We start from the raw sequence: 242,054 nt of genomic DNA on the forward strand, positions 1-242,054 counted from the left end.
GGACTAAAAAACTAGTAAAAAAGGAAAAATTGCCCTCCTGGCCCTCCAAAGGCTTGTTTTCTCACCCCACTCTCCATCCCCTTGCCCTTCTCCTCAAGCCCGGGCTGTCCCGCTGCCATCCCACGCCCAGCCCATCCCGGAGCCCAGCCCCATCCCTGCCCATGGGTACCACGCCAGGTCAGGAGGAGGGGGCACGGGCACAGCTGCCGTGTGGGAGCACAGCGCTATGTGGCTTGTATCAGCAAATCCCCCCAGAGCATCTGCTGTGCCATGGCCCCCGGGAGAGTCAGGACCAGCCTCGGGGTCCCCAGAGCCTGTCCTGCCTGTCCCTCGGGCGTCATGTACGGCTCTTGTCAGGGCCAGGGCACCAGTGCTCCTGCTCCCACCCCTCCTGCTGTAAATCTGGGCAACAGCCCCTGCAGGGGACCAGACCGTGCCGGCGGGGCTGTGGCGGGGCAGGAGGCAGCGGGTCTCTCGGTGGCACCGTACCTGGTGGGACAAGGCTGACCAGGAGGACGAGGCACTGGGGCAGGTGCATGGCAGCGCCCCAGAGACCGCTGGGGTTCCCTGGGGACAGAGGCAGGGCAGGCTCACACCGTGAGGTCTTCGAGGTCGGCAGAGGAGACCCTGACAACAAGAAGAGGCAGCCAAAGTCCTTGAAACTCATTGTACATCAGCGGAGTCCAGTTTTTCCCACCATATGTCCCCGTGCCGGGCTGGCAGAGCCTGCCCCGGTGCCACACAAAGGCAACCCCTTCTGCACCCGACGGTAAAACCTCGCCCCCAGCTCATCCGCATCAGTCACCCACCAGCAAAACACATCATTGGTTCACACGGGCTGAACCCTGCTTGCAGCAGCTCCGGCAGCTCCGGGTGGGGAGAGGGCTGGTGCGGGGCGAGGGGGAGCCCCAGCCCCGCTGAACTCTCACGGGAGTTTAAGGAGCTAGACCGGGTTTTGCAACGAGGTGACAAGGTTTAAGGAGCGGATTCGTGTGCTCGTCGCACTGGTGCAAGGCGGGGAGCAAATGAAGTGTAATGTAATACTGACATGGAAAAAGCGCGCGTGGCACGTGACGGGGTCGGGCAAGTGCTGGTAATGGGAGTCTGGGCTGAAAATGAAAATGAGGGCAAAAGGAAGCAAGTTTTATAAATTTTTAGTAGGATTAATGGCTTTTTGCAGCTCTAGACCTAAGCAAACTGATGAAATTATTTTTAAATTTAAAAAAATTATTCCGTGATAAAACAGATTTTTTTCTGAAATTTTTTTCTGATTTTTTTCATTATCAAAAATCAATTAACTGATTGATTTCAATTTAGATTTTTATCAAACTTTCCATATTGAACAAGGCAGCTTTTTACTCCCTGAGCCTTTTCCTCCTTCCATGATTTGCTACTTTGCTAACACCTTTTTTTCCAACATATGCTTTGAATTTCCTTGCTGCTAGTTTGGTTTAGGGAGGCGTTTTAGACTCCAAAACATTAATGAGAGCTTTAGTTTTTGCCTGGGATTATTTTCCTGGTCAAACTAAAGCACCAAGAGCAAACGGAACGACCCCACCAGCACCCAGTGAGGGGGTCCCACCACCCCGGCCCCCCGCAGTGCTGCAGGGCTGAAGGGCTGCCCAAGGGCTGGGGGGAGCTGGGGACAACGACGGGGCCAAAAATAGCTGTGGGATCTGCAGGGGCCGCTGGGCTCGGGGCGAAGGAGGAAGGAAGCACCGGGGTCCACTTCCCAGCCCCTTGCTCACGCGGATGCCAAGTTTCATTTCTTCTGCTGCCCTTCGCCCGGTTTCAGTTTCGGGGGCCCTCGGCGCAGGATGGGGACCCCGGCTCCCCTCCGCCCACCCCCCACCCTGAGCTGCAGCCCGCAGTGGGGCCCTGCTGCTTATTAGCTCAACAAAAATGAAAAATTTATAAAGACTTCTCGACAAAACCATCTGTAATAGCCGCTGTGTGGGTGCGCGCGCGCAGCGCAGCGGGGGGCTCGGCCAGCCGCATCGCACGCCTGCAGAACGTGTTGTGCATTATCACCCATCGCCAGCTAGGCAGGAATATTTAGATGCATTGGAAAACAGCAGGGAAGAGGCGATTACCCAGCAGAGAGCCCTGAAAGGGTCTCCTCTGCACCCGCAGTCATGCTCAGCCTGAGCTGCCGCCGGCCCGCCCGCAGGACGGCCAGCAAAACCCCTGCGAGGGCTCCCGTGCATGCCAGCAAGCGCAAGGGAGATCTCTAGCTTCTTCAGGCTTTAGTAAAAATCACCTATCAGCATAGAAATGCGGCGACTGGGGCCGAGCGTGAAGAGGGGAAACGTCTGGTGTTGGTGCCTTCAGCCTCCACCATGTCCCGATGCAGAGACAGCAACAGCGGTGGGGCCGCTGGGCGGTGGGGCCGTGTCCCCCTGGGATGGGGGTGGAAGGCAACACCCTGCGCTGGCCCCCCAGTGCTCCCACCCACCGCACGGTTCCTGGGGGCCGGGCAGCCCACCTCCCCGCCGTCCCGTCCCTCCACCTGTGCGACCCGGCAAGGGCAGGGAGGGAAGGGGGCAGCCCCGTACCCCAGCCCCGCTCTGCCGTTGCCTGCTCTGCACCCACCCTGGCACCGATCCTGCCCCATCCCGGGGCCCAGGAGAGCACCCTCCGCACCGCCCTGGGGGCTGCACGGTCCCGCACCGCCCTCTCGCTGCCGCCAGCATGGTTTGCCAAGCTCTGCCACCCGGGGACTTGCACCAAGCCCCCCCGACGGGTGCAGGTTGGATGCATCCCCGGCTCAAAACCCTGCCCTGCGCCTGGACCTGGGGCCCAGAGACATCTGGGCAGCTTGCCCGGCCCCAGCAGAAGGCAGACGACGCTCAGCCCCACAGAGATGCTCTCGCCACCGGCTGCGAGGTGCCTGTGCCGCCCTGCCAGCCCCGCACAGCATCACGCAGGCGCCTTGTCCCAGCCCCGCGGGGTGTACCCCAGGGCTGGTCTCGTCCCCAGGTGTCCCCGTCCCAGCACCTCCACCAGTGCTCCGCAGGGAGCTGCCGCGTTACCTGGCAGCGCCCGAGCCGGTGTGGGGTGCTGAGCCGCAACGTCCGTGCTCGGTGCCTGCCCCTCACTGCTTGGGGTGAGCTCTTTATCTGCTGGGGGGGGGTGAGGAGCCCAAAACCCGTATCACTTCCCCGTTCAGGGGTTTGTCCCTCCTGCTGCTTTTGGGAAGTGGCTGTCATCATCAGCTATGTCTGGCCTTTTACTAATTCGGGGCTGTTTTGGGGCAGGGACCATGGTGGTCCCTACGGGAGGTTTTTGCAGCATCCCAGCGCCCCAGGATATGAGGGTCATCGGGAGGCTGTGTCTTCTTTGCCCCGCTGCAGCCCAACCAGCATCTCTCTCCTGGCACCCCCAGAGCTCCTCGGGGCATCCTTACAGAATCACAGCATCCCAGACTGGCGGGGGTTGGAAGGGACCCCTGGAGCTCACCCTGTCCCACCCCTGCTGGAGCAGGCACCCCCAGAGCAGGGGCACAGGGCCGCGTCCAGGCGGGGGGTGAATGTCTCCAGGGAAGGGACCCCACAGCCTCTCTGGGCAGCCTGTGCCCCTGCTCTGGCACCCGCACAGGGAAGGGGTTTGTCCTCCTGTTCAGGGGGAGCTTCCCGTGTTCCAGCTTGTGCCCGTGGCCCCTTGGCCTGGCGTTGGGCACCGCTGAAAAAAGCCCGGCCCCATCCCCCTGACACCCACCCTTTAGATATTTATAGGCACTGATGAGATCCCCCCTCAGCCTTCTCTTCTCCAGGCTGAACAAGCCCAGGTCTCTCAGCCTTTCCTCACAAGGGAGATGCTCCAGCCCCTGATCCCCTTGGCAGCTCTGCGCTGGCCTTGCTCCAGCAGCTCCCTGCCCTTCTTGGACTGGGGGCCCAGACCTGGACGCAGCACCCCAGATGTGGCCTCACTGGGGCAGAGCAGAGGGGGAGGAGAACCTCCCTCGCCCTGCTGCCCACACTCCTTTCCATGCCCCCCAGGGCACCGCTGGCCTTCCTGGCCCCAAGGGCCCGGTGCTGGCTCAGGGTCAACCAGTGCTGTGCCAGAGCCAGAGCAGGGCAATACCCCAGCCCCGGGGCTGCCCACCCACCTGCCCAGCACACCCAGAGGGTCTCTGAGTTTCGTGGGGAGACCCTGCGCTGGCAGCGCCGGTGCCTGTGGGGACGGCAATGCCCCGCAGGGATGTTGCTGCGGCTGGCGTGCCATCTGCCCAAGTCCTCCCTGGGGCAACCGGCCACCTGGACACTTCGGTCTCTCTGTGACATTGTGGGTTTCACTGCAGCACGCCCAGAGCGAGGAGAGGACCCTGCCAGCCCTCCCGAAGGGGGGTCCCAGCTCAGCACCGAGGCCGTGCCAAGACATGGGGCGATGCAGAGGCTGCTGGGACACCTGGCCAAGCCCAAGGGCTTTGCGCTAAGGCTGGGGCGCCATTCGATTGGGTTTTTGGGAGGATACTCCAGAGGGGCCTGGGGTAACCTACACGAGGAGCAACTGGGAGCAAATCATGCCAGCAGCCTGGCTCTCCCAGGCCTGGCGCTGCAACATGACCTTCAGGCGGGGGCTGAGCTGACCTTTGGCCGGTTTGGGGCAGGATCCAGATCCAGCCTCTGCAGCAAGTGCCTGTATCAAGTAAAGGGACCCGGCACTGTGGCACGAGCCCGTCTGTGCACTTAAATCTGATGGCTCAGGGTCAACGTTTGACCTTGTGTACATGGACTGGGAGCGTGAGAAACTGCCCTCCGGGAGCTCATGTCACTGTGCAGCGCCCCATCGTCCCCTCCCCAGCCGCTCCATTCCCATGCCAGGCTTGACTCAGCTGGGGCGGGTGCTGAGCCAGCAGGGCAGGAGCGGCAGCTGCCCGCAGCCCCCCCAGCAAGCCCCTCGGGCTGTGCCACCCTCCACCAAGCAGCCCTCCTGGAAAACCAGTCCCAGACCCCACCAGCGAGCGGGGAGCGGGGCTGCCGGTGCGGGGAGGCTGTGCCAACCCTGCACCCCCTGCGGTGAGGGCACCGAGCGCTGTCAGCTCGGCTCAGGAAACTGCTGAGCTGTGTTTCCTGACACGGCACCGAGCAAAGAAACCCTGACTTTGTCAAATACGGCCATATGGCATCTGGGCTCAGGCTGGCTGGTGCCAGGGCTTCTGCAAAGAGCCAGGGTGCCCATCCCGAGGCAGGAAAGCCTGAGGCAGCTTGACCCAGCTCCATCCCTGCATCAGCTTCCTGAGCCTCTGCTTCCCTTTCAGCCCTTCTGCACCTCTTCTGCCAAAGCAGACGCCGTCTCCACTGTGCCCTCGCACAGCACGGCGCTGGGTGCTGCCGCCCCCATTCAAGGTTTGGGTGCTGCTGGGCCTGGGTGTCACCCTTCGCTCCCCAGGGTCTCTCTCTGCAGCCCTGGTGCAAATGCGTCCCCACGGTGGGCAGCAGCACGAGCCCAAAGGTGCAAGGTGTGGGCTAGAGCAGCCAGCCCAGCTCCAAAACACGGTAAGCTCTGCCTGAGCAGAGCCTGCTCCTGCCAGGACACAGGGGGCTTCTCCCCCAGGGGTCCCGGGAAGGACAGAGTCACATCAAGCTTGCAAGCAGAGCCGGGGAGCTCTCCTCGAGCACGGTGGACAGACCCAGCCCAGGCTGGCCAGTGCTCGAGACGATGGGTCCTGTCGAGTCCCTTTCAAAGAGCCACTGGAAACCTGCACCCACCTCCAGAGAAACCAGGCTGGGCTAGCTCCCGCAGAGCCTCGTCCCACCCTGCGGACCTGTCCTCAGGGTCAACACCCCCTTGCTCCCAGCTCCCCAAGCCCTGCAGAAGCTCAGGAGCCCAGCAGACACATCCAAAGGTAGGTGTTGGCAGGGGCTCCCGCTCAGCATCCCCCCTCCAGCTCGCCGCTTGCACCCCGCCCACCCCCCATCCAGCCAAGCCGCAGGGACCCACCAACTTCCCCAAATCAGTGGCACGGGCAGCAGCAGAGCTTGCTGTCCCCACCGGATCAGCCGCTCGCAGGGTGCCTGGCACGCAGAGGCTGCCTGCCTCCGTAGCCCTCTGCCCCCCAGCCTTCATGTGGGCAGCATCCAGGGCAGAGCCCCATCCAGTTCCTCTTTCCAGGTCCCACAACATGTTCCCCCAGGGTGGTGGCCATCTGCAAAGGGGAACCTTCTGAGGAAACCAAACCAAATTAAGAAAATCAGGAAAATCAGTGAAAGTGTGCAATGTGCCAACCGAAACTCTTGCCTTGCACCCAGGCAGGGAGGGGCAGCCATCGCCACAGCCTGGGACAAGCACCTTCTGGGGGGGCAAAGCTCTCCCCACCTTGCCCCGTGGGGTGTACACCCTCGTGTCGTCTGCTGGCGTGGCTCGAGCACATCGTGTGTCTGGCTGCGCTTTCCAGGGCTGGTGGAAAGCCCAGGGCAGGGGCCAGGACTTGGCAAAAACCAAGGGGGAGATGAGGGAGGCAGCTTGCTCCTGGCCCAGGAGGAATGTGGGCTGGCCGGCATACCAGAGCGATAAGGGGCTGCCTGGGGGCATCCCAGGAATTTGAGGTGTGGGCTGTCAGGAGGGAGACCAGAGGAAAACATCGATGGGAAGAGCAAGCATAAATCAGCCATTCCAGCCTGGCTGGCAGGGATGTGCCAGGCGCCTGCCCCGAGGACCCCCCGCTCGCCGCAGACCCCGCTGAGGGCACCCCAAAGCCAGCTCCGCAGCGGGAGCGGGAGTAAAACCCTGGTTCCCCCCTGCCCAATTTGCCTTTTGGCTTTCTGTCGGTGGGATGTTGCTTGAAGCAGGCAGGAGAGGAGGCGGCGCTGGAGGATGGGGCCAAACCTCCCTGCAGCGCCCCCCCCAGAGCCTCACCTTAACCTTCCTGGGGTGAAAGGCTGAAAGAAAAGGACAAATAAAATAAATAGCTGCTCCACTGGGAGACAGGCTATAAAACCACAGCCAAGCCCCGGCGTCACCGTGCTCAGCGCTGGCACCTGAGTCAACAGAGACTATTTTTCTTTGGGAGGGGAGACGGGAAAGCGGGGGGGGGGCCAGCACAGCGCTGTCCTGGACAGGGGGGCTCCTGGGGGGCTGAGGGCTGGGCTGCAGGCAGAGGGGCTGCTCTGAGGGCTGTGGGGCATCCCCCGGGACCCTGTCCCCCCTGCTTGGAGTCATACTGATGTTGGGGACCACCACCCCAGTACGTCTCCAAGCCCCCCCACATTCCACCCGCAGAGCCAGGCACATGTGGATCCCCTCCATGTGGAATGTGTGTGGGGATGCCGGGTGGGGGGGCTGGCAGGTATTTAACTCTTCCCCTCCAGCCCCACGGAGCCCGTTCAGGCTTGCAGCGAGAGCTGGCTTCCCAGCAGCCCCCCACCCCAGTCCCCAGCGCCGGCCGGCCGCCAAGGGTCACCCAGCCCTGGGAACCCGGCCCAGCTCATTTCAGCGCTGGGTAAATATTTCCTTTGGCAGTGGGGTAGGTGGGAGGCCCCCGGCCCCCCCCCGGGCTCTGGCCCCTGGCTGCGCTCTGCCGAGCCCCTGGGGCGGAGGGGGGACTGCGGTGGGTCGGGGGAAGGGGTGAACTGGTAAGGGGGTCTGTGGCATGGCAGCCCCTCCCGGGGGATGTCCCGACACTGATGGTGCCCCGTATCTGGGATGGCTTGTGCTCACCCCAACGGTGTGGGAAGAGAGGGAACAGCACGGGGGGTGGCGGTGGGGTGGGGTGTGATGAGCCTGCACTCAGGGCTGGTTATGGGGATGCTGGGATGGGACGGGATGGGATAAAATCATTAGAATCATGGAATCATCAAGGTTGGAAAAGACCTCTAGGGTCATCAACTCCAGCCACCAACCCAACACCCCCAGGCCTCCTAAACCATGTCCCCACGTGCCATGGCTACATGTTGTTTGAACCCCCCCAGGCACGGTGACTCCCCCACCTCTCTGGGCAGCCTGTGCCAGGGCCTGACCCCTCTGGCAGGGAAGACATTTCCCCTCATCTCCAACCTAAACCTCCCCTGACGCAGCCTGAGGCCGTTCCCTCTCGTCCTGTCACTGGTGACTTGGGAGCAGAGACCGACCCCCCCCTCACTCCAGCCCCTCTCAGGCAGCTGCAGAGAGCGAGAAGGGCTCCCCTCAGCCCCCCCTTCTCCAGGCTAAACCCCCCCAGCCCCCTCAGCCGCCCCCCAGCACACTTGTGCTCCAGACCCTGCCCCAGCCCCGCTGCCCTTCTCTGGACACGCTCCAGCCCCTCAAGGGCCTTCTTGTCCCGAGGGGCCCAAACCTGAGCCCAGCATTCGAGGTGGGGCCTCCCCAGGGCCGAGCACGGGGGCCCCATCCCTGCCCGGCCCCTGCTGGCCACACCAGGGCTGACACAAGCCCGGGGGCTGGTGGCCTCCTTGGCCACCCGGGCACTGCTGGCTCATGCCCAGCCGGCTGTCAGCCAGCACCCCCAGGGCCTGCTGGATCAGATGGGATGGCATGGGGTGGGGTGGGGTGGGATGGGGTGGGATGGGGGCTGCTGGCAGGGTGCAGAGCTGGGGACAAGGGGCCACAGGGCTCAGGCGGAGGTGGGGGGCAACAGCCAGAGGGGCAGCTCAGGGAGGGCAGCACAGACGCGGTGGGGTGAGGAGATGCTGCGGAGATGGGGACCGGGGTTGCACTAGAGGTTCAAACTTCTGCTCACACCTATGGGCAGAGCATCTCCTGACCCCTGTTAAGTCCAGGTGTGCAGGAGCATCCAGCTAAAATAAAAAACCCTGGCTTGGAGTGGCCCTGGAAGGTGCTGCTGGTTTCTGTGCTAATGAGAGCAGAAGTTTCAGGCTGAGCTGTTGCTTGACTCAAAGGAAATGTTTTGGGTTGATTTCAACATCTCCAGGAGGTTTTAACATTTGCATATGTAGAAGTAAAGTAAGCTTTCAAGTGAAAAATCAATTTCAAATGCACAAATCTGACTTTTAAATTTAGGAAATGCTGGTCTGAAGTGTTTAAGCATTTCGAGTCACTGATCCCAGACGCTTCATTAGTTCAAGAGCCAGACAGGGTTTTCTGCACTCCCAGACGAGAAAAGCGACTTAAATTATTCCTGTGACACAATGAGCAATAAAGTACAATGCAATGTGATATGACATGGCAATGCTCGTGCTGCGCCACCAGGGAGCTGCAGCCGTGGAGCCAGCCCGGGCTGTGCCAGCGAGACGGGCCACGAGCCGCCGCAGCCCCGAGGCCAGGTGAGGGACGCCCTGGGCACTGCAGGTTACCTGTGCCATCGCTCCCACCCTGCTCGCTGCCGCAGCCCGCCTGAGCGGCCCGGATGGGATTGGACCCAAAGCCTGGCTCAGCCTAAACCCCAAGGGTTTGTTTTCCTGAACACAGCGCCTCTGCGCTCCCGTCTCCCCGAGGGACCGAAGACGCACAGGTCTGAAGCGCGACATCCCCATCCTGCTCCGAGGGCACCCCGGCCCGGGCACGCTCCCGGGGGACGCCGGTTCCCACCAGCCCCAGGCTGCGCAGCAGCATTCGAGGAGCTTCTAAACACCCCACTGACCCCCATGCTGTGCGGCACAGGGGCTTGGGAGTCTCATACGCCGAGGTTTAGCATCGGCTGTGGCCTCGCTGCACCCCCACGGGCAGGACCGGGCTCCTCCAAGCACAGTGGGGCTGGATGGGGCCTGGGGGTGCTGGCTGTGCACAAAGGAAATGCCGTCACCCTCACATAGCTCCGGCATGCCAAGGTCCCGAGCAGCCCACAGCCGCCCCACACCACAGGGTTTGTGCAAGTGTGTGCACACAGGGCTGGTGATGGGGGTTGAGCCCCCCCCAGCACCCCTTTGCTGCAGCACGGGGCAGAGGGCAGAGCTCCTCCATGGAGGCAGAATCCTCCTTTCAGCCCCCCGGGGATGGTCCTGGGGGACCATCAGCTCCACGGGGAAGAAATCAGATTGGGCTGGGGAAGAAATCAGATTGTGCTGATGCTGCTGCAGCCTCCCATGGCCAGCGGCCGCGGTCCGGCTCAGCATCCCCCAGGCCACAGAGGATGCTCGAGCACGATGAGATGAGAGTACATGGACAGTGCAAAGTCACGGAGGTGCCCGGCCCCCTCTCCCCATCCCAGCCAGGATCCTGAGGTTGCTTTTGGCGTCCCGGGCATGGGGGCCAGGCCAGCTCCATGCCTTTTGCTGGCAGCTCCATGAAAGACAGAGACCGGCACCGGGCAGAGCCAGCCATGACAACAGGGATCAAACTCTCAGCCCCCAACTCCTCCAGCTGCAGGCAGCCGTTCCCATGCGCGGGGGCTGCCTTCCCACACCCAGAGGAGGCCTGGCACCCCTGGCACAAACAAAATGCCCCCTTGTTCCCATCTGCAGCAATACTGGGATGGGCTGGAAGCATTTTCCCGGCGGCAGACCCAGGGGGGTTTCGCTGCTGCGAGCCAAAGCCTCACCTGGCCCTGGTACGGGGCGGGGGGGGGGCAGCCCCACAATGTCCCCGCAGCCCCCATGTCCCAGGCTAAAAGCTTTCTTGTCCACAGCAGACTAGGACCCCTGCTCACTGTCAGCGCTGGAGCTGCTGTGCTCCTGAAGGGCTGTAACGCAGTGCGGGACAGACGGACGGCACCGGTCCCACGGGGACACGGGGCTGGGGAGGGGGGCAGCGAGTGGCAGCAGCTGGGAAGGATCAGAAATGATGGAGGGAGCATCAGCTCTGCTCTTGCCCTCCTCCTCCGGAGCAGGGAGCAATTCCCAATGGCCACAGCCACAACTCTCCTTCCTTGGGTTGTGCTCCGCAAGTCCCCCTCTGTCACACCCGTATTTAAGATGAAAAATACACTTGGCTTTCCATCTTAACATTAGCCATCACTTTTCAGGAGCCATCCCACAGCAAGCCGGCCCTGCCACGGCTGTCCAGGGAGCAAGTGGGACCCATCGCCCCCGGGGCTGTGGGGGTGTCCCTCCCTCCTGTCCCCTCACCACCCACCCGGACCCCCGGGAGCTGCTCGGGCTCTGCGGGATGAGCCCCTCGGCGCCAGGAGCTCCTGTTGCTGGTGATGCCCGTGGCCAAGGGATGGAGCGGTGCCTGCCGAGCGAGCCGCCGCAGGGCGGGAAAAGGCTTTCCCATTCACCAGAGGTTTTGTGAAGAACAACAACAATGGCTTTGGATGGAAATGCTCTGATTTGGGGTTTCTCTTCAGTTTTCTGGCAGAGAAAGAGCAGTTTCTGCCAAAACCGCTGGCAGTAAAACATCAGCTTGAAAACCCGAATGTTTGCAGGGGGAGTTAGGAGAAAGCAGCTTCAAGGGGTAACTTAAGGCATCCTCCCACGCCCCCGTTATTCTGTGACGGGTGCCCTCGCCCCGCTGCTGCCCATCCCCAGGGCAGCCGGGGGCCGACCCGGGACACCCCAGGGCTGTCACTGCCTGGGAGACAGGGACCCCCCCATCCAGGCACCTTTCCTCTCCCCAGACCCCCCTCCAGCCCCAGTGCTCAAAGCCAAGCCAGTGGGACCACGCTCGGCCGTCGTGCTGGGTACGAGCTGCTCCCGGCCATCCCTCCTGCCACGCGTGGAGAACGCGGAGCCCAAAGCGAAGGACGTGTTTAAAAGCACTCAGGGACAGCCGCTGTCAAGATGATGTCCCCGACACGGCTCTCACCTGCATCGCATTACTAATAGCGGCCGAGATTGCAGGGAAGTGGCTAAAGATCCTTCTTTATGCCACTTAGCTCCCTTGTTCCTGGCTGCAGCCACTTTGCTACATCATTTTGCATTTTGCTCATCCCTTTTTCACCGCTCACGGTTATCAGGACCTGAAACATCAGTCTCGGGAGCTGTAGCTGGAGGCCCCCCCTTCCCACTGCGCTGCCGGAGTCTGTGCTGAGCAGGGCCAGGACGCGGGTCCCCCAGGACACAGGAGGGTGGAAAGGTCCATTTTTGTTTCAAATCCTCCCTTTTCTTTTCCGAGTGGCTGGGGCCAGCCGGCGGCGATGCCCTGGGTGGCTGAGGATACCCTGGGGGACGCAGGTCTGCAGGAGCTTCTCCTCCCTGGGTCCCGGGCAGCCAGCTGGGAGCTGGGTGTGAGATCCTGGGGGAATTCAGAGCATCCCAAACCCCTCTGGCCTCACCCAGCAGTGCTGCCTAAAGGGAGCCACAAGTTTGCAGTGCCCTTGGTCTGTCCCAGCTGTGCCCAGGCAGAGGGTGGGAGAGGCAAGCGACCACCCGGGACAGCCTAGGCAGCACCCATGTGTGCTCCAGGGCGAGGCTGGGGTGGGCTGAGGTTTCCAGGTTTCCAGCCCTGTCGTGGGACACAGCACAGCACCCGCCTGCATGGCGGGTTAGTGGAGGTCGGGGTCTCCCCCGGGGCATCGGGGAGCTGGGAAACCTGGGCAGCAGCCAGGTGGGCTCGGCACGGGCTCGGAGGCAATGATGTGGTGGGTGATGCTGTGGTGGGTGATGCCGTGGTGGGCGATGCTGTGGTGGGCAATGCCGTGGTGGGGCTCTGCACCGGTCCAGGAGACAGAGAGGGGGAAACATTTGCCCACGCATATGACTGTGTGATGGGATTTTTCTGGGTTTAAGATCCCAGAGCCCTGAGAGGTGGCAAGAATCCCGGGGCAGCAGCAGCTCCCTGCTGCAGCCCCCCTCTCCGGCAGCCGTCCTGGCTCCTTCATCCCCGCATGCCTGCAGCCACCAGCTCCTGGTACCCACGGAGGAAAGGGGGTCTCGGATGGGGGTCCCTGGGGGCCCAGCAGAGAGACTGGAGGACAGGCAGCCCTGTGGTGGCTTTAGCAGGGAATTAGGGCCACCTAGATGGGGACTGTCACCAGAGAGTGATGGAGGCAGAGGCAAGGACACAGCTGGGCACAGCTGGGCACCAGGAGGGGACCAGGATGGCGCAGAGGTCCCCAGGGCAGAGCTGCTGTGCTCGTCCTCCCCCAGCCCTGTGCCCCCATTCGGGCTCTCTCTCCGGGTTTATTTTCCTTTCCCAGAGAACTCCAGCTGGCCCAGTTTAGGAAATATTCGCTGACCAGTGGCGGGAGCCGTGGGGAGCGCAGCGTGCATGCCTCCGCGCCCAGAGCAGCTTTCTTGTCCTCTCCTCCTCAGCAGCTAACGCACCATCCCAGCTGGCTAATGCTTTCCAGGCGCCCGGCTGGCGGGGGGCTCGGGGCCGGGACAGGCGGCGTGCGGGTGTAACGCACCACCGCGCACACACCCGCAGCCCCACATCAGCTGGCCCCAGTGCTGCCTTCCCATGCATCATCCTCATCCTATTTCTCCATCACACAGGGTCCCCGGGGCTGGGACGAAGACCCGGGGGTCCGGCCGGGTCGGCAGGCGGGACCCCACTGGGCGTTTGGCCTCGGCTGTGCCGGCGGCCGGGGCCGGGCAGGGGAAGGGGAGAGGCCGGGAAGGAAGCTGGCATGGCCGGAGGCGGGGGACAATGCCAGACTGGGGGAGATGAAAGGTCCTGCGAGCACCGCGAAAGCGCTGTGAGCTGCCACGGTTTCCTGGGGAAATTGGGGCCACGTGTGCACATGCGTGTGCGTATGCGCATGTGTGTGCAGGGCGTGTTTGGCAGGAAAGGGCGGCTGTGCAGGGCTGTGGTTCGGTCTCTGTGTGTGCGTGCAAGACTGCGTTGGGGCTGCCCCTCTCCCAGCATCAGCCCCGTGCCGGGGAGCCAGCTGGATCATGGCCGGGGGGTCGCAGCCCCCCATCATTTCCTTTAGACCAAATGCCCAAGGCCTGCGGCACTCGCGGCATCCTCGGGGAGGGCGGGTGGGATGTTCCCACTTTGGGACCAGACCCGGCATCCAGGCATGGTGACAGCACGTTGGCTGGCGGCTTGCCTGGCCACACAGCAAAATACCGGAGCCGTGAGGCAGGTCGTCCCCACCTGCACCCCGAGCAGTCCCCACAGTCCTCGGCAGGCAGGGAGGGGCGTTTGGGGGGCAGCTTTGCAGGGCTCAGCTGATAAGAGCCAGATCTCTGCAACCCCTGCCCAGTGAAGCCCTCCCCGAAACCTCCGGCATGGGGACAATGGGGAAACTGAGGCACGGGCTGTTTGCTGACAGCTGTTTGCTGACAGCCTGTCCCAAACCATGTGCACAACGACCGCAGATGGCCCCTGTGCTCCGGTGCTTTCCATCTCCCTGTGATTTCCGTGGGAAACAGGAGCAGGGACCGCCAACCCAACCCCCCCGCCCCGGGGTGGCTCTTGGCCACCTCAGCACCGTACAATAGTGCAGTGAGATGGGGGGGGGACACACGCTGGCCAGGGCAGGACCTTGGAGGGACCCAAAACAGCCCAAGGGAGCTGCAGCTCTGCAAGGACCAGCGGGGATGGGTGGGACGGCCAACAACGGGAAAATTCGTAAATTGGCTGGTACCGACCCCGCCTGGCCGTCACCACCACGGCTCTGCCCAAGGCTGGAAGCACGGGCTGTGCTGTGAGAAGGCAGCGAGCTGGCCCTTCCCAGGCTGGGTGTGCTCCCTGCCCGCTCCCGGTGTGCCAGTGCGGGGAGAAGGGGGGCCGCGGCGACAGCACCCCTTCCCCGTGGGATCCCCTCGTCACCAAGGTTGTGCTGACCTTGGTCTTGTTCATGGCACCTTCCTTCACGCTCCCTTTGCACCGTCCCCACCACCTGCCTCCCCATCCTGCTCCCCCAGCCCCACGCGGGAATGCCTGGCGATGGGAGATGATGATGGTGGTGGTGATGATGAAGGTTGCCCTGCTCACGCTGCGGGTCCTGGCACAGGAAGGACCAGCTCTGTGCTTTGCTCGTCCCGGGAGATGCTGCCTGCCTTTGGAGGAGCAAACTGGGTGAACTGGGCAGGAGGGGACCGGCTGCACGGCCGGCGGCTGATCCAGCTCCCAGGGAGGGGACACCGGCCCCCAGAGCAGCACGGGGTGCCGGCGTGGGGGACACACCAGCCTGGCCTGGCCCCCGATTTATTTTCCCCCCCCCAGCACAGCACAGGCTTTGCGTCCTGGCCAGGGTCCGGTGCTCACTTCCCAGCTCCAGTTCTCCGTTCTCCTCCCGGGCTTCCTGTCTCACCGAGGCATTTCCACGGGCCTTGCCTCAATTACCGGAAAGCGCTACCTCATCTCTTGACGAGGCGCCAGGGAAGAAAACACAGGCGTAGCCCCCTCCGCCCCTCTCTTCCCCTCCTCCTCCTCCCCTCCCTCCAGAACCTTCCCCGGCTCTGGGGCAGGGATGCGGGGGGGGGACTGAGACCTCCCTGCTCCTGCCACCCAGCCCATCACCTCGACCCCCACCAGCCCCAGTACAGCCCCAGTACAGCCCCAGAAGAGCCACCGGCACCTGCTGCCCTGCACGCCCCGGAAAGCGGCTTTTTTGGTCCAGCCGGCGCAGGAACCCGGGTGCAATGTGTGTGTGCATGTATGTGCATGTGTGTGCGTGCCTGTACATGCACATGCATGTGCATTCACGTGTGTGAGCATGCACAGCCTGCTCAGGAACCCACGGCAGCCGGCCCGGACTCTAACTTTGCCCAGCTCCTGCCTGACCTGCCTGCAGGAGCTGCCTGCTCAACCCCCGGCCCAGCCCAGCTCACATCCACGCACCTTCTGGGCTCTTCCCAGTTCCCGAACTGGGACCGGTGACTCAGACATTGCTACAGCAAGAGGAGGAGGGGAGGGTGCAGGCAGCAGCAGGCAGAAAAATGTGTATGGGTGCGGGTAGGAGGGATGTAGGGATACAGCGAGTCAGGAGGTGGGTAGGTGTGTGTGTGCATCGATAGGTGTGGGGGGGGACGGACAGACAACCAGCACGTGGCAGGCACCCCCGGCACACCAGCCCTTTTCCACGTCCATGAGGAAGAGTCCTCCGACACCTTCAGGCCGTGCTCACCCTCCAGGGCCCGTCACCGGGGGGGTCTGGGCTGCCCAGCCCTTGGAGAAGAGCAAAAGGCCCAGCAATATCAGATGCCCTTCAGAGACCTGAGCCCCCCCGGGATGGACTCGGGCTCAGCGCAGAGAGCTCAGCTCCTCGCCGCCGCCTCGGCATTCGCCCTCCTGCCCTCTGCGGTGTCGGGGTGTCCCCCCGGATGGGCAGGCGCTGGCGCAGGATGGTGCTGCCGCGGCGGCCCCTCTGCTGCTGCCCCTGCGTCCCCCGCCAGCGCCAGCCCCTTGGTCGCAGCCCTTCATCCAGCACGTCGTGCTGCAGCCCACCACGTCGCCGTCCGATGCCCCTGCCCAGCGGCGGAGCTTTCCATGGCCACCCTTTGACAGCATCCCGCTCGCAGGCAGCCCTGCCCACCGTCCTGCCCCTCGGCTGGGCCCCCGCACCTTCGTGCCCCCGGGGACTGTCCCAGCAACGATACTGAGGCTTTTCCTGGTACGACTCCGGCGGCACGGAGCCTCTGCTCCCCACCACAGCTGAGGACCTGCTAGATAATCCCTTTAGGATCCAGCTTACATGTACTGTGTCAATTTTATGTACCTTATGTTTGTATACTTTTGCAGGCTTTTAATAAAGCCGCCCCTCCAGCCTACAGCGATCTGCAGGTCGGGGGCTTCTTGATATCAAGGCATGATCCCAACGATCCCAATGATGCCAACAATCCCAATGATCTCAGTGATACAAATGATCCCAAAGATCCCAACAATCCCAATGATCCCAACGATCCCAACGATCCCAATGATCCCAGCAATCCCAGTGATCCCAACCATCTCAATGATCCCACCACTCTCAATGATCCCAACGATCCCAACAATCCCAATGATCCCAAAGATCCCAGCAATCCCAATGATCCCAACGATCTCAATGATCCCAACGATCTCAGTTATCACAATGATCTCAATGATCCCAATGATTCCAGTGATCTTCCCATGCTTTTGAGTCCTCCATGGGCGGCTTCCCCTTGGCACAGAGCTCTTTGGGAGCTGCAGGACGGAGCCCTCGCCTGCCTCCTGCTCTTGGGATACGCCGGTGCTGCTTCCCAGGCGCAGCCTGACCCAGGAGCCCCGTCTGAAGAGCAGCACGGCTCGGGGGGGGCTGCAAGAAATGGGGCTTGAAGTCAGGAGGTGGCTGTTTGTCTAGACAGATGGACAGACAGGCAGGACAGATAGACAGGCAGAGAGCCAGTGGTAGGTAAAGACAGGCTGAGAGAACCATGGGGCTACATCTGATGTGTCAGCCAGCATGAAGAGAGCAACACAAACTGGGAGAGGAACATGCCTGGGGATGGAGAAAAGACAACTTAAGGGGGTGAGAGCACTGGCAGTGGGGGAGGGTTGTCAGTGTCTCTCCCCTCTCCCCCCAGCGTCCCCATTCCCGGCAGTTTCGGGAGCCTCGTCCCCCTCGGGGGTCCATCCCCCCTCGCCAGCCTGCGGTCCCCCGGCTCGGGGAGGCTGCGGCGAGCCCGGGGCCAAGCAGGGAGTTTAGGTTTCACTCCCGGCGGCGCTGGCCCTGCCTCCTCCTCCCGCTCCCACATCTGCAGCTGGAATTGCAATTTGAGGCACTGGCTGGGCTGGGCGCCGGCCGGGAGTGGGAGGAAGGCGCTCGGGGAAGCCAGAGGAAGCCGGAGAGCAGGGGGCTGCACGGCAGGGCTGGCTGCGTGGGCAAGCAGGGGCCGGAGCCGCTGGGCATCGCCGGCAGCCGCGGGCAGGAGGGCATCGCCGGTGGCGGAGGGAGCCAGCACAGCTGGAGCAAGAAGGCGGTGGCTGGACCGAGGGGTCCCCAACCTGTCCCCCCAAACACAGGTAAGTGGCTGTGGGGCTTCATGGGAGCTGGGACCAGCAGAAGCGCTGCCCAAGGCACAGGGACAGTGGGGACCCGACATCACCCAGCTCTTCCCTTGGCCAGGGCTGGCCGGGACTTCTGGGGTCTCTCCCCAGTTTGGGGGCACTGGTGAGCAAGCACAGTGGCACTCTGGGGGGGAGGGGGGTGAGGACTCTGGGGGCCTCTCCCCAGCGAGGATGTGGGCACAGGTGGGAGTGAGGACTGCTGCACTGAGCCACTCCTGTGCCTCCGTGGACCCCATCCCCTGCACTCCCTGTCCTGGGGGGACACTGTTGTGACCGGCAGGGATACCCCCATGAACCACAGGGACAGTGCCGCGATGTGCCAGCACCATGCAGGGGCTGCAAGTGCCACGGCACCCCACGCCGGGCACGCCATGCCAGGGACATCCCGCCGGCTCCCGTGTCCCAGCCGTGGCCGAGCGATGGCAGTGGGAAGAGGAGGACTCCCACAAACGGCCATGGAAACCCAACAGCTTTGCCTGGAGGATTCGGGGGCTCCCCAGCCCTGCAGATGTGCTCGCTCGAGGCACAAGGGGTTTGTGGGGACGAACGCCTCCTCCCGCTCCTTGCACATCTGGAGCCCAGCCCTGCCGCTGCCCCAAGCCCCCCTCCCAAGCTGGGGCAGCCCAGGCCGTGGGGGCACCGTGCCCAGCGGCATCCCCATGCCGCGCTCGGCGAGGCCGTGCCGAGGTCCCAGTGCCCTGTCTGTCCGCCTGTCCAGCGCGGCTGCCCTGAAGCCGTCCCAAACTTGTTTCCTTTCCCCGTTTCCGTGAGTCCCTGCAGAGACGGAAATGGTGGAGAGTCCTCAAAAACGCTGCTCCTGCACAAGCTGCCAGAGCAAGGGCCAGGAGGCGCTGGGACCCTCTCCCCAGCAGCACGGCAGGACCCCCCAGAGCCGGGGGCTTCAGCCCATGTCCCTGGAAGGGGCCACTGGTGCAGGCAGAGCGATCGCTGCCCAGGATCCGCATGGGGTCGGCACTGGAGGACACAAGGGCTCTGCACGCCTGCACTCGACACAGGCGTGTGCTCTGCTCACACGCGTGTGCATGGGAAGGGAGGGATCCATTCGTGTCCACCGGCCAGGATTGTGGGGGTGCAAGGCTCGCTGGGTACCCCAAAGCCTCTCCGGCACAGGGTGCAGAGGCCGGGTCTCCAGCGCTGCACGAGGAGAGGCACGGCCGGGCGAAGCCCCTCGGGGACACCTCAGCTCCTTGGTGTGCTGCCACCAGCTGCCAGGGTGGGCTGAACCCACTCCCCTTCCTCGCCAGGACCCCAGGCAGGGGCTTGGCAGCTCGGGGACAAAGGCAGCCGTCAGCCAGCCCCCCTGGCAAGACCTGCTGTCAGTTTGGTTTGCTGAGATGGAGGATTTTAGCTACTCGGAGCCTGAGGGTCTGCACAGGCTCCGGACTGACTGCCTGGACCATCCCACGGCCACAGAGGGGCAGGGAACGAAACCACTGAGTCAGCAGAGCCCGGGGCCTCGCTACTCCCTCCTGCTCGGGCTGAGGTTCATCAGCGGGATGCGGGCAGCCTCCCCCGGAGCTCAGGCTCCAGGGACAGGGACACGGAGGACGTCCCTGCACAGCCGCACCAGGCTGGACTCCAGGGTGGCAGAGCTGGTGTTACCCCCGCACCTGGCCCCGGAGCAGCACGAGGGGTGTCTGACCTGCAGGCAGGACAAACGGACACCAAAAATGCAAGCTAAGCCCTGGGCAGGGTTTATGCTGGAGGAGACACAAATTCCCAGCGCTGGAGGGGCGACCCCTGAGCGCATCTTCTCACAAACTCATGGAAAGCCCACTTTTGGTGGGGAAGCCCCTCCGAGAGCCTCAGCCCGCCAGATGACCCCCTGTGCCCTCCCGGGACCACCAGCACCACGTTCCCAGCTGCGGTTTGACCCGCAGCCTGCACCGGCCGCAGCTCGCCCTCGCTCAGCCCCTCGCCGCCGCCTCTGCTGGGGTGGCCGGAGCAGAATTGCCCCCCGCCCCGGGGAAAGGCTCGACACCTGCCATTTTTAGCACAAGGCGTTTTCTCGGGAGGCTGCCAAGAGCAGGGTCTGGCCGCCGGGCTGGCCACGCGTGGGTGGGTTTGGCTTCGAGCAAAACCTCTCCCCAGCGAGCTAAGCCTTGTCCTGAGCCCGCAGCTCTGCAGGATGAAAGCAGCCAGTGCAGAGCAGGCAGCCTCGGAGGCGATGGGATGCTCTTGCGTGAAGCAGAGAACCAGAAGATGGTTTATTAGCCAGGGAAGCAGTTTTGGAGCTGGGCAACGTTGCATCGCATCCCCTAGGACAGGCAGGGATGCCTTTGGCTGTTCCTGCTCCTGCCAGTGCCGCCACCATGCTGCAGGGAGCCCGGCCCTTGGCAGTGACTGCTTCGATTAAGAAAATAACCCTAAAGGATCACCTGCCCTCAGTTTCTCTCTTTGATCAAGCCTAAATATCTGCAGCATGGGCCCCGCACTGCTGGAATGGCAATTTGCTCACATCTGTATCACGCACATCTGTATCATGCACATCTGTCTGACGTGCTTAATGAGAGGAACCTGGCTCCCCTGTCCCACGGAGGCTGTGCCAGCGCCCAGCCGGTGCCGAGCGGGTGGGCACTGAACCAGGACAGCCCCCAACCACAGGGCGGCGGGTACAGGCTGAGCCCCCCACCCTCCTGCATCCTATTGCACCCTGAGCCCCTGGGCTTTGGGGTCTCCCACCTGCAGCCCCTAAGGGGTCCCAGGGGATGCAGGGTCACAGCCAGCCCTGTCCCTGCTGGGTCTCTGAGGGGGGCTTGAGCCTGGGCTCAACCAGTAATTCTCAGGAGGACGAGGGGAGCCTGCGGACACCCCAGCCCATGGCATGCTGTGCACCCCACAGCTGAGGGGGCAGCCGGTGCCTCCAGGCACATGGACACTCATCTCATCATCCCTCCTCCTTCTCTTGCAGCCAGGAAGGCGAGGCCGCCATGGCGATGCTCCTGGAGCCCGGGATGCAGAGTCTCAGGATGGGTAAGGCTGCTCCCAGGGGAGGGTGCCAGCAGGGATGGCAGCAGGAGGGGGGTACCCCTGTCCCCGTCTCCATTCCCCCTGCCCGCAGGGACAAGCTCTCTGCAAGCACCAGGCTCCGGGCCTCCCCGCACACCCAGGCATCCCCCCACTGCTCCCCCAGCCGTCCATCCCCTCCGCAATCATCCTCAGGTCTGCAGCACACAGGAGCCCCCCACGCTGCTCCTGCGCTGGGGTAACCAGAACCAGCTGCGGTGAGGAAACCTGACCCTGCAAACACAAGCCGGGGAGCAGCCTGAGCAGAGAGGCGACTGCAAGAATTAACCCCCTGCAGGGTCCAGATCACTGGGACCCCAGTGCCAACTCCAGCTCTGGACCCACAGGAACGACGCAAATGTGCCCAGCCCTGGGCTGGGTCTCCGGAGCCCTGGCCTCGAAGCCCACTGAGCTGCCGGCTCCATGCCCAGCCCGGGCGATGCTTTCCCCCACGACCAGGGGACACCGGCCTCCCCCTGCTGCGGGGCTCTGCCGGCATGCAGAGACACCCAGAGGGATGTTCCTGTTTGTCGGGGATCAAATATTCATGGCACAGACACGAGATACAGCGAAAGGCACTTACGGAGCAGGTGTGAAGGGACCGGAGCCGTGTCGCGGCAGGGAGCCCGCCGGCACTGCTCCCGGGGGTGCGCAGCAAAGCACCGTCCCTGACACTGCGGCACCGAGCCCGGGGCGAGCGATGTGCCAGCGGCTAGGCTTCGCAGCGGGAGCTGGGGTGGGTTCGCCTGGACACGGACACCAGCTGCCGTCACCCTCTGGCAGAGGGAGAGCTGGAGTTTCACGCTTCTCTGAGGAAAGACCAAAAAGCCTCCTCCAGACCCAAACCTCTCCGGAGTCCAGCTGGGAGTGGGTGGCTGCTTATCCCTGTTCCCGCAGTCCAGATCCCGGCACGGAGCCTCAAGCCCAAAGCGTGGGTATCAGCAGAGCCTGTGGGGTGGACAGTCCCTCGGCCTCCCTGATGCCGCCGCCTGGACCCCCACGTCCCTTTCCCAGCGCGACCGTACCCGGCCAGGACCCTCGGGAAAGGCAGCCCCGCTCCATCAGCTGCACCATCCCCTTCCCGGCTGCCCCCCACCAACAGCTGGAGCCCGTCCATCGGCTCGTGCTTTCAGAGGGCGGATGATTAATCCCCTCTGCTAATTGGAGCCATGTGGCGGGAGGAGCGCAGGCGGCAGGCAACCCCACGCCGCGGGACGGCGGGACAGCGCCGGGGCTCGCCCCGTCCCGGTGCTGGCTGGCTGGGGGCCAGGCATCCCACCGGGGCTTCGGCAGCACCCCCAGCCCGGGCTGACACACCCGGATTAACGGGGATCCCCGGGACAAGGCTTCTGCTGTTGGGAGAGCTGGGGGGGAGTCCCCGGAGGAGATGCAGAGCTGGCTGATGTCTCAAGGAGGAGGAAGAGGAGGAGGAAAGCCCCGCCAGGCCAGGCACCGCAGAGCAAGGGGGACCGCGCAGCGGTGCCAGTCCCCGAGCCCCCCCGACCTCCCCACGCGGGCTCACGCAGGAGTTACCGGGTCTCCACCGGACCGGGCTGCTCTGCAGCGTGGCCGCAGGTCTGAGCCGGGCTCCCCTCGCCTCCTCGGGGAGCCGTGTCTCCCTGGCCTCGTGCTGCGGACATTTGCTGTGCCCCGGCAGCTCACCGGCATCTCCTTCCCAGGCTTTCCCCCCGCTCCCACCGGACACGGGCATTGCAGCTGCTTGCCCAGAACCGCCCCTGGCGCCCTTTGCAGTCGCCCCTGCCAGCCGTGGCCAAGCCGAACTAGCGTGCATTTATGTCACGACGGACGTCTTGGTTTAAAAATAGGCAGCTCTGGAGAACCACCGCGGCCCTTATTGCTACAAACACGTCACGGGTTTTCAGTCCTGACTCTTCTGTCGTCAGCTGCAAGGAATTAGACCCGGCTGCTCCTTCGCCAGTCCAAGACCAGTGCTCTTCCACTTCCCTGGTCCCCTTCAGATGCGCGAGGCAGGTCCCGGCCCCCCTCGGCTTGCTCATCTACAGGGGAAGGGTCTCCGTCTGCAGCCACCACCAGTGGTCTCTGTAGAGTCAACGGGGAGAAACTGGGCTTGCAGGTTCACCTGGCTTAGCTTAGATACCGGCTTCAGGATGGGATGACTCTTCCTCTGTGTCCCAGTTCCTCTCCAGTGATGGAGAAGACGTGGAGCCCATGTCTCATCACCAAAGCCTGCCCACACCAGCGAGCTGAAACCCCCCCTAAAACACCATGACCAACTCACCCCAACCCACCTTCTTGCTGAGCAGGAGCTGAGGTCCCCCAGGCCCAGAGGAGAAGGTCCCTCAGTCCTGGCAGCTCCCCATCCTCTGTGTGAGCCCCACACCTGGAGGGAGGGATCCCTGTGAGCTTGCCAGTGCTCACACCAGGTGCAACTGGTACCTGCACCCCCTTATGACACCTCCAAGGCATTCCTCATTTGCTGATTTAATCAGTGCTGATTAGATCCTTCCTTACACATGGTTGAAAAAAGTGTGAGAAGCCCCCCAAGCCCCCAGTTGCCCTGTGTGGAGGCTACTGGGAGCAGCCCCCGCAGCGACTCTGACCCCTCCGCTGCCAAACCCGCACCCGTCACCGGCTGCGTCGTCGCTGGGACGCCCCGTGATGCCCTCACCTCGGGGAAGGGTCTTGCGCAGGGGCCGGGGCCCATTCACACCCCAGCCTCACCGTGCTGTGTCCCCAGGTGCCAACGGCGAGCGGTGCCCCACGCCGTCCCCTCCCGGCTCCCCAGGGACGCCCCACGACAGCTGCAGCATCGCCCCGCTGACGCCCTCCCAGTCACCGGTAAGGCAGTTTTGGGGTCCCCTGGGGCTGCCGGGCTCCGTCTCCCCCATGTTGTCCCCTCCAATCCATCAGTGATCGGTGGTCACCCCCCGCCGGTTGCCATCCCCCCCGCGCACCCCGGTATCAGCCGAAGGATGGGTCAGTCTATCGCCAGGGCCCAAATCCGCCCTTGCTGTGGGATTTATGGGACTGTGGGGTTTTTTTCCAGCACAGGAGGATAACAGGAGGCAGGAGAGGAGCCGGAGGAAACACCAGCATCAGTTTAACTCTTTGCAAAACTCCTGGCCTCAGCTTGCTCCTACCTGAATGTCCCAGGGGACTGCCCGGTGTGGAAGGGCGCCGGCGGGCAGCGTGCCGGAGCCGGATCCTCCCCGGCGCTCGCTGTCCTTGCAGCTCCCTAAACATGCACATTTCTGAGACAACCACTTCACCCATGCTAATCGCCGGCTTTTTTCATGCCGAGCTAATGCCTGCACTTATCAAATCTGGATACGTTAAAAGTTAATGAGGGCTTTTAGCTTTCCGCGTCTGCCCGGCACTGGGAGGCGGCGGCAGCGCGGGGAGGGGGCACGGGCACGGGGCTCGCCGCGTCTTCGCGGCTCCTTCGGCACCGCCGCTCCCCGCCGCCTCTGTGTGCCGTCGCGGGGGCCGGCCAGGAGACGAGGGACGGGGACCCAAAGGCCCAACCGGGAAAGCATCGGCTGTAGGAGGCAGCGGTGGAACCCGCTGCAGCACCTGAGCCAGGAAGCGTTTCGGTGGGGCGACCCACGGGGGCACCTGGGACGAGGTCCCTTGGACCGAGATCAGGAGCAGGGAAGGTTTTGGGCAAATTGCAGCTAAAATTTGCCGGGGTTCAAGTGCGGTGGGCTCAGCACCACCCCAACCTGGGAAGAAATGGAGACCCCACCACCGCTCCAGCAGCTCGTGGGCAGGGGCTGCAGGCACCCATCCCCCTCCGGGGCTGCCCCAAGTCCCCTGGTCCCATGAGCCCGTCTTCGGGAAGTGTCGCAGGGACCCCCCAGAGCCAGGCAGCCCCTCTTCTCAGTGATTTGGAGCTGTGTAGGAGGAAGAACTGGAGGTCCTTTCCAAACTTAATAATTCTATGGAGGCAGGGTGGTGTTGGGTTGGGGGTTGGACTTGATGATCCCAGAGGTCTTTTCCAACCTTAATGATTCCATGATTTTATGAATTGGCCCGTGTTGGCAGCGTCACCACAGAGGAAGCAGCATTGCATCTCCTGCCCCAGCCGCAGGCCTGATACAGGAAAAATTAACCCCTTTACGTTTTTTGGGGGTTTTTACCCCTTTTCCCAAAGCAGCCAGCCCTGCTTCGATGCTCACCCCGGGACAGAGCCCGTCCCTAACGGCTGCCCTTGTGTTTCAGAGGAGCGAGGCTCGCTCCCAGCAAACCGCCTCCTTCGCCGTGGTGGTGGCCATCGACTTCGGCACCACGTCCAGCGGCTACGCCTTCAGCTTCTCCAGCGACCCCGAGGCCATCCACATGATGAGGTGAGGAGCAGCCGGAGGCCTGATGGCTGCTCCCAGGGCTGTTAAAGGACTTCTTGCCCAAAGCGGCTGGAAGTGGGCTTGCTGGGAGGCAGGGACGGAGCCGGGCTGGGCAACGAACACCGGCACCGTCACGGGTGAGGGATGGGTGGCGGTGGGTGGAAGGAGCCTGTGAAATGGGTCTCGCGCCGAGCGGGAGGATGGGGTGAGAGCATCTCTTCGTTAGCGCTCCGTTATAACGACCTGCGTGGGTGCAGAGGAGCTTTGCAGGGGCTGCACAGGGAGAAAAGGCTTCCCAGGGATGTCGGTTCCTTCTTTCTCCCTCCTTAAGGTGCCTGAGGTTGTGCCCACATAAATAAATGATAATGGGGCAAGACCCGTTCTCCGGCCTTGAGGCTCACGGGCTGCTGCCGGCTCCTGTTTGCAGGAAATGGGAAGGAGGGGACCCGGGGGTGGCCAACCAGAAGACCCCCACCAGCCTCCTGCTGACGCCGGAGGGCATCTTCCACAGCTTCGGCTACAGCGCCAGGGACTACTACCACGACCTGGACCCCGAGGAAGCCCGCGACTGGCTCTACTTCGAGAAGTTTAAGATGAAGATTCACAGCACCAGTGTAAGTCCCTGCTCCCGTCCCCCCCTCCCCAGGGGACCTGTGGGGGACGCTGGCCGGGCTGGACGTGAGCTGAGCTGGCCCCAGGGATTTATCCCACTTTGCAGAAAGCAAAGAGAGGGGTTCATCGGGGGAGCAGAAATCCGGGAGGGCTGGAGAGGGGCTACAAGCAAAACTTGTGATCACCAGCATCCCGGCCGAGCACACCCCCGTTTGCTTCCACATAGCAATGCTTTAGCCCTCTGCAGAGGGGTGAATTTTTGGCTGCCCCCAATCTGAGCTGCTTCAGGGCAGGCGCATGTGGCTGCCGAGCAGTGCCTCGAGTGCCTGTGCCCCAGAAGGTCGGTCTGGCACAGCGGGGACGAGCACCCTGCCCGAGGCTCGCCGACAGAGCCGGGATGGGATGCCGGCCACGTCCCAGCACCCTGCATCATCTGATTGCTGTTGCTGCTCTCCCTGGCAGGACCTCACCATGAAAACTGAACTGGAAGCTGTCAACGGGAAGAAAATGCAAGCGCTGGAGGTGTTTGCCCACGCACTCCGCTTCTTCAAGCAGCACGCCGTGCAGGTAGGGCATGCCGGTACCCGAGCCGGATCTCCGGGCACCACCACGCAGCCCTCCTCCCCCTCCCCAAACGCAGTACAGGTCCTGCATGTCGTCCTCTCCATGTGTCACTTTCTCACCCTTCACCGTGAGCCCCGATGCTCCAGCCCGGGGTGGGGGGTCACCCGCTGCTTCTCGCCCGGCAGGAGCTGAGGGACCAGTGCCCATCTCTGCCGGAGAGAGATGCCATCCGCTGGGTGATCACCGTGCCCGCCATCTGGAAGCAGCCAGCCAAGCAGTTCATGCGGGAGGCTGCCTACAAGGTGAGGGGACCCCCGGGGGGGGGGTCTTCCCTGCCGTGACCCCAGCAGGAGGCTGTGCTCTCCCGGGGGTACCTCTGGGTGCTGTAACGAAGGGTCTCTGCCATGTCCTGGTAGCCCAAGGAATAAGAGCTGGGATCTTGCTGTTGGGCATGGGCTGGCTTTGAAACCTGCTGTCGGCGTTGAATCCTTGGCGTGGGAGGATTTTGGAGCTCTGTGTGCAGTGGTGGTGGGGGGCTTGGGATGGAGACATGCTCCCCCAGGGATGGGGGTGTCCCCTGGGCGCTCGGTGCTGCCGCTGCGTCCCTGGGATGGGCGGGAGCTAACCCACCCCTACAGCACTGGGGTGCACAGCTGTAACACATAGGATTGCTGTGCAACGTGTAGTACCTATACAGGCAGGAGCGATGCACGAAGGCGAGGGGTGGGAAAGCCCTGCCGGAGCACAGCCACGAGGCCGTGGCGAGGAGGGATGCCCTGGTGCACCGGCACCTTCTCTGCCCTGACGGCCCGTCCTCCCCACAGGCCGGTCTGGTGTCCCCGGAGAATCCAGAGCAGCTGCTGATCGCGCTGGAACCCGAAGCCGCCTCCATTTATTGCAGGAAACTTCGCCTCCACCAGCTGATCGACCTGAGCTGCAAACCCCCGGCCAACGGGCTGGCACCGGACCACTCCATCGACTCCAGCTTTCGGCAGGGTGAGCGGCCGCAGGGGAGCGGGAGCTGCCGGGGAGGGTCCTGGCAGGTTCGAGGGCTGGGATAGCAGGAGATGGAGCAGGCAGGGATCCGGCCCCGCAAGCCAGGGGTTGAGGGTCCGTCAGCAGCCACAGCTGGGGAAGGGGTTTGAGGTCCAGGCCCTGCCTGGGGAGCGGAGGGGCTCTGGGAGCAGCCCCTACCCAAGGGATCCGCTCCCACGGGGTTGGTCACCCCAGCAGGTCCCCGCCAGCCCTGGCACGGAGCTGCGTTGAATTATGGTCCCAGCACGTGCCTCTCGCTGGGCTTTAGTTACAGAGCAAACCCACAGCTGCTGAAGGAGTGATTAGTGTGGGGGGCTTTTATTGGGGCGCTGCTGCTGCTGCTTCCCAGGCTGGGCTCTACCTGCAGCCCTCCCGGCCCCCACGAGCAGGGGGTACAGGGGATTCCCCCCCGGGCCCTCCAGCGTGGGTGTTTCCCTCCAGAGACCCCCCCATGTGCCCCTCGTGGGTCCAGCACAGGCACTGTGGCCCCTTGCCAGGGGCTGACTCCCTCCCCATCCTCCTCCGCTCCCGGCTCTTTGCCACTTTCCTGTCCCTTTCCCTATAATTTTCCCTCCTCTGGTATTTTAGCAAACGAGACCGATTCTGGCAAAAGCCGTTTGGGTTTCTGCACAGCACTGGTGCGTGAGGGGAGGGCAGGGCTGGACCCCCCACCACAGGGACCCCCAGCCCACGGCATCTTCTAGTGATGGGGAAACTGAGGCAGAGAGGAGCGGGGCACCATGCCAAGGGTGTCAGTGGGAGGCCGTGGCTGCTTCCCTCCCTGCACTCCGGGGGAGCCCCACTCCCCCCTTTGTCCCCCCCATTCCCCCTTTCCCAAGCCCTCAGATCCAGGGCAGGCGATGGCTGCTTTCCCAGGAAGCATCCAAGCCGTGCATCCCCCATGGCCGTGGCCCCTTTCGTCTGCCCAACCCGCCCTTGACCTCTCCCCGCACCACCCCACATCCTGGGGCCGCCTCTCCCCTTCCCTCTCCCCACATTCCCAGCCAGAACCATTTCTGCTGGCTCAGCCGGAGCCGCCCTGGGTTCCTCCCAGCAGCTCCACTTGGCCCCGGCCCCTGGCCCCTCCATGCGCACCAAGCCCTCGGGCTTCCCAACCCCACACCCACCTCCCCACTCGACGCTGTAACCCCGGGAACAGGGAGAGGCTCCAGGGCCAGCCGAGACCCTCTGCCGAGCTGCCTGTGGGGATGCTCCCCCCATGCATGGGAGCCTGGGGGTCCCCTCAGCTCCGGCTGCAGAGCCGAGGCTTTGCCGGGGCAGAACCAGTTTGCGCAGCCGGGACCAAGCCCCGGAGCTGGGACCCGCCGGTGTCTGCAGCCCTTGTCTCGTGTTGGCCAGAGAGCTGGTGTCGCATCCAGATTTACAGAGGGGTTCGAGCTGAGCTGCATCCCACGGCTGAAACTAATGAAGTTAGTGGGCCGCGTCCATCTCGGCGTGCCAAAAATAGGCTGGGATAACCCCACCTTCTCCAAACAGCTCCCTGCCCTTCCGGGCTGCTTTGATGTCCCCTGCTCGGGGTCAGGGGGAGCAGAGGAAACCCCACCCGGGCTGGGGAGAGCAGGGGAAAAGGCAGCATCGCCCAGGGACGCCCCTGGGCCCAGGGCACGGGAGGCAGTAGGGTGGGATCTCGTGGGGTCCCAGGCAGAGCAGCAGGATGGCTGGACCAGCTCCACCACAGCGGAGCTGGGACCGCATCGGGTGTCCCAGCTGGAGGGCAGTGGGTGACCAGTGTTCCCAGTGCAGCCCCAGCAGCCCCCCACAGCATTCCCCACCCACTGAGGGGGGATCCTGGGGATGCTCCCGGACCGGTGCCCCCCAGCCTGACTCTGGCCCCTCCGCTCTGTCCCACAGCCCGAGAGCAGCTCCGACGGTCCCGCCACAGCCGCACCTTCCTGGTGGAGTCGGGAGTGGGGGAGCTCTGGTCGGAAATGCAGGCAGGTAGGAGGGGTGACAGGCAGTGTGTCCCCCAAGCAGACCCCTGGATTCACTGGAGGGGGACACACACACATGCAGGAGTCCCCACCAGTGCTGCCTGGCCCCTGGGGTCACCCTGGGTGAGCGGATCGGGGGCTGGGGTCCCCTCCGTGGCAGAGCCCCCCGGAGAGCCCAAGCGTGGCCCTGCCAGCACCAGGGAAGGGTCCTGCCGTGGGGGTGACACGGCTCCAGCCTGTCGCTTGGCCTTGACCCCCCCAGACGATGCTGGTGATGGCAGCGTCCATCCGTCACCTTCTGTCCCTCATCTGGTTCGTCCCACGCAAACGCCACAACACCCCCCTCCAAAACGTCTTCAGCTCTTCTTTGGGTGGGGGGAAAAAAAAAAATCCAAAACCCCCCATATTTTGGTTAAAGCTGCATTTTTTCCCTGAGGAAAGCGCTGGGGCCGTGTCCCGGCGGCTGCTCTGAGCCCACGGGATGGGGGTCCCAGGGGATCATCCCCAGCGCGGTGCCAGGGGGCCTGGGGAGACCCCGCAGCGGCTGGGGGGGACCCGGGACCCCGACTCGGCCGCTGTCCTTGCCCACAGGTGACCGCTACATCGTGGCGGACTGCGGCGGTGGCACGGTGGACCTCACCGTGCACCAGATCGAGAAGCCGCAGGGGACGCTGAAGGAGCTGTACAAAGCCTCAGGTGGGCTGCGGCCCCCAGACCCATCCTGCGCCCCTCACCCCCAGTGACACACACCCCGCCCCGGGCCGGGGTCCCCCTCCCTGTCCCCTGCGAGGTCGTGGCTGGGTCTGTGGCACCCCCTGGTGTCAGCAAGGAGTAGGGCAGGGGCTGGGGGGGCAAAGGCGGGGGGTGATGGGCTGGGGGTGTCGCTGGGATGGGGTCTCAGGTGGGACAGGGGTGCTGGGTTGGTGGGGACAAAGTGGGAGAGGGGAGTTGGGCTGGGCGGGCTCAGGGGGAACAAGAGCCCTGGGCTTGGGGGGCTCAGGTGGGATGGGGGTGATGGGCTTGGGAGGCTCAGGGGGAACAGGAGTCCTGGGCTGGGGGCTCAGGTGGGACGGGGGTGTTGGGCTGGGGGTGGCTCAGGTGGGATGGAGGTGCTGGCTGGGGGTTGGGGGTACAGGGGTGCTGGGTTGGGGGGTGCCAGCTGGACAGGGATGTGGGTGGGAGATGGTGGGGGTGCAGCACGGGCCAGGGGCACCGGGGTGGCTGCAGGTGGGACAGGGGCAGAAGCCGAGGCTCAGGACCCCCTGGTGTGGGGACATGAGACCCCACCAGCATCCCTGCGTGCTGCGGACCGCGGTCCCCAGTGCCACCCGGGCCCGCAGGTGACTCAGGGCCGTGATGTGTCCTGGGCTGTGGGACGTGTCCTGGCCCATGCTCACAGGCTTCCCACCCTGCTCCAGGGGGGCACACGAAGCCCCCAGCCTCAGCCCGTCCTGGGGGGTGAGATTCTGGGACATGATGGTCAGGCACCCCCAAATAGCGGCTCATGAGTGAGAGCCACCGGCACAGGGATGGAAAGCCCTGGCACTGCCTGGCAGAGGCATGCCATGGAGGGGGGCACTGAGACCCCCCAAAACATCACGCAGGGACCCCCAACAGGGTCCCCTTTGGGTCAGGGAACCACTGTCCCTGCAAAACTCCCTCTCCCTGCTCCTGGAGGACACTTCCACGCCACGCTGCCAGTGCAGGATCTGTCCCTGTCCCCGGTCCAGCCCTGGGCAGGGGGCTCCCCTCCATGTCCCCCCACCCTGATCCCCCCGCAGAAGGGCTGCAGCGGGGCTGGGGGCCACAGTCTTGCACAGAAAGTGCCCCAGCCTTTGCTCAGTGATGCTGGGGAGGGTCTGGGGACATGGTGATGAGGGGGTGTGTGCCATGAGGATGCTGCCTGACCCACTCCCCGCTCCTCAGGGGGTCCCTACGGGGCCGTGGGGGTGGACCTGGCCTTTGAGAAGCTGCTGTGCCACATTTTTGGGGAGGATTTCATCGCCACCTTCAAAGCCAAGCGCCCCGCTGCCTGGGTGGACCTGACCATTGCCTTCGAGGCCCGCAAGCGGGCGGCAGCCCCCTCCCGCGCCAGCCCCCTCAACATCTCCCTGCCCTTCTCCTTCATCGACTTCTACCGCAAGCACCGGGGCCAGAATGTGGAGACGGCCCTCAAGAAGAGCAAGTGAGACCCCAGATTGGGGGGGGGCTTAACAGGGCTTGGGGACCCCGGCGGGGGACGTGGCCCTGGAGGGACCTAAATTGGGGCGGGGGAGAGGGCACAGGCAGGTGGGATGCTCTGCAGGGGTCCCCAGGGGAGGACCAGTGTAGGGGGAGCCTTTGGCGAGGGGCAGCCCCGGACCCTCTCTCCATCCCCAGCGTCAACTTTGTGAAGTGGTCGTCCCAAGGGATGCTGCGGATGTCCTCGGAGGCCATGAGCGAGCTCTTCCAGCCCACCATCAGCCAGATCATCAAACACATCGGTAGGTCCTGGGGGTGGGAGCTGCCGGAGCCCCTGACCCCCATTTGCAAGGGGAGGATTCCCTCTCCCCTGGGCCGTGGCACCCCGAGCCACGCCTGCTGCCCACCCTCGCTGGGGCAGGGGTTGAGGATGATGGGCAGCCCCCCCCCAACCCTGCCCAACGCCCCCCTCTCCCTCCCCAGACGACCTCCTGAAGAAGCCAGAGGTCCAAGGCATCAAGTTCCTGTTCTTGGTGGGGGGCTTCGCGGAGTCGGCCATGCTGCAGCACGCCGTCCAGGCGGCCTTCGGCCCCACCTGTCGCGTCATCATCCCCCAAGACGTGGGGTTGACCATCCTCAAAGGAGCCGTGCTCTTCGGCCTCGACCCCACCATCGTCCGCGTCCGCCGCTCCCCCCTGACCTACGGCGTGGGGGTGCTCAACAAGTTCGTGGAGGGGAAGCACCCGCGGGAGAAGCTGTTGGTGAAGGAGGGCAAGAACTGGTGCACCGACATCTTTGAGAAGTTTGTCTCCGTGGACCAGTCCGTGGCGCTGGGGGAAGTGGTCCAGCGCAGCTACTGCCCGGCCCGGCCGGGCCAGCGCAAAACCATCATCAACATCTACTGCTGCGCCACCGACGACGTGGTCTACATCACCGACCCCGGCGTGCGCAAGTGCGGCACCATCAGCCTCGAGCTGGAGGCGCTGGGCGACGCCGGCAGCCCGGCCCGCGGCCGCCGCGAGATCCGCACCAGCATGCAGTTCGGGGACACGGAGATCAAGGTCACGGCCATGGACATCCACACCTCCAAGACGGTCCGAGCCACCATTGATTTTCTCTCCAACTGAGCATCCTCCCCACTCCACGAGGCTCTGCGGGGGGGGGAATGGGGACCCCGGGGACCTGCTGCCCACCCCAGACCCCCCCACCAGTACCCACTTTGGGCACCGGCCCTGCAGGACCCCCATGGGTGCGAGGAGCAGGGCAGAGGGAACAAGGAGCGAGGCTGCCACTGGACCCCGCTGCAACCATGCTGGTGGCCCCCTGCTTCTCATGGGACACCCCAAAGATGCTCCCCAAGTGCCGCCGGGCAGCGCTGCACCGGGGCCCCACATCTCCCACAGAAATGGGTCAGGGTCCGATGCTCCCCCCGGCATCGCTGAGTGGGACCGGGGCAGCGCTGCCTGGCCGAGTGGGGGGGGGGGGGGCTGGGGGGCTCAGGATGACCCCCAAGTATGGGCAAGGCGCCCACCGGAGCCCGCAGCATCCCCAGCTCCCGAGAATACCAACACACACGCCGTCTGTAAACCCACATTTCTATTTTTTACACATATTGCACGTCGCCCTCGCAGCCGGCGTCCCCCGAGCGGCAGAGCTTGACGTGGCCAGCGCAGCCCGGCGAGGACGGGGACAGCAGCACAGAAGGGGGACAATAGCCCACCCTCACCCCCTTTTAACTGGAGGTGGGGGCACCTTGCAGCACAAAGCCCCTCACCCCGAAGGGGCGGGTTTATCCGTGGCCGCAGGGACAGGCTCACGCAGCCCCCCAGGGTGCGCAAATACATGGACGTGACACCCCTGGGCCGTGCCGGCCCCTGAAATAGCTCAGTGCTGTGGGGAAGGGCTGGCCTCGTACCTGCCCCCCCCGGCCCCCCCCGGGGTGCTCCGGCCCCCCCACTCTCCTCTGTGGGTTTTTATCAGGCTGCAGCCGCCAGCTACAAAAGCTCCGGGGGGGGGCAGGGGGTTGAACGGGGGCAATCTGAGCTCCAGCCCCTTCTCAGCTGAAGTTTTATTATTTACCTCTATAGATTTTTTGTACTTAAAAAACCCCACACATACACACAGACGTGTGTATATATATCTATATATTTATATATATATATAGGCACATAAAGCCTCCTGTTGCTTTCAAAACTGAGCCACTTCTCCTGGTCCTTGTACCACGGGTCTTACCAGGAAAAAAAAAAAAAGGAAAAAAAGGGAAAATGGAAGGAGACTAAGGCGACGGCTGCAGCACGAGGAGGTGGATGGGCACAGCCATGGGGACACGGGCACTGGCACCAGCTCCGGAGCCACTGGGGACCTGGTTTCCCAGCCTCGTGGCCGGATCCTGCCCCAGCCCATGGCCCAGCTCAGCTCCAAATCCCAGGAGGCACAATTTCACCCCGCGGGGGGCTCAGCTGGGGCTCCGCCGTCCCCAAAGGCCGCCTCTCCTGGGGAGGGGAGGACAGGGAGAAAAGCGAGGGAAAGCAGCAGCAGCAGCTGGAGGTGGCGAGCGGGATCCCTGCCCGAGGCTCCAGGCAGATACCTCCGGCATTTGGGAACCCCCTCCTGCGCTTTGGGGACCCCCAAGCCCACAGCAGGGAGGGCGAGTGCGCTCCAGTGGCGATAGCGGGGAGGGGGAGGCAGCAGCTCACCCCCAGCTCCATGGCGGCCGCAGAGCCACAGCCCCCGGGTCGGAGGTGGGGTTTGGGTTGGTTTCTTCTGTTTTTTAAATTTGCGCTTCGTCCTTGGGAGCCACGCAGGTGTCGGGAGGGCAGGGGGGGCTAGTCAAAGCCGTGCCAGTCGCTCTGCTCCGAGTCGTACTCCAGCTCCGCGCCGATGCAGCGCACTCCGTCCAGGAGCATCGGCGTGCCGTGGTGCCGGTCTGCGGGACAGGAGGGGACAGCGGGGTCAGGGACAGAGCTGGGCTGCAGCCACCTGTGGCCTCAGGCTGGCCTGCGGGGGCTCGCCTCTCTTTTGAGAGCCCTTTTGGGGAGTTTTCAGGCTCGCAGGTGCTTGTCCCCCCTCCCGTGGTCCCCACGCAAGGGATGCCAGCACCCAGAGGGGCTGGGAGACAGAGGGACGCTGCACCCTGTCCCCAGGTCACCGTGGCGGTCGCTGCCCTCGGGGTGCTGCGCGGGGACGGTGCTCAGCCCCCGGCGAGCCAAGGCTCGGGTGCTGCTGTGCACGGGGCGTGCATGGATGCCCCAGCATAGCGGGGAGCGAACCCCCAGCCCCACCGGCCACAGGGACCCTGGGACCGGCCGCGTGGAAGATGCCGGTGAAAGCAGGCGTCGCGTCGCACAAGGCAGAGGAAGCCGAGCTACGAACCGCTGCTCTAATTAACAAACCCAAATTAGGCAGCAAGGTGGGGGAGGGGAAAGAAAATTGGAATTAAAAAGACTGTGGTGCTGCCGAACAAGCAGCCACGGCTGGAGGACGGGGGGACCCCAGTGGGCTTGGCCAGGCCCCCGGAGTTGGGCTGGGGGTGAGGAGTGGGACACGGGGTGCCCCCAACTCCCCCACTGCAGCCCTGCTCCATGTGCCCCTTCACCGGGGAGGCCCCGCAGCCTGGTCCCCCATGGCTGGGGATTTTTGGGGTGAAAGTCATCGGGTTTAGACAATTTCACAGAAATGTCCACCAGGTGGGGAACGTCTGCAGCAGCTGAAGTGGGAGAGCTGGAGGAGGGAAATGTGCTGGGGAGGAGGGAGCAGGGTGCAGGGAACGCGGGGAGGGGGGAGCGGGGGATAAGGGGGATGCGGGAGCATGGTCCACCTGGGGCCCACCCGCGTGCAGCCCTGGCTCCCCAGAAAGCAGCGGGTCTCCAGGCAGGCCTGCGAGCACTCCCTGTTACCGGCTGTACCGGGGAGGAATCGCTGCTCCGAAACCCAAGGACCCACGCGAGGCCCCCCACACTTGTGTCCTCCGGAGCCGGCAGACCCTTACCCATGACACGGGCTTGTACCACGACCTTGACACAGGCGCCTTCACCGGCCTCGCTGGCCAGGACCATCTCCTCCTTCAGGACCCCTTCCTTGTGTGCTGTGTACTCGCACTTCACGCTGTAGCCTGGGGACAAGAGACACCCTGGGAGCTGGGCTCTGGCTGCGAGAGCTGCCTGCGTCTTTCCTACCCTGCCTGAGCCTCACCTAACCTGCCTGAGCCTCGCCTTCCCTGCCCCAGGAGCCCCTTCTCACTGTAGGCACCCAGAGACAGCAGATCCTGGGGTACGGCTGATTTAGTCCCGTCCCCGCCACCGAGGTGCTGAGCAAGCCAGCACAAGTCTTGCTGGGCTCCCTCCCCACCCCGTGCCTCAGTTTCCCCACCCGTGAGGCAGAGACGAGGATGCTGAGCTGTGGTGAAGCACAAAAAGCTCCACAGAGATGCAGGTGAGGTGTTGAGGGGACGCTGCTCTTCCCAGCACGGGGCCGAGGGCGCTGCTGTGACGGTGCTGAGCATCCCCCGACGGCACCTCTGAGACCTGCTTGTCCCTGTCACCCTGCCCCAGGCCACAGGGGGTTTGCACAGCCCCCCAGCGAGGGAGCAGCAGAGCAGGACACCAGCACACACTCCTCTGCACGCCTGGCCACAGCCAGGGGGGTCCCCACCTCCCAGACCCCGGCCCTCCAGCCCCACACACGGCCGCAGCACACAGGACCCCATGGACACAGCAAACCCGCCTGCAGGTGAACACCACGATCTCCCACCAGCCGGGAACACCCCTGCCAAAATTGCCATGTCTTCCTCCTTGCAGAGCAGAGGGAACGTGGAAACACCCCTTGGAGCCCCCAGCTCAGAGCGGGTGAAGGCTGGCCTCAGCCCCGCACCCCCCCGGTGCAGGGACCGAGCTGGCAGGGTTGAAGGAGGCGGTTGCTTTTGATCCAGAGGGGGATAAAAAAAAAAGCACACAGTGTAAAATAAAGGAGAGGCAGAAAATTAAACCAGCTGCAAAAAGGCATTAGTCAAACCCTGGTGTGGGGGGCACGAGCTTGCTGTGAGCACACAGACGGGCAGCCCCCGCAGAGCTCGCAGGGAGGCACCCCGACACGGCCGGCACAGGGGGATGCTGCAACGGCACAAAAAAAAAAAAACCCAAAAGAAATAAAATTGTGCTGAGCATCATCCAGGCTCCAGAGCACACGTGGCTGTTGGCTCCACAGGGCTCAGCCCTGGGGCTCAGAAACACCGGCAGCACCCGGGGAGCGCAGGTGGATGGAGGGGAGCAACCACTGGGCACAACGAATCTCCCCATGCCAGGTTGGACCTGGTGATGGAAGGAAAAGCGGTGGCAAAACCTCCTGCCGAGCGCCGGGAGCCCCCCTACCTCCAGCCCACGCGCCCCCCGGGGCCGCTTTGTCTCTGTGTCTGTGCCAGGGCACCCTCAGATCACAGCCCTGCTCGCCAGGCCCGCCGCGGCCGTCACCGCAGCCAGGCACCACGCTCGGCCCGGGCTGGGTGGCCCCAGCACCGCCGGCAGTGCAGGGACTGGATTTGGCCCACAGCTGGACAAACGTGGCAAGTCCCATCCCTGCCCGCAGGCGAGGATGCGGGAAGCTGAGCCTGGACGGGAGCGTGGCTGTCACCAGGACCCTGGGGACAGACGCAGCTGAAACGCTGTGAGGCACCGGACTCCTCCAGGTCCCACCGGAGCTGCTCGGGAATCCCCGAAGGGCTCCTTTCCCCAAAGCCTTGGGAGCCCTGGCCCTGGGCCCGGGCACGCCAGCCTTAGGTGGGAAGCTTCAAGCAAACAAAGCTTAAGTGCTTTGCTGGGCTGGGGCCAGCGGCAGCGCAGGAAGAGCCGCAGCCCATCCCTGCCAGCCACAGCCCTGCTCCCAGACCCTCGGCTGCCGGGGGGGCGGCACGGGGAGAGGCGACGAGCTGCAGCCCCTGAGGGCCAGCGGGGACCGGGGTGCAGGGAAGAGCATCCACCAGCTGCTTGTCAGCCAGAGCCGCTGGCACAGGACCAGCCGAGGTGCCCCAAGGCGCTCTGCAGCCCATTGCATCCTTGGAGCAGATCCCATACCCCCAAGACGGCTGCCACCAAGCCCAGGGCGATGCTCAGCTGTCTCAGCCGCCGCGCCGGGGCCACCGTGCACGGCTCTGCTCCCTGTGCCGGTGGCAAACTGACCCCAGACCAGAGCTGGACTGGTGCATGAGCCTGGAGCCTCTTGGAAAACCCTGTCCCTCTCCTTGTCCTCATCCCCACCGGCTCACAGGCTCGGCTCCACAAACCCACGGCTGCTTTTCACCTCCTGCCTCCCAGACTGACCTGAACCCACAAAAAACAGGAGCTGATTGATGCACATTTGGGATAAAAGCGGGTTTAACCTCCCAACTGCAGACGATAAGTTACGGAGAGATGGGTCTGCAGGGGACGGAGCAACAGCCGCGGGGCAGGGCATGGGCTGCGACCGAAGCCACACTGCCGGTGGGGATGGGACGGACAGAGCAGGATCTGGGGGAGCCGGGACGGGGATGGGGAAGGCTGGGGAGGAAGGAGGGGGCAGAGCAGCCAGCAGGACCCCCAGCCCTGCAGCCATGATCCTGGGGGGCTGCCACTTGCCCAGCCCCCAGCATGGGCTGGGCTGGGCCTGAGCCACCACAGGCACGGCACAAAGCAAAGCCTTTGCACAGACCCGCGTCGAGCGCTTACGTTGCAGGACGTTATTCTCCTTTTCTCTACGACAAGAGAATTAGCAAGAAGCCTGAAGACAGACAGAGAGGCGACCTCCCCCTCAGCTCCAGCCTCCTCTTTAAGCAGACCCTCAGTGCAGGCGAAGAGCAGACAGAGCAAGTGCTAAAAATACCAGCACGTCTGGACTGCGTTCAGCAGGTTCCTGGATTAAAATGCCACAAAAGCCGCTCTCCAAGCACGCGGGTTGGGGTCGGCGTCTCCCGGCAGGTGCAGTGCAAACGCAGATTCCTTCTCTGTGGGATAAAGCTCTCCAGCGCAGCACTGCAAGGATGGGCGCGGGGATACGGCCCGACCCGGCCACCCTGGGCAATGCCAGGACCAAATGCCACACTCCTCGCTAGCAGCTGCAGCGGGACTTGTCCCCAAAGCCCCGCGGGTGGGGGACAGCCCCATCAGCCTGCCACCCCGCTGTGCTCAGGGGAAGGATGAGGCTTGGGGTTTGGAAAGCACTTTGGAGGACACTCACCCACTGACTTCCCACGAAGCAGGAAAACACCCCAGCAATAAAAAGCCATCCCTGCAGCCTCCCGGAGGTCTCCGGGCCCCCCAGGTGAGAGGAATCATTCCCCACGCCTGGCAAGAGCTCAACCCGGACGGCCACAATTACACCCAGGACCACGGAGCTGCTGCCTGCCTCCTGCCCCACGGGAGCCCTTGATTCATGCTCCCCACGGCGCTCCAGACACCCCTGCCACCCCCACGGGCATCTAGGGGTACGTCTGGGTCTGGCAGCCCCCCCAGCCCAGGCAGTGCCCCCCTCACTGCTCACCCCTCGTGTCAACACCCCTGTGTCGAAGCAAGAGCAGGATCCAGGACCCAGCACAGCAGCCACCAAGGGGACAAGGGGGGGGGGGACAAAGGGGGGGGGGGGACAAAGGGGGGGACCTTACCTTCTGGCAGGGGGGTGATGCCGATGACTCGGAGGTTGAGGTTGGGGAGGGGAACGGCACAGATGTCCTTCCCCAGCCTCTGCACCAGGGGCAGGAGGAATGTGATCTCGTACTTGTGGAGGATCTTCAGGAATCCCACCTGCAATGGGGGGGACACGGCGGGGGTCACATCATGTCTCGGGTGGGCGCCAAGCCACGGCGGGAGGTCCATCGTCCCATCCCAACCCATCCCGTCCCCCTCCATGTCCTGCCCTGGGGACAGGGACCCACCGGGCATCGGGCACCCCAGCGCCCACAGGAAGGTGGGGGGCAGCAGCCATGGGGGCTGTTTCCTAAATAATTAGGAAAACGTAACAATCACGTCTATTTTGACTGCACAAAGCAAGCAGCAAAAATAACCAGTTCTGGGCAAAGCCCTGGGAACAACCACCATTCAGTGACACAGGAGCAGAAACCAATTTTCCCGGCGCATTCAGCTGCCGTTTCTGGTCTCTAAAAGCCAAAAGTTTCCAAAAGCGCGCCTTCAAACATCATCTACCCACTGCCACGATGAAAACAGAGCCCTTTTGGAGCCGGCCACCTCTGGGGCAGGGTCTGTCTCCATCACGCTCATGTCTCCCCTCCCGGGGACATGGGGTACCCACCGCTCACCGACCGCCACAAACCCCACCGGCGGCGGCGGGTGAGCCCTGCTGCGGGCACGGCTCAGGCAGGCACCCTCAGCAGGCACACACGTGCAGCCGGCCCCAAGCTGTACCTCGACTGCCACGTAAATGCATATATATACGCAAATACAACACACAGATATAAAATGCACGCCGTATGCTTGCACGTTCCTGTCCACGAGCAGCTGCGAGGCGTCACTGCAACACAGAAACCCACAGAAACCATGATGTGCAGCTTTGGGGATTTTAAAGCCATGGAAAGACATTTGGTGATCGGCCCTAAATAGACTTTTCTCCATAGGGGAGAGGATGAGGGTCTCCTCTTGCCTCTGATAAGCACGGCAGGGTGCGGCGCGCACCCCAGGCCTGGCCAGAAAGAGGAGCTGCGTGGCTAAAGGCAGCCCCGGCACAGACCCACGCGGCACCGGCACGCTGAGCTGGGCACGGGCGGCTGCCGGCACCGGGCCGGTCCCGCTCTGCCGTCAGGGCTGGCAGCACCGAAGGCAGCAGGCAGCTCGCCGGAGAGGCACGTGCAGCGCCGGGGCGCCCGCGGCATGCTGCACGGCACGGGTGGGAAAAATAATAACAGCCGCCCACAGATCGGCAATTGCTAAGCAATTCACTGCTGTTTTTAGGGCGATAACCCATCATTCGCCCGATACAAATAACTGACTCAGAGCTGAAAGGGAGTTTCAGCTTGCACGCAACACCAGAGCAGCCCCAAAGGTCTCCGAGGGGTTTGTTTCCTGGGAGAGAGGGGCTGCCAAAGGAGAGGAGGGGCCAGCGCAGCATCTCCCGCTACATCACCAGTGAGGAAAAACGTGGACACTTTTCCAGAGGATAAGGACCCTGCTCTGCCGTCCCACGCCACCGCGGGGGAGCAGGCAGGAGCAAGAGGGAAACTGTTGGGCAATTCAAAGCGTCATTAAAGACAGCTCACCCTCCCTGCTGCCGCCACCAGCCCCCAGCACGGTTTGGGAACCGCCATCAAATCTAAGCCGACGCCACAGGCACGTGGCGGGGGGTTCAGCCAGCCCTGCGGTGATCAATACCCACCGCCGGCCCCAAACCTGCCCCCCCCGTCACTGGCAGAGGCTGGATGCAGCTGCAGGAATCGGGTGCTAAATGGGTGAATCCAGAGCAAAGCACCCACGTTTGTACCAGTGCCCTGAGGAGCATCACAGCCGCCCACGGGGAAGGACACCCACGTTCTCAGGGTGCTCCCAGGCCACACCCCCCGGGTACTCCAGGGAACTAGCAGGGCCAGAAACACCCCCAAATCTGAGAATTGTAATGGAAACAGAGCGATGTCTGGAGGGACAGTGATGGAAACCTCCCCAGAGAGGGCAGAGCTGCGGGCAGCAGAAGCCACGGGCAGCAGGAGCCCCACAGTTCAGGGAGCTACAACAGGCAGCACAGGGGGGGCCACCCACCCCACAGGGCCCCCAGGACAGACCCAGCCCCGCTGCCGGGTGCGGGGTCAGGCCAGGGTGGCACCAGTCCCCCCCTTCATCCCCCAGGCCCCAGCTCCCACCTTGACGAGGAAGCTGCCGTCTTTCTCCTGCGTCACCATCACCGCTGAGTCGTGGAGCTTCTCATCGAAGCGCACGTGGCCGTGGGCCCCCTCAGCGGGCTGGCTGGGGGCGAAGCGCACGGCCCCCCCCTTCGCCTTGCTGCCTGCGTGGGGAGGAGAGGTCAGAGCCTGGGTGTCACTTGTCACTCCCTGCCCACCCGGGACGCACCCTTCCATCCCCAGCTCCGTGTCCCTCCGCAGCCCCTGGGGACAGACCGAGGCCAGAGCATCGGTGCCCCCCCAGTTTCCCATCCCCTCATCTCAGAAACGCCCTGTGCCACGGGCTGGGGAGGGGGCACATGGACACCAGACACCAGTGGCCACAGAGAGCACCCTCCAAGCAGAGGGGAGCGCATGGACCTGCCACCAGTTGATGCCCAGGGGCTGCGAGGGTCCCATCCGTCCCCGGGGCCCGGCAGCGTTTGCTCGCTCCTGTGTGTTTTCTCGGGGCAGAGGAGCAGGACGAGCAGAGACACGGACTCTGCTGGGAAGGGGACACAGGTGGGATAAGGGGGAAGGACAGCTTCCCCAGGGAAGGGCTCCCACACATCCCAGGGTGCTGGGCAGGGCTCTCCAGGCCTGCAAAGCTGGCCAGTGTTTTGGGGAGCAAACCCCGCAGCACCCCAGGGAAACCCAAAAATGCAACAACCTTGCAAGGAGAGGCACCTGCCTGGGGAAACAGAGGTCCCTGTGGCCTGCAGAAGCCCGCACAGAGGCACAAACACGACATGCCCTTTCACTTGCACCTTTGCAATACATTCTCTGCGAGCTTCCAAGAAAAAACAGCCCCTCCTCTTCCTCCTCCTCCTCCCTGTACACCCCAAGAAACCCCCCAGTCCAGGCACTGATCGCATCCATCTGGCAGCAGCCGGGAGCAGATTGCCGCCTCCTTAAAGAAAAGGCTCTTTGTGCCTCGGCAAGCTGGAAACGCCGGGGATTTAATAACTCGACATTGTTCAGCCGGAACAGCTCGGCAGAAATCCCTTCCCCGCACGCAGGGGAAAACAAGAGACTCGGCCGCTTGCAGAGCAAAACGGCTGCACGTGGCTGCAGCGGGGAAGGGGATGCAGGTGGGATCCCCCCCACCGAAACGCAGGCAGCGCCTCGTGACGGGGCACAGCCACCCTCTGCCCACAGAGCCCTTATGGGTGCCGCAGCGTGGGACGAGCCCGGGGACCCACGTGGATCTCAAACGCCGGCCAGAAGCTGTGGCGATGGGCAAGGTCTCAGCCCGCAGTTACCACCGGGCATCCTGATGCCAGCACTGGCTCGGAGGAGCTGAGCCGAGACGCCTGGCAGGAGACCGGCAGGGAAAATCCCAAATATGTGTCTTTGTCACGCGGTGCTTGGAGGTAGCGCAGCCGATGGCCAGCATGGAGCCCGGGAGCCAGGCGGTCCCCAGGGACCAGCGTCTCCGGAGGGCACCGAGCACGGTGTGGCTGAAGACCCTCTGGAGAAAGGGAGGTCAGGGGAAGGTGAAAGCAGCAGCCGCGGGTGGATGCTGGGCACCGCGGGCAGCTGTCCCGGGAACCGGCTGTCCCGGGAACCAGGTCACCCACCGGCACACACCCCGGTGACCTTGAGAGGCTGCACCATGCCATGTCACCCGTCCCGGCTCCGGAGAGGCTCACAGGGATGGTCCTCACCCTGGCAGGAGGGGACGGCCCCGGGGCAGCGCCCGGGTGGTGACGGTAGCACCGCAGCAGCCCCGGGCACATGGGGCAGGGTGGAAGGGACAGGGGCACCCACCCACGCAGGACCTGCCGTGAGTCAGCCAGCACAGAAATCTCATTAGGGGTGAAATGCAATTGTGCGTCCTGCACACACCCAGCAGCGAGGGGAGGCACAGGCAGAAAAATCTGTGCAGAAAATCACCCAGAGCTGGTGTGTTTTATCTCAAGTCACCAGGTCCCACCACAGTCATGGCAGGAGGGTCACTGGACCCTGATGGATCCTGTGCCGTGCTCCCCAGGCACCCGGGGGATGGGTTTGGGGGTCCAACCCGTGCCTGCCGCAGGGCAGGGGACTCCTGCCTTGCACATGTCAGCAGCAATCACAAGCCCTGGGAGAAAAGGCCACTCTCAGAGTCACCACGTCCCTCCTGAAATGAGGGTGCCCAGACCCCAGCATCCCTGGGGAGGCAGGGCTGGAGTAGGAAACACTGGGGGCTCAGGGTTCCCCCAGCATGCTGCTCCCCCCAGGGACTCCCAGCCGCTCTCTCCCACACTGCCAGGAACAAGGCAGCCCAGAGCAGGCAACCTGCCCGGCCTTTGGCATCGCCACCGAGGGACCGCTCGCCTGGCCCTCATCCTTCCATGAAGCCGGAGGAGCCCCCAGGATGGAGCCATCCCATGGCCCGGCTCACCGGCAGCAGGGAAGGAGCTGCGGAGGCCGGAGTCGCGACCGGGAGCACAAAGAGAGATGAAATCACGCCCAGCAGCGGCACAAAGAGCCTCTTCGGTCTTTGTCTCGGCACGGCAGAGAGCTGGGCGCCACCGCCGCAGGGCACCTCGTGCCAGCAGCCTTTCAGGGTTCCCCTGCTGGCACCGACAAAGCACCGGCTCCCTGAGTCTGGCACCGCCAGAGCCTTTTGGGGAGGCAGCCAGGGTCCGGGAGAGGCTGGGAGCACCCCAGGAGGACCCGGCACTCATCGCCCCCCACAGCAGCCTTGCCTGAGGCAGGAGGTGCTGGTGGTTGTGCCGCTCGGCAGAGGGGGGGGACCGCAGCTGAGTGGTGCCGGCAGCACCTCACCGGAGCCCCCGCCCCACCACAAGCCCCCTCAGTGGGTGCTCTCTCACAACTTGCAGCATTAAAACCAACAGCAATATCCCTCCCAGTCCCCCATAGCCTCTGACCTGCTCGGCTGCTCCGGGGGCATGGAGCTGCAGGCAGCCCTTGCATCCCTGGCTGCAGGCAGAGGGACCCCCCCGGGCAGGGCCAAGGGCAGAGGGATTTCGCTGGGAAGGAGTATCAAATGTGGGGACTGGCGGCGGGTCAGGGCAGGCAGCCCAGGCAGGGGCGAGGGGCCGGCAGGCAGGAGGGGGACGCCAGGGACTCACCCTTGCCAGCCGTAGCCATGTGTCCCCGCAGCCGTCGTCCTTGCACGGAACTTCAAAGGCACGGGCAGGAGGCCATCGTCCGGGACCGGCGACGGTCCCGAGCGCCGGAGCTGGGGAGGGAACGGGCAGGGTTAGGCAGGGGCAGGCAGAGCCTCGGAGGGCAGCCGCTGCCTCGGGCCGACTCCCGGTGACGGACCGAGCACCACGGACGCGACGACACCGCACAACTGCGACTCCGGCGTTGCTCCGGCACAGACCTGCCGGGGAGGAGCCTGCCTGCAGCTCAGGGGCCTCAGGCAGCCCGGCTTTGGGCAGCAGTGGGCAGCACGCCAGGGCCTGTGCCCTGCGCTACCCCAAGGCATGGTGGGCACAGGACGGGCAGCCCCTCTGCCCGCTCCGCCACGAGCCCGCGGCGTGACTGCCGGCACTTGGCGATGCAGCCAGCCCCTGCCTGGGAAAGGGAGGATTCACACGCCAGCAGAGCGGTCGGGACACAACCGTCGCGTCTCCCAGCCATCAGCCCTGAGCAGAGAGCGCCCCATGCCTCAGTTTCCCCACATCCCACTCCCCACAAAGGCTCTGGCAGCCGCCACACTGAGCCCCAAGCCAGGGAAGCCTTACAGGCTGTCAGCGTGAACCCCAAAACCTAGACCACCCCCACAAGCCCCTTTCCCCCGGCCTGCCAGCACCCTCCCATGGGAAGAGATGCTCTCTATGGTGCAGCTGACCTGCATCCCCAAGGCTGCACTTCCCTGGCAGCCCACAGGATAACCAGGGGCCCCCCACCAGCACCCCCAGACCCAGGGTGGGCACTGCCCCTGCACCGAGGCGGGGGGGACCACCACCCCAAGGACACCTGTGATGGAAGCAGAGGCTCAAACCTTCTCCCTGGGGCTCAGCCAGCCCTGTTGCCCCACAGGAGCCCAAACACAGGGTGTCCCACTGCCGGGCACCCGAGGAATCCAGCAGCAGGAGGCAGGTGCCCAAAAGAGCCCCGTCAGCAGCCTGGCCTGCTGAGCACAGGGAAACGCACGGAAAAATCATCAACAGCATCAAAACAAGATTAAAAAAAGCAGAGCTGAAAGGGCGGGGAGCCTCTCCAACGGCTGGGGTGGGGGGAGGCAAACCCTCGCCACGGCCCCCGTGGTGCTGCTGCCCGAAAAACCAGATGATCCAGCCGGGATGGAAAAAGCCCAGGATCTGGGGATGCTTTAAGAGACATGCCTGGGGACACAGAAAGGCGTCCGTGGGCAGCGAGGAGAGCCCGAGACAGGACACAGCTCCACAGAAGGGCTTGGGGAGGGGGGGTCTTGGGGACCAGGGTGGGCACGGCACCTGCACTTGCAGCAGGGGCGAATGTGGGGCCCACGGGCTCCCTGTGCCCTTGGGGGGTGAGGGGTGTCAAGACCCCCCCAGCCACAGCCCCAGGGCAGTGAGCACTCAAGGGACCCCACTGATGTCCCCAGCGCTCAGCCCGTTCCCGGGGCGTCCCCGGCACCCCGAGGGAGTAAGGAGGCAGTGGAGCTGACGCACACCTCCCCGCCCCAGGTGGCCCCAATCTGCCTCCGCCATCACCAGCATGGCCCCAGCCCCCGTCACGCGTGGGTGTGGGTATCCCCCCCCGCCTCCACCGCGTCTTCACATACGCCCCCCCCCGCACCTTTTCAGCCCCGGTGTTGCAAGAAGGGGCGCTTATGGGACCCCGCCCTCAGTGTTCCCTTCCGCACAATGGGTCAGCATGCTGCCCCATCGCACGGGGTGACCGGGGACCTACAGCGGGTTGTGGCGGCAGGGGGGCAATGCGGGGAGGGGGGCAATGCGGGGAGGGGGAGCCCGGGGTGTCCCTCCCCGACCCCGCTGTCCCTGTCCCCGTCCCCGTCCCCGTCCCCGTCCCCGCTGTCCCCGTCCCCCCCTCACTCACCCGCGGCGCGTCCCGGCCGCCGCCGCTCTCCCCGCTTCCCACTACCGGGACACGCCCCCCTCCGTCCCATTGGCCGCGACACACCCTCCGCCCTTCCCATTGGTCTGTCCCCCTCGGCGGTCGCGCCCCCCGCATACCCCCATCACCACGCCCACTGGCTGCGGCGCCGCGGTGGGTTGGGTCGTTTCCAAGGGGCGGGACTGTCGCTAAGGGGCGCGGCGACAGGCTGGGGCGGCCAATAGGAGGAGGGAGCGCCATGTGTGGGCGGTGCGGCCCCGCCCCGTCCGCCGGGGCGATGCGGTTGCCATGGCAACCTGCCATTGCTTGATAATTTGCGCTCCTCAGACCCCAGATTTCCGAGCCCGATCGCTGCGACCCCCGGGGTTGGGCCGGAGCCTCCCGGCGCCGCTCGGAGGCAAAACAGTGGGGGAAACAGCTGGGAAAGCCACAGTGACCAAAAAACTCATTTTCAGGTTATTAAAAAAAAAAAAATCCAAACCCCACGGCCAAAAGTGGGGGAGGCAGGTCCGTCCCCTGGAGCGGGGCCGTGCCCATGGAAGGGGCAATGCCTCGGTGTGCGGGGCTCCTCTGCCGCACGGCCGCATCAGCTCGGCTCTACCGGCGTCTCCCACAGGAGATTCCCGGCTCTCCCAGGGCCGTCAGGGAGGCTGGAGGGCGGTTGGGCAGTGGGCTGGGGCCCACACGTGGTGGCTGGGCAGGGCTGGCTCAGCCCATCCCACCCCCATCCTGTCCCATTCCATCGCCGTCCCATCCCCATCCCACCCCCATCCCCATCCCATCCCCATCGCCATCCCACCACCATCCCACCCCCATCCCCATCCCATCACCATCCCCATCCCAACCCATCCCCTGGAGCCAATCCCTGAGAATCCGGACAGCCAACATCCACCACCCCTGGCCTGGATGAGCTCCCAGCACGTCCCTTCTCCGGTGGGACGGAGCGCTGGGAACGGCCACGTCCCACCAAGGGGATGGCAAGGCCCCGGCAGGGGCTCACCGAGGGCCGGGAATGCAGCTGGGATGCGTCCCTGCCAGGAAAATGCCGCCACTTCCCTTCCAAAGAGCACATCCGCCTGCTGGGAACAACGTGGGGGGAGGCAGCGGCACCCCCCATGCGGCCGAGAGCCATCCCAGTGGGAAGCAGGGTCAGCCCCGGCAGGCAGGTGGCTCTGTGAGCAGGCAGGGCCGGGGAGCGCAGGGATCAGGGACACAGCCCACCCTGGGGACTAATCTGTGTGTCCCCCCCTTCCCGCAGCTCCCCCTCCAGCTTTGGCGGCAGCCTCCAGATGCCGGAACGCTTAAAAACTCCGGGGCTTCGTTCCCAGGGAGCCGACGGAGCCCCAGCTGCGCCCTCGCCTCCGGCACGCGTGACACGGCGCATGGCTCGGCCCCTCCGATGAACAAACAACAGGGTTTTTACCCTAAACAGGCGGCAGGTGACCCCGGCGCAGGGATGGTTGTGCCCAGAGCCACCCCCAGGCATCTCCCCACCGCTGGGAAGCTCCGGCACCGGCGGGATACGAGCGGAGGAGCCGCGGCAGGGCTGCCTGCGCTGTTGGTGTGTGTGGCAGGCAGTGCCAGGCTGAGCCCCGGCGCTGCTCCCCAGCCGCCCCGCCAGCAGGTCGGCGTGCCGAGGCATGGGTTTTCTCAGAGATTATAAAAAACAAATGGTTTTAGATAAAGGATTAAATCCCAGCCTCCGCTCACGTATGGCCCAGGCCGATTAATCCGACTGCCCTCTGACACTGCACAGGAGATAAACACTACCAGGCTGGGGCAGGCAGGACCCCCACAGCGACACAGCCTTGGGGAGGTCCCCAAGCGATATCCCGGCTTTTTAATTAAACTCAAGGCACTGGGATGGCTCTTTCAGCTCAGGAGAAGCTCCCATGGGAGGGAGACGTAGGGCAGGCGGTGGGGGGCAGCAGTGGGTGAGGGGCTGCGGGTGGGCGAGGGTCCGCTCACCGCTGTTGGCGCTGGGCTTCCTGCAGACGCCGGCTGAGGTCGTCTATCCGCATGTTCTTGAGGTGCAGCAGCTGCTCCAACCTCCCCACCTTCAGCTGCAGGATCTGAGCAGAGACCCCGACACCCCTTTAGCTTGGGTTTTTGGGGGGTGGGAGGCACATCCATACAACCCAGCCAGGCCCAGCAGTGAGGGGGGGGGCACAGGGAGGACGGGGGGCTCAGGGCCCCGCTGAGGTGGCTGCTGGTGTCACAGAGCAGCATCAGGCATCTTTAACCACAGGGGAAACTGAGGCAGGTGACACCAGCGCCAGATTTGGGGTCTTTATTCCTGCTCCCACAACCTGCATCGAGCAAATGCTCCCCCAAAACACAGCCCGGGAGCCCCAGCTCCCCACCAGGACCTGGTGACAACTCTTCCCACCCGAGAAGCCTCACAACATTCCTTCCCCTCTTTCAAAATTTTACATCTTAGGAGATGTTTTCCAGCAGAAAAGCCCCGTTTTTAGGCAAGACAGAGACACTGCCCTGGCTCAGTGCTGAATAAAGCTCTGTTTCAAAAATCACCCACTGCCCAGGGTGGAATAAGGGATGCCCGGAGCCTGGTCTGCAGCTCTGGGACAGCCCAGGGGCCACGGCAAGCGTGTGCGGAGGCTCTGCGCAGCCGCGATGCCTGTTCCGCATCACCCGTCGTTACTGCGGGCTGGACCAGAACGGATGAGGAACGGGAACATTTGGGAATCACGGATTGACGTGGCTGCAGGGACTGAACCGCACCTCGGGGCCGTGCTGAGCTATCGCTGCCTTTCTAGCCCGGGTTGAGCAGATCTTTTAGGAGCCCAGCACTGCCGGGGAGCAGCCAGAGCTGCTCGGTGCTGCCACAGGGACGGTGTTGGCTGGGGCGATGGAGGGTGGGCTCACCTGGATGGTCTCCTGCGCCAGGAGCAGAGCCTGATCCCTTTCCAACAGCTGCAGGGAGCCGGCGCCATCCCCCAGGGGAGGTTGGACACAGCTGCGGAGGCTCTTCTTCACCCTGGACGGGGAATGGAAACACCGGGACAATGACTGACCCCTCCTGCAGCATTGCTCGCAGCCCACAGAGCCAGACAGGCTGCGGGGCTCAAGCGCACACCTGGCTCCTCCATGTCCTGCGCCACACATGCTTCCCCTGTGGCACAGGGCTCCCTCGGCCCCCGTGGAGACCCCTTCCCTCAAGGACCCCCCCAAGAATCACAGCATCCCAGAGTGGCGGGGGTCGGAAGGGCCCTCTGGAGCTCATCCCGTCCCACCCCTGCGTGAGCAGGCACACCCAGAGCAGGGGCACAGGGCCGCGTCCAGGCGGGGGGTGAATGTCTCCAGGGAAGGGACCCCACAGCCTCTCTGGGCAGCCTGTGCCCCTGCTCTGGCACCTGCACAGGGAAGGGGTTTGTCCTCATGTTCAGGTGGAACTTCCCGTGTTCCAGCTTGTGCCCGTGGCCCCTTGGCCTGGCGTTGGGCACCACTGAAAAGAGCCCGGCCCATCCCCCTGACACCCGCCCTTCAGATATTTATAGGCATTGATGAGATCCCCCCTCAGCCTCCTCTGCTCCAGGCTGAACAAGCCCAGGTCTCTCAGCCTTTCCTCCCAAGGGAGATGCTCCAGCCCCTGACCATCTCCGTAGCTCTCCCCTGGACTCTCTCCAGCAGTTCCCTGCCCTTCTTGAACTGGGGGCCCAGAACCGGACGCAGCACCCCAGATGTTGCCTCACTGGGGCAAAGCAGGGGGGGAGGAGAACCTCCCTCGCCCTGCTGGCCACACTCCTTTCCATGCCCCCCAGGGCACCGCTGGCCCCCTTGGCCCCAAGGGCCCGGTGCTGGCTCAGGGTCACCTCGCTGCCCCCCAGCACCCCCAGGGCCTTCTCAGCAGAGCCGCTCTCCAGCAGGTCCCCCCCAGCCTGTGCTGGTGCAGGGGGTTCTTCCTCCCCAGGGGCAGGACCCTGCATGTGCTTGTGTTGAATTTCATCAGGTCCCCTGGGCCCAGCTCTCCAGCCTGGCCAGGACTCGCTGGATGGCAGCACAGCCTCTGGTGCATCAGCCGCTCCTCCCAGCTTGGGATGATCAGGGAACTCGCTGAGGGGACGCTCTGTCCCTTCGCCCAGGGATCCCTTCACCCAGAAGGACACATCACCAGCGAGCATGACCAGCACCTCTTACCCGGCAGCCCTGGGAGACTCCTGAGTGCAGCCTCCACTCTTCACCTTTGAGTAGCCTGCAAAATGCAGCAGTTAGCACATGATCTCCCCAAACAGCTCTGCCCCCCCAACCATGGGGAAACCCCCTTCCAGCAATCCCCCCAGTGCTGGCCAAGCTCGTTATCTGGGTGCCCCTGCACAAGGCAGGGCTGTGGGTGCCCCCTCCAGGGACCAGAATGGTCACAGTTTGGGGTTTGGACCCCGGTGAGCCCATAGCATGGCCGGGATGGGACCCTCCTCTCCGCCGCGCTGCACACCAGCCCTACCCGTCTCCAGGTAGCTGACCTCTTCCAGCACTGCCCGTACACCTGGCTCCTGCATGGAGAGGCAGGGAAACACCATCAGGCTTGGCCACACGCCGTGGTGCTCCCTGTGCGTGAGCCCACAAACAGCCCCCATGCAGGGAGAGGGCCCCAGGGTCAGGAGAATGGGGGACATGGTATCCCCAAGCCCACATGGCTCTTTGTGTCTCACATGAGTGGGGAGCACAGTGAGGAGGGCCGGGTGATGGGCGGTGGGAACAGAACGTGATGGGGATGGCATCCCCTCTCCTCCCCACTCACAGCGGCTCCTCCCGGGCTGCCCGGGCCAAGCCAAGGCTTGCGGAGCGAGCGGTGCCACCGCGCTTCCGACGACGGTGCACGGCTGCCATCTGCGGCCACCGAGCGAGGCCGGCTCTGCCACCCGCATCGCTCCCAGCAGGGTGCTCCCACCCCAGCTCTGCTCACGCGAGGGGCTCCCCTGCCTCGGAACACCCCACTATGCTTCCCCACAGAGCTGCAGACAGGGAGACAGCAGTGGGATCCTCATGATGAGGAGAAAGAGGCACATGGGTGGAAAGCGATGCCGACAAGGACGTCTGGAGCTCAGCTGGGTCCCCCTGGCCCTACCCTGATTACACTGACCTCTCAGTGGGGTGGCTACTCGCCCTTATCACCCCCCAGCCCGTAGCACATGGCATCTACAAGCAGGAGGCGGCACGCCAAGTGCCCCCTTTCCCCCAGCCCCCGCTGACCTGGCCTGGGCTGGGCACCACCTTGCTCTGCTTCTGCTTCTCCTCGATCTTCTGCCGCAGCAGGAGCAGCACCTGCTCCACCACGCCCGGCCGGCACTGCACGACCTGCCGGATCACGTCATTCGGAATGGAGAAATTCAGCTTACTCAGCACTTTCCTAGAAGAGGAGACAAATGAGTGCCCAGGAGAGCACGAGGCAGGCATCCCCTGCCTGCGGCACCCTGACCTGTGTCCCAGCTGGCCTGGTCCCCAAAGAGGGACACTCTGTGGGGCAGCACGTTGCTCCCAGCAAGGGGGAGCAGGGGGGCTGCCCCCCTGGTACTCTTAGAATCATAGAATCATGGAATCATCAAGGTTGGAAAAGACCTCTAGGGTCATCAAGGCCAACTCTTAACCCAAAGCTACCATGTCTCCTAAACCATGCCCTGAAGTGCCACGTCTACACATCTTTTAAATACCCCCAGGCACGGTGACTCCCCCACCTCTCTGGGCAGCCTGTGCCAGGGCCTGACCGCTCTGGCAGGGAAGACATTTTCCCTCATCTCCAACCTAAACCTCCCCTGACGCAGCTTGAGGCCGTTCCCTCTCGTCCTGTCACTGGTGACTTGGGAGCAGAGACCAGCCCCCCCCTCACTCCAGCCCCTCTCAGGCAGCTGCAGAGAGAGAGAAGGGCTCCCCTCAGCCTCCCCTTCTCCAGGCTAAACCCCCCCAGCTCCCCCAGCCACCCCCCAGCACACTTGTGCTCCAGACCCTGCCCCAGCCCCACTGCCCTTCTCTGGACACGCTCCAGCCCCTCAGGGGCCTTCTTGTCCCGAGGGGCCCAAACCTGAGCCCAGCATTCGAGGTGGGGCCTCCCCAGGGCCGAGCACGGGGGCCCCATCCCTGCCCGGCTCCTGCTGGCCACCCCAGTGCTGACACAAGCCCGGGGGCTGGTGGCCTCCTTGGCCACCTGGGCACTGCTGGCTCATGCCCAGCCGGCTGTCAGCCAGCACCCCCAGGGCCTTCTCCGCCGGGCACTTCCCAGCCCCTCTGCCCCAGGCCTGGGGCGTTGCCTGGGGTTGGTGTGACCCAAGGGCAGGACCCGGCCCTGGGCCTTGTTAAACCTCACACAAGTGGCCTCGGCCCATGGATCCAGCCTGTCCCGGTCCCTCTGCAGAGCCTCCCTGCCCTCCAGCAGATCGACACTCCCGCCCAGCTTGGTGTCACCTGCAACTCCCTGAGGGTGCCCTCGATCCCCTCGTCCAGATTGTTGTTATTAAACAGAAATGGCCCCAAAACTGAGCCCTGGGGAACACCCCTTGTGACCAGCTGCTGACTGGATTCAGCTCTGTTCACTCTCTGGGCTCGGCCACCCAGCTGGTTTTCTGTCCAGCGAAGAGTCCACCTCTCCAAGCCATGAGCCGCCAGTTTCTCCAGGGGAATGCTGTGGGAGATGGTGCCAAAGGCTTTACGAAAGCCCAGGCAGACACCACCCGCAGCCTCTCCCTGACGCACCGGGCGGGTCGGTGGGCCACAGGAGGAGATCAGGCTGGTACCTGTTGAGGTGCCCCCAGTTGGCGAGCTTCTGCGGTGTGGAGCTGGCGGGCACGTAGCTGTGCAGCTGCACCATGGCGGGGAAGAAGAATTTCACCATCTCGGCTGCCAGCACTGGGGGAAGAGGGGAGGAGATGGGCTGGGGGCGGCGGGCACCCCGCGAACCACCCCCGCCGCGGCCTGCGCTCCCCAGGCCCGGCACCCACCTGGGGCCCACCCCCGGCCCCCGGCCCGGCGCCCCCCCGCCGGTCCCGCCGCGCCCACCCCCGTCGCTGAAGTCGCGGGCGATGCTCCTGCGCGGCCGGGAGAGCGGCAGGGTGTCCAGCCAGGCGTAGAGGGCCGGCAGCTCGCCCGCCGCCCCGCCGCCCGCCATGAGGCCTGCCGCCACCCCCGGGCCCGGCCGGGCCGCGTCCCGCCGCCATGGCAACGGCGCCGCGGGGCATGCTGGGAGCGCGCCGGCGGCCGGCAGCGGGCGGGGGCGCTCAGCGATGGGGGGGCGGGGGGGTGTCTGGGGGTCCTGAGCGATGGGAGGGGGGCTGAGCGATGGGGGAGAACGAGGGGGGGTCTGGGGGTCCTGAGCGATGGGGGAGAACGGGGGTGTGTCTGGGGGGTCCTGAGCGATGGGGGAGAACGGGGGGGGGGGTCTGGGGGTCCTGAGCGATGGGGGAATGGGGGTTCTGGGCGATGGGAGGGGGACAGAGTGATGGGGGAGAATGGGGAGGGTCTGGGGGTCCTGAGCGATGGGGGTGTCTGAGCAATGAGGGGGTCTGGGCACGGGAGGGACGTCAGGGGGTCCTGAGCGATGGGGGAGCGGGGGGGTGTCTGGGGGTCCTGAGCGATGGGAGGGGGGCTGAGTGATGGGGGAGAACGGGGGGGTGTCTGGGGGTCCTGAGCGATGGGGGAATGGGGGTCCTGAGCGATGGGGGAGAATGGGGGGGGTCTGGGGGTCCTGAGCAATGCGGGGTGGCTGAGCGATGGAGGAATGGAGGGGGTCTGGGGGTTCTGAGCAATGGAGGGGTCTGGGGGTCCTGAGTGGTGGGGGAATGCAGGGCTCTGAGCAATGCGGGGGGTCTGGGGGTCCTAGGAAAGGAGGACAGAGGGTCTGGGGGTGGCTCAGAGCAAGGGGGTTGTCTGGGGATCCTGAGAAATGGGGGTCTGAGGGACTCTGAACAAGTTGGAGGGGTCTGGGGGTCCTGGGAAGGGGCGACCTGGGGCACTCAGATCAAGGGGGGGCCTAGGGATCTGGAGGGGCTCTGAGCAAGGAGGGGCCTGGGAATCCTGGGCAAGGGGTGTCTGGGGGGCTCAGAGCAGGAGGGGGCATCTAGGGGATGCAGAACCAGATTGAGGGAGCCTGTGAGCAATGAGGGGCCCAGGACCATGGTGATTGGGGGCCCCAAGCTACTGGGAGGCTCTGGGGGGCTACATGCAACAGGAGAGGGCCTGGGGGTGGTGAGACCACAGCAAAGGGGTCCCTGAGCAAAGAGGGGGCTTTTAGGGGTCCAGAACCAGGTCAAGGGGGGCCACAAGCAGTGGGGGAGGCCAGGGGAGTCCCCAGCACCCACCAACAAGGAGGACCGCAAGCAAGGGGGGGTCCCCGCTCTGGGAAGGTGCAAGGAGGAGGATCCCAAGATGATCCTATGGTGGACCCCAATGTGGTGGGGGGCTCCAGCTCCCATCCGTTCAGGCTAAAGATCAGCTGGAGATGTTGCTCTTGGCAGTGGGTACCCCAAGTCTGTGCCCAGGGCCTGCAATCCCCTCCTGGGGGGCACCCGCTGCGGGGGGACACTTCCCAGGGATGGGCATCACAGCTGGGATGGACCCTTGGGATGGACACTCTCCTTGGGATGGACATCGTAGTCCCCCCCCACATGGGCAGGAATGGGCAGATTACAGCGCTGTGGGCAGCAATACCAGGGGGGGAGTGAGACGCTGGGGATGCCGATAAGCCCCGTCTGCGGCTTGGTCCCCAGCGAGGTGGGACGGGGACAGCGTGGGGATGGCTCCCGCCGAGGGGGCAGTTTATCTGCTGCTGCCGCCTGCACGGTCCCTTCCGCTCCTTCACCACAGCAGAGCCCAGACCCGGGAGCTCCGACTCTGCCACCGGCAGCCCTGCAGGATGTGTGCCTCAGTTTCCCCACCCTGTCCCTCTTCTGGCCACAGCAGCTGCAAAAAGGGGGGACTGACGGGGTTTCGCTCCTGGTTTGCTTCTCACTGAAGATAAAAGGAGCCTGAAATGGTTTATTTTTGGCCAAACCAAAACTAAATTCAGCGAGTCGAACCAGAATCCCCCTCTCCCTGGCAGGGCAGGGTTCTGGCAGCAGCCACCCTCCCTGGGCCCCCGCAGGAGCGGGTGGCAGCCGCAGCCTCCCCTGGGTGCGCAGAGCAGAAAGCAGCAAAACAGGAAGGGGGGGACGGAGACGCCCCTTTGCCCCCCCGCAGTTTCCTCCCCACCACAGCGGCGGATGCTTCAGGGTGGGGAGGTTTTGCTCCGTGAACCCCAGGACCCTCCGTCCGCCCCTCCTGAAACTGCAGCCTCAGCCAGAGCCTCCACCGCGGCCGCGGGTCCCGGCTGTGCCGGCAAGGCCACTTTCCGTGCCACCACCACCACCAGCCCTTCGGCATCTCGCTGCCACCATCATCCTCCTCTTGTGTTCCTCCAGCTTTAAAATCTCTCAAATCCTGTATTTTGGTGCTAAGGTGCCTGGAGCCCCACGCGGCCCACGTCTGGGGAGGTGGGTGATGCCCCCGCTCGCCACCTGCACCGTTGTTCAGCCACGACCCCCACCCAGAGCCGCCGCATTCCCGAGCTGGGGCCGGTGGCTTCGCGATGCCCGCGGTGACACAGGCCACGGTGGCGTGCTGCCACGTGCGTGCTGCCCACGAGCTGCCACGCAGGACCCCGGGGATGCTCCGTCCCTCAGCTGCAGGGCACCAGCAGGGAGGGAGCCAGAGGCTGGTACCCTCCTCCTGCATCCCCTGCCATCATGCCACGCCGTGTCACCCCACGTGTGGGGCCTTGCCCCACAGATCCCCTGGGGCCAGCGCCGAGGGCACCGGGGTCCTGCCACAGCCGCCCCATGCAGAGCAGTGATGCCCCCCTGCCCCCAAATAACCAGCCACGGTTATAAAGAATTTGGAAAAAAACAGGTGGATGGGCATGCTTTGCCCTTAAACCCTCTTGGGGCAGAAAACAGGTTTCCTGTGGTCGGGCGAAAGCTTTTGTGGAAGATGTCAGTGGTTTTGGCGTGTGTTCCTGCCCAGAGCACCCAGGCTGGGAGGGAAGCCAGAGGGAAAAGGGGATGCTGTGGGATTATTTCCTGAAGGCAGGGGGAACTGGTCCCCCAGGTGGGGGTCCCACATTGGGGCAGCCCAGTCTGGGTGAGGGGCACGGGGAGGCGGTGGGACACCCACAGCCAGTCGGTGGGGTGGGATGCCGTGGGGGTGCAGCCCTGGGGCAGGGGGGGACTGTCGCCCACCCCCAGCCCAGCCCTGCCGCTGCCAACAGCCCCCCACTCCGTCCTCGTTAATTAGAGTAATCTTTATGGCAGCTCTTGCTGTGTGGCCATTAAAGCAAGCCAGCCTCCTCCAGCTCCTAAAGCCCCCCTCCCCACACACCGTGCCCTGGCTTCACCCAAGCCCCTGCCCCAGGGCAGGCAGCAGCACACCAGGGAGGTGGGGGGCTCCGGGGGGGCCCACCCCTGCATCCCACAATGGAGAGGAGCAGATGGGGCTTTGTGCAGGTCCTGCTGCAGAGAAGGGGCTCTGCAGCACCCCAGGGAGCCCCCCATCCCCCTCTTTGCAGCCCCACTCCCCAAAACACTCTGTTTGGAGGGGGGAAGACCAGAGCATGTGGCCCTTTCCCCAGTGGCGCAGCTGCCTGCAGAGCCCCATGAGCCTCCCCCCGTGCAGCTGTGGCTGAGCTGGCTGGAGACCCCCTTCCCTCCCCGAGGCCCCCAGCATGGGCTCGGGGCGGCCACCAGCGCTGGGCCCCCCGGCCTCCGGCCCCAGCCCAGCCTTCTGTGGCTGGAAGCAATTAAAGCCCTTGGTGGCCAGGGAGGATGTCCTGCAGCCGCCCAGCAGCGCTGGGGGGCCAGCGAGCCCCCCGCCCCGGGGATGCCTGTCCTCCTCCCTGGGGCACCCTGGGTGCTGCACCCACGCCCCGGGGACCCCCAGCCCACTGCAGCACGGATCCCCAGCCCCGCTGCTGCACTGGGATGTGCTGGGATGCACTGGGACATGTCTGGGATCCCTGGGTGGGGTGGGGGGCAGCGGACCCCCCATGCCCTTCGCTCACTATGGGAGGGCAGGGTCTGGCCAGTATGGGGGTGTCGCCAGAGCCAGCCGGACCAAACGCCACCCCCAGCTGGGAGAGCTGCCCAGTCACCTGCCCCTGCCCTGGCTGGGGAGGGGGTCTCCAGCCCGGCCACCCCCTCCCCTTTTCTTTTCCTCTCTGAAAGGAAAGAATGGGGCTGGGGACAATGGATGACAGGCTGGGATGGCCACCCAGGCCGCGGCCGCCCAGCGCATTCCTGCCCAGCTTTCCATTGGAAAGCCCCCGGCTGGGCTGGAGACCCCCTCCCCAGGCAGGGGTCTGGCCAGCCGCCCTCCCCAGGCAGACAGATGGAGGTCCATGCCCGGCGAGGGACCAGGCTGGGGGGACAGAGTGGAAGGTTTGGGTTTCAGGCAGCACCGTGGCCCCGGGATGCATGGCAGCACGTGGCTTTGGCACCGGTGGGTGTCTAAGCCGGGAGGAGTGGGGGGTACCCAGCCAGGACCCCGTGGGGAACAGCAGGGCGAGGGGCAGCCCCGGTCCATGCAGGCTGTGGAGTGGGTCCATGTGGGAAGGGGTATTTTGAGCTTTCCAGCTTTTTCGTTAGGGCTGCGGTGGGCAATGTGGGCCCCTTCCCTTCCCTTCCCAATGTGGGGCTGGCCCCCAGTCTGACCCCAGTTCACACTGGGGCTGAGGCCAGCACCCCCCAGCACCCACTCCAGGCCCTGGAGCTGGCACGTGGCAGGGGGCCAGGGGGGGCCAGGAGGGACCTGTGTCCAAATACTGCGACCTCCCCAGAGCCACACCATCGCCCACATACACCCATCGCACACCTGCCACTCACTGTGCCCAGCTGTGCACCCCACTACGCAGCCCCCCAATCACATGTGTCCCCAGCCATGCACCCCTCTGTGTCTCCCCCCAGCCGTGTCCCCCCCCAGCCATTTCCCCGAGAACCCCCAGCCATGCATCCCTCCATGTCCCTTCCCGGTCACAGCCCCCCACCATGTCCCCCAAGCCATGCACCCCTCCACACCCCACCCCAAGTCATGCACCCCTGTGTCCCCCCTCAGCCATGTCCCCCACTGTGTCCCCCCAGTCATGCACCCCTCCATGTTTTCTCCCCCCCACAGCTATGACCCCCACCATGTCCCCTCAGCCATGACCCCCTCTGTGTCCCCCAGCCATGTCCCCCTCCGTGTTCCCCCTCAGCTATGTCCCCTCCCATGTCCCCCCCAGCCATGACCCCCCCGTGTCCCCCAGCCATGCACCCCTCCATGTTGTGTCCCCCCCAGCCATGGCCCCCTCTGTGTCCCCCCACAGCTATGACCCCCGCCATGTCCCTCCAGCCACGTCCCCCTCTGTGTCCCCTCCAGCCATGGCTCCCCCGTGTCCCCCCAGCCATGGCCCCCTCCACATTCCCCCTCAGCTATGTCCCCCCCCAGCCATGCCCCCCTCCCCCCCAGCTATGACACCCCCCCCCCCACGGTCCCCTCTGTGTCCCCCCACAGCTATGACCCCCACCATGTCCCTCCGGCCACGTCCCCCTCTGTGTCCCCCAGCCACGTCCCTCTCCACGTTCCCCCTCAGCTATGTCCCCTCCCGTGTCCCCACCCAGCCATGACCCCCCCGCGTCCCCCCGCCCCGCAGCCCTCCACCCCCCCAGCCATGAACCCTCCCCGTCCCCCCACCCCCCCCACGCGTGCACCCCTCCACGTCCCCCCAGCCCCACCCCTGTGCGCCCCCCCCCCGGCCCGCGGCGCGGCGTGGCGTGGCCCTGCCCCGCGGGGGCGGCCGGGGCCGCCCCATTGGCTCCCGCCGCGCTTCGCCCCTGTTATTTTTCGAATATAAATAGGGGCGGCGGCAGCGCGCGCCCGGCCGGGGCCCCCCCACACCGGCCACGGACCCGCGCGGCGCGACCCCGCTCCTCGGGGCGTGGGGGGGGGGGGGGGGAAGCAACCACAGAGCGGATTATATCGCGATATATCTATTTTTAAATTGGTTTTCGGTGGGTTTCGCGGCCCCGCATGGCGGCGCGGGGCGGCCGCGGCCGGCGTGGGCTGCCCGGGATGTCCCCGGTCACCACGTTGGCGTTGGACATGGACAACCTGGTGGGGCTGGGCAGGTGAGTGGGGTCCGGGAGAGGGACGTGGGGTTGCTCCACGCCTGGGTCTTGTTGCCGGCTATAGGCTGTTTCACGCGTGGTTCGCGCTGTCGGATAGGGGCTGTTCCCCACGCGTGGCACCTGCGGGTCCCCCGGGCTGCCCTGTGCGTGGCTTCTGCGGGTTGTGGAGATGCGGAGTGCCCCACGCGTGACTCCTCTTGCCGGACACGGGAGGCGCGGGCTGCCCCACGCGTGGCTCAGGGCGGCCTGTATTGAGCCCGCGGGTGGCACCCTGCCGTGGCGGCGGGGGGGGTGAGGCGTTTTGGGGCTCCCCTCCCTTAACCCCTGCTTCTGCCCCCCCCGGGGAAGGGGCGAGGGGCACCCCGGGTACCAAAGGTCCCCGTGGGCTGACCCCCACCCGTGTCCCCCTGCCCGCAGCCACTGGGACACCCCAAAGCGGGGGCTGCCCTTCCAGAGCCAGCAGTCCCGCCTGTCCCCGGAGCCGATGGCCTCAGGTTCCTCCCGGGACTCTGTCTCCTCCGAGTCCTCGGATGCGGGTGAGTGATGGGCCCTGTGGCCCCCCCGACCCCTCTTTGGGGCTGGGGATGTGCACAGGGAGCTGTGGAATGGGGAGGGGGGGGGGGGTGTGTGTGGGCACGGGGCCCCTATATGTGGGGAGGGGGCTTGGCCGAGCGGCTGGGGAGGCAAAGAAGGGATTTGAGGCTGGGGGCTTCTTGGGGTGCAGGTGGGAGCCGGGCCCCCCCCCAACTCTGAGTCATTCCCGCCAGGCACTCAGCCCACGCCTGCTTCAAACTGGGACTTCCTTCCCTGCACTTCCGACTGCGGCCCCTTCCCCACAGGGCACAGGGGGCAAGAGCCCCCCAGGTCCCGCTCCTGGGGAGGGTCTCAGCCACAGATCACCCCAGCGGGGTCCCTGGTCGGGGTGATGTGGGACATCCTGGCCGGGATGGGTCGGTGCCACCCCCCCCTCGCCACGCTGGGCCCCCCACGAGCACTCGGCGGCTACCACCAGCCGCAGCCCCCTCCCCAGCGCTGGCCGGAGCAGTGGGGAGGCACAGCCGGGGTGTGGGGGGCCGCATCCTGCAAAGGTCCCGGCGGGAGCAGCGCCGGCGCTGTGCCGAAGCGGGTCCCCAGCGGCGCCCGATTCCGTCCCCCTCCCCAGCTGCCACCCCTGCCCCTTGTTCCCACAGGAGTGGGGCTGGACTCCCCCACGCAGGAGGACCCTCCGGTGCTGGAGGAAGCGTGAGTACCCCGTGTGTCCCCCGCGGCTCCGCCGCAGGCAGGGGTCCGGCAGCGGGTGCAGGCAGGAAGCCCGCACGGTGCTTCCTTGTCCCGGCTTGGCCAAATCCTCTTCCGGGCTGCGCCGGCGGGGCGGGCTGGCTGCCCTGCCGAGCAGCGGGGCGGGGGCGCTGAGCACCCCCCGGGCTCCCAGCACCCCCCCGGGGAGCCTTGGGGTGCTGCCGCACGGGCCCCGCGGGGTGGGGGTGCAGGGTTCAGCTGAGAGCAAAACCCTGTGCGGGGGGGTGAGAGGCTCTGCCTGCCTCCCCCCCGCCCCAAAATGGAGGGGGGCACCAGCGCTGTGCCGGCGGCATCGCCTGCCCGGCCGTTGGCAGGTCCCGGCTTTGGCAGATGTGCCGGGTGAAGGAGTAACGGGGGGCAGATGGTGGGGCTGGGGGTGCTCGGCGGCGGGGGGACGTGCCGATGCCGGTCCTGCCACGGCGTGCCGCCGGCAGGGCCATATGGCTACCGGCCAGCATCCCCGGCATCCCCGCCGTGGGGGATTTACATACAGGTGGAGAGCGTGGGGCCCCGCCGCCGGCTTTGTCTGGGCGCCGAGCGAGGTCAGTGGGGTGCCCCGGACCACCCCGGCGTGCTGCACCCCCTCCCTCCAAAGCCCCCGATTGGGGTCCTCAGCCTGAAAGCAGCAGTGTCCAGATGGGGCTTTAACCCTTTGTGGGGCTGAAAGCCCTGGCTGCTCTCCATCTTCAGGGCTGCCAGCCCTTGCGTGGGGTGGGAGCACTGTTGAGGGCTGGGGCTGCCCATCCCCGGGGCTCCTGGGCTGCCCAGGTTGGGGCACAGGGCTCGTTCCCCCCCTAACCTTGGCTCTCCTCTCCCCACAGCTTCGACAAAGCAATCCTGGAGTCCGGGAGAGTTCTCAAAGAGTAAGTGCAGGGGCTTTGTCCCCGTGCCCAGACCCAAAAGCCGGGCTGTCCCCGTGCCTTTCCCGGGCTCTGGATCAGGCCCCGGGCGTTGCTTTGTGTCTGGAGGAGTTGCTGCCCCGGGCTGACAGCTCTGGGGAGGTCTGACCCCTGCTGCGGGGACCCAGGGGACCGGGGGGCCATGCCAGCCTCCGCGGGACGCTGCTGGGCCAGGGCACTTTCTCTCATTCAATCTTTCTTTTTTACCCTGCTTCTTGCAGCAATAAGCTCCTTATCCGGAGGATCCCCTCGCTGCCGGTAAGTCCCGAGGGCTCTGCAGGGCTGAGCGGAGAGAGGCTGGACCCTGCTGCGCCCCTGGCCAAGCTGGGAGGAGGAGGAGGAGGAGGATGGAGCTGGGGAGGGCAGGGGCTGCGCAGCACCTCTCACCCCCCCACCTGCCCCACAGCTGCAGCTCCTGGGGGCCAGCCCTGTCCTGAGGAACATCTCCCACTCCCGGGAGTTCAACAGCTGCCAGGCCAGCGAGCAGAGGGGCCGGAGGGAGCCTGAGGACAAGGTGAGGGGGACAACGAGGCTGGGGGGAGGCTGGGGAAGGGGCAGGGGGATGCTAATGCCATGTCCCCACCACCACCACAGGAAGGGTTTGTCTTCAAGAAGCCGCAGCGGCCGGGTCAGCGCAGCCGGCTGCCCGCTGGCGATGGGGCTGCGGGGAGGGATGCCTTCGCCCAGAGACCCAGCTCTGCACCCAGCCTGCTGGTGAGAGGGGCTGGGGGGGACTCTGGGGGGCACCGGGGATGGGTGCTCCTGCTGCAGGGGCTGCTGAGTGGGGTCCTGCTGCTCCAACCTCCACGTTTGCCCTGGAGACCTGAGGATGTGGGAGCTGAAGGGGTTTGGGGGGGCTCTTGGGGATACCCTGTCTCCAAGCAGTACTGGCGTGGGGCTGGTCCCACTCCTAAGTCATGGTCTGTGTCCTCCCCAGTTTGACACCCCTGAGAAGGAAAACTTCTCCCAGGGCGAGAGCCCCATCATACTCCGCCGGTGCTCCTTAACCTCCTCCATGTCTGAGGAGGAAGATGATGGCTTCATAGAGATTCTGGATGAGGAAGAGATGAAGGTAAGGAGGGCTTCTCCACCTGGGGGGCTGCGGGGTTGGATGGACCCTGGGCATGGGGTCCATCCCCACCTGGGGGAGGCTTGGGAAGTGGTTAGCAGGACTTGGCCCCTTCATCCTCTCCTCTGCCTCTCCCCCATGGCCCTCCGGGCTGTTGCCCCAGCAGAGCGATGCCGACATGCCGCAGGGGATGGAGAACCTGCTGACCGCTCCACTGGTGAGGAAGGAGGAGGCAGAGCCGGTACGTTGGAGCCTCGGGGGTGGATGGAGTCCCAGGCTCCCCCCTGGAGTCTCCAAGGTGGGGTCTGGGGGTGACGGGCCTTGGCAAAGAGGCTGGTTGGTGAGCAGCACCAGCCCTGGGGGCTTTGGGTTCATCCAGGGTGGTGCGTGGCCACCAGAGCGGGACCCTTGTCCCCTTGCCCTCAGTGCTGGTGGGAGCTTGGGGGAGAGGGGGGGATGCAGGGAGATGCCAGACCCCTGGGCAGCAACACGGGCTCTCCCCGCACAGCGTCCCGCAAAGCGCAGCAAGTGCCGGCAGCTCTTCCGCTCGCCCTCGATGCCCAGCAGCATCATCAGGCCCATCCTGAAGCGGATAGACCGGCCCCAGGACAGGGACACCCCCGTCAAAACCAAGCGGCGGAGGAGCGTGGCCGGTACCCCTGGCGAGGAGGCGGCGGAGCCGGTGGGTGCTGGGGAAGGCTTCGGGAGGAGGCGTCCTCGCCCCGGTCCCCGGTGGCACCGCCCTGTGCCGCGGCTGCGCCGGTGCCTTCGGTAACGCCGGGAGTTGGGTGCCTTTGGTTTGTGCCCCCGCAGAAAGCGCGGCTGCTGCGCTCCAGGTCCTTCTGCCAGGAGGAGATCGAGAACCTGCTGGCCAGCGACCACCGGGAACTCATCGGGGACTTCTCCAAGGTGGGGCCATGGGGGTGCTGGAGGCCAGGGGTGCTGCCCCCCCTTCCCCCAAAGCAAGAGGGGCTGTCAGCGGAGCCCTGCGCCTGGGCAAGAGCCCAAACCCAGCTGATGGCCCTTGCCTTGGGGACAAGGGGACTTGGGGCTGGACTTTCCAGCCTGTGGACCCCGTAGGACATGAAGAGCCGATCGCTGCTCTTCTTGTGCCAGCACCATGCCGTGGCTCCCTCAGGGGAGCAACCTCTGGGTTGGGGGTTGCGGGTGACAGCCCCTGCACTGGGAGGTCCCCCCGGGACGGATCCTGACCCAGCATCTCGCCCCTCCTCCAGGCTTACCTCCTGCAGACGGTGGAGGGGAAGCACCAGGACCTGAAGTACATTTCCCCCGAAATGGTAAGGGAGCAGCAGCCTCTCCCCGAAACCCCTCCGTGGGGCTGCCTGCCTGGTGTCCCCCCGCTTCCCCGTGCCCCCCTGCCTCGGTGACGGGCTCCCCCCGCAGATGGTGGCGGTGCTGACGGGGCAGTTCAGCAGCCTCATTGAGAGCTGCGTGATCGTGGACTGCAGGTACCCCTACGAGTACGAGGGAGGCCACATCAAGGTCAGAACCACTCGCTGTGCCCCTCGGGCTGGGGCTGGGGGGCTCCTGAGGGGGTTGGGGGGAGTCTCAAACCCATCAAACCTGAAAGGTGCTGAACCACTTCCCCCCCCCCCCCCCCCCCCCCCCGCCCCCGAGGGGTTTGAGCCTCCCCAAAGGTACTGAGCCCCAACAGGAAGGAGGAAGGGGAGTGGTGCTGGTGCAGGGGGAGGCTGGGGGCAGCGTACTGAGGCCCCTCCTTGCATGAAACAGGAGGCAGAGGGGATGAAGGTCCTCCTCTCCCTCCCCAAGGGCGCAGTCAACCTGCCGATGGAGCAGGACGTGGAGGAGTTCCTGCTGAAGAAGCCCATTGTGCCCTTCGATACCAGCAAGAGGGTGATCGTCATCTTCACTGCGAGTTCTCCTCTGAGAGGGGACCCAGGATGTGAGTTGGGGGGGTGGGATGGGACACTGAGGCCTCCTGGACCCCCCGCCCCAGGCATGGCAGGCTCCTGGCTCAGCGATGATCCTGATGCAGCCCCTTCCTGTTGCCCTTCCCTGTGTCCCGCAGGTGCCGGTTCGTCAGGGAGAAGGACCGAGCCTGTAACGAGTACCCCCACCTCCACTACCCAGAGCTCTACGTCTTGAAGGGGGGGTACCGGGAGTTCTTCCCCCAGTACCAGGTGAGCCCCCCGAGTTTGCTCCCTCTGTGGGAGGGGGTCCCTGGTGGGAGGGGAGGGTTGAGGGGGGATGAAAACACCCTCTCCCCAAACCCTGCCCTGCGAGGAGGGAAGGAGAGGTCTGGCTCTGCACATCCTCCGTGAGGATGGTACCTCTAGGGGCAGGGGGCTGTGCCGGGGGGGGGATTGCTGGGTTTACCCGTGTGTGGTGGGCTGCACTGTGGGTGCTGATGGGCCCATGGGTGCCCAGACCCACTGCGAGCCCCAGGACTACCGCCCCATGCACCACGAGGACTTCAAGGAGGACCTGCGCAAATTCCGCCTGAAGAGCCGCACCTGGGCGGGCGAGCGCAGCAAGCGGGAGCTCTACAGCCGCCTCAAGAACTTCTGATGCCCCTGGAGGGGGACATGGGACCCCCTGCAGCCCCCCACCCACCCTGGGCTGCCATCAGGCAACGTCTCCCAGCCCAAAACCCGGCCCTCTCCTCTGCCAGGTGTCTTGTACGACATCACTGAACTCAGCAGGGGTGTAGGGGGGGTGGTGGTTGTGGTTTTACCCCCTTTTTACCCTAAAAACAGGGTAAAAGGTTTTAGGCTTTACCTTAAATGGTAGCTGTGGGCTGTGGCGGGGAGTGGGGGCTGCCTGGGGCTGCTCCCTCCATCCCAGGCCAAGTCACTGCCATGTTCAGCCTTCCTTTGGAGGGGGGCAGAGCCGTGGTGGGTGCAGGCTGCCTCCCCCAGCCCCCCCACTCTGGGATGTGGGGCTCAGGGACTGGGGGGCAGCTCCCCCCTCTCCAAACCATTACTCCAGCCCCTTCCCCTTGCACCCTGAGCCCTGTTGAGGGGGCAGGGAGTGGTGGGTACGCCCCTGAGTGAGGACTGGGAGCTCCCCAGGAGAACTGGGGGCCCCTGGTGGGGCATAATTGGCAGAACTGTTGTAGAAAAAGCACTTAAACCTCCTTTGCTGCAGGACCCTTACCCCTCTCAGCTTGGGGGGGGTGCCTGGGGCTAGGGGGCCCTGGGCGCATGCCCCATTGTGTGATTGTTTCCCGGGGTCAGGCTGTACCCGGCCTTTGGGTTGTTTTTACGGTGTCTTTGTTACATCCCCATTAATAATTCTGTCAGGAGGGAGAGCAAAGTCATGTCCCCGCCCATGATCCGTGTGGGCACCACAGCAACGGGGGCAGCTCCCCGTGCTGGGGCCGGGGGGGGACACGGGGCTGCAGGTCACCGCTGGCCCCCTGGGGTCATGTGTGGGGCAGGGGGAGGGATGGGGCTGGGGGGCATCCCCCATCCTGGTCCTGCCACTTCCCCCAGGCCAGGTGGTCCTTTGTACCCCAGGCCATGCTGCTCTTCCTCACCCCCCCCCCCCCCCCGCCCAAGGGCCACCTGGCCCAGGGGGATCCAGTCCCCTTCTCCAGGCCCTGCCACTCCCCGCCCCGGGATGATCCTGTCTGTCCCATCCCCCAGGTTATGTCACTTCCCCCCTTCCCCCCCCGAGTCATCCTGTTCCCTACCCACACACCATGTTGTCCCCCAGGCCATGTCACACAGCCCCACCCCGGTTATCCTGTCCTGCCCAGGTCCTGTGCGTCTGTGTCCCCAAGCCCTGCCGTGTTGTCCCCCAGGCCCCGTTTTCCCCCAAGCCTTGTCCTGTGTCTGTGTCCCGTCCCCCAGGCCCTGTTTCTGCCCACCCCCAAGCCCTGTGTCCTGTCCCTCTCTCCCACCCCAGGCCCCGTCGTTCTTGTCCTTGTCCCCGTCCCCCCGGTATGTTCTTCCCCTGGCCCTGCCACCGCCTCCGACCGTACTTCCTACTCCTGCCCCGCCCACCAACCCCTAATCCCCCAATCAGCGTGTCGCCCGCGTCGCCTTGCCCCAATCACCACCCGGCACCGTCACGTGCAGCGGGCGGTCTCCCAATTTCCCGCCCACCTCTTCTCGCCCACCAATCGCCTCCGCCCTTTCCCTTCCCTCATCGCCCGATCCCCGCCCTCCCCGCGTCCTCCGCCAATCCCAGCAGCTGCCCGCCGACACCAGTTTAACCAATGGTAGCCAGCGGCGAAGGGGGGTGAGCCGACGTCACGGCGACGCGCGGCGGGCCGGGGTCGCGCTGGCGTTGCCATGGTGCGGGCGTTCGTGCTGCTTGCGCTGGACCCGCCCACCCCGGTTGGCCACGCCTCCCCGGTCCACGCCTCTCTTGGCCACACCCCGTGCCGCCCCCTCTACACCCGCATTTTTGGGGACCCCCCCGGGAACTCCCCGGTCCCCGAGGGACCCCCTCGGCAGCGCCTCCGCCGCAAGGAGCAGCTCTTGGCCGTGGGCAGGTATGCGGAACCCCCGAGCGGTGACTGCCCTCCCGGGACCCCCCCCTTTTGGGGGTGCTGGGCTTGGGGGGACCCCCCGCCTCTCCATCAGTCCCAGGGTCATCGGGGACCCCGGGGCCGCTACACCCCCTCTTTGGGGTGGGGGGACTCACTGAGACCCCCAGGGCCATGACACCCCTCTTTGGGGAGGGCTCATTGGGACCCTGAGCACCATGACACCCCCTCTTTGGGGAGGAGGGGACTCATCAGGACTCTCAGGGCTATGATACCCTCTCCTTGCTGGGGTGCGTGGCCTCATTGGGCCCCCCAGCACTGTGATGCCCCCTCTTCAGGGGAGGGTGGGCTCATTGGGACCCTTAGGGCCATCATGCCACCTCTTTAGGGGGGGCTCCTGGGCTTTGTGGGACCCCTAGGGTGGTGACACCCCTCTTTCCACGGGATTCCCCCTTCCTGGGGGGTCCTGGGCTCAGTGGGTGCCCCAAAACTGTGACAGCCCCATCCCCCCAACAGAGGGGTTCACCCTGTCACTGAATTGGGGGGGGTGTCTTAACACAGGGGTCCCCCCTTTTCTCCCAGGCAAGTGGCTTCACAGTGCCGGCTGCTTCAGTCCTCCTCGGGGCGCCCCTCCGCCCCCCAGCTTCCCCAGCTCCCCGATGAGCCCCTGTCGCTACAAGATGCCCCGGGGGGTCTTTTCCAGCTGCCCCCCGGGGACCCCTTCCCCGAAAGGGTGACGGTAGTTTGGTTATCGGTGTCGGCCCTCGCTTTCGCCTTGGTTTGTGACCCCCAAGAGAATCTATCGTTGGCCGAAATCACACTGCGCCGCTTGGCCCCGCGCCTGCTCGCCTCCCTGCGCCTCCTCAGCCCCGGCGCCAACGTCCTGCTCCGACCCGACGCCGCCGACGTCCTCCTCGATCGGCTCCTGCCCCACGGCCAGATGCTATTCCTCAACGAACGTTTCCTCCAGGCGATGGACCGGGAGATGGGCATCAAAACATCCCGCTGAGCTACAGCCGCTGTCCCTGCCCGGCACCCCGCAATATTTCGGCAGGGAGAGAGAAGGGAAGGAGCCAGAATGGTCGCCAAGCCCCAACAGGATGGACAGGAAAAGTGGCTCAAGAATAAAGAGCAATGAGCCAGCAAAAAGCAGGTTTTTAACCCGTTTATCCCCCCTGGATGCCATCACGAGAGGGTTGGCAAGTGCTAATAGCCGTCCCCATAAAAATCCACCCGGAGCTGGGATGGCGCCGTGTTCCCGTACCCCTTCGTGTGCGGGACAGCGGGCGATGGCTTCGCGGGGCCGTAAACAGACTTTTAAGAAAAGAGGTGGTTCGGTTCTCCCCCCGGCGGGGTTTGACAAATCTGCCAGCCCAAAGGAAGGGTGGGCGCTGGGTGCCTCTGTGCCCTCCGCGTGAGGGACCCCGGGTCAGGGTTTCCCCAGCGGGGGAGCAGCAGCCAGGGGCAGTGCACATCCGCTCGCCGTGGGATGGGAAGCTCTAGGCCGGCCAGCCTCACCTCCATCCCTGGAAGGGTGATGGAGCAGTTCATCCTGCAGGTCATCTCCAGGCATGCAGAGGACAAGGAGGTTATCAGAAGTATCAACATGGATTCACCAAGGGGAGATCAGGCTTCACCAACCCGATAGCCTTCTGTGATGGTGTGACTGGCTGGGTCGATGAAGGGAGGGTAGTGGGTGTTGCTTACCTTGACTTCAGCAAGGCTTTTGACCCTGTCTTCCATCACGCCCTCATAGACAGGCTTAGGAAGTGTGGGTTAGATGAGAGGACAGAGAGGTGGGCTGAGAACTGGCTGAACGGCAGAGCTCAGAGGCCGTGACCAACGGGGCAGGGTCTGGATGGAGGCCTGTCACTAGCGGTGTTCCCCACGGGTCTGTGCTGGGGCCAGTTCTGTTCAACATATTCATCAGTGACCTGGGGGAAGGGACAGAGCGTCCCCTCAGCAAGTTCCCTGATGATCCCAAACTGGGAGGAGCAGCTGATACACCAGAGGCTGTGCTGGCATCCAGCGAGACCTGGCCAGGCTGGAGAGCTGGGCCCAGGGGAACCTCAGGGAATTCAACAAGAGCCAGTGCCGGGTCCTGCCCCTGGGGAGGAACAGCCCCCCGCACCAGCACAGGCTGGGGGGGGACCTGCTGGAGAGCGGCTCTGCTGAGAGGCCCTGGGGGTGCTGGGGGGCAGCGAGGTGACCCTGAGCCAGCACCGGGCCCTTGGGGCCAAGGGGGCCAGCGGTGCCCTGGGGGGCATGGAAAGGAGCGTGGCCAGCAGGGTGAGGGAGGTTCTCCTCCCCCTCTGCTCTGCCCCAGTGAGGCCACACCTGCAGGGCTGCGGCCAGTTCTGGGCCCCCAGTTCAAGAAGGGCAGGGAACTGCTGGAGACAGTCCAGGGGCGAGCTACGGAGATGGTCAGGGGCTGGAGCATCTCCCTTGTGAGGAAAGGCTGAGAGACCTGGGCTTGTTCAGCCTGGAGCAGAGGAGGCTGAGGGGGATCTCATCAATACCTATAAATATCTGAAGGGCGGGTGTCAGGGGGATGGGGCCAGGCTCTTTTCAGCGGTGCCCAACGCCAGGCCAAGGGGCCACGGGCACAAGCTGGAACACGGGAAGTTCCCCCTGAACATGAGGACAAACCCCTTTGCTGTGCGGGTGCCAGAGCAGGGGCACAGGCTGCCCAGAGAGGCTGTGGGGTCCCTTCCCTGGAGACATTCACCCCCCGCCTGGACGCGGCCCTGTGCCCCTGCTCTGGGCGCGCCTGCTCCAGCAGGGGTGGGACGGGGTGAGCTCCAGGGGTCCCTTCCAACCCCTGGCAGTCTGGGATGCTGTGGGGTCACCAGAGTGGAGGATTAAATAAACAAGCAGCAGGGCAGGACGTGGCCGTGTGCCCAGCATGGGGGGTTTGGTTGTCCCCACGTGATGCCACTTGGGGTGAGGGGGACATGTGTGTCACCCTGGGAGGTGGCAGGAGCCGGCACCCCCTCTCACCACACTCACAGGGCGAGGGGATGGATCCATCCCTCCCACGGCGCTCGTGGGACCTCCGTGACACAAGAGCTGTGGCACCGTCGTTGATGCCAGCGAAGGTCTGCAAGTTGGACAGGGCAGAGGGGCTGGGGGTGCAGCAGAACCAGCCCCCCTTGGCGGGGGGAGCAAGAGGCAGCCAGGGAGGTGCAGCGGGAGCGATTTAATCAAGGCCGAGCGAAGGGGTCTCGGTGCAGAGGACAGCGCCGGTGTGGCACCGGGGTCCACGGCACCACCGGCGGCAGCGTCGTGGCGGGGATGCTCGCTCGGGAGCTGCCCTGCGTCAGGGGGGAGCGGAGCTCTCTGGGGGGCTCATCTGGCGGGCGAGTGGGCCGGCAGCGGGGCCGGCGGGGCATCAGGGCGGGCTCAGGTCCCTCTTGCAGATCCAGGAGAAGGTGAAGTTGCAGTTATGGTCGTTCCAGAGGCCGTTGCCCACGGGGTGGATCTGGGCACAGGTCTCCCGGCCCAACTGTCCGTGGTCCGTGTTGTCCGGCTGTCCTGCTGCCCAGAAACTGCCAGGGCAGAGCGGGGTCAGCGGGGGGGCGCCGGGGGTGCCGGTCTCCCCTGCCCCACCCTGTCCCCGCTCACCTCTGGGCCTGGGAGTAGGCAGCCCCGTCCACCCAGCGCCAGGAGCCGCCGGGGCCCGTGGCCGCCAGCCCGATCCAGTAGGTTCCTCCCCTCGCCTCCCGCGCCAGGTAGTCCTGGGAGGGGGCACGGGCAGGAGCGGGGCGTGGGCGGGAGGGGACACGGGCGGGAGGGGTGCAAGGGCAGGGGGGACATGGCCGGGAGGGGGCAGGGGCGGGAGGGGTCATGGCCGGGAGGAGACACGGACGGGAGGGGACACGGGCGGGAGGGGACACGGGCGGGAGGGGTGCAAGGGCAGGGGGGACACGGGTAGGAGGGGGCGCGGGCGGGAGGAGACACGGACGGGAGGGGACACGGGCGGGAGGGGACACGGGCGGGAGGGGACACGGACGGGAGGGGACACGAGCAGGAGGGGACACGGACGGGAGGGGACACGGACGGGAGGGGACATAGCCATGAGGGGACATGGCCGGGAGGGGACACGGACGGGAGGGGACACGGGCGGGAGGGGACACGGACGGGAGGGGACACGGGCGGGAGGGGACACGGGCGGGAGGGGACATAGCCATGAGGGGACATGGCCGGGAGGGGACACGGGCAGGAGGGGACACGAGCAGGAGGGGACACGGGCGGGAGGGGACACGGGCGGGAGGGGACATAGCCATGAGGGGACATGGCCGGGAGGGGACACGGGCAGGAGGGGACGCGGACGGGAGGGGACACGGACGGGAGGGGACACGGGCGGGAGGGGACACGGGCGGGAGGGGACACGGACGGGAGGGGACACGAGCAGGAGGGGACACGGACGGGAGGGGACACGGACGGGAGGGGACATAGCCATGAGGGGACATGGCCGGGAGGGGACACGGACGGGAGGGGACACGGGCGGGAGGGGACACGGACGGGAGGGGACATGGCCGGGAGGGGACACGAGCAGGAGGGGACACGGACGGGAGGGGACACGGGCGGGAGGGGACACGGGCGGGAGGGGACATAGCCATGAGGGGACATGGCCGGGAGGGGACACGGGCAGGAGGGGACGCGGACGGGAGGGGACACGGACGGGAGGGGACATAGCCATGAGGGGACATGGCCGGGAGGGGACACGGGCAGGAGGAGACACGGACGGGAGGGGACACGGGCGGGAGGGGACACGGACGGGAGGGGACATAGCCATGAGGGGACATGGCCGGGAGGGGACACGGGCAGGAGGAGACACGGGCAGTGGCCGCGGGCGGGAGGGGACACGGGCAGGGGGCAATGCCGGCAGGAGGGGGCGCGGGAGCAGGCAGCAGCAGGGCAGGCAGGAGATGGCGGCCGTGGGCGCTGCAGCCCCGCAGCCCCACCTGCTCCTCGGGGCTGGTGATGGAGGTGAGGCGGGCGTGCGTGGAGCGGCACGCCGCCTCCGCCGCGTCCCAGGGCTTCCGATCGCTCGAGAAGAAGTAGATCTTGCCCTGGTGGTACCGCCAGCCCAGGGACAGCCCCTGCAGCCACCGTCCTGCGGGGAGGGCAGCCGTGGGGCCGCGGGCCCGGCTGGGGGGGCCACGGGGGCCCCGGCGTGGGTGTCACCCCGCCAGGGACGTTACCGAGCTTCTCCTTCCTCTTCTGCGCTGCTGCCGGGGTCTCGCTGGGGCTGCGGGCACCTGCCAAGGGGTCAGGGAAAGGAGCCGGCAGCAGCCTGCCTGCCGCTACGGGCAGGGGCTGGGGAGGGGGCTGGGGAGGGGGCTGGGGAGGGGGCTGCGGGCAGGGGCTGGGGAGATGGGCTGGGGAAAGGGGCTGGGGAGATGGGCTGGGGAGAGGGTTTAGAGAGAGGGGCTGGGGAGGGGGCTGTGGGCAGGGGCTGGGGAGAGGGGCTGGGGAGGGGGCTGTGGGCAGGGGCTGGGGAGATGGGCTTGGGAAAGGGGCTGGGGAGAGGAGCTGGGGAGGGGGCTGGGGAGAGGGTTTGGGAAGGGGGCTGCGGGCAGGGGCTGGGGAGGGGGGCTGGGGGGGGAGCTGGGGAAAGGGGCTGGGGAGAGAGTTTAGGGAGAGGGGCTGTGGGCAGGGGGCCTGGAGAGAGGGGCTGGGGAAGGGGGCTGGGGAGAGGGGCTGCGGGCAGGGGCCGTGGACAGGCGGCCGGGTACCGGGGGCAGTCCCAGGGTCCCACTGACCGTCAGGCAGCAGAAGGGAGCTGAGTGCCGCCAGCTCTGCCTGCGCTGCCCGCAGATCTGCCTGCCCCTGCACGTCTGGGAAGGGCAGGGCAGCGTGTCAGTGCCGTGCCGGGGCTCCTGCCCGCTCCCAGCCCCTGCCAGGCGTCACCGGGACCCCCCCGGCGGCACTTACACAGGGTGATGAGGGCTGCCAGGGTGGCCCCCAGCACCAGGATCACGCCGGTGCCCACGGCCAGGACGGTGCCCAGCACCCAGCGGGGTGCAGCCGGAGGGGATCTGGGTGCCGGTGCTGTGGGAGAGAAGCCGGCGATGCCCTGAGCCGGGGCTCAGCCGCCGCGGGGGATCCCGGCACCGCTGGGGAAGGAAGGGGCTCAGCGGCTGCCTGCGCCTGCCCGCAGCATCCCAGCAAGGCAGGGCTTACCTTGCGTGGGGCTGGGTGGGTAGCGGATCTGCAGGCTCTCGTACAGGTCCGGCCTCGCCGCGGCCATCCCCGGCAGCCGGCCTGGCACGGGGAGCTGCTTCGTGCCGGAGCCTCGGCACGCACCGGCTGGGGTGGCCCAAGGTGCCAGGAAAGGGAACCCAGCGGCCGGGCACGCAGAGCAGCTTGTGGGTGCCGGTTCCTGCTGCCAGCCAGGGCGTCACTCATGTCCCCCCGCCCTCAGTGGCATTACCTGGGGACAAATCCCCGTGCAGGACACACGGTCGCGTCCCCGTCTTGGACTGGGGGCTCCCTGACCCCCACCCCATGACCAGCTCCTGCCCCAGCTCCTGCCTCAGCACCTGTGGTTTTTCTCCGAAAACACATCGCAGTTGCAATTTGTGTTTCCCACCCTCAGGCACAGAAACTTTGGGGGAAATTCTGCATCTTGGAAGCGAACCGGCTTCCCAGTCGTGGTGAGTGGTGTCGGGGGGGTACACCCATCCTGACATACCCGGCACTGCGGGGGTCCCAGCCCTCGTCCTTCTTATCTGCCAGGGGGGCAGGCAGCCTTTAAACGGGGCTGGCAACACACTGTTATCAATGAGAAGGCTGTTGTTATCGTTATTATTATTGTTATTATTATTGTCGTTGTTATTATTATCATCACTCCTGCACTGGCACTGTGCATGGGCAGCGTTCTGCCCACTGGCACGGCACGCGGAGGCGATGGGGATGGATGCCCAGCACAGGCATTATCCCGGCAGGATCCATGCCGGGTTGGGACTGAGGAGATGCCATCCAGCACCAGGAGAAGCTGCGTGTGCCCAGACCCTGCTGGGGGGCTGCGACGGGCACCTCCCGGTGGCACCGTGCAGGCTGGAGCTCCCCACTGGTGATGGACCCCGAAGAGGGGGGTCTGTGCCCATGGAGGGGCTCACCCCCACTGTGGGGGCTGCTCGGGGCCCCCCAGGCGCTGCCGTGGGACGCCTGGCACCACCCGGCCCCACCACCCATGGCACAGACCTCGTTGGTGCCGGCACCGCACGCCCCCCGGGCCCCCAGCTGCCCACACTCTGCTCCAGAAACACCAGCATATGGTATTTCATGACTTCTGGATTTGGGGCTTTTTTCTCCATTTCAGCCCAAACTACCCCCGTGTCTGACACAGATGCTAGAAATAGCTTCAAACGTGCAGACATGGTGTTTTTCCAGCAAATAAAGGAATTGCCAAAGAGCCTGGGGGCGCGTTTCCACCCAGTCCCTGCTGTGTACCTTGGGCACAGATCCGGCCCCAGCGCTGCGCCAGCAGCCCTGCGGTGGGCAGACCTTCATCCTCCTCCTCCTCCCCTGCTCTTCCCCACTCTCCCTCCCCAGGGCACAGACCCCTCCGGCTGGGGTGACAGTGCTGTCCCCATCCCTGGCACCCCCTGAGCTCCGGCTGAGTTGCCAGCTGGCTCGGAGCCGGCTGCTGGCACCGAACCGGAGGCTGCACCGGGGCAGCGAGGAGCCACCACCAAGGGTCCCTGCACCCGCGCACGGCACTTCTCCAAGCTCTCCACCTCGCCAGCAAGCCCCCACCCTTTTAGCCGCTCCATTTAATTTTTTTTTAACACATTTTCCCACCTAAGTGCCCTTCTCTTTAGGTGTGAGCGTAATGGGCTGCTTTTGTGTTCAGACTTGGTTTTGGCGGGGCGGTGGGCTCTGCAGCAGAGCTGGGTTTTGGTGGTTGTCTCCTGAGCCACATCTATGCGGCCAGCCCCAGAGGGGACAGGAGCAGCAGGGCTGAGCGTGGGTGAGGGGCTCTGCAGAGCGGGACCCCATCCTCGGCACTGCCTGGTTTCCTCCCGTTTGTGCCGAGGCTTGTTGTCCGGGAGCGGCGGAGCAGGACTCTCAGACGGCCGCGGTTCCCGACATGCCGTGGCTGAGGGCACGGCGCGGGGCGAGGTCCTACGTGAGACATCCAGCATCATTCCTCCATCAAACCTGGTTTCACATTTGCAAGTCTCTGGGGATTAACTGAGTTGCCCCATTAACCACAACCGTATTTTCTGCCCTGGCAGAGACCCGCAGCCTCTCTGGTTTTCCTTGCTATTCTGCAGACGCTGTCAGCATCCATCTGCGCTCACGGGTGCTGTAGCTCTACTCTGCCCTTCTCGGCTGAGCTTCCAGTCCATAAGGGTTCTCTGCTTAGACTGGACATTGGGAGAAGGTTCTTCACTGGGAGGGTGGTCGGTGGGAACAGGCTCCCCAGGGAAGTGGTCACGGCACCAAGTCTGTCAGAGCTCACGGAGGGCCTGGACAACGCTCTTAGTCATATGGTTCGGTGTCAGGAGTCCTGCGAGGAGCAGGGAGTTGGGCTTGATGATCCTGATGGGTTCCTTCCAACTCAACATATTCTATGATTCTACAGGTTGGCATAATAATAAAACTTAGTTTATTGGGCTGTACTTCGCTTTTCTGTCAACTCAACTCCATCATTCCTACGTAACATGGATATGGACTGTAATGCCTTGAATCTTCCATTTCCTACCTGAATTTTCATACAGTTTTTCAGGGGTACAGCACCACCAAAACCAGGAGCGGCATCGGATGGAGGCTCTCGCCCATTCAACCTGCCAGGACCTTGGCGGGTGAGAGGATGTGGCCAGGGTTTGCAGCGTTGTGAAACTGGGTGAGTCAGGGCTGACGTTCCTCAGCACCCATCACCACGAGGCTGGATGATGCTGGAGAAGTGGCTGGAGGAAGATGAAACAGCTGGGGAGGGGGAAGGAAGCCGGCTCATCTGCAGGTTGCACAAGCGGTGAGTCATAGAGTGTCCTGAGTTGGAAAGGACCCATGGGGTGCCCTGGTCTGGGACGGGGCTGCCTGGTGCTGCATCTTCCCAGCTGGCTGCCCCCCCGTGAGCACCCCATCACCGTGGCTCGGCGCAGGGGGTCCCGTCTGTGCGCGGACCACAGGCACCAAGGAAACGCCTCGAGAGCAGGGCACATCCCCCCGTCCAGCCCACCGCAGCTGGACCCACAATGCGGGGGGGTCCCTCTGGGGACACTGGGGCTCCTGCGGCATGGATGGCCTGGCTGTGGAGATGGGGGCCCTGGAGTGCAGCGGTGCCAGGATGAGGGTCCCCTGGGGTTACCGGGGGTCAGAGGGTGCCAGGGACCTGGGGTGGGGGGTTGCAGGTGAAGAGGATCCCAGGACGTGGGATCACGTGGTTGGGGGTCCTGGGGTGTGGGTTCTCCAGATTATGGGGTCCCAGGATGAGGGTTTCCCTGGGGGCACAGGGCATCGCACAGTTAAGGGCTCCTGGAGCCGGGGGTCCCAGCCACTCTCCAGCAGCGGGACGGGAAGGGGGTGGCTGGTAGAGCCCTGTGGAGCCTGAGCCGGAGCCAGAGCCGGTGGGGGGGCGGCGGGTGGCAGCAGTCCCCCACCCTGGCCTGGGGCGCGCCGAGTGGGGGCACCGGGAAGCGGATGGGAGGCAGAGATCAGCCACCCGGAATGGGTGGGATGGAGTGACTGGGGAACAGGCACTGGGGGACTGGGGAGGTCAGGCCGTGGTGAGATGGCAGCACATGGAGTGGTGGGAAAGGGGTGCTGCAGGATGGCAGGACGGCAGCGGGGAGTGGGACTGGGAGCGGGACCTGCACCAAGCCCAGCCTGCAGGACAAGGCCACCCAAAGTTGCATCACCGGGAGTGCCTGGTAGTCCATCCCTGTGCCTGGCAGTCTGTCCCTGTGCCCATTGGTCCAGTCCATCCATGTGCCATCGGTCCATCTGCATGCCCTTCATTCCATCCCTGTGCCCATGGGTCCCTCCCTGTGCCCACCCATCCTTCGTGCGTCCATCTGTCCATCCCCATGCCCATGGGTCCACCCCTGTGGCCATGGGTCCATCCCTGTGCCCACCCATCCTTCGCATGTCCATCTGTCCATCCCTGTGACCACAGGTCCATCCATGTGCCCCACCCATCCATCCCCATTCCCATGGGTCCATCCCCATGCCCATGGGTCCGTCCCTGTGCCCATGGGTCCATCCCTGTGTCCACCCATCCATCCGTGCGCCCATGGGTCCACCGCTGTGCCCACTGGACCCCCTGTGTGCCCATCAGTCCATCCCCAAGCCCACTCATCCATCCCCGTGCCCCTTGGACCATCCCTGTACCCATGGGTCCATCCCTGCGCCCATCAGACGGTCCCTGTGCCCACTGGGCACTAAGGATGCTCGGGAATTTGGCACCAGCCTCTCCTCGTGGCATCTCAGAGGAGTTCGAGTGCTGCCGGCCACGCTGCCGGCAGCGGGTTTGGAGCCGGGGCGGGGGATCCCCGCCGCTGGCACCGGCGTTTTGCAGCCAGCGCCGTGCCAGCTGCCAGTCCCCTCTCGCTTTGGCCTCTCTCCAGCGAGGGATTTGGCCGGATCCTGTCAAACCAGAGGAGATGTCCCCCTCCTCCAGAGCCGCCAGCTCCATTAAACGAGCAATTAGCGCCGCTCAGGATGTCACCGCGCGGGTGACAGGCAATTCCCAGAGACAAGCGGGCCCCGACGACTGTCCCCGAGGAGCTCTGCAGACACACATGCAGGGGAAGAAGTAATTTAGGAAGCCGCCTTGCAAATATTATCTGAGCTGATTTATTAACTCCGAGGTCTGACTTCTTGCTCAGGTCCCCTGGGACACGCACAGCGCACGGAGGAGCGCACGTTGCACACCTGCCCAGCGGCTCCCTTCGCCCCAGGCTGAGCTAAAGCAAAACTCGGGGGAAACGGGGCGGGTTTGGCATGGGATCCCAGGGGGAAGCGGGGTTTGGGGTCCTAAATTTATAATAAAAGATCAGCCCCGAGCTTTCAAAGCACCCACAGCAATCCTCCCCGCGCCTGCACCACCACCCAGCCATGGGGCACCCCCATGCGAAAGCAGTCTGGAGTTTCAGGGGTCTCCCCCCAGGACCCCAGCTGACTACCAGGACCTCAGATATTCCCGGGTGATCCCCCCCAGGACCTCAGCTGACCCTCAGGACCCCCGATATTCTCGGGGCATCACCCCAGCCCCCGCTGACCCCTAGGACCCCAGATATTCCATGGAGATCCCCCCAGGACAGCAGCTGAACCCCAGGATCCCCGATATTCCCAGACCCCCCCTCCCCCAGCCGCAGCTGAACCCCAGGACCCCAGATATTCCCAGGGGATCCCCCCAGGATCCCATCCGCCCCCAGGGGCTCCCGCAGCGCCCCGCACCCCCCCCATTCCCCTATCAAAATGGCGGCCAGAGCCTGCCCTCACTCTCTGCCCTCACCCAAGATGGCTGACGCGGGACTGGGCGGGGCGGCGGGATCGACGTCACTGCAGAAGGCCGCGCCCCTCTCCAAGATGCCCGCGTATTGCCCTTATCCAAGATGGCGGAACGCATAGGGGAGGAAAAGCGCGCCGTGCCCTTTCCTAAGATGGTGGTGGCGGCGTCAGCACAGCGCCCTGGCGCAAGGCCTCTCCGCTAGGGGCGGGGCGGGAGAAAGCGAAAGTGGCGGAGGGACCGGAACGGCGGCGGCGTCGGGAGCGGGCGTGGGAGCGGGGCTCGCCCCGGCGGAGCGGCGGCCAGGCCCCGGCGAGAGGCGGCCGGGCCCCGGCGGGGAGGCGGCCGGGCTAGAGGGGCCCCCTCCTTGGGCGCGGGGCGGGCGCCCCCTGCCGGTCCGGGGGAGGCGGCGGCGGCGCCGGGGTGTCCCCCCGGTCCCCCCGTGTGGCGCTGCGGGACGCGGGGACCCCCCGCCGCGCGGGCCATGGCGCGGCTGGAGGCGGTGGCCAACGTGGCTCTGCGGGTGCCGGGGCTGGCGCTGCTGGACCTGCTGTACCGCTGGGACGCGGCGGCCATCGCCGAGCTGCTGCGGCCCCGCCGCGGGGACCCCCCCCTCCTGCAGCCCCCCGCCCTCCGGGGCGCCTACTGCCTGGGTGAGGGCTGCGGCGGGACGCGGGGGGGCAGCCCGGGGGACACAGGGGACAGACACCCCAAGGGATGGACAGGTTGGGGACACGGGACACCCCAAGGGACAGACAGGTTGGGGACACAGGAAACCCAAGGGATGGCCACGTTGGGGATACAAGAGGACACCCCAGGGGATAGACAGGCTGGGGACACGAGGGGACACCCCAGGGGACAGGCAGGCTGGGGACACCAGAGGGATGGTCAGGTTGGGGATATGAGGGGACGTGCAGGGGCTGGACAGGCTGGGGACACAGGGGGACACCCCAAGGGATGGCCATGTTGGGGACACAGGGGACACCCCAGGGGACAGACAGGCTGGGGACATGGAGGGACATCCCAGGGATGGCCAGGTTGGGGACACAGGGGACACCCGAGGGGACACCCCAAGGGATGGACAAGTCGGGGACACCCCAGCGACAGCCAAGCTGGGGACACGATGCAATACCTCTTGGCATGGTCAAGATGGGGACATGAGGGTACATCCCCAGGGATGGGCAGGCTGGGGTCATGAGGGGACCTCCCAGGGGACAGGCAGGCTGGGGACACGAGGGAACACCCCAAGGCCTGCCCATCTTGGGGGCACGACAGGGTCACCCCAAGGGATGGCCATGTTGGGGACACAAGGGGACACCCAGGCTCTGGCCATGCTGGGGATCCGAGGGGACATTCCAAGGGATGGCCATGTCTGGGACACGCTGGGGCCACCCCAAGGGCTGGCTGCATTTGGAGTCTTGCCGTCCCAGCCCCTGCCACCCCCCGCTTGGTGCGGGACTGTCCCCAGGGCTGGTGGGTGCTGCGTCCCCAGTGTCGTCCCCTCAGCACCGCATGTCCCCTGGCAGGGGTAGGGGGCAAGTCAGGGTCCCGGGGCCGGGAGGAAGTCACCGTTAGGGGCTGCGTGGCTGGGCTCAGGGTGGGGTCTCACCTGGGCGGGGGGCTCAGCGGGGCCATCACCTCCCTGTCCCCCCCCCACCCCGCCACAGGCCACCTGCTGTGCGTGGTGATGGTGATGCTGCCGGTGCGGTCCCTGGTGAAGCTCTACCTCCACCTCCTCACCGCGCTGCTGCTCGGCACCGGGCACGCGGCAGCCAGGTGAGCCTGGGGGGCCGGGGGGGCCGTGCCGGGGCGAGGCGGGGGGGCTGGGGCTGAACCTCTCTCTCTGCAGGGACTACGTGTACCGTGAGCTGGAGTACGGCTTCCAGGGCGCCGTGTACAGCGACCCCGCAGCGCTCGGCCGCTTCGCCACCGCCCTCACAGGTGAGCCGGGACCCCCCCGAGCTGTCACCCGCCAAGAGACGGGGGTGGTGCCGTGCAGGGCGAGGGGCTCATGTGCTGATCCGCCTGCGGGAGCCGTCGCCCATGGGGTGAGCCAGATCATCCCCACCGCTCAGCGTCGAGCAGGGGGGGATGGAGGCGAGCCCTGAGCCCCCTCTCCTGCAGTCGGTGCTGGGGTGCCGGCACGACGTGGCTGTGCCAGGGGAGCCAGGGAGGGGTCCCCACGGGGGTCCCGCGCCCTCCCGCGTGCCCAGGCGACCCCATCCCCTCCGCAGGACAGCTCTGCCTCTGCACCCTCTGCTCCCTCCTGATGAGGAGCCGGCGGCCGTGGCTGTTCGGCGCCCCACTGCTGCCGGTGCTGGCTCGCCTCTGCGGCCTCCCCCTCCACGCCCTGCCCGTCCTCAACACGTTCGCTGCCGTCCTCACCACCCTGGAGGTCCTCTACGTCCTCGGCTCCCACGTCCTCGTCCCCTTCCAGCTGGCCGCTGCTGCCTGCCGGGAGGTCACGCAGGTGAGCGGGATGGGGGTTCCCAGCTTGATGCAGGGTTGGCAGCAGGGCTGTCCCCTCAAACAGCTGGGCGCCCCGCACCCTCCTTGCCCCTCCCGTGTGGGGTGGGATGGGGGCAGGCCCCGCTGAGCGTCCCGTCCCCGCAGGCACTGGAGGTGTACCGGCTGGTTGCGCTGGGGGTGTCCCTCTGGAGCCAGTTGGCCATCCCGCTCCTCTTCCTCGTCTTCTGGCTGGTGCTCTTCTCCCTCCGCCTCTCCTCCTTACTCACCTCCTCCAGCAGCCCCCTGGCCCAGCAGGGCCTCCTCTTCCTCCTCCTCAGCAGGTAGGACTGGGGAGGCAGGAGCTGGGGGACCTCAGCCTTCCTCCCGCACGGCTGCGGGAGGAGGGTGAGGAGGGGTTGGGGGTCCGGCTTGTGCTGCCTGGCCCCTGCCAGCACCCGTGCTCACCCCTGGCTCTGTTGCAGCGCGGCCGAGTGCTGCAGCACGCCGTACTCCCTCATCGGCCTCACTTTCACCGTCTCCTACCTCGCCTTGGGCATCCTCAACCTCTGCAAGTTTTACCTGCTGGGCTTCGGCGCCTTCCAGAACGGCAACGTCATGCACAGGTGAGCCGGTGGCGGGGGGCACGGGCTGGCGGGGGGCACGGGCTGGCCGGGGGCACGGGCAGGCATCCCTCCTCCCTGCCCTCTTTGCGCGCAGGAGCCCGGCACAGGGTGGGGAGGACCGGGGTGTCTCGAGGGACCGGGGCGCGTCCCCGAGGGGTGGCCAGGGCACGGCACACGCAGTGCCACGTGGCACGTGCTTGCGGCTGCCGGCCTCACGCCCCACGCTCCTGGCAGGGGGGTGACGGAGGGTGTGACGCTGCTGCTGCTGGCGCTGCAGACGGGGCTGCTCGACCTGCAGATCCTCCAGCGGACCTTCCTCCTCAGCATCATCCTCTTCATCGTGGTGACCTCCACGCTGCAGTCTATGATCGAGATAGCTGATCCCATCGTGCTGGCATTGGGGGCCTCCCGCAACAGGTACCGGGGGGGATGGAAGAGCAGCAGGGTCTGACCCCGCCGGGAGCAGCGCTGCCCCAGGGGGCTGCGTGCTGGGGGGCAGCGGGGAGGAGTGGCAGGGGTCCACCTCTCCCCGCCATGTTGGGGAAGAGCCAGGCTGGGTCCCCCATGGCCTCCACGTGCTCCCTCCGCCTCGGGTCCTCGCTGTCTGTTTTTGGGCAGGATCGGTGCCAGCGGAGGGGGCTAGAGCCATCCTGGGGGCGGGGTGGGTGCTGCTCCCGGGGTGGGCACGGCCCCGCTGAGCTGTGCCTCCCCTAGGAGCCCCTGGAAGCATTTCCGTGGCATCAGCATGTGCCTCTTCTTGCTGGTTTTCCCTTGCTTCATGGCCTACAAGATCGCCCACTTCTTCCACCTGGATTTCTGGCTGCTGATCCTGGTCTCCAGCTGCATGCTCACCTCTCTGCAGGTATGGCAGCTCCCGCTCCCCCTGGGAGTCTCGCTGGGACCCCCAGGTTGGGCATCCGTGCCCGTCCCACGCCCACGACCCTGCCCCAGTCACCCTCACCCAGCCCCGACTGGGGACACTGGGTGGGGGTGTGCGATCTGGCATCCGGCCACCCTCAACAAGGCACCGTCCCACCGCCCGCCAGGTGATGGGCACCCTCTTCATCTACACCCTCTTCATGGTGGAGCTGCTCCAGGACACACCGCTGGAGCGGATGGACGAGATCATCTACTGCGTAAACGCGGTGAGCCGGGTGCTGGAGTTCCTGGTGGCCGTCTGCGTGGTGGGCTACGGCACCTGGGAGTCCCTCTTCGGGGAGTGGAGCTGGATGGGCGCCTCCGTCATCATCATCCACTCCTACTTCAACGTCTGGCTGCGCGCTCAGTCGGGCTGGAGGAGCTTTCTGCTGCGCCGCGAGGCTGCCAAGAAGATCAACTCCCTGCCCCGGGCTACGGGCGGGCAGCTGCGGGACCACAACGATGTCTGCGCCATCTGCTTCCAGGTCAGCCCCCCTCCCCCTCGCCGGCACCTCTGCAGCACCAGGGGACCCCGCTCTGGGCAGCCCCGGGGGTCCCGGGCCCAGCGGGTGATGTCCTCTCCCTGCCTGCAGGACATGCAGGTGGCCGTCGTCACCGCCTGCAGTCACTTCTTCCACGCCGCCTGCCTCCGCAAGTGGCTCTACGTGCAGGACACGTGCCCCATGTGCCACCAGCAGGTCACGCCGGCGGCCACCGAGGAGGATCCCGGCATCGGGAGGGTGGCTCGGCCAGCGCCGGCCGGCAGGGACGAGGTGCCAGAGGACGGAGGAGCCACCGTGAGCCCAACCCCGGCTCGGCCCCGGGCGGATCGGCTGCCTGGCGGGGACGGCGTGGGCCCAGGCCCAGGGGGCAGCGGGGCTTCCCCGGACGATGGGGCTGGGGAGCTCGGCCCCCACCACCCCGCTCAGCCCCACGCCTCTGCCCCCCAGGAACAAGAAGTGGGTGCTGTCCCGCACCCCCACGGGGACCCTCACCCTGGTGTCCAGGACACACAGCATCCATCCCCCTCGCCTGCCAGCCCAGACCCCTTTGCCAGCCCGGAGCTGGGCACGGGGGACAGTGGGGACTCCCACAGCAGCCCCCACCCCTCCTAGCAGCGCGGACTGCCGCCCCTGCTGCCGGGGTCACTCTGCGGGTGCCGTGCCAGCAGCGAGCGGGGCCGCGACCCCGCATGGCACCAGCGTCCCCGAGTGCCCGCATCCCCTCAGACTCCTTTTTTGCAATAAAGCCGGAGCTGAAGCGGCTGCGCCCGAGGGCCGGGGCTGCACATCTTGCCTGCCCCGTGCCAGGACGGTGCCCCGTGTGCCGGGACGGTGCCCCATGCAGGACACGTCCCTGGAGGGGGACAGGGCTCTGCCACGGGCGTGGGAAGGGTGGGCACCTGATGGGTGCTCGGTGGGTGCCCGGCTGCCTTCTGGCCTTACCCCACTAGATGGCATGGGTGGCATGTGCTGGGTGGCTTGGCGTGGGTGGTGGGGGGCTTGGGGGGGGTTTTGGGGTGGTCGTGGTTGGGGGAGGGCCTGCACTCAGCATGGATCTGGTGTGGCATGGGTTTGGGGTGGGGTGGCATGGGTCTGGTGTGGGATGGTGTGGGCTTGGTGTGGGTCCGGCAGGAGTTGGTGTGGGTGTGGCGCAGGATGGCATGGGACTGGCAGGGGTTTGGTGTGGGTCTTGTGGGTCTGGCACAGATGGCATGGGTTTGGCATGGGTCTGGCACGGGTTTGGTGTGGGTCTGGCAGGAGCTTGGTGTGGGTCTGGCACAGGATGGCATGGGCTTGGTGTGGGTTGCCTTTCCCAGCTCTGCTGCCAAATCTCTTTCCCTGTTCCCATCCCTGTGCCCATGCCAGGATGGGACCAGGGGCCTCCCTCCAGCCCAGGCAAGACTGGGGAGGGGGCCCAGCCCTGCCCGGGGTCCCCATCCTCTCCCTGCTCAGCCCTGGGCCCCCAGGATGGGGAGCTTGGGGGCAGGTTCCCAGCTGCACAGGGTCCCCATCTCCCCTGCTGTGGGGGAGACCCAGCCCTCCCAGCAGCACCGGTGCTGTCTGCAGGGGAAGGGGGGGGTCCCAGGGTGGGGGGTCCCTGGGGAGGCGGTAAATGGGCTCCCCGCTTCCAGCTCAGCCCCACCCTGCACTTACCCTAACACCGGCAGCTCCCTTGGGCCGCACAGCCCATTAGCCAGAGGGAGGGAGAAACCCATCCATAAAACCCATCTGGAGGGAGCTGAGTGGGTGTGGGACCCCCCTGTGCCCCCTCCTCCATCCACCAGGCCCCCCCCACCACCCCGGTGTGCCCCCTGGAGCCCGGCTGCCCTGGGTCCCTGGCCCCCTCCTGCAGCAGGCGGGTGGGGGGGGTCATTGGGGTCCCTGGGGTGCCCCTGGGCGGCGAGTGCAGCAGCCCCCACCCCACTGCTTGGCCCCGCAGGGGTTTGATGTGGGGTGGCCGCCGTGAGGGGCCCCCAAGCATCCCCCCTCACGCCCAGCCACGAGTGGGGCAGCCCCCGCAGCACTCCCGGCCCCCCCCTGGGTGCTCGGCAGCGCTGTCTCCATTAGGGCCCATTACCGGAGCTGTGGCAGGGAGCACGGCTCCCCACGGGGCCGGTCCCGGCGGAGGGACCCACGTCCCCCGGGGCGGCTCAGCCCGGCGCTGCCTGGAAATGGGAGGTGGGGGGGGGCAGGGAGCAGGTCCCCCACTGCCCCCCGCCCAATCCACCCACAGTGGGAGTGGGGGTCCCTTCAGTGGTGCCCGTCCCTGGGGTATCTGGGCAGGATGGGGGCATGGATGGATGCTGGGATGGACGAGGATGTGTGCAGATAGGTGCTGGGATGGGTGGGGATGGATGCTGGGATGGATGGGGATGGATGCTGGGATGGATGGGGATGCGTGCGGATGGATGCTGGGATGGATGGGGATGGATGCTGGGATGGACGAGGATGCGTGCGGATGGATGCTGGGATGGACGCTGGGATGGATGGGGATGGATGCTGGGATGGACGAGGATGCGTGCGGATGGATGCTGGGATGGACGCTGGGATGGATGGGGATGGATGCTGGGATGGACGAGGATGCGTGCGGATGGGTGCTGGGATGGACGCTGGGATGGGTGGGGATGGATGCTGGGATGGACGAGGATGCGTGCGGATAGATGCTGGGATGGATGGGGCATGGACAGATGGACACTGGGCCGGGTGGGTGTATGGACAATTGGATGCTGGGCTGGGTGGGTGCATGCATAAATGGGCGCCTGGTTTCTGCAGGAGCCATCATGGCCCCACCAGCCCTCGGGAGGCTCCAGGTGACAGCGCAGGGTGCTGGGGGGGGTCTGTCTGCAGAGCCCCACGCGGGTGCTGCGGCCGCCCTGGCGCTGGGTGGCCAGAGGGAGAAGGGCGCAGCGGGGAGCTGCGTTGGGGGGCCGGGCTGCAGAGCCCCCACACGGCGTGTGAGTGAGAGGGCAGTGTGTGAGAGACGCGAGGGGCTGCCAGGGTGGGGTGTCCCTGTGTGCCACCCTTGCCAGCTCTGCCCACAGCCCCCCTGCCCAGGCACAGACACCAACCCGCCGCTCCTGCCGCAGGGCCGGCATCCCCTCGTGCAGCAAGGGAGGCCCCGAAGCCAGCCATGGCTTGGAATTCCCGGCCCCTTTGGCTGCTGGAGGCCTCTGCTCCCCTGGGACCCCCCCTCGCCTCCCCTGGGCTGGCAGTGCTGGCTCCCCAGCAGAGGATCAAGCCAAGCCCCGACTCCTCAGCCTCCTTTGGGGCCCTTCCCTGTGGACGAGGGTCCCCTGGGCACCGTGCACCCCTTGGGGCTCCTGGCCTGCCCCCCTGGGTGCTGGGGATGCTCCTGGAGGGGCTGGGACACGTGTTCCCATGCTGCCCCGGGGGTCCCTGCCCCCTTGGGGTGCTGCCTGCTGCCCCCGCTGGCCCCCATCTCAGCAGTGTGGCAGGGACTGCAGGCAGCTGTGCAGGGCTGGCACCCCCCGGGCCCATACCCTGCCTGTACCTCGCCCATACCCTGCCCGGCAGGGTGGGGATGGGGACCCCCTTCACCGTAGGGCTGCTGTGGGTGTGGTAACATGGGGGGCTGAGACCCCAATGGCTGTGTCCCAGAGAGGGTCAGTGGGGGTTTGTGTGAGGCACTGGGGGTGATTTTCGGGTCACCTCTGGAGTACACTGAGGGGCGTAGGGGTCACCCTAGTGTGTCTCCAGGGTGCAGGGGGTCTCGTGTGGGGCATCTCAAGGGGCCTGGTTAGTCACACTGGGGTTTTTGGGGTGCTTCGTGGTTCTGAGGTGTCTGAGTGGCTCATTGAGGGTCAGTGTGGGGGACCCCAAATGGGTCTTCATGGGGGAATCCCCTGAGGCCTCTCTGGGGTGTGGGGAGGATGCAGAGGGCTCACCCTGGCTTGGCTGGGGTCTCTCCGGGGCACCCCACCATGCAGGAGGGTCTCCCCAGGGTGTCCCTGGGGCCTGCCTGGGGTCTCTGCAGGGCATCCTGGGGGGATGGAGCGGGGGCTCCCCCGGGGTCTCTGCAGCATGTTTTGAGGGGTACAGTGAGGTTGCTCCGGGGTATCTCCGGGACCCGTTTGGGGTTGCTCCAGTGCATCCCAGGGGTGCAATGTGGTGTCCCTGGAGCCTGCCTAGGGTCTCTGCAGAGCATCCCGGGGAGATGCAGCGGGGTCTCCTCCGGGGTACCCCCGGGGCCCTGCCTGGGCTCTCCCGGGGCGGCAGGCACGGCGGTCGCCCAGGGGCTCCTCCGGTCCCTCCCGGCCCGGCCGTCCCCGGGGTGCCCGGTCCCCGCCGCCCCCTCCCCCGGTGCGGCGCTGGCCGCGGAGCCCCTCCGCCGGCTCGGGGAGGGACCGCTCCTCCCCGGAATGATGTCAGCCTGCCCGGCCGCGGCCCCCGCCTCCCCCGGCGGCTCCGGCCCTGCCTCCCCGGGGAGGCGGCGGCGGCGGCGGCATGGCCCGGGCCGGCGGGGCGGCGGGGCCGCGGCGGCGGGTGCTGGTGCTGATGGTGCTGGTGGCGGCGGCGGGACGGCGGGGCCGGGGAGCGGGGGGGAGGCGGCGGGGGGGGCGGCCCCCCCGGACCCCCCGACCCCACCCCGGGACCCCCGCCCGCCCGTTCCTGCTGCTGCTGCCGCTGCCGCCGCTGCCGCCGCCGCCGCCGCCCCGCGCCGCGCCCGCCGCCGCCGCCGCCCGCCCGGTAACGAGCCCCCCGCCGCCGCCCGCCCCCTCCCGCGCCCCTCTCCGGCCTCCTCCCCCCTCCGTCCCTCCACCCCTCCTCTCAGCCTTCCTCCATCCCTCCCTCCACTCCTCCTCTCCATCCCTCCCTCCAGCCCCCTAAGCCTTCCTCCCTCCCTCCACTCCTCCTCTGCCTCCCTCCATCCCTCCCTCCATCCCTCCCTCCAGGCCCCTAAGCCTTCCTCCCTCCCTCCACTCCTCCTCTGCCTCCCTCCATCCCTCCCTCCAAGTCCTCTCAGCCTCCCTCCATCCCTCCCTCCACTCCTCCTCTGCTTTCCCCATCCCTCCCTCCATCCCTCCCTCCATCCCTCCCTCCACTCCTCCTCTGCTTTCCCCATCCCTCCCTCCATCCCTCCCTCCGCTCCTCTAAGCCTTCCTCCACCCCTCCCTCCACTCCTCCTCTGCCTCCCTCCATCCCTCCCTCCACTCCTCCTCTGCCTTCCTCCATCCCTCCCTCCGCTCCCCTAAGCCTTCCTCCACCCCTCCCTCCACTCCTCCCCTGCCTACCCCACCCCCTGCTCCGCCGCCCCCCGCCCCTTCCCCTCCCGGTCCCCGCACTTGGCTCCTGGTCGTCTCCGTCTCCAACTTCTCCGGCCCTGCCTCCTCCAGCCCCCGCCTCCCGCCTCCCCCCGAGCCTCCCACCCGGCCTCCCCCCGCTCCCACCCGGCCACCCGCCGCAGATGCCGCTTCCCCGGCGGCCGGGACGGCGGCCCCCGGCACCTGCCCGCCTCTGAGCCCCGGGGCAGGAAAGTTGGGGGCGGCCGCTGAGCCCCCTGCCATGTTCTCCGTGCAGGAGGCGCTGCCCCGGGGGGGCCTGCCCATGAAGGAAGAGCCGCTGACCGCAGGGCTGGCCCTCCGTCCGCTGGCTGCAGGGCACCGGCATCCTGGACGCCAGCACAGCGGCGCAGAGGTAAGGGGCTCCGCGGGCATCCCCGGCTCCTCGGGCATCCCGGGCTCCATGGGCATCCCAGGCTCCGCGGGCATCCCCGGCTCCTTGGGTATCCCTGGTTCCTCGGGCATCCCTGGTTCCTCGAGCATCCCAGGCTCTGTGGGCATCCCTGGCTCCTCGGGCATCCCGGGCTCTGCGGGCATCCCTGGTTCCTCGGGCATCCCGGGCTCTGCGGGCATCCCTGGTTCCTCGGGCATCCCGGGCTCCATGAGCATCGCAGGTTCCGCAGGCATCCGAGCCTCCACGGGCATCCTGGGTGCAGTGGGCACACCGGGTGCTGTGGGTATGCTGGGCTGTGTGGGTGTCTCAGGCTCCGTGAGCATCGCAGGTGCAGTGGGCATGCTGGTCACCATGAGCATCCCAGGTTCCGCAGGCATCCCAAGCACTGCGGGCATCCCAGGTGCTGCGGGCATCCTGGGCACCATGGGCATATCGGGCACTGCAGGCATCACAGGCATCCCAGGTACCACGGGCTCCACGGGCACCCTGCACGCCCCCAGCACCCCACACCCTCAGCACCCTGGGATCCATGGGCTGCTTTGGGCTTCCCAGGTGCCTTGTACCTGCGGGGTGCTTCAGGCACCCTGGGTGCCCCACATGCCCTGGGCTCCGTGGGCCTCTGTATAACCCCTGGGTATCCAGGGGCCCCCACGGACTTCAGCACCCCCCGGTGTCCTGAGCACCCCGCACATGCCAGGCCTGTTGCCCCACTTTGGGAGGGCCAGTGGGTGCTGGCAGCGGGGCAGGAGTCGCTGCCAGAGCTGCGAGGGGCTTGTGCCATGTGTGCACCCACCGGGGCCAGGACCCACACCCAGAGCCCCGGCTCTGCTGGGAGAAGCCGCCGAGGGCGCGGGCAGGGCTGGCAGTGGTGCCATCCCAGTCTCCCAGGCAGGGCCGGCAGCATCGGCTGAGGCGAGCAACCGCTGCAGCCGCGCAGGCAGCCTGCATTGCCGGACTCACCGCGCCGCAGACCCACGTCCTGCCCTGTCCCGGCTGGCCCCGTCCCCTGCCCTCCCCCAGGGCTCCGTGCACCCATCCCCTGCCCTCCCCAGGGGGCTCTATGCACCCTGGCCCCCACTCTCCACCCAGAAGGGTCCTGGCTGCAGTTGGGGGACACCTTCACCCCTGTCCCCAGCTCCTCCCGTCCCCCCTGCATGCACCATGGGGTTTGGGGGGTCAGTAAGGGTGGTGCTGTGCTTGGAGCATGCTGCGGCTTCGTCCAAGGGTGACAGGAGATGCCCCGTGGCACGGAGGAGGGGACCAGCCTGGGTGCTGCTGCCCTGGGGTGCCCCACGCCCTCTGCCCGGCCAGTGACAGTGGGTTTGAGGGTCTGCGTGGGGGGGTGGGTTCCCCTTTGCATGGGGCTCTGGCAGAGTGGGACATCCCCAGCACTTCCAGCACTGACCCGCTCCTTGGCTGAGATCACACCATCCCTGAGCTCGGGGTCCCCAGCTGCAGTGTCAGCCCCGCCACCGGCTCTCCAATGGGGACCATGACTGCACCCCACAGCTGAATCCCTGGGGGGTCCCCCCCACAGCCATCACATTTGCAGATACTCCAAGATGCTTGAAAGCTGCAGTGATGCCCCCCAATCCCATCCCAGCACAGCCACTGCCGGAGGGGACGGCACTGCCGCGGCCCAGCCTGGAGCCCCCAGAGAGGGGCTGGACCGAGGGTCCCGCTGGCCCCAGTGACCTGGGGGTGGGCAGTGCCGGGGCAGGGGGCTGCAGTGTCCGAGCTGGGTGCAGGGAGGTGCTGGCCTTCCCGCTGTGCACCCAGAAACTTCCCCATGCCCCAAAGTGGGCTGTGAGAAAGGGGGATGAAATGCAGCCCCCTCCCACCTGCCCATGGCTCTGGCACAGGGCTGCGACTGCCACGGCAGCTCTGGCAGCGACGTGGCTGCCCCTGTGTCTCCGTGTGCCGATGGGGTCCTGCGCGCCACACGCCCGGTGTGCGAGGATGGGGCTCGCAGACCCCCTGCCCACCCCTGTGCCAGGCGGCCTGCGGTGCCCTCCAGGCCCCCCCCCTCGCCTCCCTGTCCCACCGCGGTGCCCGGCAGCTGGGTGTGTGCCACATGCGTGAGCAGCGCCACACGTGTGGACACGCTCACGGGGCGCTTGTCACCGCCAGACCCTGCCTGCCTCTGCCCCACATCCCGCAGCCCTCTCGGAACACCCGGCTGGGGGGGCTTGTACCCCCACCCTGCAAAAACCAGTGCCCACAAAGACCCCCTGCTCCCATGGGACCCCCACAGCCACCGCAGGGTCCCTGGAGGATGCCAGCCAGCACCCACAGCTGCAACCCAGAGGGCAGCGGGGCTGGGGTCCTGGGGCAACACAGAGGGGCTGTGGGCCACGGGTGAGCCCACGTGGAGTCTCAGCTTCCCGGGTGGGGTCCAGCGCTCCCCCCTCTCCCCCCGTTTGGCGGAGCCACCCCGGGGAGCCATAATTGCGTGGTGCCCCGGGTGCCTGGCGGCTCCGCCAAGGGAAGATGCTGCTTTACAGTAAGAGCCTTTCGCTGGGCTCCTCTGCTAGGAAATGCTCTGATTGCCTTTAATAATTAATGGCAGCCGGGCTCGGCTCGCGGAGCGCCGGGGTCTCGGCAGCGCTGGGAGCGGAGATGCCTCCATTACCCAGCTGGGCTGGCGGCTCCATCGCCTCCCCCCAGTACTTTAGGGCCGAAGCTTTGGGGGGGCCGAGAGGAATGGGGGGGCCGGGCAGGTGCCTTGCTGGGACCGTGCCACCTCGCCATCAGCTCCAGGGAGGCAGGGCTGGGGGCGGATGCTGCTGCCGGGGGACAGCGAGGTCCCCGCAGCGCCTGGGGTCCCTGTCCCTCGGGGAGCTGAGCGGCGTGCCAGCTGCGCACACCAGGATGGGGGCTCAGTGAGACTGTGGTGTCCCGGTGAGGCCAGATGCCGTGGGGATGGGCCCTGGGAATAAACCCATCGGCACCTGTGGGTGGGGGACAAGGGACACCCATGGGCTGTGCCAGGAGACGGCCCTCAGCTGTGCCCGGGGACACGAGTGTGCACGCGTGTGCCCAGGCACGCGTGTTGGCCGTGCACATGGGTACCCGTGTGCCAGGCGCGTGTCCCGGCGTTTGCTGACTGGGGACCTTTCGGCTCCCCAGCAATCAGCTTAACGAGCTTTTTCCTCCGTCACGGAGGAGTGTCCCCGGAGAAGCGTCCTCGAGGTTTTCATGGTCTGGGCTTCGCACTTGGCCTCGGCTGGTGCCCACGGCTGGGGCTGAGGGCGATGCCCGGGGGGAATGAAAGCCCAAGGAGCATCATTAAAAGCGGTGAGGGTGCCTGGGGTCCTCCCCCCACCCTGCGCTGGCTCTGCCCCGGGCTGCTGGGTGCTGCCGCAGGTTGCTGGTAAAAGGGCTGAACCCCACTTTCTTCTGTTGTTTTGAGCAGACGCTGGTGGCTGTGGCTTGCGCGGGGCCCCGGGATGTGTCCCCACAGGGGTCAGCCCTGGGCAGCGCCAGCCCGTGGGAGCAGCGGAGTGTGGGGGCTCGGCTGTGTGGGAGCGAAGGACCCCCATGACTGGGGCAGCCGCCCCGGTGGGGTGTAAGGAGGGGGTCCCGCGGGGCTGGGGGCTCTGCGGGTGAATGGCTTGGGGACCCGCTCCATCCCCCAGCTGCGGGTGGAGGGGTGCCCCCACCCTGACCCCCACCTATGTGCTGTGTCCCTGGCCACCCTGGGGCCTGCTGGGGGTCAGGGCGTCAGGGGTCCTGCCCCTCACCCATGCACTCTGTCCCTGCACCCCAGCGCACCTCTCCTCGATGGCCCACCAGCAGGGTGCTGCAGGCAGGGGGGGCCGGGTGGCAGCCCCCCATTCCTGTGGTGGCTATATCCTGGCACGGCCGGGGGTGGTGGCGGAGGGACCCCCGCAGTGGGTGTACCCTCAGGCTGGCAGCTGGGGGATCACACCCAGCCCATTGCCCCCCCAAACTGAGTCCCTGGGTGGGCTCCCAGGAGGAGGACTGGGGGTGCTGGGGCAGGCAGGGACCCCCCCCGTGCATTTGTGCCTGTGTCCACCCCCTTATTTGCACCCTGGTGCTGACCCAGCCAGTGGGGTCCGCAGGGTGCTGCCAGGCATGGTGGGATCTGGGGGGGGGGCTGCAAGATCCTGCTCCATGCTGGCGGGGGCTGGAAGGTCCGTGGGGTCCTGCCCCACACCGGGGGGTGATCTGCAATGTCCCTGGGATCCCTGTGGGGTACAGGGGCTGTCCCCAGCAGTGTGGGAACTGGCTCCGGCAGTTTAAGCGCCCCAAGGTTGGCTCAGGAGGAGCTAAACCCACCCCCCCGCCTCGCTCGTCACCCGATGTGTTTTTAATCATGAAAGGGGGGAACTTTTTACATCCGCGTGTTTATCTTGGCCCCCTCGCCTCGCTGGCTGCCGCGCTGGGGGCTGGTCCGGCTCCCGCGGCCGCCCACGCCGACGCCGCACTGGCTCCTGCACCGCTGCTGGTGACACCCATTGGGGACAGGGATCACATGCCGGGCTGGGGATGAGGTGACCGGGACGAGGGCTGGTTGGTGCTGGAGCCATGGTCCCTTGGGGTGGCTCTGCCACTACCCCCGTGGTGTCACCGTGCTGTCACCCTGGGTGTCCGTGCAGGGAGGGCAGCGGTGGCCCTCGGAGCAGCGGGTGCCACCGGTGAGCCCAGAGGTGGCTCTGTGGGTTGGTGGTGGGATGCACCGGGGCTGAGTTTGGGTGCTGAGGGCTTGGGGACGTCCCCTCCTGTCCCCAGCACCTGCATGTAGGCAGAGCTGGGGGCAGGTGATGCTGCAGCAGAGATGCCGGGCGTCCCCTGGGGTGCTGCTGGCATGTCCCACCTTGTGTCGTGTCCCCCCCCCAAACACCCACCCTCTCCAGCTCTGCCAGGGCCACCCCGTGCACACACACGTGTGTGCAAGCCTATGTGAGTGTGCACACCGATACACGCGCAGGGCTGCGCACCCCGATGTCCCCACCCGTGGCAGGGTGCAGGGCTGGTGGCCGAGCCCCGGCAGCGCCCTGGGGTGATTCCCCTCCCCGGGCACCGGGACTGACTTCGGCCTCGCTCCCCCCAAGGACAGGCACGGGTCCGCCCTGGCCACGGGCAGGGTGGGGGTCCTGGGTGCTGCCCCCCGTCCTGGTCCACAGCATCCTGGGGGCCTGGGGAGCATTGCTGCCTGCCGCGGGGGGCGGGGTTGGCAGCTCCCACCGTCCCCTGGTGATGGGACAGGTGATGGGGGTCCCAGGGAGAGGGTGCTGGGGGTCCCAGGAGCCGCCCCATGCTCACCCCCCTGCTCCTCCTCCTGCCGACAGCGGGGTGGGCCTGGCCCGAGCCCACTTTGAGAAGCAGCCCCCCTCCAACCTGCGGAAATCCAACTTCTTCCACTTCGTCCTGGCCATGTACGACCGGCAGGGCCAGCCCGTGGAGATCGAGCGCACCTCCTTCATCGACTTCGTGGAGAAGGAGCGGGTGAGACCCCCGGGGCCGGGCTTGTGGGGGGGCTGGGGTTGCGGCAGGGCTGGGGTCACGCTGCCCAGCCATCCGCTGGCTCTCGGAGGGGCGCGGGAGCCTGTGCGGCGGGGGCTGAGGCTGCTCCCAGACTCATTGCACGTGTGGGGAGTTGGCAGAGCAGCTCCTCAGCCCTGGGCCAGGCTGGGGCTGGCGGGGAGCTGCACCGAGAGAGGACCGTGATGTCCCCCCTGTTCTCTCCCCAGGAGCAGAACGGCGAGAAAACCAACAACGGGATCCACTACCGGCTCCAGCTGCTGTACAGCAACGGTGGGTGCCGGGGCCGGGGGGCCGGGGGGGGTGCGGGCAGGGCTGACCCCTCCCCTCTCACCGCAGGGCTCCGGACCGAGCAGGATCTCTACGTCCGCCTCATTGACTCCATGTCCAAGCAGGTAACACTGGACGGGGGGTGGGGGCTAGCAGCCCCAGCACCACAGCCCCCGACCCCATGGGTCACCGAGCCCCCACGGGCGTCTGCACACGCATGGGCGCGCGTGGGAGTGCTGGGCGGGCACGTCTGCGCGTGTGCACACAGCTGTGCAGGGCAGGCACATCTGTAGACGCGTGTGCACACGCGGGCGTGCGAGGCAGGCACGCCTGTAAGTGCACACCCCCCCGCCACGTGCACGAACACACGTCTGTGCCCCGGCTCGTGCGTGCACGCGCGCCCGCAGCAGCGTGTGTGCGGGGGGGCACACGCGGGGGGGCACACGCGTGCACGGGCACACGCGCGCCCACGCGGCTCCTCGGAGGTGTGCACGGCTGCACACCCACCCGGGAGCGCTCCCTCTCCCACCCGCTGCTGGCTGCCGTTGGGGTCCCCCACCTCGGCAGGGGTCACACAGGGAGGGTCCGTGGGTCGGGGGCAGGCCGGAGCGGTGGCAGGGGATGACGGGCAGGGTGCCGGGAGGCGGTGGCACCCCACTGCGCACTCCCTTCCCCCCCCCCCCCAGGCCATCATCTACGAGGGGCAAGACAAGAACCCAGAGATGTGCCGGGTCCTCCTCACCCACGAGATCATGTGCAGGTAGGTGGGGGTCCCGTGGGGGTCCCGTGGGGGTCCGGTGGCACCAGGGGTGCCGGGCTGAGCGCTGCCTGCCCCAGCTGCCTCCTGCCAGCGCGGGGTCCCCCGTGCCCCATTAGCGCCGCTCTTGTTTACCACCCTCGTGCTCCGTGTTTGTGCAAATTAGCGCTCCGTGCCAGCGCGGCTAATTGATCTCCAGGAGCCGCGCTAACGATGCCAGGGCCGGGGCCCCCCCCTTCTCCGCCGTGCTCCCCGGGGCAGGCACTGCCGTGTTTGTCGGCCGGTGGTGGCACGAGCCCAGCCCTGCCGTGTCCCCCGTGGGTGACATGGAGCCCCTGGGGGCTCCAGAGCACCCCCTGTTCAAAGCCCCCCCCCTCCTTGGCCCACCAAGTGTTTCTCAGGGCTGGGGTGCACCCCAGATTGGAGCCCAGCCCCATGGTGCGGGGTGGTGGGGTGGATAAGGGGGGTACCCTAGGGGTGCCCTCTCTGCCATGGCCTCCCGTGCCCTAGCATCACACAGGCAAAGTCCCTGTGCCGGGGGGGTGTGTGTCCCCCAGCCCAGCACCGTGGGACTTTGTGGGGCACCTGCCTGTCCCCTCTGCACCTCAGCCCCCCGCCCCACCCCTCCGCGGGGCACAACCCCCCCCCCCCCCACTCCGTAGCACAGGGCTGGGCAATGGTGGGGGGCACAAGACTGGGAAATGGGGGTCTGGCGGGTTCTTCCGTGGGAGCTGGGGGGTGTGGGGCTGGCTCTGGGCCCCCCCCGGCTCCCCTCACCCTGGCTCCTCTCCCCGGCCATGCCCAGCCGCTGCTGCGACAAGAAGAGCTGTGGGAACCGCAACGAGACCCCCTCCGACCCCGTCATCATCGACAGGTATCGGGAACCCCCCTGCGCCTCAGAGAGAGGGGGGCGGCAGCAGAGGGACCCCCAGGGTGCCGGGGCAGGGGGTCCCCAGGGCTGGGGAGCGGGTGCAAGCGCTGCCTCATTAGCAGTAACGAGCCAGAGGAGCAGCGTTTGGGGGCCGGGAGGGTGCGCGGTGCCCCCCGGCCCGGCTCGCTGCGGTGACAGCCAGCCGCGACAGATGGGGAAAGCGCCGTTTGCCGTCAGCGTGGCGCTTCCGACGCGCATCAAACAAATAAATAATCCAGGCGGCCTCCAGCCGCTGCGGCGAGCGCCGGGGCCGCGTGCCGCAGGGACACCCCGGGGCTGCCCGCTGCCGCCAGGCGTGCGCTGGGTGGGCGCGTGTTCGTGGCGAGGGATGCGCCCGTCCTCCCCGCCGGGCTGGGACCCACGGCGCAGCGCCGAGGTGGGGCAGAAAGCCCAGCCTGACACAGGCAGCGCTCACTGGTGTGGGCATGGACACCGCATCCTCCTGGCACTGGGGCGGGTGTCTGTCTGTCTGCCCGCAGCCCAGTGTCCCTCTGCCTTCCCTCGACAGCACTCACCCCACCTCCCTCTATCCACCCATCCTTCCCTCCATCCATCTCTCCTTCCATCCATCCCTGTCATTCTCCATCCCTCCATCCCTCCCTCCATCCCTCCCACCATCCCTGTCCCTCTCCATCCCTCCCTCCATCCCTCCTTCCCTCCCTCTCTCCCTCCCCCCACCACCCACCCACCCACCCACCCACCCATCCCTTCACCTGCCCTTTCCTTCCTCCGTCCTTTCTCCTCTCCCTCCCTCTCCCCAGCCCTGGAGCCATTTCTCCCTCCATCCCGCAACATCCCCAGACCCCACACATCTGTCCGTCCTTCCTTCTGTCCCCCAACCCAGTGTATCCTCTCCCCATTCCCCTGTCCCTGTGCAGGAATCCTCGTGCATCTCCTGGCATGGTGGCACCTCCGTGGGGACGCCAAGCCAAGCCCGGGCTCTTTGGGGGTGCTGGGGGGTTTAGGGGCCCTGGCTCTCTCTGCAGGGCTCAGTGACCTCAGCACTGGGGCCGGGGGGACGTGGCAGGGAGGATGGGGACTGGCTGGTGCTGTGCCCCCCTCTTCACCTCACCCTGCCTGCACGTAGGGTCCCTTGGTCCTGGGTGGGGGTCCCTGTGAGTGGCTTCCCCCTGTGCCGAGTCCCTGGGGTGCTGCAGGGTGCCTGGGTGCCGGGGGTCGGGGGGCAGCACAGACCCGGCCCCCCCCGGTGTGATGCCGGCCCCGCTGTGGCAGGTCCCCGACCCCCAGCCTCCCCCCTGCCCTGCCAGCGCACCAGCCAGCTGTGCTGCCCCCCCACCACCCCCGGCCAGCTGTGCCCCGGCCAGCTGTGGGGATCACGGCCCCGGAACTCCTGGCACGGCCGCGGGATGCAGCTGCCACGGCCCAGCCAAGACAAACCTCCCGGTAACGGCACCCCGTTGTCCCCCATCCCCTCAGCCCCCTCATCCCACGGGCGTCCTGGCTGCTGCACCCAGTACGGGTCCTTTTGGGGTGCCCCGTGACCCTCCACCCTGTGCTGGAGGCTGGGGCTGAGCCCAGCCCTGGGTGCCTGTGGGGTGGGTGGGGGGTGATCCCCCCTCAGGGTGACTGTCCCCTGAGCCCCCTTCTCCCCAGGGACCCCTCGGGGCCGTGCCCCAAGGAGGTGACATCCCCGGGCTGGTGGCATCCCCTGTGCCGAGGGCAGCCGGGGGCTTCCCCTGTGCCCCCGCATCCTCCTCCGTCCCCAGGGCCCTCGGGGGTCACCCGGGGCCAGGCGGGTCCCCAGCCCTCCGCCCTCTCCCCCTCCCGGCCCCCCCAGCCCCGCTCCCCAGCCCGACGCCCAGCCCCACTGGTTTAGAGAGCCAGATAAGTGCCCTATCAACATGTTAATCAAATTACTTAGGAGCTAAAATTGACGCTTTTCATTAATTATACAAGATTATTCTAATTGCAAATTCAAATTTATGCGCTCGGAACAGAAGGTGTTCGGCAGCAGCGCCGGGAATTTGCATATTAAATGGGGAGCGCTGTGCATTAGGGATGCTAATGCATGCACAGCGCCTGTATTTTTAACTCCTGGGCCCATATGCGCGGCTGCTGCTCGGGGGGGACGAGGCCGACCTGGGGTTCAGGATTATCCCCCCCCCCCCCCCAGCAGTGCAGAGCCAGGGCCGGGGACTGGGGGGGTCGGGGGGGTCGGGGGTCCCTCCCAGCCCCACACCACCCCTGTCAGTCTCCTGGTGGTGGTGGTGGGGAATGTTTTCCTGCCGTTTTCCAGCTCCTTCCTTGCCCTGATTACCACCTGCCAGGCAGCGGGTGATGGGGGGACACGGGGGGGGGTCCCCCTCTTCCTGCCCTTGCCTGGGAAAACCGTCCCCCTGGGGGCGGCGTCCTGGCAGCGCTGGTGTGGGAGCCCCTCTCCGTGTGCCCTGGCACTGGCCGAGGCAAGAGCCCCCCAGCGCGGCACAGGCTTGGGGTGCCCTCTGCCCTCGGGGTCCCACACGGTCCCCAGAGTCCCCTGGGGGGGTTCCAGTGGCCCCAGGGGCTGTGTGCCCCCTGGCCCGTGCCCACCGTGCCCCCCAGGGACGGGGCTGGAAGGGGGTTGGGGACAGGGAGGCTGTGCCCGCTGCTGCCGTCCCAGCACCTGCATCCGAGGGGGTCCCAGGGGTCCCCACGTCCCTGGGTGCCCCATCCCTGGATGCCCCGTCCCCGCTGGGGGTCCTGTCCTCCCTCCAGCCTCCACCAGCAGCTAACGGGGCCCTGGGAGCCTTCATGCTGGGCAACAGTGTCCCCTCCCCACCCTCCTGTCCCATGTCCCCCTCCCCATGCTCCTGTCCCCTGCGTCCCCTCACCACCCTCCTGTCCCATGTCCCCCTCCCCACGGTCCTGTCCCCTGCGTCCCCTCCCCACCTTCCTGTCCTGTGTCCCCTGCGTCCCCACCCTCCTGTCCCGTGTCCCCCTCCCCATGCTCCTGTCCCCTGCGTCCCCACCCTCCTGTCCCGTGTCCCCCTCCTCACGCTCCTGTCCCCTGCGTCCCCTCACCACCCTCCTGTCCCATGTCCCCCTCCCCACGGTCCTGTCCCCTGCGTCCCCTCCCCACCTTCCTGTCCTGTGTCCCCCTCCCCACACTCCTGTCCAGTGTCCCCCTCCTCACACTCCTGTCCCCTGCGTCCCCACCCTCCTGTCCCGTGTCCCCCTCCCCACACTCCTGTCCCCTGCGTCCCCTCCCCACCTTCCTGTCCTGTGTCCCCTCCCCACACTCCTGTCCCCTGCGTCCCCTCCCCACCCTCCTGTCCCGTGTCCCCCTCCCCACGGTCCTGTCCCCTGCGTCCCCTCCCCACCTTCCTGTCCTGTGTCCCCCTCCCCACACTCCTGTCCCGTGTCCCCCTCCTCACACTCCTGTCCCCTGCGTCCCCACCCTCCTGTCCCGTGTCCCCCTCCCCACACTCCTGTCCCCTGCGTCCCCTCCCCACCCTCCTGTCCCATGTCCCCCTCCCCATGCTCCCGTCCCCTGCGTCCCCGCCCTCCTGTCCCATGTCCCCCTCCCCACGCTCCTGTCCCCTGCATCCCCTCCCCATGCTCCTGTCCTGTGTCCCCCTCCCCACCCTCCTGTCCTGTGTTCCCCTCCCCACGGTCCTGTCCCCTGCATCCCCCTCCCCACACTCCTGTCCCTGCGTCCCCTCCCCACCCTCCTGTCCTGTGTCCCCCTCCCCACACTCCTGTCCCTGCGTCCCCTCCCCACCCTCCTGTCCTGTGTCCCCCTCCCCACACTCCTGTCCCTGCGTCCCCTCCCCACCCTCCTGTCCTGTGTCCCCCTCCCCACACTCCTGTCTCCTGCATCACCTCCCCACCCTCCTGTCCCATGTCCCCCTCCCCACACTCCTGTCCCCTGCGTCCCCTCCCCACCCTTCTGTCCCATGTGCCCCTCCCCACGCTGCTGTCCCCTGTGTCCCCTCACCACCCCACGGAAGCCCTCGGGGAGGGGGCCAGGCGTCAGAGATGGGGGGATGGGACGCCATACGAAGGCAGGGTGCTGGACTGGGATGTCGGGGCTCGGAGCCAGGGTTGGATGCTCAGACGAGATGCCAGGTCAGGCTGCTGAGATGGGATAGGGATGGGATGGCACCCTGGGATGGGGATGGGATGGCACACTGGGATGGGGGCGGGATGGCACCCTGGGATGGGGACGGGATGGCACACTGGGATGGGGACGGGATGGCACCCTGGGATGGGGACGGGATGGCACCCTGGGATGGGGGAGGGATGGCACCCAGGGATGGGGACGGGATGGCACCCTGGGATGGGGACGGGATGACACCCTGGGATGGGGAGAAGGTGGCACACTGGGATGGGGATGGGATGGCACACTGGGATGGGGGCGGGAAGGCACCCTGGGATGGGGATGGGATGGCACCCAGGGATGGGGGAGGGATGGCACTCTGGGATGGGGATGGGATGGCACCCTGGGATGGGGACGGGATGGCACCCTGGGATGGGGACGGGATGGCACCCTGGGATGGAGGAGGGATGGCACCCTGGGATGGGGACGGGATGGCACCCTGGGATGGAGGAGGGATGGCACCCTGGGATGGGGATGGGATGGCACCCTGGGATGGGGACGGGATGGCACCCTGGGATGGGGATGGGATGGCACACTGGAATGGGACGGGATGACACCCTGGGATGGGGGTGGGATGGCACACTGGGATGGGGATGGGATGGCACACTGGGATGGGGATGGGAAAGCACCCTGGGATGGGGACGGGATGGCACCCTGGGATGGGGATGGGATGGCACCCTGGGATGGGGACGGGATGGCACACTGGGATGGGGATGGGATGGCACCCTGGGATGGGGACGGGATGGCACCCTGGGATGGGGACGGGATGGCACCCAGGGATGGGGATGGGATGGCACCCTGGGATGGGGACGGGATGGCACACTGGGATGGGGATGGGATGGCACACTGGGATGGGGACTGGATGGCACCCTGGGATGGGGATGGGATGGCACCCTGGGATGGGGACGGGATGGCACCCAGGGATGGGGATGGGATGGCACACTGGGATGGGGAGAAGGTGGCACACTGGGATGGGGATGGGATGGCACCCTGGGATGGGGAGAAGGTGGCACACTGGGATGGGGACTGGATGGCACCCTGGGATGGGGATGGGATGGCACCCTGGGATGGGGAGAAGGTGGCACACTGGGATGGGGATGGGATGGCACCCTGGGATGGGGAGAAGGTGGCACACTGGGATGGGGACGGGATGGCACCCTGGGATGGGGACGGGATGGCACCCTGGGATGGGGACGGGATGGCACACTGGGATGGGGACGGGATGGCACCCTGGGATGGGGATGGGATGGCACCCTGGGATGGGGACGGGATGGCACCCTGGGATGGGGATGGGATGGCACCCTGGGATGGGGACTGGATGGCACCCTGGGATCGGAACAGGATGGCACTTTGGGATGGGGGTGGGATGGCACCCTGGGATGGGGACGGGATGGCACCCTGGGATGGGGACGGGATGGCACACTGGGATGGGGGCGGGATGGCACCCTGGGATGGGGACGGGATGGCACACTGGGATGGGGGCGGGATGGCACCCTGGGATGGGGACGGGATGGCACCCTGGGATGGGGACGGGATGGCACCCTGGGATGGGGGTGGGATGGCACCCTGGGATGGGGGAGGGATGGCACCCTGGGATGGGGACGGGATGGCACTCTGGGATGGGGATGGGATGGCACACTGGAATGGGACGGGATGACACCCTGGGATGGGGGTGGGATGGCACACTGGGATGGGGATGGGATGGCACACTGGGATGGGGACGGGAAAGCACCCTGGGATGGGGACGGGATGGCACCCTGGGATGGGGACGGGATGGCACCCTGGGATGGGGATGGGATGGCACCCTGGGATGGGGAGAAGGTGGCACACTGGGATGGGGATGGGATGGCACCCTGGGATGGGGAGAAGGTGGCACACTGGGATGGGGACGGGATGGCACACTGGGATGGGGAGAAGGTGGCACACTGGAGTCTGGATGGGGACGGGATGGCACCCTGGGATGGGGACGGGATGGCACACTGGGATGGGGATGGGATGGCACACTGGGATGGGGACGGGATGGCACCCTGGGATGGGGATGGGATGGCACACTGGGATGGGGATGGGATGGCACCCTGGGATGGGGATGGGATGGCACCCTGGGATGGGGATGGGATGGCACCCTGGGATGGGGACGGGATGGCACACTGGGATCGGAACAGGATGGCACTTTGGGATGGGGGTGGGATGGCACCCTGGGATGGGGACGGGATGGCACCCTGGGATGGGGAGAAGGTGGCACCCTGGGATGGGGACGGGATGGCACCCTCGGATGGGGACGGGATGGCACACTGGGATGGGGACGGGATGGCACCCTGGGATGGCCAGCCCCATACAAGCCCAGCCCTGCCGAAGGGCCAATGGAGGCGGCACAGAAGGACGCGGCGGCCCATCACGGTGCCGTAGCGTGGTCTGGTGGGGTGCGCGGGGACAGCGCGGGGGCTGCCCGTGGTGACGCGGCCAGGTAGGGTGACCGGGGCGCTGCCGCCCGCTGGCTCCGTGCCGTGCTGTGGCGCAGCGTGACGGCCCGGCACGGTGCGGAGCTGACGCGTGTGCGCCCCACGCGCGGTGCAGCGTGAGCGATCCCGTGTGCGGCCACGCAGCGTGCCTGCGGCTGTGCGCCGTGGGGTGGGAGTCGTGGTGCGCGCCCAGGTGTGCGCAGGGGCACCCACCCAGTGAGATCCGCGGGGGGAGGTCCTGGGGAACCACGTCTGGCCGTGCCCCCAGGCGTGGGGCCGCGCTCCCACTCGCGTGGCCACGCTCCCACGCGTGTGCCCTGTGATCCCACACGCTCTCCTCCCATCCCAGCCCCTGGCGTGAGCACTGCTGCTGCCGCCGCCGCTGCTGCCCATGAATTATTGAGGGGCTGAGGCTGAGCACGAGGCTGTGTACAAGCAGCCGGAATATTTCGTCAGGCCGGGACGTGGCGGGAGCAGCTTTACCCCCTGCCTGCCCATTTTCCACTGGGGATGCTGCCTGGCGCCCACCAGACCCCCGTGGGTAGGGAAAGGCAGCACCCTGCACAGCCGGGGGGCCCCACAGGACATCCTGGGGTCCCAGCAGCACGGCAGCGTGCGAGCCTGGGTGTGCATGTGCACGTGGAGCGTTTTGGGCTGTGCACACCCCTGCAGGGTGCATGCACACGTGTGTGACCCGGGGGGCGCACAGGACAGCAGGGATGCTCACCGCTGCTTTGCTCCAGCGCCGGGAACCAAGGGATGCTATGGGGGGGAGACATTTTGGGGTCTCTGGGACCCCGCTCCCCAGCTTGCCAGCACCAACCGCTGGGTTCTTTCCTTCCACCCCAGGTTTTTCCTGAAGTTTTTCCTCAAGTGCAACCAAAACTGCCTGAAGAACGCAGGGAACCCCCGGGATATGCGGCGCTTCCAGGTGAGCACCAGGACACCCTTCTGCAAACCCTGCCCCACACACCGGGTCTGCAGGAGGGGACGGGGTTGGAGACATCATATATTTTCCCCTCGACCCCTTTGCAAACCTCAATTCCCCTTGAACGCCTTTGCAAACCCTAATTCCCAAACCCTAATTGCTCTTGAACCCCTCTGCAGACCCCCACTCCCCTCGCGCCCCCCGCAGCCCCTCTCGCTCCCCGCACACTCCCCCCATGTCCCCTGCCCGCAGCCCAGCTCTCCCGCAGCAGCTGGAGGTTCGGGAGCGGAGCAGAGGAGGGGGGTCCGGCCCGTCCCCCACCCAGCACGGGCGCCTTCATTAGGGCCTCTCGTAAAGATATGATAATTGTGACATTTTTACATGATTAACGACCTATCCAATTTGCATAGCGCCAAGCAGCTCCGGGAGAGCAGCCAAGTCCACAGAGGGGGGAGCGGGGTGCAGCGGGGGGGGGGCATGCAGGGGATGGGCTGGGGTGTCCCCTGGGGTCCGGGGTCCCCCCCGACCGGTGACACGGTGACGGTGCTGATGCCGGGCCGGTGCTGGGGCCCTGTGGCGCTGCGTGTTGCACGGTTATGGGGGCACACGCACGCGTGCACAAAGGTACACACGCACACGTGCATGCGCATGTGCACGGCGGCGCCTCTGCAAGCACGCAGACGTGCGCGCACACGCCTTCGCACGTGCACGCGTGTGCAAACCCACCCACGCGCAGGCGTGCACGGCCACACAGGTGCAGATTTGCACACGCGTGTCACCACTAAGGGGTCCAGAGAGCTCCTGCGACAGTCCCGGCGTGCTCAGGGGTGCGGGAGGACACTAGAGACGGGCACGGGGCCGAGGACCCCACCGTGGGGTGACGCACCCCGGGGGGGGGGGGCGGGGGGGCGGGGGCCCTGAGCCGGCTGTCCCGCAGGTGGTCGTGTCGACGACGGTGAACGTGGACGGCCACGTCCTGGCCGTGTCCGACAACATGTTCGTCCACAACAACTCCAAGCACGGGCGGCGGGCACGGCGCCTCGACCCTTCCGAAGGTGAGTCCGTGCCGGGCGCCGGCGTGCCCACACGCACAGAGCACGTGCCCATGCACACGCGTGTGCCGTGCCCCGGCACGTGTGCACGGCCGTGCAGAGGGGCAGGGTCACGTCCAAGCCGGTGGGCGCTGCTCCTACCGCGGCATCCCCGGCCCCGGCGGTGCCAGCACCAGCCCCACGGCTGCCCCACAGTGCCCGGGCAGCCCCACGGCCGTGGGTGCCCCTCGCTGCCAGGGCAGCCCCAGAGACCGTGTCCCCACGCCGGGACCCCCGAGGGGGACGTGCCTGTGCCCAGCTCTGCCCCACACCGCTCGGAGGCACCCCGGGCAGCCCTTGGGGGGGGCACCCAGCCCCCTGTTTACGCCTCGTACGTCTGTCTGTCCGCCCAGCACACGCACACAGCCTCTCCACCCGCTGTGTACCTGCGTTTTCTGTCTGTCCCTTCGTCCCCCTGTCTGTCCCGTGTGCGCAGGCTGTCCTGCCCTCCTGGGTGCTCTCTGTCCATGCATCTGCCGTGTCTGTGTCCCTCTGTCCAATGCACACGTGCCCCGCCCGCCTGTCTGACCTTTTTGGTCTCTGTCCATCTGTCCTGTGCATGCTCTTTCCACCCCTCCGCACCGATGCTCTCTCCATCCCCCCATCCATCCCCTGCACGTGCTCTCCCCCACCATCCCCATCCCCCCCCCCACTGCCCCCCACGGCCTGGTCCCCCTTGTCCAGTGCCAGCGCCCCCCTCCCTGCGCCCCCCATCCCTTGCTCCCGCCTGGCGTCTGTCCGTGTCCGTGCGTCCGTGGCCACCCGTGTCTGTCCCCCACCCCTCGCCGCTGCCTGGTTCTCACTCTCTGCCTCTGCTCTCCCTCTCTGCCTTCTCTCCCCCAGCCTCGCGCCCCCGGCCCCGACCCCGGCGCCCCCCGCTCCCGCCCCGCGCGCCCCCACACTCACTGCTGCCCTGTCTCTCCCCTCCCGCCCGAAGCAGCCACCCCCTGCATCAAAGCCATCAGCCCCAGCGAGGGCTGGACCACCGGAGGTGCCACCGTCATCGTCATCGGCGACAACTTCTTTGACGGGCTGCAGGTTGTCTTCGGCACCATGCTGGTGTGGAGCGAGGTAAGGGGGTGCAAGGGGGGGTGGCGGGGGGCTGGCGCGACACATCCCGGCCCCGGCCATGGGCTGAGCCCCGTCTCGCCCCGCAGCTCATCACGCCTCACGCCATCCGGGTGCAGACCCCGCCGCGGCACATCCCCGGCGTGGTGGAGGTGACGCTCTCCTACAAGTCCAAGCAGTTCTGCAAAGGCGCCCCGGGACGCTTCGTCTACACCGGTGAGGGGGTGCAGACCCCCAGAAAAGGGGGTGCAGACTCCCAGGATGGCACCCAGGGGATCTCTGTGCCCACTGCCCAGCCCTGGGGCTGCTACCAGCTGCTGGGGTCAGCCCTGCCCTGCCCAGGGACCCCCATGGTGGCTCTGCTGCAGGGTTAGGGTGAGGGCAGGGGCAGGGTGCAGGGGGCCGGGCGTAGGGCAAGGGTTTGGGGCAGGACAGGGCTGGGTTAGGGGGCAGGGGGTAGAGTCAGGGGCAGGATAGGGTGGTGACTGGGGTGGGGGACCTGCTGGCAGGGACAGGGTTGGGGGTGGGGTCGGGGTGATGGGGTGAGGGGTACTGCAAACCACTATTGAAACCCCCAGGCAGCAAGTCCAGGGCCCTGCACGTGTGTGCGGGGCGTGAGCAGGGCAGCGTGCACGCGTGTGTGGGGTGTGAGCAGGGCCCTGCACGCGTGTGTGGGGTGAGCAGGGCCGTGCTCACGTCGGGTGTGGGTAGGGGAATCATGCACCCGTGGGGCGTGAGCAGAGCAGCGTGCATGGTGAGTGCAGGATCAGTCCCACCATGGTGGCCACACGCCATGTGCCGTAGCACGTTGCCGCTGGCTCGGGTGGTCTCTTCACGCCGGCTCCCTGCCATGCTGCACATCACCCCGGCTCCAGCCCCGCTCCGGCACCATCCCATCTCCTCGGGACCCCCGCAGCGGGGCTGGGGGCTGCAGCTGCCAGATGGGGTGGGAGGCTGTTGGCATGGGTGGGGGACAGCTGGGGTGTCCCTGCAGGAGGTGGGGGTCCCCCCAACTATGCCCTGGCTCAGCTCTGCACCACACAGTCCGTGCCTCGGTTTCCCCATGGGGCTGGGGCGGGGGGCCACAGCAGCCCCGCAGGCAGCAGCCGCTGAGCCCCTCTCTCTCGGCAGCGCTGAACGAGCCCACCATCGACTACGGGTTCCAGCGGCTGCAGAAGGTCATCCCCCGGCACCCCGGGGACCCCGAGCGCCTGCCCAAGGTAGGGACCCCTTGCCCGGGGTTCGGCGCGGATGCCGCCCCATGCCGCGCCCGGTGACACCCACGGGTGCAGGCAGCGACACGCCGTCTCCCATGGGTGCTGTGCAACGCCTTGCCCAGACCCCAGGGTCTTCCCCAGCGGTGCCGGAGGACCAAAGGACGGGGAGGGGGGTGCAGAGCCCCTGTGCCTGCCCCACTGCGGGGTGCATCCTGTGGGCTGGCCTGGCCCCCCCGACCCTCAGCTCCCACTGTGTGCAGGGGTCCGTGCTCTTTGCCCCCCTCCGGCAGAGCCCAGGCAGGGAGGGCCATGGGGGGGGGCACGGGGGGGGCCATGGGGAGGCACAGGGAGGACCATGGCGGGGGCACAGTGGGTCCCAGCTGGGTCCCAGCCCTGTGGGTCTGCTGTGGGGTGCTTGGCCGGGGCTCTGGGCGTTGCACGGCAGCTGGGGGGGTACCGGCACGGGGACATGTCACTGGTGCGGGGACGTGGTGGCATAGCAGGGCAGGGTGGCTGCATGTCCCCCGTGTGCAGATGGGGCCGGGGCGGAGGTGTGGGCCCCCCCTGATCCCCCATCCCGCTCCCTGCCCAGGAGGTCCTGCTGAAGCGGGCGGCTGACCTGGTGGAGGCTCTCTATGGGATGCCACACAGCAACCAGGTACCGCTGCCCCCCCCAGGTCCTGCCGGGGCCCCCCCAGCTCATCCCACTGGCCCCCTACCCTGCCCGCTCGGCGGGGTGTGCACCCCGAGCCCGCAGCACCAGAGCAGGGATGCAGGAGCCGGGTCCAGGCTCCCAGCCCCACATCTGCTTCGCATCAGGATTCCTCGGGCGCTGAGTCAGCGCTGTGGGGCCCCCCCCCGAGTCCCCCACCTGCAGGGAAAGGGGAGCCGCCGGGTCAGGCTGCAGGGCTGGCGCCTCCAAAGCTGCCTTTGTTCCCACGTCCTCCCCAGCCGGCAGCACGAGCTGGGGGGTCCTGGTCCCCCCCCCCGGCCCATCGCTGCCTTGCATAGTCGTGGGGTCACCGAAGGCTCCGTGTGCCGCGGGGTGATGCCGTCCCCATGTGCCCCCCCCCAGGACATCATCCTGAAGCGAGCGGCAGACATCGCCGAGGCGCTGTACAGCGTCCCCCGCAACCCTGGCCAGCTCTCCTCGCTGGCCGGTACCCACGGCCACGCCGGCATGATGGGGGTGAACTCCTTCGGCAGCCAGCTGGCCGTCAACATCGGCGACTCGCCGCAGGGCACGGAGCAAGGTGGGCCGGGAGCCACACCGGGCAGCGGGCGGGGGCCCCTGCCCACCCTGTGCCACCCCCGGCCCTTCTCGCCCGCAGGCTACTCCCGAAACACGGGCAGCGTCTCGCCGCGGGGCTACGTGCCCAGCTCCACGCCACAACAGAGCAGCTACAGCGGCGCTGCCGGCATCAACGGCTACGGTGGTGGCACCATGGCCGGCCTGGGGGTGCCCGGCTCCCCCAGCTTCCTCAACGGCTCCACCGCCAACTCCCCTTATGCCAGTGAGTCGGTGCCCCGGGGTGTCCCCAAACCTATGCAGCAGCCCCGGGGTGTCCCCGAAGCCATGCACCAGTCCCAGGGTGTCCCCAAAGCCATGCACCAACCCCAGAGTGTCCCCGAAGCCATGCACCAGCCCCAGGGTGTCCCAAAGCAGTGCACCAGCCCTGGAGCATCCCCAAAGCTGGCTGCGAGGGCAAGGGGGAGCAGGAACACAGCGACCTGAGCTGAGACAGCCCCAGCCCTGGCCCTTGCAAGCCGGGTCCCACGCGGTGTCACTGGGGTGTGCTGGCATCCCGCACAGGGAGCCATGCCTCGTCCCCAGCTCTGCCCCACCTGAGTGGGTCTCTCCCCACAGTCATGCCCGCCAGTCCCCCACTCGGCGCCTCCTCCATCACCCTCCCATCGGGCACCAACGCCTCCACCCCCTCCGGGGTCTTCTCCTTCTCCCCCGTCAACATGATCTCGGCGGTGAAGCAGAAAAGCGCCTTCGCCCCCGTGGTGCGGCCGCAGACCTCCCCGCCGCCTGCCTGCGCCAGCACCAGCAGCAGCAGCCTGCAAGGTGAGCCCAGTGCAGGCAGGGCTGCCCTCGCTGCCCGCGCTGCCCACGGCTGCCTGCCCGCCCCAGCCCACCCCCGGGTCCCCCTTGCCCCACGGAGGGGGGTCCCGGTGTCACCATGCCCACCCTCCTGCCTGCACCCTGCCCAAGTGGGGCGCTGCCCGCAGCCTTGCAGACCCCTTCCCACAGGCTGCCTGCGCTCTCCTGCCTGCACCCCTGCCTGACTCCGCGCCTCCTCCCTGCACCCGGGGCACGGCTGGGGCTGCACCGCAGGGACGGGTGCACCATGCCGCCCTCGTCCCTGTGCCCACCGCTCCCCTCCCAACCTCGGCCCACCCTCTCTCTCTGCCTCCCTCCCTCCCTCCCTCCCTGCCGCCACCCAGACCCAGCTTTCGAGGACTCGGACAAGTTCCACACGCCTGCACGGCCGCTCCAGGGACTGGCCTATTCCTAAGCACAGTAGGTCCTGGGACGCACCGGCCCCCCCCATCCCGCTGGGACAGGCAGGGGGAGCAGGGCCAAGGAGGGCAGGGACCCCCCACCCCGGCGTGTCCACCCCTCGCCTTCCCTTGCAGCCGTGTCCGGCCGCCTCGGGCCACCCATGTGAGCCGCGACATGGACCGGGACTGAGCGTGGCCTCACAGCCCAGTGGCACTGGCCCCTCCAACTCCCTCCCGGGGACTCCCGTGGGGATTGGGGCACGCAGGGCTGTGGGACCTGCCACCCCACTGCCCTGCGGCTGCCACAGCCCGGCCCCGCAGAGCTCAGACCCCTCGCAGGACAGGGGCTGCACCCCACAGCGGGGCGTCCCCAGGGTGGGGGGGGGGGGTGACCCCAGCCAGGGCCAGCATCGGTGTGGCTTGGCATGGCTCGGCTCAACCAGAGAGGGGCCTTGGCGGGGGGAGCCCCCAGGAATGACCCAAACGCTCTGGGTTTAGCCTCAGAAAGACACCAAGAGACCTGCGAGGTGCAGGGTGGCAGCAGCAGACGCCGCGGGCAGGGCGCTCGGGGGTGGGACGGATGCTCCGGGGCAGGATGGGGGTGAATGTTCCAGGGCAGGAGGGATGCTCGGGGGTGGGATGGATGCTCCAGTGGGACCCAGCTCCCCCCTCCACACTTCCCGGCTCTCTCACCGCCGCGGCCAGCGCTCTCTCCCCAGATGTGCAGCTCCACATCTGGAGCCGCCCACCCGCAGCTGCCGGGCGGCTGAGGCCGGATCTCTGCCTGCACCCCGTGCCCCCGCGCAGGATCGGGGCCTCGGTGCCGCCCAGGCGGGGGGTCTGGGCTGCCCCAGCCCACCGACCCCGAGCCCCTGGCACGGGGTGCAGTTCCTGACCCCATCAGCCACCGGGGCTGGCTGTCCCAGGACACAACCGCAGCTCTTTTCTCATTATTATCACTATTATTATTATTAATATTATTATTATTATTATTTTTAGCAGCAGGCAAGCCAGCGGGCAGGGGCTCTGGCAGGGCAGGCAGGAGACCCCCGGCCCTGGCACTGCCTCCCCGTGCCGGGGTTTTCCCTGTTCTCCCAGCCAGGAGGGAGCGGCCGGGAATTTTGTAAATAAAGAAAAAGGGAAAAAAAAAAAAAGACCAACCTACTCCCCGCATTGCCCCTGTGGGGGTGGCCCGTGTCTCCCCCTCCCCATGTCTCGTGCTGCTGTGCCCTGCTCAGTGTCAGCACGCGTGTCCCCCCCGCTGCCCCTCGCTCCGGGCTGGGTCCTGGCTCGATATCCCCAGTCACTGCCTGGGGTGACCGCGGGGGTCCCAGGGCTGGGGGCAGCCCCCCTGCCTGCTCTCGGGGACAGGGTGTCCCCCCTGGGGTCCCGGTCCCCCCGCAGCAGTGGTGCAGGACAGCAATGCTGGGGTCCCTCAGAGTTGGGGGCTTTCTGACATGGAAATAAAAGGCCTTGCAGAGGGGCACCGACTCCAGGGGGTCTGTAAGCAGGGAGGGGGGCAGCACATAGGGACACCCCCGGGGACAGTGACACCTGCAGCAGCAGGAGTGTGTGGGGGTCCTGGGGAAAGGGGATGGGGGTGCTTCATCCACAGCCACCCCCAGCACCACCTGCTCTGTTCCGGCAGCACCCACTCCGCGCCCCGTGACCCCCCGGGGTCCTGCCCCCACACCCCGGGTGGCTCGGGGTCCCGGTGGTGGTCCCGTCCCACCCCACCCCAGCTGGAAACACTCGGCCCCGGCTCGGCCCCCCACCTTGTTCCATTGCCAGAGTCCCGGAAAGGCAGGCGCGGCGCTCCCTCCCACGCCAGACCCATGGGACCCCCGAGCAGCTGCCCCCCGCCCCCACGCCCTACGGGGCCAGACCCCCAGGGGGACATGTGGTCACAGCCCCCCCCAGCCCATGGCCCCTCAGGCACCCCCAAAGCCATTGCCCCAGCACCCCAACTGGGCAGGAGTGGGAGGGCCCCTGTGGCTGCCCCCGCTACCGCCCAGCCCTACCTGGGTGGGCAGCACCCATGCAGGGACCTCCGCGAAGGCAGCTGAGGCCTTGCAGCTCATTGCATGCCAGGGCAGCGAACAGACACCCACCGCTGCTGCCACAGGGCTGAACAAAGGGGGGGCCCGAACCCCACCAGCCAGCATAGCTCAGCTGAGGTTGTGGGTCCTGCCAGATCCCAATGCCCCCTCAGCCTGCTCTGAAGCCCACAGGTGGGGACCCCCCCCACAAAGATGCTGTCCAAGGGGAGGGGGCATCAGTCTGTGCCCACCAGGGTGGGACGGGGCTCTCATGGGACAGGGGCACCCGAAACAGGGGCCTGGGCAGAGTGGGGTGGGCAGGGGGCTCTGCCCCTGCTCAGATTTGGCATGGGGTGGCAGGGAAGGGACCCCAGAATCCCATCCCCTGCCACCTGCAGAGCCTTGGAGGAAGGAGCATCACCCCCGAGCCGTGCAGTCCCCGGCCGGCACGGCTGCTCCGGCCCTGCCAACGCAGCGGCATTCGGCGAGCGATGGCAGGGCTCTGCCGCGATGGCTGAGCCTGGCAGCGCGCCCCAGGCACGAGCGAGGGGGGCACGGAGCTGCCTTGGGGGTCCCACACCCAAACGTGGCCGTGCACACGGCGGGGACTCGCACATGGTGGGATGTGTAGGTGGCGGGGACATGCACGTGGCAGGGACACGCACGTGGCACGCAGTGGGGTCACGCACACCCACCCAGCCCTGGCACCTGGGAAGGTCCCTGCTCTGTCACCGCTGGTGTCTCCTTGGCTCTGGACCCCACTCCCCAGCCCGGGCCAAACCCTGTTCCCAGGGGTCCCCCTTGACACCCCGAGCCACTAAGGAAGCCCCACCACACCCAGCTCCCTCCGCAGCCCCTCCCCAGCCCCGGGGTCCCCTCCCTCCTGGCCGGGGTCCCCCCATAAGGAGCAGACCACCCATGCACATGTGAGCACCCATCACGGCCAGCGGGTGCAGCCGAGGGTCTCCCACCAGCAGTGACGCCAGGGAGAGGTGACCCCTCGTGGCAGCCCCAGGGCCAGGCAGGGATCCAGGGGTCACCCCGCGTCCCCAGGCTCTGGGCTTTGGCTCCCAGTGCCAGCTGGAGGAGCTGGGACGCTTGGGGACAGCGTGCCAACGGCCCCCTCCCACCCCACCGATGCTGAGAGCATCTGCCTTAACATCCATAAATAATTATCGCCCCTGTTGCAGGCAGCAGCTCCTGGGGTGCACTGGCAGCCCACCCGGCTCCCCCCGGTTCCCTTGGCCAGGGGGTCCCTCCTGCAGGGATGGGGCATCTCACGCGAGGAGCAGGACCCAGCCGCACAACCAGGAGGGTGAGCGCCACAGTTCCTCTGGAGCCCCCAGCCCCACATGGGGGTCTCCTCCAGCCCCCAGGGGATGCAGGGGGCTGCCCCCATCAGGGATCGGCTGGAGCAGGGGATCCCACGAGCTGTGGTTACCCCAAGGACCCTCCCTGGCCCCCCACTTTCATCCCACCCCTTTGCATGGAGGTGTCTGCCCGTGGGTCTGGGACAAGGCAGGGCAGGGAGGGGACCCCACCTGGGGACCCCGGGGACATCCCCCCCTGCCCTGCCAGTGTCCCCCGCGGCATGTGGCCCCTCCAACTGCGGGTGCCGGCTCCCGCCCCCAGCCCCCTCCCCCCGGAGCAGCGCAGCCACGATGTTTAGATTAGAGGATAATGCGCTGGAAATAATTGCCTTAATCAAGAAAGGTTAATGAGGCTGCCTGCGCGTACAACAGCGGCGGGCGCCAGCGCAGCCCGGGGCGAGCGGGAGCGTTCGGCGGGCGGCAGCCACGGCACAGCCGGCACTGGGCCCAGTGCCGAAGGCAAACCGGCAGCCCCTGCCTGCGGTGGGCAGCCGCTGCCTGCCAGGACCCTCCTGCGGCCGATGGGCGCGGGAAGGCGGCGGCACCGAGCGCGGCACACTCCGGGCAACCGGCGTGTGTTTGGGGCCACCTCGTCCCTGTGACCCCCCCCTTGGGATGTGCTGCATTCCCACGGGACGTGGTCTGACCCCGAGGCCAGCGTGGGTCTGGCAGCCGCGGCATGCTGCCAAGTGCTGGGGGTCTGCCCCGGAGCCCCCCTGCCCGCGTGGGGGTCTCTGCCCTGCAGCCAAAGCACCCCCCCCCGGGGTGGCCGTGACCGGCGGGGGGCCGCGGCTGTCCCCAGAGGGAGCGGGGGCTGCGGGCGCCTGGCCCCGCGCCGCGGTGCAGCTGGTGCCGGAACTGGCACTTCATGGCGAGCGAGCGCTCGATGGCTCTTCAGGCTGCACTCGAGGGAGCTGCGGCGCAGGGCGAGAGCTGGAGCGGGGGGGACGTGCCCCCCACGGCCCCGCACTGCGGGGCACTGGGGATCCCTCCCGACACCCCCCCAGGACCCACTGCTGCTGCCAGCGAGGGGCTCGGCTGAGCAGGGCAGGGGCACCTCACTGCTATGGGGGTCTGCACCCCTCAGGACCACACAGGCCAGTCCCCAAATCCTCGGGACCTTGTGGCACCAGGGGCTTTGCTGGATTTCACCCAGGCTGTGGGACTGGGGGTGTTGGGTCCCCCTCTGGGAGGGGGCCGGAGCTGGGGGTCCGGGCAGGGACCCCGCTGTGCCCTGGCTGCTACCGCCGCCTGCTTTACTCCGCGTCTTGCAGGAAACAGGGACACCTGCAGGCTGTGGGCCTGGGTGCTCCACGCTGCGGCGGGGCCCTGCACGCTTGCAATGGTGCTCTGAATGCTGCAATGGGGCCCTGCACGCTCACACACTGCAATGGTGCCCTGCATTTTTGCACACTGCAACAGGGCCCCGCACACTCACAACTCACACTTGCATGCTGCAGCCGCACCCTGCGCTGGCTACGGTGCCCTGCATGCTCACATGCTGCAGCGGCGCATCGGATGCTCTCACAACGGCACCTTGCACACTCATACGCTGCAACCATGCCCTTCCACACACACTGCAGCAGTGTGCTGCTGATCACAATGGTGCTTGTACACTCTCACGCTGCAACGGCGCCCTGCACACTTTGCATGCTGCAACGATGCCTGGCACGTTTGCTCACTCACAGCAGTGCCCTGTGTGCACACCCCACAATCGTGCTCTGCACACATGCCCTGCTCACATGCTTGCACTGGTGCTTTGCACGTGCACACAGCCTGTTTGCAACAGCGCCCTGCACACTCGCCCTGCTTGCACGAGCTCGCAACGGTGTCCCTGCATTTGCGCCCCACAAGCCTGAGCAACGTGCTCAGATCAGTGCCCCACGCGCACATCCCACTCACGCAAGTGCTGTGCTTGCACCCGTGCCCTGCACACACACCCCACTGCACGAGCAATGTGCTTGCAACATGACCGTGCACACACATCCTGCTTGCACGAGTCATGCACCCACATCGGTGCCTTGCATACACATCCTGCTTGCACAAGCACCACGCTCCCACCAGCGCCCTGCACACATCCTGCTTGTGCGAGTGCTGTGTTCGTAGCCAAGCCCCACACGCGATTCCTACTTGCACAAGCAACACGCTCACAGCAAGCCCCCCCAGTGCCCGGCCATCACCCCAACCTCTGGCTTCTGCTCAGGCTCTGCAGACACCCTCAGCCCCAGGAGTGCCGGCAGCTGAGACAGGGTGCTCAGCCGTGCATGGGGAGCACCCCATTGCCATGTGCGCGTGCATGCCCCCGTGCCCCGCACACGCACCCCGCTGGTAGCGGCTGGGCTTGGGGAGCCCGGTGGTGCCCGGTGCCCGCCGACGCCCCCCGGCTGCAGCGGGACACGCCGCTGCGAGGACGAGCTGTAGCTGAAAACCCCAGGGGGACACGTCCCCTCCCCAGCCGGGCCCTGGCTGCACCAGACCACAAGAGGGCTGTAGCGGCCCGCGGATGGTGCCTGCACCCCAACATGCATTCCTGCCTGCACCCCTGCCCTGCATCCCTGCCCTTCACCCCAACCTGCATCTCTGCCTGCATCCCTGCCCTTCACCCCAAACTGCACCCCTGCCCTGCACCCCAACATGCATCGCTGCCTGCATCCCTGCCCTTCACCCCAACCTGCATCTCTGCCTGCATCCCTGCCCTTCACCCCAAACTGCACCCCTGCCCTGCACCCCAACATGCATCGCTGCCTGCATCCCTGCCCTGCACCCCAACCTGCATCCCTGCCCTTGCACCCCTGCCCTGCACCCCAACATGCATCACTGCCTGCACCCCTGCCCTGCACCCCAGCACACGTGGCTTTGAGTCCCTGAAGCCGAGGGGTTCGGCCGGCTCTCACAGAGGGCCCGAGGGGTCCGGGGTCTCCCCGGGCTGGGGGCAACGCTGGCAGGGGAACACGGCCGGCACAGCCTGGGAGCACCCCCGGCACCGTGGCTCTCCCGCCCCGGAGCACCCCGCTCCCCTTCCAGCCGCCGGCCCGTGGCCCTGGAGGGCTCCAGCACCTGGCAGCCTTCGCAGCGCCGTATTTAAGAGCGATGCTGACATTTCCAGCTTTCGGGACGCGTCAGGAGCTCTCAGCCTCTCCTTGCGGCTCATTAACAGCCAGACGAGCTGCAGCAGTAATTGCTTTAATTTATTTGCTTACGGCTGGGGCAGAGGGGAGAGGCATGTGGCACTCGCTGCCTTTATGGGGACCATATGGAAACCATTTATCACCATTTGCTGCAGCCGGGCAAGGAAAGACTTTTATTAACTCACTTGTAACGTTAAACTTTTCTAATCAAGCCCATGCTGGGAGCAACGTGGCCGGCAGTGGGGCCTGTTGGCCAGCGAGCGGCCGATGCCCGGGGCGGCCGCCTGGTGCCGAGGGCGGACTGGGGCAAGTATGGGTGCTGCAGGAGGCAGCCGGTGCACCAGCCTCACCCCGGCCCTCGCACGGCCCCCTGCACCACCCCCGGCCCCCGCACGGCCCCCTGCACCACCCCCGGCCCTCGCACGGCCCCCTGCACCACCCCCGGCCCTCGCACGGCCCCCTGCACCACCCCCGGCCCTCGCACGGCCCCCTGCACCACCCCCGGCCCTCGCACGGCCCCTGCACCACCCCGAGCCCTTGCACGGCCCCTGCACCACCCCCGGCCCCCGCACGGCCCCCTGCACCACCCCCGGCCCTCGCACGGCCCCCTGCACCACCCCCGGCCCTCGCACGGCCCCCTGCACCACCCCCGGCCCTCGCACGGCCCCCTGCACCACCCCCGGCCCCCGCACGGCCCCCTGCACCACCCCGAGCCCTTGCACGGCCCCTGCACCACCCCGAGCCCTTGCACGGCCCCTGCACCACCCCCGGCTCTCGCACGGCGCCCGGGCACCACCCCGAGCCCTTGCAGAACAGGGCAAGGTTCGGGGAGGGGGCAGCACGGGTGTGGACCCCCATCTCCCTCCTGTCCTGGGGCAGAGGTGCCCAGAGAGGCCGGAGGAGCCCGCGCAGGGGACGGTGCCCGGGGGTCGCTCCTCCTCCCCCGGAGCAGCGCCGGGCGCCTGGGACAGGCCTGGCCGGGACACTCGGGCCCCTTCGCGGCTCTGGGGTGACGTGAGCCCCTCGCAGCCCTCGGTGCCCCCCGCGCACCCCAGCGGCGTGCGAGCCTCGCATTGCCAGCAGCCTCCAGGCTCCCACCAGTCCAGCGTGGCCAGGTCCACCAGCACCCCCACCCTCAGGGTGCCCTGTCCCTGCGACCCCCTCCCGCGCAGCCCATCCCCGGAGCCCCCCCACGTCTCTTCGGAGGACGGACAACCCAAGGGGGAGGCGGGTGATACCCCGCAGCTCGCAGCCCCCCGCCGGCGCCGGCTGGCAGAGCGGTTGGGGCGCGGCCCGCTCACCTCCCGCGCGGGGAAACGAGCCACGCGCTAAAAAGCTGCACCCGGGGTAAATTAATTTACTCCAATTAGCGAGGGCTGTCAGGCTGCAGCATTGTTTTGCTGGGAACCTAATGGCAACGAAGTGGGGAGGGGGCTGCACTGCAAGGTGACCCCCTGGAGCCCCTGGGCCCTGGAGAATGGGCTGCATGAGCCATAAGGGGTGCAAGGGCTGCACAGGGTGCACAGGCTGCATGAGCTGCACAGGGTGCGTTGGGGTGCAGGGGGTGCACGGGGAGCACAGGCTGCATGAGCTGCACCGGGTGCGTTGGGGTGCAGGGGGTGCACGGGGTGCAGGGGGTGCACGGGGAGCACAGGCTGCATGAGCTGCACCGGGTGTGTTGGGGTGCAGGGGGTGCACAGGGTGCACGGGGAGCACAGGCTGCATGAGCTGCACCGGGTGCGTTGGGGTGCAGGGGGTGCACAGGGTGCAGGGCGTGCACGGGGAGCACAGGCTGCATGAGCTGCACCGGGTGCGTTGGGGTGCAGGGGGTGCACGGGGTGCAGGGGGTGCACGGGGAGCACAGGCTGCATGAGCTGCACCGGGTGCGTTGGGGTGCAGGGGGTGCACAGGGTGCAGGGCGTGCACGGGGAGCACAGGCTGCATGAGCTGCACCGGGTGCGTTGGGGTGCAGGGGGTGCACGGGAGCACATGCTGCATGAGCTGCACAGGGTGCGTTGGGGTGCAGGGGGTGCACAGGGTGCACGGGGAGCACAGGCTGCATGAGCTGCACCAGGTGCGTTGGGGTGCAGGGGGTGCACGGGGAGCACAGGCTGCATGAGCTGCACAGGGTGCGTTGGGGTGCAGGGGGTGCACAGGGAGCACAGGCTGCATGAGCTGCAGGGGGTGCACGGGGAGCACGGGGTGCATGAGCTGCAGGGGGTGCACGGGGTGCAGGGGGTGCACAGGGAGCACAGGCTGCATGAGCTGCACCGGGTGCGTTGGGGTGCAGGGGGTGCACGGGAAGCACAGGCTGCATGAGCTGCACAGGGTGCGTTGGGGTGCAGGGGGTGCACGGGGAGCACAGGCTGCATGAGCTGCAGGGGGTGCACGGGGTGCAGGGGGTGCACGGGGAGCACAGGCTGCATGAGCTGCACAGGGTGCGTTGGGGTGCAGGGGGTGCACGGGAAGCACAGGCTGCATGAGCTGCACAGGGTGCGTTGGGGTGCAGGGGGTGCACGGGGAGCACAGGCTGCATGAGCTGCACAGGGTGTCTGGGGTGCACAGGGTGCATACTCTGCACAGGGAGGGCAGCACAGCGTAGCAAGGCTGGGAAGCACCCATCGTGCACCCTCCCGGGCACGGCCTCATCTCGCAGCATCAGGGTGGTGCAGAGAGGCGCAGGGAGCACCTGAGGGTGGGGTTTATTGCATCTCGCCCCTGTGACCTCCAGCAGCAGATCCAGTCTGGGTGCTGCAGAGGGGTGTGCGCTGGGGGAGGGAGGGACAGGGGCACAGCAGAGGGAAGACGGGCAGAATGGGGTACAGCTCTGTCCACGAGCTGCTCTGCTTTAGGGAATGAGGAGCCCCCTGGACCCCTCCCCGGGGTTACACGGCCTCTGTCATGGCCTTCCCACAGGCATCGGTCTGTCCTGGAGTAGAGAGCCCAACTGATGCCAGCGCTGGCCCTGCAGCCGCGGTCACCGGTGCTGCCCAGCAGCTCTGCCCTCGCTGAGGGACCAGGGCTCACCGGGGGGTACAGGGTGGGCCAACAGTGCTTACGGGGGGGGGCTGACCCCCGTGGCACAGTGGGCTCGACACGGTGGAGGGCTCTGGCAGCCTCTGCAGGGACCTCCCAGGCTGGAGGGCAGAAAGGGCACATCCCCCCCGGGACCCCCTCCCCAGCTCAGCCTCCCCTCACCGGAGGCCCAAGGAGGCAGCAAATGCAGGGTGGGTGCAGGGTCTGTATCAATGTGGGGGTCTCAAGCACTGAGCCAAGCATGAGGGCCCGGCCAGGCAGTGGCATCAGTGGGTGCATGAAACCGAGGAAGAGGAGGATGGGTGGGAAGAGTGAAGCGAGGAAGGCAGTCAGCCCATCCCAGGGGTCTGCCAGCACCCGCTGCTGCCAGCTGTGACCTGGTGAGGGATGGGGGGACAGCGCCGGTGTCCTGGGACATGGCAACCACGCTGGTGTCCTGGGATATGCAGAAAGTGCCAGTGCCCTGCTGGGGACCTGCAGCAGGGAGCTCCTGAATCCCACCCAACTCCTCCAAAGGCCTCTCTTAAAAGTGAGCAAAGAACGTGAACAAAAGGTGCAGCCCCTCCTGTCTGGGGCACTGCGGCCGGCGGCTCCCCCAGGACCACGGGAAGGGCCAGGCTCCTTGTCCTGAGTGGTTGGGGCATCACTGGCAGGTGGCACGTGCCCGCCTGCTCAGGGCCACCCTTGGGTGCCTTCATGGCCTGAAATCCCTGGGGATGCCACAGGACCATCCACTGCTCCCATGGGGAGGGCACCGGTGCCTGGGAAAAGTGGAGATGGGCTGGGACTGGGGAGATGGGCTGGGATGTGGAGATGGGTTGGAGGACGTGGAGATAGATTGGGGACATGGAGATGGGTTGGGGACATGGAGGTGGGTTGGGGTCATGGAGATGGGCTGGGATGTGGAGATGGGTTGGGGTCATGGAGGAGGGCTGGGATGTGGAGATGGGGGGCAGACTGAGCACAGAAGCAGGCTGGCTGCACCATCTCCATCCTGGAGACGTCGGGTGCTCCTCAACATGTGCGCCCATGGCACACAGAGCCCCAGCAGACCCACGCACCCACCCATGGGACACACCCTCCCAGCAGAAATGGATGCCCACCATGGGACACCACACCAGGGGACATGCAGGAGGCGCATGGGGACACCACGGACACGCACACCTCTCATGCAGTCATTCCAGCTTTACTGAGGGAGCCATGGCCGCGGTGGTGCGGCGGCGCAGAGGCAGTGGTGCCCGGGGCTCTCAGGGACACTGGCTCCGCAGGCACCCAGCGCCGGGCTCAGCTCAGCATCATCATCTGCATGTCCCACACCAACGCCGGCTGAGCATGAGCCAGCACCGGGCCCTTGGGGCCAAGGGGGCCAGCGGTGCCCTGTGGGGCATGGAAAGGAGTGTGGCCAGCAGGGCGAGGGAGGTTCTCCTCCCCCTCTGCTCTGCCCCAGTGAGGCCACATCTGGGGTGCTGCGTCCAGGTCTGGGCCCCCCAGTTCAAGAAGGGCAGGGAGCTGCTGGAGCAAGGCCAGCGCCAGAGCTGCCAAGGGGATCAGGGGCTGGAGCATCTCCCTTGTGAAGAAAGGCTGAGAGACCTGGGCTTGTTCAGCCTGGAGAAGAGAAGGCTGAGGGGGGATCTCATCAGTGCCTATAAATATCTGAAGGGCAGGTGTCAGGGGGATGGGGCCAGGCTCTTTTCAGCGGTGCCCAACGCCAGGCCAAGGGGCCACGGGCACAAGCTGGAACACGGGAGGTTCCACCTGAACATGAGGACAAACCCCTTTGCTGTGCGGGTGCCAGAGCAGGGGCACAGGCTGCCCAGAGAGGCTGTGGGGTCCCTTCCCTGGAGACATTCACCCCCCGCCTGGACGCGGCCCTGTGCCCCTGCTCTGGGGGTGCCTGCTCAAGCAGGGGGTGGGACGGGGTGAGCTCCAGAGGGCCCTTCCAGCCCCCGCCAGTCTGGGATGCTGTGGGTCAGCACGGCCCCCACAGAGGTACCAGCTCCTCTCTTTCACCTCCAGACAGGGTGCCTCTTTTGGGCAGGGCGTGGACCTGCCTCCTGCCATCGGTGCCAGGCTGCAGGGCGAGGGGATGGCACCGCGGGCAGGGGAGCAGGAAGGGCTGCAGGAAGGAGTAGGGTTGGGCATGGAGTTGTTGCCAGGACCAAGTGTCCACATCTGCCCTTGCACCTGTGCCCACCTGTGCTGGCGAGGGCAGGGCTCCTTATTGAGCAGCACAAGCAAGATCCAGGGCCATCCTCATCCTCTAATGGGCTCTTCAAAGAGGAAGATGAGGGGCAGGAGCAGGTAGAATCGCAGAATCATAGAATCATTAAGGTTGGAAAAGACCTCTAGGATCATCAATTCCAACCATCAGCCCAAAGCTACCATGTCTCCTAAACCATGCCCTGAAGTGCCACGTCTACACGTCTTTTAAATACCCCCAGGCACGGTGACTCCCCCACCTCTCTGGGCAGCCTGTGCCAGGGCCTGACCGCTCTGGAAGGGAAGACATTTTCCCTCATCTCCAACCTAAACCTCCCCTGACGCAGCTTGAGGCCGTTCCCTCTCGTCCTGTCGCTGGTGACTTGGGAGCAGAGACCAGCCCCCCCCTCACTCCAGCCCCTCTCAGGCAGCTGCAGAGAGAGAGAAGGGCTCCCCTCAGCCCCCTCTTCTCCAGGCTGAACCCCCCCAGCCCCCTCAGCCGCCCCCCAGCACACTTGTGCTCCAGACCCTGCCCCAGCCCCGCTGCCCTTCTCTGGACGCGCTCCAGCCCCTCAAGGCCCTTCTTGTCCCGAGGGGCCCAAACCTGAGCCCAGCATTCGAGGTGGGGCCTCCCCAGGGCCGAGCACAGGGGCCCCATCCCTGCCCGGCTCCTGCTGGCCACCCCAGTGCTGACACAAGCCCGGGGGCTGGTGGCCTCCTTGGCCACCCGGGCACTGCTGGCTCATGCCCAGCCGGCTGTCAGCCAGCACCCCCAGGGCCTTCTCCGCCGGGCACTTCCCAGCCCCTCTGCCCCAGGCCTGGGGCGTTGCCTGGGGTTGGTGTGACCCAAGGGCAGGACCCGGCCCTTGGCCTTGTTAAACCTCACACAGCTGGCCTCGGCCCATGGATCCAGCCTGTCCCGGTCCCTCTGCAGAGCCTCCCTGCCCTCGAGCAGATCGACACTCCCGCCCAGCTTGGTGTCACCTGCAACTCCCTGAGGGTGCCCTCGATCCCCTCGTCCAGATTGTTGTTATTAAACAGAAATGGCCCCAAAACTGAGCCCTGGGGAACACCCCTTGTGACCAGTTGCTGACTGGATTCAGCTCTGTTCACTCTCTGGGCTCGGCCACCCAGCTGGTTTTCTGTCCAGCGAAGAGTCCACCCGTCCAAGCCAGGAGCCACTGGCTTCTCGGGGGGGGGCTGCAGGAGACAGTGTCAAAGGCTTTGCTAAAGCCCAGGCAGACACATCCACAGCCTTTCCCTCACCCACTAGGCAGGTCACCCTGTCATAGAAGGAGATGAGGTAGAAGAAAATGTTTGCCTGGCAGAGGCAGCAGGCCAGGACGATGCAGGCCACTGCCTCCGGGAGCCACTGGTTCTTGCCGCACAGCTCCATCCCCCCTGTGCAGCCTGGGAGCATCATTGTCCTGCAGAGATGCCATGAGTGGAACATCACCCATGCTGCAGCTGCGAAGCCCTCCAGGGATGCTTCCAGAGGGTGTCCAGCTCCTGAGATCCCCTCCCCAGGCACCTCCAGCCCCTGCTCACAGTTCTGTTTGCAGTTCACACGCAATTCTGCTCCCACTGGGGTCCCAGGGGTGATCCTGGGGTCGGCAGCGTCCCCCCACCCTGGCACAGCAATGTCCTGGCTGGGGCAGCAGGGGGGCAATGTCACAACCAGGGTTTCTGGGTTGACGCCATCCCCAGGGAGGGGCCAGCCCTGGACCCTGACCTCCCTGGCACTGGGGGGCCATGGCAGGACCCAGGGTGGCTGCTGGCCCCTCTCACCCCCGTGCCGAGGTTCTGCAGAGCACCTGTGGGCAGAAGTCTCTGGCACTCAGTGCAGGGCAGCAGTGGCAGGAGACAGCCCCAAGCAGCTGGGGAAGACCTTGCAAAGCACCTCAGAGCCCCTCACCCCTCCACAGATGACAGTGACCCCCCCCCATCCCCCACAGCCACCGTCTCCATCCCCACCAGCGCAGGGAGTGCAGGAGGGCTCTGTCCCACACCCCCCACCTGCAGAGCCCATGTCCCCCCACTGTGGGGTGGGGGTCCTCACAGGACAGGGGTGAGGAGAGACAGGGCCAGGTTGGCCCGGGGACACTTTGCCCAGCCCTGGAACCCTTCATGCAGCACGGCGCCGGAGCACTTAGCCACCACCAAGTTGATGTGGCACTGCCGGGCGGTTTGGGTACGAGCCCCGCGGCCAGCCAAAGCGTTTCCCTTGGCTGGCAGCCCCGACCTCAGCTGCAGCCTGTGGTTCCCGTGCCAGGATAGCTCAGGGCAGCAAGCCAGGCAGGCGGCGACACCGGCACCGGTGCAGGGCACCGGCATTCCCGAGGGCAGGGCGCTGCAGGACCCAGCACGGGAACACAGGGCTCCACCGTTCCACCCTGAGGGAGAACCCCCTTTTTGGGACACCCCGGCAACTGTGAGTCCTGGCGGGGCTTCTCCACACCTATGGAGAGCATCAGACTTTCCCAGGAGCACCAGCACTGGTGCTGCCATAGCTCCAGTGATGAGTTGGTGGGTTTGGCCCTGCTGCAGTCCCCTCTCCAGCTGCGGGGTGCCGGGGCGGCCGCAGCTGCCATTTGGCAGCATCCCTGCCGGGACAGGCTACGGCACCTTTAAGGCATCTCCCGCAGTGGGAGCTGGCAGCCGCCAGCGGTGCGGACGCAGCCGGTTTGACTCTGAGCCAAGCTGCATGGGGAAATTCATAACAGCCCTGGAAGTGCTGAGCGGGGCTGAATCGGAGCGCTGGAGCCTGCTGAGCTGTGTGCCTTGGCCCTGGGGAGCTGGGAGCAGGGCCAGCTGAGCTGGCCTCTCCTGCCCCGGAGCTGGGCGCTGCGCCCAGCACCCCAACCGGGAGGGTGCGGAGAGGTGCCAGGTCTTCAGCAAACCTAGAAAGTCCCAATCACGTGGGGGGTGAGTCACGCCAGCGAGGGCAGCCTCCCCTCCTGGGCCCGTGCCAGAGCCCTCGGCAGGATGCGGGAGATGGCTCAGCTCATAGCAAAACCCTTCCCACCATCCAGCCCCCAGGGACGGGTACAAAACAAAGCATCATCCTGCGCGCCAGATGTCTGGGCCCCACGCCAGCGCCAGCCAGGTCCCAGACGTCCCCCTGATCTCGGCAAGTGATGGGGAAGGAACATCCCCATGCACTGCTGGGATGGAGGACCCCGTCCCACAGGAGCATCCCTGGGTGTTGGAAGACCCTGTCCCAGCCAAGCACAGCCCCACTGGCGCTGGCCCATCCCGGGAAGGCTGCTCCCACCCGGGAGGAACATGCAGCCGTGCTGCGGCCGGTGGCCACACAGCCTCCTGCACAGCCCCGAGTCCTGCGCTGCCTCCGCAGCTCCTGGGTGCAGTGATCTGGGGATCCTGGCCTGGCTGCAAGTGCCATGGGCTGCAGTGGGCTCTGGGACAGCCCCGCGGGTACCTGACGGAGGGGACAGTGACAGGGACAGGGATGGAGATGGGATCAGCACCCCGAGCTGCCAGCTCTGCTCCCCTACCTGCTCTAGCCATGCACAGCCGGGTGAACACAGAGCTGCCACCGAAGGGTGCCAGTGGCCCAAGCCCAGCCTGCTCCCTCCCACCCACTTGGCCCAGCCCTGCAGCTGGAGGCTGTAGAAAATCCCAATAAAAGAAGTAAAAGTCAGGCTGGGAAAGTCCTTTTGGGGTGGAAAATGAGCTCATGGAGGCTGGTGGCAGTGCCAGGAGCAGCATCATGGCTTTTTGGAGGATCCTGCTCTGGGCTGGGGAAGAGGCAGGACCCAGAGACCTTCCCTGGCCCTGGGGGACAGCAGCCCCTGGGCTTCCTGACCTGGACCCCCACCTCCCACCCTGGGCACCCCACTGGTCTGGTGGCCCCTGCCCGTGCCTCCGTCTCTGTGGTGCTTTGCTCCTTTCCCGTGCCTGCACAATCTGGGCTCTCCGGGGAGCGCAAGGAGGCGAGCCCAGCACTGCTCGGCCGCTGGCCCCGGCACCGCACACACCTCAGACCTCACCGCAGGCTTCAGCCAGAGCTGCCGGGGGAGGCACGGCGCGGAGGTGGCCCGGGGCAGAGCAGAGCTGGCACAGCGGTTCACCAGAGCCGGTGCCCGGTCCCACCGGGGATGCCCTGGGGCACCGGGCACTGCGGGCACCGGTCCCACCAGGGGTCCCTCCGGGGCAGAGCACCAGGCAGGGCGTCCCGGCTGCCTGGCAGGGCCAGGGGCCAGGGCTGGATCCCTCTGCTCGGCGCCTGCTCTGTGCCGGGGCTTGGCTGCGGAGGCCGGGCAGGCTCGGCTCCATGCGGGCAGCTCCCGGGGCCTGCCGGGTCCCCGGGCTCGGCCGGCAGCGCTGATGGCTGCAACGAGGCGGGGATGGCGGAGCCCCCCGCAGCCCTCCCTGCCCTCGCTGTCGGGAAGGGCTGAGCTGCTCCAGCTGCCTCTGGCCGCACTGGCTGGGAGCACAGCTGGATTTGGCCGGGAAGCACTCGGGGTCTGCTGGCAGCGGGGAGCTGGGGCCGGGAGCAGCCAGGGTTCAGGGAACATGGCTCAGGGCCCACGGGGCACCCAGTGCACACCCCCCCCAGCACAGGGTGCAGCCGCGACCACCCCAGGATGACTCGGGGCAGCGGGAGAGGTCTGGGGAGGGGGACGCTGAGCAGCTGATCCCAGAACTGCTGTGCCATCAGCTCAGGCATTCCTGCAAGGGCAGCAGCGAAACCCCAGGCGCAGGCACCGCTCGGGGAGCAGCCCCGCAGAGCCGGGGCACTTTCCCTGGCAGAGGCACGGGCAGTGACGGGGCCGGCTGGCAGTGCCAGGGGGTGGTGGGCACCCACCAGCCCCGTGCCCAGCTGCAGCCCAGCGCCCCAGCACACTGCTGCACGCATGGAGGAAGGGACTGCGGGTTTCCCGTGGGACCGGGACCAGGATCCGTCCCCCGGGGCCTCCTCCTGCCGGCGCCCAGCAGCCCCCTCCCCTGCACAGTGTTGCCGGGGGGCTGCTGGCAGGATCGGCCCCGGGGTGCTGAGCGGCTGCTCCCCTTCAGCCCCGGGAGCAGGGTCAGACGCTGGCTATGCCGGGATGGCAGGGACACCGCAGGGTGCTGGGGACAGTGGGGACACCACAGGGTGCTGGGGACAGTGGGGACACGATGGGGACACGGTGGTTTTACCCAGCACCTCCGCAGACCCCCGGGAAGCCCGGCGGGACCACTGCCCTGCCCCCCAGCCCGGCCCGGCGGAGCGATGCGGGTAGAGGTGCGGGCAGAGGTGCGGGCAGAGGCGCTTTGCCTATTGGGGGTCAATGACGGGCTCAGCTGGGGAGAAGGGGGGCCGCGGGGTGGGAGCCCACCCGGGGCCGCGGGGAGGGGCGGCGGGGGAGGGCGGGGGCAGGCAGGGCCGGGCAGGCAGCGCTGGGAGCCGCTCCGCTCCGCTCCGCCGCGGCCATGCTGGGGCTCCCCCTCGCCCTGCTGCTGCTGCTGGCCCCCCTGCCGCCCCCCGCCCGGGCGGCGCCCCCCGCCAGCCGCCCCCGCCCCCGGGGGCTGGCGGCCGCCCCCCCCGAGCCCGGCCGCCCCGGCGCCACGGGGATGGGCGCCCTCGGGGGCGCCGCGGGGGCTGCCCCGGGAGGCACCGCGACGGGACCCCCCACGGGCACCGGGACGGCCCTCCCGAGAACAACGGTACCGAGCTCCCCCCACACCACGGCGGGACCCCCCAAAGGCACGACGGCGAGCCTCCCTAAAGGCACCGGGGTGGCCCCCCCGAGAAGCACGGCAGCGACCCCGCCGAAGGGCACCACGGCGAGCCCCCCCAAAGGCACCGGGGCCACCCCCCCGAAGGGCACCACGGCCGCCCCCCCGAAAGGCGCGACGGGGGGCGCCCCGGGCAGCGCAGCCCCCTCCAGCCGCGGCCCCTCCGAGCGCGGGCGGCCGAAGGAGGGGGGTCCCGGGACCAAAGGTAGGAGCGGCGGGGGGCGGGGAGGGGGCTGGAGGTGCCGGAGCTGTGAGTGTGTGTGGGCACACCCGTGTGCAAGGACGCGTGTGTATGCAGGGAGGTGTGTGTGCACGGCTCTGCGTGTGTGTGCGCGGGATGTGTGCGCACAACTCTGGGTGTACAGGGGCACGTATGTGCACAACTGGGTGTGTGTGTGGGGGGGTGTGTGTCCGGGGACGTGTGTGCACGTCTCTGCGTGTGTGGTGTGTGTGTGCAGGGAGGATGTGTGCATGACTGCACGTGTGTGTGTAGGGACGTGTGCGTGCACTGCTCTGTGTGTGTGAGCAGGGACATGGATGTGCACAACTGTGTGTGAGCAATGATGTGTTTGTGCAGGAATGTGTGTGCACAGCTCTGCGTGTGCAGGGGTGTTGTGTGTGTGCACAGCTCTGTGTGCAGGAACATGTATGTGCACAACTCTGCGTGTGCATGGCCGTGTGTCCGCAGCTGTGTGCAGAGGAGCGTGTGTGCGCAAGTGTGTGGAGTGGTTTAAAGTGTGTGTGCACAGGGGTGCGTGTGCGCATGTATGTGTGTTTGGCCCTGTGGGGGTGTGTGGTTTGTGTGTGCATCTGTGTGTTGGCGTGTCTGAGTGCGCGTGCTGCGTGTGTGTGCCTGCATTCGTGCAGTTTCTGCGTGCGCGTGACTTGCATTTGTGTGTTTGTGCACATGCGTGTGCATGCGTGTGCGTGTGCATGCGGTGGGGCTGTGCTGCAGCCTGTGTGGGGTGAGGGGGTGCCCCAGGGTGTCCCTGTGAGTGTTGGGGGCTGTGGGGGGAGTGTGCATGTGGGGAGGTGGGGGGGGGCGATGGGGTGCGTGGGGCCCCGTGGGCCAGCAGGCTCCTGCCCCGGGTGGCCCCGGACTCCACCACCCCGGGGGTCCCTTTGTCCGTCTGCAGCCCCAGCGCCCAGGAAGAAGCTGGTGCGGGTTAAAGTCGTGAAGAAGAAAGTGGTGAAGAAGAAGCCAAAGGCTCCAGCTGAGGACGCGGCCCCCCCGCAGCAGCCTCGTACGTACACTCGGTGCCGGGGGACGGGGCAGCGGGGGCTGCGCAGGCACACGCGTGTGTGCGCACGCCTCCGCGCTGTGCACATACCTCCACGCGCGGGTGCTCACCTGCGTGCCTCCGTGCGTGCACCCGCACACGTGGGGAGCAGCCCCAGCCCTTCGCCCGCGCTCGGGGGGGGGAGCCCAGCCACCGGCCTGGCCAGGTGCACACTGTCACGCGTGGTCCCCGTGCTGTCACACGTGTGCACCCTGCACAGCTGCCACCCTCTGCACGCACCCTGCGTGTGATGGCACAGAAACGCTCCCTGCAAGCTGTGCTCACGCACACGCGTGTGCGGACACACACCCACCCTGCCGTGGGGATGAGGGATGCTGGCAGGGCTTCCCCCCCGCCCGCTGTCCTCCCTGCCGGTCCGGGTGACGGGGCGTGGGGTTTGCATGACGCAGAGCGGGGTTTGCATGACGCAGAGCAGGGTTTGCCCTGGCTGCGGTCGTGGCTGCGGCTGCGGGACCCGGCTGCATTCCTGCGCCAGGTCCTGCCAGGCATTGCCCCTGCGCCCCGGGGGAGGGACCCCTGCGTGGGGGCAGCCGTCCGTGGGGGTCTCTGAGCGAGCCCAGACCCCTCTGCTCTGCCCCCAGAGTGCCCCCCCCTGGGGCTGGAGTCCCTGCGGGTGCAGGACTCCCAGCTCCGATCCTCCAGCGACAAGCGCTACGGCCTGGGCGCCCACCGCGGACGCCTCAACATCCAGGTAGGACACACGGCGTGTGCATGGCGTGTGCGTGGCGTGTTCGCGTGGCATGCGTGTCCCGTGTGCGTGGCGTGCGTGTGGCAAGTGCAGCGTACGTCTGGTGGGTGCATGGCACATGTGTGGCGGGGGGTCTGCGGCATGGACCCCTGCAGCCTCGCCGTGGCTGGTGGGAGCCAGGCCTGCCGGCAGCACCGGGTTCATCTGCATGTTGGATGGTGGGGTGGGGGGCTCGGCAGCAGCCCCTTGAAGGCTCTTGTTAAACCCAGGACTTGGTCCCCGTGCAGCTCAGAGTGCTGTCCCGGTACCATGCTGCTGCCGTGCAGGCAAAGCTCCGCACAGGACCATCGGGGCCAGGGGTGTGCGGGTGGTGGGGATGTGCCCAGGCCAGGGCTCTGCATCCCCCTCCCATCCCTGACCCCCCCCCTGCAGTCAGGGCTTTACGATGGGGACTTCTTCGATGGCGGCTGGTGCGCGGGGCACGAGGACACGGAGCAGTGGCTCGAGGTGGATGCCCGCAGGCTCACCAACTTCACCGGCGTCATCACGCAGGGGCTCAACTCCATCTGGACGTAAGGCACCGGGCAGGGCCGGCCCTGGGGGCCCGGGCGGGGGGCCGGGACCCTGCTGACCCTCTCCCCTGCTCAGGTACGACTGGGTGACGTCCTACAAAGTCCAGGTCAGCAACGACACACGCACGTGGCAGCCGTGCCTCAACGGCACCGAGGAGGCGGTATGTGCCCACGGGGAGCAGCCCTGGGCAGGGGTGGTGGGAGGAGGGACCCCCCTGGCACCCCCAGCCCATCCGGCTCCCCAAGCAGAGCGAGGGCGCAAAGGATTAACCGTGCCGGGGGGGGTTAACGGTGCCGGCTGGAGCGGGGCTGGGAGCCAGCTCTGTTGCCTTTGGCCTCCCCACCCGTGAGCATCCTCCCAGCACTTCCCCCCGGGCACCAGGCACAAAGGCTTCTTGTCCCCGCGCCGGCCGCCTGCCAGGCTGCCCAGTGCACGCGCGTGAGCGCGGCAAGGGCATGCACGGGTGTGCGCAGCGCTGCGTGGCACGGCCAGCCGCGCCCGAAGGCGAACACGGCAGCCTGGTGCTCGGGTGCAAGCGTGTGACTGCTGCACACCAGGGTCATGCGTGTGTGTGAGGATGGAGGGGGCGTGCAAGCACCCCGGGGTGTGCACGCACGTGTGCAGCGAGGAGTGAGATGGGGGGCTGCCAGAGATGACCATGCTGATCCCCTGGCCAGCCCGGGTACCAGTGCTCCAGGTCCCTGTGCCAGCACTGTCGGGGCAGGATTTGGGGGTCCCTGGGCCAGGGCTGTGCCAGGAGTGGATTTGGGGGTCCCTGTGCCAGGGCTGTGCCAAGGGCGGGTTTGGGCATCCCTGTGTTGGGGCTGGGTTTGGGGGGGTCCCTGTGCCAGGAGCAGGTTTGGGGATCCCTGTGCTGGGGCTGGGTTTGGGGGTCCCTGTGCCATGGCTGTGCCAGGAGCAGGTTTGGGGATCCCTGTGCCAGGGCTGTGCCGGGTCAGGTTTGGGGGTCCCTATGCTGGGGCTGGGTTTGGGGGTCCCTGTGCCAGGGGCAGGTTTGGGGGTCCCTGCACTAATTCCTGGGGACCGTGCTGGGGACCCACCCCTCTGGGCGCTGGGGTGGTGGGTTTGGGGGAGCAGAGCATCACGGGCCCCCCAGCCCTGTGGCAGCGATGGGGCTCTGGTTCCTCGGTGGTGCCGGGCTCACCCCCGCCCCTGCAGCTCTGTGTCTGCTCCTCATTAGGGGCTGGAGGGGGGCCAGGGGAGGCCGGGGCCGGAGGCAGCTGCGGTGCCTGTAACCCTTTGGGCGCCGGTGGGCAGCTGTGGTACAGCCCCCTGTCCCCGCAGCCCCTGGCTGGGTCCCCCCCCATACAGGGACCCGCAGGGGCTGCATCCATCCATCCCCCAGGTCTTCCCTGGGAACAAGGACCCCGAGACGCCGGTGCTCAACCTGCTGCCCTCGCCGGTGGTGGCACGCTACCTCCGCATCAACCCCCAGACGTGGTTCCAGAACGGCACCATCTGCCTGCGGGCAGAGGTCCTGGGCTGCCCGCTGCCAGGTGGGTGCCCGCTGCCTGCTGCCCACCGCCCCTCGCCCCCACCTACGGGCACCCGGGATGGGCACGCTCTGCCGGGGCTGACCCCAGGGTTGGGTTCCGGGCTGTTCCCACATCCCAGGATCTCTGACTGTGTCCCCCCCTTGTCCCCTCTGCCCACCCGGCTCCTCGCAGACCCGAACAATGTCTACTCCTGGCACAGCCAGCCCCTGCCCACCGACAAGCTGGATTTCCGCCACCACAACTACAAGGAGATGAGAAAGGTGCTCTCCTTGCAGCCCCGGCGTGGGGCTGGGGTCTCTCTGTGCCCCTGGGGGCACCCCAGTGTGGGGCAGGGGGTCTCTGCACCCCCAGAGTGCCCCCAGAACCTGACCCAGGGCACTGTGCCCTCCCCAGCTGATGAAGCGGGTGAACGACGAGTGCCCCGACATCACCCGCATCTACAGCATCGGGAAGAGCTACCTTGGCCTCAAGATGTACGTCATGGAGATCTCCGACAACCCGGGGCAGCATGAAGTGGGTAGGTGTCCTGCAGCTCTGGGGCAGGGAGGGGTGGTGACAGCTGGGGTGACCGGGGTCGCCCGGGCTGGTGCGGGCTGGGGACAGGGTGACCGGGGTCGCCCGGGCTGGTGTGGGATGGGGACAGGGTGACCGGGGTTGCCTGGGCTGGTGTGGGATGGGGACAGGGTGACCGGGGTCGCCCGGGCTGGTGCGGGCTGGGGACAGGGTGACCGGGGTCGCCCGGGCTGGTGTGGGATGGGGACAGGGTGACCGGGGTTGCCTGGGCTGGTGCGGGATGGGGACAGGGTGACCGGGGTCACCCGGGCTGGTGTGGGATGGGGACAGGGTGACCGGGGTTGCCTGGGCTGGTGTGGGATGGGGACAGGGTGACCGGGGTTGCCTGGGCTGGTGTGGGATGGGGACAGGGTGACCGGGGTCGCCCGGGCTGGTGCGGGCTGGGGACAGGGTGACCGGGGTCGCCCGGGCTGGTGTGGGATGGGGACAGGGTGACCGGGGTTGCCTGGGCTGGTGCGGGATGGGGACAGGGTGACCGGGGTCACCCGGGCTGGTGTGGGATGGGGACAGGGTGACCGGGGGTGCCCGGGCTGGTGCAGGATGGGGACAGGGTGACCGGGGTCACCCGGGCTGGTGTGGGATGGGGACAGGGTGACTGGGGGTTGCCCGGGCTGGTGTGGGATGGGGGCAGGGTGACCGGGGGTGCCTGGGCTGGTGTGGGATGGGGACAGGGTGACCGGGGTCGCCCAGGCTGGTGCAGGATGGGGACAGGGTGACCGGGGGTGCCTGGGCTGGTGCAGGATGGGGACAGGGTGACCGGGGGTGCCCGGGCTGGTGTGGGATGGGGACAGGGTGTCCGGGGTTGCCCGGGCTGGTGCGGGATGGGGACAGGGTGACCGGGGTTGCCCGGGCTGGTGTGGGATGGGTGCAGGGTGTCTGGGGATGCCCAGGATGGTGCGGGATGGGGACAGGGTGACATGGGGCTGCCATGGGGCACAGAGGACCGAGGCAGCTGGAGCCCCTACTGCCACCGCGCGCTGTGCCCGGCAGGCGAGCCTGAGTTTCGCTACGTGGCGGGGATGCATGGCAATGAGGTGCTGGGCCGAGAGCTCCTGCTCAACCTGATGGAGTACCTGTGCCGGGAGTTTCGGCTGGGCAACCCCCGTGTGGTGCAGCTGGTCACCGAGACCCGCATCCACCTCCTGCCCTCCATGAACCCTGATGGCTACGAGACCGCCTACAAGCTGGTAGGGTCGGGCTGCCCGGCCCCAGGGTGCTGAGCATCGACCTGCTGCGGGGCCGTCCCAGTGCCAGTCCCCAGTGACCCCGTCCCCTGGCAGGGCTCGGAGCTGTCGGGCTGGGCCACGGGCCGCTGGACCTACGAGGGCATCGACCTCAATCACAACTTTGCCGACCTCAACACAGCGCTGTGGGACGCCGAGGACAACGACCTGGTGCCCCACGAGTTCCCCAACCACTACATCCCCATCCCCGAGTACTACACCTTCGCCAATGCCACGGTGAGCCCGGCCCCGCGGGCAACCCAAAACCCACCCCTCCTCCTGCCCCGTCGCACCTGCGTGATGCCCACCCATGGGGGGCTGTGCCGGGGACAGACCCGTGGGGTCTCGGCCGTGTGGCCTAAGGAGGGGGTGACAGGAGCCTTTCCCCCAGCCCGGTGGGTTCACCACCAGTACCCACCGCACCCCCCTCTGACGCGGGGTCCCCCCAGGTGGCCCCCGAGACGCGGGCGGTGATCGACTGGATGCAGCGGTACCCCTTCGTGCTGAGCGCCAACCTGCATGGGGGGGAGCTGGTGGTCACCTACCCCTTCGACATGACCCGCACCTACTGGAAGGCGCAGGAGCTGACCCCCACCGCCGACGACGGGGTCTTCCGGTGGCTGGCCACCGTCTACGCCACCTCCAACCTGGCCATGGCCAGCGAGGAGCGGCGCCTCTGCCACTACGACGACTTCATCCGCTTCGGCAACATCATCAATGGGGCCAACTGGCACACGGTGCCTGGCAGTGAGTGGGGGGCTGGGGTGGAGGGGGTGGGGAACAGCGTCCGGGGACCTTCCTGACACCCCCCGCTGTCCTGCACAGGCATGAATGACTTCAGCTACCTGCACACCAACTGCTTCGAGATCACGGTGGAGCTCTCGTGCGACAAGTTCCCGCACGCCTCCGAGCTGCCGGCCGAGTGGGAGAACAACCGGGAGTCCCTGCTGCTCTACATGGAGCAGGTCGGGGATGGGGACCCCCAGGTGGCCCCAGGGTCGTGGGGGGGTTGGGGGGACACTGCAGGGTCCCACAGGGGGTTGTGGGCACCAAGGGGTTGGCCTTTCAGCAGGGGCTGAGTGGGTGGCAGCAGGACACAGCTCGGGGGTCCCCAAACCACCCCCCAAGGCTCCACATCCCCCCGCACCTCCCACAGGCACCTCCATGGGCACGGAGCGTGGGCTCAGCATGCGAGGTGTGTGTGTGCACCGTGCTGGCGTGCGGGGTGCCCCCATGCTCAGGGCAGGTGTGTGCCCGACGCAGTGCAGGCGTGCACCCCACATGTGTGCAGCCTGCAGGGCGCCCACGCTTGTGCACATGGCATGTGCACTCCCTGCGAGGTTTTGTGCATGCAGGGTGTGCGTGCCACGTGTGCCGGTGCCGCCCATGGCACGCGTGTGCCGCGGGTGTGTGCTGCCTGCCGCATGTGCCGTGGCACCGTGGCCTGCACCGGGGTCTGGGCACAAAGAGCACTGAGTGTGGCTGAGGGTGTGCACACGTGTGTGTGTGTGTGCGCGTGCACGTGTGTGTGCATGCATGTGCCACCTGCGCGCCTGCCCCACTGACGCCTACTCCGGCCTGCGGTCCCCAGGTGCACCGTGGGATCAAGGGGGTGGTTCGGGACAGAGACACGGAGCAGGGCATCGCCAACGCCATCATCTCTGTGGATGGCATCAACCACGATGTCCGGACGGGTATGGTGGGACGGGGATGGGGATGGGGTTAGTCTGGGAATGGGGGTGGGATGGAGACAGGAATGGGATTGGGTGTGGAGATAGGAATGGGGATGGGGACAGGGACAGCAATGGGATGGGGGTGGGATGGAGTTGAGGATGGAATGGGGCAGGAAGGGACTGGGGGTGGGGATGGAAATAATAGGTGGGGAATGGGTATGGGATGGGGATGGGAATGGGGATGGGACGGGGACAGGAATAGGATTGGGGATGTGCATGGGGATGGGATGGGGAGGGGCACTTGGACGGGAATGGGGCCGGGGCTGGGATGGTGGCGGGTGTGTGGCAGCACCAGCGCCCCATGGGGCGCCTGACCCCCGCTGTCGCAGCCTTCGACGGGGACTACTGGCGGCTGCTGAACCCGGGCGAGTACGAGGTGACGGCGCGGGCCGAGGGCTACGAGGCGGCCACGCGGCCGTGCCGCGTCTCCTACGAGAACGTGCCCACCCAGTGCAGCTTCCACCTGTCCCGGGCGCAGCGGCAGCGGCTGCGGGGGCGGCTCCCGGGGGGGTCCCTCCTGCACCCCGACCTTGTGCTGCGGCTGCGGAGCCAGCGCCTGCGCCGCCTGCGCGCCCACCGCCGCGCACCCTGACCGGCGTGGGCCGCCCCGGGGCCGCGGGCTCGGCGCGGGGGTCCGGGGGCTGGAGCCCGCGCCGGCGGCGGGGCCGGGGGCCGCGGGGGTCCGGATGCGGAGCGGGTGCTCCCTGCGTCGCCGCTGTGCGGGGCGCCCCCCAGTAAAGCTGGCTGTGCTGATCCCGCGCCTGCTGCCGCGCCGCTGTGTGGGGACGGGGACGGGGGGCGCTGGGCGGCGGGACGGGCCCGATCCTGCCCCAGCTGGGAGCCCCCAGCGAGCACCGCCCCTCGGGGGGCTCCGCCCACCCTCACCTTATGAGACTCCGCCCACACTTGGCCCCGCCCCTGCCCCGGTGGCCAATGGCGGCGACCGCGCGCCCAGCCTGCTCCTTCCCACGCCCCTCCCGTCAAGGTCAAGCCCACTTGACCAACCCTCACGGCCGCCGGCGTCACTCCGTCTCCGTGACTCCGCCCCTTCTCTGGGCGTCTATTGGGTCGTTCCGGCGGGAGGGGCGTGTCCCAGGAAGGCGCGGCGGCCAATGGGTAGCGAGCCCCGTCAGCGTCAGGCGGGCGCTGGCGACGGCGCGGGCGGAGGGCGCGGTGAGCGGGGGCGGGGCCGGGGGGTGTTGGGGGGTCCACGGGGGGGCTGGAACCGTGGGGGCACGGGGGGCCACTGGGAGGGGGTTCCGTGGGGTGCTGGGGGCACTGGGGGGTCTAGGGTTAAGGATCGAGGGGGTACTAGGGGCATCGGGGGGCACCACGGTGGGGTGTGTCTGGGGGTGATGGGGGTACGGGGGGGACGACTGGGGGTTCCAGGGACGGGGGGTCCGTCGGTGCCGGGAGCATGGGGGCACAGGGTGGGTTCGGGGCCTGCGGGGGGCATGGGATCATGGGGGGGGGGGGTCCACGGAAGGGGGGGGGCTGTGGGATGCTGGGACCATGGAGGCACTGGGAGGGGCCATGGAGAGGGGGTCCAGTGGGTGCTGGGACCATGGGGGTACAGGGCTCCGCGGGACCCCCGAGCCTGCCCCAGCGGCGGGGGGCACTTGCCGGGGCTGAGCCCCAGCCCCGTTCCCACCCCAGCGCACACCATGGCGGAGTACCGGATCCGGCCGTACCGCGACGAGGACTACGAGGCGGTGCGGGAGATCTTTGCCACCGGCATGAGCGAGTACGCGCCGGCGCTGTGCCTGCACGTGCTGCGGCAGCCCTGGGCGCTGCTGGCGCTGGGCTGCACCTTCTGCCTGCTGCTGGCCAGCGCCCGCTCCCTGCTGCTGCCCGTCCTGGCCCTCACCCTGCTGCTGGCCCTGGCGCGGCACCTCCTGGGCTGCGCCTGGAGCACCTACATCGACCGCTGCCTCGGCGACGACCTGCGGGACATCGGGGCTTCCTACGCCGAGAGCGCCGGCGCCCGCTTCTGGGTGGCGGAGGCGGACGAGCGGGTGGTGGGCATGGTGGGCGTGCGGCCGGCAGACGACGGCGCCGGCGGGGAGCTGGCCTTGAAGAGGATGTCGGTGCGGAAGGACTACCGGAGCTTGGGCATCGCCACGGCGCTGGGCCGCACGGCGCTGGCCTTCGCGCGGCAGCGCGGCTGCCGGGCCGTGGTGCTCAACACGCTGATGCTGCAGCACGAGGCTCGCGCCCTCTACGAGCGGCTGGGCTTCCGCCAGCACCGCTGCTACGTCCTGCCCACCGTCTACGGCCGCTTGGCCAACTGCACCATCACCACCTACCGCTACGACCTGTCCGGTGGGCCCTGAGCCCCGGGGAGGGTGGGCATCGTGCCCCGGCACCGGCACGGCACGGTGTGAGCCCCCTGTCGGGCCGAGGGGCACCGTGGGCTGCTGCTCTTGACTGTGTCACGGTGCTGCCGCAGGGCGCTGGGTCCCCCCAGCTCGTGTCTTGCCGCGGAGCCATGCGAGCGTTGCTTCTCAGGGAGTGTGCTGCATGCCAGCACGGGGGTGGTACGGGGGGTGGTATTGGGGGGTGGTACGGGGGTCTGGGGCCCTCGTGCCGTGCATCGTGGGGGGTGTCTGTGGGGTGCAGAGGCGGGGCTGGGGCAGCCCCTCCACCCCACTGGGTGGAGGTGCTGCACTGCTCCCCACCCAGCCCTTCCTTGCGGGGGTTCAGCCTGCTGGGAGGGGTTTCCTGGGGGGAGACTCCCCTGCCTGCCTCCAATGCTTCCATGTCCCCTGCGGGGCATGTGACTGCCCAAGGGAGACCCCCGGCCACGTGTGTGTGCCCCCGGCTGCTCCGTGGTGCCTGCGGGTCGGGTGCTGCCCCCGTACGAGGTGGACAAATAAAGAGCCATCTGCAGCACTGGGCTGACTGGTTCTTCCTGTGCTGGCACAGGGTGACAGGGTGGCCCCCCCCGGCAGGACAATGGGGGTCCCCGGCACCACATGAACCCCCATGGCATCCCTGTGGGAAGGGTCCAGCACAGGACTGGAGGGTGGCACCGACCTGGACCCACAGGCCATTGCTGTAAGCCAAGGGGGATGACCCTCCCACGTTTCCCCCAGCACCAGTGGGTGTCCCTGGGCAGGGGCCGGTGGTCAGGCAGCTGCTGACTGGTCCCCCAGGGTGAGGGCACCCACTCCACCACTGGGCTGTCCCCCAGGGGTTCCTTGAGGCCCACCTCAGACCCCGATGGCCTTTGCTCGAGGGATGAAAGGTGACGGCCATAAAGCAAGCCCCAGGAGCCTGGCAGGGAGCCTGGCAGCACCGAGCATCGCCACTGCTTGCAGTGGGTCCAGGCAAAGTCCCCGGTGGGGCTGGGCTGGGTGGGTGCCATGGTGCTCAGCCCACCCCCCACCAAAGGGGAGCTCACGGTGGAGGGGGCTGGGGGCTACAGCAGCCCTCGGGGGCTGCAAAGGGGTTAAATGTGCGTGGACCCCCCCACAGTCTCCCCGACGAGGCTTCCCCCACCATGGGGGTCCAGTACCGAGGCACCTCCGTTTGGCAGAGGCGGCCCCCGTGCTGTTCGCCCGGCCAAGGCTGAGCGTGACCCCGTAACCTTCTCAGGCTCGGTGTATGGCAGCGCGCCGGCATCAGCGGGGGCGGCACTTCCCCTTCAGCGCCTGCGCTTGCCGCATCCCTGGAGCCGCCAGCCTGGGTAAGGGCCGAGCTGGGGGTACTGCTCGGTGCCAGCACCGGAGCTCCAGCCCCATGCTGGGCAAGACCCCCGAGGGGTGCAGAAGGATGGGCTGAACGGAGCCGGCATCTTTCTACAGCACTGGTGGGAGCTGCTGGCAGAGGCCAGCGCCGGGGCTGCGGGAAGCAAAGGCCGCTCCCCGTACAGGGGGGTTGCCAGACCCCAAGGGTCTGGCGAGGGTCCCCCCACGTTTGCCCAGAGGACGTGCGCAGCCGCAGTCCTGGTTCGAGGAGCGGCAGAGCTGGTAGCAGCAGGTGGGGGAGGACCGGGAGTCTGCTGGGCCACGGGGGGGCTGGGACCCTGGGGAGGGGGGGAGCTGAGGCCACGGTCCCCCTTAGCCCCCAGTGGCAAAGCCAAGGCAGACCCCTGCAGGCTTTTTGGCAGCTTGGGGCCCCCACCCATTCTCTGGGGCAGAGGGAGCCATCCCCACTCAGGGTGGCTCAGCACCCCCCATGAGCAGGGGCACGAGCCCATGGTATGTCCTGAGCAGCCCCTGGGGGTTTCTGTGCCCGTGACCCCCACCATGTCCCTTTCCCCTGCTCCTGCCATGGCATGGAGGGGTACATGGGATCCCCAAGGGGAACTAGGGGTGTGGAGGAAGAAGTGGGGCGGGCGAGTTAGGGCAGGAACCTGGCAAGGATGGAATCTCCAGACGCCCACCCCAGGCAAGGCTGGTGAGGGCGATTTTTAGTGAGAAGAGGGTAATTACGCCCGCGGGGTGACGCAGAGCGCAGGCTGGTGCCCAGCCGACGGGAGCTAACGCAGCTGCACAGTGCTCGGGCAGCGATTCCTGCATGTTCGCTGGCTGTGCCTTCCCAGCAGCGGGGCCTGGGGATATTCCGGGGGTCCCCATCCAAGGTGGGCGCTGCCCTGACACCGCCATGCTGTGCTGCAGGTGCTAGCATCTCATGGCGTCCTACCGCATCCGGCAGTACCGGGACCAGGACTATGACGCCGTGCGCACCCTCTTCGCCCGCGGCATCCTGGAGCACGCGCCAGCCGGCTACCGCTACGTCCTGCGCTCGGCGCGGGCGAAGCTGGAGCTGCTGGTCCTCTTCGTGGCGGTGCGGGCAGCTGCCGGCTACTGGGTGGTGGGGCTGGGGGCCGTGGCGCTGGCGCTGGTGGCCACCTGGCTGCTGGTCCGCTCCTTCAGCACCTCCTACGTGCAGCAGGCGCTGAGCACCGACCTCCACGACATCCCCGCCAGCTACCTGCGGGCGCCCGACTCCTGCTTCTGGGTGGCCGAGGCCGAGGGGGCCGTGGTGGGCATGGTGGCCGTGGCACCGACGCAGGATCTGGCCGAGAGAGGGGTAGCCCTGGAGCTGAAGCGGATGTCGGTCAGCAAGGACTACCGGGGCCAGGGCATCTCCAAAGCGCTCTGCGGGGAGGTGCTGCGCTTCGCCCGGGCGCGGGGGTACAGAGCGGTGGTCCTGTCCACTTCCATGGTGCAGGTGGCGGCCCAGCGGCTCTACGAGGGCCAGGGCTTCAGGAAGGTGGGCACCTTCAGCCCCTCGCTTCTCGGCAGCCTCCTCTGCTTCCAGGTCTTCCACTACCGCTGCGACCTTCCCGGCCGCACCACAGCCCCACCACACTAGGCATTGCCACGGCACCCCGACCCCAGCATGCGAGGCACTGCCACGGCACACTTGACCCCAGCCCCGGCACGTGAGGCGCTGCCGCAGCGCCCCTGACACTGGCCCTGGCACGGTAGGCACCGCCGCAGCACCCCCAGCCCCGGCACGCGAGGCACCGCCGCAGCACGCCCAACCCTGGCACGCTGGGCACCGCCGCGGCACCCACGTGGGGTCGGCGCTGGGGGACGGAGGCTGTGCCTGGCCAGGCTGCCGGCGCCTTTCCTAGTTTTCTAGCAGTGAGAAATAAAGAGAGACCTCTGGGAAAGCCGTGTGGGGTGTGTATGTGGGTGTGTGGGCGTACGGGTGCACGTGTGCCAGTTGCGCGTGTGTGTGGCCATGCATGCATGTGCACGCAAGCTTGCATGTCTGCATGTCCCTGCATGCAAGCTTGCGTGTGTGCCTGTGCACGTCAGCACACGCAGACCCCGGCCTCCCCATGCCCCCGGCAGCCCGGCGCGGGGCTGTGACTAACCCGGGCAATGCCCGCCGGACCGGCAGTGCCCGCCCTGCCCGCGGGAAGGGCCCAGGGCCGTCCCGGAGCTGACCCAGAGGCACCCCGGGGGACACCGCGGGGGACAGGGACCCCAGGGTGCTGGGGGGGTGTCACACTGGAATGGCGGCAGGGGACGCCCCTGGGGACAGGGGACACCCCCGGGGGGCAGGGGATCCCAGGACCCAGAAGAGGGCGGGGGGGGACGGGGGGGAGGGAAGCCGTGCCCTCACTCACGATGGCGGCGGCGCCGACCCGCCGTGCCCTCACTCAAGATGGCGGCGGTTTCCCTACCCACACCCCCTCCTTTCTGTGCCCTCACTCAAGATGGCGGCGGCCGAGCCTGCGTCGCGGCGGGGCGGGGCGGGCGGAAGCGCAGGCAGAAGCACAGGCAGAAGCGCAGGCAGAGGCAGCGCTCCCGGCAGCGCCCGGCCCGGCCCGGCCCGGCACCATGGACTGTTACACGGCCAACTGGAACCCGCTGGGCGAGGAGGCCTTCTACCGGTGAGGGGCGGCGGGGGGAGGCCCGGGCCCGGCACTGGCGCCGGGCAGAGGCAGCCCCTCCCCATGCCCAGGGTCGGCCAGGGGGTCCCGGGGCCGGTCGGGGGGCTCTCAGGGCTGGTCATGGGCCTTGGGAGGGCTCGGGGTTCCCGGGGCTGCTCGGGGGGTTTCGGGGCTGCTTGGGGGTCTCAGGGCTGGTCATGGGCCTTGGTGCTGGCTGGGGGGTCCCGGGGCTGGACAGCGGGTGGGCACCATCCCTAGCCCCCTGCCCTGTCCCTCTGTCTGCGTCCATCCATCCGTCTGTCTGTCGCCCGCAGGAAGTTTGAGCTGTACACCATGGAGTGGAACCTGAAGGAGGACCTGCGGGACTGCCTGGTGGCAGCTGCCCCGTACGGGGGGCCCATAGGTAAGGCCGAGGCCTGGCCCCGCCGGGACCCTGCGCCGGGGCACAAGCCATGGGATGGGGCTGTCCTGGGCCCCGGTGGTGGCAGCAGAGGGTCCGCGGCTCAGCCGGACTGTCCCGTCCGCAGCTCTGCTGAAGAACAACGCCCGCAAGGAGAAATCCCCCAGCGCCCGCCCGCTGCTGGAGATCTACTCGGCCTCAGGGCTCCTGCTGGCCAGCATCCCGGTGAGCTGCCCTGGGGTCGGCTGCCCCATCTTTTAAGCTGTGCCCCAAGCGCTCCATGGAGGTCTTTGATGTGCCAGGGAGTTTGGGACGGTCCTAGCTGCCCCTTGGAGGATGACAGCGGCTTTAGCTCTCTGCCCCTTGCAGTGATAAGCCCATGGGCAGGGGGACTGTGGAAGGGCTCATGGGTGGCGCTGGCGGTTGTACGGCTGGGTTGCCAACTGGGTGTTGTGGGTGAATCACGGGGCTGCGAGGACGGCAGTCACCTCTGCCCGTGCCCTTGGACAGCTCCTCTGGTCTCTCCATGGCGATGCAGGGTGCTACCACGTCTCCTCAGCACCCTAAGCTCTCCAGGGCGATGGCTCGTGCAGCTCCTACAGCCCCCTGAAAGCCTTGGAGTGGTGGTGTGTGCAAGGGGGGAGCAGGGAGAGCTGTAGGGAGAGGGAGGCTGCCCAGCCCTGGGAGAAGGGGATGGGGTGGTGACGGGAACAGCAGTGTTGGTGCCACAGGAGCATCCTCCCTTCCCTGCTGTCCGCGGCTGGGGCACACACAGGGCACTGAGGATGTGGAGGGGTAAAGAAAGCTGCTGTGACTGCAGGGCCTTGCATAAAACCAGGGTAGCTGTAGGCATCAGAGCTGTGGGAGCCCAGCTGTGGTTCTTGGCTTCATGGATGTCTCCCGGAGGGACATCCCTGGGGCTGGCCGGCCAGGAGGTGAGCAGCCCCATGGTGTGCTTGTGTTTCCTGCCCACAGTGGAAGAGCGGCCAGCTGGTGCATCTGGGCTGGACGGCCAGCGAGGACCTGCTGTGCATCCAGGAGGATGGCACCGTTCTCATCTACAACCTCTTCTGCGAGTTCAAGCGCCACTTCAGCATGGGCAACGTGAGTGGGACAGAACGGGGAGCTCAAGAGATGCCCAGGGTTGGGTTTGTGTGATGGAGAAGTGAAATGCTGCAAGGCCTCTGTGAGCACTCCCTCAGACCCCTGGGACACAGCGGGGAGCCTGAGGCTCTCCCATCCACCTTGCAGGGCTGCCTGCTTTCGGGAGTGAGATGGCAACCATCCCCATGGCCCCCGGGGCCAGAGTGATCCCCTCCTTGTTGCAGGAGTGAAGCCTGTCTGAGCTGGGGCACCTGCCAGCAGAGCAGCACAGGGCTGGGCTCACTCTCTCCGGGGTGGGTTCATTCCCAGAGCAGCAGCAGCATGGTGCCGAGCCCTGGCTACCCCAGCCTGGGCCCAGCTCTCTCTCTGTGGCGCAGGAGGTGTTGCAGAACCATGTGCTGGAGGCGAAGGTCTTCCACACGGAGTACGGCACCGGCGTGGCCATCCTCACCGGGGCGCACCGCTTCTCCCTGACCACCAACATCGATGACCTGAAGCTGCGCAGGATGCCCGAGGTTCCTGGTGCGTCTCCTCCCCGCTGCCCCTGGCTCCGGCCGGGTGCAGGGGCCTGACGCTGGTGCCCGGCAGGTCTGCAGAAGCCACCCTCCTGCTGGGCTGTGCTGTCCCAGGACAGAGTCACCATCGTCCTGCTGGCAGTCGGACAGGACCTCTACCTCCTGGACAACACCTCCTGCTCCGTCGTGGTGAGTGAGCCATGGCAGGGGTCCACAGGGAGCAGGGTGGTCTCTGCAGCCTCCCACACTCACTGGCAGGTCCTTCCCTTGTCCTCCCCGCTGTCCCACAGGCTGCTCTCCAGCCTCCCACACTCACTGGCAGGTCCTTCCCCACCGCTGCCCCACAGGCAGACGTGGGGTGCAGGGACATCTGGCCCCATCCTGGCCAGGGGCAAAGGGATGAGGGTTGAGGGGGTGCAGGGTGGGAAGGGACACCCCCACTCTCACCAGTTCTCAGCGCCTTACGCAGTGTCAGTGTCGGTATCCCCAGACTGTGCCCCCCAGGTGTGACCCTCTCCTCTTCTCTGTCCCAGACCCCCCCTGGCATGAGCCCCTCCGCTGGTGCCTATCTGCAGATGGCCGTGTCCTTCAACTACCGCTGCCTGGCGCTTTTCACCGACACTGGCTACATCTGGATGGGGCTGGCCACGCTGAAGGTGAGCGTCTCCCTTCCCTGCCCGTCGCGGGGCATTAGGGTGTCAGCCCACCACTCCTCTCCCTGCCCGGCAGACAGATCCAGCAGGGTGGGGTGTCCCACGCAGGTTTCCTTGGAGTCCCCACGGACTCAGGTCTGCAGGTTGGCCTCGCTGCCTCCCGCAGGTGTCTGCACTCCTGTCCTTGGCAGGTCCACCTTTTGCTCTTCACCTGATTTTATACCTTTTTCTATTTCTGAACTTATCTTTTTGCTGGCCTTGCACCTCTCTTTTTCTGTCCAACCCCACCCCAGATAAACAAGCCCACCAGTAATTACTTCTTTCCCGCCGGTCGCGGTTCTGTTACGTCCACACCCAAGCTTGGTGGTTCTAGTCCTGTTGGGTATCGCCATTGCTGGTGTGGTCGCTTCGGCACAGGGTCCTTGTTTGTGAGTTGTGAGTCTGCCCTGCCAAATCCCCCACGCTGTGGGGCTCGTGCTGGTGACGTGCTGGTTGCCTCCCATGCCCGCTGAAACCAATCCTTCTCCTTTCACCTTCACTCACTGAGCACAGGCAGCTTCGTGCCCTGTGTGCAGGCAAGCTGTGTGCCGCAGCCACGGAGGAGTTTCTCACGCTTTAAACACTCACACAGCATCATCGCCCTTCGACTGCGTCAGCCGTAGCCGTGGCTGCCTCCAGAGCTAGAGATGGGGCTGGGTGCTCCTGTGGGACACGCTCCCGGTGTGGCGCCCACGCTCCCAGTGCCCAGCGCAGCCTGGTCTGTGCTGCTCATCCCCCCAGCAGCTCCCCTCAGCGTGGCTCCAGCAGCACAGGCGATGCCACCGGTCCCTGCACCACTGTCCCCCTGACCCGGGTCTCTCCTGACGCAGGAGAAGCTCTGCGAGTTCAACAGCAGCATCCGATCTGCGCCCAAGCAGATGGTTTGGTGAGTGGTCTCCCCGCCAGCCTCCCCTGCCCCGGCTGTACCCACCCATGCTCCTCAGCACCCTGAGCCGGGGTCTGCTCGGCTCTGCGGCCACCCCACTACCCGCCTGGGATGAGCAGGACCCTATCCGTCCCCACCCCAGCTGTGGGGGGCTGCAGCTGGGCCAGGGTTAAGCTGGGGCTCCCTGGCAGGTGCATGCGTCCCCGGAGCCGGCAGCGTGCCGTGGTTATGGCCTGGGACCGGCAGATGATGGTGGTGGGGAACTCCACGGAGTGCATCCAGTATCCTTTGCGGAAGAAGCATCATTTCCGAAGGCCAGCCCAAATTGCGGGCCCTCCTTGGACCGCTGCCACCTCTGTCGTGGGCAAGGGGTTCTCCATGAACACCAGTGGTGTCAGTGGCCCCCCAGGACGGTCGGAGGAGGCTGAACTTGTTCCTCTCCTTTGCAGTTTTGTCACAATTTCCCCTGCCTGGCCCTGGCCAACCTGGTCCTGTAGAGCAGTGAAAACCCCTCCTGCCTTCCCCCACCCTCGGCCCCTGTCCCCCTTCCCCAAGCCTTCCTGCTGAGGGGATCCCGCTCCCCCTCAGCTCTGAGAGCAGCGCTGGGAGCCACCAAAGCCCCTGGGCTGGGAGCGCTGTCCCTGCCGAGGTCCTGTCCCAGTTCCCCAAGGGCGAGGGCTGCGGGGGTGGGGGGATTCCTGTCCCTCCCACGTGCTGATCCTGTGCCCTGCTGCCTCTCTGCAGAAAGGGGGTCACGATCCAGGGGGACAGGGGCTCCAGGGGGTTGCTCCTTGGCATCGCTGGGGCTGGCCCTCAGCAGGGCTGGGCTGCACCCCCAGCCGCTTTCTTCCCATGAGCCCTTAGCAGGGAGCGCAGGTTTGTCCTGGATGAGGATTCCTACCTGGTGCCGGAGCTGGATGGGGTCCGGATCTTGTCTCGCACCTCGCATGAGTTCCTGCACGAGATCCCAGGTGAGATGGTGCCGGGTGGTGAGGCTGAGTGGAACCCCCCGTGCCCGGGCAGGCAGGTCTCTCCTGCACTGCTTGGCACCCAGGATGCGGCCCATGGCTGTGCCCACCTCTGTGTGCAGGGGTCCGGCCTGCCCAGCCCTTTCTGGGGGCTCGGGAGGTGGCGAGAGCCCCACAGCGGAGTAGAGCCATGCCCTGACCCCACCACTGGTCTGGTGCAGGGCTCTAAACCCAGTCCCTCGCCTGGCCCTGAGCTCCCTCCTTCTCCAGCACCGTGCCAGCTCTGGTCCCCTCCTTCTCCAGCTCTGCCAAGCCCCTGTGTCCTGAGCAGGGCCCTGCAGGCTGCCCCCGCCTCCTCCTGCTGCCGGAGCCCCCAGGCTTTTTGCTGAGGCCTGGCACAGCTCGGCATGTCTGTTCCTCACCTTCTGCACCGCTGCCACCCTCACACCCCCAGAGCAGAGCTGCCGTGGCTCTGTGGGGGGTAATAGCTCCTCGGGGCATGCGTGTCCCACAGGTGCCCTGACAACATCTGCTGGACCCTTGTGTTGGTGTTTACTGGGGGCTGCGGTCGTGAGGGCTGGAAAAGCAGCCCCAAGCCGTCCATTGATGCAGCTCTGCCCACGTGCTCGGGGCGGCGGTGGCTGCGCTCCCACCCCACCAAAAGACAGTGCCGGCACGGGCTCTGCTGGGGTCCCAGAGCTGCAGGCAGGGATGGCAGGGAGCAGGTTGCAGCGGGTGCAGATGATGTGCCTGGGCTGGAGCAGCCTCTCATGTGGATTTTGTTTCGTTTTTTCCCCCTTGTCTGCAGAAGCCAGCCAGGAGATCTTCAAAATCGCCTCCATGGCCCCAGGGGCACTTCTGCTGGAGGCACAGAAGGAGTACGAGGTACAGCCCACCGCCCCACTCCAGGTCCTGCCTGTCCTTGAGGAGGCTGGGGTGGCACCAATGCCAACCACAGCCAGCGTTATCCTGCGGTGATGGGAAGGGGGAGATCCCGGAGGCCCCTGCTGGGGGTGAGGGCTCCCCTGGCACCTGCTCCCAGGGGTGCTGGGGCTCCCCGGGCTCAGCCTGGCCAGAGAGCACCCCACTGCTGTCCCCATGGGCTGCGCTTCCCTGCAGAAGGAGAGCCAGAAGGCAGACGAGTACCTACGGGAGATCAAGGACCAGAAGCTGCTCCCAGAGGCGGTGAGCCAGTGCATCGAGGCAGCCGGCTACGAGCATGAGCCGGACACCCAGAAGTCGCTGCTGAGGGTGAGCGAGGCGCAGGAGGGCTTTGGCTGCAGCCAAAAGCGTCTCCCTCCCGGCTGGCGGCCGTGCCGTGGCCGGCACAGCCCCAGCGCCGCACCGCTCTTCCCGCAGGCAGCCTCCTTCGGGAAGTGCTTCATCGACAAGTTCCCCCCAGAGAGCTTCGTGCGCATGTGCCAGGACCTGCGGGTGCTCAACGCCATCCGGGACTACCAGATTGGCATCCCCCTCACCTTCACCCAGTATCCTCCGTGGGACGGTGCATGAGTGATGACCCTGGGGCGGGAGCAGGACCTGGCCCAGGTGGGATCAGTGCTGTTTGGGGTCCCAGGCCCTGCTGGGGTGGCTGCAGGACGGGGAGGAGGGAGCTGCAGAGCCGCTTAGCTGCCGGCCCTGCAGGGTTCGGGCACCAGCTGTGCCCCAGGCCCCATGGCAGGGGTCTGTAGCTGAGACCTCTGCGCTCATCGCACCCTGTGGTGCTTGCAGAGCCGAGCTGGCTCCGCAGCCGTATGCGCTGGGGCTGGCCTAGTTGGCTGGGGGATGCTGCCGGGTCGGGGGGCACCCAGCACGCATTGCCTGTGCTCTGTGGCGTTTTGTGCTCCCTTGACCGTCCCCACAGATACAAGCGGCTCACCATCGAGGTCCTGCTGGACAGGTAAGCGTCCCTGTGAGCTGGGTGAGACAGCCCTGTCCCTGAGCAGCCTGGCAGTGTCCAGCCACGCTGCAGTCCCCATCCCCGCGATATCTGTCCCCTGGCCGGGCACTGAGTGAGCTCAGTGCCCCTCACGAGGCTGGGTGAGCTGCTCAACTCCTCGGACCCCTGTGGGGCCGTGCCACTGACCCCCCATGTGTCACTCCAGGCTGGTCCTGCGGCGGCTTTACCCCCTGGCCATCAGGATCTGCGAGTACCTGCGCCTCTCAGAGATCCAGGGTGTCAGCCGCATCCTGGCCCACTGGGCCTGCTACAAGGTAAGGAGACAGCTCGGAGGGCTCTGCCTGCCTAGGGCCGTGTGGAGACCGCTCCGCTCGCACCCTTCCAGGTGCAGCAGAAGGACAAGTCCGACGAGGAGGTGGCCCACGCCATTAACCAGAAGCTGGGTGACACGCCAGGCATCTCCTACTCGGAGATCGCTGCCCGGGCTTACGACTGCGGCAGGACGGAGCTGGCCATCAAGGTCTCTTGGCTGGGGCCGCGGCGTGTCTGGCAGGGTGGTGGGATGGTTGGGGTCACGTGTGGTGTCCACACGCTGACGGCCCCTCTGCCACCTGCAGCTGCTGGAGTACGAGCCGCGCTCTGGGGAGCAGGTCCCGCTGCTGCTGAAGATGAAGCGGAGCAAGCTGGCGCTCAGCAAAGCCATCGAGAGCGGGGACACCGACCTGGGTAAGGGTCAGGGCTGGGCAGGGGAGGGATTTGGGGTCTGGGGGAGCCTGTTCGTGGCTTTGCTTTGTGGGATGAGGGTAGCGGGAGCTGCTTGAGCCCTCAGCACGGGGCTCTGCCCTGCGCCTGGACGTCGCCTTGCTCCTCTGCTGTTGCTGCTCCTTGGGGCCAGCCGTGCAGGGGGCAGGGTCCCCACCCCCTGCTCCTGAACCGAGCTGCCTGTCCCAGTGTACACCGTCGTGCTCCACCTGAAGAACGAGCTGAACCGCGGCACCTTCTTCATGACGCTGCAGAACCAGCCAGTGGCCCTGAGCCTGTACCGCCAGGTAGGGGCTGCCGCAGCACACCCGGCCCCGGGGAGGCTCTGCGGTGTCTGTCCCCATATGCCCTAACCGCCCCCCGCATCGCTCCCCAGTTCTGCAAGCACCAGGAGCGGGAGACGCTGAAGGACCTGTATAACCAGGACGACAATCACCAGGAGCTTGGCAACTTCCACGTCCACTCCAGCTACTCGGAAAAGGTCTGTGCCTGGCGGCGGCAGGAGGAGCAAGGGAAAGGCTGGCGGGCTCCGGGCTGGCTCCTCCTCACCCAGGGAGAGACAGTGTGCTGGGAAAGGGCAGGGGGTGATTTCACGCCCGGTGGCTGCCCCTGCCCCACGCAGCCCAGCAGCACCAGCCAGGTGTTTGCAGCCGGGGAGGGTTTCCATCCTCCCCACGCTCAGGGCAGGCTCTGGGTGTGGGAAGGGAGCTCTCCACCTCGTACCCCCGGGCCGCCCCTCCTGCCCCACCTGGGGGGCTCTGAGGGCGCTGCCCCATCCCTGCAGCGTGGCATCCGTGCTGGCAGGCAGTGAAGTGGCCGTGCTCTCTGTCCTCAGCGCATCGAAGGGCGAGTAGGAGCTCTGCAGAATGCCCTGGACGAGTACTACAAAGCCAAGAACGAGTTTGCTGCCAAGGTGAGTGCAGCCGGGGCCAGGGGGGTGCCGTGGGGGGGCCCTGGTCTCCTGTGGCTGGGCAGGAGCAGAGCTGGGCATCACTGGTGCGCACAGGGCTTCGGCTGGGCCACCTCCGCTTGACATGGCACCGCAGGTCCCCCTACCCTGCTCCACGGCTGAGGCTGGGTGGGCTGCTGCCATCACTTGCTGGGGTAGGGACCCTCTGGGCCCCATGGGCAGGGCTGGGATGGGGACCCTTTATGCCGGCGCTTTGCTCCCCAGGCCACAGAGGATCAGATCAAGCTCCTGCGGCTCCAGCGGCACCTCCAGGAGGACTTTGACAAGCCCTATCTTGACCTCTCGCTGCACGACACAGTCTCCAACCTCATCCTGGATGGCCACCACAAGCGAGCCGAGCAGCTCTACCGGGACTTCAAGATCCCTGACAAGAGGTCAGTTCCAGTGGGGGGACTCCTCCGTGCATCCCCGGGGGTTCACCCCAGGCAGGAGCGGGGCTGTGGCTGTGGGGCTGCAAGGCACTGGCAGCTAGAGCACCCAGTTTGACCTGCGTCCCCAGGTACTGGTGGCTGAAGATCAGTGCCCTGGCCAACCGCGGGGACTGGGAGGAGATGGAAAAGTTCTCCAAGAGCAAGAAGTCACCCATTGGGTACCTGGTAAGAGGTTCCCCTGCTCTGGCAGGGGGCCAGCCCTGCCCCGTGGGTGGCTGTGGGGCTGAGCCACGCTGTGGGGCAGCTGGAGGGCACTGTGTGGGGCAGCCCAGGCAGGCTGGCGTGGGGCAAGGGCGGAAGCCAGCCCCCCACCCTGCTCCTCTCCAGCCCTTTGTGGAGATCTCGGTGAAACACCACAACCGCTATGAGGCCAAGAAGTACGCGCCCCGTGTGACCCCCGAGCAGCGCGTCAAGGCCTTCGTCCTGGTGGGGTGCGTTGGCTCGGCTGCAGCCGAGGGGCGGGGGGGCAGCTGGGAGGCAGATGGGGCTGCGTGGGGCAGGGTTGGAGCCCACAGCAGCAGCTGGTTCCTCATGCGGTGAGGCTGGGGATTTGGGGGCCCCAGAGGGAGCCTGGGGTCAATGAGACCCCCAGGAGTACATGGGTGGTGGGGGCTGCATGGGGTGCCTGCCCTCGCTGGGGTTGCTGCCTCCAGGATGTGGGGGATTGGGGCCTGGGGATCCTGCCCCCCTCCTGTCCCCACACAGGCCCCAACTCCCCTACTCTTCTGTAGGGACCTGGACCAGGCGGCCGATGCTGCCATCGAGCATAAGAACGAGACGGAGATGAACTTTGTCCTGTCCAAGTGCACTGCCAGCACCGACACTGCTGTGGCGGAGAAGCTGAACCGGGCCCGAGCCCAGCTCCTGAAGAAGTGAGCCCCAGCAGTTGGTGGCCCTGACCTGGCCGCTTGCCCACCATGCACTCCAGGGGCGTTCCAGCCCCTCCCCCTGCACGGGGGCTTCTCTAGGGTTCTCAGCTCTGAGCCCCCACACCTCCCCCTTGCCATAGGGTGTCTGTGCCCATGGTTGAGGGCAGGGAAGCAGAAGGGTGTCCGTGTCCTGCACCAGGGCTGGGGTCACCCTGACCCTGACAGCTGCTACAAGGGTGACGTCTTCCTTGCTGGCCGCAAAATATAGCAGCGGGATCCTCTAGTGCCTGTGCAGCCCCCTACCCCACTGAGGGTCGGGGGGTCCCCCACCCTCTGACTGTGTAGCCCCCTCACTTCATGTTCAATAAAGAGAAAAGGTCACTGTCCTGTCTCCTGGTGGGAAATGCTCAGCACCCCTGTTAGTCCCCCCAGCCTACTCAGCACCCCTAGTGACGGGGTTCCTGGGAGAAATGGGCCCTGAGGCAGAGCTATGTTGGGAGGCTGTAGGGCATTTATGGAATTACAGAGTCATTAAGGTTGGAAAAGATGTCTAGGATAATCCAGTCCACCCACCAGCCCAACACCCCCAGGCCTCCTAAACCATGTCCCCACGTGCCATGGCTACATGTTGTTTGAACCCCCCCAGGCACGGTGACTCCCCCACCTCTCTGGGCAGCCTGTGCCAGGGCCTGACCCCTCTGGCAGGGAAGGCATTTTCCCTCATCTCCAACCTAAACCTCCCCTGACGCAGCCTGAGGCCGTTCCCTCTCGCCCTGTCACTGGTGACTTGGGAGCAGAGACCAGCCCACCCCCCCTCACTCCAGCCCCTCTCAGGCAGCTGCAGAGAGAGAGAAGGGCTCCCCTCAGCCCCCTCTTCTCCAGGCTAAACCCCCTCAGCCGCCCCCCAGCACACTTGTGCTCCAGACCCTGCCCCAGCCCCGCTGCCCTTCTCTGGACACACTCCAGCCCCTCCAGGCCCTTCTTGTCCCGAGGGGCCCAAACCTGAGCCCAGCATTCGAGGTGGGGCCTCCCCAGGGCCGAGCACGGGGGCCCCATCCCTGCCCGGCTCCTGCTGGCCACACCAGGGCTGACACAAGCCCGGGGGCTGGTGGCCTCCTTGGCCACCTGGGCACTGCTGGCTCATGCCCAGCCGGCTGTCAGCCAGCACCCCCGGGGCCTTCTCCGCCGGGCACTTCCCAGCCCCTCTGCCCCAGGCCTGGGGCGTTGCCTGGGGTTGGTGTGACCCAAGGGCAGGACCCGGCCCTGGGCCTTGTTAAACCTCACACAAGTGGCCTCGGCCCATGGATCCAGCCTGTCCCGGTCCCTCTGCAGAGCCTCCCTGCCCTCCAGCAGATCGACACTCCCGCCCAGCTTGGTGTCACCTGCAACTCCCTGAGGGTGCCCTCGATCCCCTCGTCCAGATTGTTGTTATTAAACAGAAATGGCCCCAAAACTGAGCCCTGGGGAACACCCCTTGTGACCAGTTGCTGACTGGATTCAGCTCCGTTCACTCTCTGCGCCCCCTCAGACCCGTGGGTCCCCGCCCGCGGGAGGAGGCCGCGTTGGTCAGGCAGGACCTGCCCGCCGTGGGAGGGGGGTGGACCCTCCGTGGTCCGCCCGCCCGCCAGGGGGCGCCGCAGCGCTCGGTCTCGCCCCTCACGTGCTCCCGCCGTGCCCGCGCGCGGTGCGTTGTGGGGCGGCGAAATGGCGGCGCTCAGCGTGGGGCGGGCGGCGGCCGGGGTGAGGGGCCGGGGCCGGGGGGGGGGTCAGACCGAGTGGGAGCTGAGGGGTCGGTCTGGATGGGGGTGGTCAGAGAGGTGAGGGGGCTGTCTGGGCTGGGGGGATCAGAGGGGATGGGGTCTGGCTTTGGGGGTGAGGGGCCGGTCTGGCTCGGGGGGGTCAAAGGGGGTGGGGGCTGGCTTTGGCGGTGAGGGGTCGGTCTGATTTGGGGGTGTCGGACCGGCTGGGGGGGTCAGACGGATCTGTGGGCGTCAGAGGGTTTGGGGGCCTGGTCTGCGTGGGTGAGGGGCCGGGCTGGGCTGAGTCCAGCTTGGGACAGGGCGTAAGCCCTGGGTGGAGGGGGGATTCAGGCTGGGGATGCGGGGCCCAGGGGCTGGGTTGGGCTGGGGGGCGTGTGCGGGGGATGGGGGGGGTCAGCCCAGAGCAGGGGGTCTGTCTGGGGGTGGGGGGCACGTCCAGGTTGGGCGCTCTCACCTTCCCACTGCCCTGCCCCAGCGCCTCCTGCGTGCCCGGAGCCTCGGGGCGTGGAGGGGCCTGCGTGCCCCCGCCGCCGTCCAGCAGATCCCGCGGGCCAAGGTGAGAGGGGGGTCCTGGCGCCCCTGGGCCCCTCTGGCGCGGTCGGCCCCTGGCTCTCGCTGCAGGGTGCAGAGCTGTCGTGGGGAGCAGGGCAGCGAGGGGCAGGTGGCAGCGGTCCCTGGGTGGTGGAAGTGCTCCTGGACAGGCTCCGCTTGGTGGATGCAGCTTTTCTTGCTCTCAGTGCAGCGTGTTCTCCTGCCGCGCTCCCGCCACCCTTGGAGGCTCCTCTCCAGCCCTCTGGCTCCTGCTCGGCCTCGGGGGGTTGCTGGCAGGGCTGCGATGGCAAGCGTTTTGTTGTTGGTGCAGCTAAAACTGCTAGGCAGAGTGCAGTGTTGATGAAAAACCTTTTGACCCAGTCCTTGCCCCTTAATCCTAAATTCAGTGTAGCTACCTGTAGTAGTTGACAGAGAAGAGCAGAGGAAATAACGCAGTGATTGTTACAGACTGAATAAGGAAAGAGCAAGCAGTAGCCTAGCATGTACAAGCGTTATTCAGAGTCCATGGTGAGGAAATAAGAGCTGTGATGGAGAGGTGAGTTGTCCTCTGTGGAACTAAGGGTGAAGGAAACGACCCAGGTGTCAGGTAGCGAATTAACATCGTGTTTGTCACGTTCAGACCATCAGGATGGTGTGTTCCTGCTTATAAATGAAGCTGTCTTATGTTATTAAGACACTAAAGGGAAGAGCTCGGCACTGAGGCTGTTCTTTTGACCTTGAGCTGTGGCCTGTGCTGCGGATCCCTCTGCAGATGCTTTGCTGCTTCTTGAAATTTAGGTAGGCGAGGTGTTCTGCCCTGGAACTTGATTCCGAGAGACTGAAAATCAAAAGTAAAGGCTACTTTGTCTTTCTTTTCCCCCTCGCTCTTTCATTTTGCCTTCCCGTGATCACTGTTAGCCTGTGCTTCGTGCCACTGACACGTGCGTTTCCCACGTCATATGGCGCTGCTGCTTGCTCACTCCGTTTGTTGCCCGAGTAAATTGTTGGGTGCAGTTCTTGCCCCTGACTGCGGCTGTCTAGTCCTGGAGGCTAGCTCTGTGAAATCTGCTGCCTGGAGGTCAGCTCTGACAGGGAATTACTTGCTAAAGAGGATGAGGATTAGGAAAAGGACTGTGAAAATAGGAGGCAGTGATGGTGGGGGAGCAGGTGGCACTGATTTGGAGGTGGATTGCCTGTGGAACATCTGAGAAATTGTCTTTGAGACTGATGTTGTCTTCAGGACCAAAAAAAACCCCAGCATGCTCAACCAAAATCTGTGAGACAACATGAATATGATAGGAAGACCAGGTGGTTTAATAATGTGGGATTGTGCTCTTAGCTCCTCGTAAGCATTTCTGCTGTACAGAAATTCCCTGTCGTGGTTTAGCCTGGTCAGCGACTGAGCCCCACGCAGCTGGTCGCTCGCTGACCCCACCCTGTGGGGTGGGGGAGAGAGTCAGAAGGGTGAAAGCAAGAACACTCGTGGGTTGAGAGAAGAACAGTTTAATAATTAAAATAAAATAGTAATAATGGTAATGATAATAATAATTATCATGGTAATAATATAATAAGAAGGAAAATAATGAGAGAAATGAAGTCTGGGGGAGAAAAAACCCCACACGTGATGCGGCCGCTCACCACCCGCAGACCGACACCGCCAGTCCCCAAGCCGCAATCGCTGCTTCCCCCGGCCAGCTCCCCCCAGTTAATATACTGGGCATGACATCATATGATCTGGAATACCCCTTCGGCCAGTTTGGATCCGCTCTCTTTGCTGTGCCTCCTCCCCTCCCAGCTCCTTGTGCCCTTGGCAGAGCAGGGGAAGCTGGAAAAGTCCTTGACTAGTACAAGCGCTACCCAGCAACAACTAAAACATCCCTGTGTTATCAGCATTATTCTCATATTAAGTCCAAAGCACAACACTGTGCCAGTGACAGTGAAGAAAAAGTAACTCTATCCCAGCCAAAACCATGACAACACCCTACCTAGAAATGCTGTTTGAGAGGGGGTCTTTGGTTGCCTGTGGATCATGGGGTAGTGGGTGTCTCTGCTGCATGGTGTGTTCATGACAGAGGAGCAGGAGCTCATGAGGTTAAGCTCCATGTTAGTACTGCAGTAAATCCTCATTACTGAAAACTAAGCAACCTGTCTCTGGTTCGCTGCTTGCGGGGTAGGGGTCCTGTCCAGCTCTGGGGTCCGGCGGAAGGTCTGACCCTTCTTTGCTTTCTGTGCAGTCAGAAAATGCGAAGTCTGAGGGCACGTTCCAAGTCACCATGCTGCCCGGAGACGGCGTGGGCCCAGAGCTCATGCACGCCGTCAAGGAGGTGTTCAAGGTAACGGCTTCTGCCCCTCGGCGCGACGGCGGGGGTGGGGAAGGGAGGAGCAGCAGCTGCAGAGTTGGTTGAAGGTGCTGCTGGTCCAGAGGCCCTCCAGGACCAACCTGTCTGTCCCCTCCAGTGCAGAAGGGAGCTGGTTGTGAAAACCCTGGGATCTCACCCGTGCCATAAATAGGCTCAGTGTGAGCAGTACTCTTGCAAGCTGTCTCATTCTTCAGTGTCAATATATTCCCAGCCTGGGACCGTGTCCTGGAGCTGGCAGAGCCTGGGTCCATTGCCCACTCGGTCCTTCTCCCCCTGCTGAGGCAGCAGCAAGCGCTGACGCTGCCTGGGCTGGTGGTGGGGAGGAGACAGGCTCCTGTTGGGAGCATGGCCGCAGGGCTGTCCTTGTCCAGCTGTCCAGAACTCTTTAGGTCCTTCTGACCTCCTTCCTAATCAGTGATAAGCCCTGCTCTCAGGCAGCAAGGTCAGACGTCGGGGAGGAAGTCAACAGTTAATAGTTCTACATGCAAGTTCTGTCACATCAAAGGCAGCGAACGTGGGGTTGTGTGCTGCGGTTATGCAGCTGAAACACTGATTGCAGTAAGGAATGGGGGCCCTGGTGCTAGGAGTGACAGAGAACTTTGCTGTTCGGCTGGAACTGAAGGAGGCAGAGGTCCAGGTTCCCTCTCCTCACTGAGCAGGCAGTCGGGCTGGTTTAAGGTGTCGTGTCGCGGCTCTCCGAGCCCATCAGAGTCCCTCTGTAATGAGCAGTGTAACTTCCCCACCCAGTCTCTGATGTTTCTCTCGCGCAGGCTGCCAGCGTGCCCGTGGTCTTCGACGAGCATCACCTGAGTGAGGTACAGAACATGGCGTCGGAAGAAAAACTGGATCAGGTGGTTGACTCCATGAAGGAAAGTAAAGTGGCCCTTATAGGTAAGGACTTGTGCGAGGAGGGGCTCTGTGCTCTGCCTGCAGGAGCGGTGTTATCTCAAACACCATTAGGTGCTTTCAGAGGGCAGGGATCTCTGTGGTCCTGAGAAGGGAGTGTGCTGCCTTTAAGCTAAGCAGCAAATTACTGAAGTAATTACTAAACATGCCAAAGGGGAGGTTGTATTCGGCTTCTGCTTCTGAAATGGGATCTCCCAGTATGGCCCAGAGAAGCAAAGGGCCTCGTCAGGGTCCCGTATAGCAAGAGATCAGTCTCCACGCTTGGCTGAGGTCCCCTTGAAGCACCCCCGTCCCAAGCCATGCTGCCCTGTTGCCTGGGCTCAGGCGGCATCCTCAGCAGCTGTCAGCACGCTCCGTGCTCTGTGTCCTTACTCCTGCTCAACGCTGTCCCGCAGGCAAGATCCACACGCCGATGGAGTACAAGGGAGAGCTGGCTTCCTACGACATGAGGCTCAGGTGAGCCCCGTGCCCTGCTCGGCTGCCAGGGCTGGGCACCCGCGCGTCGGTCGCTGGGAAAACCGTACTGCGCTCGGTCCTGCTGTTCTGCCGCCGCACTGGGGGCTGAGGGAAGCGAGAGATCCTGAGGGACTGACTGTGGCCAGGAGCTGCCTCTGTTGAGTGTGATCCTGCTGCGTGCTTCCTTGGGGGTCCTGGGTGGCTGGAGAACGGACAGTGGTGGCCCACCTCGACAGAGGGTCGTCAAAGCCGTGCTGTGACGAGGTGTGGCTGGCTCATGATCTGTGAGGGGAAAGGTGGATGGAGGGCTAGACTGACAGACAGCAATGGGAAGGCATCTTTGGAGGTGGGGAGCTGTTTGCACCATCAGCAGCTGTTACCCGCAGTACCTGTAGGGAACAGCTGCGGCCCCAGAAGCAGCTTATGATGAAATGCTGACTCTGCTGCTGCTTCTTCTCTCGCAGGCGCAAGTTAGACTTGTTTGCAAATGTTGTCCATGTGAAGAGCTTACCGGGCTATAAAACACGCCACAACAACTTGGACCTCGTGATCATTCGTGAGCAGACGGAGGGGGAGTACAGCTCTCTGGAGCATGAGGTACGGGAGCCTCCCTCCGGCGCGCGGGTGCTCGGGGTGACGGCGACGGAATTAGGAGAGCACTTAGGGATGCGAATACACGCAGACCCAGTGAGGGCAGCGATGGCTGCACGATGGATAATGCCAGCAAAGAAGGGCATGGGTGTTAAGGAGCCTCTTGATGGGGGTGATCCGGCATCAGGCAAAGATGCCTTATCTCTGTCTCAAAGCTCGGGCGCTTTCGGCATGCTGTGGGCTGGCGAGGCAGGGTGCCGGGCTGCACAGCACACGCGACGGCTGCTCACGCTCCCTTTCCTGCCCAGAGTGCAAAGGGGGTCATCGAGTGCCTGAAGATCATCACCCGGGCCAAGTCGCAGCGCATCGCCAAGTTCGCCTTTGACTACGCCACCAAGAAGGGGCGCTCCAAGGTCACGGCTGTGCACAAAGCCAACATCATGTGAGTGCCACAGGGGCTGGTTTGGGGCGCTGTCTGATTGTCAGACACGTGGCCGTGGTCGCGTCGGGGACCTCGTCGCTCTCAGCTTTTGATCCCCGTCAGAGCGACACCAGCCTGGCTCCAGAGAGGCTGAGCTTTCCCTGGGAACAGTGTTTTCTTCTCTGTATGCTCTCACCTCCAGCGTGAGGCCTGACAGCTGCACCCTGGAGGCTGTCAGCTGAGCAGGGGAGAAGCTTTGGCATCAAAAGCTGAGCCCTCGTTGCTCCCCCGGGCCCTGTTTCTCCACCTGTGGGTGTGCCGTGGTGCGGGGTGCTCTAGGGCTTCCCCTGCCCTGCTGCAGTGGGACACCGGTTGCTGTTGGGTTACCTACTGCTGTAATGATTTCACTGTTGTCCCACAACCCTTTGACATGTTTTGTGTCTCACAGGAAATTAGGTGACGGGCTCTTCCTGCAGTGCTGTGAAGAAGTGGCAGAACTGTACCCCAAGATCAAATTTGACACCATGATCATTGACAACTGCTGCATGCAGGTGAGGATCCCGTGTGCCTGTCCCAGAGCCGCTCTGCACCACCTGCTGCTGCTGGGCCTGCTGAGCCAACCCGTAAAGATCTGAAAGGCTGCTGCCGCTGACGGTGTGGCGGGTCCGGGTGGCCGCCCTGACCCCGGGTTTGCTCCTTGCACAAGACCGGAGCCTTCTCCCTGCTCTGCTCCAGGTGAGGGCAGGGGCTGCAGGGGTTGAAGGTGCCGGGGGCATCTAGAATCACAGAATTGGTTAGGTTGGAAAAGACCCTTAAGGTCATTGAGCCCAACCGTTAACCCAGCACTGCCAAGCCCACCACTAAACCATGTCCCTCAGCACCAGCTACACATCTTTTAAACACCCTGAGGGGTGGTGACTCCACCACCTCCTGGGCAGCCTGTTCCAGCGCTTGACAACCCTTTTGGTGAAGAAGTGGTTCCTAATATCCAATCTAAACTTTCCCTGGTGCCACTATGTCTCATCTGGGCTTGCAAAACTCTGCCGGGTGACGTAGGTCGGTGGCTCCCGAGCCCTTCTGGCAGGGCTCCCCGTGCTCCCGGCTGTCACCTGAGCAGTTTGGGGATGTTTTCAGACACGGTGGGTTCTGCTGGTCCACCGATTCGTGTACCATGCGCTGTCCCTGTACCACGGCCTGTGTCAGCTGTGCAGGGGCTCATGTCCTCCCGTTGCCTCCGTGCAGCTGGTGCAGAACCCCTACCAGTTCGACGTCCTGGTCATGCCCAACCTCTACGGGAACATCATCGATAACCTGGCAGCCGGCTTGGTGGGCGGTGCTGGCGTGGTTCCCGGCGAGAGCTACAGTGCCGAGTACGCCGTGTTCGAGATGGTGAGGAGTCTCGGCTCCCCGGGGGCTGCTGTGCCGTACCGGCACCCCGGGTTGTCCAGGGGGCTGCTGGGGACAGGGCTGCGCAAGGCGGTCCATCACCGCCGCTTCTCCTCCCGCAGGGCGCCCGCCACCCCTTTGCCCAGGCGGTGGGCAGGAACATCGCCAACCCCACTGCCATGCTGCTCTCGGCCGCCAACATGCTGCGGCATCTCAAGTAGGTGCCTCTCGGGTCGGGGTGCGGTGGGGTGGGCAGCGCTGCCTCGGCCCTGCCGGGTCCTGTGGGCAGCGGGGGGGCTGACGGAGGGACTGACCCGCCGCTCCTTCCCTCTCACCAGCTTGGAATTTCACTCCAATTTGATTGCGGATGCGGTGAAGAAGGTGATCAAAGTTGGAAAAGTGAGTGTTGGGCAGCCGGCCTTGCCGCGTGTCTGTAGCTGCGTGAGTGTTGGTGGTAGCGAGCTGCTCCGCATTCTCCCTGACGGACAAGCGCGAGTCTCGGACCTCCTCGCCCGCGTCCAGCTCGGGAACCCGTGTGCGTGCAGCTGCGGCTGCAGTCAGAGCCCCTCTGCGCTTGCCTCGGGGATTGCTCCTGCTGCCCGTAGCGGTGCTTGCTGGCTCGGGAAGGTCTGGCAGGGCTGGGGGACGTCAGACGGCCTCGTTCTTGCGTGCTGCCCCGCTGGGGTGGCCGGCAGGGTGCGTAGAGGGAAGCTGCTCTGCTCTCCCTTCTCGCAGTCATTTCACTCCGTTCACAATCACGTTTCTCCCTTGTTTCTCCCCTTCCCTGTGTTGGATTTTTAGGTTCGGACACGGGACTTGGGCGGTTACTCCACCACTTCTGACTTCGTGAAGTCTGTGATTGACAACCTGCACCCCCACTATGGTGCCTAGGAACCCCGCTCGCCCCGGGGAGCCGGGGACGTCTCTGCACCCTGCAGCAGCTTCCCATAGCTTACAGCCCAGCAGCATGTCCTTCCCCTCCCGCCCGGCCCTGGCTGAGGTTCCCTAGGGGGGGGAGGAGGAGGAGGAAGGTGGCCTTCTTCCTGCCCAGCCCAGAGCCCCGTACCCACCCCCAGTCACCACCAGCGGGGGTCGCCGGAGGGACGGAGGGCAGGGCTCCCTTCGGAGTGAGGGTCCCCGCAGTCCCTCCAGGTCGCGTGGGCAGCTTCTCTGCTGTGCCCAACGTGTGCTGAGGGTGGCACAGAGCTGGGGGGGCAAAGGGGCAGCGCCTGGGGATGGCGGGACCCCCAGTTACTGTAGGAGCCTTCTACCCGCAGTGGCTTCAGCAATAAATGGGACCACGGGGCTGAGGCCCCGCTGCCAGGAATGCACAAGGGCAAAGCTGCTGGTGCGGCGTGAGGGTCCCTTCGGGCACAGTCCCATGGTAGGGAGCGGCTGCGAGGCTTTGGCACCTCCTGCCTGCAGGGAACCAGTGCAGGGTGGGGAGGGGCATTGCTCCCTTTGCCCCCCACCCCGTTATGAGTTTGTGGCTGGTTTCTGTGAGCCGGGGCAGGCCCTGGGGAGCACGGGGCTCTGGCTGAGGCACCCCAGTAGGGCCTCTGCGGGCAGCAAGTGCGCGTCCCTGCAGCCAGCAGAGCCCAGGCTCGCCCAAACCGCAGCGCCCCGTGCTCGGAGCCCAGCGGTGTGCACCCCTGGGGCTCCTGCGGGGCTGCACACGAGCTCGGTGGGACCACGGCCACACTGCCCTGTGTGCGTGCGAGAGCGAGCGACTGGGACATGTATTTAATGCTGTGCTTTGTATCTATGTTTGCAAATAAAGGGGCCGACGCTTCCCTCCAGCCCAGGTGCTGTTCCCCACCTGGCTCTGCCCCTGCCCAGCGTGGTGCAGGCTGGCAGCGAGCGCAGGGCTGGCCCGGGCCCTGCCTCTGGGGGCAGCGGCAGGGCTCAGCGCGGGCCCTGCAGCTCTGCCGCCAGCCCGTCACTGTCCCCTCCAGCCTGCTGGGGTGGGTGAGCCGGGAGGGGGGATGGAGCTGTCTGGGGAGTGGCTGCCATGAAACCCTCTGCTTGTGGGTGCTTGCTGAGACACGCCCCCCCCCCCCCCCCCCCCCCGTGGGGCTGGTGGTGTTGGGATGCCCGTGCACCCCTGCCACAGACAGCAGCCAGCTTCCCCCCCACCAGAGCTCGGGGTGGCTGAAGCCCCCTCAGCGGGTGTGGGGCACAGTGACCCCTTCCTCCAGCCTGGCCCCGTCGCACTCCTCCTTGGACACCACGGGAGCTGCGAAGAGCCTCAGAGGGCCCGGTCCCACCCACAGCGACAGCACCCAGCATGGGGCTAGGGGGTCCCCACTGTGCTGTGGGGACCCCCTCCCCCCTCCCTAACCTCCCCTCTCCTTGCAGGTGCGCACGGCGGACATGGGGGGCTACGCCACGTCCTTGGAGTTCACCCAAGCCGTGATAGCTGCCCTGGATGTCTAGGGCCCCTCACCTCAGCCGCCCCGCACCCACCCTGCCCGCCTGGTAATTTATTGCTTCTCTCTAATAAAGTGGTCTCTGCAGCACAAGGGGGGCTGCCAGGAGTGCTGCCATCACGCGTGGCCCCATCTCGCCCCTCCGTGCCCAGCTGGGGAGGGACGGCCACAGCTGCGTGACGGTGCAGCCCCTGTGCCAGCAGGGACAGCAGCATCGCCTCCCACCCCGGGCAAGGGGAGGCAAAGCCACAGCAGGGCCCCCGCAGCCCCAGCCTCCAGGCGCAGCGAAACGAGGTGGGAAAGGATCAACAACAGCCTCAGTCTTTTATTGAGGCTCAGTGACACCAAGCGCTTTCCTGCCCCCCTGCACCACACAGGCTGCGGGGACGGCCCCACGCCAGACACCACACACAGCCTGAGCCACCCCACGGGACGTGGTGGGGGTCCTCAAGGAGGCAACACTGCACAAGGACCAGCAAGGCTCAAGCACTGCCCCAGGGGCTGCTGGCACCTTGGCCAGGCCGAAGGGACTCACCTGGACCCCCAGGTGCCTAAACAGCTCATGCAGAGCCACGTTACAGCGCCAGGCATGCCGCTGCCATGAAATGCCGGTGGCCAGAGGAAGGGCCGCACCAAGCTGCCCCCCTGCAAGTCCATGAGTCCGGTGCTGGAGCACAGCCCAGCTCCACCCCACGCCCCTAGTCCTCCTCCAAGTCCCTGGCTGCCTTCTTCTTCTTTTTCTTCTTCTTCTCCTCCTCCTGGTCAGCCTCTGCCATTAGCTTCCTTTTCTTCTTGGGCAAGACCTCTTCCTCCAGCCCATTCTCCTCCAGCTCCTGCTCCGATTCAGCCTCCAGCTCCTGCTTCTTCTTCTTTTTCTTCTTCTTGGGCTCCACGTCGTTCTCCTGAGGGGAGACCCTGGGTGAGCAGGAGCTGTGCCGAGCTGGGCGGCTGCCCCAGGCACCATCCCACAAACCCCACTCGGCTACAGGATGGCCAGGCAAGGAGGAGCTGGGACCCCTTGTCCTGCCAGCCCAGGGCCGAGCACATCCCAGCCCCCTGCCCTCACCTCCGTCTCCATCACAGAGTTCTCCATCTCCTCTGCAGCTGCCGCCAGGGCCTCCAGCCGCCGCTTCTCCCTCTTCTTCTTCTTCTTCTCCTTCTTCTCCTGCTTCCTCTTGACCTCAGCCACCACCTCGCTCGCCTGCAGAGGAGAGAGGGAGCTCGTCAGCAGAGGAGAGGCTCCCAGCCCAGGCCCATCCCCACCCAGCGGCACCCGTCGGATCAGCCTCATTAAATCAGTCTTTTTCCCTCCACAGCAGGTCAGGAAGGCAGGTTGACATCATGTCCGACAGCGGGGGCCCTGCTCATCCCCACACGGCCTCACCTCTGCCACGGCCCTCCTTCATCACCTCCAGGTTCTTGCGGGGCGGCTCCCCCGTCTCGTAGAAGGCCAAGCGCTCCTCCACCTGCTCCCGCAGCTTGTCCCCGAAGACGCTGGTGGGGACTTCTGCAGTGACAGGAGAGTTGGGGGGCGGTCAGCACCCAGCCTGCCCGGCCCCCGCCCCCGGCCCCCTGCTCTGCTCAGACCACAGGTGTCACCATGCGCACGGGGCGGTTCTGTTGACGAAAAATCTTGCCATCATCGCAGAGGCTTCCCCGGCCCCCTGCCCGCCCCGGCCCCCCGCCCACCTGAGAAGCAGTCGATGCGGGAGGCGATGGTGCACTTGTTGGCCAGGTAGCGGGAAATGCGCCCCTTGTTCTTGGCAGCCGCTCGCCCGATGAAGGTGGAGTGGAAAATAAGCCCGTACTTGGGGGTGTTCCCCTCGCGTCTTCAGAGCCCTGGAAGGAGCCGGTGGCACCGTCAGCCCCGAACGTCTTCTGCAGGCAGCGTGGCACGACCCACAGGACGGGCCCCCCGGCTCCTTCCCCCCACGTCCCGGCTAACCTCCGGGACAGCCCCGGGCACGGCCCCACCGCGCCAGCACGAAGCCGCGGTGGTCGCTCAGGAGACCGAGGCTGGCTGATCACGCACGGCCGAGGCCGTGGGGGGCCCGGCGCATCACAGCCGGCGGCCCAGGCACCTGCCATCACTGCGACCACCCCCGCAGCGGTACCTGAAGAGGGGCTTTCTCAGCCCCCAGGATCTGCACGGTCGAGGCCGGGTACTTGGGCCAGGTTCGTCAGGCTGCCGGCGTGGGAGATGAGGCGGGGCGCCCACCTGGGGGGGGAAGGGGTGGGGGTCAGGGCTGCTGCCCCCCAGAGCTCAGCCGCAGCCACACGGCAGCCTGCCGGGCCGTGGATCAGCAGTGACAGTTGTCAGCATGACAGCTCTGTGGATTGACAGATTCACTCAGACATCATCTCCGCGGCCCAGAACGGCCCAGGGCGCCTCATGCTGGCACTCACCACCTCCCGATGAGCGCCGAGAGGCTGGGAGCCACCTGGCTCATCTTGGAGCGCAGGTATTCCTGCAGGCCCTTGCGGTACTCGGACAGCGAGATGACGCGGCTGGAGAAGCTCTCAATGTTGATGAGGTCAAGAGGGGAGATGTCCATCCCTGCAGAGACAGGCAGTGGGGGCTGAGCAGCACCCCCTGGGGCGGGAGAGCAGCCCCCCCCGGGGTTCTGGTGGAGCCCACCGCCGCCTGTCCCTGCTCACCCATGGAGGAGCGGGAGGGCCTCCAGGATGGCCTGTGCCTTGGCGCCGTCCATGACGATCTCCTCCAGCCCCCTCCAGGCTCTCCTCGCTCAGCTCCTTGCGGTTCCCGATGAACTTGGCCAGTCGGCAGTAGGTGTAGTTCTCGGAGACGATCTTGATCAGCTCGGGGAAGTGGTACCCATACCACTCCCTGTGGGGACAGGGACAGCGGTCAGCGCCGCGGGCCGACCCCTCACACCATGCATGTCGCCCCCAGGCACGCCCCGGCCGTGGCACCGCCGCCCCGGCCGGCCACGCGCAGGGCGCTGCTCTGCCTCCCCGTTCTGTGCAGGCAGCCGGAGGAGGCAGCTGCCTGCGGTAAGCATGGGGAGATGGGCCCGTGCGCCCGCTGCTCACCCGCCCCGGGGGACCCGCTCACCGCACGCGCATGGAGAAGGTGTTGATGTCCTTTGTCCAGCTGGTCCAGGAGGCTGATGGACTGGATGATCATGTTGTCCACACGGTTCACGTTGAACTTCACCTTGGCCCGGGAGTAGCTGTGGCCGAGGCCCAGCTGGGCCTTGGAGGCCGACTGTGCCGTGAGGCCCTTCACCAGCGCGTGGAAGTGCAGGCGGATCCCTGCGTGGGGGACACAGCCGTCACTGCCTGTGGCAGGTCCCCTGGCAGGAGCAGGGACCCCGGCCGCGGGGCAATCCCCTCCGTCCCTGGACTCACCCCGCAGGATCTCGGCCACGACCCCCCCCAGTCTGGCACTGGTAGCCCAGCTCCTCCAGGATGGCAGCCCCGATCTTGGCATCTGCGACTCCAGCAGCGCCTTCTTCTTCTTGGCCGGCATGGAGGTCTCCAGCAGGAGCCGCAGGTCCTCGTGGAGGATCCCTGCAGGGGCCGGGGGGGGGGGGGGGGTGGTCAGCAGGGAGGGGGGGTCAGCAGGGTGGGGGGGTTCCCCCGTCGCCCCCCCCCCCGCGCCCCCCGGTGCCCCCCCTCACCCTCCGACACGGCGTTCATGTTCTCCAGGGCGCTCTGGGCTGACTTGAAGGGGGCGAAGGCCACCAGCTTCACCACGTTGTGGAACTTGCCGATGGTGAGGACGCTCTCCTCCACCTGCGGGGGCGGGGGGCTCCCGGTGAGACCCCCGGTGAAAGACATCCCCACCCCCCCACCCCGGTGAGACCCCCGACGGGGGCAGGGCAGACCCGCTCCCCCCGTTACCGGGCCGCCCCCCGCTCATACCTGCGGCAGCAGCAGGCTGATCTCCTCCACCTCCCGCACGGCGAACAGCGCGTACCCGGCGGCGTGCTCGAACAGCACGTGGAGCAGCACCTGCACCGGCACCGGTCACCGGCGGCTCGGGGTGGGGCTGCGGGCCCCGCTCCCGCCCCGCCCCGCGCTCCCCCGCCACGGCGTGGCGCAGGAGCCCCGGCCCCGGCCTTCGCGGCGCCCCGAGCCCGCGCATGACCATCCCCAGCCCCCACCGGACCCGATGCGGGCGGATGCGGGCGGACGGGCACGGCCCAGCGGACACTCACCATCTTGCCGCCGCCGCCGCCGCCCGGAACTGGCAGAACCCCGCCGGAAGCCCGCCCACTCCGCCCCGCGGCCAATCAGCGGTCATCCCTCCGCTCCTTCCCCCCAATCAGTGCAGGCTGGCTGTCCACAACGGAACTGCCCCCCAGCCAATCAGGTAGGGAACGGGCGCGGCCCAGCCTCCATTTGCTGTCTGCACCAATCAGGTGCGGGAACTGCCGCAGCCTCCCGCCCCCTCGCGCCCCTCGCGGCCAATGAGGGCCGCCCGCGCGCCTCCCGCCCCTTCCCGCGCTCTGGGTTTGGCGCCGCCGCCGCCGCCTCTCCGCTGCAGCACGTGGCGGCACCCGCCGTCCCCCCGAGCCCCCCGCACCCCCCGTGTCCCCCCGGTGCAGGAAGGCGCGAGGCCGCGGGCGGGTTCAGGGTAGCTTTATTAGAGAGCGCGAGGGCCGAGGCTGGGGGGGCCGCGCGGGGGGCAGAGGGGTCTCGGCTCCCCCCCCCCCCCCCGCCCGGTGCAGCACGGGGGTCCCGGGGGCGGCCGTAGTGTCTGACAGCGCCGGCGGCAGCGGCGGGGGGAGCCCCCTGGTTCGTGCCGGGGCAAAAGCGGCGGGACCCCCTTGGGAAGGGGGGCGGGGGGACACGCGTGGGGGGTGGGGGCGTGCGGTGACCCTCGGTCCGTGCGGGAGGGGAGGCGTGCGGTGACCGTCAGTCCGCGCAGACGAAGTGGCGCTGGAGGCTGTGCAGCAGGTGCGGGGTGAGGAGCAGCCTGTGGGCCTGGCTCTGCCCCGGCGGGCAGGGGAAGGTCACCCTGCCGTAGCACGCCGTGCCCTCCTCCTCCTCCTGCTTGGCCTGCGAGAGCGGAGCAGCGTCGGGGGGGGCCCGGCCGGAGAGCAGCAGGGGCCGGGCCGCCCCCCCGCCCGGGGACGACCCCACCAGGGCGGCTGCCGGGGCCACGGAAGGGAGCACAGGGAGTCCCGATGCGCCCGGTCCCTCGGCTGGGGCCCCGGACACCCCCAGCCCTGGCCACCCCCGGCCGCAGGGTCTCACCTTCAGGAAGGAGGATGAGGGGAAAACGCCAAAGTTGGTGGGGACGCTGGCACCCAGCTGCTGCTGGACCGTCTCTCTCATCGTGTCATCCTGGGGCGGGGGGGGAGAGCAGGACAAGGTCACCTCCAGACCCCACTGCCCCCCAGCCGCTCGGCGCCCCGCAGAGCCCTGCAGCCCCCCGCATCGCAGCCCCGACGGCTCAAACCCGGCTTTGCTTCGAACGGGGAAGGGGGCAGCACCCCACCCCACACCGCTGCAGCTGGAGGTGCCACAGGGGGCACCGAGGGGACGGTGGCAGCAGCCGCGAGACGCACCCATTCATTTCCCCCCCGGGCCAGGGAACAGGAGGGCTGTGCCTGGGGTGCTGCCGGACACCCACCCTCCCGCACCAGCACCTCGGCCAGGAAGCCGCCTGCAGCCCGCATGGGCGGCACGGACAGACCTTGCCTTACCTTCAGGACATCGATGCTGTTTTTGAGGGACCACAGACGGGCCGTCTGCTCCAGCAGCCGCGCTGACGAGCTCCTTGCTGCGGAAGACAGGAGGTGAGAAGCGCAGGTGCCCACGGGGCCGACCCAGCACGGACAAGGTTGCGCGGGCATGGCGGCAGCACCGGTGCTTGTCCAGCACTCTTTGCCCCAGATGCCTCCGACGCGGAGCACCAGGGCCCGCCTGGGCCAGCCCTGAGGGATGGTGAGCGGCACAGACCGGCACCACAGCGCGAGCAAGGCAACAGCCACGGCTGCACCAGCGCCGAGGCGGGGAAGAGGGAGATATACAGGAGGGAGGAGAAGGAAGGTTTCCTCCCCAGGGCTCAAGATCCAGCCAGCCACGAGCTGCGGGGCATGATCCAGCGCTTGCAGGGCGCCAGCTTGGCCTGCTCACGTTCTTTGTTACAGGAGGAGGTTTCGGGGGGCGAGAGGCTCCCGGCTGAGCCATCAGCACTGCAGGGAAGCAGCCAAGCCATGCTGACTCTGGGGCACAACCTCAGCCCCTGCGCGCTGAACCGGCACAGCGCTGGCCCCAGACACACGAATGCCCGCAGCCGGGGGACGGGGACGGTGCCTTGCGAGGGCACGAGGCCGTTCCCCGCTGCGCAGGGAAGCAAGGTCAGTGTGAGCGACCCGGGAGGCTGCCACCAGAGCAGATCCCTCACGGGCACGTCTAAACGGGTAGGCTGGAGCTCTGCCCTGGAGCAAACCCTGCTCCGGACCCTGGCTGGATGGGAAGGAGGTGCCGGTCCCTCCCCAGGGCAGAGGGGAGGTATGGGGGTTGCTCACAGGCCGTGGGCCAAGCTCCCTCCGACTCAGAGCTTCCCTGATGTCCCGCTCGCCATGTGCTTCGGCCAAGGAATGTTTGTGCAGGACCTACCCGACTTGGTCTGCTTCATGTCCACAACCTTGGCGTTGGCGCTCATCTGGTACAGCGTTTCCAGCAGCTGGCTGGTCTTGCGATACAGTGTCTGCGTGGCCAGACCTTCTCCCTGCCTGTTCTTGGGGAGGGAGATCTTGGGTACCTGCAGAGGCGTCAGGCTGGCCAGCTCCATCTTCATCTGGGCTCCCTGTGACCGAAGGGGAGACAGTGATTAGGGCAGGGGGTTTATTTGGGAGGAACTGAACAGAGGAAATTTGGTGTCAAGGCAGCTAAAGAGAGCCCAAACAAGAAAAAAGGGCATAAAACTACAGCCAAAAGCACCAGAGGGTGGGAGCATGGATGCCCAGGGACAGCAGCGATGTCCCAAATGCCCCAGGACACTGAGGGAAGCCCTTGGACAAGCGGCTGAGCACACGTAAGGCTTGGGGAGCGGGAAACGGGTCGGCACCTCGGTACTTACAGAACTGTAACTCAGCAGTGGCCGCGTATGTGACTCATTACATTTAAGAGCTATCATTAACAGCTTTGCAGTTGTGCATAATAATCTGCATAATTATATGTCTGTGAACTAATATTAGTGGAACGTTATTCAGTTAGTTGCATTATTTGCTGATTTCCTCATAACACGTTCATGAATCAATAAAAGTCTTAATCTGTCTGCATCAGCCGGCCTCTGGAGTCCCGGCTCTGACATGGGGCCAAGGCTGGGCCACCAGCACCCCCGGCTCTGCCGGCCGCTGCCCCTGCGCTGACTGGGGGCTCAGCCCCTTCCCCAGAGGAGCCAAGGCTCGTCACTAGCGGAGAGCTCGCTGCGAGCCCCGCGGCACCGCACCAGGTGTGGTGGACGAAGCGCTCTCCTGCCAGCGCATCCCACACAGCCCTTCCTGGCCTCTGGGGACACGGCTTTGCCCAAGGCCACCAGCCAAAGGCAGGCACCAGCCCAGAGCCTGCCACCGGAGGAAGGCGAACGCCCCTGCACCCCTGCCCTCTTCTCCTGCTCGACATAAGGCACATCTGAGCCCTGGGGTCCAGCGCCGGCACCCGCTCAGCGCTGCGGGTACCCGGGGACCTGCCGCGGGGTGAGGCGCCTTCCTGCACCTCACCTTGAGCCGGTTGTTCTCATTCTTGAGGTGCTTAATGGAAAGCTGCAGAGCATCGATTTGCTGGAGAAGAAGAGGCGAGTCCTTCACCTGGACGGGTCCTGAACCGCCTCCCGTCACCTGGCCGGCACCGACACCTGCGGACGGGCACAAACGGCAGCGTCACGAGCAACCGTCGCAGGCGAGCGCGGGGCAGCGCTGCTACAGCGGCGCTGGACATGCGGACAGGCTCAGAGGGACAAGCGCCTGCGGCGCCGGGGGAAGCAGCGTCTGCCCGTGCGTGCCCAGGCACCGACGGAGCCACCACGAACATGCGGCACCTCCCGCCCTGCTCCCGCAGAGAAGGGCAAGACGCCAGCTGGCCACAGCAGCACGTCACCCCCCGACGCCTCCTCAGCCCCCGGTGCCCGCTTCCCGAAGGCGTGGGGCCGTGCTGAGCCCTGGGCGCGCCGGGGACCCGTCTCTCGGCTGCAGCAGTCGCACCACTCTGCACCCGTGGCGGTTTCATGCTCGTCACTCCCCTCCTGGACTCCCGGTGCTGTCCAGGAGCGCACCAGCCACGAGCTGCCCTGCGCCACAGGCCGCTGGGCGTCCGAGCCAAGCGCTGCCCTCGAGCAGGACCTGCGTCCTTCCCCCTGCTCCCAGACCAAGCCTTGTCCCAGGGCCATGCTTGGGTGCCCTGGGACGCTGGTCCCACCCCGGCATGCACTTCTGGGGGCCAGAGGAGGCGGGGAGCACTGGCATGCTGGGGTGCAGTACTGTACCTCTCTGCTGTTCCTCTGCGGTACAAGGAGAGGAGCCAGAGAAAGACAAGAAGAAGCAGAATTAAAGCCGTGGATCGAGTTGGAAAGGAGCCGTGGCCAGAGGAGCTCTGGTCACCCACGGCTGCGTCCTGTGCCGACCCGTCCCTGACTCGGGGAGCAGTGACCGTCACAGCAGCCCCACCGGGGCAGTGGGGTTCCCTGTGCTGCTGCTGCGGGACCCAGGCAGGAGCCGGCGAGCCCTGACCACACGTGCGGCTGTGAGCAACCCAAGCAGGACACACACCCCCACGGCGCGGCTCCTCTGGAGCCGGCCCACAGCAGCCACCTCTTGCTGTGGGTCTGAAGGCACGGTGATCCGTGCTGACCTGCTCCAAGGTGCTCCTGCAGACTCCCCTGCTGCACCCAGCGCACGCTACGCCCCTGGGAGCCGGGGTCCCTCCACCTGGGCTCCCCTCTGAAACACAGCGCTCGTGAGCGGGCTGGTGCTGGCACAGTGCGCGCACAGCTGCCGTCGCCGCGCGGGACTGAGAGCGTGCTGTTGGCATCCCCGAGAGCCAGAGCTCGTGCCCACAGTGACTCGGGGAGAGGCTGCGGCTCCACGAGGGCCAGGAGCTGCTGCATCCAGGAGCCAGGCTGCGCCCAGGAGTCACCCAACCCAGATCAGGCCAAAAGCATCAGGAACCTGGACCCAGCAGGGCCAGAGGGCCAGGCTGCTCCAAGGCCACCCTGGTCACAGTCCTGAAGGACACCTGAGCTCTCAGTTCAGGAGCCCACACGCTGCCACAGCATCCCAGACTGGTGGGGGTTGGAAGGGCCCTCTGGAGCTCACCCCGTCCCACCCCCTGCTGGAGCAGGCACCCCCAGAGCAGGGGCACAGGGCTGCGTCCAGGCGGGGGGTGAATGTCTCCAGGGAAGGGACCCCACAGCCTCTCTGGGCAGCCTGTGCCCCTGCTCTGGCACCCGCACAGGGAAGGGGTTTGTCCTCATGTTCAGGGGGAACTTCCCGTGTTCCAGCTTGTGCCCGTGGCCCCTTGGCCTGGCGTTGGGCACCGCTGAAAAGAGCCCGGCCCCATCCCCTGACACCCACCCTTCAGATATTTGTAGGCATTGATGAGACCCCCCTCAGGCTTCTCTTCTCCAGGCTGAACAAGCCCAGGTCTCTCAGCCTTTCCTCACAAGGGAGATGCTCAGGCCAGGGCTCCTGACAAAGACACCAGCGCATTGCCATCACCCCACACCCCTGCTTTGCCACCATGCCTGCCATCAGGCATTTCTTGTAGGACATGTCCTCCAGAGTGACAAGGAAGGTGCTAACGCCCCTGAGAGCCGGCACGAGGACCCGCGGCCCCAGCAAGCACTGTCCCTCAGCATCACCCACCCCTTGCTGCTGGGCTTCAGGAGAGCCCAGGAGGCACACAGAAATCGGATCTCTTGTTCTCCGAGCCAGCAGGTCAGAGCAGCAGAGCCCGAACAGCTCCGTCCATGCCCTGCAGAGGCCCGGCAGCGGAGGCGGGCGCTGCCTGCAGCAGCAAGGACATGCCAGCGGGCAGACGCGGGAGCTCCCCAGCAGGAGGACGGGCCCACGGGCTGGGCAGTGCCGACACTCACCGGCCCGTGGAGCAGGGTGCCCCACCATCAAGGGCCCCCCAGCCCCAGCCAGCGGCGGGGATGCCCCAGGCTGGCTCCTCAGAGGCGCCACCACTGCCCTGCCCGCCAAGCACGGAGCTGCTGACACTGCTGGGGAGCTGCAGGCTCTCCATGCCCCCCAGCCGCCATCAGAGCCCGAACGCCTCCCGTCCTCTCCCCTGCCAGCTGCGCCAGGGGCTCCGGCTCGCCGCGGGAGGGCCAGGCAGGCAGAGCAGCGGACCATCAGACCACCATTCCCAAGGCCATGCAAGCTCCCGCACTGCCTCCCGGGACATCACGCAGACACTGCAGGGCATTGCCCTGCACAGCTCCCGGACTCTGTGTTGGGAGGACGTCCCAGGACGCCCCTTTCCAGCCCGCAAATCCCCTACCCCAGCCACAGAAGCGTTCGAGTGCTCTGGGGACGCTGGGGACGCACCTCCGGCAATGCCAGACACGATGGAGGCAACTCCAGAGGCAGGGGCGCCGCGCAGGCCCTCGATGGTTCGCTTCGACTGGTTGTTCAAGCGCTGCTTCAGCTCCACCTTCTCTGATTCCAGCTGATCGATGTCTGCCTGAAGGGCATCCATGGTCTCCTCAAACTCCCTGGGAAGAGCACACAGAGTCATGGGTGTAGCCGGCGACGCTCCTCCGAAGGAATGAGGCGGGCGGTCCGGGACGCGAGAGCTCCTGGCTGTGTCACGCCTCCTGCTGCTGCTGCGCTTCAGGCACAAACCCGCCGAGCCAGGGGCTGGAGCCCCACTAGCCTCCGCTGCAGGCTGCAGTACAGCACACGGAGGAAGTATTTTATCCATGTCGCACCCAGCATCTCCTCAGTTGTGTTGCCCAGCTTTTCCGCTGCGCGACGGTCCCCCCTCCACCCTGCAGGCTGCACCTCCCCCGCTTGCCCACAGCCTCGCTCGGCCAACGCACCACGTGTGGCAAGAGGCGCTCGGAGCACAGCAACGGCGGCACCAGCGTGCCGCGACAACGGCCCTTTCTGCAAGAGCATTCGAACAGGATCCTTCCCAGGACCCCTCTACCAGCCTGGGCTCTGCTGCGCACCATTAAAACGTGCTGGTTCCCCTGCGGATCCTCCACTACCACCAATGCCTCCCCTGTCCCACAAGCCCTCCCAGCCAGCCCGAGGGACCGCCGGCTGCCCAGTCCTCATCGGAGACCCTCCGACAGCAGCTTCATCTCACACGTACTTCTCTTTCTTTTTGAGCAGCGTCTGGGTCTCATCCAGCTTAGTCTGTATCTTTTCCACACGGTCATCTGCGTCCTTGGACGCGCTGTCCAGCTTCTTCTCCAGGAGGCTGAGCCGCACGTTTGCTTCGCTGAGCTCCTCGCCCTGGAGAGGCGGGAAAGAAATCAGAGCCCAGGGGATGGTGGGCACTAGGAAAAACCCCTTGCAGCGCCTGGTGGGAGCCTGCCCAGAAATCACGATGCCCACCCACGCTGGGTACCCGGACACAGGCACCCACCACCAGCACTCGCCGTCCCAGAACATCGTGGGGAAAGGCCAGGGCAGCCTCTGGCAGGGAGGCACCAGGCAGACAGCACCACCCCGACAACTGGAACGACAATTCCAGGAGATCTGCACTCAGAGAGGGTTTTGAAAACAACCTCAGGTTGCCTTCTGGAAAGGCCATATGCTGGATGCTTTAGCATGGGTTTCATTTCTTGCAGAAGATGAAGAGGGTAGTCGCTTGATAACAAGAGGAGACAGAGGCCAGAGCTTCCCACTTAAGCTTCTTAGCCTCCTCCCAGATCTTGCTCTTCTCGTTACTGCACCTACAGCATCACTAAATGCTACCACTTAACCTAGTGGTTTTGCGTGGGATAGACCTTTTCAAAAGGAACATGTGCTAAAGATCAAAGTGTGCCTACAAAAACACAGCTGAAAGCCCCAGGCTGTTGACCAGCTTGATAGAAAAATGCTAGAGGAAGATGTGATGCTTCTGCCAGACACCAGAGGAAAGCAGGTCTCTCTTCAGGCAAAGCATACGTTTTTATGAGTGTCTAGTCAAGTGTTACGGCTTTTAGTCACTGCTGTAGGGTAATTCCCAATAACCCTCATAATTATTTCCTGTCTTTCTAAGGAAGTCAAGAGGGAGAAAAGTTTTGTTTTGTTTTAAAACTGTGACTCGAGACAGCTCCACAGGCACCAAGTCACCCGGGGCACGGACGTGACCGCTACAGCAGCACCTCAGCTCCTCACTGAGCAGCCCGGAAGGCAGAGATCGACTGAAGAGCAGCGTACCTTGATCTTGAGAGATTTTTTCAGCTCTTTGATGACTGTCTCCCTGTCCTCCAGCTTAAGCCCCAGCCCCTCAGCATCGGTGATCTCTGCCCGAAGAGCCGCAGCCCGTAGCTCAGAAGGCGGGGTGGGCTGCGATGGAGACCAGAGGGACAAGATACAAAATCGGTATTTTACAAAGAATTCCAGTCATCGCAAGGGGCCACAGGGCACGAGGGAGATTACAGAGCAATCAGGTGCTGCGGCTCTGCCTGAGGCCCCTGCGCAGCCGAAGCCCACCTTGGTCTGTGGCCTATCCGCGTCGTACTCGCCCTCCTGCATAGCCGTGGCCATCTTGTTCATGGTCGCGATGAGGATGCTGCAGGACTGACGCAGACACTCGTAGGGGTTGATGCCCTGGGTGCCGTAGATCTGCAAAGGATGGGAAGGAAGTGGCAGGCGGCCCTGGGCTGGGCTCACGGCCGCCTTCGAGACCCCTCCCGACTCCCCACAACGCGCCACAGGCCCTGGGAGCCTGCGGTCCCTCTGGTGTGGCTGGGGAGCAAGGCCAGCGGTGGGGAGGGACAGCACAGAGCAGGGGACCACAAAGCCCTCCGCATTTTGGCGTTCCCTGGCCTTCCCCTGCTCGCTGCAGCGGGGCTGGACTAGACGACCTTTAAAGTCCCTTCCAACCCAAACCATTCTATGATATTCCCAGGAGTTCATTCCCAGCCTCCACAAGACTCTCCCACCCAGACCTGCTCACGGGCGGGTCTGTAGCACCGGAGTGAGACGGTTCCCGGCTTTACCCTGCTGCAGTAGGGAATGGGGGGCAGTTGAGAAGGGGGTTTCCCACCTGCTCGCTCGCTTTGAAGGCCAGGTCCTCCAGCTTCACCGCGAGCAGCCCCTCGTTCTCTGCCAGAGGAGCAATCATCTGTGCCCCAGCAGCGGCCACCTCCTGCAGCACAGCCACCACCCACGTCAAGTGCTTGCGGCAGTCCAGCAGCGTGTCCGACACCTGAAAGTCGGGCAGAAGGAGGATGGTTGGGAAAGGCAGAGGCAAACGGGCTGCTTTCCAGCTCGCTTCCCAGGCACTGCACAACACTTGCCTCACCCTAGTCTGACAGCTATTGAGATTTTAACTTGCTTCTGAAGCATCGCTAGGAAGATGGGAAGCGCCAGGAAAGATAGAAAGAGACTGCAGGCTGGAGAAAAGTAGGTTATGAAGTCCAGGTCTCCATCCCAACCAGAAACACGAAGCACAGAGACGCTACATCCCACCTCAGCTCGCGCCAGCTCACCTGCTGCCCGAAGCCCAGCGCCGCGGGGATACCCGGAGCGTCCGTCCCAGGCATGCGGCGCCTGATCTTCTTGCAGAACTGGCGAATGTCACTGCACGAGGTCTCCAGGTCCTTCAGGAGGATGGCAAGGTCGGATGCCTCCTGCCCAGCCTAGGGTGCAGAGAAAGGACCTCAGAAAAACTGACAGAGGGATCAGCGGCGGGGGGAACCCAGCAGAGGCGCGCAGAGCCTCCCCGAGCACGCCCTACCTGCAGGAAGGACCGCAGCCGGCACACCTCCACCCCCATGCAGTCCAAGGCACTCTGGGTGAACTGCAGAGCACAAACACAGGTACCGTCAGCTCGGGGCAAAGCAGAGACCAGGCGAGACGGTGGCAAATGGGGCTTTGTCTCAGGACAGACCCTCCGTACCCCACCCTGCCATGACTGCAGGATTTACAGGAGCAGGAAAAATGGTTGAGGCATTCCATCGATTTTTGTTTTACTCAGTGGGGCACAGGACGCTGGTACTTTCCTTATGAGCTCAGGGCAGTGCAACACGCCCTCTTAGACACCAGGTTTGCTGCACTCTCCTTGCTGCTCTTCTCTTTCTACCCAGACATGTGCACAGCTTCTTCCCCTTTCCCTGACCTGGGAGCCCTCATCACCTCTGTGCCACCACAGGCAGCGGGAGCTGGGGAAAAGGGACTGCAATGGGGAGCGGGGGCGAAGGGGCACTTCCACTCACAAAATGATCTCGGGGGGAGCAGAAAGGGCAAAGGCAGAAAACGTGACAGGGAAGGAGTCAGGTTGTTCTCCCCACTTCACCTTGATGTGGTCGGCCAGCTGCATCGTGCAGTCTTCTGCCTGGTCAGCCAGGTGGATGCTGTACAGATGCTACGTGGAGAGAGATGAGCAGAGATCAGCACCCCTCAAACATTTCCACACACACAAGCAAACAAACCAGGTGAGGAAACACATAACAAAATCCCCCAAACATTGAGGGTTTGGCCTAATTTTTAATTGCAAGTGAAAACTCTTGCAGTGACCCCCACCAGATGCCCCTCTGAACGCTCTGCCCTCCAAAAAAGCTGGTGTCCCTTAATTCAAAGGGTCAGCAGCCCTGCCCTGCAGCACGGAGGCAGAGAAACGTAGGATGGGACAACCGCATCCTTTCCGCCTGCACCCTCCCCGGGACAGAGAGCTGAGAACGCAGCCCCCAGGTGACACAGCCACAGGCTCAAGTCCTGCGCGCTCTGGAGATGAAGGACATCCAAAGGAAAGTACTACCAACGAGCTTATTCCCAGCTTATCAACGCGCCGTGTGACGGGTGTACCCAAGGGCACGATCTCCAGCTGCGGCAGCCACTGGGGAGGCAGCACCAGCTCCCTGCCCTGCAGGCCAGAAACGCCCCGAGCTTGGCCAAGAGCCCGTCGCTCTCGGCTCCGCAGACCCACCTGGTAGTACTTGATGGCTTTGGTCAGCGGCTCTACGTTGACCGTCTCGTCCAGCTGGTCCTTGTGCAGCAGCTCGATCAGGAAGTCCAGCGAGCGCTCGTGGACGCTCATCTCGGGGTACAGCATCCCCACCTTCTTATACACCTCCACGCTGCATTTGTTCAGGGCCCTGGTAAGGGAAGGCAGACACAGTCGGCACAGCTGGGGCAGGCACATGCTCCAGGTGGCATCAACACAGGGCTGTGCTTCTGGGTGCCGATCTCGGACCACTGGAATGCCCCGGGACCACCAGCTGCACCCCCAGGAGCACCGTAGCTAGAGAGGGGTTAACAAAAGTCAAAACGTCTGTAGAAAACCACGGCATGAGATAGGCGGCCTGGGATCTACGGGACAGGGAGCCTCAGAAGGAAAGACACTCAATTCCCTAGGCCAGAGCTCAGCGCTGGAGGCAGGAGAAGACCTGCCAGCTAGCACCAGCAACGCACCACACGATCTAACGAGTTCATCAGCCGCGCTGGTGCAGGAGCAAAGGCATCTTTCAGTGCCCAGTTTCAAACTGAGCCGCCTCGAGGCGGGTACCCTGCCCGGCCACAGCCGTGTTGGTGCCCGACGGCATTTCCCAGGCTCCGAGGAAAGCCCTGGCTCCGCGGTGCTGTCAGGGCCCTCACTGATCAAGCGTTTGTGAAGCCTGCCAGGGAGAGCCTGCTCCTGGGGACTGAAGCCCAGAGACAAGCCCAGACGCGATCAAGCTCAGCAAGAGACTGTGATGCACCTCCTGGCAGGACAGATGGAAAAAATCAGTGCAGCAAGGCTACTTCTGGCCTCGAGGCACGGTCACAGCTGAAGAATGAGCAACACGTGTAAAGAATTGGATCCCTTCACGTGTCAGTTCTTGGGAGGAAAACAAGGAAGGAGTAACAAGAGAAGCGAATACCCCTGTCACAAGGCAATAAACGGGATCCCTCAGCTTTCTTGTAGCCTAGCTGCCAACATATCTTTAACTCCAGAGGGACCAGGCCCTGCTGCGAGGCTGCGGAGGTCCTCTGTGCTTCCAGACGGTGAAGCGGGTGGGAACGGAGGGTGAGGAGAAGGGCTGGGTACTCACTGTTCGTATTTGTGCAGCGTAGCCTGCAGGAGGCTCAGGGAATAGACCAGCCCGGCAGCAAAGCTCAGCTGCTCTCCCGCAGCACCCCTGAGGCCGGAGCGCTCCGCACAGTTTTCATTCAGATCAAACTTCTCCTGAGCCTGTTTGCTGATCAGCTCAGCCTGTTGGGGAAGAGGGCAAACCTTCAGCCTTCCTACGCTTGCTCTGATCTGTTCCGCTTAACCACAGAGCGGCCAAACACCCCCCTCCGCCCCAGAAAGCAAGCTTTCCTGGGAAAGGTTTCTGCAGAACAGGAGAGGAATAAGAGGGACAGCAGAGCGCGAACCCCCCGGTCCGTGCTGCGAGACACCAAGGCTCGCACGTCTGCCCTGCCCGAACCGGCAGGCTCGACCCACCCGTCCCACAGCTGAGTGCTCCAGCCGCCGACCCACCGCCGCCGGCGGGCAGGGACCCCCGCTGCCTCCTCCCAGACTGGTGAACAGTCAAAACCCCAAATTCAACCGGGAGAGAAGGAAAAGATGTGTTTCCCACAGAGCGGCGGCACAGCCACCGACCCCTGGTGGGCCCGAGCAGCTCAGTGGGTACGAAGACGACACTCCAAGCCCCGACAGCCCAGCTCAGGAGATAGCCCCAGCTCAGAGCTTCGAAGGAACAGTTAACACAAGCTCTCGACAAGGCCTAACTCCCCAGGCAGGCGGGAGCCCAGGCGCCCGTCCCACCTTGCAGATGAGGCGAGGGATGAGCAGCAGCACCAGGATGCAGTCATGGTCCCCTCCGTGGCGCAGGAAGCTGTCGGGCATGAAGGAGGTGAGGAGGGAGACGTGCCGGTTGGCCTGCTGCACCTCCATCTGGCGCAGCTCCATCTCGATGGCCTGCGGGAGACGCACGCTCAGGGCAGCCCGCTCAGCCCCCTCCCCAGCCCAGCGCCTCCCAGCCTGTTCAGTATTGTTAAAAAGTCGGAACCTCTTTCCTCGTGGGACAGAGCCAACGCCTCGCTCCCTGGCCGTGCCAGGAGACATTTCTCACTGTGACCAAGCAGTGCTCTGCAGAGGTGCCCAGGGACTGGTCCGGGGCTCTGCTCTAACCCCGGGCACGGGGTACGCCATGTATCTCTGCCCACAAGCATTCTTTCTTTCCAGCCAGCATTCACAGCGTGATGAGAACAACGCTTACATTGTCATCTCTGAGCACGCTTTCACAAGAAAACATCCTTTTTTGCGCAGCGGTATTTGAACTTTGACGTTTCTCTTAGGAGAAGGAAACCTCCTGACAGTCGCCTCAGCCTGTTTGCACGGCTGGCACGAGCGCCGCGCCGCAGGGCCAGCCCCACGGCGCGGGGAGCAGCCGCCCCGAGCGCGGCGCCCACACGCCGCCGCCGTGCCCGGGTGCTGCTGCGCCAGGAGCCTCGCGCGCGGGACCGAACGCGCCCCGCTCAGTGCACTCGCCCGGTGCGCTGCTCCCTTGCTGGCCCTACCTTAGCGTGGGCTTTTGTCTCTGCAAATTTAATCTTGAAGTCAAACATCTCGGGAGGAGGCTGCTGCTGTTTCTCGGCAGATGCTTCTTGCTGACTCATGAGTTCTCGGTTCACGTCCTGAGCACAGAAAGAAGCTGCGATGAAACACACAGAAAAGCAGCCCGGAGGAGATACGTAATCCCACGCCCGCTGCAGGACCTCCACACCTCACCCCCCGATGCCCCCTTCCTCGGGGAGGGTGTGGAGCACCGGGGGCTCATTGCGCAACATGCACAACGATGGATGAAAGTGAGGAAGAGGAATGCGAGTGCTTTCCAAACGCTCGGCTGACAGCACGCTGTATTAAAGCCAGGGAATCCACACAGACTCATCACCCATCTCCTTTCACTGCCAGCAAAGCCCAGGAGAACCCAGCCCGGTGCTGGAACAACCCCGCACTGCTCTGTCTTTGCCAGGACTGTTCCCAAGCCAGGAGCAGAAGCAGCACGGCGCAGTACGAGGCTGAAACAGCCATGTGTTCACAAGCATCTACAGTGCTGACTTCAGCAGGGGCTCTGCCAGCGAGCCCCATCTGGACGCAGGCAGAAGGACAGGCAGCGCTGTGAGAGGTCACGAGAAGCACGTGCAGTCCGGCGCTGCTGGACGCCCCCAGGAAAGCTCAGTTAGGAACCCACTCCCCAGGCATCGCCCGTCTGTGTTCTGCCATGCCCATCTCCCACGAGAGCAGGCGGCAGCGTGCCGTCCCTGCGTCCAGGGCCCAGCCCCTCGGGGAGTGCTCCTGCCTACACGTGCTCGGTCCCCCCGCCACCGGGGTGGGCTCCCAGAGGAGCCGGGCTCCAGCGGGAGCTGCCCCGCACGGCCGCACCTGAAGGTGTGCAGTCAGCTCTCTGTATTTTTTGATGGTCTGCTGGTAGTCGGCCACGGTCTCCTGCGCAGCCTCCACACGCTTCTCTGCCTCGCGGACCCGCGCCGTCGCCATATCCAGCTGCTCCCGTAACTCCAGCTCTGTCTCCCGGGCGTTTTCCTGCAGCTCGTCGTTCATCTCGTTCATGGCTTCCTGGCAAGGAGGAGGCGACACAGGACGCGGTTACGCCGCAGCCGAGCAAGCGAGGGCAGCTGGGCGCTGTCGGAGCAGGGCAGGGGGGCGCCCCGGGGTGCAAGGGCCATACTCTGCAGAGCAGAGGGGTGCACCGCTCGGGGGTGGCACCGAGAGCGATGCCTGTAGAGGGGTTCCCCAGTCGCCTCCGGCACCGCTGCCAGGCAGCTCCCAGCGCCTCAGGCAGCCTCACTGCCAGCACTCGGCTGGACCAGCCCCCTCATCAGCCCAGCCACACACCAGGCACGAAGGAAGCAGCACAAGCCCTCCAGTACCAGTCCTCACTCCCGAAGGGTCCGTCTTACCAGGTCCCCAACAGTCTCACGCAGCTCCCGGACCTTCTCCTCCAGGTCTAAGTTTCTCTCCGTCAGAGTCTCCACCATCTCTTCAGCGCCCAAAGCAGCATCCACCTGCGAGCACACACCACATCCAACGTGGGGCTCAACACGCTGCAGCAAGCGGCTCAAAAATCCTTTTATACCACGGTGGGACCACGCTGCCAAGCGGTGGGACACGGCTGATGAACCCGTCTCCCCATCCTGGCATGAGGGTCCAGACAGTGCATGAGCTCCCTCCTGGTAGGGGAGACCAGCACCCCCAGGAGAGCAAACAGCTCAAAGCGGAACGGCCAGCACCCCAGAAGGAAGGGCACGTGAAAAGAGAGGCTTGGCTTTGGCTTTTTGGGACGTTACTGGCTCTTTAGCCGCAGCATCAGGGCACAAGGTTGAACAGTTTCAGGTCAGTGTAAATGATGCCAACCTTCAGGCTGAGTCCTTGCAGACTTGTGTCAGCGCCTCCCGAGCTCTCTGTCCCCCTCGAGGCCCTAGGCGAGCGGTTACACACTTACAGCATTAATGGAGGAACGGGCATTCCGGTCTCTCTGCGTTAAGAAGCATCCCCTCTGCTAACAGCCCACCTTCTACATAACTCAGGCTAATGCTCAGGGCCCGCGTCCCTCCAGAACAGCCGTTCTGAGGAGTTGCACAGGCTCCTCTGCAGCGAACGCAGATCCTTCCTGGGGCTCTTAGGGGCTGCCCCACATCTGCACTGACACCTCAGCCTGGCCAGGAGCGAGCCTCGTGGAAGACGTGACGGCTCGGCACCGAGCAAGTGGTAAACACAGCCCAGCCCTGGGAAGCACATCATCCCATCCACGTCCTGTGCTCAAGAGCCACCCTACGGCCAAGCCGAGCGCGGTTCCGCTGCTGCAACAGGGTTTGCTTTTGCGCAGGGGCCCAGAAGTGTCAGCCCCTGCAGCGGGGTCACTGCGTTGGCCCTCCAAGAGCAGCTGCCAGGAAGCGCCCTGGGCCTGGAGGCGAGCCACACTTGCCTGACAGCAGTCGCTTGATGCCCCAGACGGCCCCAAAATTCCCCTCCCCGACCATCCTTCCCCCACTGGGCTCACCTGCTCCTTCAGCTCATCAACCGTTTTCTCCGCCTGCTTCACCTCCTCCTGAAGCTTCTCCCTCTGCTGACGCAGGGACTCCAGCTCCGTGTTTTTCTTCTCCATTTGCTTTTGAAGCTTCACGTGTTCCTGCTTCTCTGATGCAGACAAGTCCCGCATCCTTTGACAAAGCAACCAGACCCGTCACGAGCCCAGCAGAGACCCAGGCACCAGCGCAAGGGAAGCCATTCCCTCCCCAGACACTGCTCACGGTGCGGAGGTGCCCTGCCCGCGCTGGCGCCGCTGCCCGTCGGCGGTGCGAGCAGGGCGCCTCTGGAGCCGCCGGCAGACCCTCCCTGGTGGGGACACGAGCAGCGGCCCCAGAGATCGGCTCCCTAACAGCGAGGGATGGGGGTGAATCAGTGCCCGGGACGGCACCTTTCTCTGAGGAAACCCAGGGTGACGGGGCATGGAGAGAACAGAAGAGGAGAATGTAGAAAAACAGGCAACTGAAAGCATAGCTGTAAATGGGACAGGCTAAAGCACAGAAAGGAAGAACCCAGTGAGCAAAGAAAAATAAGTCACATTCGCAGCCTTTCACAGTGCAAGAGAGAAAGTCGGCAGCAGAAAAAAGCCAAAGCACAGCCAGGAACGGCGCTCGTCACGCACTGAGCACGGAGCTTTGCTTATGTGTGTACTGAGGCCGCTGTGCGAACGGCTCTGCTCACAGCCCCCAGGTAGCTCAGCCCCGGGCGTGCAAGTGCTGGGGACTCCCTCGCTTGGACCTTCTTTATACCTCCCACCACAAACACACGCTGGTTTGGGAGTCCTTGCAAGGCAGTTTCTTGTGTTTCCTAGTGGAAGGGGACGCTTCCACCTCCTCTACCTGCTCCTGGCCTATGGGAATAGTTGTCTTTAAGCACGGGCTGTTCCCTGCACCGAAGGCAGCGCAGCACGCTGAACCCCCGCCGCACGGGGTTACCTCAGGAACCCCACCCCGAACCTCTAGGCTAAAGCATGTGTGGCTTCCAGAAAGAAGAGCCCCCAGCACTGGCAGGTGGGCTCGCCCAGGGAGAGGCAGCGAGCAGGTCCCAGTGCTGAGCGGGCGCTGGGAGGACCCGCGCAGGAGGGTCTGGAGAGCCGTCCTGCACAGGTCGCTGGAATGAACCCGCAGCTGCGCCGGAGAGGCAGGGCACGGCACACGCAAAGGAATGAAACACAGAAGCCTTCTGAAGCGGCTCATTGTCTCCTGATCTACGTTGGTCTCCAGCAACTAGAGATTCCCCCTCTCTGTTGCATGCTCGAAGGAGCACCAGAGCTCAGAAACAACCCAAGAGCAGCTAGCAGCTGCTACATCGGCTGCTCTGGAAAAGATGTATTTGGATCAGTGCTCTGGCGCAGGCGCTCACTAGACCAAGACAGCGTGGGCTCTTGTAGCAAGGAACTTCATCAGCAGCCTTTGGGGAGCACAAGTGGTCTCCTACCTTACAAGAGCTTCCTTGAGTCTCGCGTTTTGCTCCTCCAGCTGTTTGACTTGGTAACTGGATGCCGCTCCGTCCGAGCCTGCGGAAGAAAGGAAGCATTATTCTGCTTGTGTAGAAACAGCAGCTGCTCAACAGACCCAGTTCTCTTGACACTAAGTGACATTACAAACACCAGTAAGAGGACAGCTAAGTCGTACCGAGGGGAAACACATCAGTTCCTCTCCTGTAGCTGAGCAAAGCTGAAGCCTGGTGCGTAGCACTGGTGCTCGTAGGCCGAGAGATTCCCCCGCCGCCGCCAAAGGCGGTTGGTGCAGGTGAAGAGCCACTGCACCAACCCGCAGCCCGTACCCGAGCAGCCGCTGGGCTACGGCAGCGCAACACGTCGCTGGACACCGAGAGCGCGCTCAGCTCTCGACCCTCCCGGCCCTCACAGTTCAGTGAAAGCAAACTCAAAGCAAAGGCATCGCTCATCTCGGCCACCTCCACATCCCCCTGCAGACCGCGCCTGTCCTCGCCGCCTTCTTCCCGCTCCCTCGATCTGCCACGTCCCCCAGCCTGCCTGCCTGATCATCTGCTGCTTCTACGGGTTTGATTTTGGTTTCAGGTGAATGCCAATGCTCCAAGTGTTTGATGGCTGTCTCGTTTCCTGCTGTGCGTAATTTTTAAAGCTCACCTTGAAAAGCAAGAGCTAAACGGCCCCGAGGGAATCAAAACAAGGGTAATGTGCTGGTTTTGAAGCTAAGCTCAGTGCAAAGCTGGGAGGTTGGAGCAGTAAGCAACAAACGCAGTTGTGTTCCCTCCCACATAAAGTCTGTCCCAGTCAAACACCTTTTGGGGTGGGATCCACCATCCCCAGGGAAAATGGCAAGCATTAAAACTAAGCCTGAGCTGCTCTACGCCCAGGACAGGAAGACTCGCCCCCAGACTCAGAAGCACAGCAGCTCCATCTCTGCCTTCTCGGCGAGGCCGGGACCCAAGCGAAGGCAAAGCTGAGCTGCTGCCGCCCTGCCCGGGTGTGACTGTCACACCTGTGCCTGCGAGCGGGGCTGGGGGCGCAGCAGGAAGCCCCAGCGCTGCCGGGGGAAACAGCAGAGGCAAAGCCTCGGCCCCACCGCATCGGGCAGCGAGGAGCTGCCGGGGCCCCGACACGTTCTGCTCCTCAGCGAGGAGCCCCCTGCCCAGTGGGACCCACGCTGAGACCACCAGAAAGCTGGCCCCATCCCACCTTTCTCTTCGATTTCGTGCTTCAGGATCTCCAGGTCCATCGTGAGATATTCCACCTTCTCTTTCAGAGAGTCCACCTCCTGCTGCAGGGACTCCGCTCGCTCTTCTGCCATCTCCTTGTCCAGGGTTGCCATTTCAATCGCATCGGCGGTGTCTGCCATCTCCTCCATGTAGCGCTCCTTGGCTTCCAAGGCATCTTTGGCTTCCTGCAGTCAAGCACATGAGTGAGAAGACCCTGGAAGCCCAAGGCCAACCGCTGAGAGCCCCCTCTCACAAACAACAAGCCTCGGACAGTTACATCTCTCACGGCTCCCTCACAGGGGGATCAAGTCCAATTAACAGCCGCTTATCGGGGCTGCGAGGGGCACTGCCGGTGCTCCAGGGTGCCCATCTCCTCCCCGAGGCCTCGCACCTCCCATCCACAAAAGAGCCCAGCAGAAAAACAATCTGCAGGCGAGGAGAGACAGAGATGAAGACGGAAAAGATGTAGGCTTGTACTGGAGCAGAGAGTCAGATAAATCACTGGGGAAACAAACCAAGAATCCACCCTGGAAAACCAGGGCAGAGGGAAGCAGAAGCTGCTTTGCCTGCACGGCTGGAGTCCTGCACGGGTGCCAAGAGCAGGTAACGCGTCCTTGGGGAGAAGGAGAAGAGGGACCTGCAGCAGACATTTCAAATGACACCCAAAGGCAGGGCTCAGCAGGAGCAGAGCCGCCGCGGGAGAAACGCTCTCAGTCACGAGCGACACCAAGATTCATGGGCTCCAAAGCCCCTTCGCTGGCGGTGACTCACGCCGACCAGCGCTGCAGGGCAGGAGCTCCAAATGCGTTGGTTTAGCTAAAGGGAGATGGGTTTTAACAAATTAAAGTCTACATTAGTAAGTCAGGACCAGGCCCCCCCAGGAAGCCACCGGAGAGAGGAACCCACTCCAGAGCAGGCCAGGAAAGGCACGGCGTGGGGGAAGGGAGCACCCGTGTACACCCCCGGCACCGGCGCAGCGAGGACCCGTGCTTGGAGGGGCCGAGGCAGGCTGGGACCCCCGCAGATCATCTGCTCCAGCCCCTGCTCAAGCAGGGGCGGCCGAGCCGGCTGCCCAGGACCCTGCCGAGCCGTGTCCCACACGTCCCTGGGGATGGGGACTCCAAACATCTCTGAGCAACCTGCTCCAGGGTTTGATCACCTTCACAGGAAAAAGGGTTCTTATGTTTAAACAGAATTTCCTGTATTTCGGTTTGTGCCTCTTTCTTCTTGCACTCAGTGGGTACCACGGAAATGAGTCTTCTGTACCTCCCCGTCAGGTATTTATTTATACACATCAATGAGACCCCTCAGACATGCCCCTCAGCCTTCCCCGATACCTGTCACGACATGCTTAGCTCAGACAAGGCTCCAGAGGACTGGATCATCTAGTTACTGTTGAAGACCAGCTCCTGAGATGTTCTGGCTTCAGCCCAGTTCCCAGGTAGACTCAGTGCTGATTATCAACTCAGTGCAACAAAGCAAAAGCTTATACCAGCGATAAAGTGACAGGACGAGAGGAAACGGCCTCAGGCTGCGTCAGGGGAGGTTTAGGTTGGAGATGAGGGAAAATGCCTTCCCTGCCAGAGCGGTCAGGCCCTGGCACAGGCTGCCCAGGGAGGTGGGGGAGTCACCATCCCTGGGGGGTTCAAACAACATGTAGCCATGGCACGTGGGGACATGGTTTAGGAGGCCTGGGGGTGTTGGGTTGGGGGTTGGACTTGATGATCCGAGAGGTCTTTTCCAACCTTAATGATTCCATGATCCTATGATTGATTAATGCTGTATTTAAAAACAAACCCATGTTGGGATGTAACTGCTTTAAGCCACGAGTGCTGTACAGGGACACGCTTCCCGAGTAGAAGCAAGCAAGAGGAAGGACAAGCTGCTACTTCACCAACATTGGAGAGTCAAAGACAAGCACAGGGCAAAACAACCTCCACCACACAGTTCTAAAAATCCATCCCAGACATCCAGGCCTTGGGACAGCAGGAAGGCTCAGGCTGCACAGTCAGACCCCGCGGCACCCCCACCTACGGGCTGGCCTCCCAGCCGGATCGGAAACCTCAACCCATGGCAAAAAGCTGCTGGAGTCCACTGATTTTTGAGGTCAGCTGCAAGATCTCCAGGAGCTTTACTTAAGCTTTTGAAGGTGGGACTGGCAGTTCATTGGCAGGTTTGGAGTGGGAATGGTGCCCCCCCAGCGCTGGCAGACCTGCAACAGCAGATTAAAGCAGAGAAACGCGGCCGGGCCGCTGCCACACTCAGACGCTCGTCCCGCAAGTGGAGGTGAGCGACTCGCTCCTCACCTGCCGCGCTCCTCACCCCCTCGTGCTAAACGAAACCACCTCTATCAGTAATGCTAACTGATATTTCATAAAAAACCCCACACACATTTTCAGCGACTGAATTAGCCCTGGAATCACATCTCCCTGCGCAAGCCCCAGGGCCGGAGCTGCCCAGCTCCCCAAGGACGCTCACCTTTTTGGCCTCCTTTAAGCGTTTCTGGAGATCGGCCTGTTGTTCTTGCATTTTGCTCTTCCATTCTTGCACCTGCTCCAGCTGGATCTTGTACTTCTCAAGCTCTTTCAGCTTTGCTTTGTCTTCATTTCGCTTTATCTTCAGAGTCTCCAATTTCTCCTCCAGGTCCCTGACTTGAGAACGCAAGTTTTCCTCCTCCTACAACATCAAACCAAGAGTTACCAAAAGGAGCAGCAACATCCTTTGGAGAGAGCTCCGGATACGCTGATCTAACCCACACAGAACCTGGCCCGTCAGCCAGCCGCTATGTTGGCATCGTTACTGGGGCAGTTGCAGAAGAACACATCGCTCTACACTTGTGGCTAGAGTCCATCTGTCATTTTAATATGTTTTTTTATTACATGTAATTATTACATTAATTTTTATTACATGTAAGATGTGATAAATGGCTCTTGACCCACTGGCAAAAGGTCCCGAGCACCTTGCTTTTGACTTCACCACGATCTGTGGATGCCCAAATCCCTTAAAAACAAAAGAAAACCCCACTGCTAACGCATCCAAATTCACCCCTCAGCACCTCTCCTCCCGCCCGTGAGGCCAGAGCAGAGCCACGGCATGCAGGAAACTCGTTTTCATCAACGGGACCGTATCTTAGAGGAAGGCTCTATCAAAACGCCGTGCGTGACGGTGCAGGCCGACAGCGGCCGGCGGTGTTAGTCGTTAGCGTGCGGTTCAGAAACATGCTCACACACACGCAGGGCGCGCCTCAAACCGTGCTTCGCTGCGCTCCGGGCGAGCTGTCTGCCCCCCTTCTGTCCTCCCCCACTACCCACCCGACGGAGCGAGGCAGACGTCCGTACGGGGGGTCTCCCCCACGCTCCCTACCCGGGGTGTCGGTCCGTGTGCCAGAGCCAGGGCAGCTCTGCGAGAGTGAGCCAGCTACGAGCCTAAAACCCGGGAATCCTCCTGCCTCGGCAGATCAACCCCCACAAGGGTCCCTGCTGCGCACCCCAGAGCGGCTCGCACGGGCGGCCCAAGACCTTCTCTGAGGATTTCTAGCCCGTTACCCACACAGAGGCAGGACCCTCGGGCCGCTCCCGACCCGCACCTCTCTGAATTCACCCTCTTCTGCTCTACGTGCGCTTGGGCCGGGTTAGTTGGGCTTCATCGTGAAACCGGCTTTACCTGTAGTAGAAGGTACAGCCTGAGGAGGGTACTAACCCCAGTACGCAATGGTCCAGGCGTGGCTGCACAGTGACACAGGGCTGCAGCTGGGCCCTGCAGCGTCATCCTGAGACCAAAGCCAACGGCGCTGAAACAAAAGCCGGCGCGTGGGAAGGGGACGCAGGCTTGAGATTTCCAGCAAGATGCAAACGCGGCCCCCTGGGGAGTCACATCCCCCCCCTGGCTCTAAGGGTTCCCTCACGCTCCAAGGGGACTGGCACACCTAACTCGCCTTAAAACACGGGCAAGGTTGGCACCGTGTTTCCAGACGGCTGTGCCGCAACCGGAGAATGGCCCGCGCAGGAAGGGAAGCCCCGCTCAAGCAGCACAAAGCCGTAAAGGTATTGCACGGCCACACGTGAGCTGTTACGTGTGAGTCAGGGCAAGGCAAAACCCTCGGCTCCCCGTTCGGGAGGCGACGGGGCAACTTCCACATGCGCACTCGTCAAACCAGAGCCTCGGGGCAGCGGTCACCTGGCCTTCGTGGAGACATTGAGATGCTGCCGAGCTGTTCTGGGGACAGAGAATGCCTTCGGTTATGCTGGCCTGTCTTCAACACAAATCACACATCTAAAGTACACCAGTGTTTTGCAGAATCGGAGAACAGCTGAGGTTGGGAGAGCTGAGTGGAGGTCTCTGCTCCACCCCGCTGCTCACAGCTGTGCTGACTAGATCAGGAGCCTTGTCTGGCCACGCTCTGGCTGTCCCCAAGGACACGGTCAGGGAATAGTTTGGGTTGGAAGGGATCACCTAGCCCAACCCCCTGCAGTGAGCAGGGACATCTTCCACGAGACCAGGTCGCTCAGAGCCCCGTCCAACCTGACCCGGAATGTTTCCAGGGATGGGGCATCGACCACCTCTCGGGGCAAGCCGGGCCAGGGTTTCACCACCCTCACTGTAAATCGTTTATTCCTTCTATCTAGTCTAAATCTACCCTCTTTTAGTTTAAAACCATCACCCCTTGGCCTGTCACAGCAGGTCCTGCAGCCCCTCTAGACCCATCCCGGTGTCTGGCCACCCTCACCACAAGAACCCTTCCCTAACACCAGCCAGGACATCTTGGGCTGCCACTCGCGCCCGTCACCCTGTTCCCCGTCACTGCACACCTCCAAGGAGAGCCCAGCATCCCTGCTGTTTAAAGAAAACCCCAGTTCCACCCAAGGTCCCACCTTTGTTAAATTCTGTAAATAAGCACCAGTGCTGTGCCGCAGAGGCCTGGCTCCCGCCAGTACCTGGGCTCCGCAGCCCCTCTCCCCTCGCTTGCAGCCGCCCGCCTGCGCAGCTGCCGCGAGAGCCCTTGCGAAGCGCAGGGCAGCTCCCGAAGCCAGGGCGATTCGGTCCTTCAGTGGCGCGGCCCAGGCAGCCCCCCCGAGGCGGCCCCATGCTCTTCCCCAGCGCCCACTCGATCCCACAGCAGCAGCCACGTTTTCCCCCGGCGAGCTCCCACCAGGGAAAACCGATCCCGTATTTAGCGGGCTCTTTTTCGGCCAGATCAGCTCCCGTGGCCAGAGAAAGGCTGGTGCCGGCGTGGCAGTACCCGGGCAAGCGGCTGCGAGCAAGGGCAGGAGAAGGGGACGCGACCCCCCTCTTCTGGCACCGGCACAGGGTTAAAGCAGCCTCGCGACTACAGATTAAAAATCGTGAGGCTGGGTGACATTAAGGAAATGGGAAAAAGTCCTATGCAGATTTCCCCTCTGCTGCTTTCTCAGCCCTGACGTGCAGGTGCCATCAATACCATCAAACGGACAGTTATTGCACCCGTCAGATAAACCTGTTACCAGTCCTCGGGGGAGTGGGGACAGCCCTTCTTCCCACCAGGTGGTGGCTTTTCCAGCCTTTTCCTCAGCACACAACCTCAGAGTGAGCTCTCTGTCCTCTCACGCTATTAATTCTTTGCCCTCATGCCCCAAATCTTTCATAAGCTCTAATTGTAACTAATTAACACAAAGTGGGAGGGAAGTAATGAAAAACTATTTTAAAGATCAAAAATGGAGTAACTACGCTGATGTAATTATTAGAAACACACGAGGTTGGGGAAGAGCGGACCTCGCTAAGTGGCTTCATATCTGCAGGCAGGAGCGTTCCCGAAGCAGCCCCGCTGCGGTGCCCCCGCTCCGGTTCACCCAGCATCAGTGGCTGGAGGGGGCAGTGCTCGGGTCCTCCTCCCTCAGCGGCGGTTCAAGCCCTGGCTCAGAGCCTCGACCCCCTGCACGTTCACCTGCCAAACCGCTCTGGTGCCACATGTACCCCACGGGCACCCAGGAAGGGAGAACGTGCATCAGGAACCAAGCTGAGCACGGCCAACTCCCCACAGAGCCATGCGCGCTCCTCTCTGCCCCCGGCCACGCTGCTCCTCCCGCAGACCGCGGTGCCTAAACCCAGCGCGGCCTCGGGGCCGGACACACAGCCCTGCGCCGTGACCACCAGGACCTCTCATCCCCCTTTCCCTCATCCCCCTCCTACCCGCGCTGGCAGCGGGTTTTCTCTCCTCCTCCCCTTCGGCGCTCCCGCCCTCCACGCCGGCAGAGCCCACGGCTTACCTTGGCCACAGCTTACCTTTGTGGGCGAGGGAACCGGAGGTGCCACCGGAGAGGCCAGGGAGGGAGTTGGAATCACCGGGGCCACCAGCGGCGTCTGAGCAGGCGTGCTGGGCTCGCTGCTGCTCATCTCCCCGCCGGAGGCGGAGGCTGAGCCCGAGGGCCCAGCCGTGCCGCTGGACGCTGCAGAACTGGGGGTCCTGGTGGGCTGCAAAACAAGGCGGTCGGGGGACACAGTCAGAGGAGCGCGTTCCAAGGGAGACAACACTTCCATGGGCGGCCCATCTCCCTGCACTCCTCAACGCCACTCCAGCCACTGGAGTCTGGCTGGGCCAAAATTCACAGATAACCCTTTGTTGAAAGGAAACGTTAAGTTTTATTATACCACTAACATAGATAAAAAACCAAAATGGATCTTTTCCTGAGCACAGAGCCCTGGCTCCAGGCCTGAGGCAGGAGGAGTCCCTCTCCTCCCTCCTGGGACAATAGAAGATCTCCTCTCCCTACAAACCGTGCTGCGTTTATGTCCTCGCACTACCACATCTACCTACGCTGCTGCTGCACCTTCGCAGCAAGGCCAGCTCGCGCCCCGAGCTCCCGGGACGGGAGGGCAGAGCCTGCCTATCGAGCGAGCGTGTCGCAGGGGATCAGAGCAGGGACTAGCGAGGGCCCTCGGTAGCGCTTGCAGAGGGGAAACTCGCTCCAAGGTTTTAGTGTTCCAGCTCCAGAGGGTGAGACAGCAAAACCTCAGAGCACACAGAGGCGGGAGCGGGGAAGGTTGCAGCCCTGTCCACCCTCCACATCTGGAAACACGACGGGACGCGTCTGCTGCTAAGCATTTGCGGGACTCTGAGTCGGGTGCTGCTGTGCCAGCGCCACCGGCAGCTTGTTGGGGACATGCTGCGGTCTGCATCCTCTGCCTGCAACTACACCAGCTGCGGGGGCGAAGCACTGCATTTTAGGGCAACAGAAGGAGAAAATGGAAGAGTAGCAAGAGTTCACCAGAGTCCAGGGAGAACCAGTGGAGCCTGGAGGAACCAGCGCAGCAGAGAGCTGCTTCACCGGTGCTTACTGGGCTGTTACTGGCTGGGACCGCAGCAGCGAGGCCGGCTGCGTAAGCCAGGTGACCGAGGGAAGCCGGTGTCTGAAGGAAAGCACCAGGCCCATCAGAAACCTCTGCTGTTCTCCTCATGGACCTGTGTTTCTGGAGCACATACCTCTGTGGCATCTAATGCCACGTAAATTGATTTCCTGACTTTTGATTTTACTCCTCGAGATGGGCTTTCCGGTGCGTGGCAGCTTCGCAAGGCGCAGGGCTCGCCCCAGGCTGGCCGGGCACACGGCTGGGCACAGCCGGGGCAGGCGCGGCGCCTGCGCCCCCGCACCCGCCTGCCACAGCGGCGCCGGGCACGGAGACCGGGCGCTCACGAGCCACGCTGCAGTCGGATCTTCTGCCGACTCCTAGCTTATTTTAGGCAAATCTGAGCTAACTCGACTGCAACAGGTAAAACGCCCCGCGGGCGGGCAGGCAGCCCAGCCTTCCCCTCTGATCTCAATGCGTGTGCAGGGGTGTCTGCAACCCCATGTAACTCCTGCCCAGTACAGATGTGAGGCCAAAGGAGTCGGAGGAGGTCATGGAGGACATCCACTCGCTGCTCCTCTCCGGCACAGGCTGCAGAACATCATTCAAACCGAGGGTGATGGTACGTGATCCACTGAGAGCTCTCCAGGAGTTGCCCTGGTACAGGGTAAAGCTCCCAGCTGGGACTGGAAACTGGCTGAAAATCCACACCAGCACGCAAAAGCTGCTTACCTTGAGCTCACTTCTCTGCCTCACTGCAAATGCTTCACATGAACTCACAGCGAAATCCTTGCTGTGTCTCAAGTGTTTGGGGAGGAGAGATTTTAGAGGAAATTTTATCCTACATTTTATCCTACAGAAGGAAGGTGGACTCTCCTCTCCCTGCGCTCACGTACTGCTGTCACACTTGTTTCTTCCCCCTGCGGTCCCAGCTCAGCCTGGGCTCTGGCCCTACGGTGCCAAAATGGCAGTTAGCAAGGTGTTCTTCGGAGGGGAAAGCTACATGCCTGGCAGCTGGGCTCCCAGTTGCTCTAGGACTGAAAGAATCTGTCACTGCCTTGGTTTGAGTTTCTTGTGCAAGCCAGTGAAAATAAAGCCCTCCCTGCAGCGTACCTCTGCACAGAAGGGAAGAAAAGATGTTCACTGTTTACAAACCATGACTTGGCTATTATGGAGTCCTTGGGGGATTTATCTCCCCCGTTCCCTCCCCTCCAACCACGCGCCCCTTTGCAAGGCAAGCCCTGCTGGCTAGGGACAGACCTCAAGGCGTGAGCGATTCTCTGTGCTGAATCAATACAGTCCTGGATGACACCACCTGGCCCTTACCTCTCTCCTCCAACAGATGCCCTCAAGATCCCACCGAAAAGTACCCCACATGAGCTAGGAAATGGCAGTCCGTGAGAAGCAAGTAATAAGGGGTACACCAAGCAGTGTGCGCTGCCAGCCGGCCAGGCTCGGCGCTGCTGCACCGCTGTTATGCTGCACCCCGTTAGATGAGCTCTGGCCACGAGCACAAAGCTTTTCGATAGACATTTTGCCCCGGTAGCTCATCATCCCCAGCGATTTAGACACGCTCCAGAGGAGCGTGTCGCTCCTGCAAGCTGCCCCAGGCTCTGCACAGCGAGATGGAAGGACAGGAGAAAACGCACGTTGGGGTTAGGGCTCACTGAGTCCGTACTGAACAGAGGGGATGCTCAGCGCCCCTGACCGCAGCTGCTCACCTTGGGCCGCCGGGCGGTGGTCTGGAGGGCAACGGGAGCAGAAGGCAGAGGAGGAGAGACATTCATACAGGGACAGACAGGAGCAGAGATACAGACCGCAGCAGCACAGCATCAGATGCAGCAGAGAACAAGGTAGAGGAAACAAAAGACATCACGGCAATTAGTGTGCATGGCATCAGGTGTACGAGCTCATTACCCCGCGCTCCCACGGCAGCTCCAGGTGGAGCCCTGCTAGCAGAGCTCCTGCGGAAACAGAGAAACAGAGCCCGGCGGCAGCTCAGCCTCCCGGTCAGGTTCTCTCGCCTAGAGCAGGGATCGCTCACTGAGCTCCAGCCCCGCTTCTCCCCATTTAGCAATGGGCCACGGGGCCGGGGAGAAGGCGCATGGCCGGAGCCAACCCCGGCTCCGGCAGCGGAGCCCACCCTGGGGCAGATGCACCGTTTCCTTCCAAGAGATCCTTAGCTCCGGAGGCACAACCCGGGCTGCGCTGGGTCAGCCCGACGAGCAGCCACCCCGCTGCAGAGCTCAGGGCTCACTAGGGCCTGCTGTAACTCGGTGCACCTTCCCAAGGGGTCACTTGAGTGTGAAATTCGGGGGGGGGTGGTGGTTGTTTTTAAAAATGTCTTCCCCCTCCCCTCCCCGCTTTGTTTTTTGAAGGGACTAGAGCATCGCCAAGCCAGCTGCCCACAGGGACGCTGGAGCCCCCGGGCTCTATTTCTCTTTAGTCATAAAACTCGCAGGGACAACACGGAGCTTCTTCTCAAACACTCCCATCCTTTGTCATTTCTGGAAATACACGCATCCACCGATGCCAGCCCAAGGCAGGACCCCCCCGCCCCCCAAACCCACCCACCGTTTGCACATGCAGCAGAGCAGTAACACAGCCATCCCCACGCCCGCGCTCCCGCGTCGAAGGGTGGGGAGGCCACGCTGCGTATCTCTGCGCACTTACACATCAGCAGGACAATTTCCCCGTTAACAAATACAGCACGCTACAACAGGTAACGGTGGAGCCGGCGGCGGGGGGAAGCGGGACGGGGAGTGCCCGGGGGCGGGCAGGGAGCCCCCAGGGGCTCTGGAAGCTATCGGACCGAGCAGAGGGAGCCGCCGGCAGGGATCTGCTCCCCAGCTGCGGCCTTAAAACCCTAAAGCATGTTTTAAAGCTTTTCGCGTTCTGCTTCGTTTTTTATTCTACTCCCTAATCCACAGCTTAAAGTAACCCAGAACAGAAAAGATCAGTAGAAGCACTGCCGTACGGCGCTCCCCAAGGACGCAGCCGGGAGCGAGGCGTTTGGCCGTACGAAGCCCATCAGCACACGCTCGGCCCCACCGCAGCCCCGCGCAGCAGCGCATCCCCCGGCAGCTTCCCTCCGCTCTGCGGGAGAATAAGGCCTTATTCCCACCCAAGGCCTTGGGAAACCAGCTGAGAGGTCTTACAGCTGCTATGTTGTTTTTTTTAAACACAGATTAGAACTGGACAGAGTTATCAGTTCAAAATAGCCAGTTATCCATTGTATTACCCAGGCTAAATCCTATTTTGCTCACTTCTAGCCTTTTCTAAAAGGCTGCACTCAGCAGGAGGCCCATTTCAATACTGAGGGAAGATGCCCACCTTCCACAACATCTTCTGCTTGGCAAAATTTGCCAGGGAAATGTAACAACAACAGTAAAAGCTTAACACCCTCAGATAAATACGGAGCTGATTTAGGAGCAGTAGTATAAGATCTTGGGGAATACTCCAGCATCCTTCAAAAGTCCTACTAAATAAAGATTATGTTGAGTAGCACCAAAAATCAAAAAAACGGTCTGAAAACCCCCTTCCCACAGGGAATCTGCAAGCCTGGCGCAGGGAGATGCTTCCACTCCTCGCCAAGCACGTGGGTCCCCGCGCAGCACGCCGGGGGGTCTCAGGAGAGACCCCATCGCCGGGCCCAGTGCTCCCCGCCATCCCACTGCCTGCTCTGCCCGGTCAGCACCGAAAGCAGCCCGGTGCATGGCAGGCCCGAGCAGCCGCGGGCTGGGCTGTCTCACACCAGCAACGGAGTCTCTGCATTCGAAACGCCGCCCGCCGCCGCAGCCAGCCGTCGGGGGAGCGCGCAGCAACCACTGAACACTTCCCTGGCGGGCTACGGGGCGGGGAGAGGCCAAGCATCTTCCCCTACTCGAACCACACCAAACGCTTAAAAAAGGGAGAAACCTCTCGGTGACCTTCTCTAAAAGCTAGCCACGCTAACTGACAGATTAACCCTGGCTTCATGCCTCCTCTGGTGTAAGGTGCGAGGCTGCTTTGGTCCCCCTCCATGTAACGCCACGTGAAGACCATAAAAAGCTGAAGCGACAGCTCTGAGACCCCCAGGTGAGCGGCCCCTTGGCGAGGGTGGGGTGGGTAAACGCTCTGCCGCTCCCCGGCAGGGTCGAGGGTGACCGGGCTCCCCGCCGTCCTCCTCTCCGTCCGGCTGCCACGCAGCACGCCTCGCATCAGCAATTCACCGCCGTGCTCCGCGAAGCGCCCGGCGGGAAGGACGCTGGCTTCTCCCGCTCCCAGCCCTTCGGGTACTGCACGCAGCCGGCGCGGCAGGGAGGCACGGGGCTCCGCTGGCAAAGCTCTTCACGGCTACGGGAGCATCCAGGAGCCCTGCTCGGGAGCCAGGAGCAGACGCTCCAACTTCTGCCAGGCTCCAGCCTATGCAGCAGCTTAACAGAAAAACTTTGGGCCCTCCGGCATCCCGGGATGCTCTGCACCACCCAGCTGTGGCTATTAATATTTCATCTGGTGGTTCTGAACTCTGCTGCATAATGTTGCTGCATAAATATTTGATGACATTACACAACCTTTGTTCCCTTGGCAGGTCCTGTGCTCAGGAGCAAGCGTCTGGGGCTCGGAACAGGCTCCTCAGATATAACCTTTGCTCCCAGCAGCAAGAAATCTGGCAAAACTCCTCCTGGCTACCAACAACTGCCCGCGGTGGAGCCGGCGTGGCCTGTCTCGAACGTGGGGCTGCAGGTCGCCGGTCCTGCCGGTCCCTCCCAGCTCGGTTCCGCTCCGAGCGTGGGAGCCTCCGCCCGGACCCAGCCGGGAGCGCTGTGGCCGGCACTGCGCGAGTCCGGGCACGCTTGCCTTAACGCCACCCTACGCCAGGCAGGGCTGGCACTGCGCTGCTGAAGGCTTCTGCTGGACAAAGTCTGAGGGCTTCTGATGCAGAACAGCAGAACTTCTCAGGCTGCGGTCGCTGCCGCGGAGGCTTCCCGCGTCGTTTCCGTGAGGTTTTCCAGCCGCGGGCGGAGGGGGCCGGCGGCTGCTGGAGTCGCTGCGTGGGCAATAACGGGGCGAAGGCCGAGCTCAGCGATGCCAGCCCGCCCCCTGCCAGGGAACCCGGCCTCTCGGAGGAACCCGGCCTTCTCCGGGCAAAACCTGTTGGCGCTGACGCTGTCTCTACCTCCGCAGCAGGCGGACAAGCCCCCCTCTCGGGGTGTTTTTCCCGGGGTGACGTTACCTGCGTTATCGCTGGGTACGCGCTACAAGAAATTTTGTGTTTTAACTGACCGGCGACGCCTTGCACACGCGCCCTCTCGCAGGTGTGATCCCGGACCGAGGCAGCATGTGCAAGGGCAGTAAGGACCAGGAAAGCAGGATTAAATCGAGCGGCTGCCAGGTTTGTGCAGCTCCCTGCCAGACAGGGCGCTGGGCTCCGGCTGGCCCCGCTGCTCCACCCTTCTGCCGGAGGCAGAGGAGAGTCGGCGTTGTTAAACTTTTCATTCAGAAGTGGATTAACCAGGAGCTCTTAAGGCAATCGCCAGGTAACAAGGTATTTCACTGTATTTGGTGAGCTCAGGGAACCACATGCATAAATCAAGAGGATTTACTGTAAGGTTAGTAAAACGGCAAAGTCCTCCCGCTGACACAGCACGGCCGGCAAAGTTACACGGTTGTGCCTTTGCTTATTTTTATTTTCACTTCTTTGAGGTCAGGCAAAAATTCTCAGGATTTCTCTTTAAGCTGAGCAGTGATATCCTGGTTACGCTAAAAATAAACATATAGGACACTAGCAGAGCACAAACCAGAGTCCGTGCTGTAACCTGCAGGAACGCCAGCTTGACAGGGAATCCAGATACGACGAACATTAGGAAACGATAAAAGCAGGCAGAGCCCAGCAGCGCGGCTTGCATCGCTAAGGCAGGAAAAACATTCCCGTTAACATGCAACTTCCACAAGCCGAGCAGCAGCACCTCCGGCAGCGGGGAAGCCGCCGGAGCCCTGCCGAGCTGCAGCGATGCTGCATGCAACGCAGGCATAGGCAGGTGAAATGGAGAAACGACTTGAAACTTGAAAGGAAAAGCTCGACATGAGATGATGCTGCTTTCTCATTCAGCAGCCTCCCCCCACCCCGTCCGTCCGCAGGCACCCGAGAACCCGGTCAAACTCACAATTAAGGCTCAGCAGCGTTAACACACAAAAGAAAAGGAAAAAAAAAGAGCAAAACAAGGTACGTTCAGAAGCAGCGTTAGCAATGACGGTGTGGAAACAGCAGCAGATTGTACCTTCCGTGTTGCCGGGGCCTGCCTCATCATTGCAGAAAGACAGACGGAGAGAGAGAGAGAAGGGAGACGGGGAGGCAGAGAGAGACTGTTAGCACACTCGGTCACAACAATGCGGCTCCCGGCGGCTCCGGCTCGGGGGCACGGGCTGCCCGGCAGCGCCTGCAAATGGCCGCAGCTCCGCTCCCTCCGCCGCCGCCCGCCCCGCAGCCCAGCAAAAGCCGCGGCCGCTCAGCGGGGCTGCGGCGCGCCGGGGCGGCGGGGGCCCGTGCCAGCCGCCGGAGCCACGGCTGCTCGTCCTCTCCCCCGCCGGTGCCTGCGACCACCGCCCCGGCGGCTCGTTACATCACCGCCGGTGGGTCTCTCCTCCCCGCGCCGGGGATGCCGCCCCGAGCCGGCGGCGGCGGGCGATGCTCCTCGCGGGCGAGGGGTCCCCGGTAGCGTAGCAACAGCCCGGCTCGGCCGCCTCGCCGCTGGGTCCGGCCAGCCCCGTGCCTCCGCCCGGCACCGGCGCCGCGCCCCGCAGACCTCTCCTCCTGCCCGCAGCCCAGCCCGCCCCGTGCCTACGCGCCGCCGCGGCCACGCCGGCCCGAGAGGCGGCCGGGACCGCGCGAGCAAATCCCCTGAGCCCGGACAGATGGACGGAGCTAAGCCCGGACAGATGGACGGATGTCTGCGCGGGGCCGCTTCCATCTTGCGGCGCCGCCGTCCGCCACCCAGCCCGACTTCCACCCTCGCAGCCGCCCAGCTCGGCCCCAGCCGCACGCCTCCTGCCAACGACGGGATTTATTTTTGAGGAGCTCAGTGCACCCCTGCGGGGCCAAGGACGCCAGCAAAACCCCCACGGCAGGACCGGCCTCGGACAGCCCCTGCCCTAAAAAAGCCCCTGCCCTAAGGAAAAAAAACCCAACCAAAAAAAAAAAAAAACCCAAAAAAAGGCAAATCCCCCCGGCGAGCAGCAGCACCCGGCGCGGCGCCCGGCACGACAGCCAGACGGCCATGTCTGAGCATTACTAGGCTGCCAAGCCCAAACCCTGAATCCCTGCTCAGCATCCGCTCTGCGCCTGGACCAGCGCTCCATCGGAACCACAACGCAGGGGTTTAAAAGCCAAAGCAACCGGTAACATTCCAGTTTCGCTGGAAACTCCGTGACTCTCCCTGCCCTGACCCTGCCGCACGCTGGAGACCCCGGCCCTGTGGTTATCGGCTCCTTGCACAAATACGCACATCCTTAATTCTGTATATTACATGTTTGTGAACATGGACCTTCTCCAGTATTGACAACTCCTGTTTCAGCTCCATAATTTTCCGATATTGCTGCACTAAGGCACCAGGAGGGAGGGGAGCTCGAGCTGACCCTGCTCGCCGCAGCAGCAACTGTCCTTAAGCAGCACGTGCACATACGAGCACCCGCACAGAAAGCGTGTTTTTAGCACCGCCAGTCATGGACCCCCAGCGCAATAGCTGCAAATCTCTTGGAAAAAAGTCTCTAAAGGCAACTTTCACCAGCGGGTGAGGTTTGAGGTTTCCTGGAGACTCGAGACCCGCAGCTTGCCATGCCGCAACCGCAGGAGCCGTTATCGGCAGCGGGTTTTGATTTCTGAATAACTTCTGAATTAGGGAACAGGACACTGGTGGTGCCTGGCACAGAGGCTGTCCCTGGGGTGAGGTTTTGAAAGTTGAGAGCATTAAAATATATAGAGATACGTGTGTGTGTGTGTGCGCGCGCGCCAATATATATTCTAAAAATCAAAATCCCTGTTTTTATGAGACTATTAAGTGTCTTCCAACACAACAGAAGCCGCTCCCTCCCAGGGCCCGTTAACTCAATTTTCTCCAGAGACTGAGGACGGGAAGTTTTGGACTAAAAAGCGACATTTGGGACAGAGAAGCTGGAGTCAATCAGGAAGAGCTAAGGAAGAAAACTGCCGCTCTGCGATGACCGAGTGTGCTCCCGGCGCCCGAGCGCTCCGTGGGAGGGGGCACCGGCACGGAGCAGACCCGAACAGACCCTCGGCTGCCCTGGGGAGGCGTCCGGGGTGGGGGCGCGGCACCTGCCCCTTCTCCTTGGCCTCCCCGCTGTGCCTGCCCAAGGGGGACCCCCGGCCACGCATCCTCCCCCGCGGCACCCCGGTGCCGCCGCATGCCCCACTGCTGCAGGAGCCCCCCTGCCAACGCCCCACGGCTGCAGCTCCTGCACGAGGCACCCCCGGGCGCAGGGACCCGCTCCAGCAGCAGCCGGGCAAGGGAGGGAAGGCAGCAGCGGCTGCCCCCAGCGCCGCAGGAAGAGCACCCTTGATGTAGCCCCTCGAGCAGCAGAGCTGAGCCCTCTCAGCTCCTCCAGCCCTACGGCCCTGTTACACTGCGGGAAGCCGCCGGGATGACCCTACAGGAGCTTAAAAACACTCGTCCTGCCCAAGGTAGCAAAACGCAGGCGAAGCGAAGGTTTGATTGCCTTGTAATTACGTCCGAGGGGCGGACAGGAGCAAAGGGGAAAGCTGCTTAAGCTGAAGGGTGATCTGGTGTATGAACCACTGACCAGGAGCAATTAGGCTGGGAACTAGGAGATTTCCCATCAGCAAAGCGTGGCAGTTTGGCAACAGCCTCCCAAGGGCAGCTGTGGGGACGGGACGCCCCGGGTTCAGGTGCACGCTGACAAGAGGGGCTGCAGCACGGGGGTCCGAGCACCGCAGCCACATCCCAAGCAGACAGGGTCTGAGGAGAGGGGCCAAGCAGACCACAGCTCCCCTCCAATTTTTCTGCCCCTTCCCTCCAGTCAAAGTTCAAAAAATCAGGAACGCTTTATAAAAGACTCAAGGGGCACTTCGGATAGCCCAATATTCAGGAATTATACACGTGGAATTTCCTACCCTCTAAGGCTCATAGCTGAAACATGCAGATCGGGGTTTTATTCTGCTTGATACACTAAAAACTCTCACAGTGTTTTTGCTCTGAAAGCACAGTAAAAACAGCACATCCAAAAGCCACGGCACTGCTTTCCAAAACCCACCCCTCCGGGTCCTCCAGCGTCACGGCAAGCGGGCTGCAGTTGTGCTACGGAAACACAGACTGGTACGGGCTTTAGCTGAAAGCCTGCACAAATTTCACGCCCATTCACAAAAACCCCACCCTGGGAGTTGAGATTCATCTATTTGCCCAAAACAGCACCGGCACGGCTCCGAACCACCATGAAGACGGACCAGGGACTGTTGGCAGCGGCCCCGCACCCGCCGCACGGCCAGGAGCTGAATCACGCACGCATCAGCCCACCTCCTCATTTTATTATCGGACTCGATCCAAAGTCCTTGAGGTAACCGAAGAGCACTCAGCCTGCCGAGTTCAGGTTACATGCTCCAATCAAGCGACTAAAAAGGATGGCGGAGTCCGGATTTCATTGCACATTAAACCCAATTAGTGCTGGCTGGAGACAGGCTGCACACCAGCCCCCCCAGCCCCCCAGCACAGCCCGCAAGCCTTTGAGCCTGATGGCACAGATCGCTGCCAGCTGCTCTGCTTAATGGGGGGAAAGCCGCCTTCTTGCTGGATTTTAGCTGGCTGAAAGAACGGGTGAGGATTCCCCATGTCGAAACCTCACCCTGAGGCCAGAAGCAGCCTCATTTTGTTCACCTCCATCGCGGGGAAATGCTGTCTGAGGCCCAAAAGGAGGATAAATGGTACAAGGCTTTAGTAAATGCGGTGCCGAAACATTGGTCGTGGCGGGGACTCCCTCCACCCCCACACCAGTTACAACCACAACCCCACGGTGGTAGTGGGGTTAGTTAGTCTGGGTCTTTCGTTCCTCGAAGACTCTCCAAGTCCTGGTTTTTGGTTTGGTTTTAACCAGTGATGTCATTCTAGAGCCTTAAGTACCACTTAACTGGCAGCTCAAACGGCACGTGGCTGGGTGCTGAACACAGAACAAGGGTGCAGCTGGCCGGTCAGAGGCGAGCACACGCGAGCTTCGGCTGATGTGCGAGTTACTGCTACTTCCCCAGTTTATCTCCCAAAGCATCGGCGGGCTTTCACCAGCCTCCAGGCAGTTACGCCCGTCTCTCCTCAATCAGCGTCAAGACTTCTCGGGTACCTGGCAAGCCTGGAAGCATCCTCCTTGGCATTTCCCTGCCGGGCAGCACCTCTCGTACCAGAGAGGATCGCACATTTAAGAGGATCACAGATCTAAGGCTGGGCTGTGTTGGTACGTAGGATCTCCCGGCCGTGCTGTAGAACCAGAGGCGGGTCAGGAGCCTCCAAGTCCTCCTGCTGCAGAAGCTGGTTGACAAAAAACCTGCCTAACATTCACCCCGGATCCTGGTAACAGCAAACCCCTACGTGTGGAGGGCTCCTACCCAGCCGCTGCCATGCCAGATGTGAGGCTCTCGCGGGACCCAGGGGAGAGCGAAGGTAACCCCGTGCAGAGATGTGCTTCAGCTCTGCCGGGAGCGGGGACGAACGTACCTTCGACTGCTTCAACTGCACAGCAAGAACGTGCAGACTTTGCAAAATAGGTTGAGGTGCAAAAAGGACAGGACAACTGTATTCTAGATGGACTGCAGATGTCAGTTTATGTAAAGGTGCCCCTGGCCAACACACGGGGCCGCCTCAACCTTTGAGAATTCCTGAAGTGGAAAAAAAAAAAAATTTTTTTTAAATTTTAAACAGCTACAGAAGATAAACACGGAGGAAAGACTGGCCCCGCCAGCATGGAGTCACTTCCAGCTGTGGGAACACTGACCTCTAGTACTTTCTGTGCGTGACAGGATGAAAAAAAAAGAGATCATCCTCAAGAAAATGCCTCTGATCCCACAGCAATTTATTAAAACAAGCCAGATAATGTTCTAATGAGCTGAGCAATGGGAAAATATTCAGATCAAGAGCCAAAAAGGAAGTGCAAGCTTCCTTCCAGCGCAAGCTCTCAAGAGCTGAAGCGGAGGGAGTCAGCAGAGCCACCGCAGCGCTCCCCGCCATCGCTGCCGGCAGCTACGGGCAGCTCAGGCCTGCACCGTGCCCCGCACAGGGACGGGACGGGAGCCAAGGCGTTTCTGCCCGTGTCAAACAACAGGTAACTAAAAGCCAGGAAGAAAGAGGTGCGGGCTGTGCCACCGGCAGTGCCGAGCCCCAGACCCAGCCGGGAACCCTCTGCTCGGGAGCTTGGCGGCCATGTCCTAGGGGCGGGAGCCCCCCCAGCTGCGGGGATCCCCCCTGGCTCCACGGTGGGGATCCCCCCTGGCTCCACGGTGGGGATCCCCCCTGGCTCCACGGTGCGACCTGTGCAAACATCCCAGGAAGAGGAGCAAGGAGCACTGCCTCTCAGGTAACCGGGGTGGGGATATTTTGCACCTTCATAGACACTGCTCCCAGTGTCTACGAAGAACAGAATTTATCTGGATAGCTATACGTACCAAGTTAGCCTAGTTTTTACGGCACTATCTTTTACATAAGCCTAGATTAAAATCAGTCCTTTTCAAGCAATTAACAATTTTCTGTTGTCCAAAGAACGGCACTGGGTGACCCCAAAGGACACTGCTCCTGCAGGCTTGCCGAGGCTTCCCCAGGGGGATTTAAAGACACGTCGTGCTTTCTGCTCTCCCGCGGCGCACCAGAGGCATCCTGCGGCACAGCCCTGCCCCAAGGGCAACGTGGACTCTGCTGTTTGCCATCCGCCTCCAGGCAGAGCTGACGGCTTGTGCAGGCACACGCCGCCCCGACTTCCACGCCAGCAAATGCAACTGAACCCAGCTGGACTTGTCCTCAGAAAATCAGAGCTCAGCTTTACAAGGCTTTGACCTCAGCCCACATTACAAAAACCAACAAATACGCCACGAAGCACTGAGCTGGCAAGAGCCGGTAGCTGTGTAAGGGCAGAGGTGGCTTACTCGGGGCAGTCACCCGCTCACGCCACACCTCAGCACTCACTTCATCACCGGTCCAAGCCCCAGAGGTGCTTCCCATCTCCCTGCGCCAAGCAGTTTTTCCTATCACGAATCCTCGAGTGTCCACGGAGCATCGGTCACGAGCTCCCTGCTCCCGCGCTGGCTGTGGTCACCCGTCTCTTGCCTTGCCCTCGGGTTTTCGCTCTCAGCTCCGCTCCCAGCTCGCAGGTGCCGAAACTGCTGCTGGTGAGAACGCGTGAGCCCGGCGAGCCGTTCTGCGAGGCACCTGCTGCCACGACGGTCTTGTGCAGGATCTGCTCGCCACCGAGCTTCGTTCTGCTCCTCAGGGGTGCTCAGAGCTCTGTCCCAGGGACCTGCAATGGCCTCCCGACTGCTCCCCCGCTCGGGCTGGCTGCTCAGCTGAGCCGGGTCACACCTTCCTGGTATCAACGAGCCTGGAGGCCAAGTAACATCCCCAGCCCATCAGTACCAGGGCGGCTCACCAGCCCTGTCGCCAGCTACTTCTTCCTCAGCTCCAACAATGATTCTTCAGGGCTGGCAGAGAAAGAGCTTATTCTGGGGCAGTGGGGCCAGCCCATCGGTCCACGAAGGACCGAACTGCCAGGCAGGATGGTGCTGCGTCCAGAGGGCAATTCTGGGGATAAGACGAACACATCAGCATCCAAACCTAACTGCCTTCAGCTCCTTGTACCCGGCTAGGAGCCTTACGCAGAGCCCCTGCGGACAGTACAAGGTAGCGCACAAATCTGGACACCTTCAGGAGCTGAGGCCGGGGTCCCGCCAGCATCCCCGCTCCCCCCACAGCTCCTCCGCTGGCTGCAGACAGGCCAGCCGTGTCAGCGGCGAAGGATGCCACGTGGCGTTTTTAAAAGCACTAACAGCGTATGTTAACGAACAACCGCCGCGTGTCATTAGTCTGAGCACGTCACAGTGAGGTCTGCTTTGGATCAAGGGCCGGTTTTACAACAGAGGTGGCTTTTAAGTTATCTGAGGGCATCAAAAGCTCCAGCAGAAGCTCCCCCCAAGCCCGGGACGGCCCAGAGGACAGAGGCTTTCCTCCACGGTGCAACCACTACCCAAACCTGTCAGGCCAAAGGCCCACATTCCGATTAAGTATTCTCAGACAAAAGCAACCTTGATTCGTGGCTGTAAGCCCCTTAGTGAACAAAGTGCCGTATATGTTGCTGAAGGAGTCACATGAAAGCTTACACCGATTTAAAGCTAAGAGAATTAAGGATGTCACAGTAAGGGGGGCAGGGCAGTAGCTGCTCTCATGAACCAGCTCCTCTCCCTGTTGCACACCTCCGCTTCCCAAATCCAGACTGCACGAATTCTTTCCACATCCAGGATTCAATAAACACCAACACGGGGCCGGCCACGCACCTTCCGGAGCAGCAGATGAGAAAATGTAATTTCACAACGGAAAAAGCAGGTGTCGGAAGCTTTAGAGCTGCCCTTTAAAAACGTTCAGCGATACGTAAGAGCAGTTATTTCTCTGCAAAGCAACAAGGAGCTTTTAGCACCAACACAGATAAGGAGATTGCCGGATCTCAGCTGGGTTTGGAGCCGGAGCAGCCTGCGATGCTGCCGGGGTTAACTCTGGCTCATTTACATGGTACCGCCAGCTTGCGGCGCCAGATGCTGCTCAGCTCACAGCTCCATAGGTTCGCTGGCCCTTCCCTTGATTAACAGCAAAATAACCACCCTTCCGCAGCGCGGACCTTGCCGCAGCGCCCACGAACATCCCTAAGGGGCACGAAGAACGGCCACGACAGTTTGTCAGCCGGGCAAGAGGAATGCTGGCCATGTAAAGATCAGTGCAGGGGTTCACTGAGACCCTGCTGTAGGAGGCGAGGCACGTTCTGTGAGATAATCGGATTACTCTTTCCTTTAAAGGATTAATAGGGCTTGGGGTGGCCCCTCTTCTTTAAAAAGAAGCCATCTGGACCCAGACCGCTCCGTGCCCTCGTCAGGCTGAAACAGGCCATCTGCTCCCTGCAGAGACGCTGCCACCGAACGCGGCTCGCGGCCGGGCACAACGGCGAACGGGAGGACAAGAGAGGATCAGAGCGAGATCGAGCGCCCAGCGGAGGGGGAGATGAAGCCACGCTCGTTACAGAGCTCGAAACAAGGCACTCAAGATCCAGCCCTGGCGCACGGAATGGCAGCTGGGATGATGAAAGGAACAGGAATGTTACTGGAGCTGGGACAAAGCCAATCCGTTGCGGGGGCTGGGGATCCACAAACAGGCATCAAACTGGCTTTAGCTCACCTGTCACAGGATAGGTGAGAGACAGCACCCTTGGGAAAGAGTTATCGTGGTCACAGAGCTCAGGCGTACCGGGACGGGGCTGGGCGCGCGTTCCCACTCCAGAGAAGGGCTCACTGCACTCACGCTTGCAGCTTGCTGCAAATGCAACCCACAGACGTCTGCGGGACCAACCTCCCACCCTCGGCCAGTTAAGGACACGCTCCCTGCCCCAGGTGACCCCGGACCCTCCGTGCTCAGGGTCTCCAAGGGTCTCCAGATAGACCGGGACACCGCAGACGAGCCTGTCTCACCTGCGAGCTGCAGACCCGTCTGTGAGGACGTGCCCCCCCGCGCCCGCTCGCAGCTCCCACCACAGCCCTGGGCAGCAGACCCCGCACCTCTGTCTCGCTGGAAGGTGACGCTGCATGACCCAGAGCAAGCCCGGGCGCTTCAGAAAGAGGGGAGACAGGCTTGCTGACCACAGGGTCAGCAAAATGGTAGCGCAGAGGAGATAAAGGAGCACACAACCCATCTCACTCCAAAAATTAGGAGAGAAACACCCTCTTACTGCTTTTTAAACAGGCATTGGGTGTTCTTCCCCCGCCACCCAGCGTACAGCCTCAGCAGCCCGGCCAGGCAGGGGCTGGCAAACCCTTCCGAGGCAGGCCGGCAGCTCCCCGCGTGCCTGGGGACAGCCCCGACCACCAGCCCCCCGCAGAGAGCCCGAGCAAGGTACATGCGGCAGGTACCCCCGTGAGGATGGGACGCCCCGACACCCCGCACCCCTACGCAGCATCGCAGCGAACGGGAAGGACCTCCAGCCTCCTACGGCGCCGGAGGTGACCCAAAGCTGCCCGCCGTGCTCCGGGGCCCCGTGGGACCAGCCACGACCTCAACAGCAAGAAGCCCTGTCCCACCGCTCCCGGCGAGCTCCAAGACAGGAGCAGAACCGAGGGGGACAATAGCTGGGGAGGGGGGGAAGCACCATCTGGCACAAAAAAGCAGCAAGCAGCAGCTTTTAATACGATTAAAGTCTATATTTAGCATGCAAAGAGCGACCGTAATCTCATGAATGAGGATTTATCTGCTAATTATGTTAGTTATTTTGTGATCGTACCAACTGGACTGCAACTTTCACATGCTTGTGTGAGGTCAAGAGCTGTAAAGGAGGGGGGTGGAGAGCTGACAAGTTTATTAAAGGCCAAAAAAGTTAAATTCTGAGGTGACCTCAGCAAAAACGTGGCACTGGCCTCCCCCTCTGCGACGAGCTGTGACGTGCCTGCCTGAGCCCGTCTCCACGCGTCGCTGGTCAGGGAGGGCTACTGTCGCACAACCACTTCTCTTAAAAGCAAGACACAGCTAAAGCCCTGAGCAGATGGCGGCGTACGCACGGCACCCTGCGATCAACCTCACCGCCTGGAAACCACGGGACGGGGAAGGAAAGACACACAACCGTCAGAACGAGTGCTCCCCATCAGCGTAACTAACAGCCGGGAGCAGGTCGGAGCCGCACGCCAAGGGCAGCGGTGAGAGCCCGCAGGACCGAGACGCGGGGCAGACGCATGCGTGACGCCCGGAGAGCCCCAGAGACCTGCGCAGACCTCGGACTACAGGGCTGGTGGAGGGGGTCGGCAGAGAGGGGACACCTGGCCATGCCTCTATGGGGTCTCGGCAGCTTCGCCTTGTGCTTCCGCACCGCTCCTCGCCTGCGGGCTGCCTGTGGACACATGCTGCTGTTTGGATCGTCCCTCCACCCAAAAATCAAAATGAAAGTGGCTGGAAATACAAGATCCACCAAAAACGCCACCAACTGGCATCGTGTACGCCAAGGATTGAGCAGGTACCGTGTCCCTTTCTCTCTAGCGCTCGTACTGCGCCTCTGCCGAGTCTCGAGCGGCCAGATTTGCTTTTCCCTTGGCAAGATTTCCACGGCCGGAAAATGTTCCCAAAAAGCCTGTAGGAAATTATGATTCTTTGCCAAGACCTCTGTAGTTTTAGTTCCTTTTGGTAATAAGTGATACAAAAGATTTTTGGCTTTGTAAATGTTGTGAGCAAGCTGGTTGTGGGGGGCTCTTACCTCGGGAGAAGCAGGGGAGCCGTAGCCCAAAGAGAGGACACGCACCACGTATAAGCGAAACGGTGACTTGCCTCCGAGTCACCAAAGCGCATTTCTCAGCGGCACGGTGCCTTTTTCCAAACCCTTGGGGTCTGCTCTCTCACTACAGCGGCTCCCTGTTTCACCACTGCTCAGCTACGGATTAAAGCTGCCCAGGAGAAAATTCTTTACGTAGCGTTCCCTTGTATTGCTCAGAAAACGGCACACGCGTGGTGCCCGACAGGCCATGTGGCGGCCCCGTGATAACACACCTGGCTACCCAGGGAAACGTGGAGCTGTAGATGTCCCCACGTCAGGCGGTAAGCGTGAGGGAGCACAGCCGATGCTTCCCACAGCAGGTAAAGCTCTTAGCGCGCAGCTGGTGCGTCCAGCACCCACGGCTCGGGGAGCGAACGCTGTATTAAAACGTTAGTTAAAGGGAAGAGAAGGCAGAAGGCAGCGAAAGCCAGGCTGAGGCGAGCCCGTCAGCCCTTCAGGCAGAAGCAGCAACGTGCGTGCTGGCTCTCTGGTGTCCAAGACTTGCAGTCAGTCGATGCAAAAACTCTGCGCAGATGCGATGGGAGCGACGCCGGGCACAGCCCGGGCGCAACACCATAACCGGCGCCGACTTGAAAACCCGACTGTGATTAACTGCAACGGCAGAAAGTCTCGCAACGGAGCGGGAAGCAAAGACCTGGGCTCCGTGCCTCCCTCGAGCAGCCGCAGCGCAGCGGTGCCGCAGCGCAAGCGCTTTCCACCACGCCGTGGTCTGGCTCAGAAGCGATCGCTTTTGCTGCATTTACCTCCCGTCCTCTGAGCAAGCTGGGGGCTGGCGAAGGGGAGCGCATGCAACGAGCAAACATGCAACGGCACGATGGAGGCACAGCAGCAATGAGTGACAATGAACTGGGATGCACCGGAGGGCCCTTCATGCGGCCAGGAGACTCGGCAACACACAGAATAATTGTCAAAAAAGCACCACCTTTTTAGGTTTCACTCCACGCTGCATGAGGAGGGAATAAAAGGGTACAAAGTTAGAGCTCACATCATCGACAGCGGAGATAAGCAGCGATCTGCTCTCGGTTCAGCCATGGCACGTTTCAGAGCTAGCTATTCACGGAAGAGAACACGTCTCGTTGAAGTCACTGGGCTGCAAAAATACCTACCATCAGAAAGGAAAATACATTCAGGTAAATTTAAACAGACGTTAAGATGGGTTAAGAGAGGAAAGCAGACAACAGAGCTCGTTTTCAACGCTCTGATTTATGAGCATTACTCCAGTGTCAGTGATCCACCGTCCACTCCTCCAGCACAAAGACTCTTGAGGTGCCAGGACATATTCAAAGGAAAATAAATTCACTTAATGGCAGCCATCGGCACTTGCAAAGAGAGTTAACCAACAGGCGTAGCTGACTGAAACCTGGAATCCCTGGGGAGGAGGGATCCCACCCCAAATCCCGCTCTCACAAGTCCTGCTCCCTTCCCACACTGACCCGCCTTGGATCAGACACCGCGAAGGGAAAAGGCGGCTGGGCCCAACTCTCTATTTTCCCACGTTTCTTGGGGGTGCACTTCCACCACCCCTCAGGTCAAGGACCGCTCGCGACTTACAGTAACATATTTTGCTTTTAAAATGCAATTCTTGATCACACCGAGGCAAAGCCCTGCATCAGCCGCTGCCCTAGGGATGACTTTTCATGGCGGCAGGGAGTTTATGCAATTGTGCTGGGAAGAAAACGCTTTTCACCCGAAGCGTGCTGGAAATTTCCTCCAGTTTGTTGCCAGTCAGGGCCCCCTCCACCCACGGGAAAGATGATCTTTTCCCCATTTTCAGGAGCCCCGATGCCACCGCCCATTGAGCAGAGGTAACAGCCTCTCAGGTCCAGCTGGCAGGAATTGGGGTTTCAACGCCAGGGTCTCCCAGGACATGGGAGGAAGCCGAGAGGGCACCAGGGACGACGGTCTCAAGGCAGGCACGGGGAGCACACGGCGGTCAGGGCACGCTCCCCACGCCTGCTCCGGGACCTGCCGGTAGCACCCAGGGAAGGATGGGCTCCCCGGGGGTTTGGGCAGCAGCTTGCCCTGGTGTAGGGGGGCTGGGGGGCAACAGTAGGAGAGCAGGATGATCCAGGCCAGATCCGTGGTACCTCTGCGCCTTCTCCTTAGAAAGGATTTGTCATTTTTGTACCCTTGGGACCCCCCCCGCCACTCGGGCCAGCCTCACCAGCTGAGCACCCCCTCCAGCCAGCCCGCCTCCCAACAAAGCCCGTTCTGACTCTCCCAGACACCTTCCTCGGAAGACAAATCCTGCCTCGAGGGCTCCCAACTCAACACCCTGCCCTCACGAGCAGAGCTGGGAACAGGAGCAGAGCCGCCCTTCAGGAGCGCCCAAGGAAATCCAGAGCTCTTGGGTGACTTTCTAGTTTCGAAGAACATGGTTGGGTAGCACAGAAAACACACCTTTTGCAGCAGCGTGAAGCACGCACTCAAGATGGAAATCACCCAAAATACTGCATGGCAGAGGTTTTACTCTCAGAAAACAGCAGCTCTTCCTCAGGCAAACCGTGGCAATGGTCACCATGTAGGGAAGCCAGCACATGTGTGGGTAAGGCCAAAAAGGATCGAGGGGACCACAACCAACTGCAGCGCTCTCCTGCAGCCACCTCGGGGTCTGGGAAGCCCGGAGGGTGTCGAGGGGCAGGAGATAGCCCTTGTGGGGGAGGGACAGGCTGCCGAGACGTTCTCCACTCCTGACTGCTCGGGCTCCGCTAACGCCACAGCCTGCGCACACCGGGTGCACCTCCGCAAGAGGGGATTCCCCCCGGCATGGCTCGCGCTGGCCTCCCCAGCCTCCTGCTGCTTGGGCTACAAACCTCAGCAGCATCGCCTTCAGCAAATAACCTCAGCGCTCGCCAACAGGCCGGACAACAAGTGGTGCTGGAGAAGGCTCGCCCTAGAGCTCAGGCTTTGCACGAGGTAAAACTGTCCCTGGGGTGTTGGTGTGCCTCCCGTCCCTGCAGCCTCTCTGGAAAGAGCTGGCAGCGCCTCAAGAGGCAGCCGCTGCTTTTGCTCCCTTCAGCAGCGTGCTGGAAGCCAGACTCTTCAGCGTTTGATCAGACTTGCACGTGGGGAACCGCGACCCTTCACCATGTCCACGTGGGACCTGCGGGACTAAGCCCAACCCGCCCTGCGGACCCTGTGCTCGACCCGCAGCCAGCCTGCAAGCTGCGCGTTCAGCAAAGACGCCTCCTTGGGTTGAAATACTGGGCAAGTGGCTCAAAGCACTTTTCCGGCACCTGATTTCCACATTTCCACACGGCAGCTGCAGCAGCTCCTGGGAGGAGCTGCGTAATCCAGGCAGGCGAACAGCAAAGCCCGAGTTTGCCTGACTCTAACACACAGGGCAGAAGACAAATCCGCGTATGCCCATCACAGTGGCACCGCTCAGGGCACCGCCGGGAGCGTGGCACACCACAGGCAGCATCTGAAAGGCTGTTCATTTTGAACTCCAGTGCTTTCCGTAACGACAAAGCAGGCCGAACGCCCCGCAGCATGTCAAGCAGCAGCAGCCCCAGCCCAGGGCAGCGCCAAGCTCCGTCTACCAAAACGTGCTGCTTCAACAGTGGCCATCACCAAATTCTCAACTTCTTACACAGGGGAAAAAAAAAAAAAAAAGTGATGCTCACGGACAGAAGGTGCCATTAGATATTTGATCTGGGGTTTCTTAAGCGTGCTGGGTACAAATCCCTTTGGTTCGTAGCTCCTTTCCTGCCACCTTCTCAGGACGTGAGCATTGTAAGGAATTTAATTAACAACTACTACTTCAGCATCCTGATTTCATGAATGCTAAGAATTCTTTTTTCACTTCATACATATCGTATGTATCTTTCACTACAAATCTTCCTTCCGATGCCCCGCGACTCCCTGTCGCGGCTGTTGTTCCGGGGAAGGGGAGTCTGGGCTGGCCTCCGTCACGGGGCGCACTGCTCAGTCTCACCCCGTCTATAGGTAAACCAGGAGACTGAACGTTGTGCATCACAGGCAGAGAACCCCAGGGGAGAAGATGCCACCGGTGCCAGAGGCCCTGCGGCGGAAAAGGCCGGTGAGGACAGACCCGTGGCAGGAAAAGGCAGTCCCTGCAAAATCCTCCAAATCCCTTTAACGCGAGACAGGGGGTTTCTTCTCCCCGCTCTACCCTGGCGGTCAGCTCAACAAGGCACAACCTCCCAGGCACCAGAGCCCGACTAACGCCCGGAGCCCCTCAAAGTGCTGCACCAGATCCCGATGCTGCACGGGCCGAGCGGGACCCAGCCCGCGGCTCTGCGTCGCGGCGGGGAAAGGCCACCCCTCCTCGTAACCAGCTGGAACTTCAAAGCACGAGGCTGGGCTCGCCGGCTGCCCGACGCAGGACCGCAGGTGTCGCGCACGCAAGAGGACAAGGTGGGGAAGCCCCTTACCTCCAGACAAGCTGTTTCCTTTTCCGCAGCCACCTACGCATAAGATGGGCCGGTCTGTCCTCGAGAAACACCCAGCGCCTATCCCAAAGCACGCCCACACCAAAAGCACCCCCCCACATCCCTCACGGTCTACGTACGGGCATGGCCATTTGTGTGTTTTTAACCGTAAGGACGTGTGTAATTGTGCCTGCCTGGCAGTCAGAAGCATCTGAGGATAGGCACCCGCTCCGGTTTTCCCTTGCTTAGCACACAGCCATCACCTCCGCATCCAACCTGTACCCGTTTATGCCTCCAGAGCCTCTGAGCGTCCTGGACAGGGACAGTCGGAAGCACGCGCCGTTTCTCTGTGAGCCAGAGAAAGCTCATTTCACACGTCCCGAGGAGCGCGCCCTTCCTGCAGGACGCAAGGGTCCTGATTTAAAGGAACACGGCCAAGAGGCATGCGGGGCGTGGGCGCCACAATATTGACTGGGCTTAGACAAAACGTGTAATACAGGAAACTGCGCTGGGGTTTTATTCCTCAGTAACTCACTGGTTTCTGGCCACTGGCTGACAATTACTTTTTATAGGGCCTTGTTTCCCCTGGGTTTCAGGAGGAATGTGCTTTAGCACATTTTATTACAGAGCACAGAACTGAAAAGGTCTAAATAAGAGACAGGCTGGCAAAACGCTGTCCTGTCTGCATGTTTTGTGTATGTGCGTGTCTCCCTGCGCTTCTCCTGCACGGACAAAAATAGGGCTTTTAGAGAGGTGGTAAGAATTAAGAAAAATAAGGAGCGGCACGTGCAAGTCTGCCTCTTCCACCGCTCCTATGCTGCAAGGGGCATTTGTTTCAGCAGCCTGCAGAGTCAGGGGCTCAGCACTCACCAGTTTGCTGGCTTTGGCAGCATCCAGGGAATCTGCAAAGAAAAACAGAAACAGAACTGTGAGCTTTGGGCCAAAGGACGCCTCCGGCCTGACCCGCATACCAAGTGTCTCTGCAGCCCAGCCAGCGTCGAGGCACGCTGAAAGGACCATTTATGCACGTTCTTAGGGAAGCGGGCGCGAAGCAGGGGCCGTGCAGCCCTGGATACACCAGGACACGGTGGTACGATGGGGTACGGGTTTGGGGGAACAGGGACTCCCTTATTAGACCCGTTGGCGCAGCGTGAGGACGCCAAGCATTCAGATACGTGCCTCAGAAGTAGGTCAGGCTACGCTGCTTTTCTTGAGTTAAATTACCGCAATTCAGAGAACGCTGCGTCACCTTCAGAGCGCTCTGTCGGAAACGCACGGCGGTCCGGCCCCCACGGCCGCATCGAATCACCTGGATTCCAGATGAGAATCCCATGGGAGGACCAGGAGAAATGCGGCTCCAGAGACCATTTACTTCATGCAGCAAAATAAAAGGTCTCTGTCCCAGTCCATAGGCGGTCGGGAATCTGGGGCACGCACAAGGCAGGTGTACAAGAGACCTCTCACAAATGTTCCCAAACTGACGGGCTGCAGCTCCGCTCTGTCCGCTCTCCACCTCAGCCCAGCAAACCTCCCCGAGCATCCACAGCCCCAAGCCCAGAGCCCCGGCAGGTTTCGAGCTGCACAGGCAGGTCCTCCCCACTCCTCAGAGAGCAAACCTCCTGCACGTGGGCGGCCGCCAGGAACGTCTGCTGACAATTCAGCCGCCGGCCTTCCCCAGGTCGCTAAATTCGGGGGGTGACGGCTGTTAGGAGCTGCTCCCATTTCCTCATCCTAGCAGAGGATGGCCGCAGCTCCCCGTTACAGAGCCTGGCCACTACGGCGGGATGTCGGGGGTCAGCACCGGGCTAAACCCCGGGGCTCAAACAAACCCGCCTCCCCCGAATTCAGGATTCCTCCCTGGTTCTCTGCATTATCGGTGTGCACGGTTGGACAGCAGGGTGAGTGCCGTGTCTGTGAGTGTGGAGGAACCAGACTGCATGACCTTGGCTCATGTGCATCAGAGATGCAGGTAACCACTGCAGTTTTGGCTGAATTACATCCTTTGCTCCATTTCTGGAGGTCTGGCGGGTCCACGAGCAGCTCGCAGCCATGGGGGCTGCTTGCCCTGCTCCTCTCACGGCTGCAATTCCACCAGGGGTTGAGATTTCCAGCTGTGGCTCTGATCACCCCAACAGCAAATGCTGCAGAAGCGTCTCATAAATAAAAGATGGGAGCTGCCTCCATTGCGTGCCTCACACCTCTGCTAGTCTGGAGAGGGAAGGGCAGTCTCTGCATCACCCGCCGCAGTCGGACTGCAGCAGCCAGCGCGGCCGTTTCCATGGAAACCCCCTGGAAGCAGCGCATCCCAGCACCTGCATCCCTACCAAGCAGCGTCACGGCCAACACCAAGCCTGAGAGCCCAGGCTCCCTCTGCCCCCGCCTTGGGACCCGGCCAGCGTCCGCCCGCCGTGCCGCCGCTGCCCGTCCTGACCGGCACCGCTCCGGCACGGCCCCTTCGCTCACCGGTTCAACCACCAACGACCGACTCCAGCTCCTGTGTGTGTCCCACCCCCGCGGGCAATGCCCCCTCCCGCAGTACAAGGGCCGCTTCATGGCACTCAAGGCCAGCAGGCGGCTGCCTGCAGGCAGCGGTGGAAAACGCGGGTGACACCCATCCTGCAACCCCAGCCCTGAGCTAAACACACCCGTTTCCCCTCCTGCGCGGCGCTGGTGGGCTCCGGCCCTCAAACGGGCTCTGAGCAGCGAGAGGCAGGGGTAGCGGCGCTGACGCTGCGCACCAGGAGGGGCAACCTGAACCGCCTGTGCTTTGCTCGTGTCTCAATTCGAGTGGAGGAACCAGCGGCTGGGGAGAAGGGGCCAGAGCACCACCGGAGGAGTTCGGGGAACGCTGCTGGGCTGCAGCAACAAACCTCAGGGTGTACGGAGAAAGGAGAGACAGTACTGAAAATACCACAGCGGTGTGCTGTGAGTAAGCAGCCACACGCCTCCGGACGCCGCAGCCGCTGCCGCTCACCCCGGACAAAGGTTTGAGGAGAACCGGAGACAGCTCTGCAGTAGACAGCGGGGATTAGAGCCCTGCAAAGACTTCCAGATAACGAGAGGGGAGGTGGCACAGGATTTAAAGATTCATCCTACGGACACACACAGACGTAGCGAAATGAAAAGGCAGCAACACTTGCTGAAGAGCCACGCTAAACCTGGAGGTTTGTTGTTGCATTTCCAAGGCCACCCCGTCTCCGTGCAGCTGACGCACTTCTGGTCTCCACGTTCCTGTCTGCCGGCTCAGGGAAGCAGCGGCTGCTGCCGGATCCTGGGCACGTTAAGTGAGGGTCTAAAGAGCACGTGCCTTTTCTCCCTAGGTCCTAATAACTGAGGGGTAAGAAAAATGACAGCAGGCTCCCAGTGCTGGAAGGCCTGTGGCTTTTGCAGAGGTTCAGCGCTCGGAGGGGCGATGTCCACTAACGCACGCTCGGGAAGCCCAGACCTCCAGGAGCAGCGGGGGAGGGTGCTCGTACAGCCCCTCGCCAGCCCCTCACCCTAAGCCTGTACAGATCCGTCACACGGAAAACTGAATTTTTAGCTGGGAAGTCTGAATCGAGAACGAGTGAAAAGATCCTGTAAGCGTTAAGGAGGACTTTCATTTTCTATCAATACGAGCAGGCTGAGGTTGCACACGGAAGGCTGAGCTTTCCAGCGCTCTGTGAGAAACAACACTCGCGAGGGTATACTGAGCAGGAAAGCCTCCTTTTTTTACTGCATTAAACCCCACCCCTAAATTAAAACTGGCTTGCTTTAAACGTTTCCCTGTTCAGCTGCACATGCTAATTGGGGGATCCAAAGCAGAGATGAATTAAAGCGGCCAGGCCGTGGCAGACCCGAGCCCCCTGCAGCGGCAGCGAGCTGTTGGAGCTCCCTGCGGGGGAAGGTGAAGGCGGAACGCCAAGGGACGTGAACGCCAATTCAAACTCCCCCTCCGCTCATGGGACCGGCAAAATTCACGTCTCACAGGAACACCCCGCTTCTCAGGCCTCGTCACCCCTTTCCGACGCCTCTGGGCACGGTCTGTGCGGCTGAAGGGTAGATTTCATTTTGCCAAACAAAGGGGAATTTTGCTTTCTACTGGCCGGGAGAGGGGAAAAAACAACAACAAAAAACTCAAGCCTATTCCGAACCGTGAAGTGTGCGTTCAACAAGCGCTTGGCGCACGTCGCCGACAGACCGCCCAGCACAGGAAGCCATCAGACCTTTTTCCACAAGCTCCCAGGACGCCCAAGCGTACCGCTAAGTAATTACTCTCAAAGACAGACCCCAGAGCGGGGCAGCCCTGGCAGAAGGCAAAAAGAACAACCCACGAGGTACCAAGCAAGACGAGCTACTGCAGAGCGCCGAGCGGAGAGCGCTCGCTGCCGGAGGGCTGGGAGCGAGGCACGGCTCGAGCGGCTCGTGGCCTGGAAGCTGCAATTTCACAGCATCACGGCGGTTCAAGCTTTCCTTCCACATGCACCCCCAGGGAGGACTGCCCCCCCACTCCAGGGAGGACTGTCCCGTTGCTTCCCACCAGCCAGAACTGCCTGGAGCGACTTTTGCATGCAGTGCGTTGTGATCCCCAGAGATGAGGGAGGCCCCGCAGAGGGGACGCCGGGAGAGGCGCATGAGCCAGGAGAGGCGAGCGTGTACCCAAAGCAGGGACGGAGCCCTGGAATACCTGCCGGCACCCCTCGGCAGCCGGCACCCCCTCCCCAGCGTGGGGACCCCCGCGGCCGTTCCACAGTGGAGCCTCGTCTGGGCCCAAGCAAGGGAGAGGAGAGGTTTTGGGGCGAAGGGGACCAGCCGTACCTCTTTTGGGGACTTTCAAGGCAGCAGATTCTGGTGTTTCGGGGGATGTTGTATCCGCTCCATCTTCAAAGACCTGGATCTGGGAAAAGTAAAACAACTATTATCACAAAAAAAACCCATAAGCAGGATGTGATCAGAAAACAGGTCCATTCTGGTGGCAGATTTAAACAGTGCAGACTGCATTTTTTTGGCACGGACTTTTAATTTAGTCACTCAAGCTCAGCTATGCGACCATCCTCCTTCCTCGGGCTTCCTGAAAAGAGCGAAATATTCTTTATTCGCATAGGGAATAAAGAATATTCACATAAGGAATAAATGAAGTCAAAACTCAGGGTTCGACAGCCCAGAACATCTTTAGCAGTTCCATGATCCCCCTCCCAGTTCATGAACTTTGGTCTGGCAGCTATTTTAAGTTACTGACCCATGCCAGAAAGCTCAGTTTTTTGGTTTTTGTGTGTTGTCTTAGCAAAAATAATTTTAAAATTCATCTTTCTCTTCATAAGGAAAACTGCTTCTCTCTGAAGCAGAGCACTCCAGTGACTCAGAACGCAGCGGGGTCTGGTTTGGTGTTTAATCCGAACGCTGCGGGGCTCCCCGGGGAGCCCCAGGACGCACAGGCAGGAACACTCCCAGGTTGAGCCGTGCTAAGTTATCTAAGGGTTGAAGGTTTAGGGCTATCTCTTTGGTAACTATTTTTGCACACATTTTTGCCTGATAAATACAGAAAGCAATGCTGGAAAGGATTAGATCACTTCTTGAGAACCATCCCTTCACCTTAGAAGATCAACACTGCCTGAATCGTTCCTGACAGGTATTTGCCTGATCCCTTCCACGAAAACCTTAAGCCTGGGAGTTCAGTTTAAAAATAAAAATAATCTCTAAACCTGTCAGTCACAGCTTCTATTTTGGGAAGATGCCCAAGTACCAGGACCCTACTCTCAAACTAAAAAGAGGCAAGGAGACTGAGCGAGGTTATGCCACAGAAATCACGACAACCACCCCAGTGCCGAGAACACTCAAACCTCAGTTTTAAAAGCGAGGACGAGGCAAGCGCCCCTCGGATCGTGCTGGAAGCGGGTCTCTGGCACAGCCAGGCGCACCCGATCTTCGCAGCGACTTGGCAACGCACAGGTCTCTGCAACTTTTCACCAAACGCAGCAAAACCAGACGTGGGGACTGTGGAAACGGGATCCCGGGGGAGCTCCTGCACCAGGAGTGCACAGGAGTTTATCCAAACCGAGGGTGGGATTCGAGTGCTCTTGGGGTTCCCCGCCAGGGACGACTCAGGTGGCAACACCAGACTTGCTGGGCCACGGCTCACGACAAGAAGGTGGCAGGAACCAGAACAGGGCTGGCTTTTGGGTTAGGCTGGAGAGGAGCAACGTGGTACAAGATGTGCTGCAGCAGCAGCAGATTTAAGCCGATGAGCTCCTCTGCCAAGCAGGAGTGGAGAAGGATGTCAAAATCAGTGGTAACGTTTCCACATGCCATAACAGAATACTCGTGTTCAAAATTACTTGCCCAAATACGAGTCCCAGGCAGGCAAAATGCTACAGTTGCCAAAAGATAATGAGTGGACACTTGGTTGGGAATGCCGGTCCGTGTTGACACAGCTGCTCGAAACAGCGCCCCAGCGCTCTGCCAGCTGGGCAACAAGCCGGGAGGGGACAGTCAGAAGCAGAGAGACAACAGCCCCTCTGTGGCACCCCCCTCGGTGTGGCCCGGCGAGCCCAAACTCCCCTGGCTCGGCCCCACAGCCGCGGGTGGCTCATGCCTCCATCACGGCGCTGCCGAGCCCCGGGCGCCCCGCAGCCACCCTGCCTCCCGTGCGGCGGGCCAGGAGGCTGCGGGAGGGGGGCCGGGACACCGAGGGGACGGCGTGACTCGGCTACGGGACGGCAACTCCGCCGGGAGACGGTAACGTCCCGAGAGCTACCGCGCTCGGAGGCGGTGCCCTGCACCGGCCGCGGCTCTCAGCTAGCGGCACCCAGCCGCCTCCCCCACGGGATGCTGAGGAGCACCCTGCGGTTGTTTCGGCCCTGGTGGCCCTCCAGCCCGCTTTGAGCGAGGCAGGGCACTGCTGGGACGCACACCTCCGCTGCCGCTGCGTCCCACGGGCTTGGCCCTCCCTGGGAGACGAGCACTCTGCTATAGCTAAAGCACAGCATCAACCCCCTGCGCGGGATCTACTCTGGTGATTGATGAAACAGAAAAAAGATGTACCCAAAGATCTTCGAAACTTTCCCGTCAGTACATTTTTAAAGCTGCACAATTAATTAAGAGACCAAGAATACTGCTAGGCTTTATTGATGCTGATATTCCTGGTGCTCATTTTTTCAGACACGTTTTTAAGTGCAGGGGAGAAGGGAAAGTCACTTAACCTTGGAAATTCTTAAAAACACTCTACAAGTGTTTAACAAGATGTGCTTGTATTGATGCAGGTGATCTGCTTCATAAGCAATGAGAAAAAAAAACATTTCTCACTCACAAATTTCTTTTCCCCTGAAAAAGATGATTTATTATTGACATTCAGCGGTCTGGCACGGTACGTACCCACAGGACAGCCACCCGCTGTGCTGGGGAGACCAGGGAACAAACCACGGGAGGAAGCCGCAGATGGATTTACGGCGGAGAGCACAAGCAGAGCATTAACTCTGCTGGAAGGGCGTCCTGCCATTTTCCAGGGCTATCTTAAACCCGGTTCTCAAAAAATTAATGCCCGCTCAGGTGAGGGCTGCCCACAGCACCCCCACCACCTCTGCTGGTCTGTCCTGGTGCAGGCTGACTCGCTGAGCCCAGTGCTGGAGGTCCCCTGGGAAGCTGTGCTCCGCTGTAAGAGCCGGAGAAATCGGCTGGAGAGCGGCAAGCCGTGGCCCCGCGCCTGCTCGGCGGCGGCTGCACGAGGCAGGCTCAGGGACTGCGGCGATTTGCCGTCCGTGCTGGGTGTGCTCCCCAAAGGCTGCGCTCCCCCGCGCTCATCACGTTCACCTCACAGGTGCAGAGGGACGGTCAGTGCCACGGGCACCGGCGCATCTTCGCACACGCACACCAGGGATTTGCTGTTTCGCGGGGGAGAGCGCGCAGAGACAAACTAGTCACCATCACCACGGAAAAGCAGCTTATTTTTAAGCACACTGTGTGCTCCTCAGCTGGGGAGACACAAAGACCCCAACCGTTCCAAAACCAAAGCGAGAAAGGGGAAGCGCAGCGAGAGGCAGCTGTCGGCCCCTCAGCCCTCCTGCACCCAGCTCCCTTGGGCCGGCTCCTGCAGCCCAGCAGGTTTTGAGTCCCGTAAGACTCTGCAGAGCACCCGCGAGCAGCCCCGCGGCAAAGCCACACGCCTCCCCACCACCACCCCGCCGTCGCCTGCAGACGGGACGGAAGCTCCTCTGCGCGCCCCGGGCGAGCAACGCCGCCGGCACCGCGGGCCGCGCTTGCAGCGCTGCACGTCACCAGGCGGCCGAGGGGTGCCTGGAGCACAGCGCCCGCCCGCGTGTCCCCCCTGGTCTGCCCGCGCCAGGATCTCACGAGTGTTGATGGGCAGAGACCCGGCACCAGGCTGCCCTGCGTGCTGAGCTGCCCTCCAGCTCCCTGGCCCGGGAGCCGCGCAGCCTGGTCCTCCAGACCAAAACTTTCAATTATGAACTACTTATTTACTTTCCCAGGTGGCAGGCACGGCTGAGCGCCGGACCATGGAAGCCAGGTCCACGAGTCCCAGCAGAACAGCCAGCAGAAAGCATTCACCTCTCATCGGTGAACCGGTACCACGCGTGACCCAAGGGCCCTTCTGACAGCCAGGACAGAGGATGCCGGGATCCACCCCAGGGCTCCTGCTCCTAAACACCCCTTATTTCACGTTCAGCTTCCCCCACGCTTCCTCAGTCGCCCACGGCTGACGTCCTGGGAGCGTCTGGGGGGGCAGCAGGAGGGTCTGTGGGAGGGGAAAGGAGCGCTCTCTGCGCCCTGCTGCCGAGACGCTACGGGGCCGAGCTTAAACCAACCGCTTTGTGCCAAGGACAGAGGAGAGGAGCTGAACGTCCCTCCCCATGGCGGCATGCTTGGAGCTCGCCAACCTGAGGGACTCGAGAGCAGCGGCGCTTTTCTGCGCTTGGGCTGTTTGAAGATTGCACAGAGAAAATTAAAATGGAAGAGGCTTGTTTGCACACAAATGGGCTCCTGGTTCCTACCTATGGTACGTGAACAGCAAAAGCTCAACAACCAAACCCAAGTCATGCATTTTTATATACTTTAAGGTAAACGTTATTTAATTAAAATTCTCTGACTTCACTTCCAGGTAAACACCCAGATACCGGTCCCAAACTTCACCTCCTACAGGTGACATGGCCAATAACTCTGGGAGCCAGCAGCCAGCAGCCAGATCCTACGCTTCCTTCTGGAGGCAAAGTAAAACCATGCCACGCTCTCTGGAATTCAGCAAACTTTTTTTTCACCCATTCATCTGAAGATGTTTCACCACAACGACATAAACTGGGCTACTCAAAACACTTGATGAAACGTGCCGAGAAGCTGCGTGTCAGACTGGAATGAGCCGCGGCTCCGGCAGGAGCACAGCCTCTGGCTCTGGAGCTGTTCTGTTCCCTCGCACGATGGAAGACAGAGAGTCCCAGAAACACGGCTCTCCCGGGAATGAAGGAAACTTATTTTATCCCTCCCCATCGGGCGCAAAGGGCCATTTTCCCCCTCTATTTAACCCAGCAGCCCGTGAGCCACACATACCCGCGCCAGTCCTGGCGAGCAGAGCCCCGGCAGGGCGCACGCAGAGGGAAGCGTACCTGTGACTGCCGCACAAAGATGCCGTGGTTTTCTTCACAGGTGAAGTATTTCCTGCCCTGCACGGTCCCGTCGTTCTTGCCCTTTGCTTCATCCAGGATGACACCGACCCACTTCCCCGTGGCAAAGAGGGTGGCACCGACGTAAGCCACGGTACCGCGGTGCCCCTTCCCGATGACTTCCACTCTGGAGCCCACCTTCAGGGGCTTGCTGCTCGCTTCCACGCTCATCCTGGTGCCGGTGCTGGATGCCTGTCAACAGAGAGAAGCATGGCAAGTTAAACACAGCCGGTGCAGAGGGACCCGTGGCTCGGACGTCACCGTCTCGCCCCCCTCCAGCACCCCTCAGCTGGGCTCTGCACAGGGGTCGGTCCCCCCTCACCTCTGCCGCCCTTTCTTTCGGGAGCCAGCAAGAGGTAACTCCTTCCGTTACAGCTGCCAAATGGGAACCACAAACAATGGCAAAACCACCATTAACTATTACTCTTCAGCTTTTATTAGGCACGCCAGGCTCACAAACCCAACTTATAAGTTCTTTTTATAAGCTTTGGGAAAGAAAACCCAACAAAACCATGAAGCAGCACATGTTAGCGCAGCCGCCCTTGCCTTAGCCTACACTTGCTCCGTCCTTTTTTCATTACACCCGAAACCGCCCGCAGCTTTCCAGCGTGACATCCTCAGGAACGGAAAGCCGACACAGGTTACTTTCCCACCCCGTTTCGTTGTCAGGATTTAAGAGGACCTGGCGGCCCACCACCAGCCCGAGCTAGACCACCCACCCACCCCAGTTTCCCTCCGAGGCAGGACCGCGGGGTTCCGATTCCAACAGCGGTTTCTATCAGGATGCCGATGAGCAGAAATCATCGGTGGTAAATTCACCAAGCTTTACAAGTCGTCATCATCGTAAACGTTATTCCACATCTACGCTCCAGTGTGCGTCATCAGGTTTCAGGCTCGCCACCCCTGACACGTGCCCGCTGTTTGAAGTTAACCACGCTGGTCACACCAGTAAGGTGACGGGCGTGAGGAACGCCACCGAGGTGCTCGAGACCACTACAATTTCAGTGAGACTGACAAAGTTTATAAGCGGGGGCAGGACAAGTAAGGTGCTGGGATCTTCTTCCCAGCCCAATGCCTCCTCCTCTGAAACAAGCCCAAGTGAAACAGACGAAGTTTATATTATATTGCCACAGAGCTAAATTCACTATATATTTTTAATTGTTTAAAAAGTAATACTCGCAGTCCCTCCTCACATGTTGATGCCTGTAAAAGGCTACTGCTTTTAAACACTATCAAGAGAGGGGGAGGTGACTGTCATGCTCAGCTTCAGTACCGCAGCTCGGCCCGACACTGCACCGTTGTCCTTACAGCGGCCTCGAAAATGAAGCACGTTTGGCATTTACATCACCCCGTTTGTCAGCAGCTCTGTTTATTGTGTAGAAAATATTTTGTTTTGATTGCTGCTGGGCTTGGCTTAAGTGAAAGAATATACTCTTTATTCAGAGGAGAACAGAAGGCTGCTCTCACTCCCCAAGCCGGGACGCAGAGCGGGGCTGAGGAAGGCGCTCCCAGGCTGGCGGCTGCAAGGACGAGCTCCGGCAGCGGCCAGACGCCAAGCGGGGCTCCGGCCGTCGCAGGTAGGCTTCAGCCTCTGCGACGCACCAGGGGTGTTCCGACCGCTTCTGGCTGGCACACGCAGAAACCCGGATCTCCACTGGGCATAGGGAGGTGCTGGGTCTGAATGCAGAACATACCCATCGCACTCAGGTGTTGTGACTAGGACCGAGACGCCGGTTTTACGCACAAAACTGAACCCCACTTTTCATCCAACTGGCAGAAATCAAAAGCACAAAATAATACTGTAGTAAAGCCAAAAATCAGTCACCATTTCCTAGCAAATAAACAAACCCAAGTCCTCAAATCTAAAACCTTACGCTACATACTCAAATAAACGTCTACCAAAATACTGGCTCCTTTCGGCTGTCAGGACTTGCAGCAATATCCTGCAAAGCACTCGCAACTTTAAATCACCGTGTCCCGCTTGTTAGAAAAAATGGGAGCAAAACTAAGGAAACAAGAAGCCTAACGGACAAGCTCAGCGCCCACAGCCGCCGGGCTGCCCGGGCACAGGCGCTCCCCGGGGGTGGCCGTCCGCCTGTACCGACAGTGGGACGACGGTGGAAGGTCCGTCCCACGAGCGTTCACCTCCGCGCGTGCTGGCTCAGGTTGAAGCACAGGGCACGCTTACGGAGGCAATAACGAAGCCAGACGACAAACCGAAGGCATCGGACTCGCACCGTCGCAGCGTTGGTAAGTGGCGCGCGCGGTTAACGGAGAGCGGGTGGGTTCCCCGCCGAGCCCTAAGGCGGAACCCTCACGCCGCCTGCGGCCAAGCTCAGCCCCAGCCCCGCAGACCCCTTTTTCAAATCGCAGTCGTTAGGGGTTTGTTGTTTCAACGACGACACGTTCCAGCCTAGGCTCAGCTTGCCCCAGTCACCCCCCAGATCACAAGACCGGGCCGTTCCCCAGGTCCCTTCTGGAGATGCTCCCGGACGCCCTCGCGCAGCTGCCCTGCCAGGCCCTGGGGCAGGACAAGCTCACCGACGCTCGTGCCAGCAGAGGCATGCAGAGCGAGCAAGGGGACAGCCGGGGGCGGGAGCTGGCAGACGAAAGCCCGGGGAGACGTTTCAGGGGCAGAGCAGGAGCTACGCGACTTGCAGGAACCCACCTCTCAGCTGCACCGAGTGGGGCAGGAGCCGCAGCGCACAGAGGTAACCCCACCAGGCTTTCGCCTTTCACGCTACTTAAATTTTATTTTTCTGTGGCATCGGTCTGTAGAGCAGCAGCAGATAAACCGGCCTCAGAAATCAAGTGTTTCACTGTTTCTGCTGCAGTGGCATCACGGTGCTGTGGGCTGCACCCGGGCACCCGGGGAACGCTCTCTGCGGAGCCCTCAGTGGGAGCTGCGGGAGAGCTTGTCTTCCCTGCTTCCTTTCCAAAGCATAACCAGAGTAAAAGCACGTATTAACAGCAACCAAACCCCTAGATTTTTAAGCAGTCAGACACGGGATACAGCATGGCTCCACGTTACCGCCTTTGTGACGGCAAAGGCAATTCACGAGGCTCCCGAGGTCGCTCCCCGCAGCCTCTCGCCCGCACCCCGCCACGGATGGCCGGCCTCCCCAGCGCGCTGCCCCCTTGAGAAATGCCACCTCTGGAGTGGGTTTCGACGCGGCCGCAGGCAGGTGCTGCCACGGGGAAGGGATGGGCAGCAGAGGCGGAGGTGAGGAGTCTCTTCGCCCAGATTTGCCAGTCTGGGGCAATTACAAGGGGAGCCGCAGCAGAAGAGCGCACCACCGGCCTCCCAGCGCCGCCCCCCTCCTCGCCAGCAGCCACCAAAATTCTCGAGGGAAGAAAAACTGGGACTTTGCATGGAAAAAGAATTTCCTGACTCTTTTTTTTTTTTTTTTTTTTTTAAAACCACAAAATCTCTTCAGGGCCTGTTTTACAAATTAGGAAGCAGAGATGCGCAATAAAGCAAGCAGCACATCTTTGTTCCTTGCAAAACCCCCTCCAGAGACCCTCCTCTAAGAATCGGCAGCAGAGTCAAGCGAGTGAATCACCTCGTCAGCCTATTTGGAAGTTCCACCACATTTCACTTGCAATATGCTCCGGCACCGATTTTCTGCCACAGCGACTCCTTCCCACGCCCGCAGAGGAGCCAGCGGTCCTTTCGCAGAAAGAAAAGACCTTTTCCCTGCATCAGACCACCCCGAGCTACCCAATTAGTGCAGCAGGACGAACCTAACAGCAGACCTTACTGAAGAGGAGAGTAGAAGCATCACGCAGATCAGCGCCTGGCAAGCTCCTCGCACCCAGCCGTCCTGGCAGCAGAAAGCCTCTGCTCTGCAGTCAAGCGACTGGAAAAAATCAAACTGCAGGTAAAAGCCTCCAGGATGTGCAGTTTTCCCCGACCGGGAATAGATACCCGGCACAGGATTCTTCTCTGCAGTGGTATGAAAGGGTAGACCCAAATAATTCATGTTACCACAGCAAAACACAAAATTATGCAAATTACTGTAAATCTGCTGAGTAGTCTGAAAAAATTGCCAAGTCAGGTAGCGCTCCCTTTTAAAGATTCATTTTAAGTAAGTTCCAGCATTTTCATCAGCAAATAGGGCAGAGGACTTTGTATTTCTTCTCCACGTACCCACCGGTCACACAGGCAAAGCATGTGAAAGTTACTTTTTACAGGGTAAAACAACTGAAAATCCCCCAGGAGCCATAAAACCCTGGTTTTCTCCCCGGAGGCGCCCACAGACAGCCAGGAGAAGGGGCTGGGGGTGTTTTGTGTCCTTTATTTTGGGTGCCCGTCCGTCCCTCCCAGGCAATCCGGCCCCTGCTCGCCCCAGAGCGAGCTCAGCCCTCCGGGTCAGCTCCGCTGGCAGAGACCTGAGCGGGGCAAATAAACGGGTTTCGGTACGCTCCGGCAGGTAGTTTATCGCTGCAGCATTACCTTCAGACTAAGCCTCTGAGTCACAAACATAATAAAAAGCTTTCAGTGACTGGGGGCGTTGACCTGCAAACCAAACACGTTCAGGTACAGATAGCCATCCCCGCTGCCGCCTCCCAGGGAATCCCGGCGGGCGCTCGGCGGCAAGCGGCGCGGCCGGCCCCGGGTGAGGGACGCTGCGTCCCTCGTACTGCCTCCTCCTGCACTCCTGTCCCAGGAACAACGGGACTTCACCCAGAGCTGCTGGTCAACAAAACCAAGGCAATTCAGCCTTTGGCACCTGTTCCCACCTCGAACACTTGCATATTTCAGAAGGGGAGAACTTAAAGTCTGCAAAGCACTATTAAACTGCTTTAAAAAAAAACAACCAAGCTTAGGAAGGGCACACTCGCAGGCTGAATCACTGCATCAGTCAAAAGCGACAGCCAAACTACCATTAGCTGCACCTTAGCTCCTTTCCCTCGCTTACCCACGCCCGGAGCACGTCCCTGCTGCCCACCTTCACGGGATGCAAAGCCAGCGTGGCCGGCGCCCCCAGCCCCAGCCGCAGCGTGGGCCCGCTCCCCACCCGAGCGGGGCGACGTGCACTGAGCCCGGGGACAGGGACGGCTCCCGCAGCGATGCAGCCAGCGGATCCACGCGCGTCTCCGAACGCCAGGGAAGACGCGAGCGTGCAACCCAAATCGCCCCCCGAGCCCCGGCTGTCAGGCCGTGGGACCCGCAGCTCCGTCGCCGGAGCGAGCCCCCGCCGCCCCACAAGCCTCTTTCCACCTCCAGAGAATAGATTTATTTAACGCTATTTCAACCCCAGATGATGGATTTATTTAGGGATATTTCAACTCCAGATAACGGATTATTGGGATAATCCATTATACCATGGAGCAACGGAGTCGATAGCGACACCTCAAACTCCCCTCAGCCTGTACGAACACGGGTCAGTCTCAGGGTAGGCTTGCCACTCAAGTCATTAGTTAGATGTTCTAATTAACGCAGCAGCCAATTAATAACATATGGGTGTGCATCACCACAGGAAAGTCATAGTCGTTACGTCCTCCTCGTCTGCGATCTCATTAGCGCTGAATGGCAAAGGTTAAAGCAACTAAATCTGCCAAAAGCAGGTACATGTTCCTCAGTCTCAAATTATTAATTTGTAAATCCATCAAGGTTTCATTTTAAAGAACAGATAGAAAATGTATTGGTTCTGTGGTGTTCCCATGCCGAGCCTCCTCCCTTCTGAAGAAAGTTTGTAATTTGTAATATCAGCAAAAAAGCAGCCCAGAATGACTTTTCCCAAACGCGCCTTGCTGACAACGTCTCCCCAGGGACCTTCTGGAGCAGCGTCCTGCCCTAACCCTCCCCCCCAGTTCCCCTTCGTGAGTGGGACCTCACTAGCGGCAAAGTTCAGAGGGCACAAATCACACTTCGGAAGCCCAGAAGCTCCTTCTCCACCGGCACATTGTGATTTCTGGGAACCTAGAAGACAACTTCTACCACTACGCAACTCACCCTGAATAAAATGGCAACAATAAGACTGATTAAAAAGGAAAACCCGTGCGCTGCATATCCACTCAGAGCAAGGATCTCCTAATGTGAGTTACTGCTCAAGAAAAAACAACAAAAAATAGGTTTGCGAAGAGAAGAGAAGTTAAGGGCAGCCGGGAGCTTGAGAAGAGAGCCTTACCTGTAAAATACAGCGGAATCGTCACTGGGGAGCAGGACGCTCCCCGCGGGCACGCGCGAGGCACACAGCCTGGCCTCCGCAAACCACGTCGGCGCAGGCGACACGCGGATCGGTGCCGCTCCCCGAAACCACTCGTAGGAGCATCTGCCAGCTCAGACACGCTTCCACCTCCACCCACGGAAAGCTCCTGCTCTGCACACGGGCGGCCGGTGCGAGCCCTGGCTGCGCAAGGGGTCCATGGGGGTCCGGAGGATCCGGGCAATGCACGACACCTGCCTCCCCCTCCTCCTCCTCCTTCTGCGCAGGAGCTTCGCCAGGCAGGAGGGCAGCCCAAAGCAAGCAAGTGGCCCCTGCACCAGAGCACCTCGCCCCCCACCCCCTCCGAGCAGTTTTTACAGCTTTTACGACCCTCTCCAGATCAGCCAGCGGATAAATCGGGGCGCAGGGCCTGCACAGGCGCATCCTTACACGGTCAGCTTGATGCAACGATGAAACATCTTTCCGTTGCTCTGTGGTGAGGCAAAAGGCCCCTCTGTGGTAAGGGAGGGAGCTCTGGGGGTCGCAGGGTGGACGTGGCGCTAACCGGGCAAAAGCTCTGCTCTCCTGCTTCACAACGTCCGAGAAGGTACCCACGCGTGCCGCGCTCCTGCGCCTGGGAAGGGCTCTCCGCGCTGCCACGGAGCTCGAGCAGAGGCTGAGCCTACCGCGTAGCACACTATCGCAGCCCGCGCCCACGGAACGACCAGAGACCCTCGCCCACGCGTCTTGTTTTCAGGGCAGGATCTCAGACATCGTTCCACAAGGTCATCAGTGTCGCGCCAGGGGCTTCACCCGCTTCTCCCAGTGCCTCCTGCTCCAGTTCATACTGGGCAGCACCACGCTCCTCGGCATCAAAGCAGCATCAACTACCCCGCTCGGATATCCCGTTAAATTACATTTACTGCGCAATATCCATTCTCAAATTCAATACCTGTTCTGAGCTTAACATCAAACTACGCCTCTGAAGAGCACGGATAACGTTAGGGTAGTGCCAGACGTTCTGCAATTAGACCTGACCAATACAGAAGTCCATCAAAACTTACACGCTGAAGGTCCATTTGTCAACCGGCACTGATTTTAATAGAAGTGTTTCCCAAATCCTTACCGCTCAGGCAAGAAGGCAGAGCACAGAATAAGCCTCTCACACTCTTAGGGCGACAGCACCCTAACTTTTGTTTCTAACTAATGAGAAATAAGGCAATTAGAAGAAGCGGCACCGCTGCAGCGTGAGGATGACAGCGCACACCGTTCGCCGCCAGCTCCGTGGCCCCGCACCCAGGAGCTCACCGTGCTCCTCCCCCAGTGCCGGGGAGCACAGTTTGGGTAACACACAGCTCTGCTCCGACCAAAACCGTAAGGAGCTGCTCGGTCCCAGAGCTGCGGAGCCACGGGGGCGGCTCCCCGGCCAGGGACCGCCGCTGTCCCTGCCTCAGGGCGACGCTCCAGCGCCAGTATTTCCTCTTTCCCGCGCTGCAGCTCGCCGCGAGCCGTGCCACTGTCCGTGTGTCAGACTGAAGCAAGGATGAAGCTGACCTCTGATGACTCGGCCTTGCCTCAGCCCTCCGGTGCTGTCGGACGAGCCAGGGTCTAATCCACCTGGCTAAACCCGAGACTCGTATTCTCATGAAGGGTCAAAACAACTTGATTACTGCAATTTCGATTTTAAAAGGAGATAAACTGTCCTAGTTGGACATTGCGCGCTCCCATCTGCCCTCCCCGCCAGGTGACCAAGGGCTGGGCACCCTATGGCCGTCCCGAGCAGAGGTGGAAGGGCAGAACCAGGCCGGCGGTGGGCCAGGGGGCTGGTGCCCACCTGCAGCCATCCCTCCCGGCTGCGTCACCGTCGCCTGCCACTGCGGAGGATGGAGGTGGCGATGATGGACACAGCAGACTTGGGGACGGTCACCCTGGGGGCCACCGGAGCACAACAGCCCGACTGAGCAGCTGGTGGCACAACCCAGAACTTCCTCGGCTCTCCAGGCACAGTACGACGTGCCAGCTCCTCGCCGATCTCTTCCTCGGCAGCAGAGCGTCCCACGAGCTGCGCCTCACACGCTGCAGGGCTCTGCATACCCCAATTTTGGGCACGGAGAGCGAGGTGGTGATGTACTGGTGGCAAGTAAGGAGGATGGAGGAGCAGAGAGCTGTGGAAAGCTCCCACAGATGCCGGCCCGCAGGAGGAGAGGAGGGGTCTGCACATGGGGCCAGGGTCACCCCCTGAGGCCATTCACCCACTGAGTTAGGCAGGAGCCCTCAGGAGATCGGGGTAAGCATCACCGTGGACAATTCCTACCAGCTCACTCATCGCTCCCGTGCAGCAACGGTCGGAAGGGTGAATAAGCTGCTAAATTACATTAAATGAGAAATTAACATACTCTGACGGAAGGCAGAGATCCTCCCCCGCCAAACCTACACCACAGGGTACTGATGGCCAGCCCGGGCGCCCCAAGAGGGGGCACAGGGCAGGCGGTGGGGATCGGGCAGCCAGAGGAGCAAGCAGGGGTGCTGACCCAGGCCGCTCTCCAGCAGGCCAGTGCCCTGGTGGGCAGCTCGGAGGAAGCCACCGCCCCAGGAGCAGCTCCTCAGCCCGCTCGCCAGGCAGGCTGGAGGAGAAGCCTCCTCCGGGCGAGGAGCGAGCCACGCTCGCTGCTCCAGTAACAGGGGACTTTGCTCCGCGCAACCGCCTGCCTGGCACTGCTCTGAAATACAGCGTTTTCCCTTTTTTACTCCCGTTTAAAATATTACACACATTTACAGACCATTTCCTCAGTTATTTGAAGACACTGGTTATTAGTCACTGAAAAATGGATGCAATTCCAAGAGACTTGACTTGTGATTCGAGCGTGATTTGGGTCACTACTGTGTTTCATCTGAGCATGACGGTTTCAGTGTTTCACTCCATTATCGCGGATAACCCAAGGAATATTTATTGTATTCCTTCCAGAAGCCAGGCTCACATCGTTACGCCGGCGCGCAGGGACACCTCCCTCTGTTCAGATATGACTAACTGAACCTCAAACTGTCATTCAAAGTACAGATCAAAAGTTCCAGGCGAACCTTGAACACAGCAACCACCTCTGGAAAGCTCCGGTGATGAGATTCATGACCGCAGGTTAAAATGCTCTTAAGCTTCAAATTCAAGGCGTGACCCAACACGGCTGGAATAAGGAAAGACTTGGAAATAACTCTAGTTTCTGCTAAGCCTAGTTATTACCGAATAGATGGTGTGTGGTGCTGCCATACCCTACTGGAAGGAGGGGATTACCCCAGGATTAAGAGCAGACCCGTCAGCTGGGGACACGGCAGGGGTTGCTGCCATCGCACCCAGCAGAGCCGGCACGGGGCAGCTCCACCGCTGTCAGGCTTGCGGATGAGCCAGGATGAAGCCCCCCGCCGTGGTCCTGGACTCATCCTGCTCGAGGCTGGGGAGCAAGAAGTCCAATGCGAACGGTTCCTGTGTTTCTGACCGCAAGGACGCCGGCCACAGCGCTGGCGTACGACCATGCGTCCCTACAGCGGGTGCCACCAGGACAGCCCAGCCGGGGGGGCCGGCGCAGCCCCAGTCCCCGCGGTACCCATTTCGAAATGCAATTGGAGTGAAACGCAGATAAGCCGGCTCGCCTCCAGGAGACACGGCTCCCGCCCTGCCTGACCGACATTCAATGCAGGTATCGGGAGAGGATGGTCAAGCCTCGGTCTGAAATTTCACCTCCTTCGCCCCGCTCCCCGCCCCCGCACTGAAAACAGCAACATTTAGCAAACACCGAGCCCTGGAAGCCAGAGCAGTCGGCCTCCGTGTGCCGCAGGCACCATTTCCCAGCCCGGGGGAGCGCTCCGCAGCCGCATCCCCGCACGGAAACACACTTTGACCCTGCACGGGGGTGGGTAAAGCAACTTCCCAGCTGCACGCTATCACTGGCAGCCCCAAGCCTTTTTCCGAACGGCATCTGCCCCGTTCGGCAGCCTGTGTCCGCACGAGCAAATCCTTTCGTCCGGAGAGCGAACCGCACACGCATGCCACGCCGGTGCCGGCAGCTCCGGGCCCGGTGCTCTCGCACAACACCCTTGCCCCGGCAGGCAGAGCAGTTGCGGGTCACGCTGCTCCGCAGGGATTTTTCAGGCAGCCCCCCGGGCCCGGCGTTAAGGGGGGTGGTGGGAAGGGGTCTGCCCTCCCCGGCTCTGCCGAAGCGCAGCCCTGCCGCCCCTGCAGCCGGCCCTGGAGTTACAAAGCACTTTGCCAAGTTGGCAAGCACCGAGTAACAGAGGCGCCGAAAACGCGCTGCCCACTCCCCAAAACAGCGAGCGCCTGGGACACGATGTCACCGCGCTGGCGAGGAAGAACAAAACGACAGAAGAAAGAAACTCCAACAGCAAAGGCTGGCTGTAGGGCCGGTGCCCAGCTCCGGCTCTGCTGCCCGCCGCACAGCCCAGGGTTAACTGCAATATGGTAAAACCTGGAAATGATTTTCAGGCACTCGGAAGCTCAGCATCTCACCATGCAACCTGGAAAATAAGCAAAGAGGGAGGAAAAACACGATGCAGAAAGGAAAACAACCCCGAATCTTTGTGCTGAAAAGCCGTAGAAAGATTCTGTCATCACCGGAGGCTCAGCTGACTCCTCATTGCATTATCAGTGATAATTAACAGCAAAGACAGACCAACTTAAATCAAAAGGACACGTCCACTAATATAATTCAGACTGTTTATCCGCCCACCGTGTATCATAACAGATATTGTTAGCGATAAAGATATCGAATTGCAGAAATGGGAAAGCACAGCAAACACAACCTACATTTCAGTATAAAAATAGATGTATTTTTCATTGCAACAGATAGCATTAAGATCCATCATGATATTTTCTACCAGCATAGCCAGGAGTTTGTAAATAAGTTTCCCTCCCCCCAACTTACCCGGCTGTACGTGTGTCTCTTGCTCTGGGCCATGCTGCCGCCAGCTTTTCTTTTTATTTTAAAGATTTGTTATTTTTAGGTAATGGTCTCAGTTCATGGCAGCAGTAATTCAGCAGAGGTTTTTCACATTTCAGCCGACCTCACCTTCCCGGCAGCCCCCAGCGAGGCTCCGCTGGGTCGCACAGAAAGGGGGAAAAAGCCCTTTTCCGGCAGAGGATTCTTTAATACGGGGATACACAAAAATCCAGCCCGGCTGATGGAGACTACTCTGCGCTAGTGCTGCTCCAGACTTGTCACCGCCGCCGCCAGCTCGCTGGGTCCTAACGCTACCCAGCTCCCGGTGCAGCCGCAGGAGGAAGGGCAACCGGCCCCGGCACGGCCACCGTAGGGCCCCGGCACGGCCGCCGCTCGCCCGCCGGCACCGGGATGGACCCAGCCTCCTCCCACCTGCCCCACGGGGCGGGCAGCGCCCACCGCCGGGAGCTGGGCAGGGACCACCCCAATTTCCTCCTGCCTGGAGCCGACCAAGACGCCCGCGGGCAGCCCCACGGCCGCGCTCGGCGTGCCTCCCACGCTCCCTGCTGTGCCCCCTTGCCTAGCGCCGGGGTTTGCCCCCACCAGCCACGCCTCGCTCTCCCCACCTCCCTCCGTGGCAGTTTGAGGAGGAATAACGCCGTGGCGCGGGGCGGCACGCTGGCACCGCCAGGTAAAGGTGTGCGGACAGCTGCAGGCGGACGCAAGGCACGGAGACCAAACAGTTAACGGTGGGGCATCTCTTAAAATCAATAATTGTCCTCTCCCTGGTTGATCTAAATAGATGCCTAATTAAAGTCATCAGCCCCTCTTCTCAGAGCTGCCTGCGGCATTAATTGCTGCCTCCGGAACGGCAAGCGGGGGTAACAGCGGGGCATTGGCAAGCCCCCGTGCCCAGCCGCCTCGTGCTGCAGCTTCCTCCACGGCCACGAGTCCCCAGCAGCACCCCGGGACGCTGTGCCTGGCCGTCCCCCCCCAGGGACATCTCCAAACCAGGGGCACCACCGTGAATTTTTATGACTGTGCCCTATTTTAGCACCCGATCACAGCGACCGTAAAGGAGGCAACGGACCACCCGAAGGGAAAACCCAGCGCCATCAGGGAGTTTTTAAAAGGCTGAAGAGGAACCTCCTAGGGAAGTCCTTGACAGGTCAATATGGGGGCTGAATTTTCCAAAATACTTGTATTCACGAATGCACCCTCCAGCCCCTCGCCCCCTCCGCGGCTGCGGGTCACGCCTGGTGCTCTACAGAAGGCGAACAAGAAACCCAAGCTTCGCAACAGCGATCGTAACGCCCATACCTGTGCTGAAGCTCTGCTTTAGGAGCTGCAGGTCAGAGAAGCCCCAAACCACAGACATACACCAAGAAAAGCAGAGCACAGCTCTCAAGGGGGGCGGCACGTTCACAGAGAGGAAGACCGGAACGTCTTACAGGACGAAGTAGGTGGCCTTCGAGGATACAGCAATTGCAGTCAAGGGAATGAGCTTTAAGACACGCACCCAGGGATGAAAAACAAGAAACTTCACTAGAAACTAGGCCTTTATCAACCACAGGAACAAGGAAGAACTCAACGGGAGCAAACCCCGGGCGCTTGCTATCACCGGAGCTGCGGGCAGCCCAGGGTGAGCAAACGGGAACATAACCTGCCACGCTCCCGGAGCTCCCCGACACCACTCTGGAAAGCGACGGGGATTTTGTCGCAGGATAACCATATTTCTCATGCAAAGCAAAGGTTATATTACCCGTTAGATGGGCACAGTGCAGCCAAACCCACCCCACGTCACCCCAGACGGCCGGCACAAAGGGAGAGTCAGAGCCCGTCCGTCACCTCCTAAGCAGCCTCTGCGGAGATGCCGATGTCTGAGCCGAAGCCGTTCTCTGTGCTGTTTTAAAGGAATCAGTTACACATACAGAACCTGGGGTGACGGTTGGACTTGATGGTCCTAGAGGTTTTTTCCAACCTTAATGATTCTATAATTCTAAATCCCACCCAAAAGTCTCTGAGAAAGTTACAAAAAGGCAAGAGTGTCTTCCCATTCCCCTCAGCTCTGTGGGCTCCAGGAGAGATCAAGGACATTAGATGCCAAGACCTCCATTACTCGAACAAAACCCAAGTCAAACACGACCAAAACTAGTCGAACACAATGAGATTATGAAAAAGCGAGACTAGCATCAGCCGAGCAGCCCTGCGCTGTGCGGCTGAGCCAGCGCGGCCGGAGGAGCCCGCCGCGGCCGCTCCCGGCGCCAGCCTTCCCACGCGTCGCAGGTACTCTTTGCATCTGCACAACCTGCCAGGCGAGGGTTCCCCTAGCTCCTCACGAAGCCCTCGAGCCCGCCGAGGGACAGGCCAAACCGCAGCGATCACCGGAGCAGAGGAATGCCAAAGCCGCACCGAAGGGAGCTGGAAAGCCCAGACGGCGATGTGCTGGCTGATCAGAAACCCGCGGTTTGCCCCAGATCAGGTCCCTCTGTCTCTCCCTACCAACGGTAACACGAACAAAGCCGAGGGCAGTTCTGCCCCTGCACCGATCCATGAGCGAAGGCGGGCTGGGAGGCACGGCTGCTGCAGCCCCCCGCACTGGGGTGGTTTCGGAGCACAAGCGGGTCTCCCGTTCACACTGCAGACAAACCCAACAGCTGTGGGTCAAAAGAGTCCCTAGACTGAAAACGTCCCCTTCTGTCACCTTCCCCTCGCTCCTGTGCGAGGACCGTGCGCGGGTTTAGGCTCCCTACTCTGCTCAGGCTCACAGGACTAGGACTCTGCCAGTTCCTCTCCAATAAATATTAAACCCAACTTTTTCCCTTTTACAAAAATCCATCGAGTGCTTTTAACCACAGACAGAAGTTCCACCTCCAGCTTCGGAAGCCTCCAGCAGCTCACTGCCAGCACCTGGGAGGTTACACTGGAGAAAACGTCACCATATTTCACCTTCTTCTAATATTTTTCTCCTCTGCAGCTTCTACAGCCACCGCTAAGACAGGCTCCTTGCCAAGATGGACTTTTGCTCTGACCCAGAACACTGCGCCGTGCTCCTCTCCAGCACGAACTACATCTGCTCCGTTTATTTTTTTTTTCTCCCTTTTTAGCCAAGGTCCACTGGATTTTACCAACGAGGGAGCTACCTATGGGCTGCACCTCTGCAGATCCAGGCAAGCCCTGACCTTGTCTCTCAGACCGGGAGATGCGGCAGCGTGCTCCAGAGCCTGCAGGAGGCTGGAAGTCCGGCAGGTGCCCGACCGCGGTGCCCTGCGTGCGGCTCAGCTTCAGCCCTGCCTCAGGAGCAGAGGTCGCCACTCGCCTGCCCAGCCGACGTCCCTCCTGCTCAGCCAGGGCGCCGGGGACAGAGGCCTCCCGGCAAGGCACGTGGGGACAACCATGCTCCTGCAAGGGACGGGGCACACGCCACGGGGGGACACCCCGCCACACACATGGGATCGGACAATCACAGGGTAACTCAGAGCCGCGGGAAACCTGTTACCGGTGCTGGGAAACGCTGATTCGGGCTGCTTTTGCACCTTTAGCTTAATAGAAGAGGGAAAAGGTTCTTGTGATCAGGGCGTGGGACAGACTCAGGAAATCTGGAATCTAAACACCAAAGGTTTTCCTGTGCCGCCTGCGAGGCCGGGGCAGAGCCAGAGCAACAGCTGACGTCCGAGGACCGCGCACACAGCCCTCGGCTAAGCGGAGGGCACGCTGTCTTGCACAAATATTTGAAGGGTGCTAACCCCAACTGAGCAACGGTGGCATTTATATTCAAGGGAGAGTCTGGAACAACAAGCAGGGAAATCAAGTACAGAAACCCTTCCTCAAAGCACAAAGGAAACAGGGAAACAGCCACAGGATTTCACAGGGACTTCAGAGGGCACCGAAGGGGGAACGGCCCTGCAGCAGCCCGGGAATGGGTGGCACGGGGCACCTCTCCCTCTCAAGCGACAGGAACTTACTGCTGCTCCTCCCGCAGAGCCCTGGGAGTGACAGGATATATGCTGAAACAAGCAAAAAAACTAGGGAATAGCAGGAAGGCTTTCCTCCCAGCAAGACCAGCTGTAGCTGGAAGAGTAGTTTTTCATTTAAAAGGAAAATTACAAATGCTACACAGCTAATTTCTCCCTCCTCCTCAGTCCTAGAATTTTCTACGTTAAACCTGAAGTGCAAGGGAGTATTTCCCCCCACGCACACACACGCTTCCCCCCGGAGCGTCCCCACAGAGCCCGCTCTGGCAGGCAGCTCAGCGGCCGGTACCCCAACAACTGGCATCGAATTGGGGCACTGCAGACCCCCCCGAGCTCCCATCGCCGGCACCAACGAACAAACTTACATCAAACGGCCCCATTTCCCCCAGCAACACCCACAAACGCAGCGGTGACAGAAACCAAAGGCGGGTGAACAAAGCACCACCAAGGAGCATGCCAGGAAGATGGCTCCAGTAAGAGCACGTACTGAATTGCTAATATCCAGTTAGGGACTTGTAGTTTCTTTGGAAATCTAGAAAGAGCTCTGCAAAACTTGAAAGTATTTTACCCATAAAACAAGCCTGGGATTAACCCCAAGGACAGTAAGTCCGTGACAATCTTAAGCCTCCGCAGTGTACACAAAAGCTGCAAACAAAGAAAGGGGAAGACACCTCAATTTCAGGTCACTTAAAGCTTAATTAAAGCTAAAACATTAGAGAACCGCTAATTCAAGCTACTCGCGTAGCACGGACAGGCTCACAGCGACCAAAGCACACTCTCTCCTCATCACTACAGTGCCAAGGCTGGAACCTGCCTTCATTTTCAAAAGAGCCTCTTAGAACACGCAACGCCACAGAAGGACTGGAACTGCGGCAGACGGTGATGACTGCCAACGGCGCTCTGCCAGAGCCCCTTGGAAGCTTCCCACAGAAACCAGAAATGCTACAGCTACTGAAACAGGTCAGGAAGGGGCACAGAGCCCCCCACGCCTTGTGCTGATGGGGCACCTGTGCCACCCCAGGACACCTGCCCTCGAGAGATGCCAAACTTCAGCACCCCCCAACCCTAACCAGCCCTTCTCCGACACCAGCGGTCAGGGAAAAGCTGTGACACGGCAAGAAACACTTGTTCCCTCCGAGGGCAAGACGCAGGAAAGAGATCCCAACAGCAGCGCCCGAAAGTGCCGGAGCCCAGCACCCAAAAGTGCCCATGTCCCAGGGAGCACCCCAAGCCTGAGGGAGCAGCCGCTGCCGTCCGCCCCTCCTGCCGCACCACGCTGGGAGCCAGCACCCGCCGCTGGAGCCGGCCCGCAGGAGCCCAGCGCACCCAGACCGCCCCCGCGGCGCGCGGGGGCCCTGCGCTCCCTCTCGCTCGGGGACCCCAGCTTCCCACAGCCACACGGTGACAGAGGATGCATCTTTGCGCCCAGACCCCCGCTTTTCCCAGCTCTACCAGCGGATCTGCGGCCTGGCAACAGGCACTGCGCCTACCCATCCTCCTCCTCCTCCCACCGTCGCAGCTGGAGCGCCGTGGTCAGAGGGTGGGGGGGCGCGTGGAGGCTGCTGGGCCGCAGCCCCGGAGGGTCTTCGCAGCCCCAGACCACAACGAGGGTGTAAAACATACCAACTCCAACCCTTCGCATCGAGATTTCCTAAACCCGTGCTGAAGTAAGCACAAACAACAAAGCAAACGCCTTGGACGACGAGTTTGTGAACAGATGTAGGCTGAACATGAAAATCCCTGTTCTGCTGGCAGAAGGACACAGCACCAACTGCCCCAAGGAGGCGCCGTTTCTCAGCCTCACAGCGTGTCGCAGCACCGTTCACCGTTTTGTTTGCACTTCTCCTTTACCTCGTGGACTTTGGGTGAAAACAAACACTTGACGGAAAGACAAAAAGCCAGGGTTAGACAGTAGCTTTATTAGTTCACTGAAACCGCCTTACGGGGCAGATAGGGAGAGCTTTCTGTGGTTAAAGCACTGTGGGAGAGCCTTAAGCAAACGGTGCAAGTGAGAAAAACACCTGTAAGATGAGGCTGGCGGTTGGCTGCTGCAGCCTCTGTAGAACCAGTCGATTTCAGCCCAAAGCCTGCTCTACAGAGAGGAAAACAATTTAATTTGTTCTCCAAACTCAGACCCTGTCACTTCTGGATGAACGGCTGTTTCAGCCAAACAAAATAGCTCAGATGAAGAAACCTTCCCGAGGCTGCCACAGCTACCAGAAACTACAGCATCCCCTTTGCCACAAAAACACACCCAATTTTCTGATTCGTGTTAAAGCTTTGAAATAAATTTACTGTTTTAACATCCTTTAATAAATTTAGTTTAGCAAATCATAGGAAACATCAGCCTTAGTAAAGGCTACGGTCTCACCTCCTGATCCCCAGCTGCGCTCAAGGCAGCTCCTGCCCAGTTCATCTCACAACTGCAGGCGATAAACCCCCAGCCTCGGAGAATCCACCGGTGTAGTTTATTCCCAAGTTTATTCCCCAACACCAGCTGCTGGGCAAGCAGATCACCCGCCTCCGCATCCAACCTCGCCTTTTAGAGTACTGACAAGAAAATTCCTTGCCACAGAATGGCGCCGTGCGTGCCCAGCGGGCTCTAGCAGACCTCCTTGCACCCTTGGTGCCGAAAAGACAGGACTCGAGAGCAAGGACACAGGCAGGCAAAGGCTCCGTGTCGAGCAGGGACCGGTGCAGCGAGCAGTAACCCGGCACAGCCCCTTCTCAGGTATTTAGGCAATTATCACGTACCGTAAAAGCTGCCTGCACGTGTCTTCACAAATCCAGCCCAGAGGATCTCAGGAGAGGTGTGTTTGCAGGGGAGGCTGACCTACATCACCTTGAGCCATAATTCAGGCATCGAGGTCGCTCTTGCCCAAGAGTGGGGCAATCTTCATTCACCTGCGAAAACGTGGCAAACGTTACAGACCTCCACCACCAGCCCTCACGGGTAGGTGACCGGAGCCGCAGCACCCGTCCTTCCCGGACACACGGGCCATCCTGCAGGCCCTCTGGCCTCACTGGGACCCGCAATGGCTGGCTGCTAGCTGCCCAGACTCTGGAAGTAATGCTCATCATTACAGACAAGCTGTCATAAAAAGGCCAAAGAATGTCCAGTTTAAAACCTTCAGACTTCTTGCTGAAATCTGGGATAAGGAACAGTCCGCACGCCAAGCAGCTTGAACGCTAACGGCTCATTCAGTTCAAGGAAACTGGGCAGGAAGTTTGAAAAACTTCAGAAAACTCCCCACTATTTATTTAGGAAGCACAAAATGCCGTCTTAGTGTATTTATAGATAGACGTACATTTGATATATACACACACGTCCCCGTGAGGTTGCTTCAGCTGAGCTCCCTTCCGATTTACAGAGCAGCTTAGTCTTCCATCAAACTTGTGTTCAGAAAAGAAATTCTAAAAACGGCACTTCAGGGTTCCGTCTTTATTGCCTCAGTCTAAATCCAGATCGAGCTCGCTGAATTTAAGACTTTTTTAATTAAACTCTAAACTATGCGACTCCCCCAGGTGACCTGAAGTCAGCCTGGGATGTTTTCTGTTCTCGCCTGAGGAGCGGAAGGGTTGCAAGGAGAACTCCCTCTGCCTGGCTGAGCCTGTAGCAGCTCCCTCCTCTCCCAGGTTTGCTCTCGGTTACGAAAGTCAGCGCTGCTCAGCGTGCCGGGCAGGCGCGCGAAAGGCAAACTCTAGCCCCGGAGTTGGTGCCAGAGCCCGCGCAAACCTCGGCGCCAGCTCCTGCTCCAGCACTGCCAGCAGAGACAGAAATAAGACCGTACTCCTAAGAGCCACCTCCGTGAGGCCAATAACACAGAGAAAAATCTGCTGAGCCGTTAAAATGCTTAATTAAAGTTCTCCTTTGCAATGACGTCCAATAACGAATGACAGATACTGGGCTGTTAGAGTGAGACGGACGCCCACCGCGCCAACCAGGACTGCCCTGTAAATCCTTCGTGCTTTCCATGTGTCCATACCCCACCGTGCCCCATTTTATAATCAGACCGTGGTCTTTTTGGAGCACGGAGTATCACTGCTCCTGTCCCCGTGCACCCATGGCACAGGAGGGTTCTCGCCCACAGCTGGGGCTGCTGCAGGCCCTGGCAACGCAGGCGACTGCCGAGCCGCGCGACCCTCCCTCCATCAGAGGCATTTGCCACCTGAAACAAAGCACTGCAGCCTGTGGCAGCGTAAACCGATGCGCTTCAGTGCTTGAACCACGGCTGCCTGACGATAACAGACGGGGCTTGCGGGGTAGGCAACACCTTTGGCGAGAAGGCAGGAGACACCCAAGGCTCGCGGCCCCGCGCTCAGCACAGCGCCCGCGGAAGGCCACCCTGCCACCCGAAAGCACCAGGAGGAAGTTTCTGGACCCCTCGCCTCTTTAAAAACAAGCTGTCAGAACCGGGTGCCCAGCACAACGCCGCACAACGCCGGCCCCGCGCGCGCCCGGGCCGCCGGGGAGGGGACGCAGCCGTCGCCCAAGCCCGGCGCCGCGCTCGCCGCGGGGCACCAACCCCGATTTCCAAGCAGGAATCGATCCAAGGCACTAGGACCCGGCAGGCGGGCGCCGCGAGCCTGCGCCCTGCACGGCTGCACCACCGCACGAAGCCGCAGCCGAGCGGCGCCGCAGCCGAGCCAGGCAGCCACCGGGCGCGGGAGCACGCTCCGGTTCGTGTTCCTCGCACAACAGAATCAATGATTT

General features: G+C 64.0%; 15 protein-coding genes and 2 non-coding genes across 26 annotated transcripts in view; 10 read left to right on the plus strand and 7 right to left on the minus strand.

Annotated features, from left to right (window-relative positions):
• The window catches only part of SIGLEC1 (sialic acid binding Ig like lectin 1), a 21,637-nt gene extending 18,526 nt beyond the window's left edge, over positions 1-3,111 (minus strand). Inside the window, exons 1-2 of the mRNA XM_075092297.1 lie at positions 3,033-3,111; positions 490-627 (exon numbers count right to left, since the gene is read on the minus strand). Of these exons, the coding sequence (XP_074948398.1) occupies positions 490-538 (49 nt within the window). The 5' untranslated portion in view covers positions 539-627; positions 3,033-3,111. The remainder of the gene's footprint in view (positions 1-489; positions 628-3,032) is intronic.
• A 14,239-nt stretch (positions 3,112-17,350) lies between these two features.
• HSPA12B (heat shock protein family A (Hsp70) member 12B) lies at positions 17,351-33,644 on the plus strand. The gene is made up of 13 exons (XM_075092299.1): positions 17,351-17,706; positions 20,684-20,745; positions 23,498-23,598; positions 24,982-25,106; positions 25,531-25,717; positions 26,178-26,282; positions 26,465-26,581; positions 27,104-27,275; positions 29,187-29,273; positions 29,858-29,962; positions 31,193-31,451; positions 31,646-31,749; positions 31,931-33,644. The coding sequence occupies exons 2-13, from the start codon at positions 20,703-20,705 to the stop codon at positions 32,572-32,574; spliced, it is 2,049 nt and encodes a 682-aa protein (XP_074948400.1). The 5' UTR covers positions 17,351-17,706; positions 20,684-20,702; the 3' UTR covers positions 32,575-33,644.
• On the minus strand, positions 33,575-46,335 carry ADISSP (adipose secreted signaling protein). Its single transcript, XM_075092300.1, has 6 exons — positions 46,293-46,335; positions 44,372-44,481; positions 41,274-41,416; positions 39,075-39,213; positions 35,436-35,558; positions 33,575-34,373 (listed from the first exon to the last, which is right to left on the minus strand). Exons 2-6 carry the CDS (start codon positions 44,388-44,390, stop codon positions 34,273-34,275), a joined length of 525 nt encoding a protein of 174 aa, XP_074948401.1. The 5' UTR covers positions 44,391-44,481; positions 46,293-46,335; the 3' UTR covers positions 33,575-34,272.
• Positions 46,336-48,133: 1,798 nt separating this feature from the next.
• Positions 48,134-53,479, minus strand: SPEF1 (sperm flagellar 1). Of its 3 annotated transcripts, none has more exons than XR_012660435.1 (8): positions 53,319-53,479; positions 53,057-53,168; positions 52,630-52,944; positions 51,522-51,678; positions 50,792-50,821; positions 50,469-50,523; positions 49,197-49,308; positions 48,134-48,382 (listed from the first exon to the last, which is right to left on the minus strand). XR_012660435.1 is itself a non-coding variant. In XM_075092301.1 (8 exons), the coding sequence occupies exons 1-8, from the start codon at positions 53,425-53,427 to the stop codon at positions 48,275-48,277; spliced, it is 1,017 nt and encodes a 338-aa protein (XP_074948402.1). In that variant the 5' UTR covers positions 53,428-53,479; the 3' UTR covers positions 48,134-48,274. The 3 variants fall into 3 exon arrangements, 2 of the variants coding, with proteins under 2 accessions (XP_074948402.1, XP_074948403.1); XM_075092301.1 differs by having other exon boundaries at positions 50,773-50,821; XM_075092302.1 differs by lacking the exon at positions 52,630-52,944 and having other exon boundaries at positions 50,773-50,821.
• Positions 53,480-59,242: 5,763 nt separating this feature from the next.
• On the plus strand, positions 59,243-66,013 carry CDC25B (cell division cycle 25B). The gene is given in 17 exon segments (XM_075092303.1): positions 59,243-59,449; positions 59,867-59,985; positions 60,640-60,691; positions 61,570-61,611; positions 61,869-61,905; positions 62,054-62,161; positions 62,242-62,361; positions 62,585-62,719; positions 62,883-62,957; positions 63,225-63,398; positions 63,530-63,625; positions 63,952-64,014; positions 64,121-64,219; positions 64,508-64,601; positions 64,604-64,640; positions 64,767-64,878; positions 65,126-66,013. Coding segments are annotated over 17 exon segments (1,602 nt in total). The 5' UTR covers positions 59,243-59,351; the 3' UTR covers positions 65,267-66,013.
• An 892-nt stretch (positions 66,014-66,905) lies between these two features.
• Positions 66,906-68,342, plus strand: AP5S1 (adaptor related protein complex 5 subunit sigma 1). Its single transcript, XM_075092304.1, has 2 exons — positions 66,906-67,199; positions 67,776-68,342. Exons 1-2 carry the CDS (start codon positions 66,997-66,999, stop codon positions 68,200-68,202), a joined length of 630 nt encoding a protein of 209 aa, XP_074948405.1. The 5' UTR covers positions 66,906-66,996; the 3' UTR covers positions 68,203-68,342.
• A 2,035-nt stretch (positions 68,343-70,377) lies between these two features.
• LOC142056982 (C-type lectin domain family 4 member F-like) lies at positions 70,378-73,567 on the minus strand. Of its 2 annotated transcripts, none has more exons than XM_075092483.1 (7): positions 73,383-73,567; positions 73,134-73,250; positions 72,962-73,036; positions 72,401-72,447; positions 72,161-72,312; positions 70,818-70,930; positions 70,378-70,741 (listed from the first exon to the last, which is right to left on the minus strand). In XM_075092483.1, exons 1-7 carry the CDS (start codon positions 73,447-73,449, stop codon positions 70,596-70,598), a joined length of 717 nt encoding a protein of 238 aa, XP_074948584.1. In that variant the 5' UTR covers positions 73,450-73,567; the 3' UTR covers positions 70,378-70,595. The 2 variants fall into 2 exon arrangements, with proteins under 2 accessions (XP_074948584.1, XP_074948583.1); XM_075092482.1 differs by having other exon boundaries at positions 72,401-72,457; positions 73,383-73,539.
• A 5,561-nt stretch (positions 73,568-79,128) lies between these two features.
• Positions 79,129-83,937, plus strand: LOC142056823 (RING finger protein 145-like). 2 transcript variants are annotated; one of them, XM_075092305.1, is made up of 10 exons: positions 79,129-79,313; positions 80,328-80,436; positions 80,510-80,601; positions 80,895-81,130; positions 81,274-81,449; positions 81,591-81,731; positions 81,966-82,148; positions 82,446-82,593; positions 82,778-83,134; positions 83,243-83,937. In XM_075092305.1, exons 1-10 carry the CDS (start codon positions 79,145-79,147, stop codon positions 83,762-83,764), a joined length of 2,133 nt encoding a protein of 710 aa, XP_074948406.1. In that variant the 5' UTR covers positions 79,129-79,144; the 3' UTR covers positions 83,765-83,937. The 2 variants fall into 2 exon arrangements, with proteins under 2 accessions (XP_074948406.1, XP_074948407.1); XM_075092306.1 differs by having other exon boundaries at positions 82,056-82,148.
• Positions 83,938-87,580: 3,643 nt separating this feature from the next.
• EBF4 (EBF family member 4) lies at positions 87,581-109,794 on the plus strand. The gene is given in 18 exon segments (XM_075092307.1): positions 87,581-87,859; positions 88,691-88,747; positions 88,749-88,807; positions 94,162-94,318; positions 94,564-94,627; positions 94,694-94,749; positions 95,311-95,384; positions 96,187-96,255; positions 103,720-103,801; positions 104,736-104,853; positions 105,827-105,960; positions 106,047-106,173; positions 107,089-107,177; positions 107,767-107,832; positions 108,250-108,427; positions 108,506-108,688; positions 109,042-109,245; positions 109,626-109,794. Coding segments are annotated over 18 exon segments (2,031 nt in total). The 5' UTR covers positions 87,581-87,616; the 3' UTR covers positions 109,697-109,794.
• A 17,034-nt stretch (positions 109,795-126,828) lies between these two features.
• Positions 126,829-135,479, plus strand: CPXM1 (carboxypeptidase X, M14 family member 1). The gene is made up of 14 exons (XM_075092311.1): positions 126,829-127,401; positions 128,333-128,440; positions 129,079-129,188; positions 129,618-129,757; positions 129,834-129,918; positions 131,125-131,275; positions 131,447-131,535; positions 131,669-131,792; positions 132,839-133,035; positions 133,129-133,308; positions 133,521-133,818; positions 133,897-134,036; positions 134,663-134,765; positions 135,134-135,479. Exons 1-14 carry the CDS (start codon positions 126,891-126,893, stop codon positions 135,394-135,396), a joined length of 2,499 nt encoding a protein of 832 aa, XP_074948412.1. The 5' UTR covers positions 126,829-126,890; the 3' UTR covers positions 135,397-135,479.
• Positions 135,392-137,701, plus strand: LOC142056832 (putative N-acetyltransferase camello). The gene is made up of 2 exons (XM_075092321.1): positions 135,392-135,977; positions 136,461-137,701. The coding sequence occupies exons 1-2, from the start codon at positions 135,491-135,493 to the stop codon at positions 137,135-137,137; spliced, it is 1,164 nt and encodes a 387-aa protein (XP_074948422.1). The 5' UTR covers positions 135,392-135,490; the 3' UTR covers positions 137,138-137,701.
• A 711-nt stretch (positions 137,702-138,412) lies between these two features.
• On the plus strand, positions 138,413-140,430 carry LOC142056831 (putative N-acetyltransferase family 8 member 5). Of its 4 annotated transcripts, none has more exons than XM_075092319.1 (3): positions 138,679-138,785; positions 139,427-139,595; positions 139,701-140,430. In XM_075092319.1, the coding sequence occupies exons 2-3, from the start codon at positions 139,440-139,442 to the stop codon at positions 140,124-140,126; spliced, it is 582 nt and encodes a 193-aa protein (XP_074948420.1). In that variant the 5' UTR covers positions 138,679-138,785; positions 139,427-139,439; the 3' UTR covers positions 140,127-140,430. The 4 variants fall into 4 exon arrangements, with proteins under 4 accessions (XP_074948418.1, XP_074948417.1, XP_074948420.1 ...); XM_075092320.1 differs by having other exon boundaries at positions 139,704-140,430; XM_075092317.1 differs by lacking the exon at positions 138,679-138,785 and adding an exon at positions 138,413-138,492 and having other exon boundaries at positions 139,427-140,430.
• A 571-nt stretch (positions 140,431-141,001) lies between these two features.
• VPS16 (VPS16 core subunit of CORVET and HOPS complexes) lies at positions 141,002-151,040 on the plus strand. 2 transcript variants are annotated; one of them, XM_075092308.1, is made up of 25 exons: positions 141,002-141,159; positions 141,474-141,562; positions 141,687-141,784; positions 142,535-142,663; positions 143,041-143,185; positions 143,252-143,367; positions 143,712-143,834; positions 144,701-144,756; positions 144,948-145,037; positions 145,633-145,727; positions 146,533-146,609; positions 146,844-146,975; positions 147,084-147,211; positions 147,589-147,624; positions 147,830-147,938; positions 148,010-148,144; positions 148,242-148,350; positions 148,576-148,673; positions 148,763-148,867; positions 149,222-149,299; positions 149,561-149,730; positions 149,856-149,952; positions 150,115-150,218; positions 150,519-150,659; positions 150,797-151,040. In XM_075092308.1, exons 1-25 carry the CDS (start codon positions 141,107-141,109, stop codon positions 150,870-150,872), a joined length of 2,589 nt encoding a protein of 862 aa, XP_074948409.1. In that variant the 5' UTR covers positions 141,002-141,106; the 3' UTR covers positions 150,873-151,040. The 2 variants fall into 2 exon arrangements, with proteins under 2 accessions (XP_074948409.1, XP_074948410.1); XM_075092309.1 differs by having other exon boundaries at positions 141,003-141,159; positions 150,519-150,803.
• Positions 151,041-152,327: 1,287 nt separating this feature from the next.
• IDH3B (isocitrate dehydrogenase (NAD(+)) 3 non-catalytic subunit beta) lies at positions 152,328-161,589 on the plus strand. Of its 2 annotated transcripts, none has more exons than XM_075092313.1 (12): positions 152,328-152,396; positions 152,892-152,972; positions 155,182-155,280; positions 156,078-156,198; positions 156,609-156,669; positions 157,134-157,266; positions 157,569-157,702; positions 158,130-158,232; positions 158,924-159,070; positions 159,190-159,284; positions 159,406-159,466; positions 159,869-161,589. In XM_075092313.1, exons 1-12 carry the CDS (start codon positions 152,361-152,363, stop codon positions 159,956-159,958), a joined length of 1,161 nt encoding a protein of 386 aa, XP_074948414.1. In that variant the 5' UTR covers positions 152,328-152,360; the 3' UTR covers positions 159,959-161,589. The 2 variants fall into 2 exon arrangements, with proteins under 2 accessions (XP_074948414.1, XP_074948415.1); XM_075092314.1 differs by having other exon boundaries at positions 161,426-161,589.
• Positions 161,590-161,806: 217 nt separating this feature from the next.
• Positions 161,807-222,460, minus strand: DCTN1 (dynactin subunit 1). Its single transcript, XM_075092322.1, is given in 44 exon segments — positions 161,807-162,398; positions 162,563-162,708; positions 162,893-163,003; positions 163,186-163,325; positions 163,603-163,664; positions 163,666-163,714; positions 163,903-164,053; positions 164,155-164,170; positions 164,172-164,225; positions 164,227-164,344; positions 164,573-164,604; positions 164,606-164,772; positions 164,869-164,896; positions 164,898-164,962; positions 164,965-165,030; positions 165,141-165,255; positions 165,385-165,474; positions 166,723-166,812; positions 167,175-167,251; positions 168,094-168,283; positions 169,200-169,333; positions 172,026-172,192; positions 172,798-172,940; positions 173,853-173,981; positions 174,129-174,260; positions 174,685-174,846; positions 175,130-175,279; positions 175,378-175,440; positions 175,936-176,004; positions 176,566-176,734; positions 177,671-177,831; positions 178,390-178,542; positions 179,145-179,261; positions 180,010-180,201; positions 180,546-180,650; positions 181,646-181,805; positions 183,109-183,187; positions 184,334-184,538; positions 186,832-187,029; positions 190,612-190,800; positions 193,395-193,415; positions 213,492-213,523; positions 217,419-217,497; positions 222,212-222,460. Coding segments are annotated over 44 exon segments (5,208 nt in total). The 5' UTR covers positions 222,440-222,460; the 3' UTR covers positions 161,807-162,194.
• On the minus strand, positions 162,775-162,844 carry LOC142056995 (small nucleolar RNA SNORD57). The gene has a single exon (XR_012660507.1). It is a non-coding gene; the product is annotated as a small nucleolar RNA SNORD57 (small nucleolar RNA).
• Positions 163,074-163,144, minus strand: LOC142056996 (small nucleolar RNA SNORD56). Its single transcript, XR_012660508.1, has one exon. It is a non-coding gene; the product is annotated as a small nucleolar RNA SNORD56 (small nucleolar RNA).
• Positions 222,461-242,054: the final 19,594 nt, after the last annotated feature.

This window comes from Phalacrocorax aristotelis, chromosome 4, assembly GCF_949628215.1.
Source record: "Phalacrocorax aristotelis chromosome 4, bGulAri2.1, whole genome shotgun sequence".
NCBI lineage: Eukaryota > Metazoa > Chordata > Aves > Suliformes > Phalacrocoracidae > Phalacrocorax > Phalacrocorax aristotelis.

Bases quoted from the DNA above. Each gene is read 5' to 3' on its own strand.
- LOC142056832 (XM_075092321.1), top strand. From the start codon at position 135,491: ATGCGGAGCGGGTGCTCCCTGCGTCGCCGCTGTGCGGGGCGCCCCCCA. The intron at 135,978-136,460 runs GTGAGCGGGGGC...TTCCCACCCCAG, and splicing joins CGGCGCGGGCGGAGGGCGCG to CGCACACCATGGCGGAGTAC.
- AP5S1 (XM_075092304.1), top strand. From the start codon at position 66,997: ATGGTGCGGGCGTTCGTGCTGCTTGCGCTGGACCCGCCCACCCCGGTT. The intron at 67,200-67,775 runs GTATGCGGAACC...CTTTTCTCCCAG, and splicing joins CAGCTCTTGGCCGTGGGCAG to GCAAGTGGCTTCACAGTGCC.
- CPXM1 (XM_075092311.1), top strand. From the start codon at position 126,891: ATGCTGGGGCTCCCCCTCGCCCTGCTGCTGCTGCTGGCCCCCCTGCCG. The intron at 131,276-131,446 runs GTGGGTGCCCGC...GGCTCCTCGCAG, and splicing joins CCTGGGCTGCCCGCTGCCAG to ACCCGAACAATGTCTACTCC. The intron at 134,037-134,662 runs GTCGGGGATGGG...TGCGGTCCCCAG, and splicing joins TGCTGCTCTACATGGAGCAG to GTGCACCGTGGGATCAAGGG.
- SPEF1 (XM_075092301.1), bottom strand. From the start codon at position 53,427: ATGGCGGGCGGCGGGGCGGCGGGCGAGCTGCCGGCCCTCTACGCCTGG. The intron at 51,679-52,629 runs GTGAGGTTTAAC...CTCCTCTTCTAG, and splicing joins CATGGGCCGAGGCCACTTGT to GAAAGTGCTGAGTAAGCTGA. The intron at 50,524-50,772 runs GTAGGGCTGGTG...TGCATTTTGCAG, and splicing joins GGTCAGCTACCTGGAGACGG to GCTACTCAAAGGTGAAGAGT.
- HSPA12B (XM_075092299.1), top strand. From the start codon at position 20,703: ATGGCGATGCTCCTGGAGCCCGGGATGCAGAGTCTCAGGATGG. The intron at 20,746-23,497 runs GTAAGGCTGCTC...CTGTGTCCCCAG, and splicing joins GATGCAGAGTCTCAGGATGG to GTGCCAACGGCGAGCGGTGC. The intron at 25,107-25,530 runs GTGAGGAGCAGC...TCCTGTTTGCAG, and splicing joins GAGGCCATCCACATGATGAG to GAAATGGGAAGGAGGGGACC.
- VPS16 (XM_075092308.1), top strand. From the start codon at position 141,107: ATGGACTGTTACACGGCCAACTGGAACCCGCTGGGCGAGGAGGCCTTC. The intron at 148,351-148,575 runs GTAAGGGTCAGG...TGCCTGTCCCAG, and splicing joins GAGCGGGGACACCGACCTGG to TGTACACCGTCGTGCTCCAC. The intron at 150,219-150,518 runs GTGCGTTGGCTC...ACTCTTCTGTAG, and splicing joins AAGGCCTTCGTCCTGGTGGG to GGACCTGGACCAGGCGGCCG.
- ADISSP (XM_075092300.1), bottom strand. The intron at 35,559-39,074 runs GTAAGGTCCCCC...TCTTGTCCCCAG, and splicing joins CATCACCCCCCTGCCAGAAG to GCTACAGCGTGAAGTGCGAG. The intron at 34,374-35,435 runs GTAAGGGTCTGC...CCTGTCCCGCAG, and splicing joins GGTACAAGCCCGTGTCATGG to ACCGGCACCACGGCACGCCG.
- LOC142056831 (XM_075092317.1), top strand. From the start codon at position 139,440: ATGGCGTCCTACCGCATCCGGCAGTACCGGGACCAGGACTATGACGCC.
- IDH3B (XM_075092313.1), top strand. From the start codon at position 152,361: ATGGCGGCGCTCAGCGTGGGGCGGGCGGCGGCCGGG. The intron at 156,199-156,608 runs GTAAGGACTTGT...GCTGTCCCGCAG, and splicing joins AAGTAAAGTGGCCCTTATAG to GCAAGATCCACACGCCGATG. The intron at 159,285-159,405 runs GTAGGTGCCTCT...CCCTCTCACCAG, and splicing joins AACATGCTGCGGCATCTCAA to CTTGGAATTTCACTCCAATT.
- LOC142056982 (XM_075092482.1), bottom strand. From the start codon at position 73,449: ATGGCCGCGGCGAGGCCGGACCTGTACGAGAGCCTGCAGATCCGCTAC. The intron at 73,037-73,133 runs GTAAGTGCCGCC...TGCCCTTCCCAG, and splicing joins GGCAGCCCTCATCACCCTGT to ACGTGCAGGGGCAGGCAGAT. The intron at 70,742-70,817 runs GTGAGCGGGGAC...CTGCCCTGGCAG, and splicing joins GCCTACTCCCAGGCCCAGAG to TTTCTGGGCAGCAGGACAGC.
- LOC142056823 (XM_075092305.1), top strand. From the start codon at position 79,145: ATGGCGCGGCTGGAGGCGGTGGCCAACGTGGCTCTGCGGGTGCCGGGG. The intron at 80,437-80,509 runs GTGAGCCTGGGG...CTCTCTCTGCAG, and splicing joins ACCGGGCACGCGGCAGCCAG to GGACTACGTGTACCGTGAGC. The intron at 81,732-81,965 runs GTGAGCCGGTGG...CGCTCCTGGCAG, and splicing joins AACGGCAACGTCATGCACAG to GGGGGTGACGGAGGGTGTGA.